The following is a 288,358-nucleotide window of genomic DNA, read 5'->3' as shown; positions in this document are numbered from 1 at the left end:
TAACAAATAAGGGTTCAAAGCCTTTCGAGATGTGTGCTTATGTTTGAACTGTGCTGGAAGAGTTCATCATCATGCTGCTATGCAGCCTCTCAGTGGTTGAGCTAAACTTTTGATTGATCAGCGAAAATTCACAGCAAACTTTTGTTTTGTGTACTTCAGAATCAGATACAAGCTTCTAACAAGCAACTTGTTGTGTGTTTGTGTGTGTTTGCCGGCTAATTCCCTTTCAGTGAGTGAGGGCATGGGAACAGGGCAGTGGAATCAAATAGAGCATGAGGGCTGACTTCCCTGACGTTCCCGAGGGTGCTTCCACATGACTGACAGCTCAAACGTTCACCAGCAGAAATCACCTGAGAGGAAAACTCAGGTTTGTACGGATCTGTTTGACGTCAGATGTGGAATATCAATTGTGTTTTTCCAATCAATCTCAATTAAGACTATAGAACCTGTTTAATGTTTTGCAAATGCATTGCGTGATTTTCCACTTGTGACGTGGATATTTTCAGATTTTGGTTTAGTTTGCTTGGGCATGGTTTTGTACATTCCAGACAATACATTTACGTTTAATATTTTGTACATTGCAATGAAAAGCCTAAAAGAAGTAGGATGAAGCAGAAGCTTATAAAAGCCGACCCCAACATACTGTGCATCATGCGGTAGACTCACTCATAACTCATAGAAAATCACTCATAACATGAACTATTGGAAATGTTCTAGTATCTTTTTTCCCCCCATTTATTCATAAAATACTGTACACATGTTATATAGAACACAAAATAAAATTAATTGTAACAAATGAAACTAATAATCCAATAGACAGAAAAGGTCTCAAAGTACGTGGTTGTACATCTTAATGTGCATCGGTCAGATATGTATGCCTTTAGTTCATGATCGTAAAACGGCCACAGTCGCGTCCGAGGCTGGTATTGGCCGGCATCGCGAGTACCGATACCTTTAAATAAGGGCGAGTATCGGCTCGATACTGAGGGTGTAACAAAAACTGGTTTTAGCCTGAAAATCATTTTTGGATTTAAGATGTGAGTGCATCGAATTGAAACGAATCGAATTGTTCCACTTTGAAATATATTGAGATACTTATGGAATCATCTTTTATTGAAGAGATGTATCTTAGAAGGCAATGGCACATGTACAGTATATTGACAAGTTCATACAATATAATATGACAACAAAAAAGTCATTGCGTCATATCCTTTCGAACTGAGCCGTACCCAGAGGTGGGTAGTAACAAGTTACATTTACTCTGTAACATGTACTTGAGTAACTTTTTAGGGGGGAAAAATACTTCTAAGAGTAGTTTTACATTTTACTTTTACTAGAGTAAATGTGTGAAGAAGAAACGCTACTTACTCAGCTATATTGGGCTTCACCCATTCATTCATTAGATTTACTGCATTTTCACGTATGCGCTCCGCTTGACTGACTGTGTGTGAGCATTTCCGCGGACACGAGTGATGAGACGTTCACGAACGAATCGAGTCTTTTGAACGGCTCTAATTTGAAGATAACCCCCTTCCCCCGCGCACCACCGTTCGCTTTTGGAGGGAGCGTCATCTTCGCATATTAATCAATCAAACAATGAACTTGTAAGTGGGTGGTTAAGCTCTGAAAAAGAAAAGAAAAAGAAAAAGAGGACACTGCTCATTGCGCATGCCTGCTTTAGCACCGTGGCAGAATAGAACACAAGCTCAAAAAGTTATTTTTTTAATTAATTTTATGATTAGAAGATGCCAGCATTTGCACATAATTTTATGTTTTTGTATATCTGATTAAATTGTTGTTGTTTTTTAAATAAATCAGACTTCATGTTCTCTCAGTTACTCAGTATTTGAGTATTCTATTCAACACATTTTTTACTTGTACTTTTGATTGATTTTTTGATGACTACTTTTTAACGCTACTCTTACTTGAGTACAATTTTTGGCTACTCTACCCACCTCTGGCCGTACCATATTAAATTGTCTTGTAATCCCACTGAGTTAAAACGAATTGAATCATTCCACCGTCCTTGAATTGTTTTGCACCCCTCTCGTATCAAAAACCGTATCGAATTGTCTTTTGTGAAAAGATGCAACCTCCAAATACTCGCCCATCCCTACTGAAAATAATGTATACACTATTGTTTGAAAGGATTTTTTGGAGAATGAATATGTGAGATAATAATTAGCAAAATCAAAAAGACATGTTCTTATAATTGTAATGACGAGTATGAAGAAGACGAGCAGGGTCAGAAACTAAACCTTGAACCACATTCAACCAATAGAAATTTCACAGGACACTACCAAACAAAAATATCACAAAAGGTACGTCAAGTTAATTGCCATCGAGTGGAAGAGCATTGACACCAGAACAATTCGATCAGTGAAGTAATGTTATCAGACTTGTGACCACATGTTTTGGATTTTAAAAAAGTATCAGAGCTGTCAACTGATCACCACCTGGTGGTGGGTTTGCTCCAATGTTGGAAGATGGCGGTCCAACCTGGCGGGCCCAAATGTATTGTAAGCGTCTACTGGCAACATCTTGCAGAGTCCTGTGTCAGAAGCTGCAACAACTCCCACATCTCTAACATGCTAATACTTCATGAGCAGCATGGTGGAGCATTTGTCACAGTCTCAGTGATCATCGTTGCTTTGTCTGAAATGTTTGTTTGAAAGTTTGCTTGCTGCCGACATCCGGAAGTGTTTGCGCATGGGAATGTTTAGCCGGCTGATGATCATTATATATTAAACTCCTAAGCAGTCAAAGTCCATCTAAGCAGTGCTTTGTCGTTACTTTGCTGTTGGCCTCTGATGCCGCCCTAGCACAAAGGAAATTTGAAAACTTGGATGTTGGCCCAGATACAAACTCTCCCAGGTTAGCTTAGCGCTAGCTAGTTGGTACGACGGAACACGAAAAACTTAACCAAAAGCGAAAAAAACACCCTGGATTCTGAGGTTAGCCAGTGTACGGCGAGGGATCACGGAGATAAAGTAAGTTATTTCAAACAAAAACTGAAACTAGGAAACCTTTCCATAGGTTGATGCGACTTCGTTGCTTCATACAGTCTTGGTAGACTTCAATGCTTTTTCAAAAAAGTGAATATAAGACTTGGTCAATCGCTTTGGACAACAAATGGTGTAGATAAAGCACTCTAAAGTGCACCTTTTTTAACATTATGTTCACATTTTTGGACTATGATGTGTTTTGGGGAAAAAGTACAAATAGTGACCAATTTGAGTTGATGCGGATTCGCTGGCTAAACAGTAAACAAATATCACAGGCAGACAACTTAAGTGGGAGGCAGGGTTATTATTGTTTTTTTGTTTGTATTTTAGTCAGTTTTTATTTAAATTTACCTAGTTTTAATTAGAATTCTGGGCGGCTCTGTTAGTTTTTATTAGTTTTAGTTAAATTTTAGTTAGTTTCAGTACTAGTTTTAGTTTTTTTTATGTGTTTTACTTGTGTGCAGTATTTATTAATATACACTATGTTAAAATGATAAAACTAACACATTTCCTACCTAGCGTTGCATTTCCGCTGTATTAAATAAAAAAGCAGGCGAGCCGAGCCATTGGTGCCAAAAGTCAAGCACGCAAAATTGTCGCTAAGGAGCGACATCATCTGAAGATGCTTTTCTATTGGCTACTGCTCGATGATGTCACTTCTGTGTGACACACTTTCAAATGTCCTTATTCCGGTTAATAATAATAATATATATATATATATATACTTAAAATCACAAATTCAAAAAAACGCAAAGGCTCATGCATTAAATTAATTATGAAAGACTAAAACGAAGGACATTTTCCCTATAATTAGTTAGTTTTAGTTAGTTTTGTAGATGTAAAATGTAGTTTGTTACTTTTCGTTTTTTAAACAGCATTTTTGTTTGTTTTTCATTAATGAAAGTGTTTTAAAATTTTTGTTGAGTGTTTTCGTTAGTTTCCGTTTACTAAAATAACCTTGGTGAGAGGTGAGTTCTATCACAGTTATCCTAGCCCGAGATCTGAAATTTCAGACTTCACAGATTACTGGAATGCTACAACAAATAATAAACAATAAACAAAAGCATTTAGAACTAATAGAAGACGTACACTTATGGTGAAACACACATTTGTATGTTAGTTCTACTACTGTTGCAAGATAGTACAGAGGAGAAAAAAATTACAGTAAATGATCTTGGAGAAGGAGAGTAAAATGAACGTGTGTTACAAGACTGCAGTGTTCATCATCATAGATGAGAAGCCAGACAAGATACAAACGTATGATTTGCCCTCTCCATCCACGTCCCATAATTCACCATCACGCCTGCCGTTCGCTGTCACCACGCAAGGACCAGTGCCAGTTTGGGATTGAAATACAGCTGCCGAGGTGTCCCTACGGCCCTCTCCAAAACAATGTTAGCCTGGAAAAATGGCAGGAGGAGGCGTGGGGTTAATAGAGGAAGCCTCCTCTTTTAATTGGAAAAGTTAAACGAGGCGACGGGGCAAAGATGTTATTACAACGAATGAGACAGGCGCAAAGAGATGAATGGTGGCCTCTGAGGGAGGGTTAATGAGCACACAAGGGAGTAGGAAGGAGACTGGACAAGAGGGTCACTTTTTAAAGAAGGTTCAAATAGAGGAACGGATGAGGACAAAAACAGAATGTGACCCTTTGCTTTAACTCATTCATTTAACACTTATGTATTTGTTATATGTGGCTCAGGCAAAAGAGTCCTCATGGGTCAAAAAATGCAAATTGAGATGTTCGTATACAGTGATACCTCGGAGGTTGAACATAATTCGTTCCTGCAAAGTGTTCAAAGTCCGAATTGTTCAACCTCCGAAAAAACTTTTCCCATAGGAAATAATGTAAATGTAATTAATCCGTTTCCAAGCTCCAAAACCAGAAAATTCCTATTTTAATTTCTATTTATGTTTTTTTACATTTACAGTACAGTACAGTATTTAAACAATAAAAATACCTTACCTGTTGTGGTGTGATGGCATCCGTGGATGATAAATGTTATGTTAATGCTAGCTTTAGTTCAGTGCTGAGTTTGTGTATTTTACATTGGGCATATTGTTAGACTACTAAGCGATCCTTGCGAACAACTAAGGGGGGGGGTCCTCGTGTCAGTATTTACAGAGGTAGTCACGGTAGTTACAACTGTGCGATAATCTCCTTCCTAATTCCACTGTGTTTTGTAGCACTGTATGTTTTTCTTTGCTGCCACTGGCACTGTTGTCTTTCTTTGGGCCCATGGCGAAGAAAATTTGTGGAAATGGATGTATGGAGCACCTCCGGGAGCATTCATGATCTGACTGGAAATGAGCAGTGCATCTTCTCAACTATTGCAACACGTGAGCATTCGGCATTACTCGGTTTCGCTCGGCTTCACTCGGCTACCCGTTTTCAAGGTATGTTCGGCTTAGCTTGCTTTGCTTGGGTGTTCGAACTCCGAAAATGAGTTCAAACTCCGAGGCAATTTTTACTACGATTTTTTGGTTGAAGTTCCAAGACGTTCAAACTCCGAGGTTCCACTGTATTTTAATTCTATGCCTAATTTTACCTCAAAATTTGACACATTTACAGCAGTTTTAATGTTGACAGGTTGAAATGCCTAGTTTTGAGAAAAATATGTTTAAATTTTGGTACGTTCAGCTTTCAAATGTACATAGGAATCAATAGGAACAAAATATATTGTTGAGTACTAAATTTAAGCACTTGAGTCAAAATAGTTGAATGGAGACTCTAAAACTGATATCCAGACAACAGGTTTTGTTATTTTTATTTTGATGGCATCACTTGTAGTGAAGCCATCAACACACAAGATACCCCATACTCCTCCTCTACCCCATACCCTCACCAGATAAGAAGCACGCATTGTCTCTGGCCTTGAAATCTGATCACACTGCTGCAGCTCATGTGCCAGATTATTTTTGAATGCATTATGCAGGATAGGAGCTGATGGGGAGTGGCACTTGGGACATACTGTATCGGCCTATAGGGTTTGTGCACAACAGAGGCAGCCATAACTTGTAAATATAGAGGATGACTTCATCATGTAAAATGGTGTCATGAATTTAGTACTAGTAAATTGTTCAAGTGTATGTGAACCTTAATTTTGGTACCATTAATCTAGGCAAAAGGGTTTTGTTTCCATTTGTGGTTATAATTTCCATGACACCACTGTGAGTTCTGAAGGTCTATTGTAACAGAATCATACCCGACAGGCGTTAACATGGTCTTAAATTTGCAACCACAAATGCTTGTTTGCACGGCTCAGGTGATGAGTCCCTGGCCTCAACCTTTCCTAGTTGAGCACAAACTGATTAAACAGATCTAATGACATCATAGCCCCACAAAATGGGAGCAAATCAAGCATTTCTTCTTCCCTCCTGTTAAATATCTGAAAGTGATCCAACTGCCCCTTTTGGCCTTGTCAGCTTTCAAAGCACCCCACCCCATGTGTCATCATTTATTAATGGTAAGAGGTCTGTCTGCATCGGGCATTAGCCATGTTTGTGATAAACCATTAATGATGTATTTCATTTCTCAGTAGGAAACAGAGGAGCATTGGGGGCCGTTAATATCCGTTAATGTTAAAAGGCGGCGGAAGGAGAAGAGGTTCCTCCCTGTGAGGTGATTAGACCCCTCCATTTAGTTAGAACGCACGCACACACATACTTTATCTTATCGTCCAATGTGCATATTTGTCGGGGTGCGAAACACATGATCGATGGATATTCACTTACTTATATTGAGGTATGTGCTGCATTAAAAATTGCCTGCAGAATAATGGAAATCATTCGTTTTACCTCGTGTGCCTATGTACAGTTCTACACATATATGCATGTTGTGTTTTTTGACCACATGATGATTATTTTTAACAGCCTGTTTCATTTAATCTATTTGAATCTCCATTAGCTTTGGATAACACATTATCCCCAGAAGTTTGGTTTTTACTGCCACTTCATTTAACATATACTGTAGGTTCAGTTTTGCCTTATTTATGATTGTTTTAGATACATTAAAGGCATTCATTTTCTGTTGGTTAATCATTCAACTACTGTCTGCTGTTCCTGATTTATGACACACATAACTTTGTCTATTGTAATTTCTACAGTGTAGGTTGTTGAATCATCCACACAAATTGATATCTTAGCATTCTTTAGGGTCTCTCAGTAAATATTGACAATAGCAGCATTCTTTAGGGTCTCTCAGTAAATATTGACAATAGCAGTGGACTTAGACAACTTCCCTGTGACATTCCAAAATCAATAAATTTTTAACTCTGACAAATGTCCAAGACTGACTATAAATATCCAAGCTAGTTCGCCTCTTTTACAAATACTTCCAATTTCAACTAGAGATACGGAGCCGATATTGGGCATTTTGATGAATATCGGTATCGGCCATTTTAAAAATTTGACGGCCCATAAGAGGTCAATCTAAAATAATTTTAATCTCAGGGAGCTATTCATTTAAATGTTCAGTTAACTTTATAAGAGATGCTACTGACCCTAGGAACCTACTGAGCATTTGTTTTTGTTCGACATTAAAATAAAGAAATGTGAAAGTTTAAGACTTCAGATATTTTTAAGTTTTGGGAAAAATATTTACTATAGACAACTATAGAGAGCTATGGTATTTACTTGCTTAAGTTTCCATTTAACTTTTTAAGACGTACTGATGACGTACCTTGGGAGCTCCCTGAATGTTTTGTTAGATTAAAAAGAATTCTCTAAGATAAAAAAAAAAACTCTACATTTTAAAAAGTATTCAAATGTGTTCAATAAACATGCTGTCAAGATTGACATTTTTATTTTAAAACATTTTGACAATATTTTTTCCCCCTTTTTACTGAAAATGAATATCGGCTTCAAATATCGGTTATCAGCCTCCATAACTTCTAATAATCGGCGTCGGTATCGGCCCTGAAAAAAAACATATTGGTCTATATTTAATTTCAACACCACCGACTAATTTTGCACTTCAAGTGTGTTGCCAAATTTCCCATGGTGAAAACCATGAGCGGCTTAAAGGCAAAATACGGTGGTGTCCAATACTTTTATACCCGTTGTTAATTGCATTGCCTCTTAAACTTTCTTTTAATCTTGCCCTTATCCACATAAGGGTCGCAGGTCAGATCAATTAAGTTTAAAATCATCTTTTATATGGTAAATGTTGTACCTTGTATTTGTTAAAACATTTTGTTTTTATCACAGACACATTTGAAATAGTAGTAATTACATACTGTAGTTAGTAGCTATGGAATTATACAGATAGACAGAAGTCTGTAATTATGTTTTGTTAAAAGATGGCTGTGTATATTTGAAATGACAGAATTAGATCTTATTTTAGCCTTTTAGATCCCTAGCTTAATGCAAACGCCAAATAGCATAATTTCAATCAAAAGTGGACAGAATACTGTACATATATATATATATATATATATATATATATATATATATATATATATATATATATATATATATATATATATATATATATATATATATATATATATATATATATATATATATATATACATATATATATATATATATATATATATATATATATATATATACACAGTACATACCAGTGTATATAGACCCATCAGTCATCTCTTGCCTGCACCTGTCAGCGCCTCAGTCTAGTGTAGTAAGTCAAGTGATAATTAGTGAACAAGTGAGATTACACCCTGAGTGTATTCCAGCAGCCACCTGTTTGTCAAACATGCCTAAAGCAGAAATCAATAGGTCATCATCTCTACATATTACAACATATGAGGAAGGCAAGTGGGGGAGGTGGCTTGTATGGGGGGGGGGGGGGGGGGGGGGTTAGTCTATACAGTATATGAGTTAAGAACCTGCTGGGAGGGAATTCTAGAGTTTGGCTCCTTTAGAAGGGAAACTAGACTGTCCAAAAGAAGTGTTAAACATTGAGAGGAGACAGTCAGAGTCTTGAATGGCAGACTCAAAAAAAAAATCATCTTTACGTCAGATGAACAAGATATCATATGAACATGAATTGTTGTTTGTCTATATTTGTCGATATTTGCCATGTCATTGGCTGAAGGCCAATCCAGGGTATACTCTGCCTCTTGCCCAAAGGCAGCTGGGATAGGCTCCTTTGGTATTCTGAAATATTTCGGACAGAGATTGACTTCACCCCGTTTACCGTAACAAACAATTATCTTTTTTTCCTGGTAAGATTTCAACCACAAAGAGCTGCAGATGGCATTTTAAGATTCTGTATTTTTGCAATTAAAATATAGTGATCCACCGAGTCTCCCCCTTTAAAATAATTAAATAAATAAATGATGTATTTATTTTTTAGGATGAACTTAGCATATAATGTTAATGTTAGTGTTATTTTTGTATTTTTGAGAGGAACACAGTGTACACTAGTAACAACAAAGTGATTCTACACAAAAGAGCCTTGAATGTTTTTTTGTTGTGTTTTTTTTTATTTATTAAACCAACCAATTGTGTTGAGCTGGCCTGATGAAACTGCTGCCATGACTGTATCCACCTTTGGGAAGGTTGCCATTGTTTACAAACTTGTGGATTTGTTTTCCTGACATCCCTTACTCCTCAAATGAATGCTGATTAATCCTCCCTGACCAGTGAGAGTCAAGTCAAGTTTTACAAGCTTTCGAGACATTACACCTAACTGTTGATAATGTACATATGTATTGGAGGAGGAAATCGCAGAAATATATAATATATTTTGGGATTGGATTTTTTTTATCCAATCTGTACTGCCTGTGTAAGTCACTGATTGTGTGCATTCACCTGACTACCTTGTAGGTAATGTGGGTTCACTTTTCATTCAGTGACAAGGTTTTATGTACCCTGTGACTGACTGGAGATCTGTCCGGATACATACAGACAGTACAGTAACTATGCGTTCAATTATTAGCTAAGAATATTGCGTTCAGTAAAATAAAGTATTGGCAATTACCTAAATTCATTAATTAATTAATTTGGAGTGGTGTGTCTTCATGTACAGAACCAGTAGTAGCGGTAGTAGTTTATTTTATTTTATTTTTTAACACTGTGCGTATACTTTTATCTATTCGATATCATAAATGTGTAACTTACCCGTCAGCATTATTAATAGTGATTGAGTCAAGGGATGTAACGATATCCAAACATCATGATACGATTTTATCACGATATGAAGCTCACAGTACGATAATTATCACGATATTGTGGGGAGGTTGGCGATAAAAAAAAGGCCACAATATTGTAAAAAAAAAAAGAGAGAGATCTTACTAAAAAAAACACACACACTTTAGCTTTTGTGCATTACAGCAATGAAAAATATTATAAATATTATGTATATATAAATATGTAAATATAATATATATATTGAGGCACTCAATTGCTAATGTACGCACATATTGAATTCGTCTACATATTGACTCAGTTCACAATTATATCACGTTCTCCTTCATCTGACCTTTAGCGTGGATTTTAAACATGGAAGGGCCAAAACATGCCTTGTGAAAATGAAACTGCACAAAATAAAAAATAGACACCATAGGGTGCTAGAAGACTTTTTTAAAAGATGTGCTGCTTTTAATATTGCGACATGACGACGACGATATATTGTGGCAGTTTCAAAATCGCAATATTACGATATTGCTGTTATCGTTGCATCCTTAATTGATTGATGATGAAGCAACCAGACCCAAGTTACGAAGACACAATCAGGCAGACAGACATGAAAGTGTCATTCATCCTGTGTGCTGGCGGGAGCCATTGTTCTCCAATCCGCAGATAGGAATAATCAAAAAGTAAACACGTATGTCACGGATGGCTAATCTTGCTAACTGAGAAGAAACAATGGTTTGCGTGTCACTGAGTCACAGTAAATGATTAAATTACTCGACACTGTGAACAGTCATGTCATGTGTAAACTAATATTTGCGTAGATATTGACTAATGTTACAGGCCACTTCTTGATAAATGACTTCCCTGCATCATCTATTATTTTTTTTTCAAAATGAGTGCTGTGATACAGTTCATATTTACAGCTTTAAAGGTAATTCAATATACCAATCTTACATTTTTAGGATATCAATTTGACGGAATCTTTTTTTTTTTTACTCAAATTTGTAATTACTTAGTCGAATTTAAATTCTTTATGTATTCATGTGTAACTGAGATTGATTATGTATTCTTATATAAGTAAATTTCTTTAGGGATTCCATGTGATAGATTGGTTGATGGAAATGAAGTAATATGGGTTTCACCGTCTCCTCTGTTCCCCTAGTGAGCTTATCTACTATATATTTTCCCATCTCCCATTCAGTGTCAATCACACCCTCTACATTGATCACATTTACTTTCATTTTCTCTTTCATCATCCCATAATCAACGTCACAGATTCTCATTTTCAGAGATGAAGTCTGGGATGCCTCGTGTGTCTGACTGTCCTTGCTTATTCCAACCAATGAGTTGTGAGGTCAGCACACTTAAAAAAGAAAAAAGAAAAAAAGACTTACAGTACATGGATCCCTGTTCTCATGTATCATTCCCTACAAAAAACAATGCAATATTCCTAATAGAAAAGAAAACAGCAGTAGTGATCATTTAAGTTGCTGGAGAAATGTTTATTTAATTTTTTGTAATTTATTTAAAAAAAAAAAAATTTGCATAGTGCTGAACTTTTTCTCCTGAAAGATCTCATTTTAAGGCTCCTGCATGGAGTCAATGCTAGCACAACAATAACAACAATATTACCACAGCACGCACAGTAGGTGTCACCGATTTGATAATTCATGCGAGGTGAACGGTAATGAATGCTATCCACTTGCTTAAGTATTTATGACAGTATGTGGGGTTAGATTGAGTGATTTTTTGTTGTACATATTCATATTTTCTTAAAAACAATTTGTTTCTACTGTGTCCTTAATCAATCTATTTATTTAGCATCAATATCATAAAACAGTATGCAATCTGTCAACTATAGTAAATAATAGCAATAATAATAAGTTACAATAATAAGTTAGCACATCCACCTCACAGTTTTGGGGTTGGGGGTTTGAATCTGTGCTGCAGTCTATGTGGAGTTTCTATGTATAGGTTTTCATTGAAGACTCTAAATTGATTGTGAATGAGTTTATAATAATAATAATAATAATAATGATTTTAATTTAGCATGCCAGTCAATAACGGTTAAGAGTAATATGATTAAATTGAGTGAATGGATTCTCATGTCATATTTTACAGTGTTCATTTTGTATGAGCTAAAGTCATCCAAACAGATCAGATGAATGGCAGTTCGTATCAGGCCAGATCAATAGTGTTTGGAGACAGACTGATCAGTGAAACAGCCAACTTCTGACATCTGTGAGCCTCAGGAGTAATTAAGGAGACAGACAGAGACAGGAGGCTGCACTTTTTTTTCTTTCTTTTTTTTAAACACGACATAACAAATAAAACTGTGAATGTGACTAATACTACTGACACCGTGTCTTTTGTTACCTCTGCCAGGCGCACAAGTGCAAAAATTCAAGTTGTTGTTCATCATTGTTTGTTAGAATGATAGAACTTTTCATAATTTACTTATTACTTATAGACTTAGACTTATAGATGGGTGTCAGTGGTGTTAGCCACTTTAAAAGAACAGAGTGGGATCCAAACATCCATCACAATGAGTATGTAAGCTATAAATATTTTTGGCTATTGTTTTTTTTTGGGGGGGGGGTTAATCATTTCATATGATAGAGAATGTTGAAAATGACATCTTTAAACAAGACTGCCATTGATTCAGAAAGAAATGTGATCCAAAATAGGCTGGTGAGTCCTGGCGACTGCTCAGGAGGGCAGGGCTGCAGGCCCGGATCACATCAGCCCCAGGGTCCTATAATCCTGTTTAAAATCCCAGCTGTCAGCTATCCTTCATCAGATCTATAATATTGGTGTGATGCAGCAATGGGCCCTTGTCGGAAAACATGCTTTAGCTAAGCATGTGTTCAAATAGTAGTCTGGTATTCTGGTCTAGATCAAAGTAAAATACAAGATGCTGCAGTGTTCACACTGGCTTCATTTTTTTTTTCAATTTCAATCATTTATTCCATTCATTTTTAAATGACAAAAAATACCATATAAAACAATATTCTTTGATGATGAATGAAAAGGAGCCAAGTCTTATTTTAATCATCTCCCCAAAAAACAACAAAACGACTGGACATGAACATTATATATATATATATATATATATATATATATATATATATATATATATATATATATATATATATATATATATATATATATCCATTTTCTTAACCGCTTGTCCTCACAAGGGTCGCGGGGGGTGCTGGAGCCTATTCCAGCTGGCTTCGGGCAGTAGGCGGGGGTAAACCTGTGTGAGAACCGGGGTGCGAATCCAGGTTCGAGCAGGATTTAAAACAATGTTCACTATCCCTATGAGAGCAGAGAATTATTCCACAGCACACAAATGTATTCCAAATTATTTGGTAATGCAAATTCTCGCCATGCATGTGATGGGCCCAGAAGGAAGACAGGTAGCACCCGTTTGGCCAAGTTCTGCAAACGTCTGGCTTTCCCAGTGGCAAGCACGACGGACAGGAGCTTTTTTTTTTTCTTCTTCTTTCTGGCTGTAAATGATCTTGCGTCTCATATTTAAATGTTCTATTATTGGCCCCACCTCTCCAATACTTATAAAAGGGAGTTAGTTTTTCTGCTTTTGCCAAATTCCACAGTAATGAACGAGTCTTCCTGTGTGCGCACGTGTGCGTGATTGATGCTGGATTGCTGTGGTCACGCACCTGCTCAAATTGATTGGCCAGAGCGACTCCAATCAGTGGGCTGTAACCCGCGCTTTATCCTCGTCCCTTTACGCTCCCTCGCCCCTCCCTTCTTCACTCTCATCATGCCGTCTTCCCTTCCTTCAATCTCTTACTTCATGTTCCTTACCACATCCCCCAATCCTTTCGCCTGGAGCCCCCACACACCTTATTGGTCAGCTGGGTTGCTTGGTAACAGATTTCTCTCTCTCTTTGTTACTCTCGCACAGGTATTTAAGTGGTTAGCATGTCTGCTTCGTAGTTCTGCAGTTGTGTGGAGTTTGTTCTTTCCAAAAACATGCATGGAAGATTACAATCTCTAAACTGCCCATAAGTGTGGATGGAGGTATTTGAATGGTGGGATGAGAGGAAGTAAAATAGAGTTCTAGAGGTGCATTGCATATGATGAAATGAAATCCCATTTCATTAAAAAAAATACAAATAAAATTACAATTAAGTTGTCAAGTGTAAAATATACTGTATTGTGTAGATGTGAGGGAAGGATTTTTGCTTGGGAGGTGAGTCTCTTCACATTAAGATAAACAGGAGGGACAGCCAGGCTCAGTGGCAGAGCGGTCGTCCCCCATCCTTGAGATTGTGGATTCGCTCCTCACCCCTGGTAACCATGTCGAAGCGTCCTTGAGCAAGACACCGAACCCCGATTTGCTCCCAGTGGACATGGCAGCGCCTTGCATGGCAGCAGCCGACCATTTGCTGTATGACTGTGTGTGTGAATGGGTGAATGTGAGGCTTCAATTGTAAAGCGCTTTTTGGGTACCATATGGTGTAGTTAAAGCGCAATATAAAAGGCAGTCCATTTACCATTTAGGTGCTATGTGGTGTACATTCCGTTCTTCCTCTTGTAATAATGCTATTAAATGAAGCTCCCGTCAGTTTAGCCATATTGTACCGAGAAGCCAGGAGACTGACATGTGATCCGTCTACTACTACTCTACTATCTCATCAACTTACTACTATTTTTCTATAAGTTCTCTTTTGGGTTCTGTAATAATAATAATAATAATAATAATAGCAGCAGCAATAGATGAAATACTATAGTAGGAGGAGGTGTAGTCGTATTTCAATTCTTTGTATGCCTGCTTTCCACTGTCTGAACTTTGAGTGATGCAATCTACTGTCCTCCATCATCATCACGGTGATATACTGGATATAAGAAAGCATCTCAGCCCGTCCTATTTGCAGTACACACTTAAACATGGACTTTCTCTTCTCTCTCTCTCTCTCTCTCTCTCTCTCTCTCTCTCTCTCTCTCTCTCTCTCTCTCTCTCTCTCTCTCTCTCTCTCTCTCTCTTTCTCTCTCTCATGCACACCCCCCCCCCACACACACACCCACACAGACACCTCATCTTCAAAAAAGGAGCACATCTCGAGGTTGGGATGATGAATTATGAAGTCTGGTGTCTTCAATGTGACCTTCACACTGTGGGTGAGGCTTCATCTTCACATGCTGCAGAGATTTTCCAACCTCCAACAACCTATAAGTAAAAAAGGAACAAACTAATGAAACTAATGAAACGTTAACGATAACTTGATGAAAAACGGTAAAGACATAACCCTCTGCATTTCATTTGCATTAATTTGCTAATTGAATTATTGGTCGATGTTAACATTCAAAATGTAATTATTATTTATAAGAAAAATTATTGTTCTAAAGTGATATGTTTCACACTTTTCATGCTAAAATGTCTTTACTGTTGTGTCCCAAATACAATTTCATAATTTGCAACATGTATATATATATATATATATATATATATATATATATATATATAAGAGGGCGGTGGCAATATTCAAAGAAAAAAACTCGGAAATTTGCCACTCTATAAATTTGCGAGATTTTTTTTTTTAATTTTCCACTTTATAAAGTGGCACATTTGCCACTTTATACACTAACAAATTTGCAAGCAAAAACTCAGAAATTGTTTTTTCCCTCCTATTGCTTCATATCGATGCCTTCTTACAGTTTTTTAGGATTGCTTAAGCACAAAATAGAAAACAGGGCTCGGATTTTAGAAATACGACACGCAATTAGCACAACCATGCACATGTTACCATATGACATACACACGTGTGATGAGGATTAACTCTGTTTGAACCCGTTACACACTGCAATGTTTAACTTAATCAACTTTTAGCAGTCACTGTAAGCGAAGTACACAAAGAACGTACAAATACACAACACGGTAAATTAATCAAACACAAGATCAATGCTACACACTATTGAAAATAGGATTTATTTCTCTTCATCCATCCATCCAAAATTGACAAGAAAATATAGACAGTTTAAAATCATATATATATATATATATATATATACATATGTATATATATATATATATATATATATATATTTATCCATCCATCATCTACTGCTTATCCGGGGTCGGGTCGCGGGGGCAGCAGCTTTAGAAGGGAAGCCCAGACTTCCCTCTTCCCAGCCACTTCAGCCAGCTCCTACAACAGGATCCCAAGGCGTTCCCAGGTCAGCCGAGAGACACAGTCTCTCCAGCGTGTCCTGGGTCGTCCCCGGGGACTCCCGCCGGTGGGACATGCCATGACATGGACCTCTCCAGGGAGGCGTCCAGGAGGCATCCGAACCAGATGCCCGAACCAGATGCCCGAACCAGATGCCCGAGCCACCTCAACGGGTTCCTCTCAACGCGGAGGAGTAGCGGTTCGACACTGAGTCCCTCCCGGATGACCAAGCTTCTCACCCTTATTTCTCTTCATATAATTAAAATCAGTCAATATAAACAATCACAATAAAACGTGTCCCAACACTGTAAGCCCAAAAAATCGACAAATACTAATAATAATTAAAAATAAATAAATTCCCTAGTTCAGGGTCAGGCAACCATTGTCCTAAAGAGTCCTGTGTGTTTTAGCTGTCTCCCTCGTCCAACATAGGTGAGGATCGTTATCAGGCTTCTCCATAGCTTGCTGATGAGCTGATCATTTGAATCACCTGGGTTGGAGAAGGTTGCCTATCCCTGGCCTAGTTAGATCTGACCAGCCTATTACATCAGCATCGTAGGCAGTATTCTCGTTGGATTTTATTTATTTATTTATTTATTTTAACCGTTGTCTAGTTGGCGGGCCTCCCTCAGCATCAATCCATAGTTGAGGACATTATCAAATAATGTTGCATGAATTTTCTTTGAGGACGTTCTCTTATTTCAGTTCTTCCACAACCTCGACCACCAGCTCGTCCTCCACCAATTCCTCTCACCTTCACTTTTCTTCCTCTGACTTCTTCCATTTTGGTTGACAGCAGGTGAACTCACCTGTTGCATTTTTGTAGTGTTCAAACCTGATCGGTTTGTCTACAATAAAGCAATCACGTGTTGAAACAGCTAATGTACATGTGTTTAATCAACTGGCTCATGCGTGTGGTGATTTGTCAGTCAGTGTTTTGGAATTGCAAAGAAGTGACATTATGACGTACCTCTGTGTCTAATGTATAAAAGTGTGTTCAGTCATCACTGTGTATTGTTCTGCAAAAAAGTGTTTAGCTGACTTTGTGTTTACAGTGGTGAAAATATTACTTTGCTCCTTCAGTATAGGGTGTTGATAATTATGTAATTCTTTTGTTTTTAGTGTTTATTCAATCGTAAAAAAAACTGTAATCGCCTAAGTCATTTTTTTCCAGATTTTTCAGGAAACACAAAATTTAATTATTTGCATCATGAGATGATTTAGGCAAAAAATATATAATTTTTGCAAAAAAATGACACAATGATTTGTGAAACACTGAAAAAAACTTTTATACATTAGACACAGAGGTATGTCATAATGTCACTTTCTTGCATTTCCAAAGCACTGACAGACAAATCACCACAGGCATGAGCCCGTTGATTAAGCACACGCACATTAGCTGATTCAACACATCATTCTTTATTGTAGACAAACCGATCAGGTTGGAACACTACAGAAATGCAGCAGGTAAGTTCACCTGCTTCCAACCAAAAAGGAGGAAGAAAGGGGAGGGTGAGAGGGAGAATCTGTGGAGGATAAGCAGGAGATAGAGGTTGAAGAAGACCTGAAATGGGAAGAGAACGTCCTCAAAGAAAAAGAAGAACAAATTTGTGCGACACTAGTTGATAATGTCATCAACCCTGGATTGATGCTGAGGGAGGCAACAAGAAAATATTTAGAAAAAACAAACAAATTTAATCCAACGAAGATCTAGCATATAAATGTTGATGAAATTTGCTCGTCAGATCTCGATGACTCGGCCATGGGTATAGGGAACTTTGGTCCAAGAGAGCCGCAGTCGTGCATGTTCTAGAAGTCCCCCTTCTCCAACACAGGTGATTCAAATGATCAACTCATCAGCAATCTCTGGAGAAGCCTGATAAGGATCCTCACCTATTTTGGAGGAGGGAGACATCTAAAACGCACTGTGTGGCTCGAGGACCAGGGCTGCCTACCCCTGAATTTGGCGATTTATTTATTTATTTATTTAATTAATTCCATTTATTCATTTATTCATTCGTTCATTTATTTATATTGTTTACAGTAAATTTAACCCGTACTGGTAGTAATGTATTTTTATTTAGTTTACTGGGCTTACAGCATTGTAACAAATTTTGTTGTGATTGTCTAACTTGACTGATTTTAGTTATATGAAGAGAAATGAATCCTATTTTCAATAGTGTGTAGCATTGATCTTCTGTTTGATTCATTTACCATGTTGTGTTTTTGTACGTTCTTTGCGTACTTCGCTTACAGTGACTGCTAAAAGTTGATTAAGTTAAACATCAGAGTGTGTAACTGGTTCAAACAGAGTTCATCCTTATCACACGTGTGTATGTCATATGGTAACATAAGATGGTTTATATATATGTGTTTAGAGTTTTGATAAGAATGATTCATTTTGCACAGGATGTAAGATGTTCTGCATATCGTGTGCATGGTTGTGCTAATTGTGTTTTTAAAATCCGAGCCCCGTTTTGGATTCCGTGCTTAAGCAATCGTAAAACACTATAACATCCATGAAGAATAACACAAATGCCTGTGAGTGTCATCAGAGTTCATTTTATTATTATTATTATTTATTTTGTTCTTCGTTTTCACTCTAGGTGTCTTTGGTATTAATGGCACTGGAGAAAGCATGATTTTGTTGTTGCAGTACACCAGAGGGATCTGTGAAATGTAGCGCCAGGATGAGGAAGCCATTTTGCATTTACACAATAGCAGGGGGTGGGCATATCCAGGCAGTGGGTTGCCTGAAACAGCACCCCATAGCTAACTCTGACTAATCCTCATTAAAAACATGTTAAGGGTGTTACTTTATTCACGCACCACACACGCACCATGATCACTGTGCGGCATCATGTAACTGATCTGCATCGGGCCAAATCACAGGCTAAATTCTCCCTTGCCAACCACCGCTGGAAGAACGGCAGCATGCCGGTGGACCTGTCCAATATGATGGTGCGAGGTTGTCTTGCTTTCCCTCCTGGACCTTCTTCTCTCCCTCCTGGACCGTCTCCTTTTCTTCGTTGATCCGCTCATCTTCATCCTCTGATTGGAACTCCTCTTCCTTGTTGGCCCGCTCCTCTTCAACCATGGCCAGCTCCTCTACCTCCTCTGACTCAAATTCCTCTTCCCCTCACTCTGCCGTTGTCCATTGTGTTTGTTTGGAATCTCCAGCAAACTGTGCACTCTGGACTTGCTTGCAGTCACATCATTAGCAATAAGAGTCTTCAATTTTGAGTCGTGTGTAATGAATGACGCCAGGTTTGTTCACTGTGTTCAAATATTGCTGTCTGTGGCAAACATTTTGCATCACATGAGCTTTCATTTGAGAATGTGAGCTGAGAGTTCTTGTGTTTTAACAAGGCAAAAATGTGCTCAGATTTATGAGGATCGTGTTTTGTGAGTTGTCGTCATGTGAAATGTGTTATGATATTGGCAAATGAGGGCTACATTTATTGAATGTGTTTAGACAACTGGTCATTTGGTTGAGAGGATTGGCTTTTGTGTTTAGCCTTTGAGAAAAACTGTAATCTGTGTGTCTGTTTGACAGGATTTACAAAGCCTAAAGACGTGTGCACGTGTGTGTAGCCTCAATCCAGCATTAAGACCAGCAGAAAGGTCACTGATGAAATGTCAGCAGCCGTGACAGTCTGTCTATAAGATGTCCTTATGCCGATTACTGTCTGTCTGCCTCCTTTCGTTGAAAACAACGAGTTATTTAGAAAACAAAGTCAAGAAATACAGCAGCAAACCGGTTTCTTGTCTCTTAACTTCAATTACAGATTCTAAAACAAAAGCTTTATTCAACCAAAAATGTGTAAACAGTGGAAAAGGCTAATAAAACACTGGTGTGTGTGTGTGGGGGCGTTAAATAGCAAGTTGACGTGGAGAAGTCATATGATGCGGATTTCCACCAAGCTGACGATAATGCAATGCAGACAAGTTGTTGGCAAAATGTGAGAAATAAAACCGCACGTGATATGCAATGGTCCGGATATACAGTACACAGCCATGGTGCATCCAATCTTAATTTATGCGTGTCTATCCTGGATCTGCGGGGAAAAAATCCAAAAGGTGCAGCGATTAGCATGTTTAATGATATCCCCAGTTTCTCCAAGCATGCCTACGGATGAGATGGAGTTGTTGCTAAATATCATACCGATAGCAGGCTTTCCCCCCAGCGTTTTATTAACCCGGTGGTCTACCAGGCTTTCCTTGCCCCACCACCAGGTTATTAGGGGGGGGGGGGGGCACACAAATTATCAGGCAGGAAGAGCTGATTGGTGGCGTATGAGGTCGGCTGTGTTCACACCCACAACAGCGCAAATCACCCTTTTTTTTTTTAAATACGCGTATGTCTGCAAAATGATCAACATCCGGGCGAACCTGCCTGAGTCCTCACAGAAATATATCAATCGTCACACCAAATTTGCACTGGTCATGAAAATAGAACCCATACTGTACAGGTAAGGTGAATTGTTTCAGTAATTTTGCTTTTTTTTTGGTCACTCAGCATCACAATGTTAGCAATGATGTTTTTCTTTATTTTCTTTTTTTTGATAGTGTACAAGTCAAGCCAATGCTAGCGAGTGCTTAGTAAAATGCATAATGTAATTATTTTTGGATTCTTCTCAATACAAGCACTATGTAAAAATTTATCATATAGAAACTATTTTGTGCACAAAGAAGTCTCTTCTTCTTTTCTCAAAATTGGCACTGCATATTAATTTAGACTTTTTCTTAAGAAGCTAAATTTCAGAGTCTGTTTTGTTTTGCAACAGTAAATTCGTTTTTTTTTTGGGGGGGGGGGGTGGGGGTAATAAACAAAAAAGTGGGTAAATGTTCTTCATAGGTACGGAATGTGAGAACTGCCACCTTTGCTTATAGAATCGAATCGAATATAATAGAATATAATAGAATATAACTTTATTTGTCATTGTGTACACAATGAAACTTATTTCAGCAGCATCCTTGCCTTCGGCACTACATCATAAAAACAAAAATGATCAACAATGACATGCTTATACACAACAAATAATAAAATAAGCCCTAAAGCCAATATAAAGTCAATTTAAAAGTGGTCATGCGTACGTGCATTTATTAAGGGTTTTTTGTGCATTTAACTGCCAGTGGGTAGAAACTATGCCGTAGTTTATTTGTAGTATTGCACAGCACGCAACATTTTTTTGGGGAAGTGTCGTGTCAGCTGTACCTAATGAAATGTCCGCTGGTGGTGCGTGTCCCTGCACCTCCAACCTGCAGAAGACGGAGCTCCGCCTCGCTTAAGGATGCTGTTTATGTGATTAGAGTAGCAATAGAGCCGCATCTCTTAAAGCTAACGCTGTCTTAATTAATGACACACCGAAGGAAGGGCAGAGACACCGCGAGGATGATTCTGAAGGGACACATCTGTCGCTTTCCCCGCCAGCAGGTCTAATTTCTGCGATGCTGCCTGTTTCTCGTATTTAGCTTATGAAATCGTTTTTTGTTTTTTTTAAAGGACACAGCACCCTTCGTCTGCGATGATGTCCTTGCTCGCTCTCAGTCGCTAACATCGCGTCGTGTTTTTTTTTTTTTCTTCTTCCCCCTACCTCGGCTATGCTCTTGATCGTGTCCACGTCTCCTCCGCTCTCGTCCAGCCTCGGCCGCATCCTCGTGCCGGGCTCGGCCACCCACTGACGCCGAGACAGGATGGTGCGCATCGCTAGCGCCCTGGGGCTCGTCATGTTCAGTGTGGCGCTGCTCATTCTGTCTCTCATCAGCTACGTGTCCATTAAGAAGGACTTCCTTCTCGGAACCCCCAGATATGGACCGAACGGGGGACCGAGGATGTACATGTTCCACGCGGGGTATCGGTGAGTTCCAACCAGGATCTGTTTGCATTTTTGTCTGGCGTTTGCTTGGATCATTTCATTTAGGTCGTTGTTAACTGTGGATGCTAATTCATTAACCGTAACCACAGTACCCAATGGTGAGGGCCTCAGTGCAGCCTGAAACATGGGCCTGGCTGCACACACTGAACTGGACTGCATGCTGTTTCAGTCATCTTCAATGGTGAATTACTCCCTTGTAAATTGGCAGTAGTGTACAGTACAGTACCAGAGGTGGGAATAAGTCACAAATGTGCAAGTCACAAGTCATAACCTTCATCTCAAGCATGTCGAGTCAAGTTTAAGCCAATTGTAAGTCAAGTCATACAATCTTGCTCAGTTACAATATGGAGTGATAAAAGAAATTCAGATCATAACACAAAAGGTACATTTATAGCTCTAAAAATTAAATAACTTAAGCGTATGAAATTAATTTATATATACTGTTATTTAATTCGAAGAATGCATACTTTTTAACTTTTGCATGGGCTATATCTAACACTGTTAATGTGACGATAAATATTGGTATGTTATACTGTGTATATAGGAGGAAAATCACATGTGCAATGGGCGAATGTAGGTTGTCGCTTTATGAAGTTCAGTAAAGTCAGTGTGCATTAGTTTAGAGCCCCGAAATTAGCCCCCCCAAATTAGGGGGTGCTGCCACATCTAATATGGCGGACATTCTGACATCCATAAAAGCAACTGAAAGTGAGGCCTATGTATTAGGGGTGTGCTCAAAACATCGATGCGGGAATAAATTGTTGCGAGCCTTTTGACAATACACATATCAATACGGAGGCATCAGAATTGATATTGCTTCATTCATAAAGTTTCCCGGCTCCCGGTTTCCCCGCTGAAAGCTGCTCCTTGCTATGCAGTGTGCACATATTTTGACCAGACATGGTGGCATTGGTGGTAAACTGAAAGTGCTGCTAACATTAGAGCATAATAAAATATCATTTGGGTATACATATGACTGTTTTCATATAAATGTATGTTAAGTAATGTAAAATATCAGGATATATAAAGCCTTGAAGGACAGGTATCGGGATACGCATCGTGGTTTCGTACAGTTGTTGGCAATACCCAGCCCTACCATGTATACATTTCTATGCTTATACCACAATTGCTTTTTTAATGATAGCATTTAAACATAACAGTCTCCGTAATGTCGAATATATCACTTTATTGTCTTCTCAATTAAATGCACAACTGACATGAAGTTTTGTTGGTATTTGATCAACTATTGGTGAGCTAAAGTCTCAAGCTAGCATAGCTAGCTTAGCTTCACAATTCACACAAATAGTATAACACGAGGCACGTGCCCGTAAGTGTCTGACAAGTGAAAATAAATGTCAGAGATTTTGTGTCTCTTATCTTTGAGTTGCAAACCTTGAATTTTGCTCATGTCTTTTTCCCAGTTTAATCAAAAAGATAATCCCAAATCCAAAATATTTGTCTTTGGAGCGTCCTGTGTAACACATAGCGCTACTGATGGCTTAGTTACGGTGCACATGACACTCACATGAAGAAAAAAAAAAGACTTTTCTTTCTAAAACAAAAGTTATATAAAAATACTTTTAAATGAAAAACAAATGACTTGTCAAGTTCGCTGAGTGTAGATCAAAGTCAAGAGTCTCATGAATTCCAAGACAAAGTCGAGTTTTTCAGACGTTTTTTCCAGGCGAGTCATAAGTCGTAAAATCAACAACTCAAGTTGACTCCAGCTGAGTCCAAGTCATATGACTCGAGCTCACCATCTATGCAGTGAAACCTCAAGACAAGGGGGTCGTCAATCTTTTTGAAGCTGAGAGCTACTTCTTGGGTACTGATTAATGTGAAGGGCTACTAGTTTGATACACACTTTTGAAATGACCAATTTGCTGAACGCTTAAACAACATTGTAGTAAATCACAGTGTAGATATTGGCTGTTTTCAATGCCCCCAAAAATATTTTGTCTGTCGTATGTTTCATTAAAGAAACCAAAGATAGACTCAAATTATACGTGTTCCGCTTTATTTGATCGATGAGACACCGCCGATTTGTCATGGCCGTGGGCGCTTATCGGTTACTGAAGTCAGTTTATCAGCTATTGGGATTCAGTTGCAGAATCATGATTCGACTTCTGCTTCAAAAGGTTCTTTCATTCTGGAACTTTGGCTCGTCCTGCCAAATTGTGTGCATTGTGTTATTATGTTGAATTATTAAAGTGGGTATAGTGGGTATGGGCATATTTTAATGGCTGGAGGTAATTGGCGGGCATATTTTTAATAATCTTTGCACTAATAAACTGGTCTGCAATCTGCACATTAGATGTGTGCGTCAACCTGAAGGAACACATCTGTCACTTAATCTCACATGTGGGATTTTGATGCGCTCAATCCCGCTTTTCTAATCTGCTGCTTCTTCTTAAAGTTATTTGACTGCTTCCCACAGAGGGACTGTTTTTTATGTCTGGATTAGGAATACGTTTTGAGCTGTTGTCACTGATAAAGTTGTAACTGCTATGAATTGTTTTGATGGAACTGGGTTAATTTTCAGTAATATTTGATTTGTTTTGACATTTGTCAGTTATTTCAGTGACTGTTGCCATACTTTGTTCCTTGCATTTTAAAGTGCTACCAAAGGATTGTTGCCCTAGAAAAGGTCACCAGGTTTTGAGCTGACAAAGAACTGCAGTTTAATATTTGCCTTTGAAAAAAATTTGCATGATCTCATGAGCAATATTGAATATTAGGGTTCACAAGTTTATATTGTGAAGGTGTACCTGTTGTTGTCAAGACTGTATAATATCATGGACAGGGTTAACATTATAGTACTGACCTACCTTGTCCCAGTTCATGACTTGAATTTGTTGAACTAATGAAGAGTCACATTGTCTCAGTTGCAAAGCAGCTTGCCTTATTTAATTGAAACAATAAAAAAAAAAGAAGAGAGAAATATTACTTTAGAACTACTTCCCCGGTTCAAAGCTATTCTAAAGCCACATCTTTTTTTCTGTTTCTTTTTTTATTAAATGATGCTGTGTATGTTACCTATTCTCAGATTCAAGACTTCCTGTCCAGAGACAAACTGGATTGGCACTATAGAGCTCAGCAGGGTCATTACAGTCCACATCCATGGAAATCCTTCATGTGTGATCAAGAGTGGGATGCTAAAACACAGTTGATCTAGCAAAGGTTCTGGAAGTCAGCAAACTGCCCTTGACTCTGATTTACAGCACAAGCGCACCATTCATTTCCCTCCTGCTGTAATCATTTTCCTTCTCGCTTGGCTGTCACGGTGGGCCAAGGTTATGCTTTGAGTGAGTTAGACTTGAAGGTCTTTTGGTGGATGGTGGACAAACACTCACATTTCCTTTTGCCATGTTGCACAATTCTGAGAAAGTCGTGGTGACACTGTTTATCTTTTGTGACTAGTGGCTGTGTGGGTCTTCTGTAGTGCCCCTGTCAAGCCAAAACTGTGCTGTAATACTGTGTGCTTTATGGATCCAAATAATTGAGGGTTGATTACTTTGCCTAATGCCTAATAACACTTGCAAGTAAGGATGCAAAAATAAATTTTATTTAAATGCTTAAAATTTAAATGGTCATGAAAGCATATTAAAATTTGATTTGTTTCTTCAAAGGGTTTGCATTTGACTTATTGTGTCTGTATTTGTTTGATTTTCTTTCTGCAGTGAAAGGCCGCCTCGCAAACCTGACCTCAGGTGAGTACCAATACACACTTCTTTGGTAAACCTGCACAATGTAATGACACATTATACGATCTGTAGGGATAATTCTGTCTTCACAATGGGCAAAGTTCCTGGGAATGAGATTCTTTGAATTTTGAGAGCTGGCTGTAAATCATGGCGGGTCACGTTTTCTTCAGATTTGTAAATATCATTGAAAACCACAAGAACAATAAAGCACATTTTAAATATGGTGTTTTTTGTGGTGTGCAAAACAATCAGGCTAACACTTGACAGACAATTTTAAGGAGAGCATGTTTTCTAAATGTTTGTTTTGATGACCATCAATAAAAGCAAGGGCAAGGGATGTGCCTGCCTCTAGATAGTATTCACGTGACGTCATTTGCCCCACATTGTGTGCCGTTCACGGGTCCATGGAATGTCGAATGGGAACGGACAAAGAAGTGTCCGGAATTGAAAAAAATAAATCGAAAGATTTTCCAACTGACAAAAAAAATTCTGACCTCTTTGATTAAGGTAAGTGTCATTGTAAGATGGTAAAAATGCTTTTATTATAATGCGATCGCGATATACGAGAGCCGCTAGCCGTGGCTAACTCTGGATAAAAATTGATCTAGTGGTCAATACGTTTGATTTTGAGATCTCTCCAAATACCCTCATTAAAGTCTCTTATTTTCCTTTCCCAGCAGCCCAAAAGTTGAAATTGTTATTAAAGTGTACGAAAATAAGTGATGAACCAACAATGTTGTTGTTGTTGTTTTTGTTGTGACATGCTAGCGCGGTCGGGGAACTAGCTAACTTGGTTTAAAAATAACCTGAGATTCTTCACCTCGAATTCACAAATGATAAATGCACATAGCAACCAATAAAAGCCAAAAGTACAGAAGACGCAAGAATGTACGTGTTTTGGGAGTGAGCCATCCTACCTCAGAGCAGACGTGCTGTTGCCATGTAGTCCGGTCCGGGTAATCCAATCGATTCCACTAACCAATCGTTTCAACGTGTACCGCTGCAAGGAGAGTTGAGCTAAATCTTCCGCATACGTCTTGCTTACACAAGTAACGTTAGAGGAAGCTTGGAGTGACATTCATCAATAACAAAAGAACATTTGGTGTAAACACAATAGAAACACAGCTGCCGTCAGTGAACACTATCTATACATTAGCGGTGCCCAACTTCCTTGTGCCACGGACCAGGCGAGTCACTTTAACGTAGACATATTTTAAAAACTTTTTCTAAGTCAAAGTGTTGGGACATTTGTTGGACCAGAATCAAAACTTCAAGTGCAACATGATGTTTCATCTTCACTGGGCGTTGGACTGTACCGCTGGGGTGTGAAAGAGGAAAAGTGTTTACGTTGATGGGAGATTGCGGCAGATTTGACAGGAAACACCCACATTGTAGGGTTGTTGCACCCAGAATTTGTCACAAAGGTGCTGAAATGACAGACTTAGGTTAAGTGGATGTGAGCGTCTGTGCAGCCAGAAAAGTGCACAGCAGTCTGCGCACCTTTTCGGACTTGCTTTGAGTTAAATGCTAATCACAATTCATTTGATCAATATTGTAATCATGATTATTAATGACAATTATTTATCATGTTAGGGAAAACATCTGTATTTATTAAATAATAAACCAATATGTAAACAATTTTCAGTCCAAAATGAAACTTTAAAATAAATTGTTTATCTTTTAAGAGCAAATGATGAATAATGAAAAAAATAATCAACAAAATTTACCAAGGGCTAACGTGACTCACTCTCAACAGTCCACCGGGTAATCAAGCCTTTACCATCCATCTAATTTGTATTTGACGAGAACGTGTTTGATTAGATATACAGCACAGCCTGCATTTTAAATGTAAATATATTACAGACAACCAGGTTAATTTCATTGTGGCAGCCAAAATTGTGATCATGATTAAAATGTGATTAATTTTGCAGCCCGTCTTTAAATTGAAGACATTTTAAGACCATTTCTTTATCTTAAAGATTGCACAATGTGTGGCTACAGAACATTTAAAGAGGTGAAAATACACACAAGACAGTACCTATAAAATCCCTATAAACTTCACTACCTACCAGTTTGCCACATTAAATGTGTCAGCAAAATAAAGTGTTGACGGGGAAAATCAATTCCATTCATCCTTTCATGTTCTATGTCCATCGTTTGGGAGAGAGTCGTGGTTCACTCTGGACTGGTCGCCAGTCAACGGATGGACACACATAATGTCGACAAACAAACACTCACACTGCGTCATTTTGCATTTTTCAATGCAATTTCAAGTCTTTAACTAACCTCGCTGGGAGAAACAAATTAAATCATAAAACAAGATCCCTGACATTTGCACCACAAACAAATCTGCAGCTAACTGATTTACATGTTGCATCCATCACCGAGTTACCACTCGCTGGTGGTCCATTGCTGACTTGTAAAAAGTCTTATGTCTTTTCTCTCCACCCGTTCAATAACCAATAAAACAAGTACATCAATCAGGTGGAGTTAGCGGACCTGTCCGTATTAATGCACCAAGGTTCTCTTGCGTAGTTGTTACTTAGTGTTCATGCTTGATGCTGCTAGGGCAGAATATGACTACATTTGAAATAAGCACCTTTAGACTGTAGTTGATACATAAGGTGATGTGTCAGACTCAACATGGCTAGAAAATAGAGGCAGTTTACAAAAATGTACGCGACTTGCTGAGGTGATGTCCAGGGGCGTAGCCAGGAATTTTTTATTGGGGTGGCCAGGGTGAAACCATGACTCATACATGGGTGGCCATAAGTTCATACCTGAAATGTCTAAATAAGTGGTTGTTATGCATGCGGCGATACCGTTCGCACGCCGACCTTGGGCTGCGAGCGCTGACTCGTGGGCTGCATGAAATAATATGTTATGAATTCAATGCATTGGATTGTTACAATTGTCAGTGAGTTGCCCAGTTACAATAGAGCTTTCTGCCACTTGGCGTCAAAAAGGCAAATGCCACCTCTGGCCACCACGTGCCTCCGCCATTGGTGATGATGTCTTCGTATGGATGAATGTATAGGAAAAAAAAACATAACTCTCTTTTGTAGTCTTGACAAATGAACAAATGACATCATGTTCTAAATCAGAGGTGCCCAAACTTTTTTTTCCCAAAATCGACTTATTGTCGGGGATCGAACCCGGGCTCTACGACTTTGTAGCACAGAACGCTTCCAGTGAGCCAAACTTCTTGGCTGACTACACAGCACAACACTTTATTTGAACGATTAGGGATGAAATGAACGTTTAGGGATGTTTTATGTGGTTCGGTAGCTCACCTCTCAGTCCAGTGACTTCAAGAACGACGAAAGACAAACGAATGAACGGGATGTCATATTGCTTGCATTATTGTAATGCAAGACCCGCCAGGCTTGCCATTATGTCAATGTTATTTCATGTTTCTTGTATGTGTTGTCTGTGAAGACGAATTCCTTGTGTTTTGCATACTTTGGCAATAAAGCTGATTGTGATGATTTCACAAATTCATTACGAAACGTAAAAATATCAATTGGCAACACTACACAGTAAATTCTATAGACTCAGTTTTACACTTGGATGAGAGTAAAATAAAGAATTGGATAAAAATAAATAAAAGTCACTCAAGGGTTGAGGAACAAACTGACAACCTTTAGCTTGGGAGACTGCCGATCTACTCCCTGAGCCACACAGCAGGTGTGTGTTATTAGTATATAGTTTAATTACTTGTGTCAGTTGGAATCAAGCAAAAATTTGTTCTCCTCTTGGATAAAAACGAAGAGTAGCGTGGCCGAGCTCATAGGGTTAGTGTGGCAATCTCTCAAGGTAGTTCTTTTTTTTCAATTCTTTATTTTACTCTCTTCCAAGTGTTACTATTACTCTAAAACGGAGTCTATTTGGTCCTACTCTAAAAAGAGTCAAATTTACTCTCCATAATTTACTGTGTATCTGGTGAGACATTTCTAGAACACTCATGTGGTCCTTGGGGGGCTACACTTTGGTGACCCTCTACAGCTTCTGTCAAATATTCATCAATATCAAAATGTTGGATTTGGTTCATGTTTCAGTCTGGGGAACAAAAAAAAAGTCTGATGGGGGAGAATCTGCTGCATCCTGACTACTGACAAATATGCGCTTGAGCAAGGTATTAAACCACATCTAAACTTGTGGACTACTTTCCTCCTTTTCCTCCTTTTCCTCCTTCCGTGTGCAGCTCACAGTTGGCACTGAAGTATCTGGATCCAGCTTTCACACCACTGACCAATGCTCTTAGCGAAGACCTGAAGAATTCCTCTAAATGGAGATACAACAGCACAGCTTTTATCCAGCTGAGGTACGTACGTAAACAAATATTTGGATCACATAAAACTAACAATTTAGGAACATTATTAGGGATGTTCCACTCAGGATTTTATGCTGTTGATTCTGATACGATAATCCATGAGTGAGATTGGCTGATACCAATCAGTTTTAAATTTTAGAGCTGCTCATTAAAGATTATTTTAACTCATTCAAACCCAAAAACTTATTTATATGTTGTTTTTTTTAATGCTAGAGCATACAGAAAAAGAAGGCAGCTTCTGACATGAAGAGGTCACTTAAAGCAATAGTAGTTATTACAAAAAACAGCCAGCGGGTGGCAGTAGAATATAAGAGATCAGACAGGGCCGTGTTGCAACAAGCTCTTTTTCCCAGTGTTTTTAACAGGTTTGTGAATAATGATGAATGATATTCCAATGCTAATTGCTGCAAAACGGAAACAGATAGAAATATATATATTTTTCCTGATAAAAGAAGAGACTCTAATCTTTCTTTTGGTAGGTTTCATGTTTTTATAGTAATAGAACACAATATTTTTTGGACCTTGGAAAATCAGTCACAATCCAGTTAACAGCTGGGAGCGAAGAGAGTTATTTCAGTGAAAATGGCTGGGAGTGAATGAGTTAAAATGTGATTGAAATTATTATTTTTTAATTAACTGGTGAATAATTTTTCTATTAAACCGTGTCTGCATTACCCTTTTTCATCATCCATTTCTTTTTGCATCTTTCAGGAAGGAAATCTCCCAGTACATCGACATTCCTCACAACTTCACCTTAACACGCAGCTTAGTCCGCATCGGCCAGCTGATGCATTACGCCTACTCCAGCCACAAGTACGTCTACTCCATCGGCGAGAACTTCCGCTCGCTCCTCCCCGAGGTCTCGCCGATTCTGAACAAGCACTACAATGTCTGCGCAGTTGTTGGCAACAGCGGCATCCTCACCGGCTCACGTTGCGGCGATCAGATTGAGAAGTTTGACTTTGTCTTCCGCTGCAACTTTGCACCAACAGAAGTCTTTAAGAGAGATGTCGGGCGGCGCACAAACATGACAACCTTCAACCCGAGTATCTTAGAGAAATACTACAACAACCTATTGACGGTGCAGGATAGGAATAATTTCTTCCTGAGCTTGAAGAAACTGGACGGTGCAATTCTGTGGATCCCAGCGTTCTTCTTCCACACGTCAGCCACAGTGACCAGGACACTGGTGGATTTTTTTGTGGAACATCAAGGCCAACTGAACATCAAGCTGGCCTGGCCTGGAAACATCATGCAGCACATAAACAAGTAAGACATGCACCCTCACAGGCAAAGACACTATAGTGTACGTCAACAAATTAAAAAAGCCGGAAAAAAAAAAATTGTTAAAAAAATAAAGTTGAAAGAAATTCTGCAGTCAGACCGAATGTGAGCTGGCATGTTTCCATATATGGTCAATGTAGTTTGTGTGATCTTGTGATCTGACAACCCCGGTGTAGTCAACATTTCATATTCGGTCTGAACTACTGCAACAAAGCAACACAGAGAAAACTTAATACTGTGGTCTATCTACAACAGTGATTCCCCACCATGATTATTATTGTTAACTATTTATAACTAAAACTAAAACTGCTTTTTAATTTGATTTTAAATGTATTTATTTTATTTCTGTATTACTGTACAACCAAACGGAAGAAGGAATATCGAAAAGTCATTTGGAAATCGGCAATCTCTTTTACAGAATACTTACGGTGACCTTTTTTTTTTTATCTTGCACTTGACAAATTCTCCATTTATTTAAAAAACAAACCAATACTACAATTTTTTTTTATCTGAAAAAACAACAGCAAACACGCTCTAAAAACTAGCTGAATTAAAAAAAAAAAGTCTAAACAAAAAAAACTATAATGAAAAATTGAAAACTATTATAACCGTGTTCCCCACCAGGGTACCATATGTTTTGTATTTTTTTTTTTAAATCCCAATTGAAAAACGAGTTCTGTAGATTAGGAATATTTTGCATTCGTAGATAGATACTTAGTTAATACTCATTTAATATGGAAGCGTGAAACTGCCCAATGTGGAGTAAAAAAAATTGACAGGCAAACTTGTTTGAAAGTATTTGCAAATACGTTCAAACATATTTAAATATGTTCAAAAAAGTTTGTAAATAATACGTTCAACCTTGCAAATATGTCTGAATGTACATGTAGGCTAAATGCTAAAAACATAATGTTGCGGGGTATTGACTTGAATACCACAAGTAAAAAAAAATATATATATTTGTTTAGCATTTGGCCTACATAATACCAATAAGTTCGATAATTAAGTAAGTAAACATTGTTTGTTAGTATTTATTTATGTTTTTATTATTTTAATTATATTCGTTTAGCTTTTTTTCTTCCCGGGATATTAACTTGTGCATGCGCATATGGCATTATGGGGAAAAATACCGAGCGGACATTATAATAACACAGTAAAATAACAAATTGATTTCAGCAATTAGCCTCCAAGTTCGTTCAAACATATTTGCAAATTCGTTCGAGCGACATTTTATAGGCTGTGGCTTGTTCTAATTAACTTCACTGTATTTCTAATTCAGACTCAAATCAAATTTTTGAACAGCTGCAGACCACATGTTGACATTTATTTTTTATAGCATGCAACTGTGTCTGTGTGCGTGCATGTGTGTGTGTGTGTGTGTGTGTGTGTGTGTGTGTGTGTGTGTGTGTGTGTGTGTGTGTGTGTGTGTGTGTGTGTGTGTGTGTGTGGGTGTGTGTGTGTGTGTGTGTGTGTGGGTGGGTGTGGGTGTGGGTGTGTGTGTGGGTGTGTGTGGCAAAGAGGAGATTTAAACTCAAAGCCAGATTATAGGGAAACTACTATTTAGTGAAAGGTATGGCACCGAGTTGAAACTGCAGAAAGGGATTTAAGTCTGCTTCTTAGTGTTGTAGTAACAGAATGGGCCACTCTTACAGTAGCCTAATCTTCACCAAACCCATTAAATCTACCTGCTGGGGAAGTATTACCACGTTTAAGCAGCTCAGGCTGGCTTTTAGCACTTCAGCCACTTGCTGAGCGCCTTTTGTTGAGGCCAGTCTGAAGAGTTTGACTCTCGAGCTCAACAGTGTGCCGAGGATGAAAGACGTCATTAGTCATCGCCGCTATAACTCATCTCTGACGACCTCTGTAATGGTATAAATGCTTATTGTTAGATTATACATTTTTAACAAGTAAAAATGTCACGCTTGCAAATGACAAGGATGTTGATAAGGGGGGATTTGTTAGTGTTGTTACTTAGAATGAACTGCTAATTGCATGTGACCGAGAAATGACTCCGCTAAACCAAAATACCAAAGAAACAATTTAAATGAAGACCATGCCTGTATGCCATGTTTATTGCCAAATATCATGATCAAGCTTTTGATCTTCTTAAATAATGATAATAATAATAAACACAAGAATTTCAAACTTAATGATAATGATATTCAGAATGATGATAAGAAGACGGGGCCAATGCTACTAAAAATAGCATAAATGCAAACACTCTCTGCATGCAGATCATTTCGTCCTTGGAATCTGCCATCTAGAATAGTTGTTTGACCTTTTTTTCTGATTTCAAATTTATTCTGACCAAATTACATACAAGAAACTAGGGGTAAAACATTTACCATTATAGTATAAATTGTTTAAATATTGCTCAGGATAAATGTTCAGTAATGTTACAATCATGTGATGTATTCCTTCCCTTGTGTTATGGTCAGCGTTACAGAAGCGTATTGCATTCACTTGAGAAAAAAAGAGTACTTTTTTGGGGTGGCATTATTTTTGGGGGGTAATCCTAACCCTATAGAAAAAAAAAATTCTGAATATTTCTTAATGTTTTTCGGAATTTTTTTGCTCAGTATTTTTTCAGTTTTTCAGAATAATTATTTTCCTGTTGTTTTGAATATTGTTTTGTTATGCTTTTTTGTGGGAGGGGGTGGCCTGTTCTCCTAAATATTTTTTTTTGTTTTTCATGGGTGTTTGTTCAGTATTTTTTCAGTTTTTCAGAATAAATCTTTTACAGTTTTTTAGATTATATATATTTTTGAAATATTTTCTCTATTTTTCATAATATTATTTCTGTTTTTTTAAATATATATTTTTATGACAGAAAACCATTATTTTTAAACAAACGGGGAAAAATATCCCTAAAATCAGAAAAAAAAAGCCCCCTCTCCCCAAAATTATAAAAAAAAATAAAAATTAATATTACCACCACCACCACCGCCAGCCCACCCTAGTAAATGCAATATGCTTCTGTGCAGTCTAATGCGCTGTTCTCTTTATTTTTCTTCTCAATCGGACTCACCAGCTACTGGAAAACTAAACAGCTGTCGCCAAAGCGTCTGAGCACCGGCATCCTGATGTACACGCTGGCGTCTTCTATGTGTGACCAGATCCACCTGTATGGCTTCTGGCCTTTCGGCTGGGATCCCAACACGGGGAAGGCGCTGCCTTATCACTACTACGACAAGAAGGGCACCAAGTTCACCACCAAGTGGCAGGAGGCCCATCAGTTGCCTGCTGAGTTCAAACTCCTCTACAAGATGCACACAGAGGGACTGCTGAAACTCAGCCTCTCCCACTGCGCTTAGACATGAAACTGCAGGAGGTATTTCAATTGTCTCACCAGAGCTTCCACGGGCCGGAGTCACAAAAGGACCAGTCAGACGAGGACTGATAAATGTGGTTTTCACAACAGCACGATGTTGGCAAGGCGGTGCAATGGACTCTCGTGCTATTTTAGCACAAGATTGCAGAGTCTATCTCTATCAAGCTGTGACGGCCCCTCACTGAACCTGTAGAAACAAGGACTCTGTTCTTTTTTCTTTCTTTTTTTTCTCCGTCAAGACACTCAAGGACTGCTGCTCCTTAGGTCATGCTGCGCTTCAGCAAAACATCACAAGTGTGTTCCTTAAAGGTGTCATTAATGTTTCAAACATAATGATTCCTTACACAAAAAAATATGCATAGTCCTTAGTTAAACATTCATTGTCACACATGGACCATACATATCCTATCCTTGTGTTATTACCTCCACCAAGCACAGAAGCTTGAAGAAAGAGGTACTGTATGTGATCACACTTTTTTGTTCGTTTGATTGTAGTTTAAAAGAAATGTTCAAAAACTACTTCCACTGCACAAACAGAGATAGGGCTTGTCACGTTAGGCCTTGGTGGAGGTCTCTGCTGTACCAAGCGTCGTTATAATTATTAATGCAGTGCCTGAATGCCTTGAAGGGGTAGGGGGGGACTACCGGGTGGTACCTCGTACAATAAACCAGGGTTTCTGCAGGAATATTGCACAACTGCGGGGAGTTCTATGGCATCTGTTTTCTTAACAATATCAATACATGTTGTAAAAGTACAGAATTACTTAAAAACACATCACATGGGCATGCATGTGCTTATTATGAAAAAGCAGTTGACATCCTGTTAAGGATTTTCTTACAACGTGTATACAGCAGAGGTGGGAAATCTCGGAGTCCTGCAGGTTTTGGAGGTTTCTCACTTCCAACACAAGCTGATTCCAATCAACAGGATCGTTATCAGGCTTACGCAGAGCTTGCTGATGAGCTGATCATATATCAGCTGTGTTGGAGAAGGAAAACATCAAAAACTTGCAGGACTCCGGCCTTCGATGCCCACCTCTGGTATACAGCATAGGGACGATTTATTAGAAATTATTAGAAATAATGTAAATTAGCTTAATGGGAAAGACAGTTAAATAACATGATTTGTTAAGGTGGACAAAAACCAAAAGGTGGATTTTATATTTTGTGCCACTTTTTTTTTTTTTCCAAAAACACGATTGCATTCAATCATTCTTTCTGGACAGCAGCGAAAACAAAACCACACTCATCTCAATTGAATTACACTAGCACATATAAGCAATCACTTTTTGCATGATTTGTCAAAACTACTGAATATACGCCACACAGTGTGACATCATAGCTGAGCAGCATAGTTGGGCCAATATTACCACAAATAACCAGGCAGTAATTTTGCAGTAGCGTTTGTTGTAGTTCACAGTAATGCATACAAAGCCTGAAATGACAGCAGTGCCTTGAGATACGAGTGACCTAACTTATAAGAGGTTTTTGTTTTTTTAATACATGTCATTAGGCAAATATTTTACTTTGAGTGTCAAGCAAAAATTTGAAATACAAACATGTACAATGTGCTATTATCCTTGCTGAAAAGCACATTACAAAAAAAATGTGTTCGTTTTTTTTTTGGGGGGGGGGGTGGAGCTAGAACATATACACATTCAACTTTCATACAACTAGGTTCAGAATTGTTGTCCAACTGACTGTATTTACTGTATGTGTTATCTCCAGGCTCTGTTTGTTTATGTTTTTTTAAAATTGCTTCATTTTCTTAGGTTAAGATGTTTAATACAAAATATAGTATTTAAGTGTATAAAAGCAATCCAGTTTTCTTTCATGTGAACTAATTGTTGCCTAGAACATTCTCACCAGTAGTTAAGAAGATGGAGGCCAAAATGACAACAACAAAAAAACACAATGTGTTAATAATAGGCTATTGCACTAATTTAAATCTATTTATCGTGCATCATCAACGGTTTTATTTACTCCCTATGAGGATATATGCAGTATTATACTCCATGCCTTATTTATGTCCAGGATTTTTTATTTGCATTTGCATACTCAGGTTTTGTCCAGTGTGTATCACCAATTGTTTTTTCAGTGTGTTTAGGGATGTTTTTTTTTTAGTGCTGGATGTGATATGTTTAAGGTTGTGTAGGTCCACCTCAGGTGGGTTGATAATGACCATCATACCTTTACCGTTCCCTCAAATGGCATGTGCTCATAAAAAATTTGCATCAATTTGGTTGCACAAGTTACATAAAGCCAAGGCAAGATGTCAACTTACAGTCATTCTTTAAAAGACAATTATTGCTATTGTTTCACAATATTGAACAAAGGTAATTAGACATATTTAGAAATGTCCCTTATCATATATTGCAAGTTATCCTGATACTTTTTTTGGGGGCAATCCTATGCTTTAGGTCGCAGTACAGAGAAGGCCATTTTGTCCCAGTGTACAAAGCAAGGTCCATCAGGGCATGCTTGAATGAGTTTGGTGTGGAAGAACTTTTGGCGGACACAACCAGAGACATCCGTGCTCTCTGATTTACTGGTCTTCTGGATGAATAGACAAAACAAATGCACTACAAAATATTGTACAAAATCTTCACAGAAGTGAATAAACTGTTAGAACTGAAAAGGGATGACAAACTCCATATCCATATTTTCTTAGATTTTCATTTCCTGTAGGTGTCACAAACACACACGTGTGGTGTGTCCATTTTAATAATCGCTGAATCTGTGGATTATTTTGCCGATGAATCGAATTAAAAACAAGTTTTAATTTCCATCGCTATATTTAAAAACGCGACTTTATTTTTTTCAAATTGAGAGTGCAGAAAATGCACAAATATTTGACTTTGCTGCAATACAGAAATAATCAGTCTGCTTTCACGCACGAATCAGGGAATATACGCTGTTGAGCGGCTGAAATTGCAATGATTTGGACTATTTTCAATGAAATGAGATATTTTAATGATTAGTCAATTTTCAATATAATTACGGATTAACATAATAATTGATTACTCTGCACCTTCCATATATGTACATAATATGCAGATTAACTAGAATTGCAGGGACATGGAATAACATATGTAACATTCTAGAGTATACTTCTTCCTATTATAATGAATTTCTTGTTGTGAACCAGCATCACTCACATAGTGAATGTACTAAAATGACTCATTGTGTAGTCATTCTCTAATGTGTTTGGATTTATGATACAATGTGTTATCAAGATGAGAAGCAAAATGAGTACTATTTTTTTATGTGTTTTTGCCTTTTAAGTTTCAAATGTTCAAACCTTTCCCTACATATCTTAACATTTGGAGTCATTTTATTTTCACATTTTAAACATAGATACTGTTTGTGGACTTTTTTTTTTCCAAGTCAGTTTGTTGGTTTTCTTTCTTTAGAAATATTTATTGTGACACATACAAATGTTTAAAAAATATTATGAACATTTCATCCTGAAATAAAAGTTTGTCGTGTAGCTTCCCAATCCATAAAGATGAATATGTAATGTATCACTGCATTCTGATAGACAATATGCTGCAGAGGAAACTTGTGTGAGAAGCCTAAAATGAAACATATCTGCTATTGAGTACCTTATTCATCATTCAGAGATTAAACGTCATAAAATTCTCCACTTTAAAAAAATGTGTGCTGTCATTTTTTTTCAGCATTCAGATTTATTTATATTTTTTTTGGTGAAAACATATTTTGACTATGTTCTCATTTCATCTCCTGATCTGTTGTTCTAGTTCTAACAAAAGAGGCTACGACTCTATTAGACTTCGGGACGTGTCCCACGTGCTGCATTTATGCAGTTGTGTGTGTTTACAGTAAGGCACCGTTCCATTCAACCACACTGCACACTGTCTCTAAGGCCATGAAAGATACTGTATATGTGATTTCCATGATCTGTGTAAGATTTAAAAATACATTTTAGACTCATAAAAAATTATTTGGTTAAGGAGTGAAAGCGCTTTGTAATTCACATTTAGATTTTTTATTTTTTTATTCTTACATACAAACTTAAGAACATATTTATGAACATATTGTTTCATCAATGTTTTTTTTTATATTAGTTCCGTTTTGTGATCCAACATGTTCATTTGATTTAAAAGAGTAAATAAATTATATAATTGTTGGTACTGTAAATTAACGTGTCCCTAAAATGAAAATTAAAAACAGAGAAAAAGGCCAAGCAATGTAGGTCAGCATGTACGTGAATGAGAGGTCAGAAGGCGTGTGCCAGGGGAGACTGACCTTTGACCTCTGACCCCTTCACTCTGCTGATTTATGTCAGCATCTTGTAACAAAAGAAAAACTGGGATCAAGTCAAATGCTAGACTTAATTAAAAGCCGTAATCTGATGTTGCGTCAAAAATATTTTTCAAAACATGTGAATGCATCATTTCAAGGTAAACATCAGTGAATTTACCAAAAGAAGCTTTCATTAATCATTACTGGAAATGAGAAAAGGTGATATTGTATGATTACCAAATTGGTTGTTTCAAATCAGAGGCCAATTTGTTAAAAAGATCGTCAATAACTAGCAAGCAAAACAGAAAAAAAACATTTCAAAAATGAATTGACATTTAATTCTTTTCATACATTTCAGGTAGTGTCAAGTGTCACATCTCTTCATGTCACATACAAATATGCACCAATGCATCGCATTAACAATGTCATTGATTCACGGAATAATAGTCATATTAAATCTCTAGCAGCTCTGAGGCGCTTTTGGTCACATTAATAAGCTCCACTAATCTCCTGTCATCTCTAATTCAGCTTGTGTAGTTGCTGTAAATTATTAATAATCCTTTTCTTCTCTTTCTTATCCGCCTCTTTGATCAGAAGTTTAAAAAGTCAGAGACCCCACTCCCTCTTCAGGCCGAGAAGAAATCAATAGGTTAAATCAAATGTTATGATTAAAAGAACTACACTCCAGAGGACATTAAATAATCATGTAAAGGGAGGAGTCTCAATAGTTCCCCCGCACCTTTGAGTCTTTGGTTAATGAATAACAACTCTGTAAAACTAACTTTGCCTCATACGTGGTAACGCGGAGGAATTTGTTTGTACACTTCCTTCATAAAAGCGTCACACATTTATTTTCAAATGCAACTCCAAAAATGTCACATATTTTCATAGCATTTTTTTCAAGGGTGTGCTAACGAGTGTAATAAATGAATTTGTACTGTTATTTAGAATGATATAATAAAAAGCTGAACTTGCTCCTTAAAGGAGCACAGTTTGGTCCTTTTTTCCCCCCCACACCTCCTTCCACGTTTCATTTTTTGCTATCTAAGAAACTTGGGGCGCTAATTAGCGACCAGTCAGGCTTCTCATTCTGCCGCCCTCTGTCGGTCATTAAGTTTTTTACACACTTGACCAATACATCGGATTCTGATTGTAAATGACTGACAAGTCTTCATGTGGACAAACATTTTATTTAATATGAACTTTTACTTAAAAATAATACCTACTGTATAAAAGGAACAGCTATAGTACAGTATAAAATGTATACACTTTCTTACATGGCTACCATAATATCACACCTACACATGATCATTATGAACCTAATAACTCATTAGGTAGAATACATTTATGGTTTGGGGGGAAGAATATTCACAATGTGTTGTTAGGTGGAAAAAATGCAACTATTCAACAATATATTTTTTATTTTAAAATATACAAATATCTATTTAATTTTAAAAAACATTTATTTATAAAATCGCCCCCAAAAAAATATCATCATGCTTATGGCGACGCTTTTCTCTCCATTTGTAACCAAAAAGTTGAGAGGTATTCAAACACATGCGCGCACATGCTTAGTATTGATGACTCTTGTGTGTACAGATGAGAAATAAAAGCTGCACTCAGATCACCGTGCATGTTCAGTGGAAGGAAACAAAGCTCCCATGGAAATTCATCACTAATATTGATTTGAATTAGCATGAGCTCGTTCTGCCTGTGGTCATGTTCTTTCTAATGTTTGCTCGAGCATACTGTACTGTATGTGTATGCGTGCATGGAGCTGCATGTGTGTCCTGTCCAATGTGTGTTTAACTTGAGGGGATGGCAAGCCTTTAAATTATGTAAAATGTGGAAAATATTCCGATGACAGAATGTTATTATAGCTTTGCTTTGGATGACAAAGCTAGAAATTGCACATTTGTAATGGGATCTCACAGGGAATAGTTGGAAGGAAAAAAGAAAAAAAGCCAAATGTAGAATTTATTCCCTGTCTCGTTTGTCCAGTCCTCTTAAAGTATAGATGCAACCTTTATTTAGAATTGCAGAGTTGCATTTGTGGAATCAATAAATAGTAATCATACTGTATGTACAGTATGTACACATATAGTATATAACAAACTGTATATATATATATATATAGGGAAAAAACACAACTTGCATTTTTTTGCGGGGTAAAACAATCATTTATTTTTAAACAACTTTAAAATATAAATTACTGACAATTATGGCTACAATAACAAGTTATTTGTTTGCTGCAAAACAATTTGCTAAGTTTTTTTTACTTCTATCTTTATGTTGGGGGGGCAACAGTTTTGTAAACTCGTATTTCTTTGTTGCAAAATGTGAGAAAGACAATTTTCACAACAGCGGAACTTAAATTAAAAAAAATAGAATTTAATTTTTTTTTTAGATGAAATGTTGAGTTTTTTTCAAGGGTTTTTTTCGGGTTTTTTTTTTTACAACATTACTAAAATAATACTCACATCCAGCATCACATGGAAACATATGAATGATGGAAAAATAATGAAATCTGCCGCTAAAATGATTTAAAAAACAAAGTTTCATTAAAAAAGAAAATCTTCAAACTTCATTTGTAACCCTGCATTGCAGATTTCCAAGTTCAAGAATTTCTAATAACCAACACACTAATTCATAGACAGCTGAATGGTTGTTGAGCGAGTGTTTATTTAGAGTTGGACACACAGAGATGATGGCGTGTGGTCACATTTGAATACAGCGGGCGGCTCTGCACGCGGCCATTGTGTTCTCATTAATAGCTGATTTCATGGCCAACAGAACCGCAACAAAAGAGGCAGCAGGTCTGAAAAGTTTGAAAAGATTTCAAGAGAATAAAGGAGAAAGAGGAGGTGCTGCAAGTGAGGAGGAGGAAGGTGGCATCAGATGGAGGAAGAATAAAGTGGAGCTTTTTCTTTATTTGATTCTCCAAACCAAGGGCTAAGGATGATCTATATGTGATGTTACGTTGTTACTATTTACTCTCTTACAATTCTGTTGTGTGTGCGTCTGCGTGTGTGTGTGTGTTGTAAATAATAGATTTGTCGCCACTTCACTGAACATGAACATGTACATACTGTATTTACATTTCATAATATATCAGGGAGTTTAGTCGGTGTAAAAAACGTTAGTTTACCATGTACCTAAAAATAAGATTTATTATACATAGACTTAGTTTTTTCAATAAAAGCTTATTACCTTTTCATAATTAAAAAATGTGTTTGCAGATTGGGACTTGTTGGTCATACATAAATTATATTATGGTAATATGTAATATTGACAATTGAAAATCACGCTTTACTGAACGTTATTAATTTAGTCAGAAACTACAATGTTTCTTCATATGCTTTAACGTTTCTTAAGAACATTATTATTATTATTATACATACAATATATATGTGTGTTTATGTAGAATATGTGTGCATATACAAATGGACAAATAGCCTATATCTGTATACTGTATAGTATATTGCATCATCCGCTGCATAACATACCCAGCTATATTTTATTTAGTTAGTCAGTGTCTGCACATTTCAATGTTTTAAAAACATTATGACCTTTTTAAACATCAAATATTTGCATGTAGATTTGGACTATATGAACATATCAAATTTGACATGGCTAATGCATGCCACTGTAAGTACAGCTTGTTATCATTATTTAGCCAGTCAACGTATTTAATCGCTGTATTTTTGTTACGTATTTTTTCATGTGTGTATTTGTTATGTGTACTTTATATTTATATTAAAATTATTCTAAAAACACATGCTGGTTTATTTATATAGAGTGTGTAACGCTGTTATATTTGTGGTTCTTTATACTCTATATTCACACATTAAAAAAAAAAACATTTTACCTTTTTATACATCAATAATGTGTATGTAAATTTTGACTCTTTAAACATTACATTATACTAGTACTTTATATGCTGTGTAATGGACATCACTCTCTATAACTGGATGTTGTCATTTATTTAGTTAGTGAATAATTTTGTTACTTAAGGCATACTGTAAATATATATGTAAAAATGTTTCTTTAAAAAAAACTATATGCATTAAATGTTGTATATGACAGTTCCCAGATGAAAATGACAACAGACGCATACGAAATATATTTGCACTCTTAACATGTCATGTAGTTTATTTCTGTTCTATAATTCATGTAACATATTTTTTATTGTATATATTTAAATTTAAAAAAGGCACTCCAACATAAAATTATGTATAAGAAAATAGTGTTTTATTTACATTTTGTTTACATCAATAATTGTGTAGATTGTACATTGAGGTGTAATATTCTCAAGATCTACAATTTAAGTTCCACTCTGTGAAAAGCTGTAAATGATGTTACACGCAGCTGTTTGCAACTATTTCTCATTTTTGGGCACCTCGTGAGTCTGAGACTGAAAATGGCTGCCGTCAAAAGCACAACACATGGAACAGGACTCACCATGCAGCACCCAACCACTGCAGGAGGAGGAGGAAGATGAGTTTACTGGCGGACAGATGGCTCCCTCATCCCAAAAAAATGCTCGGTCATTGAGGGAGAGAAGGATCGAGATGTAGAGATTCAGAGAGGGAGGATGACACTGGTTATATTTGGAGAAAAGAGGGGAGAGAGAGAGAGAGAGAGTCAGTGGGACAGATGCGAGGCAAAGCCGAGCGGGGTTTGTCACTAACGCTATATAGATTAGCATGTGGTCTCCAGCACAAAGCTGCAGATCAATACTGCTGCTCAGGACACAGCAGATGGCCCGGGACAGAGAGACACGGACACAGAAAAAGAGAGAGAGCGCACAGAGCGGTGGATAAAATGTCCGATCGTTCGGCAGTTTTATTCCCATTTTACAAGATGCCAAACTCACCAGGACGCACACGACCTCTGTCTCTCTTTTTTTTCTTCTTCTTTTTTTTTAAAAACATGCTAGTCACAGTAGTGTTAAGTAGTGTCTGTTAGCTTCAGGTTTGATTCAGGTGGTTATCAATCAAAAGGCTTAATTAAGTCTATAATTGTGACCGCTTACAATCGCAAAGTTACCCAGATTTCATGTTTTTTCTGCATCTGTGGTTGAGCAACATGACTCCAAAGAGTGTAAATAAACAGGCTATTGATTATCTCAACAGTCAGCCAGCTAATCTGCCTTTGTGTCTGTCTGCAAGTAGCAACAAAGTGACCAAACATTGACTTCCATATCCAATGACTCCAGCACTATCCAGTGGTCCATATTTGCTAACTTAAAAATGACATTCCTCACTATAGCAAGGCAGTAGAGCAATGCGATTTCCCACAGACCACCAACACAAAAACGGAAATAATGGAAAAGTATGAATGATTCCAGTTACAAAAAAAAGTGAGATTTTTTAAAACACTAGTATTACACCCAAATTATTAAAACATTGTTATAAAATGTATTGAATTTCTGAAAACAATTTATTTTCTCAATCTACTGTCTTATATTTGAATTACAATCCAACTGTTCAACTGGGCAAAAGCTACTCTATAACCAAATGGATAACTTCAAGTGACAATAAAAAAAAACATCCAAAAAGTACAGCCCATTTGTTTTGAAGACTTGCTTAAAAAACAGCAAACTCGCTTTTCTTGCCGTGTCGTGTCATGTGATTTAGTTACGCATACGCCACCAATACCGCTACACCGTATATGCATGTCAAAACTCACTCACTACAAACAGAATGTTTTCATGAGAATGTAGTAGAATTAGCTAGTAGAAAATAGTTTAGAAAGCATACATTAATTTTTTCGCATACATGACAAACCATAGCCTCAAAATAATGCCATTGGTTTTTGTGGCAAAACACAATATTATATGCATGCATCTATTTTCAGAAAATGCATTTATCATTTTATGTTTGTCTGTCATATTTGTGTAATGCAATACCATTGAACCATTTCATATTAAATTCTTGTTATAACCTAACCGTATTAAAAGAAACAATAATGAGCGTACTGTGTGTAAAAAAAAATATTAAAAAAATTAGTTAGCATAAAAATTCCTGGTTCATACTTTACAGGGGACGACACAAGACAACGAGACTGCCCTGTTTGTTTATTATGGGTAGTAGAGAATGTGTTCTATCAAAACACCCAAAAATGGTGACACTGTATTATGTTTTTTGGTTTTTGAAAAGAAAATGATTTTTATATTTCTTGTTCGTGGAGAATGAAGCCTCTCAACGTTGAATGCAAATTGATTGTGTTCACTTTCAGACATCAGGGTTGCTTTGTTAATTTAACACCATGTCGGAGTGTATTTGGTCCTCATCAGAATTGGTGTTTAACTCTTTCCTCAGTGTTAAAATTTCGGAATACATATTAACTAAAAATTGAGTAAAAAATTAACACTGGCGAACACTGCACAGTGTTAATACAATTTAAGAGTACAGGTCAAATAACTCCGGAAAGAGTAAACATGACTCCCAGCAGTGTTGATGATTTATGCGACTGTGTAATCCAAACAATCTTTCCTCCTCTGCCGCATCCTTCCCGGCCTCTTCTTCCTCCCCAAACATCTGCTCTTCCTCACCTCCTCATCCTTGGGCCTTCTACAAGGCCACTTTACAGCCCCGACGTGCATCATAACTCCACCCACTTTGCAGCTTTTGCCTTATATCTGCCGCTAGATCTTTTACCTACATGCAGTCTTCCTCTTCAATTTCTGCCCACTTTGTAATCAGCCACCGTCCTCTTACAGTTCTCCCCACATCCTCAACATCTTTATACTGGTCCTTACGTTTTGAATGAGCGCGAAACATTGCAGCCCTCTTTGGTCTGCAAGCGAGACAAAACTTTTGAAGAGGAAATAGACAGGTTGTCCCTCAGCGGACCCCCTGCCTGTCCCTCTGACAGCTGATCAAAAGAAGAAAATGGGTCAGGCTTCTGTTCCTCTGCCCTTAATTACCCAACAGTCTTTAAACAAAGCAACATCTGCCCAACTACCCAGCCTGCTCCTCCTCCATCTTGTCTTTTTTAAGTCTCCTCATCATCCTTCAAGCCCAGTACATTTTATAGGGGTAATTTTTTACAGTGACCATTTCCAGGAAGATGGACTGAAAGGGCAGCAAAAATTGGTGGAGATTAAAGATAGAGTTCACAACCAAATAGATACAGTGCATCCAATTAAACCATTTGTTGTCAGTGTAGAGATGAGCAGTGTGTTTAGCGGTAATTGCATGCGTAATGGCATAGTTAAAATGAATGTGAGCCATCAAGTAATTTTTTTTCTTGAGCCACAACAGAATTGATAATTTTTTGTTATTTTCCACTGTAACGTTCAACATTTTATCTTAGTAGTTTTAGTGACTCGCATTGATCATCTGTTGATCTCTGTGGGCGATGCTTTGCATGGAAAGCTTTAGTTTGGGGGGCATCTTAATCTCACAGGCCAGATGGATTGGTTCTCAAAACAGTTTCATAAAGCCATCTTGGAAGGAAACTGTTTGGAAAAGGTAGCATTTCATTTAAAAAAAAAAAAGAAGTTTTTTTCCCACTGAAACTTGTCACAATCTTGATCTTTCTGAACATTTTTAAATATGGTAAGATACTCATTTGTATGGTAAGAAAAACTTTTTTTGATCATTGATAATAATTTCATGTTATGCTTCGCTGATGGCTGAATGACAGAAGGCGAGCTGGGGCAACAGTTATTTTGCTCTCATTTGTCCTTGGAAGTGTAATGAATTGTGCAGTAAACAGGCTACAGGCCATAATGCTCTTTCATTGCAGCTCCCACACTCATCCATCCACCCCGAGACTGTCAATAACATCCCAATGCTCACCATTTACACGGCAGCAGTTTGCACTTAACACCGCCAGTGTGTTAACTGCTCAAAACATCCAACTCAAAGTACTTCATCTTCATCAGGGATTACGTTTACATCTGCATTCATCAATTTACTGTTCTGTCAATTGTTGGTTTCAATGTAACATTCAACTACAGAATTGTTTTATTAAAAAAATTTTTTTTAAATCATTTATTTTAGAAAGCAGTTTTGGAGGGCACTCAAACAGGACATCTTCGTTTTGATTTAACTGTGTTTTAAGATATCGCATGTAAAAGCACAAAAGGAATGTGACAGCTTTTAAAGAATATTGGTTCGAGGCTGGTTTTATCACTTGCTACTTCCTGCCACCTTTATCTTAACAATCAGAGGCAGAGGGTGATGAGGTAAGAGCTAAGATGAGATCAAATTTTAATGATCCCTGTGGGCAAATTGTTCCCTGGCAGCTGCAGCAACAGCCGAGACAAACAGCACCCCTCAGCCTATTACAAAAAAACCTTACAGATTATTGTGTGCGAGTGTGTCTGTGTGTGTGATCCTACCAGAGCTTTGTTAGCCCTATCATATACTTTACAGTATCACTATTGTACATGCATATACTGAAATTCCTCAACTGCAGCTCATTCTTTAATTTTTTTTTACAATTCTCCCTATAGTTTGCTTTTTAATAATAGAATATCTAATAACAAATTTTGTATATACAGTACTGTACACTAATCTTAGGCCTACACATTGGGATAGAGAAAGAGCTATATTAAAATGTCTGCCTTTTCAAAGACAATAAGTTTTGACTGACGCTGTCACTAAGGTATTTACCGGTTTGTTTATTATTAATGGCTGTAGTTTGCTCACTGTGTAATTGATGTGAAAGGTGTTTTTACTTTTAGGGTGACTTAAGATAATGAATACGTGCTGAATGCAAATATTAGAAACGCCCATGTTGCAATGCAGTTCCTCGCCACTGTAAGCACTGTTTTCCTTGTAAGGCAGGATTTTTCTACAGCTCTTGTAAATGATCATATATTGTTTAGTGCGGGGGTGTCCAAACTTTTTCATTTGAAACCGCATACAGAACAATGGAAGGATACAAGGGCGTTTTGAAATTCTTTGACTTTGTTAAACACACTGAAATCAATCATTCAATCAATCAATCAAACAATTCTACATTGTTTGTTTTCTAATCAATTTGAAAAGCTGCTAGATAACAGCTTTTTTTTTAAAGCAAATAGTTTGAGGATTTTCAAGATTTTTTTAAATTGGACCCTGACAGAGCAGAAAGTGGAAGAAACATCCATCCATCCATCCATTTTCTGTACCGCTTGTCCTCACAAGGGTCGCGGGGGTTGCTGGAGCCTATCCCAGCTGGCTTCGGGCAGTAGGCGGGGTACACCCTGTACTGGTTGCCAGCCAATCGCAGGGCACACAGAGACGAACAACCATACTCACAATCACACCTATGGACAATTTGGAGTGTCCAATTCACCTGCCATGCATGTTTTTGGAATGTGGGAGGAAACCGGAGTACCCGGAGAAAACCCACGCAAGCACGGGGAGAACATGCAAACTCCACCCAGGAAGGCCGAAGCCCGGACTTGATCTCACAACCTTTGCACTGGGAGGCGGACGTGCTAACCAGTCAGCCACCGTGCCGCCGTGGAAGAAACAATGCTTCTAAAATTGAATTATTTTTATTCACCATAATGTCGATCTTGAAAAGAAATTGTGTTATTATTTACGTTTTAAAATGGTTTATATGTATCTAAGCTCTAACCACTTTACTATTATTAGTAGTAGTAGTGGCATCTATTTATTTATTCGACACCTTACCTTCTCACTTACCTCCACTTTTTTTATTTTTTTATTAGCCTTGTCAGGCATGTCAAATTAAATTTTTATTATATGCCACGTGCTGCTGAAAAATGCACGACTGGCCGCAAATAGTTCCTGGGCCATAGTTTGGACACCACTGGTTTAGGTGTGACTAGAGTGTAGTTTTTTAGCTTGCTGAATGCTAGCTGGATAGAACAAACATGAATGGTAGACTCATGTTATGTGCCTAATGTGGATAAGCATACAATTTAAATATAATTAAAATATTTAATGTGTGAATGTGAATAACAAAATAGAATGCTTAGTTTCTATATATTTCATCTGCACTACCTAAAGGGGGAAGTTGGTTACAGTGATGACATTGTTGCATCGGCTGGAGATATTGCTCGTCCCGCCCACTTCGTCCCAGTGCCTACCCTGATTGGTTAAACACTCAATCAGTCAAAGGGGGTGCCGCCCCATTTACGCGATCGCTCTTTTCCACCCCTCCCTTCGGCAGCAGGTTGGGTTGAGCGGTCCACTAGGGGACCGTGGACAGCTCCCGTCTGAGGAGCAGAGCAACACAGGAGGAGGAGAGGGCTGGACATGGGGGAGCCACCGCACAGGCCCGTATGATCGAGTTCAACACAATTCGGATGTGCACCCAACGGGGAACAAACACAAAGAGAGAAGAGTGGAGAGGCCATCGGGGCACGGGGAAACAGACGAGGAAGTGAAGGAAAAAGGGGGATACGACTACTGACCCATCCCGGCGCATCAGGGGGGAGAAGAGGAGAGAGGAAGGAGGAGAAGAAGGAGAAATATTTCCGCTCGACCTGATGGACTGACGACAGATGAATGAAGACTGCCTACACTAACGCCTATCGATGCCTGGCCAAGGATCTGGACGTTTACGCCATGAACACGGACATGACAATGGACGGCATCGGCAGCCTGCACGGCGGGGTGGCGGTAAGCTCCATGGCCCCTGACGTGGAGCTGATGAGCGGCCACAGCCCTCACCACTGCCGCGGGAGCTCTTCGGGGGCGGTGGGGGGCCACGGGGCGGCGGCAGCGGCTGCCCTGCGGATACACCAGGACCTGGCCGCCGCTGCCGCGTCATCCCGCTCGGCCATGGTGTCCGGCATGGCCACCATACTGGACGGCAGCGGGGAGTACCGTCCGGATCTGTCCCTGCCGCTGCACCACGCCATGAGCGTGCCCTGCGACACGTCCTCTACCGGGATGGGGATGAGCGGCACTTACACCACCTTAACCCCGCTGCAGCCGCTCCCCCCCATCTCCACCGTGTCGGACAAGTTCCATCACCACCACCACCACCATCACCAGCGGCTTTCCGGTAACGTTAGCGGGAGCTTCACCCTGATGCGGGACGAGCGTGGGCTACCAGGCATGAACAACCTTTACAACCCCTACCACAAGGATCCCATGTCCGGGATGGGTCAGAGTCTATCCCCGGTGCTCGGTAACGGCCTGGGCTCCCTCCACAACACCCAGCAGGGTCTCCACAACTACGGCACCACGACGCACGGAGGCCACGACAAGATGCTCAACTTCGACCCCACCGCCTCCATGCTCACCAGGGGAGACCACCACCAGCACCGAGGCCTCGCTGGCCCGGCGAGCGGGATGATGCCGCACCTGAACGGTATGCACCACCCGGGACATCCCGTTTCGTCTGCTGGACAGCACCCCCACCCTCATCTCCACTCTCCATCCCACGGGCCCGTGTTGGCTTCCACCAGGGAAAGACCGCCCTCCTCCTCGGGGATGCAGGGGGGGAACAGTTCGGGGCAGCTGGAAGAGATCAACACCAAGGAGGTGGCGCAGAGGATAACGGCTGAGTTGAAGAGGTACAGCATTCCTCAAGCCATCTTCGCCCAGAGAGTCCTGTGCCGCTCCCAGGGCACCCTGTCGGACCTGCTGAGGAACCCCAAACCCTGGAGTAAACTAAAGTCAGGCCGGGAGACCTTCAGGCGGATGTGGAAGTGGTTGCAGGAGCCTGAATTTCAGAGGATGTCGGCACTCAGACTGGCAGGTAACTTACATCTTCATTTACTGTGCGCATTAACTTAAAACATAAGTCCACTATGCAGATTTTTTTCCCCTTACCACTAAAACACGGTCGCCATATTTGGCTAATTTTAGTTCAAAATATACTCCCCCTGTCGCCACTGAGAAAAAATGAACGATCAAGTGGACCTCATGAAGTTTATTTGGAATCACATGGCATTATGTTTACCATTATTGATCAACAAATAAGGAGATCGATGGGGAATGACCAGGTCAGAGGATTTCCCTCCAAACACAATGTTCTCACGCACACTCTTGCACTAAATTACAGTGAACAACAGTTGTTGTTAATGAGTAACTTTCATGCGATTTCTTGCTTATTTTAAGAAATTAGTCGTGCTTGATAGATGGATAGATAGATAGATAGATAGATAGATAGATAGAAAGAAAGACAAAAGAAAGAAAGAATGGGGATGATATCTAAACTAATTCAGCTTGCTTGAGGGGCTCAGGAGGTTGTGACAGAAAGGTTGTCACTTGAGTGGGTCTGGGGCCCCCTCTAGTGAGGAACCTGGTTTGTGTCCCAACAATTCCTCATTGTCTGCGGGGGACAGCCTCAGCAGCAGGGGCCTTACAAAAGGTTCAGGTGTTTTTTTTTTAAGGTGTTGTTGGAGAGACATGATTGCGGTGGTAAATTGCACCAAAAGGAGGCTTGAGTGATACTGCTGAGGTTTAGTTGTGCTGTACAAGCACTTTTCTTATGGCCACTCAGTTAAGGCAAGGTTCATTTCACCTTTCTCTTCAAAACTGCACTTTTTTTCTTTCTTTTCTTTCTTTTTTTGTAGCGACAAATCGATAGCGCAGGGTTAGTGAATACAAAATGTATTTTCATTTTATTCTTCGCTTTGAGCTCCTCACTCATTGAAGAGCAGTGTTTTGTTGTTGTTTTTAAAGGGAGACGTACCAATCACTAAAAGCAAAATTAAAGAAAGCAAAAAAAATGTTTAATAAATAAATACATTTTTAAAGACCAACAACAATAAAGATCTACATATTTGAATTAGAGCTATGGATAAAACAGAATGCATTCAGTAACAAAGCTTATTATGAAAAAGTAGTTCATCATAAAAATCCCCAAAATAAAAAAAAGAAATGAGAGGGGAATAAGTGTTTTATTTCAAGTTGTTGGTGGTTGTAATTGTTATAATGTCTACACCACTACAGTAAAATATAACTTTCAATCTTAGTTAGGATGGAAAATTTTGTTAAAATCTAACACTCTAAAAAGATCTTGATTGTCAAATGAAGTTACTGTTTTGGTAGCAGCGGGTTAAAAAATGATGTCTTGTATAAATAAACAGTGTGCATGGTACTTAAATCCAAAACTGTTTAAATAAGGCGTGTTATTAAATCCGAAACAATGAGCGATGGAATTTATTTTAGATTGCTTTGTATTGTAGTGCTGCTAGATTTGATTTGAAAAATTGCATTCATTCAATTACATTTATGTATAGGCTACTCCTATTAATTTTACTCTTTTTATTGGTGGTTTTCTCAAATGGACTGACAACAAACACATTTGTTCTCTCAGTCCATTTTTGAAGATTTTTTCTTTATTAATAAAATTTCATTGTGAAATATCAAAGTCTATTTATACAATTTTATAATACTAACCAAGGTTTCAAAACACTGTTTTTAGGATTGTGGCTGAAATTGTTGTTGAGCTGTTTATCATGAACACGATGTTCTACATTTGATTTTAAATCATGACCATTTTAAAGTTAAAGAAGAAAATCCATCAATCAATCACTGTGACTGGCAGAATAGTTTGGTGCAAATTTGCGCTTTAAAAATTGGAGATAAATATATGAAATTCTGTTCAAAATCAAGCAACAAAGACGACCGAGTGATAGTCTCTACTTTTTTTCTCCTCCTCTTTCAAATGTGTCTATAAGCAGTTTGCGCTCAAGATCTGACAGATGAGATTATCTCTGCACAATTGCACTGTCCTTTGATTCCTTGATTTCTGTCTATCGACCCTGTGGCAGGGGCTGCTTAGTTTTGACGGCTGTTGTTTGATTATATAGATTAACAGGAAATGCCTTGAGTGAAGGAGGGGGTTGGGGTGCGGAGGGGCGGGCGAGGCGCTTTCATTCTATGTGTGTTGTAAAATGGCAGCACGCAGACGCACACTGAACCGCATCCTGCTTCTGCTGTCTTGTGGAGCTTCGCTTTCCACACTGTCGGACTTAAGCAACATGCTTGGTGTGCTGATGTTCAACATCTAAAATTCCCTCTTGGTGTTTTGCTTTATCATCAGTAATTGTCAGTATCAAACAGTAATTGTGTGTGATCGTCATTGTCACGAGCAGTATTTTCCCAGCCACATTTTCCAAACTCCAAAAAGCCGCCATGTGAATGACACCATAAGTAAACTAAAAAATGGTAGATTGCAACCAGCTGCCATTTTCATGGATAGTGTAAACAAAGGAGCGAGATGGAATACAGCCTTATAACATAATCCCCATATTAAAAGTAGGGGTGTCAAAATGAGTGTGTTAATTTAAAGTTCCTTTAAAGTAGAGCTGGGCGATATGGGCAAAAAATAAAAAATAAAATCTCGATTTTTACAGACATTCAGGATCCATAATAAACCCAACAAACATTTATTTAAAGGTCTCATTTGTTAAAAAATAATTCCTGTGTAAAGTGTTCAACCAACAATAATGTACACTAATTCTAAATTAGTTTTGACATAAACTTAACATTGATATTTTTTCTTAAATGCCACAACTAAGTAGTTGGTAGCTATTGTAAACATGTATTGTAAATCACCCATCCAGCATTCTGCCACAAAAACATTTGACTGTAACATAACATAAGAACAACAGCTTTTAATAATCCAAAAGACAAAATTCGATTTCACGATTTAGAAAATTTCCAACGATTAGATTTTTAAAATGACGATGTATCAAATTAATTCGATTTATTGCCCAGCCCTACTTTAAGAACACAAATTTTTTTAACGCGTGATTAATGACCGCCCCTTACTTTGAAAGCCTGTACGGGGGGATTTCTAGTGACAACGCAGCAGACACGTCCACATCAAAATTTAGCAGTAATAAATGTAATAAGAATGCATATATTTGTGGTGAGTGGGGTCAAGTTGTATTTGACAATTTTAAAAATGTGCAGAATTTCACAAGTTACTTCATGTTAAAGATTAGATAGCTCTTAATATGAAAAGAAAAATGCACTGAGCTGTCACCAACGTGCAATTATGCCATCTAGTGGAAGAAAAATGACCTCAACACAAATCAATGTCACACTCGTTTTTTTACAGTACAGTACATCGTTTTAATTTTAACTAAATTCTATGAATTACTATTAAATTACTGTATCAATTACTAAAAGATGCAGCCATATTTCTGTTTAACATTTTTTCCACTTTGTTAAGAGTATGAAAATTTAGGGAAAAAACATTTAGAACAGATATAAAATTTGCGATTAATCATGAGTTAACTATTGAAGCCATGCGATTAATTAAGATAAAAAAATGTAATCGCCTGACACCCATATTTAAAAGGCTTGTTATCTTTTGGAAGATTTGGATTTCACTAACTGTAATATACATGCTCTGCAGTCTTAGTTTGTGATTGGGTGCTTGCCATTTCAACGCTAAAGCTGGCCACACACCAAACGATGCGACCAAAATTGACTGAGCAACTAGTTGACTTGTCAACCATCAGCAACCAGTTTTACTGTGATTAAAATTTTGAATCAAAAGGGAACAGTGATGCAATGTTGCATATGTAACAGCCAATCAAAAATTTGTATGTACAGTACCTATGGCTAAAAAGCAAAGATGGTCAATAAATAGGACAATCATTGCCAATAGCCTCTAAAATCTCCACACTGTCTTCTTTATTACTAACCGGCTTACTATTTTTGCATAGCTATATTGGCCAATAAGAATAATTCTGGTTCCTCGGTGACAATCACAGAATGTTGTTTGTGGTTCCAAAAAAAGAAAAGAAAAAAGAATAAAGTACAATATGTATGTGTGGAGCTTTAAAACATTGAGCTCAGTTTAATGATAAAGCAACACTAGCTTGTTCTTCCATTGTGAACTACCACTGACGCACTACGACTCAATGTTGTTAAAGGAGGTGACCAGCTGTGGCTATTATTGTGAAAACTGTGCGTGGGGCTGTGCAGGGATTACAATAGTTATTTCATTGCACTCGCTCTTCACCAATATGACTTTTCGAACGGCTATGGGACAACAGGGAGCTGCAAATCCTACATCAACAATGCTACAGCCAGCTTATGTCAAAAGTTGAGGTCAAAGGTTAGCTGCAACACCCCGGATATTAGCTGTGGTAAATGTAGCAGTTGCAAGGAATAAACACTTTGAATCATTTCGTAATCTTTTTGCTACCAATCCGACTGTTCTATATGAAAGCATCGTAAGCTAATTCCTTTGCATCTACTATGTCCGCCATTGCAATTGTCTTCAACTTTTTGGGAATATTTCTCTCAAAGCAAAGGTCATGCTCAGTATTGATATCTGACTGGAAACAGCTGAGGTGATGTCAAATCAAGAGAAACACGTTCTTTGTCAGGGCTCTACTGTGTGCAAGTTGAAAGACATCTTCAAAAATGTGGTTACTTTTATCCCACAAAAAAATATTTATGGAATGGAACTGCACAATGGAATAGCCCTGCTCATCAGTTTACTATAAACCCAAAAGTAGCCTGCTTGCTAACTAACAAACATGTGACACTCCTTTTTTTTTTTATATGTATATATTTTTTGTCCAGCTATGCTAAATACCTTTTGTAAAGTACAGTAGCTGCTTGGGTAGTACTATCCACAGACAGAAGTGTCAAATCCAGGTCCAGAAAGTAAAAACCCTGCCACAGTTTGGCTTTAGCCATTGATGCAATTAGCTAGCTAGCTAAACGAGCAGCATTGGAGCTAGCTAGCACCTGGGGCTAAAGCCAAACTGTGACAAGGTTTTTACTTTCTGGACCTAGATTTGCCACCTATGTCCACAGACATCTTCAACATTTAGTCTAGTCCAGTTTTAGGACTTTCCCAGTTCTGAAAAGTCATTCCTCTCAGCTCCACGTTGACTCAGACATTTGTGTAATAACTCCCGTGCTGCTTTGATTGCCTTTAATCACAGATTGCCAAACCGATACAAAACAAGCAAAATAACCCGTGAATTAAACTCCAATCATTGGCTTGTAATTAAGTTTGGTGTGCTTGGAAGTCTCACCTATCAATTTTAATGGCTCTGAAATTGTGAATTTGTAAAAAATATATATATATATATATATATATATATATTCCTGAAGGTGAGCCTATGGGGGCTGTTCCTATAGTCGAAAAACGCTCAAAAGGTGCGGCCTTGAAATGTATCCCAAACGTTGCCTCCTACCTTTTTTGAATCTGTTTCTCCCTCTCGTTCTCTCTTTTGGGGGGAGGTATTATGTGATTGTCAGGGGAATTGAACACAAGAGCAGAGGCAGCAGCAGCCCGATGAATTATTGATGGGAATCTCGGCGTGACCCTCCTCGGTCTGCTCACTTCACTTCTTCTTCACCTCACAGCCGGGTTAACCAGGCAAAATGGAGGGAGGGAACAAAAGGGGGGAGGAAGTGTGGAGCCCATTGTTTGCTTGGAGGATGCTGCCTGCGACTCCAAGTGAATTATGGATGACAAGAAAACGATCCTCAAATCAGTGTTAGAATAGGCAAGCTCAGTACAAATGCATTTTGTGACATGTTTGCTGCGAGTTAACGCTAGCTTGACATCCTTCCGTTGCATATTTCCAATTAAAAATATTTGGCGGCAGTGTAATAAGAATTTTGAAATGTCACACTTGACTTGAATATGTGTAAGTATTAAGTGCAGTGGCTTTGGTCAAATTGTACTGAAAATCCAAATGATTATAGGCTCTAAATATTTTCCATTTTACGTGTCCAGTTGCAAGTAGACTGCATTATTAATGAGCTGGACTCTACTTTATGGCACGCCAATTACCAGCAGTTACTCTCCTTGTGTTTTTGCGTGTATGTATTTGGACTTACAGTTGCAGACTGTGAGAATACAGATTGCTTCTGTTTTCAGCTTCTCTTCTTTGGACCTCCTGCATATTCACCGTCTGCTATTGATCCATAATAATGGATTTTAGGCTGCTGGGATAAGGAGGCGTGAGAGCTTTGTAGGGTTTCAGTTTGAGATGATTTGACAGAAAATATTGTAATCTTCACTTCTTGTTTACCAAACACCAGCACAACATGATACACTTGAAGCACATGCACATAACATAGCTGCAACACGGCTTAATTGTTTATCCAATGTCAGCATTTTGGGTTGTACAGTATTGTGTTATTGCAGATGCAAGCACATCACAATATGATCTAGGTTTGTATAGCAGCGGTAATATTAGTTTAGTTTAGTTAACAATGTGCCAGACTTGTCATAGTGGTCTCCCAAGAGAATTCCACATTATTAATTGAGATGTGGAAAACTACACCTCATCTGAAGAAAACACAGTTTACTAAACCCTAAACGTTCTATTTTAAATATTGTTATGGTCCCAAAAACTTTTTTTTAATGCTAGAGCATACAGACTTCTTTCATGCAGCCTCTGACTTGAAGGGAAACACTTAAAGCAATGGTAGTTATTACAAAAAAGGGTTGCAGCAGAGTATAAGAGATCAACCAGGGCCATGTTGCAAAAAGCTAATTTCCCCAGTGTTTTAAAAATTTGTGAATAATGATGAAACTTAAACAGATAAAAATATACTTTTTTTCTGATAAAGTTAAAGTACCACTGATTGTCACACCCACTTAAGTGTGGTGAAATTCGTTCTATCAAAGAAGAGACTCTAATCTTTCTTTTGGTAGGTTTCATGTTTTTATAGCAATAAAACACAATATTCTGTGGGCCTTGCAAAATCAGTCAAAATCCATTAAAACTGCTGGGAGCGAAGGGGGTTGCTTCAGTGAAAATGGCAGGGAGTGAACGAGTTAATATACAGTAAAATTTATTTTAACTACAGAAAACTATTGTATGACATACTTTATTGGGTTTTTCCTCCCAAATATTGTGTAATGTCATTAGTACATTCATAATATTGATACACCACTATAATACTGTACTTACATAATACATTTTTATTCAAGCCCGTATCCCACTGACGGGCGAAGGTAGCGAATGTTAAATGCTGATGTTTGGTTTTTCGTTAATGTTTTTTCTTGTTGCAAGGACATTTTTAGCATATTCTAATTTTGAGGATGTTCCAAATTTCCAAGATAAGAAAAACTGTCAGCGACCATTAAAACTGTTTGCAAACATCTCTCAAAAATCGTTGAGTCCTCGAAGGAACCCCTCGCAAAAGTTCAACGCTCAGTGGGATACCAGAAGTAGGGCTTTATCCTCATTACCTTTTGCTTGACATGTGTTGCCAATAAAAGACTAATGAACAATGTATAATTCGCCAACCAGAGCATGCCGCTCATTTAGTGAGTAAGAAGAAGTCAATTGAGTCAAAGTGAAGTGAGCAAGAAGGCTAAATGGGACAGGGAAATGTATCTGTGTGTTACTCACCAACCATTAGGTAACTGTGTTTGTTTACATTCAAACTCAGCTTTTAGCAAACAGGGGGGACGTCATGTGAGATTACATGATACCATCCTCATACTGGAAATGTGTTCAATGCGTTCCTATCGAGCAAGAATTTGTTGTGGTTAAGGTGATACACTTTTACTCTGTGGATCGCAAGCCAAGTCCTGCAAGCAACTCCACATTGGATAACACTTTTTAAAAAGTTCCAACATCAAAGCAAAAATAATAATCTAAAAAGGATCATGTTTTTTTTTGTAACTAACATGGCATTAGAGTGTCTGACTGATGTCTTCTTCACATTTGTTACCATGCTTTTGAGAACTGCCTTCCATCACCTTCACCAGTTTTTTTTCTTCTTTTTTTTTGTAACTGGAGCTCTTCTCATCCGTTGGATAAAGCAAAGGCAGCCGAGGTGTTTGCAGGATGCACACTTTGATTGGCACCCAACCTGTGATGACAGCCTTGACTGCTTTCTTGATAGCCTCGGGGATAAAAGACAGGTTTTAGTCTGTCCAGCAGAGAACTGACTTTAGAAAACGGCAGTCAATCAAACTGTGGGATGTATCACGAGAGATCAAATTGCAGTGCGGCTCCGCATAAAGTGGGAGACCTGTTGTGCCCCGACATCAGCAAGTGACCTCTGAAGGTCTTTGCTTTGTGGCTGTTGTTGGTTTTTCACCTTTAGAGTAAAATAGAAAAACAGAAAATAATTCTAGCTGCTCTGGTCAAAGTGCAAACATCAGCCTTGCTTGTTCTCACTGTTTGCAACATTCACGGTGGCTTAGAATATCACTGGCGTTGCGTAGTGATTTATTTTATTTAGACTGTCAACAACAATTATGGCGCCGCAGAGGTGTTGGAGTGGTACAAGTGTTGTTCAGCTCAACAGAGCAACCCAAGTATAGAGGAGAAAATGGTCCTGTCTCAGCTTTATTAAGGCGGTCAAATCAAACGTGACATCTGTACTCTGAGCTCATCGAGGCCGAGCGCTTTTAGAATTCACACAAACGCCTGTGCGAAGGAATAAGGGAGGGACATGAAGACAATTCTCCAGCAGAAGTGAAATGAAGATCTTTTGTAGACCAAATGTACACACTTTTCGAAGAATTTGAGCCCTGATTTTAATCAAAAACAGTTTTTGTATAAACAAAGTGAAGGTTGTGAGTCAGGCCATCACTCACAATTTTGAGTAAATAAAAATGGGAATGAATGAATTTTCTTTTCATGTTTTTATAGAGCCTGGTGTCCCCCAAGCACCATTCAGAGAGGGACTAATGAAAATTGTCAACTTAAAAACCTACATAGGCTCAAATGTTATTCATTGAAATTTTACTCGGGATTGACATGATAACTTTTGAAGAAAACTGTCCAAACTGGCTGCTGGGTTGTGGGAATTGATGACATTAAATCTCAGTAGCTACTGTGACTCCTGATGATATATCGAAACGAACAGTAGATAAATAGGTAGAGGACTTTGGACATCACTCACTAACCGTAATTTTTCGCTCTTCTGTGTTGTCATTCAGAAATTTTCAGTCTCGCCCTTTACTTCCCTCTGGTTCATTAGTATTGGTGTCACAGCGTGGCTGAAATAACTCTGTCTGCAGGTGTAATGAATAAAGACAGGCGGCACGGAGCCGTCAGTCTCAGGACAGGCTTTATGGTGAAAGACAAACAGCACTGAGAGAAATAAAAGGACAAATAAAACTCATTGCCTTTTGGTATTTGACCTTGTGTTGGACAAAATTGTGCAGTCATGAGGTTAAAATAGGCACATCAAATTTATTATCATGCTAAAATTAAATATTACATACAAAACAGCATTTAGTGCCTTGAGTGTGAAAATATTTTACAATATTCAAGGATTTAACAATTATTATATAATCAGAAGATTAGAGTTTAGGGGTCCTATTTTCGTAGATCATTTTCACGCCTAGTCTAGTGGCAAGTCTAGTCTGCCTTGTCTGGGAACGCATTGCGCCTCTACGGCCGTTCCGGCAGACGCTGCTTTGGTGACAAAAAGTACACTTGATTTTAGACTCACAAAAAATAGGTCTAAATGATGGCGCAGGTGGTGTAACACAATTTTGGTGGATATATAAAGGTGCAGACAGATTTGGTGCGATGCAGACGTGTGTGATGGATTCATTGTATTTAATTCATAAATATGCCAGCTGTCATGTTTGGTTTCTGTTTTTGGTTGTGTGTCTCCCCTCTGTCTGGGTTGGATCATTGTCACTGTCACCACTGGTGTTTTGTTGTTACTTTGATTTTTGGTCTTTTTAGAACTTTGTTGGTTTTGTTTACCCAGTACCCCTGGTAGTGTTTTTGTTAAATAAATTGGTTTCAGTACAACATGCATCCCTGCCGTGGTTCTCCTGCCTCCCTGCATTTGGGTCCTCCAACTCCCCTCCGTGACACCAACAGCATAGGATAACCCGTCGGAATCTTTGTACAAATCAATTCTTTGAACACATTATTATTATCATTGTAAAAAAATAGTCAAAAGTCGAGGGTATGAATCTCAGCTGAGGCCCTACTGTATGGAATTTGCCTGTGCCTCAAATGTCCTCCTACATTAAAAACCGCATGTGTTAAGCTAATTGAAAACTTACACCAATTCTCTCATAGGTGTGAATGGCTATGTGTTTATGTCTTGCTATTGACTGGCAACTTGGTCCAGCATGTACCCCACAACCATAATGAGGACAAGTGATATTGAAAATGGATGAATCATATAATCACCAGCATCCAGTGAAAAATAGATTGGTTGTTGTTTGATGAGTTCTTGTCTGTTGTTGCCTCAGTTGCCTGTAAATGTGCTGATGTGCGTCTGTAGTGGATCAATGCTCAGCTGATGCTCAGATACTGACACCAAACAGCAATATTTGTTGTCTCTGGTCTGCTTTATTTAGATATTCTGTGTGTGTGCGTTTGTTTGTTACATAGTTGGGTCAACATTTTGGGATTTCACAGAGTTGTGGGGCCCACCCGTCCATGCGGGGCCATTTTGCTGGGCCCCACATGTTTAGACCTCTTTTTGAGGGTCAAGACTTGGTTTAAGAGTTTAGGTTTGAATTGGGTTATGGTTTAGGTTAGGGTAAGGAATAGTGGTAGGCAATCATTTTTGATGGTTGGGGTTAGGGGAAGGAGCAAGGAAATGCATTACGTCAATGAGATGGCCCCACAAAGATAGTAAAACAAACCGTGTGTGCGTGCGTGTGTGCGAGAGAAAGAGAGAGAGAGAGAGAGAGAGACAGTCAGTAGGTTTCTGCGGCAATGTGTGCGAGTTCGATCGTGAAGCAGCAGTTTGGGCTTGGCCCGTGCGTTGGGGTGGATGTATGTGGATCGATGGCAGTAATCCAGAGCAGATTAAAAGAGCATTAATACTGGCAACGATAACGTAAACGGTACGGACCTAGATCTCCATTGATCTGTAGGAACCTGATCTAGACTGGTTCCTGGAAGAGACGGGGAGTAGTGAGTGGGGGAGGGAGTGCTGACTGACCGTATGTACTCCTTAGAGAGAGTTTTTATGATTTTGCCATCGCACTGGAAGGGAAATGTGACGATTAACATGCTACGAAATGAAAAGTTTACCATTATTATCATTACAAGCAAAATTGTTTTGATGCCGCAGAAAACATACACGCCACATTAAAATGTGACCATTAAAGATAAACAACAGCATAATTGAAAAGCCTACCTGATTGAAATTATCTGCAAACATGCAGTAGACTGTTTCCAAATCTACAATTAGTATGTGCACGTTTGCCTCTTAAAATTAGGGCTCCAGGAATTACTGTACACTACAGCCATTTTATGTAGATGAGTCAAAAGTATTTGGACGTTTGACATACAGTAGTATACATGAAAATCTTTCTTTTTCAATGACTGCCTGAGTCTGGACTCAATGCTGATTGAAATCACCAAATTCAGAGTTTTCACTTTCCACCCCGTAGAAGCTATGCCAAGTCTTCACTGTAATGTCTTACCGGTACTTGCGTAATTTAGAATTTGATGATTTCTATTGGCTCCAGACAAGTCTGACCGTAATAGCTGAATGGCTCTGTATATGCTATATTTTCGTGAACTTTCTTAAATGTATTTTTATTTACAATACAGTCCTGTTTTTCTTTACTTAAATCACAACCAAAAATATATCTTGTGGTTTTATGGGGTTGGAACTTTTTAATAGAATTTCATCTCATTTCAAGTCAAAATATTGTTTTAATATACAAGTAACTTCAGATTGTAGCATGGTTACGTGACAAATTAAACTGGTCATCAAGGTACCGCTCACCTGTCACTGTTCAAACTTACTGTAAAATGCACACTAAAAACTGAAAATGTTTCCGACGCATTTATTCCTGAAATTAATTAAACCAGGTGTTTATATTTAATTACTGTTTATTGCTGTGGTTGTAGTACATCATACTGAGAACTGTTTCTGCTATTTTGGTGACATTATTTAACTTAATTCATTCACTGTGTTGTAGGGCTGGGCGATAAATCGATTTTTTAAAATTAATTTGAGTGTTTTGTTGTGGACAATTAAAAAAATTATGAGATCGAGTTTTTTTCCCCCCTTTCGTTGCGCCGCGCCCGCGGCTTTTGCCTCCATGGGCTTCCGTAGCTTTAGCTCTGCTAGTCGTGTCTTCACACACTCCGTATGAGAGGAACTCAACAACAGCAAACAAACTCCCGCTAAAAACAAACAGTGTACCATGTTACCGTGGAGGAGTCATTAACACAAGGAAGCACGTATGACAAGAAAGGGGCACAATAAGAGCAATCACCAAAGCGGACACGTTGCACCTCGCTAATAAGACTCGATTTCACCACCTGCTGAAAACGGGAGAACCCAGGTATGTGCTACTGCTACCTAGCCGCAAGTATATTGCTCAAGTTGCCCCACGCCATTTGTTTAGGCAGTGGTTATTTTGCCGTGACTGGCAACTCAAATGTTAGCGATAGTTTTGCTCTTAACGGCTCCAATATTGGTCAATCGCCGGAGCGAGGAAATCTTAAGCCCGCTGTAAATTGGATATTTTATCCTGATTGCTTATAGACATTTACAGGCTTATAATAGCACAAATGTGCACGTTTATGTCGCTGCATGGTCGCAACATGTACGCTATCTCGTCAAGACGGACTCGCCTTGCCTGTGACACTTATCAGCCTCTGCGTCGTCTGCGACATAAAATCCTTATGAAATGTAGTATAGTGATAACAGCCTATTTGGAGTGACAAAACAAATTGAAAAGTGAAAGGAGATCTATAGAAGGGGGTGAACTTAGTGAAGCGGACTAATCACGGTAAAATAGCCGATTTACAGCAGGCCAAGACTTTCTTACTCCGGGAACTGGCCAATCAAACAACGCTAAAAGGAAATTTGCCAGTCATTGCAAAACAGCCACCTCAATTTACATAACGGTACCTGTACTTGTAAAATCAGCAGACAGTTGGAGGGGATGACAAGCTCAGACCTCGGTTCCTACATTAAAGCCAAAATGTGATGTTTATTTGTGTCATATTGAGGGACACAAGTAGCACTGTTTAGCTTTTAAAACAAAGTTGACAAAAAAAAGTTTTACTTTTCTACTTTATCAACACATTTTCAGAAATATTTGATTCAAGGTAGAAGTTTTGCACATTGATTCCAAGACAAGAAATATGGTTAAGTTCTTGGTTTATGTAAAAATATAATAATAATAACTAGAACAATTTCCGCGGAAATTTTGAATGGGCCTGCTGACTCTTTTCAATGAGCTGAACAGTTTAAAATTTCAACCGTTGAAATCGGTCAAGAAATGTGGAAGTTAACCATAATCAACTAAAAGTAGTACTGCCCCTTTAAGAAACATGCACATTCACGCACACACATTTGATTTTAACCAACATTTAAATGAGCTGAACAGTTTAAAATTTAAACCATTGAAATCGCTCAAGAAATGTGGAAGTTAACCATAATCAACATCAACTAAAAGTATCTTACTGTCCCTTTAAGAAACATGCACATTCACGCACACACATTTGATTTTAACCAACATTTAAATGAGCTGAACAGTTTAAAATTTAAACCATTGAAATCGCTCAAGAAATGTGGAAGTTAAGCATAATCAACATCAACTAAAAGTATCTTACTGTCCCTTTAAGAAACATGCACATTCACGCACACACATTTGATTTTAACCGACATTTCAATGAGCTGAACAGTTTAAAATTTAAACCATTGAAATCGGTCAAGAAATGTGGAAGTTAACCATAATCAACAGTATCTTACTGCCCCTTTAAGAAACATGCACATTCACGCACACACATTTGATTTTAACTAACATTTCAATGAGCTGAACAGTTTAAAATTTAAACCATTGAAATCGCTCAGCAGGCCCATAATAATAATGTAAAATTGGGAAAAAATCTTAAATATAAATTTTTGTTAAAAAATCTGAGATTTTATATTTAGGCAAAATCGCCCAGCCAAACTTGTATTTTGCAAACCTGAATTAATCCTGCAATGGGTGCACAACAAAGTCCATGCATGGAACTTGCATAAATAACTCACTCAGTGTGTTTATATCAAAGGAGTTTATGCAACACAGCTAACTAATATTGATAGCATCAACTGTTTTGGATTCATTATGAAAGTTCACTGTTATCACTGTTTGCGTATTGCATCTTTTTTTTAAATAACATTAATGTGATTTTTAAAAATTGTATTATTACTATTTTCCCAGTATACTGTGTAACACATAGTTTTGTCGATCATGTTAATAATAATTACTGTATACGGTACTGAATTAGGACTTAATCCTCAATTGTTCACAATTTTGAAGTATAGATGGCATTTACAGTATTATCTCCTCTCCAGAGAGTGTTTCTTCAGCTAACCCCAAGACTTATCATTGGCTCGGCTTGTGCTGATAAGCCAAAAGGAAACCTGAACATAAAGCGAGACAATGAAGAAAACTGACGGTCAGATTTTCTTTTCCTTTTTTTCCTTCACATTTGGTGGTAAAAGCATTAAAAGGAGCTCTCATTTGATGTGCATTAGATTTATGAGATTGGGTGTAATCCTCTTCTATTTGATTGTGCCACATAACTGGATTCATTTAGTTGATACCGTCTGTTATTGGATTAGGTTTTAGATTAGATGGATAGGATCCAATTGTAGATATTACAGCCTTTAATAGTCACAGGTTCCCGGGAGTAGCTGGAAATGTGCGTCCATCCATTCACTATCCAGCCTTCCTTTTATCGTCCACATCCTTTCACTATCCATACCTAATCACATATCCATCCATTCACTATCCATACTGAAGCATTCTTCCAAATTTTCCACATCCATTCATTATCTTTTCCCATTCTTTGTGCCACCACAAAATGGAATTCTGATGTCAAAAAATGTCAGATTAGTACAACTAGTACGACTCTGTTTTGCATTTTACCGACAAGGAAATCTGATCAACTTGTATGACCTGATCAAAACAGAGACAAGGACAGCGGTGAGCGGTTTGCCAAGATTTCCATTTTCTCTTGATCAATCATCAATAACAATCCAAAGTATTGATCCCAGAATATTATCTCTCTGCCTGTGTTTGCTCTACGCCGAGCTGTGTGCTGTGAGACAGACCGCCGATGGCTGTGGGACGCCAAAAACAAAGCTGATAAGATCGAGTACAGAGAAGCCAGTTAACTCATCATCTATTAGTCTTGTCTAGTGTGTATACGTGTGACCAAACAGTGGCTTCCTTTGACTCACCCTCACTGTCAACATTTAGCAAGTCAAGGTTAGTGAATGTTTTCCCTGAAGCCTTTATGCCTCTCCAGAGAGACGAGATTGGAAATACAAACTTTTATTAATTTGAAGTCTAGTTAATCATTCTGTTGCGGTAGTCGCATCGTGTCTTGAGGATGCATAGATAGGTAGCTAGCTAGCAAGCTATCTTACCTAGCTAGCGCAGATAGATAGATAGATGGATAGATAGATAGATAGATAGATAGATAGATAGATAGATTAGATTAGATTTTTTGATGTAGATTTTTTGATGTCGATTTTTTGTTTTTATGTTTTTCATATTAGGACTATTGTTCGCTTGTTTATTTTGTGTCAGAATTTATGTGTAGGCTTTTTGAAACGTAACAATCTAAAGTCTTTGGTACATTTCCCCGCTGTGTGTATGACACAATTTTCTGGCACTAGTGCTTCTTTGCTGGGAATGCCTACATGTACCAAGATAGAATATGTTGAACTATTGGACAAGTGCACAAATGGTGAAACAAATTTCTGACGCAAAACTGAAATGATGGACAACCATAAGCAAACTGAGATAAATGACTCATCAAGTAACATTTCAGCTTTCTATTTCAGATGTGACTTTGTTAAAGTAAACAATGTTAGGGGACAAAAACCTCTTTGCTTGTCAGGTTACAACATTTGACCTTAAAAAGAGGGGCTTTAATTTAAGCAATCTGTTGGTCTAACCTAACTAAACTCAAACTGAAATACTACTATGACTTTATACTATTTGAAATATGTGCAAAAATGAAATGAGGTCAATTCCTAATAATTGGGTGCAAACTGGTAGAACTACATCGATAATGATTAGTTACAGGTCAAATTTTGGATCCACACTGGTAACTATTTCCTGCCTGATGAAGCAGATGCAGATCTGAAACTGCATTACATTTCTCAATGTTTGGTTTATATATTGTAACATTAAATGATGCATTGTATGATCTTATGTTCTTGTTCATTTGTTTTTTTTTCTATTTACAAGTATGGTTCAAATGTGGTAAACTGATGCATTTTCCTTGAAAATAAAGATATTATATGTTTAACACATTTTAATCATGTGCAACCAATGTACATATTCAAATTAAGTAAATCCCCCAAAAAATGTTGTTCCCTCAGTGTACGTCATATGACATGACTGGTACCAAAGGACAGCTATTGTTTTGTGTGTATTGCACCTATTGCACATTTAACTGAATGTTTTAACATTCCGTTCAAAACTGAAAAGAAACGTTGGAATTTAAAAAAAATGATGACATCAAGGCCCTCTGAGGACATCGCATTCCACTATTATCTGAGGCTGTGATTGGTCAGCCTGTTACCGATACTCCTGGTAAACACATATATATGTGCAGACCTTAGTCTGATTATATCACCACATACATAGTGGACTGATTATACAAAGAGAAACCTTTTTCTATTTATCAATGTTATATCGATGACAGTGGTCATCGATATAACATTGATATGCAACTATTTGGTGAATGTATATTTTGATGACTCCCCCGTAAAAGAGCTCCATAACACAATTGCATGTTGTGTTAGGAATCACAAATATCTCAGAAACACACCCAGAACACATTTACACCATTAATTGTATGCTGATATTGATCTCCAATCAGTTACATTCATGATTAAGTGCTTCAGCCGCTAAGTGTATTGAATAGCGCTGATGTAATTCCATATTTTTCTTTACATTAAAAACGTCTTAAAGCAGTTGGTGATTACACTTTTAGTGCTCCTGTGGGTATTTCCATCAGTAGGACAGTGTATGTGGAATTGATCTTGAACACGTTTTCCACACGTGTGTGTGTGAATGTGTGTGTGTTATGTGTGTTTACATAAACATAAAAGGATAGTCAGTGTGGGTCATCAACTTAATTAATAGTCATTTCTGCTATGGCCTACAAAAAATATTGATTATTTTGGTAGTCTACATTAACTTTGTTTAATGAAAACAAAAACATTGTGTACACAATGAATTGGACCAAGCTGTGCTTTGCTTGGTGGAAATACAAAACCCTGGGTTCAATCCTGTTAGGACCTTTATATTTTGGGAGCTTTCATTTTCAAACTAAGCAGAGATACAGTATACTGTAGAGGCAGAGAGAGCATTTCCGGTTGGCAAAGTGGGAAGAGGAAATGATAACGGTGCATTAAGCACAACCACACACTGACACACTCAACAGACACAGGGATACAGTAATATGGAGTGCTGATTTCTAAGTGCTAAAATATTGCATGCCTTAATATAAATCTAATTTATAGTGTGTGTGTGCGTGCGTGTGGGTGTGTTTGTGTGTGTGTGAAAAGAATAAGATGAAGAAGAATCATCTTTATATGTCATGTACACACACGTACATGAAATTTGACCTTTGCATTTGACCCATCACGGTAGTGGACAGGGGGCTATATATTATTATAGTGTGTGTGTGATAGTGTGCCTTCTATATTCTTGTGTATTATTTCGCTACTTATGCCAATGTCAGCGGGCAAATTTCGGTTGGACTTATCGACGTAAATTAATATGACATATATCCAGCAGTGTTTCCCACAGATTTGAAATCTACTTGGGTGGGTGGACTCTGGGGGTGTTCTAGCTACTTGCGTCTCCACATGATCCACAAGTGAGTGACGGCGAACTAATGTTACATGCGGTATATCTGGTCGCGACATGTTTTTTTATATATATATATATTTTTTTTTATTAAATTTTCTTGAAATCTACTTGGGTGGTGGCCAGTTTACTTGGGTGACCCGCCCAAGTATTAACATGATGTGGGAAACACTGTCCAGAGAAAAAAAGACATACTTCCCAGAAAATATTTTTTTTATTTAAATAGTAAATGGAGAAGACTTATAGTGCTTTATCTCCAAATATTTTTTTCGAGGAGCATATTTTTAAATCAAAGACATCATTTGAAGAGCAACTTCATAATATTGAGGAGCAATTTTTTGCGGGTTAATCCCGGTGGCCTGAAACAAGGTGCATTGCGGAGTTTGTCACAGAAAGAGAATGAGCTTGACGACAAATTTTAACAACCTGGACACGATTGCTCGTCAGAAGGCAGCGATGAACAGAAATCGAGACGAGGAAGAAACTGACTGGCTGGATGCGTGCTGCCATTTATCCTTAGCTATCTTATGCTACTGGACCAAACTGATCAACAAGAGAACAAATCAATGTTTTGATCAACAAAGACTATTGGGAAGACGAACTTTTGCATCAATCAACAACCTGATAATTCACACAATTAGATATGTGACGAATTACCGCTTTGATTATCTGCGTCCTATTGCATTCTGGGAACAGGAATTAATAAGCTTCGGCTTCATCCCGTCAGCTCTTTTTCTTTTCGGGCATAAATGTATGTGAAAAGTGAATGTTGTAAGTTCTCTCTATGATTGTCCGAAAGGAAAAATGAACAAATAAAAACAAAACAACCTTTTTTACTCGCGACTGCCACCTTTGGCCTTAAAACATCACTTTAGCCTCTTTGTCAAGCTTGTGCATGGTGCGCGTGTGAGTACGTGCTCTTGAATAAATTCTTCGTCGTTTCAGTTTTCTTGGAGTCTGAGTTGGAGTTTGGGCTGTCCTCAATGCCGGCCTCTTCTCGTTTTTTTATTTTTATTTTTTCAATTTCCATCCCAATTGTGTGCGTACGCTAGCCAATACAACACCACATGTCCACTGGTCGTCACCTACCCCCACTACGCCCCTCCCCACCCCCAAGAAACTGGAGCGTTCGGCCCTTTTCAAAGGGAAGATACAAGCTGATAGGCGCAGCCGCAGTTAAAAAGTCATGGCTCTTTGACCTCATCTGGACATTAGTGGAACATGCATGATGTAGAAAAATCTTTAACAATTTAAACTCTGCCATACATCTTTAAGCAATAAAAATATGACAATATAACTGACAGGGATGCCGCTATTTAATATATTAGTATTTGATTATGAGTATCCTACGGAAAATTATATCAAATAAGCAAGGCATCCATAAAAAATTCATTAAAAGACTTTATGCAACATCACTTGAGTTGAGGTTCAATTGCTTCATAATTCTTTCTGCAAAACATCGTACAATGATATTCTACAGCAATATTTAACAAAGAATATTTAACAATTCAGACATTTTCATAGATTTTTGTGAGTATTTATTTGTGCCAGATAAATATTTCTTGTTACTCCATATTGATAGATACCACATTTTGAGCTGCAGTAACTGGTCTCTCACATTGCCAACTACTTCACACAGTCCTTAACACAGACGGTTAGAGGAATACAGTTGTAAGCGCTGTTACATTTGTAGTGACAATAAATGCAGCCTTGATTGATAGTTCGAGCGTGTAAACTGAATGCTAAGCTGTGGTTAAGCTTTACTTATCTTTGGAGTTACTTGGTGGATCAGAAGCGGCAGCAAATTTTCACTGGGCATCGTTTGGAAAACACGTAGTAAAGATTTATTTACCAGTTCCCACAGGATTTCCAAAATAAAAGTTTTTACACATTTTAGTTGCCAATACACCTTTATTGTGACAACAGTGGAGTCAACTGTGCGCAAATGACATTTTCGCCTAAGTGAAGCTTCTCTGTAAAAGTGCACACGTCTGTTTATTATTATTATTATTTTTTTTTTTTAATGACAGAATTCCGTTGTGGTTATTTAATCCCTGCATAAATGTGGTGTGCCCGGTAGCGGTTTTGCTCGTCAGTGTGTCCATTTGCCTCGCAATATCTACATTTTGACGCAAAAACTGCGATACAAGGCCGCTTATTTCGAGCCTTGTACACCATACGTTGTCCAAAGTGATTTACGAAATCCGACATGCAATTATTCAAACGTGTTGCTGCTGCATTTGTAAGTACGGAAAAGTTGTTCCTTTAAGTTTGAAATGGTTTACCTTAATATAGTCTTGCATTGCATTGTTGCTAACGGTAGAATCTGAGCCGCTATCGCACACTTTCGTGTTGTAAAACATCCTGAATGCTGTATGGGTTAGCCTGCATGCTACTTGGTTCACTAGCTAGCGTCGGAGAGAATAGATATATAATAGATAGATAGAGCAAACCGTGTGTTTGGCTTGCAATAGAACAAGCCGTGTGTTTGGATCCAATAAGTTCATTAGAACTCATTGAATTCTTTAGCGATTTTGACGCGGATTGGTTTGTTACAAACATTAGGCGTAGCTATGATACAAGCCACATGTGTCATTTTATGATCAGGGCTTTAAGACCATCGGGGGACTTGTGAACATGGCAGCCACTCAGAGGGAAGGATCAATGTATTGATATTTATGTGGATGGCCGCTTGTTTGAAAATGTATGTGTTTTGCTTCCTTATTCTAAATGATTGCATAGCATTTCAGAATGTCTTGGACAGCTTGGCAACTTGTTGCGCTGTTGCCGTTTGAACTACCAACCAGGAAGAAATATACTATAAATGATTGATTATATAGTGCATAATTTAATATAACCTGTAAGATTAATAAAATTGTCATCCTTTCACCACAACTAGACTTCAGCAATAGAACATAGATTGTGAGGACTCAAATCTCAATTAACAGTGTAAATATTTGGGAGAAACAGTGTCACAAGTGACAAGTTGCTGACAAAAGATTGAACAAAATAATCATTCAGCTCTGCCGGCTCCTGATGGAGTGTTGTGATGTGCCAAAATGTGGCGCCACACTCCAGCAGTGAAATGTATGTTGAAGGACGATTTTACTACTTACTGCACTTACATGCCCTCAGTGTAATGGATACCAAGCTTAAGTGGTAATGGTGCAATAAAAAAAATGATACAGAGTGCAAGAGGAGGCAAGCCATGGTGAAAGGAAAAAAGATGGATGAAGCAAGTCAGAAAAGATGAGGGAGAGGCAGGGGAGAGTGATGCAAGCAGGCCAGAAGAAGTAAAACAATGGGTGGCGGTGAAGGAGGATGGACGAAAGAAAGACAATGGTGCAGGGAGTTAATGGAGACAAAAGAATGATGATGAAAGCAAAACTGATGGAGAGACAAAAGATCAGACATGAGGCAAAGACTAAAAAAAAAAAATCATCCCATTAGCACCACAAGTGTCAACAGGAGTGAAATGTAAACATGTCTTCCCTTTTTTTAGAATAACTGCATAGGCTTTTCTATTCATCTGTTGGTAACACGAGTCATTAGAATCAAGTTGTTGAACGTATTGATGGGGCAAATTGTGGCTTTGAAGCGTGTTGAGAAATCCGGCAAGTATTTGATGGAGCGCGGGTTGAAGCATGAATCATTACAAACTTTTCTCTCTAACTAAGATAGCACACATCATATGAAATTAAATATGATACCACCACTGTATAATTCAGAAGCTTCTGTTATTCCAATTCCAAGTGTTTTTTTTGTTCTCCAAATTGGTTTCGGAGTATTATGGTGTTTTAATGTCAGTGATTATTCCCTTGTGGATACTGTTGCAAGTCTGCAAAAAAAGCCATCACACAAAATGAAGATTTAGATTTTCACTTAGCCAGAAATGAACCTTTTGGAACTATTTAAATGGAAAGATCCAACTTTTCAGAAGGATTGACCTGCCCATCACTAGTTGACAGGAATCATTTTCATAAATAATGATGTATGTGTCTTGTAACTCCCAAGTAATTTAAAATGGTAAAATGCTAAAAACGACAACAGTTTGCAACCATACTGTAGTTCCCCAGATGTGCTAGCTTTCTCCATTTATTATACTTCTACAATTAATCATGCCCTGTGGTACCATGCCGCCTCTCACAGTCCAGTCTTGGTACTATGCCAAGCTTCCGGTTTGGTGGAGGAGACTTGAGGCTTTTTCACACTGCACTTTGTTTTCTTGGTATGTGCCAAGGTGCAGCTTGCAAGGACAACAGCTTTCCGGCGCAAGCTTGCCCAATAGCGATCCGGACGTCACGTGACTATTTCTCTCAACACTCGGCGACGCTACTACGTGGTATTACCCCCTCTCTTACACTGCTGAATGCTTGCAAATCTGATCATACAAAGGCTTTACAAGTTTGTTTCCCCTTTATGTGTAGTCAAAATGCCATCGAAGTTAGCAGTTTCACGCAAGTCTTGGCAGTGTTATTTGTTATATGTTAGCAACCTAGCATCTGGTAATTTGGCTGCCGCCGCCGTCATTTATGTCGTAAAAAGTATTTTTTATGGTATTGGTCGGTTATTAAATTCAATTATGTAATATCTATTAAACCGTAGCAGCACAAATGAACAAAACCCACATTTTGCGTGTGGTAACAGTTAGCATCTGCTGATTTAGCCTCCATGTACAAAGTGCAACATTGGCTATACATTGGTTCCTCTTTTGGTAGCCTGGAGAATGCTCAATCTTTTTTTCTTTTTTTTTTGCCTCTTCATGTTGTGGCAGCTGGTTGGTCCACGACAGTTGTCAATCATTGTTAAAGTGTGGCGTTTGCCGTTTACTTTAAGTGGCAGACGCATTGTCTGTGCTGCCAAAATGGCTGCGCTAAGGCCTATTTTTGGACATGTGAAGTCAACGTCCGGATCTCTATTGAAAGTACTTGTGTTGTGTATTATAAGCAGTGTTTTGCAATGTGAGAAGGCACATCAATGACAATGTGATTCCAGCGTGCTAGCAGCCATAGACCAACTAGCTTCCTTGTTACTTCTTGGTTTTGGCTGCTACACAAGCACTTCCAAATATGGACAAGTTTGCACCGCCATGGTATCCACCTTTACCTGTTTGCATTCTGAAGTCACCCCACCAGCCCCTCTTTCATTGGGTGGGCCTTCTGACGTCACTATGGTGTTGCTTTCGAAATTAAAATTTCTCATTTTAAGGGCATGTTGCCATGTTCCATCTTTGAGCCACTTTTATGTTAAAGACTGGTATGTACACTAAGTAGTGTGGCTCGCCTGAAGGATTATAGATGTAAACTAGCAGCCCTACTAATCCTTCCAATAGTATTTTATGTTATATTTTATATTTATTTATATAAATTAATGTGCAATGTTCCTTAAAAAAAAAGTCAAACAGGGTGAGGCTAACACATTTTTTTACAATACTACTTTGTCTGGCTTCTACTCAATTCTCTCGTTCACCTCTTCCATCATCTAAAGTGTTTTCATTTTCTACTTTTCTCATATCGCCTCCTCTTCTACAATTGTTGTTCCACTCCAGTCTGTTTGTCTCAGCCCATGTCTGCTTTTCATCTGCGTTTTTATTTACAATAAATGTCTCAATAAAAGAACATTGGGATGCCCCTGGACTCGACAGTTTGTTGTATGTAAGCAGCTCTTGAACCTGAACCCTTGACTCAACGCTTCAGGGGTTGGAATAATGCCTCAATGATGGAGGCTTCATCAACAATGTGTTTTTAAAGCTCTTATTTGCAATATCTGAGTGCGTGAATGTGAAGTCTGAAATACTGAATATCGGTTAATCAGCTATTATTTATGAATATACGGGTCATACAATTTTATACAGTGAAAAATGTGTTTTCTTGGCAGTCTTTTTCTTCTTTTTTTTTTAGTACTTGGATTTTTGTTTTACTGTATTTTGAGTGAGACATATAATGTATTCAGAAACAACAACATAGAATAGAATCAAACTATTAAATTTTACTCCAAAATAATAATGTACAAAGACCAAAGAAAAAACATGACATAGCATTCCATATATTCATTTTCTACAGTTCAGAGACACTTTATTTAACAGACATAAGTTGCCATACCTTTATATGTGTAATTAAAGGAACGCTACGTAAACGGTACCCAATGGTTGTCTCAACACCCTCTGTGACTATTTACAGGTAAAAAGATCATTTAAAAAAAAAAAAGTCTAAGTCCACATTATGTGGACTTTCAACTTTCATCCAAGATGTCAGTTCATCAGTGCTATCACTTGGGCCAAGTCCATAGGTTTGTTGAGTCTTGGGGTCACACGGGGACAAATAGAAATGTTTGACAAATGGCTTGGAAAGAGAGTACAGCTTAATAATTGGCTGCATAAAATGATCTGAGTGTTCCTATTTTAATGTAGATGTAGATTGTTCTTTGATGAAGAAAGAATTGAATTGACTGCTGCTCTGCTCTTATTTTGTGCAATAATACAGACCTGAATAATACGGACATAAGAACATTGATTGCAGCATACTCATTGGGGGACTGTTACAATGACATTACTACAGTACTGTATTTATTACAGTGACCGCGACGAAGGAGGTCAACTATCCAAGTGATCTTTTATATTTTCTGCTGATACTGTCTGTGCTTATGGACACGTTTAGCAACACTCCGATTCACGGCAGAGAGCTGATGAAAGACAAAGCAACCATGCCGTATTGATCCCATTGATCCCGTCTCACCTTTAAAGAATACACCCCTCCTCTTTACGCTCACCTACCGCTTTATTCTCAACCCTCCCCCTTGTTCTCAGACCGGTAAACCCCTTTTGAATAATATAATTGTGCATTCGATCCTCACTGTAACCCCGATCAGAGGGTGAAAACTCCCCTGATTGAATCACTCAAGCGTGTTCCTTGACGGCAGTGGTTGTGTTTGTGTGAGTGTGTTGAGTGATTGCGATGCCTCTACTTTTACATTTGACACTTGTCTGCACTTTTTCCTCATGCTGGTGAAAACGCATTCATGTTTTCATGTCCTGTTCAGACTAGACTACCTGTAGATTTGTTGTAATATTTCATTTCATATATCTAGTTTAGGCTGATAGCTCCAAGATAAAGTAGATTGTGAAGCCCAACATCTATTTGTAATTAAAAACAAACAAAAACAAATCAATTTACCGACGATTTGCGTCCAGTTTATTCTGTGTTTGTGCCTCTTTGACTTATTTTACATCTGACTATAATTCAATTACACAACAAATGTTTTGAAAGTAGTCATTCAAAGGGTAGCTGTGGATTTTGAGCAGATTGGGGTACTTTTACCCTGGGTTAGGTTCATTTATTTGACCCGGCAGATTGGGTTGAAGATTGGATTTGGATTAGTCGTTTTTTTCTTTGACTGAATTTTTTTTCTCTAAAAAAAATAATAATAATAATTAATAAAATGTATTAAATTTAATTAAATTAACCCTGTAAAGCCTGAACCATGAAATATATGAGAGAAAATTCAGATTCTTTGTAAATAGAGTACTGTATTTATTGGTCCTTTTGAACAAACAAACAATTGGGGGTTTTTTAGATCTACTTCCACATATGACTTTTAATTTGTGTCATATTTGATACATCTGGTCACAATGCTATACATTTAAATATAATAATAAACATTAGTATTTCCAAAAATCAGAAAGAAAATTTCCCACTATTAATAAGTATCGGTGCCTCTCCTTTCTCAATTGGGGCGATCTTGCAAGGTTGCTGGGAAAGCTGGCTGATACTGTAATAAATTATCTGTCCAATGCATGTGTCAGATCATATACGTCAGGGTTTTAATGGGAACAAATATTATACTCATGAAATACAGGGCTCCAAATGTCTTGCATTTAATATGATACGGTTGGCTTTTTAGGGTTAATGTACTTTAGCAAGAGGCATGATACACGCTAAACTGGTCACCGGCCTGGTCTTGACTTTGAAGCAGACGTTCTAAAGCAAGAGTCGCTAACCTTTTCACTGTTTGTACCGAATGTGAAGATATTGAGGACCTGAAATCAGAGGATATGGACAATTTTAAGTTAAACAATTGCTCTAAACAATGACTCAGTTACTGAAGTAGTTGTAGATCAATTTGATCATTAATTAGTTGTCGATTAGTCGGTTAATTTTGGCACTAGATCAATACTGATCATGTTAATTGACAAAAAGAATAAGCAACTCTAACATTTTCTATTTCTTGTCTCATTTGCCCGTGGGTTGTAGCATGCAAGCGGAAGGAGCAGGACACAGCAAAGGAGCGGAACAACACACCAAAGAAATCCCGGTTGGTCTTCACCGACCTGCAGAGGCGAACGCTGCTGGCCATCTTCAAAGAAAACAAGCGGCCTTCCAAAGAGATGCAGCTCACCATCTCGCAGCAGCTGGGCCTCGAACTCACCACCGTCAGCAATTTCTTCATGAACGCCCGCCGCCGGAGCCTGGACAAATGGACAGACGACGGAGCCAGTCCCGGCGCCCAATCTTCAGCGTCCAGCACTTGTACCAAAGCGTGATAATAGGCGGCGGGGTAGATAACAGGGATGAGGGTTGGGGCGGGGCGGGGCGGGGCGGGTTACGGTAGGGGGTTTGCGAGGTTGAGGGCACGGGTCCATGATTAGCCTAATCCAAGCAAGGAGTGGAAACCGGGAAACCAAACATTTGACTTTTTGTTTTGTTTGTCTGTTTGCATTTGTCAAAGGTGACAAACTTAGAGAGGGGCTGCTCACTGTGACGACTTGTAGCCAAACCGCCTTTTCCAAACTCATACAAATCCATTCAAAAGCCGAGGGGTAAAAGCTTTGCCACAGAACAAAACTATATATTTAAAAAATAAACTGCTGGTGTCTCATGTGTGACAAGAAACTGCCACACTAGCCCAAATACCAAAGACGAGAGGACAATATATGTTTTCTATTATGCAATATAAGCTAGGAATCAACCAATGGACAAACCAATGAAAGCTTTATGACTACAGATTGTGCTAAAAATGAATGGACATTTCATCAGATGTCCAAAACATAGGTTACTTATTACCAAACCAAAGAGCATGGAAAGATTTCTCACGAATGAAACATCAGACTTGATTATTTTTCTTTTTTTTTTAACGGTCACCTTTTTCACTGAATTAATCTCACCCACAAGTTCGATTACACATACAGAAAACCAATCATTTTCCCTTCCAAACAGAGTTCAACACATGCTACCGTTTTTACTTGAAGCTTCAGTTTTACCATAGACAAATTCAACAGTTCTTAGTTAGGAAATGGCTTAAAATGGAAGCACAAGGACACATACAACACTAGTACCCTCCCAGGCACATAAACCTTCCTCACAGTCTGAGCCAATATTCAAGTTTTCCTCCAATTCAGTGGAGTACGGTGAATAAGAGTATGTACAAGGTATGTGAGCACAATGTTGAAGCACATTTGTTTTGCAATAGAACTGGAGCTCTCTGCCAAACCGAGTGGTTTTTCGCATCTTAGAAAACTCAGGATGCCATTTTTCTAAACAGTGGCTGAATTCCACTCTGCGTTCTCGCCATCTCATCATGTAATGTTCTGTATAATTGTACATTCACACACTCACGCAACCTTCAGTCTTTTCCCAAAAGTCTTCCCCAAATTGACAACCTGACAGAAACACGGTCATGCTAAACCAATCTGGCCTGTGCTTTTGTACTCGTAAACTGGGAGAAACCATCTACACTACTAGAAAAAAGAAACCTAAAAAAAAAAGCCACTTTGTGGCAGTGAATCGTACAGTTTTTACAATTTCACAAATTCACATTTGAGGGATCTCAGACTTCAAGACTAGTTCTTCATTTTTGGTTTAAATCTTCTACTCGACCTTCTAAGACTGCCATCAAATCACCGCAAAGACCAACAGTAGGCCTTTTGATCCTGTGGGGAGTGGACTGCCCAGGTGAATCAGGGCCTTTGTAATAGTTAAAGAGGACAATCTAAAGACGATGTCTGGAAAGTCGGTCTCCTGCAGAGGATCATTAGGCTCGTAAGCAAAAGGACAGGTTGTAGCACTTCAAACAAATCAGGTTGATAAAGACTCGATTGTCATTGATCAACATTTGCTTGCAGCCTAGGCTTGTCGTGATGTCCATACGAATGTCGGCCAGCACGTATTGTTACCAAAATACTGTATACCCTATACGATCACTCTGTATAGCCTTTCGCATATGATGTAAATACCAAAACCCCCCCCAAAAAACACCTCAACCGCCATCACCTCCTACTGTGTTCTAGCAGCCTTTACGATCCATAATCACCTCATCAATCATCTCTTACATGAGCTATCAAACCAAAAAATTGCAACCAAACCAAAGCAAAGGCGCCAGTCAGCAGCCCCTGCTCCTTTAGAAACCCCCAGGCTGAGTCCAAGCCTGGTTAGAAGCAAGCCAAAGGCTTGAGATTGAGGACATTGAGACTTTTTCTATTTATTGACAAATCGAAACCAAAGAAAACCCTTTTTCTGCACCTAACTGTTCCAACAAACGGACTGAAGATGGAAGAGTATTACTACCAAAAACAAAAAAAAATATTTGGAAAAAAAAATTTAAAAAAAGAGTGGATTCAGCGATGTCAAGGATCGAGGAATGGATGACATCACAAGAATGGAGGAATAGCTTTGTTCTGGCTCACGTGTGGTCAGGCCGGCCAAGTTGGGGACTGAAAAAGGGAAAACCACACGGGAAGAGGGAAACGGGGGACGGCGTCATCAACGTTCTTCCCTCCAGCCCGCAAATGTCCAAACATTAATGTGTCTCTCACGGTTGAAGAGTGTCTTTAACGTGTGCCTATGCAGTTTTTCAAAGTAAAAATGGTTAAACGAACAACAGAAACCTCAGCTAACAAACCAAAGATTCACTGTTAATGCCAGAAGCAGTTCTCCTCCTCTTGTAACAGCCCAACTTTGGATAAGCAGCTTGTGAGTACCTGTCACATGACGTGCTTTGCGTTTTCTTCCATGTGCTGTAGTACTTTTTAACAAGGCCTACATTGTTTCTTACAAAATATCGTGGGTTTACTTTATGTCCAGTCAAGTTTGCTAATCTTTGGTAACTAGCTTTGACTCAAATTCCCACCTGCTGATGCCGTCATACAACTAATTTGAGTAAATATAAGGTAAGAAAGTATCAAGCCATTAGCTTTGGCTGTTAGCTTCTCCGCAAGGCAAGTCTACCTCCGAACTTCCCAGGCTTAAATGCAGGGAATGTTTTTGAATTCCCGCCTTTTTGTTCATAATACATTTGAGCAGGAGGAAGTTCATTCAGTCACCATTAAAAAAAAACAACTACAACAGCTAACACACAGCTACAGCTAACACAGTTGTTAGCTAACAATTGCTTCCGTCAGCTATGTTTTGCTTCCATCCAGTCCGACAGGAAACATTCATGTTTCTGCTGACTGATTTGTTGAGCTTCCAAAAACAAGAAGAGTGACAATGATGCTAATGTGAGACGTACAGTTTATACCAAAGACTCTTTGCTGTACTAGCACACTGACATACTCTGACATATCTAATTGAACTAAATTCCAGCAGGAAATTTGTCAGAGTTCATTGTCGATTAGCATAGCTTGCACAAAAACCCACCTTACCGTTTTGGAGAAGGATCATGTAGCTTGGAAGATGCACATTAGTGTGTTCTTGAAGAGGAGGGGAACTCTGCTGCTGCTCCATAATGAACAACGACAATAAATGAAACCAAACAAAATTACACAACATCAACACACACTGAGAGAAACTGCTCAAATATCGGTCAAATAGCTTTATCCTTAATTTTCTCTCTTTCTGTATGTAAAGCTTCTAGTCCAAAGAGATGCCCCCACCCACTGAGCCCTCCAATCGTGTTACCCAATACCCAATGGAGGGGTGTTGTTTATGGAGCCAGGGGTGGCGGCCATTTTCCATTCTCACTTGCAATTATGTCTGGATGTAATTACAGGCAAAACAAAAAGAAAAAGAAAAAGGGAAAAAAAAGTGGAGTATGAAACCAAAAATGTTCCAAAGAGGATTTCATTGCTTGTTTGCTCGAAGTACTTAAAAATGATTGCCAATAATTATGTCTAGTATTACATTCCTACGTGGGATTATTTTTTATTTTTTGCTAAATGTGTGTGTTTTTATTTTATTTTATGTAATTTATGTTTCTAATTTAAGCGAACAAATTGTGTTGCCAAATCTCCCACTGAGCCCTTTACCCTTATGATGAAGATTAGTTTTGCCAAAGTTTACATTGTATGTTCCTTTTTCTTTCTGTTTGATGCTGTATTTATTTATAAGGTGTTTAGAACACACTAGCTTTGTACTTGATGATAATTTAATGATATTTAATTAGATGTAATTGTTTTCAATGAATATTTATGTATTTAAGAATGTTAGTTGCATCAAAGATGCAGTGCTTATGCCAGGCCTCTTAATTTATTCTTAGTTAGCTTTACTTTAAAAACAAAAATGAACAAAAACAAAAAGCAAAGGCAATGTTATTTTATGAATGCTTAGACTTAATGACAGAACAATGTAGGAATGTTAAACTAGACTTACATCTGAATGTCCACTCATGCGCTCAGTATTTTTATTTTATTTTTTGTCAGTAGGGGTTGATGTTTCATTTTTGAACATAAAACCAAGGAAAAGGCCAACAAATGACGAGCACTGAATCTCTCTTTGTTCCTGCTCATTTATTGTTTAAATTGGTCTTTTCTTGTCATTTGTTTGCATTCTGCTGACCATTGTTGAATAAGCAATGTCTTTCAGGTGAAGAGCGGGCCACACATTGATGTAACTGAACTACCAAAGATAACTGGAATCCTTGAGACAGGCAAATAAACTGTGTGTGTTTACATCCATGCAACTCATACCCTGGTTAAGAACGTATTCTTATATGTTATAGTATTAAATTGTTTGATCAATTACACTCCCTATTTTTCACACCAAAATAAGTTGTTTCGATAACTTCGTATTTTATGACAAAGCCATACTGAAAATATAATTTTCTTCCAAGCTCAGTCATAATATTGCAAGAGTAAACTTTTCATTTTAAATGTTATTATTTGTTTAAAATGTCCCACCCACATGGCCAAAAGTCATGTTGAATGCAGTGAAAACTGGAATGTGGGAATGTGAGGGTTAATGCTGGTTGTTTGGCTATTCCAGTGGTGTCCAAACTATGCCCAGGGGCCATTTGTGGCCCGCCATCCATTTTTTAGCGGCCCACATCATATACTAAAAATGACATTTGGCATAAAAAATAAATAAATAAGAGTTGAGGTGGGCAGAGTGAAAAGGGAGGTTTGAATAAAATGGTTTGTATACTTGAGAACTCACCTACAAATAAACCATTGATGACTAAAATAACATAATTTATCTTCAAAACAAACACAGTGGTGAATGAAGATGATTACATTTTAAAGGCAAAATGTGTTCTTCCACTTTCAGTCTTCCGATTTATGAACATCCCCAAGTTACTGTTTTAAAAACGGTCAGCTTTGGTTATGCTTTGCTTTTCTTCTCAGTGTGGCTCTAATACTCATTTATAGTGTTTTGCATTTAATGGATTCAAAAGATGTAAACAAAAACAAATTCAACATATGAAACTGACTAATAACTTGGCAACCAGAATTGTTTTTATCACAATATATGCACCAGCAACATATTTTGTGTTGATGTAACAAAATCTAGCAGACACACATCACAATATTCAGTTGGTGTTTCTGTTAATTTTTTTATGCTTTTAGATCAGAAGTCAAATTTTGTCAAATGTGCCCCCACTTGTCTAAATACGGCATTCTGATAAATATTGTGTTTGTAGAATACGCGTTAAGAACCCAAATCCACCTGTTTTTATCCATCTCGGTGGACGGCCATTTTGCTACTTGCTGTTGACTAAAAATGGCACCACAATTGCTTCGGTATCAACCAATCACAGCTCAACTTTAGAAAACAGATGAGCCGTGATTGGTCGCTACCTGAGCAACTGTGATGTCCTTTCCAGTTGACAGCAAGTGACAAAATGGCCGCCCCCTGAGATGGCTGAAAACAGGTGCATTTTGCTATTTAACTCATATTCCATAAATGCAATATTAATCAGTATGCCGTGTTTTGACTAGTGGGGCTGCATAGAGCATATTATGGATTTTTTTTCCCAATACATTTATGGGTTGACTTCCCCCTTAAACCAAGTTGCAAACATCTCTTAAAAAAAAAGAAAAAAAGACATGTGTGATATCTCAACATAGGAAACAAAACTTAAGAGTTTATCCAGGTTATTGTTTAAGGGATGTGATGCTAACACACACCAGTTCCACATTCTTTATCTGCTGCATCGATCAGATTTCATCAGGACATTAGTGTGTGAGTGTGCAGGAACGCAAACACACTGACTCATTTGGTTGTCTCGTCAGGAAGAAAAATAATGAGTGCGTGTAAAAACAAAGAAAAGTCTATTTCAGCAGTGAGAGCCAGAGAGGCTACCTCACTGAATTTCCATTTGCCCTTTTGATCGTCTCGATGAAACCAAAGAAAACTATTTTATTTCTACTTCTTCATCAGTGCCGTCTGCGTACAGCTCCACTCTTGATTTTGCAATAGTGATGCAGATTTTTATTTTTATTTATCTCCACCTTTCTTGGCCTTTGTAAGGTCTCTGTTCCCCAGAAAGAGACCCAATCCAAAGAAACGACGTGAATGAGGCAGCCATTTATTGTCTTTTTTTTTTAATTAAAGAGTGGACATTTTTAGGATTCCTGATACACATTTTCTGTTTCTTGTTCACAAATGTAGAGAAGTGGCACAAATATAAATAATATTGAAAAAATAATACGATTCACGGTTGATTTAGCTCTCTCAAACTTTGCAGAAAATGACACCAATCAAATATATTTGAAGTCAAGTTCAAGTCTTTTTCAAGCTTCTTTTTTTTTAAACAACATTTTATTTCAGTCTATATTGTTGGCTCTTAATGGCTGGTCTTAAATTGTGTGCTAGGCCAAAAGTCAAACAACATATAATACATGATGATATACGCTCTCTGGGCTAAAGACGCACACCTCAAGACACAAGTCACATAACATCTGATTAAAATAAATAAATAACCCGAAGCAGAAAATGTGTCATTCAATTGATCAGTATTACGAATTATATTTTCAACCAGCTATATCATTTGCTGTACTTTTAGCGAGGAATTAACGTTTTCCAGCCAAACCATTCGATATAGTAACTTGCTCGAGCCGCAAAGTGAAGTCTATACTTTCTACTGACCTTTAAATACATACTTTTACCAGTGAAAAACAAACCTCCATGCTGCCACTTGTAGTTTCGTCTCTGTCCTTTGATTCTTTGCAACATAATCACAGCAAAGAAATTCTCAGTGATGTTATTTTCACTTTAATCTGAGCTGCTTTTCCACTGATGTGAACGAGATGTGAACATCCTCTCATGACTTAAGATCAGTATTTTGCGTAAATGCCAAACTAAGGTACTTGCTTTGTTTTTCCTGATGGTTGTAAAGCTTTAAATGTGGAGAGAAAACACCCAAACCCAGACCGTGCTCTCCTTTACAAACTGTTGCAGATATACCTCATAGACACTAGTGATGATGATGATGATGATGATGGCGAGGACGATGTTAAAATAGTCGTAAATTAGTCGCTCGGTCTTCTTCCTATTCTTGTTTTCTTTTTGGTAATTTTAAGGAAAACTGTGTGTGGGAGGCAAGCTTTATACTTTTTTTTGTAATTGATAAACCAAAAATGAGAAAATGTTTGTCTTCTTCTATGCTCTGTTTCTTGTTGATGTTACTCTATCCCATTCAAACGGGATGGAGGTGGGAGGGCTTTGTTTAAAATTAAAATGTGTACTTTGGTTGATGTATAGGGGTGATTGTCCCCTTGTGTACAACTGTATGTTTGGAATTGGGAACATTTGGGTTTGAAAAGACGCCAAGGGTTGTTTCCGCCCAGAAATAATACAGACCTCTTTGATGAGCTGTTTGAATTCAATATTCAACCAGCGAAATTTATTTTTATACCTACTTTCAATTGTTATATCAGTGTCTTTCTTCACCTGTGCATCACAGTGTCGTCATACATAGCAGTGCTATAGGCCAGAGTTTATGCATGAGTGTATTTACAGTTAGCTATCCATGTAATGCATAGTGACTCTATTCTTGACCTCATACTCATCGCCATCAGTATCATCATCATCACTTTATTATGTTGCGTCTAGTATGACCTTTGACCTGCTAACACAAAACTTGCAGAATTCAATGCATTTATTTACATGACTAAGTGACAATTTATTATTTATTTCCCAATTCAAACTTCAACTGGATTCTGTAAATCATCAACACCATTAGTAAAGGGTCAAAGGTCATCTGCTCCTGATTTGTTTTCCTTATTCAATCAGTTTTATCCTCCAGCTCTCTCACTCTAAAATGTCATCAAAACCAAATCGCTTTTTTTCTACCATTCTTTCCATAGTTTCCACACAGTAAATCCAAACCAGATGAAGCATTTTTTACATTTTCTACATTTTGGTTGGTAAATAAAAAGAGACATGACTGAACATTTTTGTTGTGGAATAAAATGATGATCAAACATGAAGGAGATAATTGGAGAATGATTGTTCCACTCTATGTATGAAAGACGGGGAGAAACTCAATAAAAACGTCACAATGGTCTTATCCATGAACATGATTCCAGTTTCATTACTGTTCTTTGTCAAAAATATATTGAAAAATATAAGTTTGCCTTGGATGCCTTTTTCAAAATGCATACTGGCCGGTGGAAGTCAAATTAGGTTGTTAGCCAACACCTTTGGAAGCACCATCAACCCTTAAATGGGACGTTCCAGCCAGGTGCTCAACCTGATAGGTGGTTAATGAACAACACCAAAAGTCTACTGAAACATTTTGTCAGCCTTTTTAAAGAAAGATGATTGGGAGATCCTTCACCAAATATGCAGCAAGATGATCACCCCAAAAACACTGCCGTAGCAATTAAGCAAAATAGTGGAACTGGGCAAGTCAAACTCCAAAATTTAAAGCTGCTCAATGTATAAATTGTAATATACTCACCATAACATAGTGTGCTCATAAGTTTACGCTGTATGTAAACTTTCAAGCACAACAGCAAATCAAAGTTATGAGGCTAGCAATTAGCAATCTAAACAAAACAAGATAGCTTGTCGCCCACGTAAGATTATCATGAAAATATTGATTTGTTGGACAAAATTCATTCTAATATATTTTTTAATACCGTATGATATCCAAATATAACCACTACATACCAGTTGCTAAAAGGGTATAACTTTTTGACATCGTTATTGTGAGACGCTACAAACCTGATAGCTGCTCCGATCCGGTTCTTGACTGTTTTGCGAATGATATAAACTCCTGTCTTGATTTCACAATAAAAGACACAAATTGGTTACTTTGTACTACCTCATGATCATTCATAATATAAGCACCATCGGACAAACATATCCGCCATTGACCCCTATTTAAGTCTATCTGTGGCAATACTTTTGATCACCTAAAAATTGTTCAGCTTTCATGACAAACTATAAACCTGAAATTAAATAAATAAGATGAACTGTTGTTCTCTTGTCTCATACAGAATTTATCTTTTGACATTATTCCAATACTTTTGGAGGGAAGCGTAACAGTTTAGCAACATTTGATGTGTAGATATTTCACTATGTCATTATCAAATGTGTGTTTGTGTTATTCAGCTGAAATTCAGCTGAAAGAGGCACTTGAGCGCATTCGCAAATCTAATGAGAACAAGCGGCATAGAAAAGGGAACTTAGCTAGCTACTTTTCAACAGTTTTAAATATGTAAATGTGCCACTTTGGTACTCCTTTGGATTTTGTGTGAGAACACTGACGAACAAACTGATGGAGATACGTTCCTAAGGCGTCCATTTTGTTACCAAAATGTGCAGCTAAGTCATAGTCTTCACTATGCCAATGAAATAGTAAAGGTATAGTTTCAGTAAATATTTGCATGTAAAACAATTCTCCGCCATGAACATATATATTTTTTTTAATCAAATTTTTTATTTTTTATTTTTTTTGCTGCATGACAAACAATCAGCACACATTTGAGCATTTAGCTTGCAATCAAAGTCAACAAAAAACAGATTGTCTGATTTCTGCGAACGATTAGCCTGAGCGATTACCCTGGTGTTAGCTTAGCTTTGATTTGTTACTCTACTACTACTTCTACTACCTTTCCTTCCTCTCTTTATTTTCCATTTAGATGCCCTGTGGCACGATGCTGCCTCTCACAGTTCAGTGTTGGTACTACATGTGGAGGAGGCGAGTTATGATTAGTTATTAGCAGCAGGACATTATTACTATTAGTTTAAAGCATCTATAGAATCTTCTTTTCTTGTAATTTACATGAACACTACAACTTGAACAGTAATGGCAGTTGTTTCCCCCCCCCCTTTTTTTTATTATTATCTACTTCACAATCAGTTGCTTTCCTCCATCTCTGTAATCATCCGAACATCTACCTTCCATCATCAATCCACCTCATCACTTTTCACCTTTAAACTCCCCCGCCTCCTCGGCTCTCCTTTTAATCACTCCATGCCCTCCTCCTCCTGCTCCCCTCCCACTGTTGCCAAGGAAACAGCAGGCCATTGGGTTGCTGTTAAATCTGGTGACATTGTCTTTCTATTACCTGTGGGTCAGATGCCTGATAAAGAGGACAAAGCGTGGGAAAACCAAGAGTGACTGCAGTTTAAACGTTTGTAAAACACTGCTGTCTTAATTCGTACAACCTGCGGTGACAAAAGAGCCAGAGGGGAAAATGTTTACTGTGGCAAATAAATATGACTCTCGCTGCTGTAAGTACACCGATAAGAAATCTGCAGGCATCGAAACAGCTTCACGCACAGATGTGCTATTAAGCCCCTCATTGTGAAGCTATGCTCTTCTTTTGTTGATTCCATCAGAAAGAAGTTGATTAAACCCTGCGGGCAAGCCTGAGATATCATCAGATTGAGGCCAACCCCCGCAAAGTGACAGAGATGGAGCCAGAAATGATTGCAAGGGGGAAATAATGATGGAAATGATACCAAAAGCATATACGGTACTCATTCTGTAATCCTGCACAATAAAAACAATGATTTAAAAAATCATAATTGGTAATAATATAATAATATTTACATAAATACTGCAGTTGTATTCTATTGATTCAGATCTCCGACCTCAGTGTAATGTCGTCAATGAGTGCAAACGAGGAGATACTGAAAACTCATCTACAGTCTGATTGCAGATTTTTACTTTGCTGCCTCTGGAATAACATACAAAAGGAGCATTGTGTGTAAGTAGGACTGCAACTAACGATTATTTCAGTAATCGATTAGTCTGTCGATTATTTTTGATTAATCGTCGGGGGGGGGGGGGCATTTACACTTCCATCCATTTTAATCAGAAACAGGACATTACTCTAAAGGTGGAATCCAAAGTTTTTATTCAGAAATAAATACTAAATAAACACGGGATGTATACACATGAAATCCTTCTCAACACCTCTGGGCTTCTGTTAAAGGGATAGTTTGGGTTTTTGGACATGAATCTGTATGTTCTCCTCACCTAAAGTGGTATCCAATCAGCACTGACTTACCACTGACAGCGTCCTATGACCCGAGACCCGGTTCGGTTTTGGTCGAGACGAAAGTAGTCCGGCAAGTTGGCTGGGGTCACGGAAATTATTTTTACTTCTTTCTGTCCCCTTTAACTCTTTTCCTTTACTTTGAATTTGAATATGGGAAAAAAATTATTGAAATTTTTCAAATAAAAAGAATTAAGAGTTTTTCTTCTAAAAACAATTTGTGTTCAAAAGAGTGATAGGTTTGCATCACAAAACTGCACATTAAAAAAACTCATACTCCATTACCACCAGGGACTATTTTTCTGTTCGTATCACTGCACGGCGCGCTGCATCCACCGTAATTATAACTTTGAAAACTCACGATAACATGTTTGACTACGACGACAATGTCTTTAGCACTGAGCCAAGGGGGAATCTTTATGAACCCGAATATACTGATGCAAAAATTCGTCAGATGGAATTAGAACGGAGCCCTGAGAGAGCGGGTGACTGTCACTTACAAATGGGGTGCACTTGTTTGAAGTGCTCGGAGAGCGGTGAAAAGTGTGCTGAGATTCAGGCAATTTTTTTACTGGTACCGCCCGGGAAATCACGCGTCCGCACCATTTTTACATATAGAACAATATAATATAGTGTGACCGTGTCACAAGAACGCTGCCAGCAGACGTGGTTGGTAATCTCAACTTTTTATTTGTCTTCATACAACCGGCTATTGTTGGCCGCAGCCAACGCCGAACACAAGAAACTTTACTCACAAGCCGAAATGGCACACGTTACCAACAATGTATGGATGAGCGAGACGTGCGATGCGTTCACAAACACTTGTGCACAGGAATACAAAACAGAATGTGCGACACAGGAACACACAACACTCCTTAGTTATACACCATTAGCTGTCTCGCGCCAGGTAAACACTTCTAAACAACTTGGTTTGTGCGCGTCTGTCAGCTGGATGCAGTGCGCCGCGCAGCGATACGAACAGAAAAATAGAACCCGGCGGAAATGTGAGTGTGACTTTTTTTTCTAATGGGCAGTTTTGTGATGCAAATGTATCACTCTTTTGAACGCAAATTGTTTTTAGAAGAAAAAAGCTTCATATCCGTGACCCCAGCCAACTTGCCGGACTGCTTTCGTCTCGACCAAAACCGGACCAGATCTCGTGTCACAGGACGCTGTCAGAGGTAAGTGCTGATTGCACACCACTTTAATGTATGGTGGTGGATTTGTCCTTTGATATCTAAAATGATGAATCGATTTTTATTTTTAAACGTTATCTATTAATGTGATAATCACTTATTTGTTACGTGTAAGTATAACATCGTTATCATATCTCACATTTTGTTAGACACCCAATTTAATGAGATTCAGTTCAATATTTAGTTATAAATGCTCAGTTATACATCACTGTCGGCTAGTCGGTGAGGTATTAATTTCAATTTTGCTGATCATTGAGGATGCGGTTTGGAAGTGGTGGAGAACTGCACACTTCAGCAACATCCCTCATTCGGTGGTACAACAATATGAAATCAAGCACTGGGATGCTATTCACTGGAGAGTCACCACTGTCTGGATCATTTCTACTTCTACTAGAGTGTCCTTCTCAGAATTACAAGATTGCTGGTTTGACCCCCTTCTCCACCACAGACTTGTTGAGGAGTCATTGTGCCGAAATAAATCCATGACAATTTGGATTGGATGAAATAATATTGCAGCAATACTGTTCAGTTACTGGATAAAGTTGACGGGCAATACAAACCAACACAAGACTCGCCTTCTTTGATTTTTTTTGTGTTTTTTAATCCACCCCCTCCTGTCATCCCTCAATTTCTTCATCCGTCCTCTCTGTTCTTCAATATGTTTTTCTTTTTCAACTTCATACCTCTCTCCCTTTCTCTGCAGAAATCAATGGCCGTTCTCTCAATAGGAGGTCACAGGGTTGGCCTTGCAGCTTTTCAATTACGAGCAGCCTGCAGTCACCACACAATGCACACATGTGCATGTGAACACACACACCTGTGCTGCGTGGCTAGCAGACGGAGTAAATGGAGCAAGGAGAAGAGCGATTTGGGTGTTCAAAACGCAAGAAAGCGAAATAAGAGGCAAGGGCAAAGTAGAAATGTTTAGAGTCCAAATGGAGTGACGTTATCCTCCTCCTTGGTCGGTGCAGTTTTATGGAAGTGTGGAAATATTTGAAAATTGTAGTTGCTTAGAATGACTAAATAAGTGTGTTGGAGTGGTAGCTGTGGAATTAGATTACATTACTCCTTTACATTGCTCAATGTACAGTGAAGAAAGCTTTTTTTTTTTTTTTTGCACTCAATTTTTCAGCATGCATCCAGCCATGCCTGTTGTATAGCGCATGTCCTTTTCAGGGTAACTGGAGCTTATCTCAGCTGACTTCAGGCAAAAGCGCTCCCACAAGTTGGCAGTCAATCACAGGACACATCGGAAGACGGCAAGCTTTCACACTTGCACCTTCACCGGGGATCAGTTGAACCAAGTCAGGCCAATGGACCATTACACGATCAGTTACTCATTTTGTCATACTGCGACCTTTTGTTTAGGATTTTTTTTGTCTCTGCATGTGGACAAATTGTATTTTCAATCAATGACCCAAATTTGTGGGAATGTTTAAAGAATGTCCACACTGAACAACACCCCCCCCCCAGAATTTTAAATGTTTTCTTTGATATCGTGCAGTTTTCTTCAAATTTACTGTTCACTGGAATTTTAAAGTATTTTCTTATATTTACAAAATAACTGACTTATTCCACTTAAAAACATTTCAGAACCTTTTTCATTTATATGTACAATTATTGAATTACAATTATGAAAGAAGTACTTCCATCTCATCCTTGCTGACACTTACGTAATCACAAGACCCATCAACTCAATTAACAAAAAATTTGGAATTTAATTAAGAATAATTGATGTTCCATAAATATATGCATATTCATCGATATTGGATTGGATTGAATAGAATCGAATAAAAAAAATGGAATAGAATTTAACTGTGAATCGAAATCAAATCAACTCAGGCAATTATTTTAAGAGGGTGACAATATTTGTTCCTCAAATATTGAGCTAGTGCCTGTACGCTATATACAGTAAGGCTCTGAAACGCTTCTAATTCTAATTCCCCCAAAAATATTTTGTTGCTTAAATCATCTCCTCATAATGCAAATGATTCATTTTGTGTGTGTTTCCTGAAAAATAAGAAAACAATTACTTAGGCAATTATTTTAAGAAGGCGTCGATATGTGACTTCTTGTAAAATGAGTTAAAGTTTACTTTTTTTGGGGGGGGGGGGGCAAAATAGCACTACATACATTGTACCAAATGTATGTAATCGTAGTCTTGATCACATTTCCCACAAGTGAATGTAAGGTAACCTTGAAAAACAGGACAACAAAGAGAGGAAGAAGGTCAGTGGAAACAAGGATTGAAGGAGAGAAAAATGGAAGAAAGTTGACTGAATGAAATGAAACTGGAAAGGTTGGAAGGACTGTGAATAAAGGAAATACAATTATGTAGTCAAGGACAATGAGTAAGAAGCTAAGGGATTCAATAGGGGGAAAATGATAAGTTGTAAACTTGTGATGACGGGCCAGAAAAGGGGGAGAGTAGAGAAAAGTGGACAAGGAAAGATGGGGGGATACAAGAGGAAGAAAGACAAAGGTAAGAGGTGACAGTGACAGAAAAAAAAATGAAGGCAAAGACTATAGTTGGCTCAGATGCTGAGGGGGGGGGGGCAAAATGAGATGAGGGGGGAGAAAAGGGGAGAGGGCGCCAAGCCTTGCAACCTCAGGGGTTATTGGGTCGTGGACAGCCAATCTCTCTCGGCTTAATCAACAGCAGCAGAGGTGATTGCAACACCGCAGGGGGGGGCTGCTGGGAGGTTCGGGGGGGAAAACTCGGAGGGAGGTGAAGCTGTGAGGGGGAGGCAAACTGATAGAAATGAATGGGAAGGTGTGGAAGGCGGTGGAGAGGGAGATGGGGAAAAGATTGGTCAGACATAAAGGCAGAAAAGAGGAGGGGCGGAAGGAGAAAATGACCACGCTGAGAAAGGAGGAAGAAAGGGAAGATGATGATTGATATAGTGAAGATGGGGGAATAGAAAATAAAATAAAATGAGGAGAGAAAGGAAGTAACAGGACAAGAAGATGTTTGGAGGGAGGAGAAGGGAGAAGAGAAAAATGAATAATAGTAAACAAAAAAATGGGATACAAGAAGGAAAATGGTGGCAGAAGGGCGAAGGACTGAGGGAGAAAGGGAATCTGGACAAAGTAGAGAGAATCACAACATGTAGAACTGATTTATTTCGACCCTCTTGCATCAGCCATCGAAGCAGATGACTTAGCAGATGCTGACTGACCAATGTGGGGAAACGAAACAAAACAAAACATACAAGCTAGTGTCATTCTGGTTTGGGTCGTCTGACTAATTTAGCAAAACATTCTGGCTAGCCTGCTAGCTAATTTTGCTGCTCTACAGCAATTTGGATTTTTTTTTAAATCCAAAGAACTTTGTAGTACTTGAGATTTTTGGCTTCTCACAATAACATGTCAAAATATGTTCGACACAAACTCAAGATCACGTTCTTGACCTCGTTACCTGAAGATGTTGTCTGATATTCTGGTTTGGGTCGTATTTGAGTAATTTAGCAAAACATTCTGGCTAGCCTGCTAGCTCATGTGGAGAAACAAAACAAAACAAAACAAGCAAATATCATTCTGGTTTGGGTTGCTTTTGAGCAATTTAGTAAAACATTCTGGCTAGCCTGATAGCTAATGTTGCTGCTGTACAGCAATTTGGATTTTTTTTTAAATCCAAAAAACTTTCGAGTACTTGAGACTTTTGGCTTCTCACAATAACATGTAACTTCTGGATAAGTTCACCTGGAAAATGACAAATCTCAAAAGGAAATTCATAAACATAAAACTGTATTTTAGAAGGTCAAATAAAACTGAAGCTGAAACTCTGAACTCAATTCAATTAACTCAACAATTTCTTGATCTCAAATGAACTCTAATGAATTTCAATTATGTTTGCGACCTCATCACAGTACAGAAACAGTTTTTATTAAAGTACTAAATGTGATATAAGGTCTTGTTTTACTGGATCCCAGTGCAGCGTTTGATACAGTTGTTCACCTGTTGAACAGGTTGGAAACTTGGGTGGGGTTAAATGGAACAGTCTTAAAAATGGTTCAGGTCCTTTTTTGGAGGAAAGGAGTTACTTTGTGACCATGGAAATTTTGGATCAGATCGAAAGGCCATGGCATGTGGGGTCCCTCAAGGCTCAATCATTGGTCCTCTTTTGTTCAGTCTGTGCGTATGTTACTTTTGGGTCTATTGCTTCAGAATAACAATGTTGGCTATGTAGATGACATTATTTGACAGCAGTTCAATTAACAGCTGGATGAACCAAAATTTCCTTCAGCTAAACCAAAACAAAAATGAGGTTGTTGCTTCCCCATGCAGTAGACTCGATTATCATAACGTCTGACTGGACTCGCTCAGAAGTGCATCAAACAGCGGCAACTCTGGATTGGTTCTATCAATTGAAATTACTTTTCCACAACCACCAGAAATCACAGTTTTCAATCATGTATGACGTTTTGCCATTTATTTGACTATACAGGAAGACATGCTGACAGCCCATGACTCAATTTTTGTTTTCCACAATGCAGACAAATGTAATACAACAAACCAAAAGCAAATAAATAAATGCAAACACTTGGGGAAAAAAACTATCTTATTTTTTAAGTAATTCTACTCAATGCACTTTGCACTGCAACTGCCTTAAAGTACAAACAGCAGTGAACCTTTTTCAACTGTTTCTGTCCTCACAATTGTGTGCTGCAGTTAAGTGGTATGTCTTGACCTGTGGCCAGAAGTGAACTCTACCTTAGCTTATTTTAATACAAAGCCTAAAATCTTATCTTATTTCTGCAATTAGCTGTTCACAAACTTTGCTTTAATTAGTCTGGAAACTTAACAAAAACAATGTTGACATTTGACACAACCCTAGTCGTACATAAAGACATGTGTTTACGGACTGTTAAAACATTTATTTTTTTTTTAGCAACCTTATCGAACTTTTGGAAGCACGAGCATATTTGAATTACGTGGAGAGAATTTTTGCTGTAAAGTGCCATTTTGGATTTTAGGTGCCAATGTTGACAAAAGTGAAACGTGGAACTTGTGATATTCTCATCTCCCCTTCAATGTGGTTCTTCTTATCTGATTAAAATCTCTTTTTAAAGAGACACAATAGACAAGACGTTACATAATTTGGCATCAATCTGTAAATGTCATTTGATAAGGTCACTCTTCTCATGACTAATTTGTAGAAATCTGAATAATACAAAGAAAACCTCATTCACCAATGTAAAAGGCACATTATAATGGCAACATGGGAAACAACTAAAACATTACACATGCTCAATTTCAGTCTCGCGACAGGAAGCAATTTTCTTATTAGCAAGAGTTGTCCCTTTTAAACATAATCATGAAACAGCAGCAAGGATGGGTAAAGGATGAGCTGTTGTGCTTTAAGCAGGCAGTTGACCTCGAACGAACCTGCTACCAAACATGGAAGTTTAGAAAAATCTGTAGAATACGCTAAACAGCAGTCAACAAGTTCATCAATTATCGCGAGAATTGAGACGAGGATGTTTTTAAGCTCGCCGTTGTGATTAACACTTTTACGCCAGCCTGTCTTGACACGACAAGGAAAACATCGCAACCTTTCGACTCTGCTCAGTCAGCCGAAAAACAAAAAGGGGAGTGAGGTGCAGATATGATGGAATGTAAGAGCAAACCTTTGCAACAAAAAAAAGGGGGGAATTATACACAAGTGCAAATGTTTTTCCTGTTATTTTGATTGGGATGAAGCAGTTTTTGCACAGTGTCACTTCTTATTTATATGCAGATGTATGATCAGTAAAATTTGGATAGAATATTCTTACAATTTACGACTTTGTTTACTTGAATGTGTTTCACACCTTCCCGATTCCAATAAGAAAAAAGATCAATAAATTGTTTCTGTGCAAACAAAAGACAAGCTGAGAAAAAAAAAAGTATGAGATGCTGACACAGCTTCTTTCAACCACTCCCTCTGACATTTCTTACCTTTTAGAAGGTCTGCATGAACACCTCGTCCTTCATTGAATGTTTTTTTTTCACATTGGACAGTGCATGACGTCTCCAGAGCCCTGATGTGTGTTCACGGCCAAGCGCACGTATGCACAATGTGTGCGTTTGCCCGTGCACGTCGCAGGTTCTATGACAGTTTCTGACTGGCGAAAAAGGCCTTGGTCTCTCCGCAGGTGGGATTGGTGCACAGCGGGCAGCGCAGGGTCAGCTGGCGGGAACAGGGCTCATTGGACTTCAGGTGGGACTGGACCAGTTCTGCCAGAGCCTGGACAACGAGCAAGATAAGAAATGTAAACGGGTTTCCCTTCCTTTTTTCTTTAATTTGTTTTTAATTATTTTTAATGGCTGAATACCATTTATTTTGCCACTTCTATAGGAGGTGGCAAATCCAGGTCCAGAAAGTAAAAACCTTGACACAGTTTGGCTTTAGCCCCAGGTGCTAGCTAGCTAGTTCCCTAGCTAGTTCCCCGTGTGCTTGTTTACATGCTAGGGAGCGAGCTAGCTAGCACGAGGGCTAAAGCCAAACTGTGGCAGGGTTTTTAGTTTCTGGACCAGGATTTGCCATGTCTGCACTTTTACCATGCATTGCGCTATTATACCGAAGAAGGGAGTGACATTAGTTAGCAAAAGTATACAGTGAGCATCCACTAAACGGGTTTTTACAGTATACAGGCAATTTTTTTTATACCAGTAAATATAATTTTTTTATTTCATTCAACACAATCTCTATTACATTTTTTATCAAAATAGAGAATACTTGGTAAATTAAGAACCGTGTACCATGATAAGTTTAAATAAAATGTTGGCATTTACTTATTTTAATTCTTCTTAGCAAATCAGTGTCCCATCACTCATGAGCTATTTTTTTAGAACAGATCCCAGTTACTTGTATGCAAAGCGGGTTCCCATGAAAAGTGAGGGAACACTGTATAGCACTTTTCTACATACTAAAAACTGTTGGGTCAAAAGTAACCTAATTATGAATCAAAAATGGGCCTATCAACTTTAGGGGTCAATGTGACCCAACTTTCTTACTTGTTTTATACAAAATGCCCCCATTTTTTGACCCAAATAAAGGATCCGACCAATATTGATGAGTGGTTTTACACTAAAATACCCATTTCTTGACTCAAAGTTGGGTCAAATTGACCCAAGTAAAGGATCGGTCCATTTTTGACTCATAGTTGGGTTATTTTTGACCCAACTGTTTTTAGAGTGTATTTTTCTAATTTGTCATAGCTACTTCCTGATCATAAAATGGCCAAAAGAGGGCAGCCGACAGTTTTATCGGCCATCGTTGTGAGTAACGATACCTTAAACTACGGCTGGTATTGCCACAGATATCCAGTATTGGTACTTTCCCATCCCTAGTCTGTTCATTTTAATTTCCCTGCTTTCCATCTATTGTTTTTTTTCCATTAGTACAATGACACCGATCATCACACAGACAAACACACACTTGAGGTCTCAAAAATAAACATTATTTTGTCATAGTACAGTAGCTATTTTTGAGTCGTGAAATATTATAGTTGCATTGTTCATCACGCTTATTGTCCATAAAATCTGAAATATTGGGGGTGACCACTAATATCCGCAGCGTTTGAAGTTATTAATATACATTTTGGTAACGGATGATCACGGTTTGCAAACATTCGACTGTCCCTGGCACAATCCCAGTTGGACAAGTAACAAAAGTACTAACATATAACACTTCTGCTGCTGATAACAGTAAGTATTGACAGGTGTACACGGTGACTAACATCACAACAAATCAATGGCTCTGTGTATGAAGACTGACAGGTTAACAGCCCAATGGTTGACTGAAATGCTGGCCAATGATTGTAAATAATCTCGGCAAAGCAGATGAATACAAGTCCTCTTTACAACACGTGGTGTACTCAAAGGAGGGGAAGTTATTCAAAAGTTAATACAATATAGAAGACATGAAATTTGCTATTGATTTAAACACACACACGGGCCTGCCATGGGGTCTTTGAGCAAAGGCGGGCTTGACCAGCGAGACAGCTGGGCAGTTCAGTTCTACTGTAGTCAGCTCTTAAGATTCCCATTGATCTGTTCCTTGCTTTAATAAACCCTCTCTCTCACTCACATACACACAAGCGCGCACACAAAATACAACACTCAAAGAACTATTAGAGGTGGAGCAGTTAGCTGTTGCAGGGCAGACAGTAAAAGGAGGCAGAAAAGTGAGGGATAGAAATGAGAGACAAGAGAAAGGCAGAAGATAGTAAAGGGGGTAGAGGGGAGGGAGGGAATCCATTTATTGACAGCATCCTGTTTGGAGTTTACATATTCCACCAAACGGCCTGCCGTGGTCTCCTGCGTGTCTGTCCTGCATCACCCCCTCCTCCCTTCCTTCGTTAAATCTCACAACTACAGTATCTCCTCTCCACATATTATGTACATACTTGCTGCCAGTCATACATTTGACCTAGCCAATAGCCATTAGCAATTTCAGATAATGGAAAGAAGAAGTGGTGCAATTATCTTGTGTGCCTCATACAAAGGAGTAAAATGCCTTTAGGCAATTATATTCATCTAAGTAAATACCCATAGACGAGTAATAAGTAGTAGTAAACTTGTGCAATCGCTGGCTGACTAAATACTAAACTAGCGGCGATTGCGGTTAGCCTCAAGTAGCTTTCAGCTAACGTCCGAGTCTGCTAGCTTTCACTGCCCATTAGCGAGCAGTGATGCATCATTTCAATAGAGCCACTGGCAGAAAAACGCTAGATTTGAATTATCTACCAAGTATTTTTGCTCGTTTTCAAAAATATTTAAGCAATGTGAAATAAATTTGAAATATAGAAAAAAAATAATAATGAAATTGCCATAAATGTCATACAATTTTAAGGGGAAAAAAAACTTTATTGGGATGTCAAGGTCTTTTCTGTCATTGCTTTTTGGGGAACATTCTTTGTATTAAAAGTATTCAACAGTTGAGTACTTGTAGTATCGGTTGGAAAAAAGTGGTATTGCGTATCCTATTTCAAATAGTGGTGTGTAGGAGAAATGTAAAACAAATATGTGTGCGTGGGTGCATGTACCTTCATAAATAGAGGATTCCCATTCAACGACTCTGCTCTTCTGAGGTTCTCCACACCACACTGACACGGGGGAAACGACATTAAAATCAAATCAGATTAAAAAGCTAAAGCAGTAGAATAAAAGAACTGAAATGTTAATTTCCCCCCCCCATATATAGGAAATACAGGCGGTGCTAAATAAAGCTCATAGTGAAAAAAAAGTATCATTAAAGTAATGCGTGTTGGCATAACGTGAAGGGTTTTAATTTTTGCAGTATTTTGTTTGTGTACAAGAAACACAAGCGCTTCGTTCGGAGCTTGCATGTATTTCTTACAGTAGATTTCACTTTCTTGTCTGTTGAGACACTCGAAGCGGCTCAGACTGTTTAGTGGAGTTCATGGAGTGCCCTATAAATAAAACGAATCGTTTGATTGCAATTTCAACGCTGAAAACATTGGAACGGAACATTCACTCAATTACTTCATATTAGTTTAAAGCTTGTCGTTTATGAATAAAGAACTTAGCGCAGCAAATTGTGTGTGTGCCTTTGTGGCACCAGTCACATTGATCTGTGGTCACCTTGCTGGTGCCTTCCGACAGACACGACACTCGGCTGCTGGACATAGACAGAACCTAACACACATCCTGAACAATTTCTCTGGAGATCAGCGATCCACTGATGTTACTTGATCCTGGAGACGGCAGAAGGGTCCCGACCAGACTGGACCACCCAAAAATATAGACCACTAAATTGGGTGCCCCCATGACAACGAGACATTTATCTCCTTCTAAGCACACACTAACATTAAGAAAATGTGTACGTACATTGTTGTCAGGGTTTTTGCAGGTATCTGCAAATCGAATTCAATGCTTTTTAATGAAATGTTTAACTTAAAAGTAATTTAATGTCCACGCACACACATGTACGCATACCGTTTATATATTAGGAGTATCAGTTGATTAATTTTTTTTAACTGGAATTAATTGTATGATTTCCATTGTTAACTCGCAATTAATCGCAAGTTCTAACTAAATACTTTTTCAAGTTTTTCATATTCATTGACTAACATAAAAGTAGACAAATACAGTAACAAAATACAAATGTGGTTGTATCTTTTAATTCACTGATAATGTAAGTTTATAGTAAGTAATTCATAGTTATTTGAAGTAAAAAAACATATATATCAGTTAAAAAGGAGTGTGAGCCATCGAGCCAGATTTGTGTTGCAGTAATTTTCTACCACTAGTGGGCGTTAGTGTTTCATGTCGGACGTTGGTGACAGGAACAGTACATTTTTGTTTTCAAAATCAGAGCAATTGGTATTTTGTTAATTGTAAATTACAACCAGTCACCAATTCCCATAAAAACATAACAATAAATGTGATAATATTATATATATATATATATATATATATATATAAAATATATAAATGTATATACACACACACACACACACAGTATATACATACATAACCACATTTATTATTGCTAGACATTTTGCACAAAACTGTATGTGAAATAAAGCATTAACCACAATGTTTTCACATTAAACTATTTACATTTTGAATGCATCTAGGCATCGTATTCAATGCTCTTTAATGCATTTAAAGCCTTAATTTGAGCTAAATCCATTTAATGACATTTAAAGCTGGTTGTATTATTTTACTCTGCCAAAATGGAATACAAAGCGTTATGGTAGTTTTGTTTTAAAATTTTGTTTTTGTTTGGTTATGACAATAAGGTGATAGATTTATTTATTTATTAAGTTGGGGCCAGGGAAGGAGCCACATTTCCAAAAGGACTCTTGAGCTGAATTTTTTTTATTGTTGAATAGACATTTGGTGAGTGTAGTAAGCATCAATTGTTCCTAAATGGATCCAATAGTAACTTAAAAGTCGACTCAACAAAAACTCAGATCTTAACTATTAGTTTAATCTTGGGCATTATTCAGGCCGTGTGCAGACTGTGTAGTCCTCTGTATGATTTTCCAGACTGGATGAAACTTGTGCAACTTCTCACCTCCTCACCCAGCACCTGTCCATACTCGATGTCCAGCTCGTGTAAAGTCTCGATGTGGTCGGAGGTGAAGGCGATTGGCACTAGCAGGATGTTCTTTTTCCCCCTTTCGCAAAGGCCTTTGATGACGTCGTCCGTCTGGGGGCCGAGCCACGCCATGGGCCCCACCTGAGGGATGAAACGCAGGACATGATGCATTCAGTACACTGAGGTGGAGGACTATCTCCATTACATAGACAAGTGGCTCCATCTTGAGGTGGAAAAAATAAAAATCAGCTACTTGGAGAGTTTCAGTTTGTATTATTGAACATGCAATATGTGATTTAAAAAAAGTGTTGTTGTTTTTTAACAGATATTAGTAAGCACTTTCTTTGCATGATAATGTGCTATATAAATAAAGGTAATTTGACCGCAAATTAATGAGCAAGCTGACTTCGAATTTGGCTACTGTAAAATATAGCAGGAACACCAAAAGAAGATTTTCATAAAGGTTAATAGGTCATTCTACAGCGCATTTTTTTCAGTGGGGGAATAACAGTTTGGTTCTCAAATGTTGTGTTTGTATATGTAAAAAGAGGTTTACGATAGGGATAGACCGTTTATCAGCCAGGCCGATTATCAGCATTTTGATAAATAATGGGATCTGCCTTTTTCTTTTATGTGAAGGCCGATAAATCTATTTAAAACTGTGTTAACTTGAGGAAATTATTTATTTAAATTAACTAATCTGTTAACTTTATGTGGGATGCTGCTGACCCTGGAAACTCTCTGCACTTTCTGTTTTTGCTTGAAATTAAAACTGAGATAAAGTTAAAATTTAACATTTCAGATATTTTTAAAGTTTGAAAAACTTTACTGGAGAAAACAATAGGAAGCTATTTACTTTATTTATTTATTAATTTTACTTTTAAAGACATGCTAATGTTCCTGGGAAGACCTTGAACTTTTTGCTAGAATTTTAAAACAAAGAAGTAAAATAAATAAATAAATAAATATATATATATATATATATATATATATATATATATGCATTTTTTGCGACTGCCACCTCTGGCCCAAAATGTAACTGCAGCATCCCAATTGTGGAAAGTTAGCAGCTCATGCGTGCAGTGTCGTACGCTAGCCAACACCACAGGCTAATGCTAGCACAACGCCACATGTCCGCTACTGCGCGGGGACGCGCATGACGTCACCCTCCACCACTCTCTACTATAAAGGGAAGATAAAAGCTGATAAGTGTAGTCAGAGTAAAACAGTCAGGGCTCTTTGTACTCATCTGGGCATTGGTGGAGCATGCATGATGTATTAAATATGACCTTTTTAAATGGCACAAGGCATCTTTAATAGATATTCAATAAACATATGCTTTAAAAATATTCAATAAAGAGTTGTAGTTTGTATTATTTTATTTTGATGCTAAAAAATGTTCCTTATAGTGAAAGTGAATATCGGCTCCAAATATTAGTTATTGGCCTCTTTGACTTTTAATAAATCGGTAATGAGCGGTATCGGTGAGCACCACTAGAGGGAGCCGGCGTACCCCTAGACACTTTTGAGAATCACTTGTGACCTATTGCATGTTCTTAGGATCTATGCTATACTGTAGATTACCACCAGATAGATCCAGTTGATTGATAAGGTTCTTAAGCATGCAAACATTTACCCTGGACTGCCACACAAGTCTGTAAGGGTTACAGTGTCCGAGTCTCTCCATAACTCTCTGGACTGTGGCGCCCACTTCCTGGGGGTATGGGTCACCTCTGTTTACAACCTGCACACATTACACAACAGTAGCACGGTCGCTCATTTGGGGAGCAAGCATGTCTTGATAAATTGTTCATAAATCAGGTTGTTTCATCTAGCAAATATATATTATATTTCAATTCATTTGACTGCATGACAAATGTATTCAGATTGTGTCAGCAGTAGATATGATATAAAAATAGCATAAAGCCGGACAGGCAATATCATGTTGCACTTACAGCCATAGGAAGTGAATGGGCTGAGAATAGAATCACGACATCATCTCTTTTCGCTTCAGGAAACTTCAGCAGCTCATTACTGACGTGTTCTGCAAAACACTGCACATACACACACAAAAGGCAATTATTATCTCAAAAAAATTAAATGTAGCGTATAATGAGGCTTGCGACTCAATCGTTGCTATGACAACTTTGTGCTTAAATGAAATCTTTGTAATCATTTGCCCTCCTGTTCTTTCTGCCCCATTAGTGCTTGTGCGTGCGCGTGCGCGTGCGCGTCTCACCTCCACCAGCAGAGGGTGTGTGGGCCAACGGTCAATGACACTCCAACACATTTTTGGCCTGTCGCCTTTGTTTCTATAGTAACGGTAGATGGCGTTTAAACTGCTACCTGTTGAAACAACAACAAAGAATCACATTAAGAACAAAAATATAATATTGTTAATAATGTCTTATTACTTGTAATTTTATCACCAAGCAATTGTTGAATTTATTGGTGAGCAGTAATTGGCTGTGGTAAAATTTTTTATACAACTACATTTCACCAAAACAGCAATGTGGAGACTCCCTCAAATCTGATTTTTTATTTTTATTTTTGGAGCTTGTACTCTATCATTTGGTGCTGCCACTCGATGATGCTTGAGGAATTTAGCAAACGGGTCAATATCATCATGAGGTGCCTTTGAGGCGTCCCCATTTCATGTCCCAGAAATTGAGAGATTTTTCACTTGACTTCATAATAATTGTATGAAGTACGATTTATGCTTTGCAAAAATGCAAATAGTCAAGCTCCCACACTTAAAAAAAATTATTAACAGAAAATGTACACAAAGACAACAATATATGCGAGGTAACTAACAGGGTGGACATTTTTGGCTAATAATAGCATTTTATGAGCACATGGTTGACTTAGCAACATGCTTCAGTTAGCAGGTTTAAACAAATGTATTTTGAATTTCTGAAGTTTAAAAAAAAAATCAACTGATATTTCACGATGACAGAGTGGACATTTTAAGAACGCTTGACAACATCCAAATATACACATAATATGATTTAAATTGTTAAATTGCAAATATTTTCTCTCCATCTAGCCTCAATTGAAGAAAGACAAAATGTCTTCTAGCATGTGTTCTTTAAACAACTTTTCAGATTTGCGAAATGTTTTCTATTTTAATCTTTGATGCTTTGCTTTAAAATTCTAGCAAAAATGTTCAGGGAGCTCACGAGGTCATTAGCATGTCTTAAGAAGTTAAATAAAAGCTTTAACAAGTAAAAATAATTTTCCAAAATTGCAAAATAACTGAAATGTAAAATTTTCACTTATCTCAGTTTTAATTTCAAACAAAAACGGAAGGAGCAGAAAATGTCCAGAGTCAGCAGCATCCTATTTAAAGTTAACTGAAAATTTAAATAAATAATTCCCTCAAGTTAACACAGTTTTAAATTGATTTATTATCGGCCATCACATTTATTAAAAAACAAAAGGCCGATATTCGTCAAAAATGCTGAATATGGGCGCCGATAATCTTCCCGTCCGACAATCGGTCTATCGTAATGTCGTTGAAAACATAAGCAGATTTCTTAAAGAGGCAGTAACCTCATAACTACAGAGTGGACAGCGATTTTGCGGACACATGCCAAATATTCAATATGATCATGAACACAGAATATACATGATCAAAATGGCTTATTTGATCAAATAACGTGTTGGCAATAAAATCATGTAAAAAAAATTTTTTTATTTAGAATTGTTTAACCATTACTGCACGCAAAGCATTTCGCAGAGAAATGTGTGCCACACACTTCAAATGAAAACATAAATAAATAAAACAACAGAAACTCTTTTTAGAGACTAATTGTACTGGCATGTGTGCAAATATTTGGCCACCTCCTTTTTGTTACACCAGTAAACCATGCAACACCTCATTAGCGTAGTGCATTGTGGGAAAACTTTCTCAGTGCTATGCCATTATCCGAAAAACTGTTAGTGTTTATTACTATGATGTCAACAATAGATGACGTGCGTCTGTGACCTGTGGTGGAGCAGCTGTACTGAGGATATTGTGTGAAGGCCACAGCTCGGTCCACTCCGTCTTTCTCCATCTCCTCGATGGCCTCCTCAGTCAGCGGGTGGACATACCGGAACCCGATGTAGAACTTATGAGGAGCTGATGGGAAAGAAAAAGAAAGATTTCAAAGTGATATGTAAAGTAACGCGAGAAGCTTTTTCGGGGTGTGGAGGACAGCAGACTGCCCCGGGACAAGTTATCAACAACATCAGTTTTGAATTTGGTGGTCAGTCGTCAGTTGATTTCTAACGGCTGCTTAGGTTCCAGTTTGTGTTATCAGTGAGGTGTGAAGCAGGCGTGTGAGCAACCGCTCCTTCAACATGTTGCTATCTTCATTTTGCACCCGCAGATTGCCGCTGATGCAGACAAGAATTTCACAGTAGCTCAACCAACTACTACAGAAACTCTGAAACTGAGGTAAAGTTTCTGGTGTCCAGAAATTAGCATATGAATTTCTTTACATTATATTTAGGTGTCCCAGGTAGTCAATAGTTAACTCACAATTAATTGCAAATTTTATATATGTTTAAAATGTTAACATAAAAATTTAAAACAAATGTTAAATATTGATACAGTAATTTCATAATAATTCATAAAATGGAGTTAAAATTAAAAATATGTATTGTACTGTAAAAAACAAGTGTAAATATTGTGTTGGTCATTTTACTGCCACTAGATGGCCTAATTGCATTTGTAAGACGTTGGTGACCACTCCTACTCATTTTTCTTTTCATATTAAGAGCTATCTAATCTTTATGATGAAGTAGCTTGTTAAATTCTGCACATTTTTAAAATTGTAAAATACAACTTGACCCCAGTCACCACAAATATATGCATTATTATTCCATTTATTACTGCTAAATGTTGACGATTCTGCTGCGTTGCGACTTGAATTCCCCCAGTACCGGATTTCCAAGTAAGGGGCACTAATTCTATTATATCAGTGTTTCCCACACCATGTTAATACTTGGGCGGGCCACCCAACCCAAATCTGTGGGAAAACACTGTATATTATATGATATTACATACATATATACATCAAAAAATTAATACATGGAGCCTGCTTTTTTTGCCACATGTAAAAACGCATTTCTTCCTTTGGGAACGCGACAGACGAGATGGCAACACCTGTTTATAAATATGCTGTATGGATGCTCGCTCTCACCAGTCTCAGGGCTCATTTCGTCCAACAGCCTGACCATGCCCTCTCCCTGCATGGCAGTCCAGCGTTTGATGGGCGAGCCCCCTCCGATCTTACTATACTGCTCCTGAATCTTTGGCGTGCGGCGCTTGGCAATGAATGGGCCGAGCGTACTGTGGGGCATAAAAGGACGATTACACCTGGTAGGTCTATCTGTTGTAACTGAATATAAAATCAGAACCAACATATATATATGTTTTATGTATTGCCCTTAAAAATGCATTATACAAATGTGTTTCGACAACATTTCGTACTTCTGTACTGGGAGTTTCATCAAGTCTGTGTCCATGAAGAGTCTCAACAGGAAGTCGTGTACGTCTTCAAGTTTCTCAGGTCCTCCCATGTTCAGCATCAGGATGCCTGTCTTGGGTTTCCTGCACAACAAGTTCAAAAGCAGGAATTAAAGTGAGTCAATATCATAATCTTACCTCCGCTGCAAAAAATGCGTCTAATTTATTGATAATATTTTTGCATGGTATAATAACTCACAACATTAGATACTGTGCATCTACGCAATCTAAAATCTGTACCCATGTACCGTAAGAAATATTAAAATCTCCACCCAAATGTTTCTTTAATGGTTAATTAACCATTCTGTAAAAAAAAATAATAAATAAAAAATTATAGTTAATGGGGCTGGGCAATAAATCGAATTAATTCGATACATCGTCAGTTAAAAAATCGAATCGTTGAAAATTTGCTAAATCGTGAAATCGAATTTTGTGTTTTGGATTATTAAAGGCTGTTCTTACGTTCTTTTACATCCAAATATTTTTGTGAATTGTAATTTTGCACAACTGGCAGAATGCTGAATGGATGCTTTACAAGACATGTTTACAATAGCTACAAACTACTTCATTGTGGCATTTAAGCACAAACTATGAATGCTAATGAAAGTTTATCATTTAGAATCAGTACACATTATTGTTGTCTGAACATTTTGCACAGGAATTATTTTTGAATAAATGAAACCGTTAAATAAATATTTGCTGGATTTATTAGATTAAAATCGTAATCGTCCTGAACGACTGCAAAAATTGAGATTTTATTTTTTGGTCATATCGCCCAGCCCTAATAGTAAATGTTACAATATATTGTTATCCATGAACTTTCATCATGAATTTTCTACTTTACTGTATTAATATTCTGCCTCTCTTGTTTTTGCGAAATGAGGTCATCCGACTCCAACCTCCACACATCCCCAGGTGGGATACAATAAAATCAAGGTTTCTTATTGCTTGGGACCTTCAGTTAATTTTAGCACCCCAATTACGGAACTTTTCCCATAACTGTCAGAGAAAATTTTAAACTGAACTGAACTGAAAATAAACGAAAAGGGTTGTTTTTCATATATGCCGATGCAATAATTTCAAATTAACTTAGTAGTGAAATACTATTTGTGTGTGTGTGCATGCTTTTCACCTATTGTCCTGTGTTTCTGGGGTCACGTTATGGGCCAAAGCTGCAACAGTGGCACGAGTCCTCATGCTGAGACTGACACTGCTCCTGGCAACTGCAGCAGATCAAAAATGAAATCAATCTGACATATTAGTTACTGAGTAAAACATGTTGACATACAGCATTTTACAATCAGTCACTTTTTGTTTCAAACTATGCATGAAGAAAACGTTGTTTTTTTCCCCCAGAAAAGACAAAAAATCCTAAAATGGTTTTCTATGTACTGACATAGCTCAAGTGGTAGAGTGGCCGTCCCCCATGCTGAAAGTTGTGGGATCGTTCGTCAACCCTTGAGTGATTTTTAAAAATATATATATTGTACTCTCTTCCTAGTGTAAAGTTGACTCTGTTTAGACTGGGATCCATTGTCTTTTTTTGTGTGTGTGTAAAATTTACTTTACTTTTTGTTTTGGGCCAGAGTGTTGCGTTCAATGTTTTCATCCTCCAACACACCTGATTCTAAATATCAGGATCGTTATCAGGCTTCTGCAGAGCTCGCTGATGAGCTGAATATAGGAATCAGCTGTGTTCGGAAACATCTAAAACCTGCATTGTCGCCGTGGTTACTAAAGTCAGGCACACCTGGATTAATTAAGGAGTGCTATTGAGTTCAGGAAGTAGTGGATTTGTGCAAAGAGACTATTGATTTGTTAATAGAAAGGATTTTTGTATTTTCTTTTGTGTTATATATGGAGCCGCAAATAAACTATTCATTCATCATCATCACGCCCTGGACTGCATGCCAGTCAATCACAGGGGACACATACACCAAAAAAATTACAAATAAACAATGCACACGCACATTCTCACCTATGGACAATTTACAATCTTCAATTAGGCTCATCATAGGCCTACATATTTTTGGAATGTGGGAGGAAGCTGTATTACCCAGAGAAAATATTTTGTTGACAGACGTTTAGGTGGGTGTGACAATCAGTGATACTTTTTATTTTACTGTTCAACACCCAATCTCTGAAAAACTATTTATTTCTCATGCTGCAATACCTTAAACGCCGCCAGGGTGCCGATTGAGATTATGCAAGTTTAAAATGCCGAAATTGTGTAACTCAGACTAAATGCTCCACTGAGTAATTTGTAATGTTTCTGGTTCAAACAAACATTACTCGGGAAAAAAGATATTGGAACCAATATGTACATTCAATTACACAAAAGTAACAGTGAACATTAAAACACACTCATGTTGAGCTGTCGTTAGGCAAGCCCAATTTGAAGTTAGCGATGAACGGAAATAAAAATGTAATTTACAAAATAAAATAACTATTAAGACTAACCTATGATTTTAAACTTGTAATAGTGGTGGAACAGTAACTGGACAAAAAAATGTGAATCATAAAAGGTACTTAGAAATAATTAAGGTCGTTAAAACATAGATTTAAAGAGATGCAAATTACAATAACAAACTTCTTTTTTTTAATTATGGAAAGTCCTGACCGGAAATGGAGCGTCTTTAACCATTTAACTTGCCACTGATTTATGAAACTGACGCCAATGTCAACGATGTGTATTTACTAATTACTCCGTGTAAGGCTACACCATTCATGACCTTTTAATTATACCTAGCGCAACACCGCAGACGGAACAATAGTTTACTCAAATAAATAGCAACTCGCATGTCTATACATAGATCGTCCGAGGCTAACTTAGCTCGGTAGTACTATACTCACATTGGATCAAGCGACCGGCGTTGCCCAGGACTGTCATTGTGATAGTTTCCAATTGTTGTCGTCCCTCAAAAAAACACGCTGACAAATAAGTCGTGCACTTTTGGTTTCTTTAACTGTGCCCGCGGTTGTTTCCTCCTCCCGCGTATTTCGCTGTTCGATATGTGAACGAGATTCCTTCAGCTATCGCCTCCAGCTGGCTGTGTCTCGGCAATGTCAAGCTAGACGGCATGGCTATTACTTCCGGATATTATTCAAACGTAAAAACTTCTCCAAAATATACTTTTCCTTCCAAATACGGAATGCATATGCCGTACTAACAGGATTGCATATATTTTCTGTGTAGTTTGAAATTTAGAAGGAAGTGAAAACAAAGTTGCCTCCTATTACAGATGAAATAAAAGCAATAAAGGAAATATTTCTACACGCAAAGCGTAACTCCTTTATTGTGTTTAATTGTTTTAAAAAGCCACACAAGAACACAACTTCGTTTCGGTTTTTTGGGGGGGCGGGGTCATGTATAGGTTAAACTTTATTTTCCAGGTAAATATGTCACTTCCGTTTATCAACGACCTCTTGCTTGACAACGTGATGTAAATCTATTAGGTTTAAAGTACGTCACGCTACTCCAAAACATAGCACCACCCTTGCTTGTAGTGGACACGCCCACTGACTTCACAATGAGTTATGTATGGTTTACAACGTGTAGATCGTTTGTGTAAAATTACCATTTATGTTTTAACTAAAATACATATTTATATAGTGTTCAAGCATAAATATACACTTGCCTTTAGTTTAGTACGTGCACGTATATTCCTGACCATCGATTTTAAATGTTTTAAATTATACCGGTTTTTCTTGATCTACTTGAAGCACTGCCTTCTTTCTATAGTCTCTCGCTCTCATCCACGTGAAAGAGAAAATTTACGCCAAACAAGTCCAAACTTGTGTCTTTACTACCACGTGAGAACGGATCATCGCCGCATACACTGGTTGTTACGTCATCATTTTCATTGTCTACTGCCATCTACTGGTTATTGTTATTCATAACGTGAATTTCAATCAGTTATGACTTTCCCCATCTCGTCCCAGATTTACAGGAGGAAACATATACATTACTCTCAGTTAGGCATACTGCACTGTACAGTATTTGATTTTCGGGCAAAATTTCAAAATAAGCCTAAAATGTGTTATGTTAATACAAATTTCTTGTGCGACTCTTCCAGTCTCTCTGTATCTGCCACAAACTGCTGATGACAGTTTGGCCACCAACTGAACCAGGAAATGTTTTGGTGGTCCATTCATGATGAAACACCCGTTGTGAATTTTGCCCTTCAGTTCCTAGTTAGAAACCACAAGTTGAGCAAAAAGTATTGAAACCATTGTACATTTGCATTCACAAGTTTAGAGAAAGTCAAATTATATGGTCATAATATTAATAGTTTAATCAAATAGTCCAAAGGACATTTTTTGTTAGTGTTTTCATATATCCATGTGCAGATAGGAAAATCATTTATATAAGTAACACACCAAACTCTACTCAGTTGTGTTTGTTTGCATCGTTTTATTTAAGTGCCGTACAGTCCAATTTTCTCAGATCACAAAAAATAACCCAACAAATATTTGATGCCACATACATAATCGTAATCACCTGATTCACCAGTAGCAGCCCAGATTTTTGTTCATTTCCTTGCAAGAAAGTAATCAAATGTTCTTCAGCACTACAAAATTGCCAATGTTACTATAGTGATTTGAAGTTATTCCCAACTGTGAATACACACCAGCATCATCAATACCCGTGTGCAATGTGTATTTTCTTGCCTCGTGGAAGGCCACACCTCCTCCAACAATGTTCTTATATCACAACCAGAGACATTTGTTCTGTAAACAATCCAAAGACACACAAAAATGTTGCCAATTTTTCCTCCTTGGATATTTGGACAGGAGAGGAAAATGGGACAAGCAATTGCTAAAAAACACACACAAAAAAACACTTTGAGCCGTGTTGCCGATTGGTACTAACCCTATTGTAGAATAATTGCAAAGCTTCAGCCCGAGCGTAGACCGAGCTAGAAAGACGACATTTAAGGCAGGAAACCATCAAGCACATTCAGTACTTCACAATTACGGGGAAATGTGTTTGTTGTGGACAGCACAAGTAGACATGATTAAGCTAACGTGATTGCACAATTGCGGCGGACACAATCAGGAGCGTGGATGAGCACCATATGGACGACAACTTGGTGTGATTGGGTCTCAATTTGAGAACCGGTAATGAAGACGGCAACAGAAAAAACGCTGGAACATTGATTCAATATTGACGTTTATGTGATGGTTCAGGCGAGGCCGAGAGTGAGTGTGTCGTACGAGTGTGTTTAGGGCCGGCAGCGCTGGATGAATCTTGGGTAAAGGCAGACGTCTCTGATGTGGTGTCTGTTCAGCAGCCAGGTGAGGAAACGCTCGAGGCCAAGGCCGTAACCACCATGAGGACATGTGCCATACTTCCTCTGAATGATAGGAGTAAGTAAGAAATGTTTATGCTCAATTAAGCAGGTAGGCAAAAAGTCACCCAGAAAGTGGTCAGTTACCTGATCGGTGTACCAGTAGTACGGGGTTGGGTCGATGCCCTCCCTCTTGTAGCCCTCAAACAGCTCCTCGGCGTCCCAGATACGCATCGAGCCTCCTACAATCTCACCCACATTTGGCATCAAAACGTCAACCTGCAAGACGGTTAAGTTGGTATATCACTTGTCACCGTCAGTGGGATTAAGAGAGGAAGAGGCACAGAGCCCCCTACTAAGCTCGCAATACAGCATAAGCAGAAAGGTGCACAATTTAGTTTTTGATTCAGTAGGGATCTTGTGGCCTTTGCAGAGTTGAGCGCAGTTTTGAATCGAGGCCAGCGCGATCAATCATGGTGCCTACCGACTCTGTGAGTCGACTGTCCTCAGGGCAGCGCTGCATGTAGAAGGATTTGATCTCGGCTGGGAAACGACAAAGGAGAATTGTTTCGTTGATGGCATCTGTCATCAGCCTCTCGGGGGCCTCAGGGATGTCCTGACAGACACAAAAACAGCAAAGACAAATGAGAAGAAGGTTATGAGGATAACACATTTAGTATAAAAAGGAATTCATGGGTGATCTCAGTGAATCATTAATTTGAGAGTAGAATTTTATTTTGTTAAGTACTGCTCCAATTTTCAGTTTGCCATTTGTAAATGCACATATTTGGCCATTTTCTTGGGGAATTATTTGCTGAAAAACATGCCTATTCCCCATTTAAGTGTTCAGGTAAAACTCTTATATAGTACGTTAGCATTGCTTTGGCGCCATTTTGTGGTATCTTGCTGCCCAGGAACTACTGTTTGTGAATGTGTAAGTGAATTAAGGAACTTAATACAGTGTATTGCAGCCATCTTGTGGAATGTATTAGCAATTAGTTTTTCCAGATTTTTCCTTTTCGAGCCCGATTTCGATCCATATAACCATGAATCAATTATTTTAATATAATTTTCCCATAAATTAATAAGAAAATGACATTTTAAAGGCCCTTTTTTAAATCTTACTGTTACTATTCACATGTATTTAAAAGTATTATCTTACATTTGTGAAAGACCTGACAATTCAAAAATCTTTTTAACTCATATTTACAATTATTTAATTACAATTATGAAAATATCTTCATCTCATCCTTGCTGATGTCAATGTTTGTGTAACATTATAGTGATTACAACACGTGTTACTTTCACTAATAAACTAAATCATTTGACCGGTTACTGCCTCCACAACATTTACATTGGAATTTAAAATGTGGGCAGTTTTTAGCATCTCGTTAACATTTAAGAGCGATTGATGCTCCTTAATTAATCAATATCGGATTGAACTGAAGTGAATTGAATCGGAAGAAATTGAAATCGAATAGAACTGAATTCTTGTGAATCGAAATCGAATTGATTGAGGAAATTAGAATCGATACCCAACCCTACTAAAAAATTATCACCATGTTCCTACCATATTATAAGTCACCCATTGTGAATTAGACTTCACATAGGATTTATGATGCCACGAGAAAAATATTCAAATAAACGTTTGCGTCATGCTCACCTCTCCAAACTCATAGTAGGTTCCATCATCCTTCTTGACGTCATGTTCTTTGAGCCACTCGATGGCATCAGAGTAGTTCATCCTCTTGAACGGCCTTTTAGGAGGTTTGAAGTCCTGAAAAATATGAATACATCATCTGTAAATAAAATGTCAACTTCAGAATGCAATTCCCCACACTCCAACCAAACCACCCCAGTGGATCTTGTTTGGTACCGGGTTGATGTCATAGAGCAGTTCCGCCGCAGGGGATTTTAGCACTCGGTCCACAACATCGCACACCAAATCCTCCAGTCTGTTCAGCAGATCCTCAAAGGTTATGAAGGGACACTCAGCTTCAACGTGAGTGTACCTGCGCAGAAAATAATGGAGACGATACATCATAAAAGAGGCATCCACTTCACTCAGACACCATTTTGCTTTGCATGCTAGTACAAAGCCAGCTGGTGCTGTACCTTAACTCAGAAATTAGCTGACAACTACTAGTGACTAACTTGGCTGCGTGCCTGGGTTCACCTTAAGGTTACTCACTGAGGAATGTGGACGTACTGTACGGTAAACTAGTCACATTTGTTTTGCTTGGCTAGAGAGTAGATTGACTGGCATGCTCACTCTGAGAGGTGCCTGCGGGTGCGCGACTGCTCAGCTCGGTATGACTGAGCAATGCAGAAACTGTCGCCCAGCGCAGGGATGCACGTCTCCAGGTAAAGCTGGGAAGACTGCGTCAGGTACGCCTGCTCGCCAAAGTAGTTGAAGTTAAACAGCGTGGAGCCGCCCTCCACCTGAGTCTGCACCAAAGTCGGAGGAAAAACCTACACAGGAAACAAGAATTCTTGATTAAGTGCGTGGCCGATGAAAGTCAGCGCCTGGGTTTGCCTACGCAAATAGCTGAGATCCCATCATCGAGTACATCATACAGATGAACCTTAAACATTTCTTATATGTGACCCCACGAGTCTAAATATGACATTCTGATTAATATTACAAATGTAATATTAAATAGAATACCGTATTTAGACCAGTGGGGCTGCATAAAACATATTACTGTCCAAAATTGTTTTGGGGGTTGACTTCCCCTTTAACTGTTTACACTATACTTTAAGTAGGGATGTATGATACCAACTACCGATAACACTTGCACTTTTGAAACATGAAATTCTGCCCCCAAGCACCACCACAAAAAAAAAAAAGACAGAAAGACATATATATCCCAATTCAGTGTAGGATTTCTGTAAAAAAAATTCTAGTTCCTGAATGCAGCACATCGATCACCGTCAAAAAAAGAAAAGAAAAACAATCAGCACGTTGAAGAAAGCACGTTTAAAACACACATTGCATTGAGAGCACAGTGGATTGGACATCATTTTTAAGTAAATCCACATATTGTCGCTGCTATGTGAAAAACACTTATGTCCACTTTTTCCCCATTTTTTAGATTTCCAAAAACATTAAAATGTAAAAAAAGTGACAAAAATGGACGCACGTGTTTTTCACATAGCAGCGACAATATGAAGAAGACTAATAGAATAAATATGATCCCCTTTGCTACGGAGTCACAACTAAGCCATTGGTAAATTAAAGCCGAGTACACACATATCAATAGTCAGACCGATTTTGAACCTGATTCCCCATTTTTACTAAAAGTCATCATAGACCAGATAATCAGGTGTATCTAAAAGTGATCCTGATTAATTATCCTCTAGCTTGGCATCTGTTAAGGGTGTGTTTTTCTCCCAAATGTGCTTGGAAAATAATTATTAATGTTAAACGTCCTTAATATTAGGGATTGGTGAGTACCAATCCCTTTATCAGCTACCCTCTTGTGGCTGTTGTATGATCAAGAACTAGAAATGAGAACAATATAAAATTGCCGTTTTTAAGGAAAAATGCTATATTGGGATATATATAGGTCATCCTTTAAAATTATGTCTTTTTTTGGGGAGGAGGATTTTTATATCTCAAAAGTACTCATGGTATCACTGACTAAAGAGATGGGTGCTCGCACTGGTATCGGTCTAGAAAAAAGGTAGTATAGTAGTAGTATAATAGCTCGTGCTGAAGCCGGAAACAAAAACAGAAACAGCTGCCTATTTTTTCCCCACATTTAAAAAATAGTTTGAAATGTTAAAAAATTGCCGTCCAGGCTTAACCCTCCAGCTGGTCCTGCATTAGCAGGTAGTAAACTACGATGACCTTTTGAAGGCGTGCTTCACCTCGTAGTAGCCACGGCTGAAGAAGTGCTCCCTGAAGCACTGCGTGACCGTGGATCGGACTCTTAGGACCTTGGACACGTTCTCTCCTCTGATCATCATGTGACGGTTGTTAAGCTGGACGTCCACGTCAGACTCTTCGTTCAGGATGTTGTCGGCCCCGCCTGCTGGCGCCAGGCCAATCAGCTCCCAGAAGTCGCAGTGGAGTTCATGACCTCCTGGCGCCTAGGAGAGTAATAGAAGCTTGGGAAAAGGCCGTTTCTGAATTTGACTATGTCAGCACAATTCCACTAATTTACATAATAACCACGCCCACAACAAGTTTCAATAACTTGGCAGCCAGGCTGAGCCAATATCCAGAGGTGGATTGTCCCCACAATGGACAATTTCAATATTGTCTGAAACACTATGGCGATACAAAAACGTAAGCAGAGCACCATTAAAAAAAATGTTGATGCACAGATTTGCAGTAGCCAACAGAATTAGCATCTGATAAGTAGCACACAAAGTGCAGCTACCCAAAGTACTACTCATAGTCGTCATGGTAATGCAAAGTGCATTCGCCATCGGCCCATCAGAGTATGGGAACACTGTAGATAGTTTTACATAGTAAAAAAAAAAAAAATACATGTAATATATAATCATTTTGAATAAATCACTTAATTGAAACGTGCATAATATGCAAGCATTTTTCCTGCTTGTGTGCATGATAAGCGGGCGTGTTCACCTGTTTTCCTTCAGGAACTTGCGTCACGGTCCCATAAAGTGCTACACTGCTCTCCGTGGATAACAATAAGCCATTATAGCACTGGGCCTGGAGACAAGAACAAGAACAGTCAGTTGGTAGATGTTAATACACAAACATGAAAAAAAAATACTGCGAAAGTGAGTAAAACAATAACTACACAGGAGAACAATATATTTTATAAGTGATGTCAGTCAATGGACAATTTCAATATTTTCAAAAAAGGTCATAAAGGGTTCATTTTACCAGTTTATCAGACAGCACACACTGCAGGAAACCAGTTCCATCTCTCAACACAAGAAACATCAAATTTTTCCCTGTAGACAAAAACAATTCAATTAAAATGGGTCAACTTTTTAGAGAGTAGTAAATATCCATCTATGTGTGATTTGAAGTCTGCCAACCTTGTCGCCGAAGGCGATGAACCCATCCAAACACTTTGACTCTCTGACCTCTCTTTGGTTCCAGAGCATTGATTTTTACCTGCAAAATACAAGAAGAAAGGAAAGATCAAGGGAAGTTGGAGGATATCAACACTGCCAAATGACTCCCGTTCTGACATTAAAGTTGTTGCTTATATTAACATTCCATTCATCAAAATGAATGAAGATTAACGAACCGTCTCCGGATTGGGCAAACTGGGGTCCTTTTCAATAATGATTTTCTTGGCTTCTTCCAGGTTCTTCTCTCTCCTTTCAGTATCTTCCGCCTGTAAAACAAACATACATCAAAAAAACAAAACAGTCAGACTAACGAAGAAAACAACAACAAAAGTAGCAACCAATATTCACACCTCTTTTTTTTCTTTGGACTCATTCTTGGCCTGTTCACGGTTAAAAGCTTTCTTTGCATTCTTCATTTGCGTCTTGGAGATCACTGCCCAACGCTGACAGAAACAAACAAGATATCAAAAACATTGAAATTTACCACAACTGGTTATATACGATTCTTAATAATGTGTAAATCAATAATAATCGCAAATTAAATGTGCTTGCAACAAAGTTCATGATGCACTCTGCCGTAAAATACCAAAGAACATGAACAGACCAGAGTGTGGCGTACATAGTTGCAGGTCGATAGAGTGGAGCCAGTGTTTTATTTATTCATTTTCTTAAGCATGGTGGGGTGGAAAACATCATCTTAGTGTTTGAAATTGACAATGTAGTGCTTGCAAAATGGCAGCCCCATGAGAAAGAATGAAAACAGATGGATTCATCTGCTTAATTATTTTTCCATAAATGCAATATTAATGAGAATATCATGTATTCACTAGGGGGGGTATATAGAACATATTGCAAAGAACATTTTTGTGTTGAGTTACCCTTTAAGAGCGCTGGGATTTTAATGCAGCTAATTTCTTGTGTGCACTTTTCTGCACTGTCAATTTCAAATAATGCCCTGTTATTTTTAATAAAAGAATATACATTATTATAATTATTATTATACATCTGATTTGCTGATTAATGGAAACAAATAATCAACCAATTATTCAATTATTAGAAGGAACCCCGACTGACGCTGTCATGACAAGTTTGCTCTATATTATTGATTTGGTTGTTATCAACATAGCTATGAGATTCATTTTTCAAAAAACATTTCTAGAAACTTTATTTGGACGCCATTGTTATTTACGTCGCAACGCATTCAGTGCGTAGTGACGTAGAATGGCGGCTGGCTCTCTGCCAAGCAATGTGAAACGCATATAAAGAAAGCAAGGTAAGCCTCGAGCGTTCCTAAAGGGTAAATCCAAACTCTCTAATGCGTCTGGTGAATGACGAGAGGGAGGGTGACTCTCCCGATCGCATGTTGTTTCTTTAGGAACGCCTCGAGGCTTAATTTACTTTCTTTATAGGCGTTTCACATTGTCGTATATATATACAGCCGCCATTCTACGCCACTACGCACTGAATGCGTTGCGACGTAAATAACAAATAAAGTTTCTAAAAAATGTATTAAGCTGGAAATGATTTTTGAAAAATTTATCTCATAGTTATGTTACTAAGTAAATGTGAAACAAAACAAAAAATCCTGCTACCTCTTCCTCTTTCTGTGAGTCTACGTAGATTGTAGGGAATGGTTCTTTGCCAATGAAGAGCAGAGCCTGTGAAGGTAAATCAAAAACACAATCATCAGATATCAGGGTGAAAATATCACCAACATTCTTGGTACCATTCTTGGATTTTTTTTTTTAAATTAACTAATTAAAAAAATAGGAGTGAAAACTTAATCCAAAACTTTGGGAGTTTATTTTGAGTCAAATTGATGGATGCACATGGTGTGAGCGTGATCTCAATGGCGTTCAGTTCAGTCAGCATCAAAGGTTGAGGATGTTTGGGGGATAGCTTGACCTTGTGAGTTGTTAATTCAGATCAGAGTGTTTTGTGGTATTTAAATTTGAGTTAATATTTGTTTCATGACTCTGTAATAATAGCAGTGGACTATTTTTACACAGCTGTGGATGTAAAAAAATGCAACTTGAAATATTGCCTGTACTGTGCTTACCTTGAGAGGTGTCTTGAAGGGTTTCTGCTCTGACCCATCTCCATCCTGGTCGTTGCCACATTTGTCCGACACATACACTTCCCCTGGGGTACACAAGTACAGTAGATTGATGGTTAATACACATAGTCATCTCCATATGACTGGTCACTTTCTGCAGCTTCACTGCATTACGTGTTTTTTAATAATCACAGGTTATTCGCTTTTTTTCCACTTATATCGTAGGATTGTGAAGTGACTATTTTTCCACACAGGATGTTACTGCAGAGAAATAAGCCTGAATCAGGAGGAAAGAGTACCTGGTGTAATTAATGTGTATATATATTGCCGTATCTGGATTAGAGTCTCAAATTCTGCGAGTTGGAAGGGGCCCATCATGTTTCTGACATTTCAAAGACATATTTGTATTGTATTTCATCAATTTTGTCACTTTTGGTTTTTCAATACTCTTTTGTTACATACAGCACAATACCCAAAGGCACTTGGATCTCGGCTGTAATAATTTATTGAGGCCCTAATAAGTGGCCTTGATAAGGAAATAGGTTAAGCAAGGGAGTAAGGTTTCACTTTGATGGACAATAAAGGCATATCAGCAAGCATATCAGAACAAAAATAAGAAAGGGTACTGCTATTTTCGGTTTCAATCTGAATAGTTAAAGCACTAATAAATCCATAAAGCAGACCAGTATAAATGGGTGTAAAACCCTTAAATACATTGGATCTTACAGCAATGAAATGAAGAAATCACAAACTGTTATCTTAAATGATGATTATTAATCTTATCATTTTACATTGAATGTTGAACCTGGCGTAACAATACAATTGGAAGAAAAAAAACTTAGAGCCATTACACGAATGCACATTTTTTTTTATTGCATCACAGTCACTAAATAAAACATTGAGTGTATGATTTATACGACAGGTGATAGCAAATGTCATTTATTTGACAGAAATTGTGAGAACAATTAAGTTGTGATACATGAACATAATTCACTGATGTAGCAGTAGATCCAGTGCGGCAAAATAACAGCTGCAATGGGTTACCATTCGGCTATTCATAATTCATTTTTATAATTCTGTATAATCATGTAACACAACACAATTTTGAGCAGTACGTTAATTCAGCGCAAGTTGGTCAGTCTGAGAGCTTGGGAATTACTATCATGCTAACTGCCAGCATGTCTGCGACTGATGCAATTGGTAAGGTACTGCATTTTACCAGAAGTGAGAAGACTGACATACAGGTATTTAGCCTAGAGACTTTCAATGATTTTCTTACTTACCATCAGCCACTTGGTCCACATCTGTCCGAAAAAGTCTAAATCAGTTTCAGGCACTCGCTTCCTTTGAAGTTTTGATATAGAGAGCAATAAAAGCACATGGCTCAAGTTATAAATTAAGTTATAAGTTGAATAACTTATCAATATAAGGAATATAACAATGTACTAATGTAATGAATAAAGTGCGAGCCATATTTCTTATTATTATTTAATGTTTCGCTCTCCTTTAAAGTTGAACATAAATGGATTATTGCTGGTAGCCACTGTGTCGGATTTGGTCATTCTGGTCAGATGACATGAAATATATATATTTTCTAATCACACTTTAAAAAAATAAAATAAAATCTTATAATAATATTGAATTTGGTAGCACTATATGAGATCATTTTTGGTTTAGAAATTGTTAGCTTTCATGATGTTGTTCCCAAATGTAAAATAATGGGCAATGCACAATATTCGTCTCTTATATTCATTCAATCTACACAAAACACAATGATTTACACTACAGTTGACGACTAATGACGTTTATTTGACAGGTTTTATTTAAATTATGTCCTGACGATAAGTGAACGTAATTGACTGACGCAACAATACATTCATGTAGCAAAATGACAGCTGTGACGGTTACCATTACGCTACAATGACTTCATTTTCACATGTCCGTTTTATCTCCACCATGTAATACGTTAATGCATCGTAAATTAGCTAAAACATAAGTGAATCTGAGAATTCGGGAATTACTAGCATGCTAACTGCTAGCATATCTGTGACTGATGCAATTGGTACTGTACACATGTCATCAGAAGCTAGGTGGCTAATATACTTAGCACGCATATTTTCATTGTTTTCTTCCTTACCAACAGACACTTGGTCCACACCTTTAGTTATATCTGTCGCCATATCAGTCCAGGCGCTGTTGTAGTCCGCTCACGAAATAATTTCATAAAACACACAACGCAAGATGCAAGTGCCGGTGCTGTATCAGTCCTGCTGCAGTGCTTGACATGTAGCCCTACACATACACACACTGTTCCTGCCGCATACGCTAGAACCCAAGGAAGTTCTTCCTTTGTGAGTCGAAGAAGACTGTCGCCCATTGGACTGTTTCAACGGAGATTCAATACCCGCAAATTCAATTGGTGGAATTCTATTGTAGGCATGATCATTTGAAACACCCTTTTTCTCATAAATTAACTTGTTTTTTTGGTTTCGTTTTAAATACAGCGTACACTGTATGTTACACGTTATTAAATTACATGTTGAGTTGTACTTAAGAGACAATTAAAGATTAAATCTTCTTGAGAAATTAATGAAACCGAAATCTGAAAGTGTTTAGCATTTTAAGGATATAACAGAAAAAAACTTTGACTAAAATCAACTTTATTTGTAGAGCACTTTAAAAGTGTCGAATTTAGCGCCATCTACTGGTAAACTAATAAAATGCAAGGACTACGCTTAGAAACAAACATTTCAGATTAAAAAAATATATTTGTTTTTGCATTTTGACTTGTGACGTAAACTTGACTACTTTTACAAAGTTCTTCTCCTTTGGATAGCCGTAGCAGAAAGATGGCAGCCTCCTCCCTGTAAGGTGTGGCACGTCTTATGTACAAGACGATTACATTTTATATATATATATGTTATTGTTGATGTGATAGAACTTTTTTTTTTGGGCATGTTATTGAAATTAATAAAAAAAAAATTTTAATGAATAAACATTGGAAAATAAAAACATTCTTGTACACACTGTCTCCTTTAAACAATTTCAAACATACTCAACATTGCGTTACAGTCAAAAAATATTATCTTAAAAATAGCTGAGCTAAAGTTAATTAAAATAACAATCTCAGTCCTTGGTGACTTATGTCACCAACAAGCAGGACTGGAGTGAGACTCATTTTCAGCCCTGGAGTTTCATGGCTCAGACCAACCCACTTTAGTTCACAACATTTTATTGAAGATTTATAATTGTACTATCACTAATGTATCAATCTAAAACAGCTTTTTATTCCTTCCAACATCGATATTCACATTCTGTGCTTACAAGATCAGACTCATTGTTTCACCTAGTATGAGAACACAAATAGATAACATTTACGGTGATTAACAAATTTATTACTGCACCTGTAATAGCCATTAAGAATCATCAAGTGCTTTGATGAGTAATTTCATTTTCAGTCAGCTTTCCATGTTTTATCATTATGAACAGGAATGGGGACTTTGTGGCAATTTTGTTGAAATTTATTTACAATTGGAAAAACTTATAAGACAATTTTCATTCATATCAAGCATTCAACCACTCCCTTTCATGTATATCAGACACTTTCTTTGAACCCAGAAAAATGTATAAGAGTGTTACAGTGGCGTGGTTTCTTGTCAAATAATAAATAGTTTCTCCTTTTGGTGATAACCATTGTAATAAAGATCGTCCTAGTGCTCCTGATTAGCCTTTCAGGGCGAGTAAAATCCCACAATGGAATTCTTCAAAGTGGCCTCTGCAGTTTTTTTGCGACAGATAACTGAAATCATGTGTACAAATAAATTCTGCTTTAAATGACTTTTGAATCAAAGACAATTTTTAATGCATAATTGTTTTTGCCCTTTATTTTAACCAAACAAATGAGTGTTGTAATTAGTGTACAATAAAATTAACATAGGTATCATAGTAATCAGACCTGTCGATGTAATCGGTAGCGTTAATCTACAAAGTTACTGATAATAATGAAGTAAGTGTTGATCACAATACATTTCCTCCCCTTGAATTTCTACTTGATCATCACCATTTCGAAGCATTTAAGGCCATGTAGAAATAATACCTTTTACATGAATGAATGTCCGCTGGAGCTGTGGGGGGAAACCACAAGCAACTGGTTCTCTAACAATTTGACAAAAACTAAAATACCCCCAAGCAACCAAACAGTAAATCAAGAGGATATCCACACATCTTAACCAAAAACACAATCTTTTTCATTGAGGAGAAAACACCCCGACTTGTACTGTCCATCAACGCTGATCTATCAGAGGGAATGAGATGAAATAACCCAGTGTGGAACCTGCGATGACGCCGAGGAAGATCCAAGTGTTGAAGGACATGACACACAACATCAGCATGTAGCCCAACGTCACCTGCAGCAAGTGGAGCAATGTTTGGATTCCGTGGAGCAACCAGCTGAGGACAGGATACAGATAATTAATTTACCCATTTATTTAAGTCTCTCTTGAAAAGAAAGTCATTTGATCATAGCCAAAATTTGGCAGAAAAAAAAAGCATTAGCTGTCAAAAAAAAAAAGTTGTGGAAACTAGAAATAAAATACCTGCCCCTGTTGCTCGGAAAGATGGGGGTTGATTCTTTGGGAGTCAATGAGGATTCAGAGGTGCTGCTTTCCAGCACAGGATTGCTGTTGCTCTGGCTGGCCGGCGCGCTGGAATAAGGAGTGAAATACCGAGCCAAAGCTGTGCCCCTGTTAAGCCACACCCTCCACACTTTGAGCAGCTCATACAAGACAGTCAGCAGCATGACCACTATCACTGACGCAAACATACCTGAGGGGACACACAGACAAAGATTTGGAGCAGAAACAATATACAGTGAAACCGTTATGGGTTAATGCAGTCCATTCTGGATGAAGAATAGATATACAAATTCAGAAAGCATGGAAAAGGGGTGGGATTTAATACGTCTTGTGACTTCTTCCCACTCCCCTTTGAACATGGAAAATCAATATTAGGTGTGTGTTGTCAAATTGTGCTTGTTTTGTAATTTTTGATGTTGTTGTATTTTTGTTATTGTTAATTTATTTTATTATATTTTTTTCTTCTTCTTTTTCATGTTCAATCAAACTCATTTCTGGGGCGCTCCCATGTGAGTTAATCACATTTTGATTTTATTTATTTGTTTTACCTAATCAAAATAAGAAAAAGTATTATATTTGTTGAAGATAAACTACCATAACTACATTCCAGTAGAAAAAAGTGCCATCTAAAATATCTCAACTTTATTTATAAAGCACTTTAAAAGTGCTGTACATGGAATATAAATCAGTAAAGATAAGTGAAACAAAATAAAATAAATAAATAAATTGACATATCATTTTGAAAATACCATATTTTCATTCATTCGATGTGATCCTAAATTCCGTCCTTTTACCCCCCTGCAAAACACTGAGAAGTATTTCTTCACAGCATTAAAAAAATTTTTTTAATCATGTAATTTATTTATTTTTTATTCTGTTTTAGTGGGTCTTATTTGCTGGAAGCCCAAATTATGAAAAAGAAAAAGAAAAAAAAACAATACCTGAAATCACTTAAATTGCGGCCCCTGAATCTATAATTGATGAAAGTTTGACTTATTGAATGGAATTATGGTAACAAATGAACTTTTCCATGTTATTACAATTTTTGGGAATGGTTTTGTACCTCCAGGGCTGTTCACATGCCAGAAGTCAAACAGGAGCGTCACACTACTTGACGCCTCGAATGTCATCTGAAAAATAAATATACAAAAGAGATGTTCAGACAATGTCAAGTAAAATGGCACATATGTGTACAAGACAAGCCTTTAAGCGCTTCCACGCCATTTGATTAGGCTCCACATCTAATGTTTCCTCATATAATGATGCAGATTGCCCTTGATTAAAGTAAAAATAAAATGAAATCACAAGCGAATTGGTTCTGCCTCACAATGGAATGGCTTCTTCCCGATATGTGCCAAGGACAAAGTCATTTTACGTACACAGAACTTTCACAGTTGTGTTTTTTTGGTTGCTTGCAGTCATGTAGACACGCAAACAAACCAACTGACATGGGTTTAAAAAACAAAAAAACATGACCTCTTTGTGAAGACGTAATACTGCTAAATGCCCTGCAGATGTCGCATGCGGTTCTCCTGTTGTACTTTTTGCTGGATTTCCAAATTCGCAAAAATTATTCAATCACTGCCAACTTTGAAATGAAATGAAATTCACATGACTTAAAACCCAATTAGAAAATAACAGCACATTGCTTGTATTTTCTGTTGCTGCAGTAGATGTGTGAATGTAATGTGACAGACAAAAGAATGTCTTTGTGTGTGAACTATTATTTAAAGGGGAAGTCAACCCAAAAATATATATGTATTTTTTTTTTTTACAATAATGCAGTATGTTGCTTTTGAGTGGTAGCAATGAAGGAATTTGCCACATATATTGGTTTAAGTAAAGTAGGGCTACTCACTCAAACTACTTCTCAAATTTTGGGGGTGCTTGGATTTACTTCAGGGTTACTTCAGCACCCCCAAAGTTAATGGAATTAATATATTGGAGACATGATGGATCATTTGACTTGGGGTAAAGTGATGCTGGAATGTGTCCGAAACTTTTCTGCACCCACATTTTATTTTATTTTTGCACACCAACATCAAAACGAAAACACATAGTTGTGCATAAATAAACTGCTGTGTCAGCTATGATATAATAAATGTTACATGATGTCAAGTTTCGACTGCCTTATGAGAACAAAAGAGCTTTGCATGTAACAAGGGCGAACGAGATCAAATGTTTCCATTTGATTGAAAATTAGATTGCATATCTTATAAATTATATAGAATATTTTGCCTTGTGATAAACAAACTTAAATCATAATAACTGAGTTACCTAGTAGTTTAAAAAAAGATGATTTTAATTTTAATTTTAAAATAATGACACTTTTTTTCCCTAATAAGGAGCATAAAGCATAACAGCTGTCAGGTAAGTACAGCGTTAGCATAATTTACTGAGACTTTATCAGGAAAAATATTTCTTGAGTTAATGGACACACCACTCTCCAGAAGATGATGTACTGTATAAAGAGCACAACAAGTAAGTCATCAAATATTTCTTTGCAGTAAAAGTGCTTTTTGGCAATGGATGTGATGCCACTGGAAAGTCTGTTTATTTTTTTTTTAAGCGGTGGAACATTTATTTGGAAGGAACATTTGAGGGATGAGAAGCAGAGCTGAGTATGTGGATTCTCTGTCAATAAGCAATAATAACAGCACACTTTTCAACACTTATTCAATTGATAAACATTCACAGTCATTACAAATATGAACTAGAACAATATCAAGAGGAGCTCTTCAACACTTCTACTGTATTACATATTCAGGTTCATATTTAATCAGGTAAATTATCACACAATCGTCACTACTATTAACATTTACTTAGTTGTTTTTATGCATACAAATGTGTGACTAAGCTCTAGCATTGCATAATCAACCTCAACCTTGACTTAGATGGCCTCCCCTATTATTTTTTGAAACCATAACATGAGCCTGCTCAGTGGCTGCTTGGTGTTCCCAATATACACATCAGCACATTTATCAGTGCATTGAACAGCATACGCCAAGACTGTTTTTCTGGGTAAGGTAAGGGATGTTTGCCTGTCCGGTCTTTGGGGTGTACCATGCCTCCATTTGTCTCAGGGGTGTTACCAGGTTTGACTTTGAAGTGTACCAGAATATAGAGTCCATACGCAAAGACAATGTTCTTGCATCTGTCACTCTTTTCACATCCAACTTCTTTGTGTTGACTTCTGGAACTACGTACATAAATACGTTTGACAAACGACCAGCTGTAACTACAAGTTTTGAGAGTGTACCTCAGGTCTATTTGCGGTCCCAGTCCCTATCATCTGCAAATAGCACTCTACTGATATTCTGTACTCATAATTCACATGGACAGCGCTCACATGAACAGTCAATGTAGCAATTGCAAATAGAACTAGGTACCGATTTGCATCCGATCAGATTTAAGGTATCTCGGCAGTTTTCATTACTTACTTTTGCGACTACAGATCAGTAGAATAAGATAAACAATCATTGTAAACGCTTGCTGCTTTGTCACCAAAATAATGTATCTATATTTCAGTTTTTCAGTACTTTCATTATATCTGTTTGACATAGTATGCAACATAAAGACCTACATTTTTATTTTATTTTGTATTGCCATGCTATAGCTCCACCCTTTGTAGGAACTCCCCAGCCAAGGTAATGCTGGCAGTGAAACTGAGGAGGAAGAGTCAAAAAAATATGAAGAACAAGCCATTAGCCAACAGAGGTACTGTCCATTACACACTTGCCTGTGAGAGAAGGTTCTCAACAGTGACATTCATTTTGTTATTTAAAAACAAAAACAGGCTTAGGAGTACTTTAACCTTGAAACAGCTGGGTGCCCTGAGAAATAAATGATTTGGACAATGTTAATAATTAAGTTTCAGAAGAAACAAGTGCACTTCTCAGGCAAACATTAATGTTAGATACAAAGTTGCAGATAAAGTGCAATATTTTATTATGTTTTTGAGAGTTGGTACCCTAAATATACTTTGCATTTTTGTGTACAAAAAAAATGAAATAAGACATTCAGAATTGAAAGAGAACAGCACATTGCATGTTAGACATATGCAATGCTTAACAAACTCATGAGAGCACAATAACCAAATTAAGGTTTATGCCACGACAGCCTTAAATTAAACACATTCAAAATTGTGTTTCTGCACTTGTTAATACTGGATATAGAAGCTCTGTAACAGAAATATATTTAATGCAAAATGATAATTATTATTATCTATGAATTTTTAAACTGGCTGATTTATACATAAACTGAAAACATTTTAAACCATTTAATATGTCTTGATTAATATGCCATATTATAGTTATTTACTTGCATTGCTGACCAGAATTTTTTTTCCAGTGGTTGAATGTTATGCTTGATTAATTTATGATTTGCCCAAGAAGATGGCTCAAACTTGGGTGAATTTCTGTTTGAAATCCCTCATTTCCGTCCAAAACGGCATAGCCTGAAAAGCTATCTGAAAATTAACGAGTGCGCATGAAAACACGCAAAATTCGACATGGTCTCTGTGACAGATATAACAGGTGGTCTAAAAAAATAAATACAATTAAATTAAAATAAAAACTTAAACACTGATCAAATCGATGCTGAGGAATGGTAAACTATTTTACAGTGATTCCCTAATAAAAGGTAAAATCTTTAATCTTTAAATTGTGATTTAAAGTACATGGGTTGTAATTCAGTCCCACAAAATGTAATTTGAATGCCAAAACTTAATGTATATAATGCATCATTGCGCTTGTATATTTATAAAGCTGGCCTCACGTTCATTACGTTACAAAGGCAAACGCATGGATGTGAGTAGTAAAAATGTTCTGTAACGAAACTCACAGGCATCATGTTGAACTTGCTGGCCGACGGAAAGCGTCAGTTGTTGTACTGTAGTTAACTCCGTTTACCCATCGCGGGCTGCTTTTTCTGGCTGGCTGACTCTTGATGCTTCGATAATGAGATGTCAAGTATGAGACATTTTTTGTTGCGCTCCTTGAGTAGGACAGACGAACAAAACCCACCCCAAAACTACAGTACTGTACCTCGTGACTTCAGACAATAAACAATAGGCTGACGGTCAATGGAGTTTTTCCGGTGCGGGACGATTGTCAAAACATTTCCGGTTTATGTAGCTTCTGCGCATGCGTGTAGTTTTTTGGGGGCGTGGTTTTATAATGTGAATCAGAATGCAGGTGCAATGTTGCTCATGTTCACAAAGTATTATATACATAATATTCGAACCAACACCACAGTCCCCTTTTTTATTTGACTGATATACGTAATTCACAGCTAATAGATATGTGCAGTATTTGTCTCTTCCACAAGAGGTCAGGAGTACACCATGGTACAGAGCTTGCTAATTCTTATTGAGCCAAGTTATCATGCACATACATGAACATTCCTTCCATTAGTATTATCATACGAAGATATGACATATTATGTGCATGTTTCATAAAATAGAATGTTTCTGACTGTCTTGCCTGTGACAGGATCATTATATCATTACTATTAAAACAATTTAATAATCAAAGGTGATTCATGTGAAATCTTGTATAAGTGCTCATATCTGACTCTCACACGGCGGACAAAAGACTGTAACTTGCACAGTGGTGGTCAAGCGGCTCAATCAACACAGCTGTGCTGATGAGAGTGATTAACCAACACCGGCTAATTGAGTTAATGAGCCTGAAGCCATCGAGACCTCAACAATGCAATTACCAGATTTGTTATAAATTGGTTTGTGAAACAGGAAAATGACACAATCTGATTAGACTGTTTACAATGACAATATACCCATCTCAGAATTTCTAGAGTTAAGTGATTTGAGTCACTTTTAACGGTAGCAGTGTGCTGTTTAATGACGATGTGTTTTTGGAAACACAAAGCTATGAGGTGACATTGTTCACAAATGACCAAACAAGTCAGATAACTTTATTGTTCTATTATACACTTTTGATACAGTATATTACACAAGGTGCTAAAACTGCTATCTGCATACTGCACCTGTAAACCAGTTACAAGTATATAAAAAAAAATACAAAACCAGATGCCACTTCTCAATACGTGAGAAAGGATGAGTATAAAAACTGCACAAAAAAGTGTTTAATCACTACCATTGTACTCTTTGGTCAAAAATTGGAGAACCAAAAATGTTGCAGGCAATGCAAAAATCATTTCAGCTAAATTGCTGCTTTTCTTGGCAATCATAGGTATTGCACATATTTCCAACAATTCCAGAATTCATATGAGTCTATTGTTTCTTATGCATTAATTGTTTTTGGCATGAAGCAACAGACGCAGATCCTGACCTTCTACTTATGGCTTCGGAGTACAGTACTGTAACGCCATCAAATTTTCCAGCATGATAATGACGAGACCATTGCTGTTTTACTTACGGTAAAACAGCTGTTTCTGGATGTGCCATCGTTTCTAATTTCACACAGGAAGAAATTAAATGTAAATAATAATACAGAATATTCAGATCAGCTGGTCTTCAGGTCTCTCCCAACATCCATGTAAAAGTTACTTACAGTACATGTCATACCAGACATTAGATTGCTGTGTGTCATATTGAAAGTAGGATCTGCTCAATACAAAATTTGAGAGAAATGAAGTGAAAATGAACACAAAACTAACATTTTATGACTGGAGTTTGAAGTAAGTTCAGTTAAGATAGTTCAGATAACCCAGAGAAAAGTCAATAAAATAAAATCACAATGAAAACATACCAACTCCCAAGAGAGCTTCAAACCAAGAACCTCCAGAACTGTGAGACAGACATGCTAACCACTAACACACTGCCTCCTACGTTTAAAATGTACAGAAAAAACATGTAACATTTTAACTTTGGATAAATACAAATCCAAACATCCGACAGCAATGCATTGCCATATTTTCATGGGGATTTAGTTACTGTATGTTTCTTTTAATATCATCAGGATTCAATCCCTCCGGTGTATTCTGAGTGTACTAAAAGGTCTTCCACCAGCAGGGTATGTAGGGAAACTTCTATTGAAAGGTGCTCAGGGAGCATCATAATGAGATGACCGAGTCACTGTAACAACCTTAGATAATCTTAGAGAGGAGTGTCTCGACTTTGAGCATTTTATGAGGGTCTGGACCCGTCACCTTATCTTTAAACTTTAAAGTCAACCTTAAACATTTCTTAACAATATGTTGTATGTGACCTTACTAGTCTAAACATGGCATTCTCATTAATATTACATTTTTGGAATATGAGTTATGAAGCAAAATCCAGCCGTTTTTTTCCATGTCAGGGGGCGGCCATTTTGCCTCTTGTTGTCCACTAAAGATGACATCACTGTAGTTCAGGGCTGAGGCAACAACCAATCATATCTCACCTGTTTTCTGAAGCTGTGCTGTGATTGGTTGTTACCTGAGACTTGAGCAACTGTGATGCAAATGGGAAAATGGCTGCCCCCTGAGATGGATAAAAATGTCTGGATTTTGATGCTTAACCCATATTCCACTAATGCAATATTAACCACAATATTGTATTTAGACTAGTGGGGCCGCATAGAACTTATTATTGTCACAAAAAAAATGGGGTTGACTTCCCCTTTAAGTCTATGTCCTGCCACCCTGCACTTCGCAGGCCGGTTTCAATTCGACGTCACTTGACAATGACGACAATATGGAGACACAAACTGTGAATGGCAAAATATACATGCTTATTTCTTTATTTATTCTAACATTAATTTAGTTATTCAAAATAAGTAACTTCACATAACCCAACATGATTTGTATGGACTGTGTGAACCAGAACAAACTATTTATTGGAATCAGCCATCTTTGTTGTTTTCATTCGTCTCGAATGCTTTGAGGTCGAAACTGAGACAATCCGAGTGGGAAAAATCCAACTTCCTACCTTCCTCAAATGCAGCATAGGCCTCAACTTTAAGTCAGTCTAATTTGTATTGAGACACATCTCTCTTTAGGAAATCCAAAATCATGGCAAAGAGGGCGAGAGAATCTAGGAAACTGACCGTGACACAGTGGAAACAAATAAATACTACTCTTTGGAACAATTATTGCAGATGTTACAACAACAAAAAAAGACATGGCATAAGTGAAAAAAAAATGGTTTGACATGTAACTCAATGCCAATGTCACAGCCCACTGATGAGAATTATCTTTATCTTTTTTGTGCAGTTCTAGCGCCCTCTGGTGGCTAGTATTTGAGTGCAGTTATATTTTCACAAGGCGTGTTTTGGCCCTTCCATGTTTAGAATCCACGCTAATGTTCAGATGAAGGGGAACGTAATATGCTTGTGACCAGAGTTAATATGTGGAGGAACTCAAATGTGTGCGTGCATTAGCAAGTAAGTGCCTCAATAAATATATTATATTTATTTATTTTTTATATATATATTTACAATTTCTAGGCACTTACTTGCTAATGCACGCATTAGCAAGTAAGTGCCTCAATAAATATGTAATATTTATAATTTTTTTTATATATAATATTTAAAATTGTTATAATATTTTTCATTGCTGTAATGAACAAAAGCACAATATTGTGTGTGTGTGTGTGTGTGTGTGTGTGTGTGTGTGTTTTTAGTATGAGCTCTTTTTTTTAACAATATTGTGACCTTTTGTATCCCAACCTTCCCACAATATTGTGGTAATTATCGTATCGTGATGTTTGGATATCGTTACATCCCCACCGTATATGCGCTCTTATTGGAGGCACACACCCACAGAGCTATTCTGTAGAATGAATGAATTGTGCTTAAATTAATTCGTCCAACCCATGTAGATCGCAGATTATTTGAGCATAATAAATACAATTATTTCCTGTTCACGTAGTTGAATTTGTTGTGTGATGGCACTTTGCTTTCATTGAAATGTGGGTGCAAGTAATCCATGGCTCAAACTATGCTGTGTTTCTTTTCATCTTGTTGGTGATGCTGTAGTTTCATTGTTCAAGTGGAAGGTTTTGCGTGAGCTGTGTGTAAATTTAGTCCAGTCCAAATTGATCAATCTGGTACTTTGTGTAGGAATGTTTGTCCGACCGCTTTACACACACTTTAAATGAGGAAACTTCTGCCTTGGTGCTCATTTACAGTCTTATCCACTAGGGATGAGAGTGAGTCTCTTCTAGCGTGGTCCACGTCCACCTCCTCTACTGCAGCTTAGTCAAAGTCTGCAGTGCAACTTGCTAGCTAATGTTGTTTTCGCTTTGATTATCTCCACAATTTTGATCCATTGTCAGCATTCCCTCAGGATCCAGGACAGATTCCTCTGCGGGTGTAAGATGAGGTGCTACGACGGGTCCAGCAAGGGAATGAACTCCTCCCACAGTCATATCCTATGTCAAACAGAGCTCCAGTCACAAAACATCACTTCAGTTTGGGTCACTTATCGCTATTCCATTTTCTCCATTGTTACACTGCCCATGTGAGCAGGTAAGATCCTGAAGAGAGTCTCAGGCAGGTTATTTCAGGATACCCTGACCTGCTGTTTGGCCGGAGCACAGAAAAAAAAATCCTATGGGCTCACAGCGCTTTTCCTTGTAAGAGATAAAAGTCCAATCACTTTTTTCCAACATTAGTTTAAGCACAATGGTGTTGAGATGCTCTGTCTATTACTGCCTGATCGGTTGTGCGATCAAAATACGATTCTTATATTCACAATAAGACATGATCCCTTTTTGTTGAGGACATATTCATCTTTGGTGTTTTGAAGCCGGCCCTCTTTTCAATAGGGTATTTCCATGATCCGGCGCTGTGGGTGGTGCTTCATCATCTGCTTCTTCTATTGTCCACTGTTTAAATTGAAGTTGGTGCTACTGCAGCTTTCTTCATAAGTGGGCGGAGGCTCTGTGACAAAGAGATAGAAACAAAGGAGGATGACATATTACGTTACTTTCGTGATTCATTCTGAGAAGTTGCTTCATCGTGCACTTCTTCTATGGTCTATTTTTTTTAACTGAAGTTGGTGTTTGCAGCTGAAGTTGGTGATTGCAGCTTTTTTGATAAGTGGTTGGAGGCACTGTGACACAGATTTAAACCAGATAGGAAGTCGTATTGCGTTACTTTCATGAGTCATTTGGGGAACTTGAAAACAGAGATGCGCAATAAAAATGTACTGGGCTGAATAAGACCTTTGAAATACTTGAAAGAAGCGGTATTAACCTTTGCGCAATAAAAGAGTAAAACAAACACTATGCATATTTGTTATGGACAAAAGCTTACTTGCAATCTCACACTTGAAGAGCAAAGTCATTGCAACGTGAAAATAGGATTACTAACTAATTCTATTAATGTTTTTTTTGTATTTAGAAGAAAATGTTTACATTTAGTTTACTTTGTAGCTCTAATACAAAAGCAATCTTAGTTGTTGAGTTAATTTATCATCTGAATTGAAGAGCTATGGTAGATATACACTGCAAAAAAATAAAAATATTGTAAAATAAGAAAATTATTACTTCAAATAAGCAAAATTATCTGCCAACAGAACAAGAAAATTTTACTTAAATTTACCTCTAAGATTTTGAAAAATAATAGTAGGCCCATATTAACCACTGCGGTCTTGAAAATAGTATTTTCAGACTAAAAACCAGAAATGTCAACTTTTTTCAAGCTGTAATAAATAGAACTATATTCCTAAAATACATGAGTTTTTTTTTTCCTTTCTACGTTTGGATAACTTAGCCTGAGTGTCAAGCAGGGCGGTAACAGGTCCCATTTTCTTTGTCATGACATAGCCAAGAATTGAACCCATAACCTTCAAGTCTGAGGGTATGCAGTCTACAACTAGACCACTGAGCTGGTACTGAAAGAAGGACAAATGAGCTTAGTAAATATAACGAAATGAACCATATTGCACTGGTCTGTTTTCATACCTGTATTTTTTTCCATTTATCTTATTACTAGATTATGCAAAATCTTAAAATGAGAAAATTCATGAAACCCCAGTTTGGAGCCTTTGATGTTGGTTAGTTATCATCTTAAAATGTGGGAAATGCTTGTTTTAAGCCTCACAGTACTTAAACTGGCTGTTAACACTCAATACCAAGACTGCCTGATCAAATAAGATAATTAAGTAATAAGTATCCTAAAATAAGCACAATGATCTTGCCTGACAATTTCCTTTTAAGTAAAAAATAACTTGTCAAATCAAAATAAGCAAATTTAGGTTAAATTTAAGAAATTATATCTTACTTAAGATTTTAGTTTGTGCAGTGTATAAAAAGTCTACACACTGCAGTCCAAATGACAGATTTTTGAGACATAAAAAAAGAGACGAAGAAAATAAATAATTTCAGAACTTTTTCCACTACTAATGTGACTTATAAACTGTACAACAAACAAAAATGGCTAACACAGGCAATGTGGTTGCACAGGTGTGTACACCCTCTTATAAGTGGGGATGTGACTGGTTTCAGAATTAATCAGTTGCATTTACTGTAAAAGCATGTTAAATGGAAGTCAGCACCCACCCACCACCGTTAAAGTGCCTCAGATTAACCCCAAATAAGACCCTGACGTAGGTTTGTCCTGAAATTTTTGGTCATCCCATAATTGGAGAGGTTATTGGTCTCATCAATGGAGCAACTTTTAAAATTTTCTATATTCACTGCAGGGCTGAATGAACTGTAGGGATTATGAAAATCAATTTATTATTTTGACACACCATACGCTTACCATGAGGATAGTCCCAACTGCTGTATTCTGGTGGCAAGATGAGCGAACAGGAAGTAGGCACAGGTGTGGGGTCTCCATCAGTGAAGAAAGGTATGGTGGCCCCGGTTGAAAGACAGAACAAGGGGGCAGAAGCGTCGGGCTGTCTGCGGCCAGGAAGCAGCACTGAACTGGGTGCGTGGCTAAAAGCGCTCGGGGACATGGTGACAGGCTGACCAGAGGGATCTTGCTGAGAATGACTTTTGGTGGGGATCTCTTCGCTGGCGGCACCGCCTGCACACAGCTCTTCATTGTCCTCAACCGGAGGGGCACTGGGTGTCACCCCTGCTGCATTGGGCGCGTTTGCCACGCTGCAGTGATCTGGACTCGAAGGTACAGTCCTTGCAGGAGACAAGTTCACGGCAATGTTCCCAATGTAGATGGGCAGGGTGACAACTGCATCCGGAGATTTTAATGCTATCTGTAATCACAATTTATAACGTTTTTCCTTCAGACAAACAAATTTGTCATCAACAAAAATCTGATTTGCTTTGTAGAAGGGAATGTAAGCTATGGAAATTTACTACAATATAGTGCAGAATAGATGTATAATAATGTTGTCAATTCCTTGTTAAATAACTTTAGATTACTCAGCTATACGGACTATATCGATATGTTTAAAGATAGCACTGGAAATATTTATCCCACACTTAATTTTGCCATGTATTTTTTTTTATCAAATGCAAGCTGTAAATAGGTCAGTACTATGGATGGGTATATGGGTACAATTATCAACAGGTTGGGAAATTTTATAATAAAGAAAAAGTATCTGAAATTTTACAGCAACGCAAATGATTGTCACTTTTTCACCAATATCATTTTAATATGGTTTTACGGAAGCGTATTGCATTCACTTGAAAACAAAAAGTCCAGTTTTTCTGACAAATTTTTTGGGGGAGCTTTGTTTTTTTTAGTATTTTTTTTCTGTTTTATTGAATTTTTTCCCCCTGGTTTTTTTTTAGTATTTTTTTAATGTTATTTATTTATTTTTTCTAAATAATGCGAGTCTGCAACAAGTCACTTGGAGTTCAGAGGTAAAAAAAAATAATACTCCAAAAAACAACACCAGCTCTGTTTTTCTGAATAATTATTTTCTGTTCTTTTGAATATATATTTTTTCTGTTTTTTAAAATAAATTTTCCCTGTTTTTCTGAGTAATTTCCCTCCTGTTTTTCGGGAAAAAAAAAATTCAGCCTGTTTTTCTGAAATTTAAAAAAAAATTCTGTGAAAAAAAATGTTCAGAAAAACATAAAATTAAAAAAAATCAATAAAACAAAGCTCTCCCCAAAAATGTGTCAGAAAAACAGGAAGGCTTTTTTTTCAAGTGAATGCAATATGCTTCCGTATGGTTTCATTCTGTAGGCCCCAATTAAAATAAATGTCATAGGATCTTTAAACAGGAAGTCAACCCCCCCAATTTTTTTGACAATAATATGTTCTATGCAGCCCCACTAGTCTAAATATGGTATTCTGGTTGATATTGTGTAAGTGGAATATGAGTTATGAAGCAATATCCTGCTGTTTTTATCCATATCAGGGGGCGGCCATTTTGCTATCAATGTTGCTCAGGGCTCAGGCAACGACCAATCACAGGTCAGCTGTTTTTTGAAGCTGAGATGGATAAAACGATGGCTTAATGAGATTAGATTAATGGTTGTTGCCTGAGCCCTGAGCAACATTGATGTCATCTTCAGCCCCTGAGATGGATAAAAATGGCTGGATTTTGCTTCATAACTCATATGTTTAGACTTGTAAGGTCACATATAACATATTATTGTCAAGAAATGTTTAAGGTTGACTTCCACTTTAAATCATTCCATCGGAGCCGCAAACCTGAATGAAATAGTCAATATCGATGAGGCTGCAGCCTGTCAGCGCTGACTGAGGAAGAGGTGGGACAATGATCTGTTCTCTCCACTCCGCGTGTTTTCCTGCCTTCACGCCGGCTCCCTCCACCTCTGCAATGGTACGGAGGTCAAAAATGTGCCGCTTGGTCTTGTAAGTCACTTTCTGGTAAGAAAAGAAAATCAAAGACATGATAACAGAAATATGTGACAGTTACAACTAATACTTTCACAAATCTCTCCAGCTGTTGCAGGGTTGAACATCAATTACAATTAGTTCGATTACCATTTTTTTACACAACATTTTTTTTGTGGATTAATTTAACTGCAAAAATTTGAATATTTGAGGATTTCTCCATGAGGTGGTAGTTTAAGAAATTAAAGCGGAAGTCAACCCAAAAAAGCAGCAAAATCTACCCATTTTTATTCATCTCGGGGGGCGGCCATTTTGCCACTTGGTGCCAATTGAAAATGACATCACAGTTGCACAGTCATGACCAATCAAGGCTCAGCTTCATAAAAACAGATGAGCTGTGATTGGTGGCTACTTGAGGCCTGAGCAACTGGGATGCCTTTTTAAATGAAGAGTAAGTGGTAAATTGGCCGCCCTCCGAGATGGATAAAAACAGGTTTGTTTTGCTGCATAATTCATATTCCACAAACACAATATTGAACAGATTTCCGTGTTTAGACTAGTGGGCTGCTTGGAACATATTAGTGTAAATAATTTTTGGGGCTGACTTCCACTTAAATACTGTATTATTTATTCCTTTCTACTAGGGATGGGCGCTTACCAATACTGGGCCTTATATCAGTACTCACGACAGCGGCCCCATGTGGCTGTTTTACGCTCAGGAAATAGAAATTAGAAGAATATAATTCCATTATTTTTATGTAATTTTAAGGAAAATGCTATAATGAGATAATTAGGTCTTTTTTTTTAAATTGTTATTATCTGTCACTGTTTTGGGGGTAAATTTTATGTATCAAAACACTGGTAGTATCAGTGCTTACTCTAGAGTTGAGATTGTATTGGTATCTGTTTGAATAAGTGGTATTGAACATCCCTACTTTCTATATAGTTCAGGCTTTCAGACTTTACCTGTATGAGACTTGCCAGTACATATCCCGTGTCTTTTCCAGACTTGTTGTGGATCTCAGTGGCTAGCTTGATCACCTGACCAGGAATATAGCCCCTGAGGTCACTGCGAGCTTTCAACATGAGAGTCCCAGACTTCACCAGAAGGTAGTTAAATTTCTTAGTCGTGACAGCGTAGCTCATGTGCTGCAGAGACAGAAGCAAGTTGAATGATTGTATCGAGAAACTGACGACATTCGTCCATCCATCCAGCTAGCCCCATATCTTGTTTTCAATGTCTCAGTAAAGCCACAGACCATTCCCAGCTAATTTAGGGGTAAACCCAGGACAAGCGATCAGTCAATCCCAGGGAACGAAAATGTCACACAAAATGGGCGGAGCCCTTTTGAACTCATAGCCTTTTGCGGTGAGGCAGGCGCGTCTGTGTGCTGCACTGAGATCTTCCTCAGATGTGACATCAAATCAACCTTAATCACGGCTAAAGGTTAATAAGATCTGCACTTACATCGATGTCCGGCACCTCATTAAGGTTGAGCAGGTTGAGAAGGTAGAAGGGCCTCTGGGCTTTGTAGTCCTTGGCAAAGCGAGGCGTGTCGATGGCAGCTTTCACACGGTAAATAATCTTTCCAAACGGTCCTTCAAAAGAAGTTGGTGCTGCAGCTGATGGAATGCCAGGAAAAAAAAAGGAATTTGAATACCCATGTCTTTAAAAATACACTCGGTGTGTTTTGTCTGAACCGCATTTTTGTGAATCAAGACAAGGATATTGAAGGCCACAAAAGGAAAAAACTTGAGGGTTATAAATGTAAAATGTGGTTTTACCATCACAAATAATTGACCTAAACAGTGTTAGGGGCAGCATCTGAAATAAAAACCCAGCTTGTTATTGTATTACTTCTAGCCTGTTCCTCAGTGAGAAATTTCTCAAGGGATAAGTCTGCCTCTAGAATTAACCAGGAAAGGCAGGTGGTTGCAGTCATTGTGCAGACAACCTGACAGCAGAAGCAGAGCAAGCAGCAGAATAACATTCCCGAGGGAGATGCAACACATGTATACTCATTGCATTGCGTTTACATGAAAACCACATTTAAAGCTTGATATTGAGTGAAATGTTTTGATAACAAAAGGTTTTAGGACGTGTGTCAATATTGTATCACCTTTCAAATCAATCCAAGAAGTGTTTTCATAGTTACAACAAAATGGCATCTTACAAACACTAAACAGGAACATTTACTGTATGTGTCACTGTTTCATATTTGCAGTTCTACTCTCCTCCTATAATTTAGGTCCCTGTGGAACTAGACAACCATTGTTTCCTCTATAGTCTTATTCTAATACAGTATTAAGCATGCTGGTTTTAAGTTTATCTTAGCCACTACCCTCACTCAATGTTGCCTTATAGAAAAAGAAAAGTTGCTTAATGCCTCAACTTTAGACAATTATAGTGTGCAAGATGGAGAAAGCAGACTGCCTTGTGGAGAAATACTACATGCGCATTGTAAAATACAATCAAAAATAGAAAATACATAGATACAATTAAAATGTCATTAATTTATCATAAATACATAAATATTGAAATATTGTACATACACAGTATACCTTCACACATACATATGTACATACATACTTATGGGATATAACTAAATAAATACACACACTTATTTAGACAAGATAAGGTTGACCCTCTAAAGTCCTCCAGAGTTTAAGTTCAATCAAAAAGTGTTTCTATAATGTTTAAGACTATCAAACAAATGTAAATGAGACAAATATAACCAAGTAAACATAAAATTCAGTTTTTAAATGGTGGTTTTATTTTTTAGGGGGAAAAATATTCAAAGCTACCTGTCACCCTTAGCAGCAACAAAGTGTAAGTACTGTACCGTATTTTATTTATTTATTGATTTTTTTACACGGGGTCAGGTAGCTTTGAATTTGTTCCCCCCTTAATACCGTTAAATAAAACATCTTAAAAAAAACAACTGCATTGGATGTTTACTTGGGTTATCTTTGTTTGATACTTAGCACTGTAAATGTCAACAAGCAGATTCAAACTATTATACACTTCATATCACATTAATTCTAGCAATTTATAAAACAACCTTAGTTTACAGTAACGCTCAGCAAACACCATATACAGGTATCGCTGGTGTTGAGCGGAATCCTTGTACCTAAAAAAATCCTTAGCTTTCAGGAGGACCCCAAAATAACATGTTTAGCAACATGTAACACAGTTAGATTTCTCAATATGTGTGGACTGGACTATTAGTCAGCATAGATTTTTTGAAAAATAGGAAATATACCAAATTGTAACCCTAGGAAGATTTGGCCTAACACCAGTAATAGAAACACTGTAGCCAGAGAGGAGGCCTGAATTTCCTGAACCGCTTACATATGTACTAATATGTACTTAAATATATTTCAACATTTAGAGACTCTGTTTGAAATTAATAGTTTATAAAACAAAAGTATTTGGCATAATCTTTGGATACGCATATCAAGTTTCCTTGCACCCCCCCCCCCCCCATTCCCATTTATAAAAGTCTGGCACTGTATAGAAGAAGGTTAATTGTTATATAAAAGTTTTATCAAGGAGTTAATAAAGGTAAACAAATCCTCTTTATATTTTTTCACAGCTTGCCCATTATGACATTGGGTGAGAGGCTGGGCACACACATTTGTGGTCGCAGAGTGCACTGCACTGTACACATTTTTGCGGTTAAAATTAATTCACTTTGGAGGTTCCACCTCATGCCTCAGTGTTAATCAACCAAATATCATTCACTCATAAAGGGGCATAGCTTGTGGGCATTGTTTATTCCACCTTGACACGTGCTAAAAATCAGCCCCTGGCTCTCCTTATGCAGAGTCTGTCAGTCAAAGAGCGTGAGGGGGGCGAGGAAAAGCAAGGGGGCATGACGACCAATTAATCCCCGACTGCACAACAGGAGAGGGACTAAAAATAAACCAAGTCTCTTGCGCCTCAGCCCACGCTAGTGTGTTTGTGTGAGAGCAAACTTCACTCTTAATAAGTATGTTGTGTTGATCTTGAGGTTACTTGTCATGCGTTTAGAAGGCATATGTTAAGGGCAATGAAAAGATAAGATGCACAAATTCATTCCATATTTCCTAACTAGGAATAACCTCACGACTTAAAACCACCAATCACAGATATGTATCTGCTTTGTGTCATACTGCACTATATGTTATCAGGTGTCCTGGATTTCTAATAAAAGCCTACACAACAATTTAAGAACCAAAGGTGTGCCCGAACAGCAATGAAGTTAAACAGATCATTGAAAGAAAGTTCACACCTGGGATAAGAAACTGGAAAGGGAAATTGTGTTCGCCTGCTGCCAGAGTTCCTGTGAAAACAAAACAAAACGATTTATCACTTACAGCACAGAGCAAACACTAGTGAAATAAATAACATACACAAAAAAAGAAAAATACATTGGCTGGTGCAGAGATAAGCACAAGTGTTAGTCCCTTTGTGATTGTACCTACATGCAAAGATTGGATATCCAGGTGGTGCCACGCCTATTTTCCCAGCAGGTTTGAGTTTCACTGATAAAGGTTAAGTTGTTCAAACGACAGATGAACTCATATGTTGTTTGAAGTGACCCGCACTCAATTGAAACTAGCCAACAAGGGTGATTAATAGCCCGATGAGTAATGGCCAAAACACGTAACTGCATGGCAAAGCACAAAGCACTTTTCAGCAGTTAATCAATGATTAAAAAAGAAAAAAAGAAAAGAAAAACAGCTATCGACCCAGCATTCTTCTGCACCAGTACAACTTTGGGTCAGCATCCTTTTAAACACTTGCCCTTATAGATGATAAAATAATGATCTCTTAGTTTGGATTTTAATGATGCCAAAACTACAAAATGGTGCGTCATTCCTGTCTGCTTGTATCGATCAAGTTGGCTTACACATGCACGTGTGTTTTGTGTACAGCATTCTTTCATTTACGTTCAGAATTAATAAAAAATGACATCATTATTTTATCATCTCAGGTTCTTTGTTCACTGTTCAGCAAGTTCAGCAAGTTTTCAGTTGATATGAACATTATGAAAATTAGATAACGACTGAGAAGTTAGTGGACATCTCGCAATAAAAAAACAACAACAACTCTGCACATTGGTAATTAAGGGATACGTGACTCATTGAGCCATTTTCAACTGTAAGAAGATAATATTATGTCTATAATATATAAGTGATAACGTCATTATTTTTCATGATCAATTAATACTTTTAAAAATGCATTTTGCCACTTGCTATCGACTGAAGATGACATCACCTGTGCTGAGGAAAATAGGTAATGACCAACCATGGCTCTGTTTGGTGACCAAAGCCAGAAAAAGAGGTGAGCCGTGATTGCTCGTTACCTATTTTTAGTGGAAAAAATTGTTTTTAAAGGTATTTAATTTAAAAAAAATAATTAATTATCAAATTACTGTAATTCTGGATGAAATATTAACTTTTTACTGGTGAAAATGAGTCAAGTATCCCTTTAAAAACAGATGCCCTTTTTAGGGTGAAAATGGGCGTGAGTTATGCAAATTAGGGTGCCACAAAAAGACCCCCTCCCAAAAAAAAGGCAAAAGATAGTGGCATTTAGATTGAATTCTGATTCATCAACATACGCACAATGGTGCGAAGAAAATGTTGTGAGTCCAACTGTGATTCTGTGTATACACTCAACGTGTGTGCAGGGTACGAACATTCCTACGTATTTATTAGTGAATGAGGCCCTTTGTGTTTAAACAAGAAAATAAGAGCGTGTACAGCATGCTAACGGAGTTTGCCACAGTTGCATTTTTAACGGAATTAGTAAGAGCAGCTGCAGCAGTTTGACTTTCATGTTACCGCCACAACGCAAACACCTTGAGCCAATGAGTTCTATTATGGTATAAGTCAAAGCGTAATACATCTTTCTTCACGACTTGCCACTTTCTCTAATTGGACTGTTTCATGTAGGGAGAATTTTCGCATGCGTGTGTGTGTGTTGAGCTGGGTGAGAGAGGTCACTTGCGTCATGTTTACGATTATAGCCCACGCACCAGGATGACATGAAGATGAGAAAATCTGGATTTGGTCACTTTTAAACCCGCCTTTTCTAGGAAGTACTTTCTCCAGGTTTCTTCTGATTGCTTTTTTTCATGTGGACAGACAGCGATGTGTGAACATAAACACACAACTGGCCTGTTTTCCTTCATCTCACTGTTGTATAGTGTAGCAAATGATGAAGATGAGTAATATCGATGGCATGAAGTTGATTAAGATGAAGATTGTTTTCTGTTCACTTTCAAAGGTGGCAACAGGAGAAAGCTGTTATCTGACCAGCTAAAATGTGACATCATGGATTACAAAAATAAAATAAAAAATAGATCCAAATCTCAAATTTTCACTATAGGACAAAATGAAATCGCTGTATATCCACCACATGCAATTTATGTTTTTTATTGACTTGATAGAAAAATGACATCAGGTTATAAGAAGGTTAACTTAAATAATTATTTATTATCAGCTTGCTACAGCAAGCGTGGTTTGAGATCACATTTGCACAGCAGCAGCAGGAGGAGAAAGATTTAAGTTTCCTGTAGGCCATTAACTGATAATAGTGACACAATGAAACTGACACGTTCATATCGAGTCTTCTTCTTCTTCTTCTTCTTCTTTTCCTTTCAGCTTTTCCCTTCCTCCAGCTAACCCTGTCCTCTGCATCCTTTGCTCTCACACTTTAACTACATCCATAAACCTCCTCTTTGGTTTTCCTCTAGACCTTCTGCCTGGCATATGGAAACTCAGCATCCTTCTGCCAATATACTCACTATCTCTCCTCTGGACATGTCCAAATCATCTCAGTGTACATTTTATCATCATCATTATTATTATTTTTGCTTAAGAGGGTGTAGCAGTGATATCTGTGTGCTAGTTATTCACCTTACTTGTCTGGCTCTGCTTACGTTGCTCAGTCCTTGGGGCAAAGCAGGCCATTTTCGAAAGAGATTGAGATACGGAAAAACTGCAGCGATAAAGGGGAGGACAGAGAGAGGCTGCGTCATACATTATTTATGGGATGCTCTGTTATCAGTGTATATTGGGGGGTTGATTGGGTTGTATTATTGCTCCTATTCTCATTTATTTACAAATATATTCCTCCATTTCACCAAAAGAGGCTAGCCTCCCAATTTAGAGGGAGCAATCCGTTTACACTAAAGACAGCAAACTGAACCAATCAGCAGCAGTCCAGCACTGTGTACAACTATAACTGTTGCTAGAATAATACAACAATTTTGCATACCAATGTTTTGGGAATATTCTGTATATTTATGTAATTCTTTTACAATTTCAATAATAATACATTTAATATATTTTGGTGTTAAATGTTAGAAAAAGATTACTAAAGAGTCCCCCCTCCCCCAAAGTAGCCTAACAAGTATTACTGATTGAATGAGAAAAGCTGCCAATAATTAAAGGTATGGTCCGACCGATTTCTGTTGCTGTTTGTAAACACAGCATTCACAACTGACGCTTGAGGAAGCCGAGTACAGTAGCCAACCAGGAACGAGCGTGAAACCAGTCCACCAATCAGGAACAGGGGTTCACACAATGATATTAGCATATGCCACTGGTAGTCGCTTGTCCCCGCGGTTTGGCTGGAGGGAAAACGTTGAGTCCCCGCCCAGAAACGTCCCGGACAGGCCAAAACAAAAGTGTTAAAATATTCAAATCAGTCAAATGAATTGATTTTCAAAGGAAAGTCAGTGGTGTATGTCTTTAGCATTATTGATTCATTTATATGAAAATGGATAATCTTTCACATTTATGAACAGATCTATTGATGCCCATGATGTAGATCTGTAAACATCTGAAACATTTTGTCCATGCAGGATTCACTCCCATTTCTAATAATGAAATTATGCCTGTTAAATAAAGGTACACAACAATGCTAGAAAGACATTTCAATCACCTTTGTCAGCAACAGATAAAGTGCTGTTGAAGTACTGCTCCTCAATAGTGCATGAAGTGTCATTCGCTTTGTTGGAGATCCCACATGAGCCCTGACAGTTCACCTTGATGGCTGTGAAAAGAGAGAAAAACAATAAGAACACAAATTTGTAATTTCCACACTTAATATGAGAGACTTGACATCTAATAAGGACGTAAAAAGGACTTACTCTTTTCTAATCTAAAAGGTGCTTTGCAACATTCAACACTATTAAATCAATCTCACATTTGATTGAAGTATACAGTAAAGACTAGGGGTGTTCCGATGTTGCCGATTCCGATACTGAAGACCCACAAGTGAGATTGCCTGATACCGATTCTGATCACATGGATTAGTTGCACACTTTATTTTAGAGCTGCTCACTAATGATTATTTAATAACTGATTAATCTGTCAATATTTTTCGATTGATTGATGTATCAGTGTTTTGGATGCCTTCCCTATAAAAAAACAACAATATTTGGAATAGACAATGCAGAAAAAACACATATATTTTATGATTCAGTTATTGGTTTGGTCTAGTCTCTAGTTGACTGTAAACTGCAAAGTAGTAGCTGCAGATGATTGTTTTTTTGTGATCTGCAATGAAAGGCATTGACAGCATCAAAAGGCCAATCACATTTTTCCACGGAAATCGATTGTTGATCGATCGGCCGGAGAACCACTAAAGACCATAACATAATGTTTGGCTATAAAGTACATCTGCAGTGTGATCACAGCCTTTCTGTGTCATCTCTCATCGACCTTTCTGTCTGTGAGGATATGAAAACCATCTGAAAAAATACACAAACACAAACACACCCAGTCTGACAGCAGCCAGAGGATTAAACAGAGAGGCAGCCAAGCAGCAGTATGAAAAGATAATTCCTAATATTTATTTTAACCTCAGTCCTAACCTTGAACCTGGGTATAAAAAATGCACAGCTCAACCGTTACAGACATGGACAATATTGGTAGTATACTTCTGTAACTCACAATGACACTTGCGCACCTGTTACTCCTCTCGAGTATACTGCACCAGCTGCCTCAGGTTGAAAGGCACTTTCTCATAACTGCATGTCTGAGATCTTCCCACAGATGTTCAATACGATTTAGATCAGACCTTACTGAATAGCTCATGTCTTGCTCTGACCCACTGTTGGGTATTTTGAGCTGTGTGCTTTGGGTCATAATCTGGTTGAAACGCTAAGACTAATATTTCTGCCACTGCGCAACATAGTTTGCTCATATCTAAATCACTTTGAACATCTGTGGAGGGAGCTTGCTCAAGAAAAGTGGGCCAAAATATGTGCACAAGTCACGAGGATCATTTGATTACAATGCTTGCCTCAAAAAGTACGTGCAAAACATTATTTTAAGATAATTATTTTATTTAAATTCAGATGACTTTACAGCAGCATATAGCTGAATTTTAAATATAAAATGAATAAATAGATAAATCAATAAATAAAGAGATAAATAAATAGAGAGCAGAAAAACTACAGGACTTGGTGCCAGTTGATCACAGGGCACATAGAAACAGACAACCATGCACCGAATAAACCACTTTACCATCAGTGACTAAACTCATAATAAACAGATAGAAATGATTGGATACAAAATGCCTAAAAGTAGTAACCCTAATTTCTACAAATGGTGAAACTAGGAGTGAAAAGAATAGACAGTAATAGAATAGAATACCATAAGTATTATGGTATTAGCAGTATAGTGGTTGAAGTTGGGCCAAAACTGCTCTCATTAATTGAGTCCGCCCAAGGGACTGCCAATGAAAATTTGCTTGATTTAGCTAACTTGGGCATATTTACATTGTAAAATGTTGATTAATGTGCATTGTCTCTTTTAAATAAATAAATTCAATTCAATTCAAGTGTTCATGAAGGACTAGAGCATATGTCAAAATGATGAATTATTCACAAGTTATGTAATACTGAGTAGCGCTTTTTGCTGAAATACACATCAACATGCATTGGATTAGTACAAATATTTAACATTTAAAATAGTGTTTATTTTCGACATTGTGTGTTTCCAATTTTAGTGCATCTATTCTGGTTCAATACACTTGAATCATTTAAGGTGTGTAAACTTAAACTAGCATTATTTGAAAAAATGCAATGTGAAAAAGAGCAATTGACCAAGCATTCCTTTGCACCTTTGAATTCCGCGAGTCTCGCTTAAAAAAAAAAACACGGGACACACACAAGGAGGCAGATGGCCTCGCCAGATTGTTGGCACAATTTCAGGGAGGTGGGAGAACCGACAACAAAAGCACAAAACATAGTTGAGTCTTCTAATAATGCAGACAAATAAACAAAGAAATTAATGCCTTACTCTCCATCCATCCATATGTATATATATATATATATATATATAATATGGTTGGCTTTTCATCCTCAGGACCTGGACAACTCCACATAGTCCAGGGAATCATGAATTCAGAGCAATATTGTGAAATCCTGGATCATAACCTGAAGCTACAGCCTGGTAGAAGATGGATCATGCAAGATGACAATAATCTAAAGCATTCCAGCAATACAACCAAGGAATGTTTGAAGAACAACAAGATTCATGTTCTGGATGTGCCCAGTCAAAATCCTGACTTAAATTTTTTCAAACTACTGTGGCGGGACCTGAAGCGGGCAGTTTATGCCAGACGCCGATCCAACCTCTCTCAATTGGCTGCATTTTGCAAGGAAGATTGGCAAAAATCCCCCAAAGTAGATTTGAAAGGCTGATAAGTCACTAAAGAAAGTGTTTGGGTGAAGTTATCATTGCAAAAGGAGGTGTTCACATACTTTTGCACCCATGAAACCTGAGTTTTTGTTAGATCAACAACTTTTGCTCAGAAATGAATGACAATATTATCATTCTTTTTGTTCAAGTCCATTATTTTGAATGTCAGCATTATAGATTGGGGTACGACTAAACATTTAATAAGGTTATTTTAATATTTTATACAAAAAATCTGACCATGCCTGCAGGGTTCACAAATTTTTAAGCAGCACTGTATATTATACTGTAAATGTTAAGTTGTGCCATGACAATATTAACAGTTTACAGTAAATGTTTCAGGCCAAAAAAAGTCAATTCTAGAAAGGTTTTATTTATTTATCTATTTATTTATTTGCTTACTTATTTATTTAATCAAAACATGTAGCCCCCTTATGTTAAGTGCAATCTATAAACACGTATTGTTTTAAATAAAAATCATTACTTATGTTAAGTCAAAAAAGGTTGTCTTTAATTTTTATGAAAAAAAGAAACTTCATTCTTAAACATCACTGTTAAAGAAAAAATGTCTTTAAGGCGAAACCCGTTGTCAATTTTATGTTCAGCAGGTTTACTTTTTCAAGGTAACTATGGCAATAATCTGTTCACATCCGAGAAGAAACAATGCATTCCCCTCTCTTAGGGGATTTCAGTAGAGACTGTCTGTCTACAGATAAATAATGGGCACCATCTTGACAGACTCATGGAGCCAGAGGAGCCAGATGGACCTTGACAAAGGATGACACATTTATTTGAACAATGACATTTACCCCCCAAAAATGAAAAATATTTGTATGATGGTAAACTGAGGGTGTCACAGTTGAAGACAACAGTAAAACAATTACACAAATTTCAAAAGTCTGTTTTTGTATATGGCTACTAAATGTTTCTTTAAGAAACACAGTTGACTATAAACATTTTTCACACAAACAAATTTGAATAGTCAATATAGAATTATGTGTCTGTTTGTTTGAAGCAATGTTTTTATTAAATAGCAAAGATATGACAACATAACAAATGGATCAACAGTTTATATTTCTTAAGCACTTAATTCCAACGTTAAACGCACTAGCCGTGTTAGGGTTAGCTTAGCAATTAGCATGGCTTATCCATCTTTTCTTGTCATCGCTTCGTGAGAATAATACTAGTCAGAAATGTAGCTTATTCGCCACAGAGGCGATGATTACTGGCTTAGGAGTGACTGACTAACGCAACATTTTTAGGCACACTAGTAGCTCGCTCGTTTCTAGCTAGCTGCTGCGGCATATGCAGTACAGAGCTTCCCTCGATCTTCGACTACCGACAGAAAGTGATGTGGGGTGGTTGATTCTCAGTTTTGTCATTCTTTGCATTTTGATGAAACGCAAATGCAAATTTCGCCTCACAGACTGCGATGTGAAACTTCTTATTTTGAACCTTGTTACTATTTATATCTTTAGATGTTTATATTGTAGCACCACTGGGAGCTTGGAGGCGCTCCCAGCATGCTTTGCGCACCGGGGATTGAAATAGTGTTTGAAATGCATGTTCTGTGTTAATTATTCCGTTATTAGTGGTCCAGTTGTTTTATTGGTTATTGGTGGTGCTTTCTAGTTTGTTGCTATGTGGTGATTTAATTTTGCCATGACACCGTGATTCTACAAGATATGGGGAAGAATGACTTGCCTGCATTCTGTGAGTTAAAAGCGTGTAAGTGAGATTAACTACTTACAATAATAAAAGTGGTCCTCACTCTCTTGAAAGCGCCACAATATGTAGGTGTGGCTGAAAAAGAAAAGTGTGGCGAGTCTCTCTCATGGATACGCACAAGTGCAGTAAACAAATCAGGACTTAAGCCTCTCAAATATCCAAATGCTCCATTCAGTTCTTGTTCGTGTAAAAGCACACTAATAATAGATACTTCATCTTGGAGCTGGTTAGCTCAATTAGTATACAGGCAGCAATATTAAAAACTGCAAACATCATTATAGTAAGCATGTAATGACTCTGGGTCAAAATATGTAGAAATTGATTTGGGATTCTTAAATAATTAATTCCATGTAGCTGCACTGTGCTGGAAGTGGAACACATGAATATCCACTAGGAGCCCCACAATGAACCGTACAATCTGCAGGGAGACTGTCTCCCACCAGTGCTCAGGATGCTGTGTGTCGAACATGCTCTGACTCAGCAGCCAGCTGGATTTGTTAGCAACACATTGGAGTTCATCCAAATTCTCTTTATGCTTCAGTGAGAGTGTACGCAAGCAGAGACAATCCTAGCGCCACTAACCGTCAGAGAGGATGTTGTCAACAGTTTTTAATTTTTTTTTATTTTTTATTTTTTTCGAAATGGGAGTTTAAATACTTGACTGGAATGGGTGCACACTGGTTATCTTCTAGCAAAGTAAAATCTACCAACTAATTGGTGATGATAGTATGATAGTGACTACTATAAAAACTACTACTTTCCACATACAACCAACCACACATGACTGGTGCCTGATTAAAATACTATGAAAGGAACATTTTTACAGTTCAAAAACCTGACCGACACACTTTGGCAAAATGTTACAAGGGAGTTTCGACCAGTCTGAGCTTGTTGAATTATTTTCCTTTGTCACAAAACCTATTCACCCAATGCAGGAATTCCATCCTTCAGGGCATATTTTCCTGTTAAGGTTTTTACCTATTTTGCACCACTTTTGTTAGTTAGCAATCTCTCGCTAATCCAAATGCACATTTACTGAATAATCAAACTGTAGCACAGAAAGTCCTGCTAACAATGGGTCAAAACACAAAACGAGGAATAAAATAATTCAAAAATGCTCTGAGCAAATGAGAAACACGCACTCGTCACTTGCAATGCATGTTGCATCACATAATCATCATAGGCACACACTTTGTTAGCTGGTAAAAAATGCTTAGGGCACTTAGGCCAATGATAATGGTTCATTTTTTACACTAAAATGTGGTGACTCTAGTTTTGGCTCACTGTCTAGAGGAACTACATCATTACAGACAAAACTATTTCAATGTGACAAGAAGAGTGTGAATGAGATTTGAATTACTTGAATTTATCAAATGTTCCTGTCCTGCTGGTGCCAAAACATTCCTATGCCTTTGAGGATAATTTATTGAACTTGAAAACCTTTTTTAGTGCAACAAATACCTTTTAAAGAAACATCAGGCTTGAGCTCTCAGTTGGGAAGACAAGAGTAATCCATCACCAACCTTACTACTGTCATTAAAGTTTTAGTATATCTAAATGTTCAGTCTGTCTCACTTTCCAAACATGTTCCTTGATGAATGAACACTGCCGCCTGATAATCTCCTGAATGTTTAGCAGTGAGAGTGAGGAAATAATCATGGTTGAAAATGGAAAGCGGTGCAAGGGTGTGTTATCGTAAATATATCCTCTGGTAAAAGTCCAACAGTAGACCAAAATAATTTTTTGCTTCTCAACTTTCAGTGCCGCATAACAATATTATCTATCGAAGCGCAGAGAGGGGGTTTGCTGGCTCACCCTCTCCATTCGACTTTATCCCAAAGGTGTTGCACTGATACCAGTACTATGCAGTGGCAATACTGTACATTTTTACAGTACACAATACTCATAAAAACTACAAATACAGATACAAATACATAACATAACCAGCATGTATTTCCTGGTAGGAGCCATGTCAGTCGTGTGGAGATAGGCGGCTGCAAATTATGCTCAGACATGGATGATTAACTCCGCTCGCGTCACAAGGCCGGACCAGAGGCGGCGGCCCCACTAGTTATCCGACACACACCAAAGTTTTAACATCACAAAGCAGTAACCGGGGTCATCGGGTTGAGCAGCATGCAGCTGAAAGAGATACCGTATAAGCGATATTGTGATAAAGTACTGTAGCGTCTCCTTGGACTAAGGACAACAAGTTGTCGAGTCAAATTCCCTAGACGATTCATTAATTGACTGAATGAAGTTTGTCTTTGCCGTAAAGAGTATAATTTTTCATGTGTTTGCGGAATTAACACTTAAATGCATAATAAAGTGTTGCCAACCTTTCATTGCCCATAGACAGGTATTTTGATTCAAAGAGCTGATATGGTGTTTTGAAGTTTCAAGCGCCGCCACCCAAACAAAAAAAAAAGGAGATTATCTTTAAGAATGTGGTAAGTCTACTGTACAATAGAGTTCTTCAAAAAATATTTTTAGGAAACAAAAAACTCTGGAAACTTAAATGCTAGGTAGTAGTACCTTTAATTTGTTCTTATTTGCTTAGCAATACTGTCAGATTGGACTCTAAAGGGATAAGAGACAAACACATCTGTATGCACATTACACACGCACGCACGCACACACACACACACACAACACAACACAACACAACACAACACAACACAAACAAATCCTTGCATGTTTGCATGCAGGGGTAAGAGGTTTATCCCTGGAAAAGTTACATCATAAAACAACTAGCGGCCATGTAGTATGTAATCTGCACATTCTGTTCCACACTATCGTAATTTCTTGTGAATAATATTTCCCCTTATACATTAGGAGAGCCCCCCTCCCCCCCAAATCACCCTTAAAAAGCATGTTTTTCACTGTATTTGTGTATAATAGTATTTGTGCTTATTTGCTGGTATCCTTTATTCCATCCATCCATCATCTACCACTTATCCAGGGTCTTGTCGCGGGGGCAGCAGCTTTAGCAGGGAAGCCCAGACTTCCCTCTCCCCAGCCACTTCAACCAGTTCCTCCGACGGGATCCCAAAGCGTTTCCAGGCCATAGTCTCTCCAGCGTGTCCTGGGTCCTCCCCGGGGCCTCCCGCCGGTGAGACATGCCTGGATCACCTCTCGAGGGAGGCGTCCAGGAGGCATCTGAACCAGATGCCCGAGCCACCTCGACTGGTTCCTCTCAACGCGCTCGACACTGAGTGCTTCCCGGATGACCGAGCTTTTCACCCTATCTCTAAGAGAGAGCCCTGACATCCTGCGGAGGAAACTCATTTTGGCCGCTTGTATCCGGGATCTTGTTCTTTCGGTTACAACCCACAGCTCGTGACCATAGGTGAGGGTAGGAGCGTAGATCGACCGGTAAATCGAGAGCTTTGCCTTTCGGCTCAGCTCCTTCTTTACCACAACGGACCGATACAGACTCCGCATCACTGCAGTCGCTGCACCGATCCGCTTGTCGATCTTCCGCTCCAACCTACCCTCACTCGTGAACAAGATCCCAAGATACTTGAACTCCTCCACTTGGGGCAGGATCTCATCCGCGGCCCGGAGAGGGCACCTTTTCCGACTGAGGACCATGGTCTCGGATTTGAAGGTGCTGATTTTCATCCCAACTGCTTCACACTCAGCTCTGAACCGCTCCAGTGAGAGTTGGAGATCACGGCTTGAAGAAGCCAACAGCACCACATAATCTGCAAAAAGCAGAGATGCAATGTTGAGGCCACCTAACCTGACCCCTCAACGCCTCGGCTGCGCCTAGAAATTCTGTCCATAAAAGTTATGAACAGAATCGATGACAAAGGGCAACTTTGGCGGAGTCCAACACTCATTGGAAACTAATTCGATTTACTGCTGGCAATGCAGACCAAACTCTGACATCGGTCTGCCAATCCAGAGGCACTGTCCCCGATGTCCACGCGATGTTGTAGAAGTGTGTCAACCAAGAGAGCCCTACAACATCTAGAGCCCTTAAGAACTCCGGGCGGATCTCATCCACCCCCGGGGCCCTGCCACCGAGGGGCTTTCTAATCACCTCAGTGACTTCGACCCCAGAGATAGGGGAGCCAACCTCAGAGTCCCCAGACCCTGCTTCCTCAAAGGAAGACGTGTCGGTAGAATTGAGGAGGTCTTCGAAGTATTCTCCCCACCGATTCACGATGTCCCGAGTCGAGGTCAGCAGCACCCAATCTCTACTATAGACAGTGTTAATGGCGCAATGCTTTCCTCTCCTGAGAAGTTGGATTGGTGGACCAGAATTTCTTCGAGTTGTCAGAGTTTTTGCCTTAGCGACCGCCGAAGATGCATTCTGCTTGGCCAGCCGGTACCTGTCAGCTGCCTCCGGAGACCCACAGGCCAGGTATCCTTTATTATCAGGCTGAATAATTTGAACGAATAAAGATTCAAAACATCCCAATTGAATTCTCTTTTCACATTCAAAGCATTTTTAAAACCATGTATTCCAAAGTATCGTTCTTGCACCGTATGCCCTTTTAATAATTTTAGTTAGACACTTATTAGTTCTTTACATTGCTTTAAAATGCATTTAACGCTTTTACTTGGAACTGCTCTTGAATGTACTTTTAATTATCTGAAGCGCATTGAGTTACCTTGTGTAATGTGCTACATAAATAAAGCTGCCCAGGGCTCCAGACTGCCCCTAAATGGTGGCCTTTTGCCGCTATATATACATATACAGTATATATATATATATGTATATATTTTTTAATATAATTACTATTCCTGAATATTTTTTGTTGCTGGCTCCACAATTCAGCCTAGTTACCATCACTTAAGCCATACTATTTCAGGTTGGGGGCTAATACTCTCCTAGTGAAAAAAAAAAGTTAGTCTGGAGTTAGCCACTGCTATGCATCTCAAAAGCACTGTAATTTACTTAACAAAGAAGAACACAGAATGCTCAAATTATCTTTGCTATCTCATTTTGCTGCATAAATAGGGCAATGTTGAAAGTGGCTCCGGGGCTGTGTCTCTGTTTATCAAGGGGAGTGAGCGGGAATCTTCTTACAACAGATCTAAATTACTGGCAGAGGAGTGAGACTGTTGGTTTTGTGTGGGGGGGGGGTGTGTGTGTGTGGGGGGGTGTGTGTGTGTGTGTGTGTGTGTGTGTGTGTGTGTGTGTGTGTGTGTGTGTGTGTGTGTGTGTGTGTGGGAGGGGTGGGGGGGGTCAAAGGATGGATATAAATTTTACGGTGAAAGAGTGTGAAGTTGCTGCAAATATCCAGACTGTGGTGCATCTTTAAAGACACAGTACACTGACTGGTGTGAAGTTATGCGTCTTGAAATATCAGAGGGTAGGGGTTGAACCAACTGTGATATGTTGGTTATAGCTTGTGGTTGACTAATCGCGACTCACGTGTTTTGGACACGGACGCCTTGCCACAATCAACAGGTGTTTGGCTCACGTAGCAAACTAGCGGATGGTGCTTCAAGTGTATGGCAATTTTTTTTAATGACACCATTAGTACAGTCCCTTACCAAAAAGTAGCATACTTTAACTACATAATATAGAGTATACTTAAGTATACCTAAGTTTATTTTTCAAGTGTACTTATTCTTGTACTAAAAGTAAACTTTATGTAAACTCCTTGGGACTAAATTGGAACATTTTAGTACGCTTAAAAGTATACTTAAGCACACTTTCAACTTCCAAATATACTTAAAGTACACTATTAAGTATGCTTTGTGGTACACTTATGTCCACAGTTTAGTTTACAGCAAAAAGCTCAGTGATGAATTGCCAGGGATCGAACCAGCGAACACTGGTACTAATGGTAACGACCTTCATCTCTAGGCTATCCAGCCACATGATATATCAGGCTTTATAAATAAATGTAACCTATAATTTGGGTTCCTTAGCGAGTGCCTTCTAGTTTGGTCCTCGACAGCCCCTATCCAGCCTATTTTCCATGTTTCTCTCCACTAACACACCTGATTCATGATCAGGATCGTTATCAGACTTCTGCAAAGCTTGCTGGTTAGCTGATCATTAAATTCAGCTGCACTGCAGGAGGGAAACTTGGAAAACAGGCTGGATAGGGGCTCTCTGGGACCAGACTTGGGCACTACTGTACTACAGTATGTAAACTTTTAGGATATGTTTTAGTCAGTGGTATAGTGGTCCCTGGAGAAGTGGGTATACTCAAAATTGTACTTACCGGTACCAGTACTTTTTTTTCTTCTTCCTTTTTTTTTTTTTTTGCTTCTAGAAAAACGCCCCGTTTTAAAAACGGTGACGTGTAAGAAAATGCTGTCATTTGTAATTACGCACAATAATACTATTATCGTGAATGAATTAGGAGCAGTTTATAATGTAAAATGTATTTATTGCGCATCAAGGAGAATTCAGAAGTGAGTAGACGCAAACTTGACTAACAAAGAAGTGGGTATACGCCGTATACCCTTAACATTTACTTACAGTATACTTCCAAAAAGTACAAGAAAAGTAAACTGGAAGGATACTCTCCTAATTTAGAGTATACTTCAAGCATACTTAATTATACTTATTTTTGGTAAGGGGTCACTTGCAAAATACGTATCTATGCTATCTTTGTACACAGTCTGAGAAGGCTAACACTAGCTAACGAGCAGCTGTCAATCCGCACCACCAAATGCTGTAACAGTAAAAACGAAACTACTACAGACAATAATATTTTGTAGAGCCAATACTATAACCGCCAATACAAAGCTCCCAAATACGTACCATCACTTTGCAAAGGAGAAGAGAGAGAGCGATTCGGGTCAACATTCCAGTGTAGTGATGAGTGTGGTAAAACCCATATCCCACTGATTGGCGAACATTTGTGAGTGTTGGGGAAGGTAACGAATGTGCTCTCCCATCAAGTTTGCAAAAGTACGGTGTGCAGTTTGGCAGATGGCAAACTGTTCTTCAAAAAGACTCAATGTGTGCTTGCATAAAGCTGCTAATTAATAGCAATGATGTTGGAGTATAAACATTTAAACAACAAACGTTTAAACACAAACAGCACCACGACGAACAGAAAAGTATATAACAATTTTCACACAATTTCACAGACATTCATTCTTTTTATTCAGAGAAAAATGAGTTTGAATGCTACAACGTTAATGAGATGTTCTTATTTGTTACTTGGTTATCTATATGAGTGCACTACACTGCCCCCTAGGGAGCAAGGCACGCATGACTGAAGCAGTATACAGAACCTTCCTCGGCAAATGTAATAGAATAACTCAGTGTGCATTTGATCAGAACACAACTCAACTTTATTACACAGCTTTTCAAACACTGACATAAATTCACAGCAATTTAAAAAGGCTGAACGTTGCTTACAGCCATTACCATTCCAACTGCTCAAAGTACTTTTCTATTAGACAAATAGAAGATGATGTGTTAGGTCTGATCCTTTCTCCTTGGGTCAGGCTTGAAATGATTGTTTGCATTCACAATTTAACAACTAAGTCAAATAATCTGACTGGCTTTAAGTTAAATAAATGTGCACTATAGACTCTACTTGTACTGTTGTGGGAGGTTGCAGTTTATGGTCCGCTCCTAGCGCACGGGAAGAACAGGAAAATTCCACACAGATAGGTCTGAGCTGCAATTTGATGATATCCATGCAATATATTTGATGACACTAATCAGTTAATCTAACATCACAATACTAGTAGTAACACGACAGCGCATGTTCAATTTGTAACTATCACAGTTTCTTACTGTATGATTCCACTTAAACGACTTTGAAAGGAAGACAATCAATATAAATACTGTCTAATGGTGTTATCATCAATAATATAGTGAGGCAGTAAATTTGGTCTAAAATATCGAGTGTGTCTCACAGGCAAAAGCACAAAGGACAGCACAGCACAGACACCGCAATATACATTCACAATCCACCTTCCTATGTCCTCAGCAACTAATTCTCTGCTGCCCGTGAACCATCTTGAGTCTGGAAATGATGTGCCGAGCTTCAGTGTTATGAGGGCTTGCCCCCTCTTAGTGCACATTAGTGGTCTCATTCCATCTATGTTTAAACGCTATTGCTCGTCCTCCTGTCATCTCACTGAATGATCCAGCCCTGGTAAAGCAAGGGAAGAGAAATGTATGGGACCTGTTTCAATAACTGTCCCGGCACACTCACCAAACTAGTTGCTAATCTTAATACTAAATGCAAACGGTGTGGACACAACATGGATAAAGCTGTTTTCCTGGTTCAGCATGATTCAAGCATTCTTTTTGATTGAACAAACAGCAGTCATGCTTAAGAGGCGCGTAGCATTTAACACAAAATGCAGGCTCAGCAATTACAGCACATTAATTCTGAAAGCCTGAAATGGAGTGCAATGCGGCTTAACTAGAATACCTCCGTGAACAGGTCAGAGGACTGCAGGATGTGACATTTTATCACTAGGCTATATAAACTATAGGTGAATCAAAAATAAATTAGAATATTGTTTGGAATTTCCTTTGTTTCAGTAGTTCAATTCATATTATTATTAATTTTTTCTATGAAATACTTAATTTCATGCGATGTTGAATTGTGGGGTTTCTTTTAGCTGTAAGATATATTCAACAAAATTATCCATATATAAGTATATATATATATATTTCAATATAACGTATACTCAATAGAGTCACAGGGGACTGAAACCTGTCTTAGCTGACTTTGGAAGCGGAGTGCACCTTTGACTACACGCCAGCCAATCACACATTTTAAAAACAGTTGGGTCAAAAGTAACCCAATTATGGATAAAAAAAGGCCGATCCACTTTATGGGTCAATTTGACTCAACAGTCTGGGTTGTTTTATACAAAATGACCAATTTTTTTGACCCAAGTAAAGGATCTGACCAATATTTATGAGTTGTTAAACGCTGAAAGACCCATTTCTTGACTCAAAGTTGGGTCAAATCAACCCAAGTCGAGGATCAGTCCATTTTTGACCCAACTGTTTTTAGAGTGCAGGGTACATATGGACTAGGGTTTGGCAAGTACTGATACCAGGTATCAGTATCGGGCTAATCAACAGCCTTATTTCAAGGTATTGGTACACAGCCACCTTCTTGTGCATCTATTAGGAACACTAGAAATTGGACATTTGAAGAATAGAAAATTGTCAAAAATGTCATGCACTTTTGAGGAAAATGCTTTGTTGGTATACATGTATTTATCTAAAATGATCTGTCATTGTTTTCATACATATAGTACCACATTTACACACGAAGAAATTTACTGAAACAAGACAATACACTTTTTCTAAATACCTGGAAAAAAAGGACAAATATAGTGTTATCATGTTGACATTATGATTTCTTATTAATTTTTCTGATTTGTTTCTTATTAATTGCCCACCACTACTCCAGACCATTACATTTTTGTCTGAGACCTGTGTCATGCCTTAGGCATCAATACAGCAGGCAATATTTTATAAGCAAGCTAGTAGACAATGTGAAGGTGCGTCACTTTATGAGTACCCCCAACTATCTCAGAACTGACTGGCGGAAAGGCAGACGCCACCCAGATTAATCATTAGCCAACGAGAGAAAGACAATTTAACACTCACATTCACACATATGGTCATTGAGGGGGAATTGATCCCACATTAGCTACATAAAAGTCAGCCATGTGAACCACTTTTTTATTACCAAAGACTGTTATTCAGGACTTGTGCAATATATTGACATCCTGTGTGACATCTTGTTTGCATAAAAGTGTTTTGGACTCCAAAGTTTTGATCAACTTTATATATATATATATATATATATATATATATATATATATATATATATATATATATATAATGTTGAAAGCATGCCCTCGATTATCACAAAATAACAATAAGGATCATTGCCAAACAATGGACCTATTGTTCATTTTAAGGACAACTACTGAGACCACCTTACTATTCTATTTCAATCCCATCATTGTCAGATGACCTGAATTCAATTCACTTGTTCACATTTCTGACAAATGTAGCCTACATCTCGTGTACGCTACCACCCGCTATTCTATTTTGACAAGACTGTTAGTCCAAGTTCTACAGCCAGACAAGTTTGTCATGTTAACAAAACAAGTGTAAGCATGTATCAAGCAGGATGTAGTCTAGGATGTGGTTTTCACGCGTCTTGAAAACAAACACCACCGACTTGCTCTGAAGCCATATGAGGGGAAATAAAAGGGCGAAAACACAACATTCTACAACGTTAAAATACCTGTAGGTAAGGCATTGTTGCCCAGCAACACTGCTGTGTATTCTTCCACATTTCAGCCAGCAACTGTAAAGTTTGCCCTGTTTCGTGTATCCCTGCGCGCTTCCCCGGGCAACACACTCCTCTCCTTGAACACGTTCGAGCAGACATTACCTTTGTACTGCAGCGAGTTGCTGATGCGTATTTTGACAGTTCCGCCGATAGATTCTCCCGGGCTGTAAACCACTTTGTTGTTAGCGAAAGTGATGTCAAATTCTTGTAGCTTTCCCATGGCTGCGCTCCGCTACTTGTCGGCTTTGCGCGAAGACGCGATGCTTGACTCTCACCTGCTGGCGCGAGGAGAATTGACGTCACTGAACGGTGCGTTGTCAGTCATGGGAGGGACAAACTCACTTATCTGACGGTCAAGTGGATTGTATAAATTCATACTTGTGTACGGTTCCCCTAAATTCACGCTATAACTCTTCTATTGTGTTAATCGACTCTTTCCCACAAATACAAATTGATCCTTGGGATGGCAGTGTAGAAAAGGAGAGCCAGGAAAAACATACAAAAGGAGAGGGGGTGGCTTGCACAAAGCCACAAAGAAAGTCCTCCGGAAACAGATTAGCACCCGCACCGACTCTGTCTACATGTGACAGTCAACATTCTTATCTGATAAAACGAGAAAAGCAACATCTAGAGGAGTTCCTCAACTCAAAACAGTCTCTAATGCTCAGCCCTGATAACAAATGGCAAAAGTAGTCACAGTCTGACTCTGTACATAAGACACGATTGTGTAAAAAGAAAAAGAAAAACGGTAAAATAAGTATTTAAGTACAAAAGTGCACATTCAAAATATATTTTGGTCAGTTGGATGAGGTCATGATAAACCAGTATGGTAGGCTATGGTACAAAACATATTTGTTTGCTTTCGTTATTGTTTTTTTTTTTTAATCAACTACTGTACTGTACTTCAAGGGCAATGGCTCTGTACATGAAACAAGACGTCACTCTGTTTTGAGAAAACCAGTTGATTCTCCATTCTCACACAGTCACCATTTCTTGTGCTTATTTTCCACACCATTTAGCCTATTGCCAATTCAGAACATCCGGGCATTTCTGATATTTCCGTAATGCAATGCAATCAATGCAAATGCGTCCTTTTGCACGGTGTAGTCAAACGATATTTCATCACATTTTGAAATAAAAAATAATAAAAAATAAAATTACAACGATCCAAAGTCCAATGCTTTTAAATGAGCGGAGAGCTTCCTTTCACTGAGTTGACCACCATTTTGACTTGTGACGTAGGCTTAGAATTGCAGGGCTAAGCTGAACCTCTTCCATACTTTCAATTTTCCCATTAGAGTGTGCAACGAGTTTACTTGCGTTCACTGTGGCCATTAGCATAGCATGTAACTTCGTCGAGATCCAATCACGGCAGATAAAAGCCTTCCATCCCCCCCAAACAATCTTAAATTGGGAGGGGATTACTGTCTGTGCTTGTAGCGGACATTGGGTTTGATTATCTGTGCAGTATTTTCAGTAATCAGTCTTCTATTTATATTTAATCACAATGCTAAAATCCATTCATCAGCCATGACTTTCTTCTTCGGCTGTCTCAGTGAAGTACGTCATTACGTGGGTGGCACCCAGTGCGCCACCCGGTGTTCAAACTGCGACACCACAGATTGTGATTAACCCTAGACAAATGTGAACTACTGTACTCCTAAACATACTTGAAGCACTCACTGTTGTATCGAATGTAATTTAATTATTTGCACTTGCCTTGAAAAAGCTTGTACAACCACATAGTTTGAATGAGACTTTTTATGGGCACTAGATATTTTCCTTTCAGTTTAGTAATGTATTTAGTTTTTAAAAATCATTTTATTGTGTCTTATACAGGCTGTTCATATAGTCTGGTAGTTGAAAATACAAATGGCCTTACACATTTCATAAATAAATGTGATGAAATCAACACTTTTAATATACAATATTTTTCCCTTATCTTTTATTATTACTACAAGAATCATTGTTTTCTTTTATTACTTATTATAGCTATTTTATTGGTGAATAATTTGTAAAAAAAAAAAAAAAACAATTGCACACGTGTGACCAACTAATAGTATAGATTAAAAAAAAAAATATATATATATATATATATATATATATATATATATAAAATTGGCCAAATTATGATATGTGAGGTATCGGACCAAGCCAGCGATATACAGGGACAGTACTGGTTCTGGCAGGGCCACCACAATTAGTTTTTTGGCCACCACCCAAAAAGGCTTAACATTTAACCCTGCATTTTTTTCAGTTTTGTGACAATACGACTTGAAAAATTATCATATTTCTTCTCAAAGAGTCGGGCTACCTGGAAAATTGTCGGGTTATCTAATTTTCCCATGTTGGGAGTCGGGCTGGCTCCTTAGCCTGGCTGACTAAATCTCAGGCCTGAAATTGTCTGTATAGTACCCAGAAGTGTCGAATTCAGGTCCAGAAAGTAAAACTCTGCCACACTTGGTTGGTTGGTTGTCTGAGGTAAAAACATACATAGGATAAGAAAAAATTGAGGTGGTTAATTATACAAGTAATCCAAACTATATTTTGAGGTAGTAAACTACACCAATGTAAATAACACTCAACAATATTTTGAGGTAGCAAACTACAAAACATAAACAATCAATAAAAATCAACATCAAATGCTGCAGTTGCACTCAGCTACACCCTTTTTAAAAGGTTAAAATTGAAAAGTGCAAATGTATTAAGACATAAAAGGGTTTAGAAAGTGCACTTTATTTTATGAAAGACTGTCTTAAGTTTGTCGCATCACTGGTCTGAAATTTCTTTGCTCTTGGAAGATTTTTTTTGCAATATAGACAAGCATGTCAATGTGCTCCTCTGTGAGTCTTGCCCTTCTTGGGTTGGATCCAGCATTTTGTGTCTTGATCGTGCACGAAATTCACTGATGTGTGACGTGTTCACTGCATGCCGAGCCAAGATATCCTATTGGCTCTTGAATGCTCTGAACCAATGGCAGGGCAGCTTTTTCATGGTGAGAAAAAAACAACGTAGGTATCGCCACGTTATCGGCCGATACTGCAAAACTGGGTATTGGAAACGGTATCGGAACAACACTATATATAATGTCGCAAATATTCAAACTTATTCTTATAAATTTGTGAGTTTTTTCTCTGGATATTACCCCCCTCTAACCGCCGTCTGTTTGACTACTGGATGGTTGTGTGTGTGTTTTTAGGCAGCAAAGCCACAACTCATTTGCCACAAATCATTCTCGCCAACGATAACAAATACTTGGCATGGAAAACCATCAGCAACAGCATTGATAAATGTTGTCCTTGTCCAGTTGCTTTTATTCCGAGGAAGCCTACTCCAGATTTCTCGCCAGATAGTTTTCAAATGTGTAGTAAAATTAAGTCATCTGAAAAATAAATACTCCAGTAGAAAATTAAACTAACCCCGTTCTTTTCTCCAGCAACGATTACTTTTGACCCCCTCTGAAAGGAATAAACACATTTACTTACTAAACATTTAAACAACACTACAAAAGGGTGAAACACTCTGGGAGCTACAGAGTGTCTAGGAAGAGTTTCCAAACACAGCATAGTGTATTTGGGACCCTGTCAGCCATGGGCCCTTTGCCATCACCTTACACTGCTTATAGGGCCCTTGCCTGTTAATACCTGAGACTAAAACTCTTAAAAACAAAACCCTAAAACTAAAGGGCAGCATAATATTTGACATTTTGTTTCACTACATACACCTTGACTATATAAGTACAAATGAAATATTTACAGAAAATGAGGATATCCATATTGCCTGCTAATAATAATATTATACCATACTGTCTTGGAATAACAGGAAAACATCAAACACCAAAGCTAACAAATAACTTAACTCGACATTTTTCATTTACTGTAAAAATGTAATTCATTTGTAGGCGTTTTTCTTTTTACAATAATAACATGCATACTCAAATACATACCGGTACATCTTGAACAGAAATGATCGCATCAGAACTCTCAATTCTTTTATACTTTTATGTGTTCTTGGTCTCTGTACTGTCTGTCACCATTGGAGATAAGCAACTGCAATGATAAGCAACTGTTGACGAGACCAACATTTCAGAATTAAATAACCACAAGGAACATGATTCTCTTTTACTGTTGACATTAGACCGACCTAAAGATAGAGACATGCAATATCTCCATGATTAACAGCCCACCGGGATGTTAATATTCTAGTAAGGACCCTGAAACAGATCTTTCTATGATGACAGACAAGCACAACGGTTGCCAAGTTACTTCCTTGTATCCATGGAAATCTGGTATGCCGTCTACGTATATTCACACTGCTTCTTTTGTTTAGTCATAAAAGTGTTCACTCAAGCAGCTTCGTTTATTAATGAGGTATTCTAAAGTAGTACACCCAAGAGTGATAGGATTATATGTCAGGAAGTAACGGATATTAACACCTTATGTCACCTCCACTTAATTTAAGGCAAAGGTGAACATTGCTACCTACTGAGCGATAACATCTTAGCCTAGGTCCTATTACGGCATGTGAAAAGTTCTGGAAAGCAGATTGTGGTAATGAACTACAGGTGTCAAAATTGGAGTCATGATGAGAGTGAACAAGTGAAAACAGTGAAGTGACTAATGAGTGATAAATGCAGATGCACATTTTGAAAAGGAAACCAATGTCTTCAATGCAACGTGTTCCAGCGCTACCGTTATAAAATAGGGTCAATATTGTATTAACTATATTTGACCTGGACAACAATTCACATTAATATTGTTATTCGTCAGAAAATATTTCATAAAATGGTACATCTACAGTTGTGCTCATAAATGTGAAATTAAAAGCTTAACTATACAGTATATTGATTCACTGTAATGAGTGTGGGAAGTCTCTCTGAGTGGGCAGAAACAATTAAGGCCTAAACAAGTCACATTGCAAAGAGACCTATTCATCTTTTTCTATTAAAAACACTCCTCTCGGGTATTAATAACATGCCTTTGAGATACTTTCATTAAAATACCCCCAAAATAAAAAATAATTATACCATACTTGATATACTTTATTTCTTGTCTTGCAGAAATCAGCAGGGGTGTCCCTATCTCATGGAAGTGAGCCAGTCCTCATCCACATATGGGCCAATGGTGAGTCCAGCTTTCCTTACTATGCTGACCATGGGCGGAGCCTAAGCTTTGCCACTATACAGAGCATAGGTGTCAAACTCTGGTCCTGGAGGGCCGCAGTCCTGTCAAGTTTTGGATGTTTCCATTCTCCAACATAGCTGATATATGATCAGCTCATCAGCAAGCTCTGCATAAGCCTGATAACGATCCTGCTGATTGGAATCAGCTTGTGTTGAAGGAGGGAAACCTCCAAAACCTGCAGGACTGCGGCCCTCGAGGGCCGGAGTTTGACACCTATGATATACAGGCTGCCTCTCATCGTCTCGCTTTGTTTGCGTAACCAAGGCCAGCGTAAGCATGATTTAACTTATGTGCATCTAGTGTTCTATGTGTGCATGGTACGTAAGAAAGAAACTATGCAAAATGTTCTGATTTGGAATAGAATGTTCCCAATGTGCACCTTTTTACTTTAGTTCAGTACATACCACGTACTGTATTGTAGTACATTTTAATACATTTGATTTGGAATTAATTTATGGACATATTATCTATTTATGTATGTAATTACTTTAAAAAAAAAGTTAACATTAACAAAGGTAATAAAAGTCTCAAATCTGATTTGGTGAATTGTGCAGAAATCGTGTAAAGTAGGATCTTGCGGGTAATCACACACATACTGGACATCACATTAAGAAAGCTAACGAAATATAGCAAATTGAAAAACAAAAGGCAACTACTTTATATTTAAAAGCATGCCATCTAACACAAAATCAACTGTTCCAACAGGATTGAGACTGTTGAAGTGTACCTATTTGATTCAGGCATTATGTTAATAGTGAACAAAGTTAATAGCACCACCTAGTGGGAGTTTTGTTAAAAGCCATTTAAAACGTGGACATGTGTGTGTGCGTAAAATGTGATTCTGCTCATGAGTCATGTGTGGTTTAGTATTATTTTTAACCCACAAACCTAAATAGAGGCAGCTGGGTGACTTCTTGGGTGTTGAAAATGTTTGACTTTGAATCCAAATAGCTTCTTCAGCTCTAACTTTTCATTTTGTATCTGTATTGAGTCACTGGTGTGCGCAGGCAGCATGAGGACAGGACACCCAAAGCGATGGCATGAATATGTGCTGTGCGACTGTCTAGCGAATCAGTGGCGATAAGTACTAAGTGATGTCCTGGGATGTGGACTGTCCATCTGCCATACAGGGCAGATGCCCGGTGGGCCAGCCTCTTTTGGGGCAGATGCTGTGCTTTTTAATTGTTATTTTCCTATATTATACCCCAAAAGACTGGCCCACAATTTAGAGGGACCATTCTGTCAATTCATTTTGAATATAGATAGCAACCTGAAACATCATCAATAAACATCAATGGCAGAGCTACATTAGGCAAGAGTCGGGCCAGTCCAGCCCAAACAGATTGATCACTGTTTGTGGACATTATGTACAATCTATGAAGAATGATTTTGAATGGACAAATTGTGTCCAGTTCCTTCGCTGACCCCTACCAAGACCCAATATTGCTGACTAGGAAAAGGGCGTTTTGAAATTAGTTAGTTATTTACTAATTTCTCCAAAACAAATGAATAAAATTGAAAATGCAAGCTAATATCATTTTCATTATTTAAAAAACAATTGTTAACTGATGCCCTTTCAACAATGGTAGTCAGCTACTATCAGTGGTGGCCGACATATGCCAAAATATTTTTGTCACAGAGCTTTTTGTTGACTCACAAGTACAGCGTTTCAAAAATAATATTTTTCAGGCCTCAATTTTGTTTACAAAGTGTCTCTGCCTCACATTTAGTTAAGTGAAGAAAACAGTTTCTTCATTTGTGACTCATGACTTGATAATGTGATTATCTAGAAATGCAGTGTGATCATTCCCACCAGCAAGACCTGATTATACTAAGTTGCAAGTTATATGGGGATGTGGAAAGGGAGGAGTCTGGTACTCCAACTATTCCGCATATACAAAATAAATGTGTTTGGATTCATGCGTATGCACAGATTCCTTCATCTGGATTTTTGTGTGTGCAACGTTTTTTTTAATTTGGCCACACACACGCACGCACGCACGCACGCACGCACGCACACACACACACACACACACGCACCCCCACACGCACCCCCCCCCCCCCCCACACACACACACCATGTTTTAGTATGAAAGCCATGACATTTTAAATAATGCCCCTGCACTGTAAAAACGCCAAAGAATAAAAATAAAGACAATCGCATACCCCTTCGGGATGGCGGTGGCCGGCAAGAGCAGGATTGCTATCATAGGAGCATGCAAGCACCCAACAAAATGTACATATGAAGGTGAAAGGCTAGCGTCAAAAAGCTCTACGAATAACAAATAAAGAATATATCCTTCATATGTGGACGGTTGTAGTGTTCCATAACAGCTGTGTTTACTCGGCATGTTTTTTTGTGTGGAGATAAGCGAGAACAAAACAAGCACTACTAGCATAGGCCGTCAACGAACCCGCTTCTGTCTGACCTCCATCCGGTTTAAGCTGCTAAAAATAGCATTCGTGCGGTACCCCATTAGAGTGACTTCTCCTTGCTTGAAGTCAAAGAAAAGGTACTAAATTACACCTTTGTTACACAAAGTTTGTCTGAAAGAAGACCCTTGGGACTACAAAATGTCCAAATTTGATGTTTAGTGAGCAAATAGTGTGGCCACGGTGACGAGTTGAAGTGAAATTTTCGAAATATTTTTTTCTCTCTGCTCACTCAAGCATTTATTGCCCCACTCTGGCAGACGCAGTACACACTAATGTTAAACTAAACTTGTGCCATGTGTATTTTGTTGCTACAACAACAAAAGCACATGAACAGAACTCAGTTGTAATTAGGAGTGTCCGAATGGTAAGGTACATCTTTACCATAGCACGTTGTTTTGTGGAAAACACTACTTCACCTTTATATTTTTATGCAGGATCGTGAGTGGTCGGCGGAGATTGTAAAATCGTTCTTTGATTTCCCGTGTTCACAATGTTGATGATCAAAATCAGACAATGAGATCGGTGAAATCAGGATTTAATTTCATAAGCTTATGGACAGACAAGATAGCAGCCGAACGCCGCCATGTTCTCCCTCATCTGTAACGCCCCTCCCCCAAGCAAGTCACTAATATCCTTCCGTGACTCTACAAACCCCTCCCCGTCTTCTTCCACCAATCCTCAGCCGTTCCTCTCCGTCTCAGACAGTCACATGATACATCAATACACATCGCCAAAATGCTCCCCCTCTCTCACAAGATAAAGATTAACGTTGTTTTCAGAGCCAGAACACATGGCACTAGTCCCCCCCCCCCCCCTGTTCAACCGGTTGTAAAATACAAACGAATCTAATTAACACATTCGCTTCACCCCCTCACATCAACTTAAATTCTCACACTGAGTAAATTAAAGCAGTTATGTCCACTTCTAAATAGTAATATTATAAATCAAACAGTTATAATTAAATTAATTCACTTCAGCGGCAACAATGAATACACAGAGACTTGATATGCTTTTGCTAGAATAACTGTGTCTTTTATTCCCCGGATATAGCAATCAACATTTATACTGTGCTAGGATAATCGTACGTTTTATCCCCCGCAAACAGTAATCAACACCTGCGCTGTGCTAGAATGATTATACCTTTCATTCCCCGCAAACAGCAACAATCACAACTCGATTTGCTAGAATGATTATACCTTTCATTCCCCGCAAACAGTCGATTTGCTAGAATTATTGTACCTTTTATTCCCCGCAAACAGTAATCAACACCTGCGCTGTGCTAGAATGATTATACCTTTCATTCCCCGCAAACAGCAACAATCACGACTTGATTTGCTAGAATTATTGTACCTTTTATTCCCCGCAAACAGCAATCAATACACTACAACGTTAAGCAGCGGAGCCACGCTCATGCGTTTGCCGTCATACTTGTGCGCAATACACATCACAAAACACATTAGGTTCTGCTGCAGTTTGACTCCAAGTCGGGGTGTCGCTACGGCTGCTTTTGGCTTGGACGCCACAGAGTGGAGATTCCTCTGCATTTTATGATCAATTCAGGAAGTCGTTTTTTGTTTCAGGAACAAGAAATAAAGTTGGGAGAGTTTGTCTCATCACAATGGCAATTATTTAGTGCCAATTTGCAATGCTGTCGGCCGTAAACTCGCCAAAACACAACAGCCCCGTGCTTAGCATCCCATCCCCCACCTCACCCGCCCCCTTCTCGTCACACACACATATCCACATGTACAATTGTGGTCTCCCGGGCGGGAAGTGGATTCGCACTGCCTGTGCTTATACAGTTGCCTACACTGAAAATATCTGGGGTGGAAAGGGATAAAAAAAAGCTGAGTACGCCATCGAAATGGACCAATCATGAGCGATTTTACGACCCGCCATCTACGGTGTTCAAGATTTTGAGATGTGTGCGCCGTACGAGCGACGCAGTACTTGATTTTAATGACTGGCGTAGATCACGTGATGTACACTGGTCATTAACGCAAGAGCAAACGCAGAAGTATAAACCAGGCTCAAGTCTTTTCATCTAATTGCCCTTTACTTTATCATCATCATTAAGCAGGCAGGTGCTTGCGATAGCCTTGGTCACAAGGTACGGGTCACAGTTGGCTGCAGGGCGACGGTCCTCAAAGTAGCCTTTCTTTTGGTCATTCACATGACGAGGAATGCGGATGCTGGCATCTCTGTTTGCAATTCCATGCGAGAAGTCATTCACGTTGGAGGTCTCAAGACGTCCTATGAGACGTTTCACGTTGTCCTGACCACCGTGTGCGTCATACACTTTAATATGCTCCATGTGTTTTTCCCTCAACTTCTCGATGGCCTGCTCAATGTATCTGTCGAAAAAAAAGTACACAAGTCAATGGGTGATTACTAGTTCTATATATTTAACAAGTAGATTCACCAGATAAAATAAATTTGGTATACAATACATAAAGTGCTTCACAGAAACACATTGTGGGTGCAAGGTGGTTTCAAATTGCCCATATCACATTATCCGCAAGGTAAGATCTTGAAGTTTTGCTGCCAATGTCATGCACGGACCCCTGCAAGTCAGTTTCTGTTTCCACAATGTCAAGCCCAGTGTACTAGGTTAGACTGCGCTCCGGGCCCTTCTCTCTCTGCAAATGAGGGAGGGTGCTCTGATTGGCCAGGAAAACACTCTCAGAAAGGCGTACAACAGCGCAAAACGCCCATTACAGCCAGTTCTACTGGCGCAAAGTCTATGAAAATACTAAAAGAAAAGAAAACTCCACCTATGCGTACAGTTAAACTGCGCTTTGCGCCAGACATGTGCTGGGAAAGAAAATAGAGTGCATAGTCTCTCCAGCGTGTACTGGGTCATCCCCGTGGCTTCCTCCTGACATGCCCAGAAAGCCTCACCAGGGTGGCGTCCAGGAGGCACCCAACCAGATGCCGGAGCCACCTCATCTGGTTCCTCTCAATGTGGAGGAGCAGTGGCTCTATTCAAAGCCCCTCTTGGATGACCGAGCTTCTCACCCTATCTCTAAGGGAGAGCATGGATACCGTGTGCAGGAAACTCACGCCACTTGTATCTGGAATCTTGGCCATATGTGAGAGAATCTATCTTGATCTGTAAATTGAGAGCTTTGCCTTTTGGCTCAGCTCCTTCTTCACCACGACGAACAGATACAGTCTGGATCACTGCAGATGCTTTACCTATCTGCCTGTCAAGCAGCCATTCAAATCTTCCCTCACTTACGAACAAAACAATACTAGAACAAGATACTTGAACTCCTCCTCTTGGAGAGGACACTCCATCCTTTTCTGACTGAGGACTTTGGTCTCAGATTTGGGGGTGTTGTTCCCAACTGCTTCACACTTGTCTTCAAACTACTCCAGTAATAGTTGGAGATCACGGTCATGAGGGACATGGTCAGACACCTTTGCCAAGTCCACAAAACACCCGTAGACTAGTTGGGCCAACTCCCATGCACCCTCGAGGACCCTGCCTATGATGTAGACCTGGTCCACTGTTCCACGACCAGGATGAAGACCACACTGCTCCTCCTGAATCCGAGATTTGACTTTATGTCCGACCCTCCTCTCCAGCACCCTTGAATAGACCTTAACAGGGAGGCTGAGGAGTGTGATCCCCCAATCAAAGGAATTGTTTTACATTGAAATATAGTGACATCCATAGGAACTTTATAAAATTCTGAAAAAAAGAAAGCATAGTAGGTCTTTTTTTCTGTGTCAAGATAAACTTGACCTCCACTCTATAGATGATGTGTTTCAATCAGATGTATTTAACAACTTGAACAAATGACTTTGCCCCAAATAAATGCTATTTTCCTTCTTGGTCCCCTTTGCAGATGAGTGAATAACTCCATTATTGTTCGAGGAAATACAAGAACTACAGAAAGTTACAAGAGTTACAAATGACTACCACTGCACATTTTGGGTAGAATTGTTTACTCACTTCAGTCCTCCTTCTTCCCTCATCTTCTTGGTGCTGACATTAGTGTGGCCACCAGAACTATTCCAGTTACCCATCACTGGTTTGGGGTCCAGTGTTGCAATAATCCCAAAGTCTTCGCATATACGGTGCAACAGGAAGCGTGCAACCCACAGTTGATCACCCATCTCAATACCTTCACAGGGACCTACTTGGAACTCCCACTGAAATTTGAAGTCAAGACAAGGTTAGAATGCAAATAACTAAAAGGGCTTCCAGGGATGTATAATAAAAGACCATTTCTTAAAGGAAGAATCACCATGGCAATGTAAATCATGTTTCCTTTCCATACTTGCCTGAGCTGGCAAAACCTCAGCATTTGTTCCAAAGATCTTGATCCCAGCATAGAGACATGCCTTGTAGTGACACTCCACAATGTCCCGTCCAAAAGCTTTGTCTGTGCCTACTCCACAGTAGTAGGGACCTTTAAAAAAATAAAAAAATAAAATAGTCAAACAATGAGGTGTGTAATGTCTACATCGCCCTAGGGATTACCTGAACGATGAAAGGAGCTTTGTAACTGGAGGGCCATGAGTTGGCCACTAGTTGTCGAAGAGATGCTAGTCTGCATCCTGAATAGTGTCTAATTGCTTTGTCTTGATTAGGACATCAAATCCCAGAAGTTTGCTAGGAGAAGGTGACCTGGCTAGTCAACTCACCTTCCTCTTTTTCATGTGCTGTGCTCCCCTAAGACCTGGGTAACCTAACCAAGTGTGTGTGATTGTCACATGTGCCTGGGTGGTTTGGGTATTTTCATAGACGGGCGTAGCTAGAAAGGGCCGTTTGCCATTATGGGATGGAATGTAGCTGACTCCCGACCAATCATAGTGGCATCTTCATTTGCATCAAAATCAGGGAGGTAGGAGCTTAGGTCCCTCTTGACATTGCGAAAGCAAATTGACTCACTGGGCTCCGAGAGATGAGATCGGCGTGTGCATACCAGAGAGGCCTTGTAGTGTGTTTGTTAACATTGCTTTTATGGAAATTGCGAAGTACAGTTGTACTCAATGTCCTATTGTGTATTTACCGGAAGAGTGAGCAACTTTTGCCAAGTCAATAGTTGTATTGCAATACTGTCCACTGTCGACATACTGACCTTGGGGTGCAGGGAATCCATTTTTCGGCCAACCAAATGGACGTCCATCATTTCCCATGAGTGTGTATTCCTGCTCAATGCCAAACCATATCTGGTGTTTTTCAACCTGGTCCATGACTTTCTTGCAGCTTGCGCGATGGTTTGTTTCTAAACACATCAACAAAAACAGTTTCAGATTTCCTGTCTCAGTTTGGAGAATAAAATATGTCAAGAAAGAAAGTAGAGAGGGTACCTGCAGGAAGGCGGTTGTACTTGAAAACTTCGCACAGGACTAGTTTGTTGGGGTCAAGGGTGAATGGATCTCTGAACATAGACACTGGGACGAGGTACATGTCGCTGTTGGAGCCTTCAGACTGATATGTGCTTGACCCATCAAAGTTCCATTCAGGAATATCTACCAGTAATCATATTGACATAAATCAGAGAAACACCACATGTTTTTTAATACCATGTTCAGATTTGTGCATGTAAAGACATTCAAGGTATAAACACTGTAATTCTCCTGTCTGATAGCAATGTTGTTAAAGCGGTGGTTCTTAACTTGGGCTTGATTGAACTCCAGGGTTCTGTGAGTCATTCTTAGGTGTTCGGCAAAGGTCAAGACACATACCCGACTCAAATGATTTGTGATGATACATCCCTCTAGGCCATCATTGGCTGCAGGTGATCACGCTATATTCCTTGTGCTGCAGGGAATTTTGTGCACTCAGTAGTCGACTTGTGGCTGGTATGGTGGTACATTGTGTGATTTATTTTTTTATTGCAATCCCTTCATACTATATCGAGCAAAAAAATAAACTGGTCGGACGAATATGTGCAATATGAATTCACATGAATAACGGAATAGGCTCCAGCGCCCCCCACGACCCTTGTGAGGAAAAGCGGTTAAGAAAATGGATGGAACGTAAAGTGTTCAATTCTGGGGCCTCTGCTGTTTTCATTGTATTTGCTGGGCCCTGGGTTCCATCTTAAGAGATGAGTTGAGTGAAGGGACTCAGCATCCTAACTGCATGATTTGCAATGCCAAGTTGAGCAATTCTAGTCCAGCACAACCAGCTATCTAACAAAACAAAAGGAACACTTCCTTATGCTATATAATGGGGAATACAAGAACACGCTTTCTGAATTCAAGGTGAAGAGAGCCAGATTCAATGAAAAGGTTACTCTTCCCGTTCATTTTATTTATTTACCAATAAATCCTATACCTATGTGTTGAATTTGAAAAAATAAATAAAATAAATTCAATAAAGAAGGGTTTTGTACCTCCAAACAAGGTTAAGAACCACTGTGTTAAAATTAGTATTAACCTCAACTAGGGGTGTTCTACGATATTACTGGTGTATTTTTTTGGGTGATAAAAATGTGAAATATCGCAAAATTGATGTAATGACGTAATGCGTAACATACACATCATAACAACATATCATACGTCTTCGTGTCTATTTGGACATACATGCGTCTCTTGTTGCTGCATAAAAACAATGTTGGAGCGTGTGAGGCTGTCGGCAAAATGGGAGTGAGCTACCTTCGTCGTGTGGAGGCTGTTTGCTGACAAGAGGTCAAATATGATGCAAAAAATACATTCGTTTGCAAATTGTGCAGGACAATTGTTGCCGTTAAATAATAATACTGAAGCGGTCACGTAATGTTTGACCAAGATAAACAATCCGTGGTGGTTATTTTACAGTGACCGGTAATTCTCCTCATAGTTGACGTGACTTTGTTATGCTAACCGGCCGCTACGCTAACGTGCGCTTGACGAGACGGCGTGCGCGTTGCTGTTGCGCAGCGGCATAATCCGCGGCGTTAACCGCTTATTCATACCCACTAGTAATGTCTACTGCATTTTCTTGCTCCTCTTATTGACCAATCAGATACATTCACTGCAAAATAATGCTCACAAGAGGGTTGCCGGTTACAGCAAAATAACCACTGCCTAAACAATCGCAGGGGAAAACATTTTTCAGCAATACACTTGCCTGCGATGTACAGAGCTTCTTTTTTTTTTGCCTCTACAACACGAGGATCAACCACACATGAGAAAATAATGGACTTTCTTGACTCATGCAATTTGCCACTGACTTATGTAGGTTTGTGTTTTCTTTGTATTTGCTAAATAAATGTGCTTTATGTGTTGTTTTTACTTCCATTTCATTCCATAATGGTTGCTATATTTATTTTTTCTATTCATTTTAATTGTGGTAAAAAAAAAGTGCCTTAAATACTGTGCAGCAATAAAAGTTATATTATTCCAAAACACCATTCAGAAATCTATTGTTCAGTAATTATTACCAATATTGTTAAAAATATCATCACTGCAACGTTTATAATGTCCTTAAACCGGAGAAGTTGTTGTCAAGTAGTCGATCATTAAAACAGTATATTTACCTTGTATACTTTTTGGTTCAGTATCCAGGGTCCGGGTTTTGTTGCGAAGCCACTCTCCAGTTCCATCAATCCAGATGTAAGTCACCTGGCATTTGCCCCCTTGTGGCAGCCTAAGGTAATGCTCGCGCACAACCTTGTTAAACCCAGGATTGACCGATGTTGATGACATGTTTACCTGGAAGATGTCTCTATCCTGAAATGGCATTTTATAATTTATTGTAAGTACAATTTAATACATATTTTTTATTAAAGTAAGGAGCTCTACACATAATGTTAATGACTCACCTTACTACAGATTTGTATTCATTTGTAACACTAATTGTTTTTTCTTTGTATTGCCTCTGGGCGATTTCTGGTGGTTCTGTTTGTCAATGTTTCTTTAATTTTCAGTCATCTTTCCTGTATTATATTTGTAAGGTCACCAAGTCAACCGAAAAAACCCGATTGTTTTGGTAGCTTTTGTTTATTGAAAATTTTCAAATTCAGCGGTTAAATAGTTCAACTGAAACCTCATAAATCTTGCTAATATTTACTCAAACCCAGCATACTTCCTTCAGCAGTATGGTTATTGTTACAGCTTCCTGACATGCTTTAGTTTTCATTCAATAGGAACCTACAAATATTAGAAATTGCATTGATTGTATTTTCCAGTCATACAGCAGATATTCCATATAAAGCACACAACTTACTTTGTCGGAGGTGACTTCACTTGTCTACAGACAGCTCTCGATCATCACAGGGCAAAACCCGTTTGCGGTATTTAATTGCATGCAAATGATTAGCAGTCAACTGTAATCTAACGTAGAATGTGACATCACAGACAGACTCTGAATGTGTCTATGAACGAGATTCCAACTGTTCTCAATTCTTTTACTGTACAAGTACTGTAATTATTAGGAATTATGCAACATTTTGGAATTATTTCAGTATACATTTTATGATGTTGAATTAGAATTTATTGAATTGCATCAAGATAATGTGCCCACATCCAAAGACAAACCAAGCAATTGAGTAAATTTCAATTTTTTGTGCTTCAGTAGTTAGTAAAAAACAACAACAACAACAACAACATAAAAACTTCAATAAGCCATGTTAAATAAACTAATCATTCAGTACAATGCACAGGCTTAGCTGAGGTGAACATAAACTTTCATGACAAACCAAACAACCACTCATTAGAATAGTGCCTGCTACTATTAGTGGCTGACTGTGAGTTGTTAAGATGAGTCAAGGTTTGCAGCTCAGTGACCTCAATTAAATCAAGTATGATGATGGAAAGTCAATAACTCATGCAAGAACCAGACTAAGATATCAGCAACTTTACAGGCTTTGCATGTAAGAACCAGCTCATAGAGACTCTATGAAAGAATGATGATGACTTAAAACACAAAGTGTCACAGAATTATATGTAAGCACTTTTATAGGAAAATGCAAAACAAACAAACTTCGCCAGGTTTGTTTTCTTGATGCTGTATTATTTGTGTTATATATTAATAAGCAGACGTCTTTTTGATTCATGCAGGACTAGTTGAACATGTTTATCTATTCATCCATTGTGTTTACCACTTGTACTCATGAAGGTTGCATGTAATTGGGTTCTACTGGAGTTGACTGAGGGTGAGAAACAATTAAGTGCATTTCATTCATATAACACTTCTTACAGACATGAGTCACAAAGGTTCACATGGTGAATATATATATATATATATTTTAAATACAAACATATTACATTAATAATATTTTTTTTAATAATCAGATTTTACTTGAATGCCTGCCTAAACCAATGTGTTTTTAATAGTTATGTGTTGCATTTCACAATTTGTGAGCTATGGACCTTTGCAAAGGTCTTGAATTTTTTATTTTGTGGGTGACGCAGGAATTAAAATGCCATCAGCAGACAGAAGTGGCCTCACATGACACTGAAATGAAAAAAAAGTCCACCATACCTTAACAAACAGTGCTATATGGAATAAGCTCTTGCCCCAGGCTTTGTTACATGGCAGTAAATAACAACAATGTTACTGAACGAGACAGATGACAAGGTAGAACTTCGGAACGAAAGCCCAGACGATTACCTAAGGTAAAGAACATGGCTCTGATCTGTTGATTAGTGGTGTTTATTGTTAGTGGTGTTAGCACATGGCCACGAGAGAACTGGGGCTTCTTAAAAATAAAAAATAAAATAAATAGATTTGCTCCGTTTCTCTGTGGCCTCATGATAGTCATTGACAAAGAAAAAGTTCTAAAAAATGATGTGCACTGAAGACAAACATCTGACATAATTATGCAGAAACTATGTAAGTCAGGCATATGGCTGTTGGCTGTTAGAAACACTCCCTGTCAAAACAGGTAATTAATTATCTTGCAGGAACAATAGGGCTCAATGGAAGGCCTATCTGTAATTATGTTGACTGGGAACGGCGCGCAGGTGTTGCGACAAAGCAAGTGATTTAACTTATTCGTCTCCAAGAGGCCAAAGTCTGGAGAGAAAAGTGAGCCCCTATAAAGAGAGACATTTTCTTTTAGCACTACATCACCAAACTGCCTAATCACGCTTGTCTATTGGCAAGTGGAACCGTTTGAACAATTACAGTATTTGATATCAAGCATAGCTGCTTGCCTGTGTTGATTTAGTGTGTGAATGTAGTCATTTGAATTAAAAGTCGAAATCGACTCATTAAGAAAGAGATCCCGGAATTGAAGATTATCTCTGTTACAAGGTATGATGTTGTGTTTTGTCGTGCGCCATTCTGTTCACTTTCGTGCATGGTTACAATATGGTGTACTTTTTTGGGTTGTGTTAACATTATTAACATTGTTTTACTGTTTCGATTTATATTTTAACCGTTTTGATTTTAGTTAGAGCTGTGTAACAATAAGACAACAGTTAATTCAAATGTTATTCAATCTATAGTCCATTGTTCTCTTCTCTGGGAAAGAGATGTCTAAGTAAGGTTTCTGAGTTATCTAAATGAGTAATGTTTGGAAGTTCACGCAGAGTTCTGTCCATAAATTATCTGGTCCAGGAGGTGCCGGAACCAATTGTTTACCCACATCTGTAGTGCACTAAGATACGAGCTGAAGATTTATTATCTGTTTTTCAATTTCACTCTTCCCACAAGGAAAGGATGAAGTAGGGGGAAAGTATTTTCTGTAAACACTGCTTTTGTATAAGTTGGGATGAGCCCAGAAGGAGGGACATTTGGCGACCACTTCTGATTCAGCAAGGGTCCTGATGACTTTAGAAATTTCTAAATAAAATACTTGCAAGTAAGCCTCTTCACTAGATCTCAACTTTGAGTTTTATTTCAATACGCAAGAAAACAAAGGCTGTTTTATAACAAATGGTGACCCCGAACAAACGTTTTTTGACGGTTGCGGGCTGTGGCGTTCACGGACGGGCGGGACTTCTCGGCGCCTAAATAATTACTTACGGTAAGTGGAGACGTTTATCCACGTAGGGAAGTTCTGTCTGTTTGGGACCGCTGCAAGCGGTTTTCGTCTTCTAAATTGTCTAAATTTTTACATGAGATCTGAGTGAACAGGTTGTAGTAGAGTTTGAAGTCGTTCGCTTAACGGAGGGACGCAAAGTCCTTGATTTGGGATTGTACTACGACATTGAACTATACACGTACGTGGTGACGAGGCATTGTTTACGGAAGTGCCGTCATGTTGGTTTATGCGCAGCTGAAGAAGCATTAAGAATTTTGAGACATACAGGTTGAAGCAAGCGGTTTTTATTTTGTTTTTGGGACGGGAGTCTCTCCGCTGTGAAGAAATCGTTAGATCATGATGGTTATTTTATGAATTTTGAGAGGGATACGGATAGACGCGGGGTTTTTACGCTGCCGCTAAGCAATCTAGAGATCATGATAATTATGCGCGGCTGCTAAAATATAGCAGTAAAAAGAGGTCAGGATGACGCAGCGGATATGTTTTTTACCGCTGGGGATCATTCGATAGCACGTGATAGTTATTTTAAAGATGCGCGCCTGCTAAAATTGAGCAGTAATAAGAGTGAGGCCAGGTTGACGCAGCGGATTTGGTTTTTACCGCTGTTGATCGATCGAGAGATTACGTGATTCGTTATTTATATATGTTAAATGTCTGTTATGTGTGTACGTTTTATGGTTGTCTGTGTTTATTCTTGTGAAAATGTTTATTTTGAGGTGAGGAACGAGTAACGTTGTCGAATAAATTTAACCTATTGAACTATCATACTACAAGTGAGACGTCACTGAATTGATGAATATTAATACGACTCGAATATAATAATAACTAAAGAGGTGAATAATTAAAATAAATAATGGAGGGCGGTTTTGACCGCGACACCGAATGGTTTGACCTAAAAGTACTTCCGGTTCATAGTCGGAACTTATTCTTGGATGCACAAATTAAGAATGCTTCCGAGGTTTCAGTCGGAGCCATGCTCGAAAAACATAGACGAAAAATGAAAATACTATTAACTGATTGGATGACGGCTTGCTGTGAAAAAGGTTGGTTTCCACTGTTGACATCCGCGGTTTGCTTGGTATCTTTGAAAGCGGTGGAATTGGCATGCGTGAAAAAAGGGCAATCGCTGGACAAAATGGTACGAGAGACTTTTCGTCCTGTCTCACGCCACCTCCCTCTCTCTGACACCAGCAGACACCTGCAGACGAATCCAATTTGATCAGGATATCTTTTGTCATGCAGCAAGATAATTACCCAAAAGAAAACTTGTATCCATAAACATTTCCGACTCACCTTGCATAAATAATTTAGAATTGGTATGCGCTGGCTGTATCATAGTTTATATTCAAATACAATTTAATTCAAATGAAAATACTTAAAATGTATTATTATTTTCCATGAATGAATTAAAAAGACACAGACAGAACTATATCAATGCTCGTCAATTTAATAATGTCATCAAAGTTATACAGGTTCAAGCATGTAAAATATCCTTCCAAAAGCTGTTGACCTTTCTTATCTTAACAATCATTCCTCCTTACTCTTTCCCGGCAGGGCACTCTATCAGTTTAGAACTGTCCTTGTAAAACTTTGTCCTTATGATCCGTCAAGGATGATGTCCACCGTATAACTGTTCGACCGCACCTCTTCATGAGCTCTTGTCTTTCAAACTTGATTTTCGCAACTTACTTCACATGTCTTCTGTCATCTCAGGGAATGCTCAGGCTTAGACAAGCAGATGTTTTCTAACTTTAGGAGACAGATCCCACCCATAAAACAAAACTTCCTTGGACCTCCACCTCTGTCGGCCCATCGGCAATGAGTTGCACAGCCTTGAGGCCATCGCCAGATTTAAATGAGTATGTGGTGATTATACCATTATCAGTGTAAGTATTTATATGTGTGTGTGATGCAAAGTCGACACAAACAGTTCTTCTGCTGTGATGTCACCTAAATTTCACAAGGCCACCGAATGGTAGCGGGACCGACTTTCGTCCTGTCTCACGCCACCTCCCTCTCTCTGACACCAGCAGACACCTGCAGACACAATATTGTGTAGAAGTGAACAGTCCATATATTGTACTGTAGAAACTAAGGCTAGGTATTGCCAACAACCTCACGATACAAAGCGTATCATGATACAGGGGTCACGAATACGATACGTATAGCGATACACATTTTTCTTGATATATGGCCTTCAAGGCGATACGTAACCTGATATTGTAGATTACGTGCATTTTTTTTTAAAACAGTCCAATGTTATACTCAAATTATGTTTTTATTATGCTGAGTGGCAAAAATGTTTTTCTATTCAAATGTAAGCAGAGCCTTGTTGAGCAGCTGTCAGATACATGGTGGGAAACTTTATAAATGAATGTGCAATATCGATTCTGATGCTTTCATATCAATACGTGTACTTGAAAAATCCCCACAATGATATATCCCTGTATCAATTTTTTTTTACCTTACCCTTAGTGAAAATTCTAGCTTTAGCTTTAGACACTTACAGAGACATTGTTGAACCCAGCTGCCATTGGGTTAATTTGTGCTGGTGGAACTCTTATGTGGTCTTCCTGTTCACACGGAGAACAGTATTAATGTACAGGGTGACACAAAAAAACGGGAACTTTTTAACAATCCAAGAAAACCAAGAGTGATGGAAGAAAAATATTTTATTCATAGCAATTGAAACCTTAAAACATGCCATTTTTAATCAAGCAATGATGGAATCCCAGCTATCTAAAATGAGATTTTGCAACAGTCAATGAGGAATCTCAACAGCAGATTTCAATAGATTATTACAGGAGAATGTCATCTACAGGACGTAATGTAAAAAAAGAAAAATATTCCAACATTGTTTGTTAAACCCGTGGCCGTTATTTTTTTTAAATTAAATTCTTGTAATTGTTGCCAAAATCTGGCATTTCCTTTGAAGTGTGATAACTTAGTCATTTATGAATATTTTTTTCACTTTCAACCGCTCAAAATGTTCACTGGCATCAGACCTATCTATACATATATAGTTTAAAAAAATATATTTTTTTAATGCCCTCTATGGACAATAATAGCAGTATTATGCTAACAGCAAAATTAACTATGCTGTATATATATGTAAAATAAAGGTCTAATTTGAATATTTCATATGACATTTTTAGAGGCTTGAATAAGTCCATAAGTCATAACAATATAATTTTTTTATGCATGCCCAGTTTTTCACAATGCCATTTTTCTGAATAGCACAAAACTCTTGTAATTTTGCCAAAATCAGGCATTTCCTTTGAAGTGAGATAACTTAGACATTTATGAATATTTTTTCACTTTCAACCGCTCAAAATGTTCAGTGGCATCAGACCTATCTATACATATATAGTTTTTATTTTATTTTATTTTTTTAATGCCCCCTATGGACAATAATAACAGTATTATGCTAATAGCAAGACTAACTATGCTGTATATATATATAAAATAAAATACTAATTTGAATATTTCATATGACATAGTTAGAGGCTCAAACAAGGTCATAAGTCATAACAATAATTTTTTTTTATGCATGCCCAGTTTTTACACAATGGCATTTTTCAAAACTCTTGTAATTTTGCCAAAATCAGGCATTTCCTTTGAAGTGAGATAACTTAGTCATTTATGAATATTTTTTTCAATTTCAACCGCTCAAAATGTTCAGTGGCATCAGACCTATCTATACGTATATAGTTTTTATTTAATTGAATTTTTTTAATGCCCCCTATGGACAATAATAGCAGTATTATGCTAATAGCAAGACTAACTATGCTGTATATATATATAAAATAAAATAATAATTTGACATAGTTAGAGGCTCAAAATAAGGTCATAAGTCATAACAATAGAATTTTTTTAAGCATGCCCAGTTTTTCACAATGGCATTTTTCTGAATAGCACAAAACTCTTGTAATTTTGCCAAAATCAGGCATTTCCTTTGAAGTGAGATAACTTAGTCATTTATGAATATTTTTTTCACTTTTAACCGCTCAAAATGTTCAGTGGCATCAGACCTATCTCTACATATATAGTTTTTATTTAATTAAATTTTTTTAATGCCCCCTATGGACAATAATAGCAGTATTATGCTAATAGCAAGACTAACTATGCTGTATATATATATATATATAATAAAAGACTAATTTAAATATTTCATATGACATAATTAGAGGCTTGAATAAGTCCATAAGTCATAACAATAGAATTTTTTCTGCATGCCCAGTTTTCACACAATGGCAGTTTTCCGAATAGCACAAACTCTTGTAATTTTGCCAAAATCAGGCATTTCCTTTGAAGTGAGATAACTTAGTCATTTATGAATATTTTTTTCACTTTCAACCGCTCAAAATGTTCAGTGGCATCAGACCTATCTACACATATATAATTCTTTTTTTTTCTTTTTTTTAATGCCCCCTATGGACAACAATAGCAGTATTATGCTAATAGCAAGACTAACTATGCTGTATATATATATATATATAAAATAAAATAATAATTTGAATATTTCATATGACATAGTTAGAGGCTCAAACAAGTCCATAAGTCATAACAATAGAATTTTTTTATGCATGCATTTTGTATTCATTTATTAGCCTTTGGCGCCACCTAGTGGATTTTTGTGTTAACACTCTCAACACACAAATTCCTCTATTTTCATGTTTATGACTCGTCAAAGAAGCGGAAAATGCATTATAACACATCAGGTTTAAAGCATATCAAAAACTGTGATTTATAATGGGAGTCAATGAGCCAAAATCGGGCATTATTACAACAATTTAGTGTGAATCTCTCCCTCCTGTTTGGTAATAATTATAAATTACAGCATGGCGCCAATTTGAACTTCTACATTTTTAAACAATCCTGGTAAAATGTCAGGTCCCTAGTGTATTTTTTTCAAATGCTTTTTCTTTGATAAAAAACAGAAAAACAGAAAAAAGCCAGAAAATGGACAAATAACGCCCACGGATTAAATGGCATGTTTTAAAGTTTCAATTACTATATATTTTTTTCTTTCATCACTGTTGGTTTTATTGGATTGTTAAAAAGTTCTCTCTTATTTTTTGGTGTCACCCTGTATTAATCATCCATGGGTATCAAACTATTTGATTACGCTGATTAAATTGGCTAACTTTTGGCATGAGGATTGATGAGCCAATCGGAGGCAGAGTACACTCGTCATGTCGAGGAAAACAATTCTTCAAGTGTTCCCCCAAGCCACAGCGGTGACACAGAAATTTCGCTCAGGTGAAGTAATTTGCCCTTGTATACGGGATACTTGATTGCGACGTGGGTTCGACCCCGGGGTGGACGCTGCCTGTTACACACTAATGCTCTAGTTAAGTTTTATAGTAGCTAGGCTGGTACTGGCAATCCTGCAAGGGAGAAGCGCACTTGATTTAAGATGAAATATAAAAAAACTAAAGATGATAAATAAAAATATTGTTCAAACAGGTAAGAAAAAAACCCGTCGCGCAACACAATGTATGCTGGGATGTGAGCGCATCACTACGGCTGGTAATGTTGCAAATGACGGAATCAATTGTGTATGTAGATGATGGACTGTAATGTGAAACGGTACCCTTCAAAAAGATAACTGTCTGGAAATGCCAGAACATCTATGCACGGCCTGATAACCATCTCACAAAGAATATTTAATTGCCTGCGCAGTAATGCCACACACTCAAGAGAGAAGAGAATTGTTGAACCAATTTGAGATTACAAATTGAAGTGACCAATTTAATAAAATTGCTTCAGTTGGTAACACACAATTGAATTAAATTAGTCCAAAGTGAATATATTAAGTTTAATTAATTATGAGTTCATTATCATAATGGATTAATTTTTGATTAATTTTATTCACTTGGGATTAATTTAATTCAAGTGTATAGTATAGTATAGTATAGTATAGTATAGTGTAGTATAATATAGTCAGCATTGATTAACGAACGAGACAGTCCTCCAATAATTACAAACACATAGGTCGTTTTGGAAAGCTACCAAATTACGACCTAGTGTTGCGTATATTAGTTTAGCGACATCTATCGACCATGTTAAATAGCGTAAAAATCAAAATGTGAGACTCAAACTCGGTCCATCTGGTCCGAAGACAAGGACAAGTGTTTATCTGACAGAGCTATTTGACCAGTGATTGTTTTAGTGTTGTCTACGTGTTTTATAGCGGTCTACAACCTCACTGTGCATTTTCTTAACCTCAACTATTAGTGTCCCATGTAAAGACGTAACGTGTACTGTACAAACTCACTAAAAGTATCATCCTAACCCCAATCATTAGTCTGACAGCGAATTGACATACACGTGGACACTAAAAAAACATGAAGATCATTACTGGCCATTTTACTCAGTAAGATAAATGTTTGTCTTCCGTCCAGATGACGCGGGTTCGATTCCCATTACTTTATTTTGCTATTTAACATGGCTGACAGAACATGGCCGATAGAGGTCGCTAAAATAAAATTTATAACACTTGGTCGTATTTTGGTGTATGGTAAAACGACCAATATGGTCGTTATTGTTGGAGGACTTGTAACAAACGCATAACAGGTGTGTTGAGGGGGGTGTGCAACGTGGAAGCTGGACTTTTCTTTTTTGCTTCACAAAGATGGTGTAGAGAGACAGTTTTCTTGACTACTTTTGCATTTGCATACATTTGTTTTGGATCGCTTGGAACTGTGAATTGTGAATAGATTGGAAATCATCTGGACCACAATACACCATTTGAACTTTCATAATGGACTCTTGGATCGCTAGAAAGTGCGTCAGAAACCCTACCCCGATTTGAGCCAGTAGTGTCATCATAAACCAGTACACAGAGTGTCAATTCTACTTCATTTAATTCATATTCAAGTTGGTTGAAGAGTATGAAAGTGTTTTTTGAAGATTTAAAAACTAAATAACAATTATTACATAATGTGACAATACATAAACACTTAGTATTTCTTAGATAATGTTAGAAAACGTTATTTTGTTTTCTTGCGTGTTTAAATAAAAATCTAAGTTGAGATCTGTGAAGAGGTTTCCTTGCAAGGTTTTTATTACAGAAAGAGAACAAAAGACACTATGCATCAAGTAAAATTGAATTAACTGTTTTCTTATTACTACACAGCTATAACTAAATTCAAAACAGTTAAAATATAAATTGAAACAGTAAAAATGTTAACAATGTTAACAGTACACTCAAAACTGATTTGTATTTTTAAACAATGCTACATGCAGAAACAGTAGACTCAAGGCCTCGTTATACTTCTGCGTCAGATTACGGCGGAGACGTTACAGTGGAGCCACGCTCATGCGTTTGCCGTCATACTTGTGCGCAATACACATCACAAAACACATTAGGTTCTGCTGCAGTTTCACTCCAAGTCGGGGTGTCGCTACGGCTGCTTTTGGCTCGGACGCCACAGAGTGGAGATTCCTCTGCATTTTATAATCAATTCAGGAAGTCGTTTTTTGTTTCAGGAACAAGAAATAAAGTTGGGAGAGTTTGTCTCATCACAATGGCAATTATTTAGTGCCAATTTGCAATGCTGTCGGCCGTAAACTCGCCAAAACACAACAGCCCCGTGCTTAGCACCCCATCCCCCACCTCACCCGCCCCCTTCTCGTCACACACACATATCCACATGTACAATTGTGGTCTCCCGGGCGGGAAGTGGATTCGCGCTGCCTGTGCTTATACAGTTGCCTACACTGAAAATATCCGGGGTGGAAAGGGAGAAAAAAAAAAGGTGAGTACGCCATCGAAAAGGACCAATCGAGAGCGATTTTACGACCCGCCATCTACGGTGTTCAAGATTTTGAGATGTGTGCGCCGTACGAGCGACGCAGTACTTGATTTTAATGACTGGCGTAGATCACGTGATGTACACTGGTCATTAACGCAAGAGCAAACGCAGAAGTATAAACCAGGCTCAAGTCTTTTCATCTAATTGCCCTTTACTTTATCATCATCATTAAGCAGGCAGGTGCTTGCGATAGCCTTGGTCACAAGGTACGGGTCACAGTTGGCTGCAGGGCGACGGTCCTCAAAGTAGCCTTTCTTTTGGTCATTCACATGACGAGGAATGCGGATGCTGGCATCTCTGTTTGCAATTCCATGCGAGAAGTCATTCACGTTGGAGGTCTCAAGACGTCCTATGAGACGTTTCACGTTGTCCTGACCACCGTGTGCGTCATACACTTTAATATGCTCCATGTGTTTTTCCCTCAACTTCTCGATGGCCTGCTCAATGTATCTGTCGAAAAAAAAGTACACAAGTCAATGGGTGATTACTAGTTCTATATATTTAACAAGTAGATTCACCAGATAAAATAAATTTGGTCTACAGTACATAAAGTGCTTAACAGAAACATATTGTGGGTGCAAGGTGGTTTCAAATTGCCCATATCACATTATCCGCAAGGTAAGATCTTGAAGTTTTGCTGCCAATGTCATGCACGGACCCCTGCAAGTCAGTTTCTGTTTCCACAATGTCAAGCCCAGTGTACTAGGTTAGACTGCGCTCCGGGCCCTTCTCTCTCTGCAAATGAGGGAGGGTGCTCTGATTGGCCAGGAAAACACTCTCAGAAAGGCGTACAACAGCGCAAAACGCCCATTACAGCCAGTTCTACTGGCGCAAAGTCTATGAAAATACTAAAAGAAAGAAAACTCCACCTATGCGTACAGTTAAACTGCGCTTTGCGCCAGACATGTGCTGGGACAGAAAATAGAGCGCATAGTCTCTCCAGCGTGTACTGGGTCATCCCCGTGGCCTCCTCCTGACATGCCCAGAAAGCCTCACCAGGGTGGCGTCCAGGAGGCACCCAACCAGATGCCGGAGCCACCTCATCTGGTTCCTCTCAATGTGGAGGAGCAGTGGCTCTATTCAAAGCCCCTCTTGGATGACCGAGCTTCTCACCCTATCTCTAAGGGAGATCATGGATACCCTGTGCAGGAAACTCACGCCACTTGTATCTGGAATCTTGGCCATATGTGAGAGAATCTATCTTGATCTGTAAATTGAGAGCTTTGCCTTTTGGCTCAGCTCCTTCTTCACCACGACGAACAGATACAGTCTGGATCACTGCTGATGCTTTACCTATCTGCCTGTCAAGCAGCCATTCAATTCTTCCCTCACTTACGGACAAAACAATACTTGAACAAGATACTTGAACTCCTCCTCTTGGAGAGGACACTCCATTCTTTTCTGACTGAGGACTTTGGTCTCAGATTTAGGGGTGTTGTTCCCAACTGCTTCACACTTGGCTTCAAACTACTCCAGTAATAGTTGGAGATCACGGTAATGAGGGACATGGTCAGACACCTTTGCCAAGTCCACAAAACACCCGTAGACTAGTTGGGCCAAATCCCATGCACCCTTGAGGACCCTGCCTATGATGTAGACCTGGTCCACTGTTCCACGACCAGGATGAAGACCACACTGCTCCTCCTGAATCCGAGATTTGACTTTATGTCCGACCCTCCTCTCCAGCACCCTTGAATAGACCTTAACAGGGAGGCTGAGGAGTGTGATCCCCCAATCAAAGGAATTGTTTTACATTGAAATATAGTGACATCCATAGGAACTTTATAAAATTCTGAAAAAAAGAAAGCATAGTAGGTCTTTTTTTCTGTGTCAAGATAAACTTGACCTCCACTCTATAGATGATGTGTTTCAATCAGATGTATTTAACAACTTGAACAAATGACTTTGCCCCAAATAAATGCTCTTTTCCTTCTTGGTCCCCTTTGCAGATGAGTGAATAACTCCATTATTGTTCGAGGAAATACAAGAACTACAGAAAGTTACAAGAGTTACAAATGACTACCACTGCACATTTTGGGTAGAATTGTTTACTCACTTCAGTCCTCCTTCTTCCCTCATCTTCTTGGTGCTGACATTAGTGTGGCCACCAGAACTATTCCAGTTACCCATCACTGGTTTGGGGTCCAGTGTTGCAATAACCCCAAAGTCTTCGCATATACGGTGCAACAGGAAGCGTGCAACCCACAGCTGATCACCCATCTCAATACCTTCACAGGGACCTACTTGGAACTCCCACTGAAATTTGAAGTCAAGACAAGTTTAGAATGCAAATAACTAAAAGGGCTTCCAGGGATGTATAATAAAAGACCATTTCTTAAAGGAAGTATCACCATGGCAATGCAAATCATGTTTCCTTTCCATACTTGCCTGAGCTGGCAAAACCTCAGCATTTGTTCCAAAGATCTTGATCCCAGCATAGAGACATGCCTTGTAGTGACACTCTACAATGTCCCGTCCAAAAGCTTTGTCTGTGCCTACTCCACAGTAGTAGGGACCTTTAAAAAAAAATAAAAAATAAAAAAATAAAGTCAAACAATGAGGTGTGTAATGTCTCCATCGCCCTTGGGATTACTTGAACGATGAAAGGAGCTTTGTAACTGGAGGGCCATGAGTTGGCCACTAGTTGTCGAAGAGATGCTAGTCTGCATCCTGAATAGTGTCTAATTGCTTTGTCTTGATTTGGACATCAAATCCCAGAAGTTTGCTAGGAGAAGGTGACCTGGCTAGTCAACTCACCTTCCTCTTTTTCATGTGCTGTGCTCCCCTAAGACCTGGGTAACCTAACCAAGTGTGTGTGATTGTCACATGTGCCTGGGTATTTCTCTTTTTGGTTCTTTGTTTGGGTATTTTCATAGACGGGCATAGCTAGAAAGGGCCGTTTGCCATTATGGGATGGAATGTAGCTGACTCCCGACCAATCATAGGGGCATCTTCATTTGCATCAAAATCAGGGAGGTAGGAGCATAGGTCCCTCTTGACATTGCGAAAGCAAATTGACTCACTGGGCTCCGAGAGATGAGATCGGCGTGTGCATACCAGAGAGGCCTTGTAGTGTGTTTGTTAACATTGCTTTTATGGAAATGGTGAAGTACAGTTGTACTCAATGTCCTATTGTGTATTTACCGGAAGAGTGAGCAACTTTTGCCAAGTCAATAGTTGTATTGCAATACTGTCCACTGTCGACATACTGACCTTGGGGTGCAGGGAATCCATTTTTCGGCCAACCAAATGGACGTCCATCATTTCCCATGAGTGTGTATTCCTGCTCAAAGCCAAACCATATCTGCTGCTCTTTAACCTGGTCCATGACTTTCTTGCAGCTTACGCGATGGTTTGTTTCTAAACACATCAACAAAAACAGTTTCCGATTTCCTGTCTCAGTTTGGAGAATAAAATATGTCAAGAAAGAAAGTAGAGAGGGTACCTGCAGGAAGGCGGTTGTCCGTGAAAACTTCGCACAGGACTAGTTTGTTGGGGTCAAGAGTGAATGGATCTCTGAACATAGCCACTGGGACGAGGTACATGTCGCTGTTGGAGCCTTCAGACTGATATGTGCTTGACCCATCAAAGTTCCATTCAGGAATATCTACCAGTAATCAGATTGACTTATAAATCAGAGAAACACCACATGTTTTTTAATACCATGTTCAGATTTGTGCATGTAAAGACATTCAAGGTATAAACACTGTAATTCTCCTGTCTGATAGCAATGTTGTTAAAGCAGTGGTTCTTAACTTGGGCTTGATTGAACTCCAGGGTTCTGTAGAGTCATTCTTAGGTGTTCGGCAAAGGTCAAGACACATACCTGACTCAAATGATTTGTGATGATACATCCCTCTAGGCCATCATTGGCTGCAGGTGATCACGCTACATTCCTTGTGCTGCAGGGAATTTTGTGCACTCAGTAGTCGACTTGTGGCTGATATGGTGGTACATTGTGTGATTGATTTTTTTATTGCAATCCCTTCATACTATATTGAGCAAAAAAATAAACTGGTCGGACGAATATGTGCAATATGAATTCACATGAATAACGGAATAGGCTCCAGCGCCCCCCACGACCCTTGTGAGGACAAGCGGTTAAGAAAATGGATGGAACGTAAAGTGTTCAATTCTGGGGCCTCTGCTGTTTTCATTGTATTTGCTGGGCCCTGGGTTCCATCTTAAGAGATGAGTTGAGTGATGGGACTCAGCATCCTAACTGCATGATTTGCAATGCCAAGTTGAGCAATTCTAGTCCAGCACAACTAGCTATCTAACAAAACAAAAGGAACACTTCCTTATGCTAAATAATGGGGAATACAAGAACACGCTTTCTGAATTCAAGGTGAAGAGAGCCAGATTCAATGAAAAGGTTACTCTTCCCGTTCATTTTATTTATTTACCAATAAATCCTATACCTATGTGTTGAATTTGAAACATGGCAAAGATGGGAGTGAGCTACCTTCGTCGTGTGGAGGCTGTATGCTGACAAGAGGTCAAATATGATGCAAAAAATACATTCGTTTGCAAATTGTGCAGGACAATTGTTGCCGTTAAATAATAATACTGAAGCGGTCACGTAATGTTTGACCAAGATAAACAATCCGCGGTGGTTATTTTACAGTGACCGGTAATTCTCCTCATAGTTGACGTGACTTTGTTATGCTAACCTGCCGCTACGCTAACGTGCGCTTGACAAGACGGCGTGCGCGTTGCTGTTGCGCAGCGGCATAATCCGCGGCGTAAACCGCTTATTCATACCCACTAGTAATGTCTACTGCATTTTCTTGCTCCTCTTATTGACCAATCAGATACATTCACGGCAAAATAATGCTCACAAGAGGGTTGCCGGTTACAGCAAAATAACCACTGCCTAAACAATCGCAGGGGAAAACATTTTTCAGCAATACACTTGCCTGCGATGTACAGAGCTTCTTTTTTTTTGCCTCTACAACACGAGGATCAACCACACATGAGAAAATAATGGACTTTCTTGACTCATGCAATTTGCCACTGACTTATGTAGGTTTGTGTTTTCTTTGTATTTGCCAAGTAAATGTGCTTTATGTGTTGTTTTTACTTCCATTTCATTCCATAATGGTTGCTATATTTATTTTTTCTATTCATTTTAATTGTGGTAAAAAAAAAGTGCCTTAAATACTGTGCAGCAATAAAAGTTATATTATTCCAAAACACCATTCAGAAATCTATTGTTCAGTAATTATTACCAATATTGTTAAAAATATCATCACTGCAACGTTTATAATGTCCTTAAACCGGAGAAGTTGTTGTCAAGTAGTCGATCATTAAAACAGTATATTTACCTTGTATACTTTTTGGTTCAGTATCCAGGGTCCGGGTTTTGTTGCGAAGCCACTCTCCAGTTCCATCAATCCAGATGTAAGTCACCTGGCATTTGCCCCCTTGTGGCAGCCTAAGGTAATGCTCGCGCACAACCTTGTTAAACCCAGGATTGACCGATGTTGATGACATGTTTACCTGGAAGATGTCTCTATCCTGAAATGGCATTTTATAATTTATTGTAAGTACAATTTAATACATATTTTTTATTAAAGTAAGGAGCTCTACACATAATGTTAATGACTCACCTAACTACAGATTTGTATTCATTTGTAACACTAATTGTTTTTTCTTTGTATTGCCTCTGGGCGATTTCTGGTGGTTCTGTTTGTCAATGTTTCTTTAATTTTCAGTCATCTTTCCTGTATTATATTTGTAAGGTCACCAAGTCAACCGAAAAAAACCCGATTGTTTTGGTAGCTTTTGTTTATTGAAAATTTTCAAATTCAGCGGTTAAATAGTTCAACTGAAACCTCATAAATCTTGCTAATATTTACTCAAACCCAGCATACTTCCTTCAGCAGTATGGTTATTGTTACAGCTTCCTGACATGCTTTAGTTTTCATTCAATAGGAACCTACAAATATTAGAAATTGCATTGATTGTATTTTCCAGTCATACAGCAGGTATTCCATATAAAGCACACAACTTACTTTGTCGGAGGTGACTTCACTTGTCTACAGACAGCTCTCGATCAGCACAGGGCAAAACCTGTTTGCGGTATTTAACTGCATGCAAATGATGAGCAGTCAAGTGTAATCTTACGTAGAATGTGACATCACAGACAGACTCTGAATGTGTCTGTGAACGAGATTCCAACTGTTCTCAATTCTTTTACTGTACAAGTACTGTAATTATTAGGAATTATGCAACATTTTGGAATTATTTCAATATACATTTTATGATGTTGAATTAGAATTTATTGAATTGCATCAAGATAATGTGCCCACATCCAAAGACAAACCAAGCAATTGAGTAAATTTTAATTTTTAGTGCTTCAGTAGTTAGTAAAAAACAACAACAACATAAAAACTTCAATAAGCCATGTTAAATAAACTAATCATTCAGTACAATGCACAGGCTTAGCTGAGGTGAACATAAACTTTCATGACAAACCAAACAACCACTCATTAGAATAGTGCCTGCTACTATTAGTGGCTGACTGTGAGTTGTTAAGATGAGTCAAGGTTTGCAGCTCAGTGACCTCAATTAAATCAAGTATGATGATGGAAAGTCAATAACTCATGCAAGAACCAGACTAAGATATCAGCAACTTTACAGGCTTCAGCTGCATGTAAGAACCAGCTCATAGAGACTCTATGAAAGAATGATGATGACTTAAAACACAAAGTGTCACAGAATTATATGTAAGCACATTTATAGGAAAATGCAAAACAAACAAACTTTGCCAGGTTTGTTTTCTTGATGCTGTATTATTTGTGTTATATATTAATAAGCAGACGCCTTTCTGATTCATGCAGGACTAGTTGAACATGTTTATCTATTCATCCATTTTGTTTACCACTTGTACTCATGAAGGTTGCGTGTAATTGGGCTCCAATGGAGTTGACTGAGGGTGAGAAACAATTAAGTACATTTCATTCATATAACACTTCTTACAGACATGAGTCACAAAGGTTCACATGGTGAATATATATATATATATATTTTTAAATACAAACATATTACATTAATAATAATTTTTTTAATAATCAGATTTTACTTGAATGCCTGCCTAAACCAATGTGTTTTTAATAGTTATGTGTTGCATTTCACAATTTGTGAGCCATGGACCTTTGCAAAGGTCTTGATTTTTTTTATTTTGTGGGTGACACAGGAATTAAAATGCCATCAGCAGACAGAAGTGGCCTCACATGACACTGAAATGAAAAAAAGTCCACCATACCTTAACAAACAGTGCTATATGGAATAAGCTCTTGCCCCAGTCTTTGTTACATGGCAGTAAATAACAACAATGTTACTGAACGAGACAGATGACAAGGTAGAACTTCGGAACGAAAGCCCAGACGATTACCTAAGGTAAAGAACATGGCTCTGATCTGTTGATTAGTGGTGTTTGTTGTTAGTGGCGTTAGCACACGGCCACGAGAGAACTGGGGCTTCTTAAAAATAAAAATAAAGAAATAGATTTGCTCCGTTTCTCTGTGGCCTCATGATCGTCATTGACAAAGAAAAAGTTCTCAAAAATGATGTGCACTGAAGACAAACCTCTGACATAATTATGCAGAAAGTATGTAAGTCATGGATATTTATGGCTGTTGGCTGTTAGAAACACTCCCTGTCAAAACAGGTTATTAATTATCTTGCAGGAACAATGGATAGGCCTATCTGTAATTATGTTGACCGGGAACGGCGCGCAGGTGTTGCGACAAAGCAAGTGATTTAACTTATTCGTCTCCAAGAGGCCAAAGTCTGGAGAGAAAAGTGAGCCCCTATAAAGAGAGACATTTTCTTTTAGCACTACATCACCAAACTGCCTAATCACGCTTGTCTATTGGCAAGTGGAACCGTTTGAACAATTACAGTATTTGATATCAAGCATAGCTGCTTGCCTGTGTTGGTTTAGTGTGTGAATGTTGTTGTTTGAATTAAAAGTAGAAATCGACTCATTAAGAAAGAGATCCCGGAATTGAAGATTATCTCTGCTTCAAGGAATGAAGTTGTGTTTTGTCGTGCGCCATTCTGTTCACTTTCGTGCATGGTCACAATATGGTGTACTTTTTTGGGTTGCTATGTCCATCTATCCATTATCAGAACCGCTTATCCTCATAACATTTATATGTACCATTTGTGAATCACGTTTGAAGCGAGGAAATCTGGGTTGTTCTTATTAAACAGGTGCCAAGATGCGGTGCTAGCTGGCAGCTAAGCTAAAAACACTCCCCAGTTACGATGCATATACTGTTTAATAATTGCTTATTTTTATATACTTCTATTACATTTTTGACCTTTGTTCTGATGGGAAATGAAACTAGAGACCCCAAGGAGGCTATTTTTGTGAGAAATCGCAAAATTGACATTTATGTCCAAACTGTCTAAAATCGTCAGTATCACAATATTGATCATTTCGACGTGCAAGTCCTTTTGCTAGAGCGGGTCACATATAAAACTTATTGCATGTCTTTGCGATATGCATATTCCATGGGCCAATATTGGAATATTGATATTTTTTCGATATATGGGGTATATGCCACGGAGGAGGCGGGACTTTCGAATTCCGGGTTTCACACATCAGCTTTGTTTCCAGTTCCGGTTTGCGACTTATAGGCCGCGTCTCAGTACTTGCGCTTACGCCTTTGTGCCCCTCGGTTGCGCGTTCCCGTCGACGGGTGCGAGTGTGTAGTGTGTCTGTCTCAGTTGTCTGAAGGATTTCAGAGAACTGCGATGTCCTGCGCACTCCTGCCGATGGGTTATGAAGGTTGGGGGGCGCAGGGGTGGGGGTGCGAGTGTTGGAATGCAGCCAGCAGTGGCCAGAAAAAGCGCTGATGTGTGAAACCCGGAAGTTGGAAATCCGTGCCATCTACCCAATTGTGCAACCCAACTCTGAAGTCAGTAATCATAGCCTCTATGGTGGCAAATAAGGTACATTTCTGACAAGTATTCTGATGAAGGGAGAGGCATGCTAATTGCTAATTGCAAAGACTGACTGATGATTATTTACTTCTGTGGAATTTAAAGCTAAACCCACTTTTCACAGATGTCTGGATGCAACCACATGTAAGTGGAGAACATCCAATTTGGAATAGCAAAATAGCAGGCAAATGAATAAGTGTCTGGATTCTGGAGAGAAAATCGACTCGCTACACAAAACTGGAAATATTAGGGTATGCTGTACGCCATACGTCAGACAAGAGAGGTGGCCTAAAAGTGTTTATAGTATAAATAGAATAACTGGAATGTTATTTGTTTGTTTTCACAACATAATCCTGAGCTTTGAGTTTTACTTTTGGGGTCTGCACAACAAATGTTTTCCAAATTACTGAGTTTGTCTTCGAGTTTGGGATAGCTCACGGGTAAAATGGCTGTCTTGTAATAAATTATACAGAACTTCCAGTTTCTCCGAATGCTGTGTTGTCAATGTAAATCCCCCCCCCCCAATGCTGAACTGTAAAGGAATAACTTTGACTAAATCAAATCATACACACGCACACACACACACACACAACACCTTGGGTGCAGATGAAGTCCAGCCTGATTGCAGAGCTTGACACTCTGTCTCCGGTAATGCATCCATCCACAGAGCAGCTCATGTGCGATCATCACGTACAGCCAGAAGATGAGCACAGAGGGATCCATTCAAATGAATCAAAACATTAACAACACACTTCTAAGAAACTGGTGCGCTATTTTTGTGTCCCTCGACTACTCCGGCTCCTTAGTCCTTCATGTCACCAGACACAAATGGCTGCAGATGTGGTCCCGCACTCTCCATGCAACCATGACAACAGGCATCCTTGAAATGAATGTATTTCATCTGAATGATGAGAGTTACTGAGCCCAGATGGTTGCTAGGGACAGGATGATGTCATTCCCTTCTTGCAAGAAACTGATTTTTTTGATTGAGCATGTTACTTGTGTCATCATGCCTTTTTTACTATTAACCCAATTTAAAATTTAAAATATATCAAGGTGATGAAGTTGAACATAATTGTATAAAAAGCACCCATAGAGTGGCCATATGGTACAGTAGTTATACTTCACTCCAAAGGCATTGAAAAGGTTCCTTTTTTTTGTTGCTACGTACTGAATTGGAATTTGAGTTTTACATTAAACGATGAATATGAGAGACATTTGAGCATATATATCTATTACATCTATTTACTGCGCATACAGAACTTATGCCCATCCTGGAAGATTGCATTTTCCCTCGCATTTGATGGCAGCAGCAAAATGAACTCAGAAGTCTACAGAAACATCTGGTGTGCCAATATCAAGAATTATAAATCCAATTTGATCAGGATATCTTTTGTCATGCAGCAAGATAATTACCCAAAAGAAAACTTGTATCCATAAACATTTCTGACTCACCTTGCATAAATAATTTAGAATTGGTATGCGCTGGCTGTATCATAGTTTATATTCAAATACAATTTAATTCAAATGAAAATACTTAAAATGTATTATTATTTTCCAGGAATGAATTAAAAAGACACAGACAGAACTATATCAATGCTCGTCAATTTAATAATGTCATCAAAGTTATACAGGTTCAAGCATGTAAAATATCCTTCCAAAAGCTGTTGACCTTTCTTATCTTAACAATCATTCCTCCTTACTCTTTCCCGGCAGGGCACTCTATCAGTTTAGAACAGTCCTTGTAAAACTTTGTCCTTATGATCCGTCAAGGATGATGTCTACCGTACAACTGTTCGACCGCACCTCTTCATGAGCTCTTGTCTTTCAAACTTGATTTTCGCAACTTACTTCACATGTCTTCTGTCATCTCAGGGAATGCTCAGGCTTAGACAAGCAGATGTTTTCTAACTTTAGGAGACAGATCCCACCCATGAAACAAAACTTCCTTGGACCTCCACCTCTGTCGGCCCATCGGCAATGAGTTGCACAGCCTTGAGGCCATCGCCAGATTTGTGGTGTATGTATGTGGTGATTATATCATTATCAGTGTAAGTATTTCTATGTGTGTGTGATGCAAAGTCGACACAAACAGTTCTTCTGCTGTGATGTCGCCTAAATTTCACAAGGCCACCGAATGGTAGCGGGACCGACTTTCGTCCTGTCTCACGCCACCTCCCTCTCTCTGACACCAGCAGACACCTGCAGACACAATATTGTGTAGAAGTGAACAGTCCATATATTGTACTGTAGAAACTAAGGCTAGGTATTGCCAACAACCTCACGATACAAAGCGTATCATGATACAGGGGTCACGAATACGATACATATAGCGATACACATTTTTCTCGATATATGGCCTTCAAGGCGATGCGTAACCTGATATTATAGATTACGTGCATTTTTTTTTTTAAACAGTCCAATGTTATACTCAAATGATGTTTTTATTATGCTGAGTGGCAAAAATGTTTTTCTATTCAAATGTAAGCAGTGCCTTGTTGAGCAGCTGTCAGATACATGGTGGGAAACTTTATAAATGAATGTGCAATATCGATTCTGATGCTTTCATATCAATACGTGTATTTTAAAAATCCCCACAATGATATATCCCTGTATCGATTTTTTTTTTTACCTTACCCTTAGTGAAAATTCTAGCTTTAGCTTTAGACACTTACAGAGACATTGTTGAACCCAGCTGCCATTGGGTGAATTTGTGCTGGTGGAACTCTTATGTGGTCTTCCTGTTCACACGAAGAACAGTATTAATGTACAGGGTAACACAAAAAAAACGGGAACTTTTTAACAATCCAAGAAAACCAAGAGTGATGGAAGAAAAATATTTTATTCATAGTAATTGAAACCTTAAAACATGCCATTTACAATCAAGCAATGATGGAATCCCAGCTATCTAAAATGAGATTTTGCAACAGTCAATGAGGAATCTCAACAGCAGATTTCAATAGATTATTACAGGAGAATGTCATCTACAGGACGTAATGTAAAAAAAGAAAAATATTCCAACATTGTTTGTTAAATGGCATGTTTTAAAGTTTCAATTACTATATATTTTTTTCTTTCATCACTCTTGGTTTTATTGGATTGTTAAAAAGTTCTCTCTTTTTTTTTTGTGTCACCCTGTATTAATCATCCAGAAGTATCAAACGATTTGAATTCAGGGGCCTTTTACACCCAAATTTGATCTCAAGTGGGTCGGACCAGAATGTCTGTGCCCTAATAAGCTATAAATAACAACAGGACAAAAATATTGCCTGTTTTTTAATGCAAATAATTACAAGCAAATTCTGATATTATTCTATTTTTAAGATTATTATTGTTATTTTCTTATTGTGGAGTGATCTGAAATTTCTTAACAAAAATAAGTGTACATTTTTGCATCAAATTCTAATTAGCAACCACTTTCTAGAATATCATTTAATGGGCCGACAGTGCACCCTCCAGTAGACACAAATAGCAGTTAATTTGAGTGTCAAACTGCAGTTTGGGCCCCATGACGGTCCGGTTCTGGCCCACGGGCCATACGTTTGACACTGCTTAACTCCAAAGTAATAGATGGAGGATGGATTGATGGATTGTTCTTTAACTGGATTGAGGTTCTACTACAGCTTTTAATGAGATGAACTTGCCGTGAGATCCACTTCATAGATGTTATTACTGAAACCAGTTTGGTCTTCAGGAGACGATGACGATGATGGGTCGGTCAAAGCCCTGCCCCTAGCGTGGGTCCGCAGGTAGTAAATGAAGAGGCCAATCAATGTGCCAGTCAGCAGCAGGACCACAATGACTGATGCTGCAATCCCTCCTGCATTGCTAGGCTTAGTTGAGGCTACAGAGGAAACGGAATAAGGATTGCATGCACACAAGATACTCTGACTAGTATTTTAAACTAAAAAGATTGGCTTTCCTTACTTGTGGCTCCATCTGTGACTTTTTTAGCACAGTTGACCCCGACGGTGTACTCAATATCATCCAGGGCCAAGAAACCAGTGGCACCTTTGATTCCCTCAAACACAATCTGGCAACAAAAACAAAATGGAGAGTAGTCAGTGTCACAACGGGTCCGATTAAATTTACATGACATTAGAGTTGAACCTGGTATTCTTCATTGGACACAATGTCAATGTCATAGCGTCTCCATGGGCCCCCTAGCTCTTTGACTTCCTGCTGCTCATTGAGAAGACCTTTGGACAGTGTCCACACCTTCAGCTGGCTGTCCGCTGCAAGATGCAGAATAATGAAACATTTATACATGCTAATTCTGTTCAAAGCATTCAAATAAAGTACCTATTCAAAACTATTGATACTAGATTCTTACATGAATATGGTTTGTAGGCCCAGAATTTTAGGCAAGTGCCTTTTGTGGGTGGTAGGTGAGGGCTCAGCAGGTGAGCCTTCTGATTGGCCGCTGTCCGGTTGCTACTTGGAATGAACAGGAAGTGGCCTGGCAAAAGGAAATGACGGAAGATGGTCATTGTGAAATGGACACACCCTCTCCTTTGAATGTCCTCTGTTTTGGATGTATTTGGTTATTGTATTGACCTTTCTCTGTTCCAAGGCTGTGGTCTTCCGAGGGGGTAGAGTAGTGCTTCTCTTTTTCGTGACTCGTCAACTCCCAATCCAGTTCGTCCCACTTGATGTTTTGAGTGTTACTCCAAGTGCACATTCCTTTCTCAAGACTGCACTTTGAACCTAAGACAACGTCCAACACAAAAACTAGTTTGTAGCATGAAAAACAGACGGCACAGGTTGATCATATATTTTGTATTTCATTGGACCTGGATTTGAGAGTAAAAAAACAAGTAGATTGGTGAAATTGTTCTTGAACCCACGAACCTTGATTTTCGCATGGATGAGCAGAAAGGAAAATATCGTCAATCGCAACATGAGTGTCTTTGCCTCGTCTTCCTATTACCTCAAACTGCAGCTGAAGAACGAAACAAGAACAAAAGCATGATTTCCTTAACATTACAAGTTTGAGCATAGCAACAGCTGTTTTTTTTTTTTACCTCATATTTGCAGTGGAAACTTTGAAGTTGAATGCTGTACAATTTGGAATTCTTGAAGAAAACTAAACCTCTAAAATGCATTAGGCAAACTTCCGGCTTCCATCCATGATGTCACACGAGACCGCCACAAATTTCGTGAGGCTTCAGTTTAGTGACCGCAATGCTCAGTACAATATGGTGTTAACAATTAATCAAAAAATAATAGTAAAAGAACACAGTCAACGTGGAAAGTGAACTAGTAGGTGATGATTTTTATATAAAGTGACCAGGGTTGGGGAGTCCAGGTTCAAGAAGTAAAAACCGTGAAACAGAGAGTTTGCCACAATGCAATGAATAAAATATAGAAGAAGCTAAGCTAACTGCTATTGATAACTTACCAGGCTAGGCTAGGCTAACGGTTACCTTATCTGGTAATTTACCAGATAACGTTTACCCTAGTTTCTTCTATTTCCTCTTTTTCTTTTACTATTACCTCTACAACTATGTTTTGATGCCCTTTCAAGTCCTACGTCAGAACTGACAGACAGAACTGACTCAAGATTGAGCGCTCTCTTACATACTATGAATTGTGCGTACTAGGGTTAATATACCTTGCACCACAGGATGGGGTAGATTTCGGATAGTCTGGCCTGTACTGACGTTTGTTGAAAGGGGAGAATTTAGATATATAAATAAATAATAGTAGTTTGAAAATTTGTGGATAACAATAATAATTATATTTCAGCACTAAAATACTGGTGCATTAACCATTACAGAAACATACTGTAAATACAGTATGCTTCTAGAAATGAATATTTATGGTAAAAAGCGATGTTTGATACCCTTTTTTTCAGACTTATACCAGTACGAGAATTTGAGTAGTCACTCACCAATACCCATACCACTAGTACTACAAGAACAAAAACAATGACATATAGGACCTATATATCCCAATATAGCATCTCCCCATAAATTACATGAAATAAATGGCAATTTTTTATTCTTCTAGTTCCTGATTGTAAAACGGCCTGCAATGGGCTGCTGTTGCTCGGTACTCGCCCATCATATGTTTTTATTATGCACTGTATATATATTCTTTTCGAAATTGAAATGCATGCTAATATAAAAAAAAACATATTTCCAAGTATTTTAATGACACCACATCCTACCTGCCAGTCCATCATGTTGCTGGAGATGTTGCCATTACCATGGCGCCAGACCTCTCCCTGGTTCAGACTGTCCGTGAAGATCTTAACCCTCTCGCCCTCCACTAGCTTCATATACACTGACAAAGAACCTGCAAACGATTCACATTTGTGTTTGTTTGTGATTGCGTGTGAAGCTGTCTGTGACTTTTAATGTGTTCGTCGGACTCACCAGGATTCTCGTTTCCCATGTGATACCAGAAATTCAGACACTCAGTTTTGGCTGTTCCCTGATGAACGGGCGATGTGAGGGTTGCGGTAGTGCCAGCGGGAAGGACGCTTCCGCCAGTTTTAACCATCATGTAGAAACCTGCCATACACACAGAAGATAATGTAAAACATTGATGTTGAACTTCATTGCAGTATATGAAAAAAAAAACTTCTTCTCATTACCCAGTTCTGTCTCCAGAGTGTGATCGGTTTGGGGTTCCATCATTGTTGCAGTGTGTCCGTTTCTATGAACCCAATAAACCTGACCAGAACTTCTGTAGCCACATTCCTGACCCTCAAAAGAACACATCTTCTGCACAGAACAAGGACGGTCCACAAACGCCACATCATCAATGGCCACCTGACCGTCAAAACCGGAGCGTACTGCTTCAAACATCAGCTGCGGGTGGGGTAAATATTCAAGTAAGTAATTAGTAAATAATAATTTTTCTGGCTGTGGGTGTTGCAGCATACCTGATATGTTGTGAACTGGTGTGGCACTGGGCAGTGTGCTTCATGCCACATGTTGCCATGAGCTCCACTGCGGGTCCACAGCAACTTCTCATAACCTTGTTTATCAAATAACTTCACATTGAGAGTCCCTAAGAGAAGATAATGATATTCAGAACATTTTAAGGCTCTTTACAAAATAATGAGAAAATATTAGGTGCATAATGGTGTTTGTGTGTTTGTTTTCTTTTTTTTTTTGCAAAGGTGAGAAGTATTTTTTTATGTGAGATGCCTTTAGGTGAGTGTGAAAATGTTTTTGTCAAGTGAAATATGTTTTTGGTGTGTGTGTGTGTGAGATATTTGTGGTGAGTTTGAGTCTTTTTTTACTCAAAAAAAAAAACTCACACGCAAAAAAGACACACCATAAAATGTTTCAGACACACCAAAAACATTTCTCACTTGATAAAAAAGAAAACATCACTTTTACCCATTAAACACCCGCACCCACAGTAAAACGCCTCTCACACTTACCAAAAACATCTCACACACACACCCAAAAACCAGTCATACCAGAAAACATCCCACACTCACTCCAAACTCATGTGAGAGTTAGAGCTTATTTTAAGTGTGAGTATTTTATTTTCTATTATTTTGTATTTTGGTTAATGTGAAGTTTTTTTGTGTTTTGGTGAGTGAGAGGAGTTGAATTGAGGTTTTCTTGGCAGTGTGAAAAGTTTTCTTATTAAGTGTGAACGTTTTTTTGTGTGTGTATGAGATGGGGTTTTGGGGGGAGGGAGGGGGGGGGTTATTTAATTAAATGAGTGTCTGGGTGTTTTGTGTGAGATGTTCTCCTGTGATTATAAGAGTTTTTTAGTGTGAAATGTCTTTTGGTACGTGTTTTTAGGAGAGTGAGTTGTTTGGAGGAGTGTGAGATGGTTTTGGTGTGTGAGAGAGACTTCCTGCTTAAATGTGAACGTTTTTGAATGAGTGTGTGTGTGTGTTTTTTTTGGTATGAGACATTTCTTGGTGTTATTTTTTTCCGCCGAACGTAAGAGGTATTCATGTAAGAATTTTTTTTGTGTGTGTGTGTGTGTGTGTGAGACATTTTTTTTCTCTTTTGGTGTATGTGAGAGGTAACTATTATTTTTTCCTATACATCAGCTCAGTGCTACTGATGGTGAAAGACCTTTCTAGATGAGACATCCTGGCTGAGTACCTCACCAGCGTTTGTCCCATAGATTTTGTAGAAGAAGGTCAGACAATGGCCGTTATGACCTGCTAATAGTGGCAAGGATAGTAAACGTCCAAAAACACCACGCAGAGAGGAACTCCACATGTCCACCACAAGACTTTTACCTATCACAAGAGGGGGATAAAGCAAACACAATTACAGTAGTAGTAAGTAAGTAGTAAGATGTTCCTTTTTCAATCAAAATAAACTAAGTTGTTGGTGTGGGATGTACCAATGATGATTATTTTAACTATGAAGCTTTATTACACACATACTGCAAGATTCTATGCATGTGCACTCAGGAAGAGAGACCTTTACATGTGCATCATCATCTAAGCTGTTAAATGAGCGTACCAATCCCAATGGTGTGGTCCGTCCCATCAAGCAGTGTCCAGTCAAAGTTGTCGCTGTTGTCCTGGTGCCACCCACACATTCCAACCTCAAAGTTACATGACAGTTCTTCCCAATAGCCGTGCAAAAGAAAGTATTGCAACAAATGTGTTAAACCATTCTGGCTGGATCTCTTGATGATAAAATCATGATAAAAGTTACCTGTTGAAGGAGATGGGAAATAGTCTGCATGGCAACCAGAGAAGTGAACATTTTTTACTTTAATCTCGGCGGAAGGAGACAGTTTCACCGCACGAGATTCTAACGCCAACTGATGGAGAGAAGAGGAAAAGATGAGCCAAGGTGGAATTTCTTTTAACCTAATTCTGTGTTTTGTCATACACACTGTTTTATATATACTTTTTAATCACTGTCACAAAAACAATCAAATCATAGAAAATATGCACCTGAAAACGATGTTTCCTGGCTCCGATGGCAATTTGCGCAGATTGCCACTCTGCCTCCCCTATTCCGGTCTTTCCACTGAACTCCCACAGTTTAGGCCGCACACCCAACATGCTGTCTATCAATTGGACTGATAGGTCACCTGCAGGCACGAGACATAATAGTCAAATGTTTGATGTACGCAAAACAAGACGAAATTCAGTGCGATTGATTCATAAGAGTACCGATGTGAGCTGGCTCTCCAGTGAGTGCAAAATCAAATTGTAAGGTACAAGCCGGCCCAGATGGACCCAGTAGAGGAGTGCGTGTTTGCGCCTCTGTCAGCTGTTGGCCTGGGGCCTCGGCGACATATAAGTGCTCTTCTGCCCAAAATAAGCATGAGTTTATAATGTGGTTATATCACTCAAAATAAATAAATAAGCCATTGATCCGTGTCAATCTGTACCTTTTGCTGTAGAATTCTGGTGAAGCACCCAACCTTGACTCCCAATGCTTGTGTCTGTCCAGCCTGAGCTGCCTTTACTGTATGAGAAGTCCCCTGTGACACAGAAAATAATATTAACATGATCATTCAAAAGTCAAAATGTTCCAGTTTTTATTATTTTATTTTTTTTATTTTTTAAGTAATGCGCATAACCACTGTGACAATTGTGACATGCTTAGGGGAGTCAAACCTAGCTAATAATAAGGGGGAAAAATACTCAAGCTTAAATAATACACCCTAAAACGGATTGTTCAAAAAAAAAAGAAAAAAAAAGAAGAAGATTACATTTGACCAATCTAGCTAGTAGTTATGTGTCCGACAGATCCTTTGGTTAAAACAACCACTCAAAAATGGTAGATATTTTCAACCAATATATTTTGGTTAATCTGTGTTAGAGGCATTTTTTCAGGAATCCCTTGACCAAAAAGTACCACTGATTGTCACACGGACTCACTTCCACTCATATGGTAATTTAACCTCCCCCAACTCCAACCCATAACGCTGAGTATCAAACAGGGAGGCAAATGAGTCCACTTTTTATAGTCTTTGGTATGGCCCGCCCAGGGATTGAACCCACAACCTCCCAGTCTCAGGGCAAACTACCACTAGATCCCCTGAGCTGGTCACACCTTGTGATCTATCGAGACACGCATTTCCATTTTTAAACACTATATTATATATATATGTGTATATATATATATATATACTACTAATGGTTAATCAAGCCAATTACACAGCTTCTCAATTGAGAAATTAGACAATAACATGCATTAAAGTTTGAAAACAGCCTCTTTTTTTTTTCTCTCAAGCACATTTCACATTATTGACACAGCCATGCAACAACAAAAAGTAGATGGCACTGCGGAATCAGAACTGTACTACTCATAATTGCATATCAGGAAAGTCAATTATCTGCATACCACACTTACACCCAAGATGACGCATTACAGTTCCCGTCCAAAAGACAAGAATGCTCGAGAGCAAACTTGATACAAGGAAATAAATGTGAACAAACGCGTTCAATAAACTCACCACACACAGCTTCATCCTCTGCTCCCTCGCAGTCAGTTTCAAAGTCACACATCTTTTCAGGCACTGTGCAAGGGTCCTTGGGAGCTTTAGGAAATCCTTCCAACCACATACTTTCTGAAAAGAAAATGTGTCACTGCAGACAATTCCACTAATGAGGATATTGTGTGATAACATGAAATACACTCTTGCCATTATTACCGTTTGATCCACGGCATTCGGGAGACAGCACAATGTTGTCGATCGCGACACCTCCATATGCAAGTTCCCTGATTGCTGCCATTATAAGAATCTGTGACAAGAGAGGATAATTGAGAGAAATGAAGGGAAAGTATCATAGCAACAGTATCACATTGCAAAAAGTGAAATCTTAAGTAAAATATAACTTCTTAATTTTAACCTCAATTTGCTTCTTTTGCTTTGACAAGTTATTTTTTACTTAAAATAAAATTGTCGGACAAGATCATTGTGCTTATTTTAGGATACTTATTACTTAATTATCTTATTTGATCAGGCAGTCTTGGTATTGAGTGTTAACAGCCAGTTTAAGTACTAAGAGGCTTAAAACAAGCATTTTCCACATTATAAGATGACAACTAACCAACATCAAAGTCCCTGAACTGGAGTTTCATAAGATGATTTTTTCTTATTTTAAGATTTTGCATAATCTAGTAATAAGATAAATGAAAAAAATACAAGTATGAGAACAATCAGACAAAAGTGCAATATAGCTTAAATGGTTCGTTTCGTTATATTTACTAAGATCATTTTTCCTTGTTCCAGTACCAGCTCAGTGGTCTAGGGTTAGCGTGACTACCCTCAGACGCAGACCTCAATGTGACCTTTTACCTCCTCGCTTGACACTCAGGCTAAGTTATCCAAGTGTAAAAAAATAGTTCTATTTATTACAGCTTGAAAAAAGTCAACATTACCAGTACTTGTTTTTAGTCTAAAAATACTATTTTCTAGGGATACGATAATGCTATTTTCAACCGCTACCGATAAACCAATAATTTAGAAAGTGCCGATGTTGATAACCGATAAGTAAGCCGATAATTGTTTGCAAAATTAACTTGAATATAAATATACTTTCGAGTCCTACTATAAGGCTAACATGTATAAATACATTGAAACATTGTTTAAAGCATCATGAAGCTGAAAATGCAACAAAAAACTGTGAGGGTAACATTTTGGGAAGACACAGTAAAGAAAGCCCACATTGGCGACTGCCATGTTGCATCTTCTGTCAACACGAGGTCCGTTGTGCGTATTATGACGTCACAAATATGCGACACTACCATAGGAGAGGGGAGGGGTTGAGGAGTTGGGCACAACTTGAGCCACCCACAACCACAACAGATGGACCAATGCGGCAAGTCTATTATTATCGGCGGTTTTCTGTATTATCTGGTCTATCTGTGTGATGTCAAATTAGTTGATAATTGCCGATAATTATCAGCCACCGATATTATCGTGCATCTCTACTATTTTCTAGATCGCGGTGGTTGATATGGGCCAAGTATTATCTTATTTTTCAAAATCTTACCAATTCTTATTTTTCAAAATTTTACAGGTAAATTTAAGTAAAATTGTCTTGTTCTGTTGGTAGATAATTTTCTTATTTGAAGTAATCATTTTCTTATTTTACTATATTTTTTTCTTAAATTTTCTACTGTCCTTTTTGCAGTGATATGAAATATGAATATGAAATATATTTCAAACAAATACATATGAGATACCGTTATGTGTTTTGTGTGTGTGGGCTTAGGATATAAGCACTCACTTGAAAAGTAGAGTTATTGACAATTTCCACTTCAGCCTTTACCCAAACATCACCCAGAGCTCCGCCCCGCTTCCACACTGGTCTGATGCTCTTATCGGCCACCAGTACCGTCAGCCCACCGGACCTCGGCCCGAACTGGTGTGTGTACATGACCATCTACAGCAGGAAGTTCAAATGAGCTGAATGCAAATACTGTCGCAATAACAAACGACCATGTGGACTTGCCTTGCAAGGATGAGTACTATTGGTGGGTTCTAGGCGAGGACTTTGGAAAGCAGCCCAATCTTTTCGGAGCCCTCCATCAGGAACAGTAACATACAAGAAGTGACCTGCAATATTCATTAACCTTAGTCTAAGTAGAGGATGGATGGATGGATATTGTTGTTGATTAATTCAAAAAAGAATGTGCACATGACATATTGGAACAAAAATCGGTTTGAATAATGAATTAGAATTGGCACAAGTAGTACCCAATGCGCTGTTGTTGGAATGATCCCGTCCTGGTCCTTTCAGAGGGTCTGTGATGGAGATGTTTTCCTGACTCGTCCTTACCCATTTTAGATTGGACAGTGACCTGAGGTCCCAATCGCACTTGTCATTCTCAAAGTCACAGCGCCGATATCCCTCTGCACACACACACCCCCACACACACGCACGCACACACACACACGCACGTGTAGTTATTTATGCAAATTGTATTGAAGTGAAATCATCCATCCAAGCTGTAAAAACAAAACAAAACAAAACACAGTGCCCCTTAGTGGCTGGCGGTACAATCAACATATCAAACATGGGGCTCCTACACAGACAATTCCGGATATTGTCAGGATGGAGAATCATAAAGAAACTTCTGGACACAGCTTTCTTTGATCCGTCTGATAATGTTAGTCAATATGAATATGCATAAGTGTCCACTTAGCATTTCCAAATCCCAGGAACCAGACATTCCCACTGTATCTTTTTATAACTTTGATCTATCTGTGTCTTAACACCAAGCCTGAATAAAGCCTAAATAAAGAAACCTACGTAATAAAATGTCACATCTAAATAAAATATAATACACCAAAGTATCTACAATTAAAAACATATTGTAATACTTTGTTTATAAGGACCGATTTGAATTGTTTTACCTCATAAATACCAGAGGTGGGCCTTTTACAAAATGTTGCTGATCTGTCATCGTCATATGTCAGTGCCCTGGCAACCCTTCCGTCGTAGTCAGGTTGTCATTTTTGGGTGTCCTGAGAGGTCCGGCAGTACTTGACACGGTTAGAGATGATTACACTGATTGACGAAAACACTCTTCCATCAATGCTTCTCAACTTCTTAGTCCAGCATTTTTTTTTTTTAAAGGTTCTCAGAATTCGTCCGGGTGTCCGTCAGTGAAGGACTGACCGACAGTCAGACGGAATGCCCACCTCTAATACATACCATAACCTCAGTTTGTGTTCTACCATATGCCAAACTGTGACTTAACTGGAAGCTTGAAAAAGACTGACTAGTTTAAAGATTTAGAGATTGTTTCAAAGATACGGCTAAAACCAAAAAGGCGTATGAGACCAATGTCTTTCATATGCGACAGGAGAGTGCTCTGTATGCATTTGTGATTACTCACCACAATTCTCTTCGTCGGTCCCGTCGCCACAGTCATCAGTGCCATCACATACCTGACGTTGATTGACGCAGCCCCCACGCTTACATGCCAGCATTTCGGCTGGACACTCTTTGCCAGGGAGTGACACTGGAGATGTAAGGAGTAGGAAAGGGTGTGGATGTAACCCGGAGAAAACTCTCACAAGAACAGCCATTTAATAGATACTGTATAGTATTGCTACAAAAAAAAAAAGATATTTAGATGCTCACAGGGCAAAGCACAGTCCAGAAACTCCAACTGGTCCACAGCAACATCTCCTCTTCGCCCCTCAAAGCGGTTTGAGTAAAGATGGATCCGAAAGGGTGCGGCGATGCGGCCCAGAAAGATGGTGGCCTCTCGCCACCCACGGACGCTGGCGCCTTCAGGCCGCCACACGATGGCCTTTTCAGAGTCTTGGTGGGAGACAGACGCCAACAGTGAAGAGGAGCCAAGTCCTGTTTCACCTAGAGGGATGTCACATTTCGATCTGAGCTCTGGCGTCATCACATCACTTACATCATAATAATGAATGCACTGCAATTAAAACGTCTCTATGGTTTTGAGAAAAATATAACCGCTTACCTGAATCCCACAGGAAATATCTAAGACGAAGGCGACATGTTGGTGAGGACTCTTGCATCTTTGGTGACACAAGGACTGCAGTTTTGACACCTGTGGACTTAACCTCTGTCACACCCATAAACCGACCTGTGGGATACGTACGTAAGTAACACACAGAAAGTGCAAATTACGTTGTGTAGTTTAGTATAATCCATATAATGCATTTTTTCCTCCCAAAATCCAGTTAATTTTACAAAATGAATTATAATACTGAGATTTACACTAATTATTTTTCGAGTGACATATGTGTTATTGATGTAAATGTAAATGGTACCTGAGGCAGTCCCAGTGGTGAAGTCAGAGGACGGCCCGCTGTCCGGCAGCGTGTCACCTCTTTGACGTAGTTCCCACTTGTATTCTTCAGTCAAGGACTGGTCCTCCCAGCCGCATGTTCCTGTGTCCTCAAAGTCACACTGGAATTCCTCCCCGCTGTAGCCTTGGGAATAAACAGAGTTACTCTACTTGTCTCATTCCATATTCAATAAAAAAATAAAAAAATTTGCTTTATTAAGAAAACAAATACCAAACTGTATGTTGCTATTGAAGTACATCTGAATGATATTTAATGGCAAAGTATCCGAGAAACACGAAAAAATAAGAATGACCAACAGGAAGACAGAACAGGTGAAGTTTCTTAAATGGAAAAAAAGGAGACATGAGGAAGGGGGAGGTGTGTGTGAGAGGGGGGGGGGGGGTGCACACCCTTTTTCCAATGCCAATTACCAAGGTAAATTAACCTTTTTGACCATATTACCTATAACCTAAACAACTCAAGAGCAAAAATATATATAATTTTGAAAGAGACTTGTTCTACCTGTATTTTAATAAAGCTGAATTGAGAACTCCTGATACTGTGGAAGCTCTCTACAGACAATGATTTGTTCTGTAAAATGGGACTAAAACATCCCAGGAAAAGCCTACTAAAACAGTCGAACTTTATTTGGGGTTAATCTGAGGTACTTTAAATGGTAGCAGGTGTGTGCTGACTCCCATTTATCGTGACTTTAAATATAAGTGAGTAATTCTGAACACAGCCACAACTACGAGTCGATAAATAAAACAAATGATCTTAGTTATTTTTAGTTGCTCTCCCGAAAAGATTATTTATTTTTAATTGAGCTGTAAATGTTATGATTAATGGTGGAACATGTTTTGTAATGAATGTCTATTTTTTAAATCGTAAAAACCTGGCAGTTGAACAGGGTGTGGGATCATTTCCAGGTCAACCTTGACTTTAAAGGGGAAGTCAACCTTAAACATTTCTTGACAATAATATGTTATATGTGACCTCACTAGTCTAAACATTCTAATTAATATTACATTTGTGGAATAGGATTAATGAAGCAAAATCCAGACGTTTTTATCCATCTCAGTGGGCGGACATTTTGCCACTTGCTGTCGACTGACGATGACATCAATGTTGCTCAGGGCTCAGGCAACGACCAATCACAGCTCACCTGTTTTCTGAAGCTGAGCTGTGATTGGTTGCTACCTGAGCCCTGACAAATGACATCAAAATGACATCACAGTTGCTGTGATGTCATTTTCACTCGACAGCAAGTGGCAAAATGGCCGCCTTCTGATTTAGCTAAAAACGGCTGGATTTTGATGCTTAACTCATATTCCACTAGCGCAATATTAACCAAAATACCATATTTAGACTAGTGGGCTGCATAGAACATATTATTGTCAAGATATATATATATTTTTTGGTTGACTTCCCCTTTAACGGGAACGGATGATTGGATAACTATTAAATGTCAAGAACCATACATACCACAGTCCTGTTCATCATTGCAATCCATACAGTCACAAACAAAGTCGCATTTCCTCTCAGGGCTGACACATAGCTGAGAAGCAGCTGTGGAAGGAAGAACAGTGGGCAGAGGACAGTCAATATACAGACATTTGAATGGTTCATTTGAATTAAAGTAAAACATCTAAGAGAAGCTTTCAGTGTCAATGATATCATATTGTATATTTATATTTGGAAACTCAATATTGCTGTGGCATTCCGTGGTATTCGTTTGCTGACGTCTTGATCTCTTATCAGATTTTATGACTGTCTGGAGTTCTTTGCAGCAGTCTCAAAGGCCAGAGAGAAAGTAATCAGGTTAATGAAGGCAAAATGCCACCTGTCCATCCAAAGGTCTCTAAATCAGATGTGTTGAAGACCACATTGGACAAACATACTGCATCTCTATCGTCAGCACCGGAATATTCTGTAAAATAAAACCATCGAAGGACCTGTTCACCGATCTCCAGTCTGTATTCAGAAAATCAACATTCTCTCTACCCGAAAGAAAACCAACACGCGGAAGACAAAGAGGTTCTTCTAACAAAAAGCAAATGAAAGTGAGAAAAACACACTTTCTGAAGCATTTCACTTACCCAAGTGCAGAATCAAAGCCAAGATGAGTGCTCGGGTCCTCATTTGCAGAATCCTCTTCCACCACATCTTGGCAGCTCAGAGCACAATCTGACAGCTTCTGACTTTTACCTCCTTTTGCTTAATGCCTTCCTATGTCTTAAAAGATAACAACTGGACTTTAAGTTCTCCCAGCATGCATCACCACAGTGTAATAAGGCACAGTGGCAAATGAATGTGCAGCGATTTTAATTCCTCAAAAGTTGGGACACTTTCCAAATTGTGAAAAAAACAACTGAATGCAATTATGTGGAAGTGCCAAATTTCAATATTTTGTTCAGAATAGAACAGAAAAATATGCTGATTGTAAATTTCATGGTGCCAACAGATCAAAAAAAAAGTTGGGACAGGTAAGTCAATTGCACTTGTAAAAAAAAAACTGCTGGAAGACCAGTTACCACTAATGAGGTCCATTGGCAACTTGATTGGAGTATAAAAAGAGCTTCTCGGAGTGGCAGTGTGTAACAGAAGCGAAGATGGGAGGAGAATCGCCAATTCCTCCAATGTTGCGCAGAAAGATAGTGGAGAAATATCAGAAAGGTGTTTACCAGCGAAAAATTGCAAAAAGGTTGAGGTAATCATCATCTACAGTGCATAACATCATCCAAAGATTCAGAGAATCTGGAACAATCTCTGTGTGTAAGGATCAAGGCCGAAAAATCATACTGGATTTGTTGTTATCAGCACTCAGTGCTGCATCTGTGATGGTATAGGGTTGCATGAGTGCGTGCGGCATGGGCAGCTTCCACATTTGGAAAGGCATCGTCAATGCAGAAAGGTATATTCAGATTGGAGAACAACAAATGCTCCCATCCAGGCATCATCACTTTCAGAGAAGATCTTGCATTTCTCAACACGATAATGCCAGACCCACATGCAGCACCAATTATCGAACATCCCAACTAGGAATATTTTTGAAGCATCGTTCCTCCTGATGCTGCTTAATCCTTGGGCATGATATATCAAATATATTGTAGCATATACATGCCATGTAAATACAGAGGTCACAAAAGGCAAAAAGTGGAAGTTTCGCTTCGGAGACTTGCGCCAACACAACTGCATATAAAAAAAAGAATGCTTTGCCAAACCACAATCATGGCAACATCACTAATTATGAAACTATGCAGACAACTCAACAGTTTAAACAGGAAGTATTGTTTTTCAGGTTTTTCCAGCACAACCAACCAGTTGTGTTTTAATGTATGAAAGGTGTTATATAAATAAAGTTTGATTGATGTAAGGTCGCTTTAAGGAGAACAATTCAACCAAAACACTTACAAGTTGTACAATGAATATAAATACTTTTAAGTCTACAAAAAAAGGAATGAGTTGTAATCCCAAATTCCCCCCCCCCTTCCCCCCAAGACAAACTGCATTAAAGATTAAAGTACACTTAAATGACTTATTTTAAATCCATGGTGATGGTGTATACTTTAAATCACAAAACCACTTTCATTGTCCAATACTTCTGCATATGAAATCATAAGAAACACAGATTTTTCATGGTGTACTTTTATTTGATATGAACTCAATTGTTCATAAGTATATTACATGAGAATCATACAATGGGATCCAATGCAAAAGCTGTATCAAAAATTCTACCTTAACTTTCAGTGGGAATGAAGTCTATCAAGGTGGTATGGATATAACAATTAAATATGTTCATTTAAAAGTCTATAGTGAAGCTGCAAAAACTGACAATAGCAATAAAATAAATTCTGAAGACTTTCTTTAGTATAATTTTATTAAATAATCCCTTCCCTCACTTGATTTTTCAATGTCCCACCAAGAAAAGTCAACACTGACACCATATGGCAAAAAAAAGTGAGAAGTGACTTCATTGGATTACTTGGTGACATAAATAAGACATAATATCAGGATTTAATTGAGACACTGAAAGGCTAGAGGCGCGTCCATCATATTTTTGTTGCTGTCCATTTCAGTATCCGTCGTTATCCCAGGTCACCTCATAGTCCGGGTACTGGACCTTCAGTTTCTCAGTGGTTATTGCGTGGTTTGCTCTTCCGAACCCCTGTAAGGTAAAGCACCACAGAAATGGGCACTTACACTTGGTAACGACACTGTTTTGTCACTATGTGAAAGGAGTGTGAGTGGTAAAATTCACTCACCATAGAGTAGCCGTAAACATGGATCTTCTTTGTCTGGGCGTCATGTCTGATCCTTCCCCCTCCGACACACTCACAGTCCAGGAGTCCATCCTTTTCCAACTCGTCAGAAACCTTATCGTAGATATCCGCTGATATTCAAAGAGGAACCATTTGATGTGATTAGATATATATACTGTATATATAAGATAACACTTAAGTGTTTTTTCACTTGAACCAACTTCATTACCAAGATGCCAAATTACACTTATTTACCATTGCACATTTTTTATGCAGTTTAATTAATTGTATTATTGCTCATAGACTCAGAGCAAGGCGAGACCGCGTTCATGTCCATTATCTCAGTTTGTGGTGTCGCGGTGCCATCTTGTGGTGTGCAGATGGCACATGACCTATTTCTTGTGGTATTAGACTGAAATTATTCCGTAAAATCTTATTAAACTCATAAACGTGATGCATCAAAACTGAAGGTTGCAGCAACGTCTGGGCCGCAATACACAAGTGACAGATGTAGAAGTCATACTTTTGTTTTCTTGGTTGCTATATTTTGTCACACATCAGCAGCACTCACCGTGGTACTCAGCCCAGCCGTACCCACGGACAATATCTACTTCCGTGTCGTCTCCTTCCTCTCTGCTGTGGACTCTGATGAGGACGTACTTAAACACACCGGAGGGATCGATGTCTGCCTGCGGGATATTGACCATGCGAGCGGCTGCTTTTGTTTGGGTGCACATCTCTGCACAACTTTACAGCCACACGAGCAAGTAAACTAGAAAATTAAGGGTTTGTATTTTAACTGCAAAATCCGTTTCGGCCTGTGTAAATGCACCATGTAAAAAGTAAACACGCGAGTTATCTAATTTGTTATCATTATAAGCATGCCTACAAACTACAGTTGTTTCGTATTAGGATCACTTCCGTTAACTTCAATCTGCTTCCGTTTACGGTTTTCAAAGTAATGTATTTGCGTGATTTGTATACTACATTCTTTCAACGTGAAAGTCATTGTGATGTTTTGACAAGTATTTTATTTTAATCAGATATTTTTTGAATTAATAATACATACATTTACTGCAAATATGCGAATAAAACAACATTTGAAAGCTGTAAATTTTTGTGTGAAGGAACGAAACCAGAACAGGTAGTTCCTCAAGCCCAAAACGCCACAACCCACTACTATTATTATTATTATTATTATTATTATTATTATTATTATTATTATTATTATTATGCTGACGATTATGATGATTATTATTATTATTATTATAAATAAATAATAATAATTGTTTTGTTTTACAATGTTAGTGTATGTTTAGTATGCATTTAAATTAACATTTTGGGAAATAACAGGGATGGGCAACAAAAGCATACATTTTCAGTAGCCCTATTCAGGGCGAGTGGGGGGATTGGGGGCATTGGGTCATGTAGGGCCATACTTCCTATTCAAATGAACTGTATGGAATGAATGCCATTTCCATAAGGACAACATGTGCATGATGTCTGTTTTTTTTTTTTTTTTTTTATTGAAGCAATGTGCAGAACAATATCTCAATATGTTTTAATGCTCAAATACGTACAGGATATAAAAGAACCAATAGGCCCTGATGTTGGCATTTTTATTAGCTGCTAACTAGACAAATAATAATAATATAGACAGCAAGGTAGACAACGTAGCAGAAGTTGAGGCAGTTTTGAAAGAAAAGAAAATATTTAAATAAACAAAACAACAACAACAAATACACAACTAATTTTGGCCGCAATTGTGACCAGTCAACTAGTCTTGGTGGTCCTAGTGTGAAGCCTACATCAGTATTGGCTCGTTTTTTGTTTTGTTTTTTCAAACCATTTCTTTTTCTGACACTCACTGTATTCTACACATATAAAAAAACACATGAGAATAACAAACAATCTTCTTCTTCTTCTTCTTCTTCTTCTTCTTCTTCTTCTTCTTCTTCTTCTTCTTCTTCTTCTTTTCATTCTTCTTCTCATTCTTCTTCTTTTTACCATTAAAGCTAAACACGGACCAAAGTTATCAGTTTTACCCAATATATCAGATACTGACATTCATTGTATTATTGAAGACTAAAATCTCTGCTGAGACTTAAAGCCCACAACGTTTACTGATCTTTTACAAAAGTGTGCTTTATTTTTATTCAAATGAATGAAAAACATTAGACATAATTTCAATTGAATCATCAACTATAAAATGTCATGGTCGTCTTTAGGTGACTTAAGGAAAAGTAGAGTAGTACCTGAAAGTTTTTTTCCCTCATAACTGTAAAACAGGAATGGTACAAACTGTACAATCACCACAATTCCCACATTTATGTAAAAAACATATAATGAAGTTAGCTAAAACAGAAGGTAATATATTACTGAACCTGTCTGGACTTACAGTAATATTTTAGAAACACATTTATAATTGTGTTGTTATGTACTCCAAAAATTAAATACAACTTTCTAAATACATATTTGACATTGTGTGTGGTCCACCAGAGACATTATCTGTACAGTATTTGTGAAATTACAGTAACAGATATGCATTACAGACATTACAAGTCACTTTGCAAGCAAGTTTGAGGTCCTATAAAATCATGAGTTCAAAACGTTTTGAAACTTCACATTCATATTTAAATCCAGGGTGATATACAGAGCCTAAACAGTGTAAACTGTGCCACAATCTAATTGCTTTTTTTTGGCTGCGCTGTGTGCCATTGCAGGTCTAGATAGCTCTGTCACTGAGTCCTCTTTTTTTCCACTCACAGGCTCGAAGTGCGATGAAGACCAGGACGGTGACCAAGAGCAGCACAAAAAGAACGGTAAGGCTTTCCCATACTCCTGGTGCTAATGCCTTCCATGTTTGAACTTTTTCTGGTGGCAGCAAATTACTCAGACTTAACATGTAACCCAGAGCCCACCCAACTGAGGTATTGCCAGCCTGCAGGATCAAAAACAAAATGTGATTGTAATTTCTTTGGCATACGAGCATCGGATACACATTGCAGTAAAAAATATGCCAAAGCTGTCACCTTCTTCTTGAAAGAAATGTGCGAGAATGACTTGTCATCAAAGCTGTATCCTTTGAGTAGAAGAACCTTGACAAACACAGAGGAAGCGCAATAGTCCCTCAGACGAGATGCTTGTTCTGGAGCAAGAGCCAGCATCTAAATCAATGTGTAAAAAACAAAACAATAAAAAAACAACAACAATGTAATAGCACATTAGTGTAAAGGAAGCAAAAAAAAAAAATACAGGTAATACAAAATGAAAAATAAGACTTGTTACAGAAACCTGCTCTACATAAAACCCTTGCAAGAACACGGAATGCACAAACTTCCACTGAGTAGGGATTTGAACCCTGGATTCTTGCTTTGATAAAAGTAATGCTGTAATACTGTTGAAAAAGTGCACTTTTTAAAAATGTAAGTGGCAGTTTAAACGTAAAATACTTTTAATGATTTATTCTACTGTGAGGGGTCAATTACTTTGATATACTTTGAAATTATGTATTGAATGACTAATTCTTTGGTTTATCGTCCACCTGTCGGAATAATAAAATAGTGCAAACACCTCTCAGTATGATTCAGTGCATTTTCACAATTTCATTGAATTTTCAATTTTTTATATTAAGGTAAGAATCTGTAAAGCATACAGTTGAGTGGCTAATGCGTGGCTTTGGTAAAAAAAATAAAAAAATAAAATAGTATATTAAATGTAGGGGTGTCAGGCGATCAAATGTTTTAATTGTAATTAATCGCATCGTCGCATGACTTTAATAGTTAACTCATAGTTAATCGCAAATATTATATCTGTTCTAAATGTACAATAAAATATACAATACATTTTAAATAATAGTGTTTTCATACTGCTGCATCTTTTAGTCATTGTTACAGTAGTTTGATAATAATTTTTGAAATTAGGTTAAAATTGAAAAGATGTACTGTTAAAAGTGTTTGATTTTAATTTGTGTTGAGGTAATTCTTCTGCCACTAGGTGGCATAATTGCATTTGTAAGACATTGGTGACAGCTCTGTGCAGTTTTTCTTTTCATATTAAGAGCTATCTAATCTTTAACATGGAGTAACTTGTCAAATTTTGCACATTTTTAAAATTGTAAAATGCAACTTGACCCCAGTCTCCACGAATATATGCATTGTTACCAAATTTATTACAGCAACATTTTTACATTCCAAGTAAGGTTCGGTCGTTAAAAAATTGGTGCCGTTAAAGGATCTTTAAATTAAATCAAAAGTAACACACAAATTTTGATACTCCTAGTAAAATGGAAGTTGGATAGTTGGGAGATTACTACAAGGCGCCGTAAACCACAAATGAAACATTGCACATTACCTGAGAAAAACTCATCTTGCACACTGTTTGAGCAGCCTCCTCCATTTGTACGGGAGTGCCCACTGTGATTCCAGTGATGCGCTGCAGGAAGGAGTGAATGTAGAAGAAGGCCGAAAATGCCTGTTTAAAAAGACAAATGAGATAATTGCATGTACAGTGAGTGCATACAGTCAGTGTATTTCAATGGAATCTTCTACTGATTGTCACAACAATTACAACAGCCCAATGTTACCCATTCTTACCATGAAGCTGCCAGTCACATTGGGCTGAAATATTTTATCAAAGGAGCAGTGAGAGAAAGGGCATCTGTCGAAGGAGAAGATCTCTGACACATTGCCCACACATTGCTCATAATGTCCACTGCCGTGTATAAGCAAAGAGTCTTGCGCTTCATAGGTGCTTGGTTTGTACTTGGCTGTACATGGAGAGTTGAATATACTGTCCAGATTTACTTTTATAGAAGAGTCTGTAGGATGGCACGGGTGAGTGACTGATATTGAATAACCCTGAGACTGAGAGAGTAAGGGAAGGCGAGGGAGAAATGGATGGAGAACTTTTGAAAGCATCATGCAATATTTTGCTTACAGTAATGACAAATAGTAACAAATGAAGTCAAGTACCTTGACGATGTGGGCCAGCAGCCTCTTGAGGACCTGATCCTGCCCGTAGCAGAGGAAGCTGTGTGTGTACAGAGAATACTCCTGACCATACAGACGTAGCTTCATCATGTCCTTCTCATCCTCAACTTGCTCCCGAGTCACAAATGTTATCTGGGTGGATGCGCCGCCAAAATCGAGGGCCCCCACTGTGGGCCTGCCAGAATTGAGCCACTGTCCTACAAAGCCATACTAGAAGGGAATTACAGTTTAACAGAAAGAAACCAGTTTAGTGTTCTTTGTGTAAAAAGTGACACGTTTTTTGTCTAAAACAAGCCTCAAGCTTTTAGATTTAACTGCTGCATTCGACACAATGGCCCATGATTATCCTGGTCCTCGGCCTGGAGCAGTGAGTGGACATTAGAGGCAAAACCAGGACCATCTCTGTCAGCCTTGGTGACTTTTCTTCAGCTCCCCTAACATGTGGTGTCCCACAGGGCTCAATTCTAGGCCCCCTTTACTTTTTATTTACTTTACTATTTGGTCCATCAATCAGGAAACACTGAATATTCTTCCACTTTTGTGCAGATGACACTCAAATAGGGCTGGACTGGCCATCTGCCATACAGGGCAGATGCCCGGTGGGCCGGCCTCTTTTGGGGCCGATGCAGTGCTTTTTCAGTTACCAGAACAATAAGACAGAGGTGATGGTTTTTGGTGGCTCCACCAGGAACATCATCATAAGCCTGGGTTCCTTGGTTTCTTGGTCAATAACCAAGCTGACCACTTCAAACCTTGGTGTTAAATTTAATATTGACTTCAAATTTGACAGCCACATCAGGGGAGTTTTTAAGATCAGCTTTATCCTCGTACGTTAGTAGATGGGAGAGGTAACCACAGGTCACTTGTACAAACAATGGACATTATTTTGGCGATGTAATATGACTCTTGTTTGACTCTCTGCCAGTGTGAAGCTAACCAGCACTAGCATCAACTCAATGTGAAAAGGGGTATAATCAGTCAAATTGCTAATGGTTTTACCCTTACCTTGATGAAATTCTCTAAGAGGTAGTTGACGGTCACCCAACCATATGCTCCTTCCTCTTGACCGGACAGAATGGCGGCCCCCTGGTAGCTGAAAGGGTATGATTGGATTTTGTGGCCAACTTCTTGCAGAATTTGAGATGAATGCTCTGGACTGGAAATGCTAGCAGGGTAAGACAAAAACATTAACATGAGTTTATACGTTGTGAGCATGTTTTTGGAATGTAGGAAAAAATGGAAGTACCAGGAGAAAACCCACGCAGGCATGGGGGAGCAGTATGGGAAAAAAACGATGGATAGATGTTCTAGATCAGGGGTGTCCAAACTTTTTCGTTTAAGGGCCACATACAGAAAATCAGAAGGACAAAAGCGCCGCATAATGTTAAGAGAAATTGTGTTAAGTCCTAAAAAAAATTACGAATAATATATTTGTGTTTTTAAATACCTAGAAAAATGCTACAGATCTATAAACCAATTTATTAGTAATATCCATCCATCCATTTTCTGTACCGCTTGTCCTCACAAGGGTCGCGGGGGTTGCTGGAGCCTATCCCAGCTGGCTTCGGGCAGTAGGCGGGGTACACCCTGAACTGGTTGCCAGCCAATCGCAGGGCACACAGAGACGAACAACCATACTCACAATCACACCTATGGACAATTTGGAGTGTCCAATTCACTTGCCATGCATGTTTTTGGAATGTGGGAGGAAACCGGAGTACCCGGAGAAAACCCACGCAAGCACGGGGAGAACATGCAAACTCCACCCAGGAAGGCCGAAGCCCGGACTCGATCTCACAACCTTTGCACTGGGAGGCGGTCGTGCTAACCAGTCAGCCACCGTGCCGCCCTTATTAGTAATAGTGGCGCCTATTTTTTTTTCAACACCCTCCCTTCTTACTTTGACCATCTCCAAACATTTATTTATTTATTTATTTACAGGGTGACACAAAAAAAAGGTCATCACCCTCAGCTTGAATAACTTATTTTCCAGATTTACCAAGAAGAATTAATGTTCAAAGAGTCTACCAAATTTGACCTTCGAGATGCCATGGACTACTGAGGAAAATACATTTATAGCTGAGGCATATTTTCTGCTCTCCCTTAGATAGGGCGAGAAGCTCGGCCATCCGGGAGGGACTCAGTGTTGAGCTGTTACTTCTCCGCATTGAGAGGAACCAGTTGATCCAAACCATCTGGCTCGGATGCCTCCTGGACGCCGGGGACGACCCAGGACAGGCTGGAGACACTATGTCTCTCAGCTGGCCTAGGAACGCCTTGGGATCCCGCTGGAGGAGCAGGTTGAAGTGGCTGGGGAAAGGGGAATTTTGGGCTTCCCTGCTAAAGCTGCTGCCCCCGTGATAAGCGCTTCAATTGCAATTCAAAGAACGGTTTGGATGTCGTGAATTTCCTGTCCACTACCATTGAGGTTATGCACAGTCCCATGGGTTCTGAACTTGTTGACCCATCTGTAGATCATTGAGTGGACAGGAAATTCACAACATCCGAATCGTTCTTTGAATTGCAATTTAGCTGCGTGGATAGACTTCAGCCGAAAATAAGCCTCAACTATAAATGTACTTTCCTCAGTAGTCAATGGCATCTCAAAGGACAAATTTGGTAGACTCTTAGAACATTAAATATCCTTGGTAAATCTGAAAAATAAAAATAATTGATTAATTATTTCTAAAGTTATTCAAGTTTAGGTGATGACCGTTTTTGTGTCACCCTGTATTTATTTTATTTTATTTTATTTTATTTTATTTTATTTTATTTTATTTTATTTTATTTTATTTTATTTTATTTTATTTTAGCTATGTCAAATGACCTTTTTAGAATGGGTCCCAGGCCACTGAAAAATGGATGGCGGTCCCAAATGGCCCCCGGGCTGTAGTTTGAACACCACTGTTGTAGATACCTGAGGAAAAGTAATGCAAAGTTCCATCTAAACCGCACACAAACACTGACTCACTGCAGAAGTCTCATGCCAGCTGTGGCACCCAGGTACACAGGTGTGACCTTGTGTCTGTGCGTAGGGACGTCGTGCGCCGCCTGTTCTAGACACTCCTCCAAGCTCTGCCCTGCCGCTCCCTGTTGGCCCGCATAGCTGGATATCCCACCCCCTGAAAGAGGTATAAGCACTTCATGACATGATTCATGTTGTAACTAGAGCATCATGTACTACTTGGAAAGTAAATTAAATCATTGCTAAGCCAGTGAACCTAATGTGGACGAGGGGTGTAGAAAATGCTGTATGAAGAGAATCAGGTCAAACCTACCCTTTGCATGGCATTCACTGTGTTGGGTGACCACACCGGTGCCATTTTGTTTGTCTGCGGGCCATTTGTATACAAATAAGGATGTGTGTGATGATCCAGCATCCAAAACAATTCCGTACTACAGTACAAGATTGAAGAACAAAATAGAAGTGGTTAAAAAAGTACAGAGAGACAGTAAAGCAACTCTGTACAAGTGTTCAGTTTTCAAAAACAAAACGTTTTTGTGTTGTGGTACAAAATTTGCATGCACTGACTTTTTAGATTTCAAATTCAAGTAATCCCCCTGGAGTCTAATGCATTTTCCCAGCCATCTTTCTGCCACACACCCCTGGAAGGATTATTCCAAATATTCCTCGCCATAATGATGTCATCCACATCTTCAAATTAGGTCTCCTTAATGACTCATCTGGGCTTGGGAAAGATGAAAAATTGACATGTTGTCAGGTTGAGTTGGCCAGGGACTGAGCAGGTTGTCATGGTGAAGCAGCCACTAGTTTCCTGCTACGAGTTTCCTGCCACAACACTCGCTTCTTCTCACGCACTGAACGAAGCAAACTGTATAGTATCTCTTTGGAGACGTGCTGGTTGATGATCTGGACCACAACGGGTTTGAAATATACTTTTTATGACACCAGTCTTGCAACCTTTCTGAAATTCTGATATTGTTTGTACACATTTTATAGACACACACAGTATATAAAATAAGAAACACTGTTTGTGGCCTTTATTGTGCACAGGCAGCAGAAACCCGAGTTGACCTTTGATGCATGTCTAAAGCTAAAATAGGTCACACCAGATGAGAGAGCATACATGATGGCAGTTCAAAGTCTCACGTTTTTTTGTGACATTCTTTCATCGTCTATTTTAGTTGAATTGCAGATTGTGCAACCTCAGGGATGTTTACAACCATCACTGTATTTGATTTCATTCAATATTGTATTCATTCAGATTTCATTTTCATCAAAATTTGAATACACGGTCATAAATAAGAGTACAGCACGACTCTATTCCTGTACTCCCGACAACCACTCCCCCATTACAAGCCAATGTTTATTGGAATAAGGGGTACGACCAGATATACGTTTTCAACTTCTTCCCATTTCCCTTTTGAACATGTAAACTGTGACTAATGATGACTGTATAAGGTTTTTCTACTTTTAAATATTTTATTTTTATGCTACTTGTTTATATGTTCAATAAACAAAACAAAACAAAAAACAAAATTGGATATTTATTTCTGTAAGTGTACAATGGATACATAAACTGTGAATTTCAATGTGAATACAATGAATACATAAACTAACTGTAATGTACAGAAAATATAAGAATATAATTTCAAATGTGAATATAAATTCAAACCAAGTGTTTAGCATCAGAGATTCCTCCAGACAGCTTTCACTTATGCGATGTTTGCTTACATGTTAACAAACCTGACACTAGCACAGATCTAATAATAACCCACGGGAGCGACCTTACCATAAACCCGGGAACCCTGGGAATGTCTTCGCTTGGCACAGTGAGAAGCAGGACTGCAGCCAGACTGATCACCAGCAGGACGACGAGGACAGCAGGATGAGCTGCACACTGAGCCATGACCGAGTAAAAAAGAGGCTCACGAGACGTCTGTAATGTGAACGCCTCAAGTTGGAGAAGTCACACTACCTCCTGCAATCCTTGCTTACTTCCCACTGCAGAAAGCAACATTAAACATTGTTGGATTTATGATCCTCCCCACGTCTAAGCTCCAAGGCTACTCGTCCTGTGGACGGAACAATGTTTTTACTCAGTCTGACTTGATGTGAAGCGAAACCCAATGCACGTTTGTTGCTTGGATTGAGCCCGAAATCCACGTTTTCTTGGTCTGAGGAACAAAGCACACAGTTTTTCACTCGTGAGATGAAAACAATGGATGTCTTGGGCTGGCAGGGATCCATATTTAAGGTGACTGGACTGAGGAACTGCAGGGCTGCTTGTTGTTTTTGTCTAGTATTTGCATGTAAATGGGTGCAGCCCCTAAGCTGGCTTGCAAATTGAATTCCCTTTTGAATGGAAAGTTAAGCTAGGAAGTGAAGGCCTAAACTGGTGTTGGGGCAGATTTGCAACAATATTTAATTATAAAGTCTCTCAAATTAAATACAGTACATTCCCCTTCAAAATATTGGAACAGCAAGGTCAATGTTTGTTTTTGTTTTAAACTGAAGATTTTGGATTTTTTTTAAAATTACTATGAGGCAAAAATTCAGAATTCCAGCGTTTATTTCATGGCGTTTACATGTATATGTATAAAACAACTAAAGACAGGGTCCTTTTGTTATTTATGTATTTGTTTGTTTGTTTGTTGTTTAACCAGGCAAAACAGTTTCTCGTTTACAATGGTGACCTGGAGCAATTGAGGGTTTCAGTTTTCAAGGACCCTTCTACAATGGACAGCCAGAACCGGGATTCAAACCTGACCCTGTGGATGATCCGTGGATGACTAACACTAACAATCAGTGATAATTTCGTTGACGAAAAAAAATAGAAGCCTTTGAGACTATAACAATAACTAAAACAAAAATGAAAACGACACAGTGACGAAAATTCACGCAATCAAATCAGAAGAAATGAAACGCGAGTGGAAGAAAAGAACCACTCAGAAACTGTTCAGTGTTCGCTGCACTTTATTTAATGTTTAAACATGTTTACATTCAATGTGCAGCTGTAAAAATAATCTCAAGCAATTATGCACTTTTTAAAATTAAAGTTATGTTATTGTCAGTTCAACATGTTTCCTTGAAACAATTAATAAAGACACAGTTGTATTAAATGTGTGTGTTAAACTACAGTTACAAATAGGTGTATTGTAATTTTCTGTATAAAAGTTTTAATGTATGCTGAAGAAAAATATCGACTAAACTGTCAATTTAGTTTGCTCTTTATTTTCGTTGACTAAAATTGGATTAAAATAAAATACAATCAGATGACTAAATTATGACTAAAACTTTAATACATTTTAGTCAAAAGACTATAACTAAAACTAAATTATAATTTCTTGTCAAAATTAACACTGCTACCAACTGAGCTGCAGCCGTCCCTACCTACCGTATCGACCAATTTTCTCAGTGAAACTCAACTTGGAAATAACCAATTTTGTTTAGCAGGGATTGAAAAATCTCTTCTTTTATCATGTTAAAGAGACAGTGTGTAGAATTTCTTTTTTTCAATGGTTATTCATTAAAAAATAACAATATTATGCAAAAAAAATACATCGTCATATATTTTTTAAATATAGTCGTAGGTCTAATAATCACTAATTATATTTCATAGGTCGCATCCACGCCTTAGGAGGCTGACATGTTTTGCCGCCACTTTTTTTTACAGATACTTGAAGGAGAAGAAGGTAGGCTTGTGAAGTGTGGGCCCTCTGAGGCACCGTAGTGTTTGCTTTGAATTTAGGTCATTGCATTCTGTTAGTTCACCACTAGATGACACTACATTCTACACACTGACTCTGAAAGCTACTTTTTGGCATTAGAGTTTTTATTATTATTATTTTTCTTCCTTTCAATCATTGTGACAATTTTCAACATGTATTTATAGTAACACTCGAAAAGAAAAAGGGCTGACGGGATGAAGCCGAAGCTTCATTAATTCTCGTCCCCAGAATACATTAGGACGCAGATAATCAAGATGGTAATTAGTCAAATATCTACTTGTGTAAGTTGTTGATTGATTCCATCAGTTCATCTTCCAGGTCGTATTTGTTGATCAAATGTTGATTAGTTCCCTTGTTGTTCATGTTGGTCCAGTAGCATTAGATAGTTGAGGATAAAGCCACACCTTTAGTCGGTTTCGTCTTCATCTTGATTCCTGTTCACCACTGCTTCACGTCGTGCAATCCTCTCCACACCGCGCAGCTTTGTAGCCATGTCCATTCTCATTCTGGTCGTGGCAACGTTGGATGCAGCTAGGTCATTCCTCACCCGTGACTTGTCATCACAGGCCGGCTTGCACTCCAGCCGCAGTAGCCATTTCGACTGCCTTTTTCTTTGCCCATCTGCCTTTTTCCTCAGCATCCGACGATGCCAGAGGGCTCCATTCCCTAGCAGAAGCATCCCAGCCACCAGCGTGACGAACAGGTAGAGATCTTTGGCGTCTTCAACTTCAACTTAGCGAGGCTCGACACAGCGGCCGCCATCTTCCCCAACTATCTTCCTCATATCCAGACATAAAAGTTCCACCCGGACATGAGCACTGACCAGGTCCAGATCTCATCGTAGAGAAGATCTTGTCAAGAGCACTTAAAGAGCAGTTCACTAGTTCCATATTGATGTTTGGTATACAGTATGTGGTATATTTTTCCCCATTGTTTATATACAATTTGGAAAACTGGGCTTCTTTTTTCAAAACATTTTCACAATTATCCAAACAACACACTAATTTTGCATAACTCCTAGATTGTTTGCAAAGTTAAATGCCAATCAAAATGTATGTGCACTTGCTTTAAAAACATACACATGTAACAATTCTGTTTTGTTTTCATCTTACCAACGCAGTCTTCAATTGATCAAACATTATTGCAGTCAAGTTACACATTACTGTAACCATTACAAAAGACATTTGTAAAAAAAAAAAAAAGACAATAAAAACCCTATTTTAGGAAATAGCATGTGCCAAACTTTTTTTTATTTTTGCCAGGCATTTATATGTATGGTTTAATTTAGATGATAAAATGATTGATATACAGAGAAAGTGCACACATCCTATAAACTAACCAAGCACTGCACAATACTGATGCTGCAGGCTGAACATATTTATTTATTAGCATACTCAGTTACAGTAACATATCAACCAACAATAGAAATGAAAACAAAATACTTTGTAGTAGTTTTTCTTACTAATGTTAAGCGTAGACAAATAAAATGAACACATGAAGTGTTTTCAATTAAGCACAGACATGTGTTTCCACACTTGGTGGATGTGATGATCTAATTTGTTCATTAGTGTGGTCATTGGGGACTTTGTAATTAGTTGTAAGTAAGCAACATCATAATCCTTATCTGTCGTGTAGTTTATAAATATGTGAAGTTTTGCAAATCACTGTAATGTTTTGCAAAAATTGTCTGCTTATTGTTGTGCAACTCTGGACAAGTGTTTTGCTCGTTGAGTGGAAAGATCTGTTAACCTGTTATCATTCAGACAAAGTGAAATTTTTGATTTTAGTTTGTAAAGAAAAACTGTAGAAAAACAAACAAACAAACAAAAATTTCCATCAACAAAAAATGGTCCAATAATTCTGTCACCTCATCCAGTGAGTGAGGTTATTCCAGGAAAGTATGATTTGCTGATGAATCTTGTTTTCTGTTCAAATTGACCACAAGCACAAGCCTGCCCTCAATATTATTTCAATTATGGGACAACCTATGGGATTTCTGATGCTGACAGTTCGACACTGGAGTGGATTTCTTAGATCAGTGTCGTTGAATGACTTGAACCACTGTTTGAATGTTTATTGCCATTTAAAATAAGATTCTGAGGCATCGGGCTAAAAACAAATACAAACCCAATTCCCAATAAGTTGGGACACTATATAAATTATGAATAAAAACTCAATGCAATTATGTGGAAGTGCCAAATTTTAACATTTTACTCAGAATAGAACATAGAGAAACTGAGAAAATTTATCATTTTAAGGGGAAACTATGTTGATTTTAAATTCCATGGTGTCAACAAATCTCAAAAAAGTTGGGACAAGGCCATTTTCACCACTGTGAGGCATCCCCTCTTCTTCTTACAACAGTCTGCAAACGTCTGGGGATCGAGGAGACAAGTTTCTCAAGTTTAGAATTAGGAATGCTGTCCCATTCTTGTCTAACACGCGTCTCTCTAACTGTTCAACCGTCTTGGGCTTTCTTTGCTGCAACTTCCCCTTTATGATGCGCCAAATGTGCTCTAGAAGTGAAAGAAGTGGACTGCAGGCTTCCTATTTCAATACCCGGCCGGATCTTTTTCCTACGCAGCCATGATGTTGAAATTGGTGCTGCATGTGGGTCTGGCATTATCGTGTTGAGAAATGCAAGATCTTCTCTGAAAGTGATGATGCCTGGATGGGAGCATATGTTGTTCTCCAATCTGAATATACCTTTCTGCATTGACGATGTCTTTCCAGATGTGGAAGCTACCGATGCCACACGCACTCATGCAACCCTATACCATCACAGATACAGGCTTATAAACTGAGTGCTGATAACAACTTGGGTTGTCCTTGTCCTCTTTAGTCAGTATGATATAGCACCCCAGTATTCCACAAAGAACTTCGAATCGTGATTGGTCTGACCACAAAACAGGTTTCCACTTTGCCACACTCCATTTTAAATGACCCCTGGCCCAGAGAAACGCCTGCGCTTCTTGGTCTGCTTTAGAAATGGCTCCTTCTTTGTACTGTCGAGTTTCAACTGGCAACGGCGGCTGGCACGGTGGATTGTGTTCACCCACAATGTTTTCTGGAAGTGTTGCTGAGCCCTTTCTGTGAATTCCCTTACAGTAAGCATTCCTGTTTGCGGTGCAGTGCCGTTTAAGGGCCCGAAGATCATGGGCATCCAGTATGATTTTTTGACAGAGATTGTTCCAGATTCTATGAATCTTTGGATGATGATATGCACTCTAGATGATGATTACTTCAACCTTTTTGCAATTTTTCGCTGGTAAACACATTTCTGACTTATTAATCTCTTATTGCTACCTGTCCCAATTTTTTTTTCTTTTATTTGTTGGCTCTAGGGGTGTTGAAAAAAATTGTTTCGCCAATATATCGCGATATTACCATGCACAATTCTCGTATCGATTCAATATGCAGCAAATCGATTTTTAAACATCAATTTTTGATGGAAATATTCAACAAAACATCTTACTTGAGGTTAGCTTTTAAACCCAAGAGTGCCATCTAGAGGAGTCAAAACATATTACAGGTGCTTCATGAAGCTTCATTTGTCCGTCTGTCTGTCTGGTTAGCTGTTTAGCTAGCTAGCTAGCTAGCACCTTTAAACCAAGAGTGCCATCTAGAGGAGTCAAAAAATATCACAGGTGCTTCATAAAGCTTCATTTGTCTGTCTGTCTGTCTGTCTAGTTAACTGTTTAGCTAGCTAGCACCTTTAAATAAGAGTGCCATCTAGAGGAATAAGAAAATATCACAAATGTTTCATGAAGCTTCATTTGTCTATCACTACTGATTAGTATTTTCAAAATGTTGAAAAAAAATTCGCAATAATCGACTTATATATTCGTATCATGATTAATTGGTATCTAATCGAATCATGACCTATGAATCGTGATACGGATCGAATCGCCAGGTACGAGGCAATTCACACCCCTAACCAAATCTTAATGTGTATGTACTCTAACGCAATCATGCAAATTAGGGATGGGCGATTATTGATTCCAGGTATCGGGCCGACATGTTATTAGCCAATACATTAATTTAAGGCATTGGGTACTCATGGGAGCTGTGGATTCTAGCTGATTCATATTTAAGCTCATCAGCAAGAGCCTGATAATGATCCTGATCATTGAATCAGGTGTGTTGGAGTAGAGAAACCACAAAAACAGAAGTTTCGTTTCACATCTTTGTTCGCCCTATTTTTGCACCCTTGAACGGCACGTGTGTACCATTGGGAAGCGGATCGTGAAAATTCGGAATGAATGAAATAATGAATGAATCAAAGTAACTTGTATTAAGCAACACGAGCGCTCCTCAGCATTTGCTTGCATTGTCTTGCTGGCTGCAATTGTTTGCCACAAAATTTTTAACCCATCAAGTGGCTGCCGATGGGTGGGGGTCGGTGACGTCATGTGAATACTATGTATACTCGTACAGATATTGGTCTTGAAAAAAAGTAATATCTAGGTGATAAATAATTTCAAAACATAATTTTGGGACTTGCAAGTAACATTTTATTTACAGTTCTATTAACAAAGCGTTTCACTGAATTAAGGTAAGAAATCAAGGAGTTCATACGGTATATTAAGCGTGTGTGCATGCCTGTATAACAACGTGTGCATGTTTGTGTGTGTATGTGTGTGTGTGAAAGTGTGTTGATAAGTAGTAAAAGACATTCTCAGCAGCAATCGTAACACAAGCACGCTATACAAGATTCCCATTACTAAACCAAACTCTATTATTATTTCATTCAATTGAAGTGCATCATTCATTTCAAATCCACAGTAACAAGAACACATGTCCGGGAAAAAAAAACTGAAAAAGAAAAGAGTACTATAGCAGTGGTAATAACATGTCAGCATGCAGGCCAGAACAAATTGTTAAAAATGTGTTTGGCACCATGTGATTGTGCAAAATGTTACATTGTTTAAAATCAATCGTAGATTTAGTTAGTGTCTAACAGTGCAGAATAATAATAATAATAAAAAGAAACAGTTATTGTGATTTTATGTTTTCTTAAACAGTTTGGAAATGCCCTCTCAGCGTAAAGTGCTTTGTGGTGCCGGACACCAGGAAGGCAGTTGTTTCTCATCTCCAGAAACTGGGAAAAGGCCTGTTTTTGCATCCAACCAACGCTTGCAAGCTTTAGCAATGCTTCAAATTCACTCAGGCTCCTTCATGAAAAAGTTCCCCGGCAACAACCTCTGCCCCGAGGAAGGTTTTTCACCAAAGATTGAGTGCTGGTTGGCTGAAAAACGCGGCCTTTTGATGCAACCCTTTCGAGACCGGAAAAGAGAGAGACTGCAAGACAGAGAGAGGAAGACAGAGGGCAGGCCCAAACGGAACATGGCTTACAGAATTTGCAGTTTCATCTGCTGCAAAATAAATGCTTCTAGAAAATGTGAAGAAATTTAACTGAACAACATGCATTTGGCATTTTAGTGGACAACTAAAGAGGGACAGATGCCGTTTACAAAGAGTCTGAACTATAAAGTGTTAACATATTAGTAATTCCATGACATTAAGTGACATTCAAATACAAATAGATCAAACACACACATGCTTTCGTGATTAATCATATACTTATCATTAGGCTCTTTAGTAGTGATGCCGATGAAATCAATAAAACTATTTAAAATTGCGTAAGGTCACACAAACAATTCCTTAGAGGAAGCTTACTGGACATATATTGCAGAATTGTGCCACAAAAATAAAAATAAAAACATACTACAGTGGTTTATAGGCTCTACTTGGAAGTGATATGTTACAGTACTGGTCTTAAAACTGGCTTATTCATTATTGTAACTTAACACATCAGAAAGCTATGAGGCAGGTAAGAAAATCGGAATAAACGACAAAGGTTATGTTGGGAAAATGATAGGAAAAGAAGATTAAGTAAGTAGGTAGTATTATACATAATAAGAAAATGTATATGTGATTCGGATTGCTCTGTGCATGCTCAGGCAGCCTACAAAGTCTACCTGTATGGTCAGAAAATCCTGACTGCTCAAAAGGTGCAAGTTGAGTGTTTTGAGCCACGTCTTCAGTTCCTCAACTTGCCGGCGGTGAAAAGGATGTCACCTTCCTCTTTCCTCTTTCCTCTCTCCTTGGGCGGGCGTCATGCGCCCTACACCACAGTGCTGACGGACGGGTCAGACAAATTGAGTTGTCCCGTGATGTCAGTGGGCGGGTACTGCTGCAGAGATGGATAGAAAATGGAAGGGAGAACACACAAGGGTGTCATTTCCTGTCCAGAAAAAAACTTTGTGGAGTTGTGGTATCATAATTATGACGGTGTATTCGGGCCACGTATGAATATATATATATTTTAAAAGCGGGAGCAATATTCTGAGAAAAAAATTGCAAAAACATACATTTTTAATTAAATTTTGAGTTTTTAAAGGGGCAAATTTGTGATAAAAAAAACTTACACACTTACACTTAGACATACACGTAGCATACTACTTGAATGTTTGTGCCAATACTTTTTGGCGGCATTTTCAAATAAGGACATGGTAATTGCTTAAGCAGAGATTAACCATATGTTAGCGCTCTTTGAAGCATTGGGTACGGCCAGCAACACAGACGTCTCGCTTTGCGAAGGTCCACAGCCTGAGGATCAAGCATTTAAGTGAATTTGTTAAAATGTATATTTACTTGTACATTTATGTTTATTATTATTATTTACACATTCATACATTTTGGTCGTTTTTTGTACAAGTATCTAAATTGATGTGTCGAATCTGCTGCTCTCCATCATTCACTTGCATTTACCTAAAGTATGCTAGTTTCTGATTGGTTATTGTTAGTCAGCTGATAGGGGATCAGGAAGTGTTGTCGCTTTAGAGTAAAGGTTAATTTAAGAATGAATCCGTCTCCATCCTGCCTTTTCATTTTATAAACAGTTGCAAATCTGCCACTTTATAAACTCGAAAATGTGCAAGTTTTTTCTCAGAATATTGCCCCCGCCCTCTAAAAAATATATATATACGGGGCCCTAATACGCCGTTGTACATCATTACCGGTACATGTTTTGTTTGAAATGCAATTATATACTACAGCAAGGTTTTCTAACCCCTCTCAGGCTGATCAGTTTTGTTCTTGACCTTTTGTGCCTGAGGTGAGGTGGGAGCAGATACTACACCTGAGCCAAGACAACAGCACATTTGAATCATGTCTTTACTTCAAAGGATGTTTTAGTGAGTCACTCTTCTACATATTGTAGTTTTTTTGTAGCATTTCTTGTGTTGTTTTAGAAGCCCAGGAAGAGAAAAAAATAACATTTTGGGTTGATTTCAAAGTGCTGTTGTGGCCGAGCCATCACGTTACCACTGAACACTTCATCTAAAGCAGAGTGGAGTAAATTATAAAGAGGAGCAGCAAGACTTGGTTTCCATGCAGGCTGCTAGTTGCTATGGCAACAGGGATTTTGCTTGATTTATTTTTACCTTGAGAATGTGGTCTGACAGCCGCAGGTTATATTTTTCAGTGTTCATGATTTTTTTTTTCTGATTTACAAAACTGATTGAAAAATCCAATCATAAAATATAGTAAATTATTCTGTCAGGAATATGTTCTCATATATACAGATACATGGTGTGCTTAATTACAGAGCATCAACTTGAAGCCACATGCAGAAATGTGAAGGAGTATTAGGGCAACACAAAAAAGAAAAAGTGAGACAAAAGCTATAATTTTATGATGTCAATGTAAAAATTTTCGCTTCTCTCCAGTGACGGCGTATATTTTTCCAACATTTGATGCAATTTCAGTTTGGATCGCCCACAAACATTTACAGATTACATTAAACTATTCCCATTGATGTTGATCTGGATTTTATTATGTCGGAAAATTACATTCAAATTTATCTTGTTTTTTTTTCTCTGAATATAGTGACTTCAACGTCAATGTAATTGTCAATAACTGGGTCGGTAATGACTGACGACTCCCGTTTCGCTGACGACTGAAGCTTGGTTCATGCTAGTTCCATACGGCGAAATTACATAATTTTAGCAAACATGTCCCCTTTGTGCAGCTTCTGCATTGCTCACATTTTCCACGCCTACAGGAATTTATAACCTACGTGGACCACAGAACTAATAGTGTAGCAATTTTGCATATAGTTCATAAGTTCTGTAGTTTCCTACATTCTGGAGAGGCCATAAAGGCACCGGTTAGCGTGGTTGTTGTCTTGGCATGATTACGGTCGACAGTAATCTTCTCTGTGTTCTCATTAAAGAGTTTGTTGTTTGCTTGCCGCTTGGTCTGATTATTTCTGCAACGCTACAGCCCGTATCCCACTGAGTGATGAACATTTACGAGTTTTGGAGAAGGTAGCGAATATTCGCTAAACTGTTGAGAGAACCATTCAAACTGTTTAGAGAACGTTTAGCGAATGTTGCGACCTTGAGTGAACCCTGACGTGAAATCAACATTCGCTAATGTCGCAAACGTTCACACCTCAGTGGGATACGAGCTTAATAACCTGGATTTCCAGTAGGCTGTCTTGGCTGAAGGCAGCCATTTTGCGTTGCCTATGTTACTCTCAACGTCCGTATAACTAAGAGAAGAAGTAGAAGGAAACAAAGAAGTAGTAATAGAAGAAGAGGAAGAACTCAAAATCTTATTTCTAATACCTAATTTGAGCTGGATGCATCACTTAATAATATTTATTTATTTGAAAAAAAAAAAACACTCACTGCTTCATCACAATAACAATGATGCACTGACGGACCAGTGAAATTTACCGACGTCCTAAAATAGCTGCTTTAATTTGGCGATAATGGAAAAGCGGTTAAAATAATGATGACGGTTTGACGATTACGGTTTGGTTCAGCTTGAAATAATGACAGACCCTCAAAATTCAGTGACGATGCTACTTCTGCTAGTATCTAGCTAGATTCTTCACAATTATTTTCTGTCCTGCCCCCGCCCCCCAGAAGAAGAAAATACTTTGCGCCAGCTCTACTCTCTGCTGTGACTATAAATAGTATAATTTATCTAACTATTATAGGTACGCCAAAGCACATCGTATCCCTATTAAAAGAAAGAAATATAAATCTGCTGAAGAACATAATTTTGTTTCTACTCCCTGCCCACACTATGACAAGGGGAGCAACACTGCCACCTACTGTAGTGAATGTGCAATTTCACTTTATTCTACTACAGCAAAAATAAAAAAAATAATGAATACATTAAAAAATACATAAATAAATAAAACGTTCCTGTTCACATAGTGCCCCACTATTTTGATTAGGACTGATCTAGTGTCTAATTTTGTGACTTTGTTGACTTAGTATCACCTTTTTTGTTTTCAGTGAAGCCCTAATACCGTGCTCCTTTTTAGAGAGACATCCACACTAGAGATACCCGTATTATCTTTAAGAATGGACGTCCTCCATGAGTTTGACCTTCAAGTTCCTGCTCATGGCTTCCTGCGCCTTCATAGGCCAGCTAACAGTGGCCTCTACTGGGGTCAAGTGGAGCAGCACAATAGAGACGGCACAAGCATACTAATAGGTTCAAAATGCCTAAATGAAAACAGCTATGATGCAGCTTATCAGTACACAGCACAACTAAAGAGGGTATTACACTGTTTTCTACTGCCACTACATCTATGACAGTTTGCATGCTTGTAGAGGGAGAAAAGGAGCAGTGTGGCATGTGGGTGAGGGACACTGACACTAAGGTCCATTGATATTCATTCATGTAAAAGAAGAACATTTATATAAAATCAAAAATAAAGGTCAAAGACGGAGGATGGCAAATATTTTAGTTCCATCTTGTGTTTACACTAAATGCTGTTATACTTTGAACTTTTCCACTTGGGCTCCCAAATCGAACACAAATGTAAAGGAAAGAAGATGTCGGTCTAATAATAATGGCAATCTCTCTCTTCTTCTCTTCCGTTCTACTGCTGAACCTCAAGAAGGGAGAGTAAAGGTAATTTTGTTCAAAATAAGGACATAGAACACAAGAGAAACTGAGAGACAATATTAAAGAGAAAGCCCCCAAAAAATCTTGAAAATAATATGTTCTATGCAGCCCCACTAGTCTACGGTATTCTTGTTAATATTGTGTTAGTGGAATATAAATTAAGCAGCAAAATACAGCAGTTTTTATCATTATCAGAAGGTGGCCATTTTGCCACTTGCTGTCGAGTGAAAATGACATCACAGTTGCTCAAGTCTCAGGTAACAACCGTTCACAGTTCAGGTTCAGAAAACAGGTGAGCTGTCATTGGACATAGCCAGAGCCTTTTTTTAAAGGCTACATTTTCCTGCATAACTCATATTCCACATATGTAATACTAATCAGAATGTTATGTTTAGACTAGTGAGGTCACATATAACATATTATCGTCACTAAATGTTTAAAGTTGACTTCCGCTTTAAACAAACACACACACAGTCTCACACATATATAGCATCACTTCTGTGTGCTATCCAACAAGTTGTGGTTAGACACGAAACTGTAAAACTGATATTCTTAATGCACGGCAACAAAAGATTAAAAGAGGAATGAAGACAAAATAAATCAGTTCGCATTGTAGCACAGTGAGTCTGTGGCCTCAAAAAGTAAAGGAAAGAAACAAAAATAAGTCTTCAGCACCTGAAAACACCCTGAAAAAGTCACAGACGGTTCACGACAAGGACACTGAAAAATAAACAATAATTATGACAGCAAAATATGACAAAGCAAAATAAATAAATCAAGAATTGACTTGAATATTCATACACATAAATCCATGTGTAATCCTGAAACAGACATCTGGATCAGTTTGAAACCTCGTTAGTTTTCTTCTCAGCAGGCTCGGCCATCAAATAACCACCTTGAAAATAGAATTTTGAATAAAATGATAGGACAGCAGGACATGCTTCAAACCAAAAGCAAACATAGTGCAGGATTGGTGCAAAGAAAACATGAAGACGTAAAATATAAAGCCGCAAAAATTACTGATCACAAACACACACATGACCGTTTACAGGACACACATCACAACATGTCTTAAGACCAAACAATTGGCAGATTCCACAACCAAACCAGCAGCCCAAGACAAAGCACCACTGGCAGCTTTTTAAAAATTAATTTCATTAAATCCCCCAACCCCCCTCTGCATTGTGGACTAACATTCCCCCTCTAATCAATGCCGCCGGCTAGCCTCTCTTTAGCCTAGCTCACGGCCTGACCTGACTGACCTAAAGCCCTCCAGCCAGTAGAGGCGCTATAGATGTTTGATGATGGATCGAATGCTGAACTGACAGACACGTGGCAGAGGCAGCTGAGCCCTGTGGATATGGATGAGTGGAGCATGGCACGCCCACGTGATCGGATATGGAGATGTTGGCAAGAGAGGACAGAAGGAGGAGAAAATAGAGAGGAAGAAATAAACAAGGGAAGATGTTGCTTCTTGGTCTCCTTACCGTGTCTTTGGAGGACCTACGTCTCTTGATGCTGGAGGCCAGGGTGGTACTGATGGACCTAAAAGAGGCTTTCTTTTTGGGGTCGGGCTCTGCTCTACCACTTTTTCTATCCTAAAATAAATATATGTAGAAACATTATTCATGTTCTCTGCCTTGGGGAGATAACCTTGCTTTCACTTGGCTCTCCCAATAACCGACGTCAAGTGTCATGCTCTAATTAGATGGAAGCAAAATGAGCAAAGAGAGAGATAGAGAGTGTTCAGGACGTGAGAGTGGGTGTAACCGTATGATATGAGGGCACTCGTAAATTTTATGCAAGCTGTCACACAGGCACCGCAAAGATGTCGCGGTAGTCCAATCGTGGGGCTCCTAGAAATGCATTAGAATGAGTGATGGGTAGTAAAGATGTCAGTGAGTGTGATACCAAGTTTCACTAATTAAACTAGGCCATATATTCCCAACTAGTGCTTGAGCACACATTTTACAGTTCCGACTGCCTTTCATCAATAACACCCAAACCCAATATAAAGAGCTTGAAGATATATCAAATAACTTCTACTTTGCCATTATTTCAACATGCATACTATTTAAAAACTTAAAAAAGAAGATATTTTAATCATATCCGTCACCATCAGAGTGCCCCGCCACTACTCTCAGCTCAACAATTTTGTGTTAGTGTGCATGTAAGAACTCATATTAAGGTATTCTTACATCCTGAGTCTCTAGAGAGGAAGATGGCTGCATAGGGGAAGAAAAGAAAAATAAAAGAATCATCCACTTGATCGTTATTACGTAAGAATATCCTTATGCATAAGCCAAGGGATCAGGAAAAGGGAAAAGATCTTGAATAAAAAGCCACTAGCAAAGCAAACATCCACATTCAAAGCCAGGCAGATATAAAAAATCAAGCTACAATAGGGTTAGTAGAGAGCCACTAAAATGCATACGGAGGAGGGATAAAACAGCAATTGTAACTGAAGCCCATTTAATGTCATTATACCACAGAGGGTATAATGAAAATTCACCCCACACATCGGGGAATGAAATGGTATGAAACAGAGGTGGCAAATCCAGGTCCAGAAAGTAAAAACGCTGCCACCGTTTGGCTTTAGCTATTTATGCTAGCTAGCTAGCAGGTAAACGAGCACCATGGGAGCTAGCACCTGGGGCTAAAGCCAAACTGTGACAGGGTTTTTACTTTCTGGAACTGGATTTGCCATGAAATAATATTAAAAAGCAGACTCTAGATGCAAATTATACACCAGAAGTCAGCTAAGGCGTGAAAGGAAAATACTTCATACTTTATACTGAAAAGAAAGCATTGCATAAATAATGTAAGGAGCGAGAGGTTGAAAGAAGGGCAGGTGGGATGCTATGGGAGGGGCAGGGCTGTGTGGTGTGAATTTTATCATGCTAGGACTTTTCGTGGTTGGATGGAAAGATAAGAAAATGGCAAAACATAGCAGAAAGAAAGACAAAACAAACAGCATGACAAATTCAGAATCTCCAACACTGGCCCCGCAGTGTTTCCTTTTCATCAGATCACATGTCCACACTTATTTTAAGGGCACATTTTTGCCATCCAGCCCGTTCCTCTCAACCCCCTGATGGCATGTGATCAGGAGGCAGGCATGGTTGGCATGATGAAAGCTGGCACAAGGAGTGATTGCTGGCTTGATTTTAATTAAGAATAACATGACTCTCCTGTTGGGAAACAACATCTTTTGTTAGTTTATAATGAAAGTCTGGGAAAAACAAACTGCCACGAACTTTGTCTTCTTCAGATACATAAAACAATTCCCAAATGACTTATTTTTTTCAACCTAATTTCTTACACAGCCCAGGCTGTGCAAGGAATGCAAGGCCATCGCATCGGTGGGGGGCTCGCAGCAGGTTAATTCTCCACAGCAGGTGGAGGGTGCCACTATGGTGCATCTTCATCATCATCATCATCATCATCAACTCAGATCACATGACAGGTTTTATGAATCAGTTCATTTAATAATTTGAGAAGGTTTGTTCAGACAGTGCACTTCTGACTAATATTTGAAATGGAAATGTTGGTAAGCCTCGTTTGTTGCTAAGGATGCAGGGCTGAGCATCAAGATGAAAACAGAATTTTTATTAATATATGTATTTTAATACGGGGGCTTAATGAGAAACCAAATTTTGTTTCACATTTTTAGATGTTAAACAGTACCTATAGGCAATTCCTAGGGGGTTGTAAAATGCATAAATTATTATTATTTTTAAAGAATCACTGATTCATGGCATTTCATACACAGCATAACTCAATATGCTTCACATAATGTAATTAAAATACATTCAAAAGCAGTAACAAACTGTGTTAAAGAGCTTTAAAAGCAAAGTAAAAAAAGAAAAGAAAAGCATATTAACCAGTTTACTAGAATCACTAAAACACAATTATGTGGAACTTGACCTTTGAGTAAAGCTTTAAAAGAGTGTACAGTTGAAGAATAAAATTTTCTAAAACACGATTTTAAAAGGCCATAATCTTTTGGTATGGAAAAAAACATTTACACATTCTTGGTATTTTTTTTTTAAAAATCATTCAGATTATTCACACTGATACTAAAGGATACCAGCAAATTGGGGGACCGTATTATACACAAGCACAGATGAAAAATGCTTTTTAACCATTTTGTCCAGGAGCGCATTAATGCATTTCTACCATTAAAGCCCAGAGCGCTGTAGTGCTTTTTTACCTTTAAAGCCAGGAATGCGGATACGTCAGTTTGTTTTGTTTGTCTTAGTCAATGAAGTGCATCAGAATATACACGTGAGGGTTACATGGGCCTTGTAGCATTTAGCAACTTTATTTGAGCATTGATGGCTGATCAGATTCGAGGGAGTTATGAAATAAATGATGGTGATACACGAAGGTGCTGGAGGACTTCAAACCAGCAGAAGCAGTCGAGAGTGATATTTTGATAAGAGATATGTTTGTAGAGAATGATAATGTCGAAAATTTTGACAGCTTTGAAACAGAATGAAGGACGAATAACCACTGGATTCCCCGAGGTTATTACAACAGAGCCCCGATGTTGAAGGTAAATATTCCCGCAGATGCTACACAGTAGTTACGTTTTTACTAAAGAACTTGAAACCAATATTTACGATAACCAGAGCCTACACACTCCGGCAAGTATAAAAATGTCAGTGGTCTCACCCGACTGCGGAGGAGATGAAAACTTTTATAGGGCTATGTATCGGCATGTTTTTAATCAGCAATCGTAACACAAGGAAATAAAATAAAAACTACTAATAATTAAATAAAATATGCAATAATTCAAATAAAAAATAATGTGTGGAAGTCTGTATTATTCACACAATATTTTGTCTGTTTTATTGGATTTAGTTGTGTTAATAAGTTTATTGTTGTTGTTTTTTTAAATATATTGAACATTTATATAAAATAAATCACAGGTGTAAGCTCTCAAATGTTTTTGGAATTATGTTTCTATCTGCTTCAGGAGTTGAGATATCAGACATTGACAATACTGTATTGTTGAATTTCCAGGAAAACGTTGTTTTTTCTTGGGTTAGTCTAAAGTCACCGATAGATGCTTCAGGTCTTAACTCGCAGCCATTTATACTGAAGCAATCCCCTTTGCTCCCGTCTGTTTTACTGGATTTTGACTGATTTTGCAGGGCCCACAGATTAGTTTCTTCTTTCATCAGGAAAAAAAAGTATATTCGTATCTGTCTCTGTTTTGCAGCCATTAGCATTAGAATAGAGCTAAGTTTCATCATTATTCACAAACCTGTTGAAAACGCTAGGGAAAAGAGCTTGTTGCAACATGGCCCTGACTGATTTCTTATACTCTGCTGCCAACTGCTGGCCGTTTTTTGTTGTTGTAATAACTACTATTGCTTTAAGCGACCTCTTCAGGTCAAAAGCTGCATCAAAGCCTTCTGTATGCTCTGGCATAAAAAAAAAAATTAAAATAAAAAATAAAAAAAAATAAAAAAAAAGCAACAACAACAAAAATCACGTATAAATACGTTTTTGTGACCATGGCAAAATTTACAATAGAACGTGTTTATACGCTTTTGGGAGCAAATGGGGTTAAGGATGATTTTGGGAGGGGGGTGGGGCGTATTATCCACGGGTTGCATGTTATTCACAGGCTTTAACAGTACATTCAAAATGATTGAGGTTCACCTGTATAGAGTGCAATGAAAGGTCAGTATATTTATGCATCAACAGCAAAGGGTGACCAAGACAGTTTTGAGGGAGTAAGAAGTAAACTGTGTGAACATATTTTGATTAGTCAGAAGTGCAAATTTTCTGAGGTTCCAATTCTTCGTTCATTTGTACAGTATGCAGGTTTGAGTCATATACCGACGTGAGCCATAATAAACATTTTGCAAATACAATCAGTTAAAACATTTCAAACAGTGGGATTCCAGGACTTAATGGCCGCTGCACTGAGGGAGGAGGAGACCACATACACTGCAATGGTAGATTTTCTATCGTGACAGTTTCGTGTCCTACATAACCAAGTTGTCATTTTGCATTTGTCAAAATGAGATAACTGTGAGCAATCATATCAGCGCACCCAAACAGTATGAATAATATCTGGCACAGGACATATTGGATTAGCTCAAGTCATGGGCTCCCTCAGCACTCCTCGCATGAGGTCTCATTATAGCGACTGATAGCGCAATGAAGATTATGTTTATCTTTAGCTCCAAGGCCCTGGCGATGGTTAATGAGCAAAGATGAGCGTGCTTCAGCCATTTTTGCTTAGCCTTGCAGAAAAAAATCGACGTGATCGTCGTTGACGTGGATCTGAATCGTGCTGGTCCACTCGCAGTTAAGTGTGCCCCTCTCCTTTCTCCGTGATACGACCCCACCCCCGCCCACATCCTACGCATCCCATGCAATCCCCTGCTGTACACACACACACACACTCACACACACACATACGCACCCCCACACACATCCATGCACATCCATGTCAGGACACTCACAGTCACAACAAATACATACTATACTGTAGTCAGCAAAATGACAGACAACTTTCAGGAAGACATTAGTTTGTTGACAGGCACTTGTGATTTTATACTCTACCTTTTTCATTGTGTTGTGGATCATACAACAGTATACAGATATGGTGCAAGGCTCACATCACTGTCACCGATCACAGTGAACCGTAAGAATGAAGGAGAAAAGGGTGCCTCTTTCAAGAGGGAGCCCTTACTTGTTTTAAAATTTAACATGTACTTTTTATGGTGAGTCAGCCAAACAGCCCAAAGATATAATTGTATTAATGAATAGTCAAATGGAAGATGCGGCAAAAATATATTCTCTGCTAAGTAGTCCACACTGTGTTCCACCTTATGTTGTTTTTTGTCAATTTTTCACATTGAATAAAATTTTTTGATCAACGATAATTATATTCTTATTATAATCAGGATTTTATTGAACAAATTCTTCACAATGGCAAGTTTTTTTTCAAAATGAAAAACAAAGTGTTCCAAATTATTATGCAAATCAGAAAAAAAACAAATGGTTGTCAACAAAAATATGTTGTATTTTTATCATTCGATAGACACCATTTATAAAACACCAAATGTTGTGCGAATTGATAGGGCGTGACAAAATATACAGTATCCTTAAAGACTGCGGCCTTTGGCGGAACCTGCATCAAGAGGGTCTTGCGACTCCAGAGTTACCAGCGACTTCAAATATCTACTTGCTGATCATCAGTCATTTTTGTTTTTTCACAACTGCTCTTTTTGACTTGTTGCAGTTTCTTTACTTAATGTTTTTGTTAATATGCTTTTATAGGGACAAACCAGTTGGTCTCTGAGCCATACTCAAATTACACTGGGCAAAAAAAATAAAAAAATAAAAATAAAATAACTATTGAGTTTTGTGCTGATTAAAGTAAAAATTGGCACGCTGATTCCAAAATTGCTGTCTTTTTTTTTCCAAGCACATCAAGGTTTTTTTTTTCTCCACAGTTTGCCCACCAGAATTCCACTGATTAGCTGTAAAACTGTAGTAAGAAGAATCTTTTACCATTGGACTCACCTACAGCTAAGTGGCAACTTGATTGTACAGTCACATTTAAGAGTAATTGAGTAATTAAAATTGAGGTGAGAGGTGTGTGCAAGAGGTCAGTACTATCAATATCTGCAAACAGAAAGCTATCATAGAAGGAATTAAGAGGATTAGTGCTGTCTTTTCCCCTAAACTTGTAACCATGATGGCTATACCATTGTAAGTTCTATTTTGTTTTATGCTATTCCATCTTAGTGTTTTATTTAGTACATACACTGTAGCTCAAACACTACACGTGAAAGAGTAAAACTGGCTCAAACCTGTCCAATCTGCTAACTCATTCACTCCCAGCCACTTTCACGGAAGCAACCCCCTTCGCTCCTGGCTGTTTTACTGGATTTTGACTGATTTTGCAAGGTCCACAAAATATTCTGTTCTATTGCTATAAAAACAGGGGGGGGGGGGTATGGTTGTATCTGTTCACAAAAGTGTTGAAAACACTGGGAAAAAGAGCTTGTTGCAACAGGGCCCTGGCTGATTTCTTATGCTCTGCTGCCACCTGCTGGCCATTTAACTACCATTGCTTTAAGCGACCTCTTCATGTCAAAAGCTGTATCAAAGCCTTCTGTATGCTCTAGCATAAAAAAACATTAATAAAAAAAACACACATTGCATAAATACGTTTTTAGGAGTGCAGGACAAATTATATATATATATAAAAAAAAACATATTTATACTTTTTTGGGTTTGACTATTTTTGGAACGTTTTGAGCTTTGAGAATCCTGGTTAGGACAAAGGAAATGATTCCTACCTGCAGGTTCTTCCTCCAGACATTAACGGCCGCAAAGGCGAGCTGCATCTGCTTCCTGCGGGCGTCTTTATGGCGCTTATAGGCTATTTCGATGAAGATGAGGAAGATTCCTGCTGCTATGCCACCAGCCACAAGCATGAAGACCCCTGTACAGAGGGAACAGGAGAGAAAATAGTTGAGCTGTTGATGCTAAAAACACACACTTCTCTCACTGAGCATGGACATCGTGAGTCATGCTCAGTGGTTGCCACGCCTTCTTCTAAACCAGCTCCCACGGACAACTGAAAAGCACACATTGCTAATATTACGACCACGAAGCCACAGCACGAGAGACGGTACACATGACCAACGCCAACACTAAAAAAATGTTTTGGGTAAAAAGGTATTGGACAAAAAAGGGCTACAGTAACTTACCACTGCAGTTTTTGTCCAATCACTTTTAACGCTTTTTCTACGCCTTAAGGACCATACCTGCCATGTTTTCAAAGGTGAGTGTGGCTGGGGCATTGCTCCTTGAGTCACACTCCTGGTATCTCACCCAGGTTTTATCTAGATCTTCCATGAAGCCGTTCTCATGAGAACTGCAAGGGGTCAGGGATGGTGAGGAGAGAGGTGACAAAGTTAATGCACTGTGCAAATAATCAGATGCGAGAGTCGCTTATACCCTGATCGCAACTTATATGGGGCAGACACCAAGACTGGTCACAGACATAGACAGACAGTGAGGGTACGAAAGGGAGCTAAATAGAGATGTGACACAAGGCGATGACTAAAAATGGTCAATACATGACCGTAAAATCATAGAGATAAAAAACAGACACAAAAAAAAATCCGACGAGTAATGCACCTTCGGCTGGGACAGACCTGAGAATGGCCAGGGACACATTCTGTTTCCAGGGGCTGTCCTTGCGCATGCCTATGCCAAAGCCCGAACGGAAAAACAGCTCTCCCGTGGTCACCAGGTCGCACTTCTGCGAGGCTTCAAACTCCAGCACCGCAGAGTCCCAGATGAAAGCATGCAGCTTGCTGTGAGGGAGGGGGAGGCAGGAGGAGGAAGGAGGAAGGAGGTGGGAGGGAGGAGGAGGAGGAGGAGGAGGAGGGGTTACGGTGCAACAGTACAATGATCTACATACACAGTTATGGTCGGCGGCCCTCTCTCGTTCTCGTGCACCAGATCTTGTGTGTCATTCAGCGTTTACCAGTAATCGGTACCGCTGCCTATGGGCCAAATGTAATCCAATTCCAGATGGGTAAGGACGCCTCCCCATCAGACTCCCCCCATCTCATAGATGTTCGTCTGGGTACAACCTGAAAAAGGGTGCTCCTCCGCTCAGTGTTAGCTCCACCTCTCTGTGGTACCTGTGCGGTTGTTAAATCCACACCCACCCACCAACCGAGTCTGCTCTCTGCTGAGCCATGGGCCTGGATTAGACAGATAACTGTAGTAAATCCTACGGATTCCCATCTGATCCACAGGTCCATGTGTCCCTTCCCCTACTCGCCGTCCCTCCCCCCAAACCTGAACAGGGCAGCATTAACTTTGTGCTTGACAGGTTGAGCATCCAGCCAACACGCTCTGGTCAGCGAGGCCTGGCCGAGACTCACTTGTCACGCACTGCCTGGATGGCCTCGGCGGCACTCTCATAGTTGTGCTTCTCCATGTGGCGGTACATGGTGCTAAGCTCCACCTGCCGCCGGAAGTAGATGTCCACAGAGCTCTGCTTCACCGTGGCATAGATGAACTTGTCAGATGGGTTTCTGAGCTGAAGAGAACATTTGTCAGAAAGTCATAAAACTATAAGTACTTTTGAAAAATATTTTGTTGGTATACTTGTGTGAAAATTACCTCTACACAGGATTTTATTTTTTAAATCAACACCCCTAGTAAATTGTCAGGCTAAGTAGTATCTCTGGATCTGTACCAGATTGCACACATAACAGCAGTTTTAAAGGGGAAGTCAATCTTGACAATAATATGATATATGTGACCTGACTAGTCTAAACATGACATCCTGATTAATATTACATTTGTGGAATATAAGTTATGAAGCAAAATCCAGCCATTTTTCTCCATCTCAGGGGGTGGCCATTTTGCCACTTGCTGTCAATTTGAGATGACATCACAGTTGCTCAAGAGCCCAGACAACGATCAATCACAGCTTACCTGTTTTCTGAAGCTGAGCTGTGATTGGTTGTTAGCTGATACCTGAGCAACTATGATGTCAGATTCACTCGACAGCAAGTGGCAAAATGGCCGCCTTTTGATATTGATAAAAACTGCTTATTTTGCTGCTTAACTCATACTCCACTAACGCAATATTGACCAAAATACCATATTTAGACTAGTGGGGCTGCATAGAACATATTACTGTCAAGAATTTTTGGGGGAGTTGACTTCCCCTTTAAAGGTCTCATAGTATGAAGGTATGAAACTTAAATGGGGTTTTCTATCAATAATATGCATCCCCGGCCTGTCTACAATCCAACCAGGTATGAAAAAAGTACGTCCGCAACGTATTTTTTATTTTTATTTTTTAGCTTTCTCCTCCTTTCTAAAAGGTGTGCTTCAAACGGGCCGATTAAACTTCCGTGACTTGGTGACGTCAATAAAACACGGAAGTGCACTCGACCCCGCCCCGTCGGGTTAGTGGTACCGCCTCCGGTAAAGATTTGGCACACCCACAGAAATTCGAGAAGCTGGTTGCTCCTTTTTTTTTCCTCTGCTCTTAGTGGAGAGGGGAAACAATGATCAGGAAAAAGTGGTTGTTTCCTTCATCCGAGTCTTTGAGAAGACAGTGGATTAATTTTATTTTTGAAGGACGTGTACCGACAGCATTTCTTGAAGGACTGTTTTGTTAGTGAAAGCCTGTTCAAAGCTTGCAACCCGTTTAAACATAATGGATCGGTCCCAAAGGTGTAACACAACTGCAAACGTGAAAGATGTAAGTTAAACATTTTATTTTGATTTAGAGTTCCTTCCTATCCTTCCAATTAGAGATGTACCTAGATGTACCATATTACTGGTGTATTTTTAGTGCCTAAAGTGGGAGCTACATTTGTCGTGTGGAGATTGTTTGGTTACAAGAGGTCAGTTAAGATAAAGCAGACGGTGGTTGGATAATACTGAAGCGGTCGCGCATTGTTTTGCCAAGATAGAATCCGCTGTGGTTATTTTGCCGTAATTGGCAACTCGCCACCTAGTTGACGTGACTTTGTGATGGTAACCGGCCGCTAAGTGGTCTCGACGAGACGGCTTGCACGTTGTAACCGCGCAGTAGCTTAAATAGGCACATTTGTGTTATTCATAACCGCTTGTAAATGTCTAAAAGCATTCACGGCAAACCCGAGAGATTGACGGCAAAATAACACTTGCAGGAGAGTTGCTGGTTACGGCGAAATAACCATTGCCTAAACAATCGCAAACTAACGCTACAACATAGTGTCTGTAGTAACGTTATGCTACTTTTTCTTACAGTAAACGTTATGCCACTTTTCCAAATATTAAAATAGTTCTCAAATGTGTAAAAGACATGTCTGTCAAATTGGTAGGGTTGTACCCCACTGCTTCTGCCCGCCATTGCGAGTTGTTTCCATTCACAACATTAGCACATGGCTACCAAGACCGAAATCAGCTCCTTCGCGAGAGAAGGGTATGGCCTAGGCGTTGCCTGATGCAGCTATTTACATAAAAATGACACGCCCCTAACACAAGTTGTTTTGAACAGAACGTTTTTTTGGCTGATTTAGGGACAGCAAAAATATTAGATCCAAAGTCAGTTTTGACGAATGCATGTCACAGACATGTCTTACACATTTGAGAACTATTTTAGTATGTGGAAAAGTTGAATAATATGAGATCTTTAATTAAGTTCCTAGTCATGCTCTGGTTAACATTGCAAGTGATGTAGTGGCGACATGGAGACGTATCATCACGTACTCTTGGGTCATTGATGCCGGTGATGCGCTCCTCAGGCCGGTCCAGCACTAGGAAAGCAGCCAAGTTGGCAGTATAGGAAGCCACAATGATCATGGCGAAACCAGCCCACACCATGCCAAGGATTCTCGCTGAAAAGCTACGAGGTGCACCTGCGAGTAAAAAAAAAATAATAATATCACTGTTCAGAAACTAGACTAAAGCATATAGTCTGTATATTGTATACAACCAAAGAAGAACTAAAAAAAAATGGACAAGACAACTTTCCAGTGAATATGTAGAAAGACAAAAGGAGTAAAACTGTTACAAGACAAAAAGTATCAAAGCATTTTCTAAAATCAATTACAATGTCATCTTTAAAGAGAGGCACATCATCTGGAGCATGTCACATTGCACAAAGACCAAAGAAACAGCAAGCTTCTTAATATCTTGACTTTGACATCTACAAGTTACAAAATACTGAAAATTCCATGAAGCACAACTAATGATCTGCCCCAAAATCTCAATACCGTGTGCCACATTCAACCCAATGACAAATTTCTCCTCTTTTGGTGTGTGCATGTCACCTTCTCCAATTCCAGAGTTGAGCAACACTCCCCAGGAGAACCACATGGCAGATGACAAGGTGAGGGCATCTTCCTCTTCTTCTTCACTATTTACTTTAAATCTTCCAAACGGGCTGCAAGGGAAACGGATTGCATGAGATCCAGTGAGCATTTGCAGAGAATGTGCCTGTGAAAACCGTGGCAGCCTGAGGGCAAGGGAAGGAACTGAACATGAGTGAGCAAAGCCAGAAAGACGAACAGAAGGAAAACGGACAAAGAAGGCAGCACAGAGATATGGCGATGGGATGGTTGGAGTCAATCTTCGCCTCTGTCTGTCTTCTCATCTAAACTGAGTGGAAGATCTACAAGGATTAGGAGCGCGCACCCCCCCCCCCCCCCCCCCACGCACACACACACACACTGTGTCCCTGTGTACCTGAACCGGTCTAGTAGGTAAAGCATCACCGCCACCACATGTACCGAAAGACCCACCAGCAGCCACAGAGTACTTTGAAAAGGCTGCATGAACGAGTCCAGTGTACTGCGAGGGATTTCCTGAAAACACACATCACAACTGGTTACTCATACACATTCAACTACTTATTGAAGATAATGTAATAAATCGGGGTATCAGTCGATTAGAAATTTTAATCGTATTTAATTGCATGACTTCAATAGTTAACTCACGGTTAATCACAAATCTGTTCTCTCTCTCAAAAAAGAAAAAAAAGAAAAAAAGAAAAAAAATACAAATCAGTTCTAAATGTGCAATAAATATATGTTTAAAGTTTTCATACTATTGTTAACATAAAAGTGGGAAAAATGTTAAACTAAGAGAAATATGGCTGCATCTTTTAGTCGTTAATACATTAATTTCATAAAAATGCATAAAATTGAGTTAAAATAAAAAAAATATGTACTGTACTATAAAAAACAAGTGTGATATTGATTTGTGTTGAGGTCATTTTTCTGCCACTAGATGGCAGAATTGCATTTGTAAAACATTGGTGAAAATATTTTTTCTACAAAATTTTGACGTAAACGTGTCTGCTGCGTTTCGACTCGAATTCTCCCCAGTACAGGGTTTACAGTGGTGTTAAAGGAACTTTAAATTAACTCAAAATCGCACGAGTAGTGGGCAATCAATTCCATTTACAAGTTCAAGCTCCCACCTAACATAAAACACAAATGCAGATCTAATCTAAAATATAAGGAACACATGCCAATGTCTTAAAATAGTTTGATGTGCACATTCTTACTAAAACTAGACGGTGACGAGCAGTAAACTATGGTTGGCTCTAGCATGTAATTCAACCTCGACAGCAACATTTGTGATGTGATTAGAAATTTGGTGGCACACCAGCTGAACCATTGTTTTGTAACAATAATCTCTTATACTTGCATAATGAATGTATCAAAAAGAAAAATTTTGACAAGAATAATTAAAGAACAATTAAGATTTTTTTCATATTTTATTGATTTGAAGTTTTTTTCTATTCTTTTAATGTTATTTTATTATGCAATTTTTATGAAAATAAATAAATACTAATAAAATACATACAGTAATATTTTTGGTGATTAATTTTATTCTATTTTTGGCTGCACATGGGCCAATGTGGTATCTTATTTCCCATAAAAGAGGAATAAAAACCTACATGTGGGTGCTTACCTAACGAGAGATCATTCCAAACTCATTAACTTACCTTTTTAACCAGGATAGTAAGACCTTGATATTTGAAGGGTTTGGAGAACTCAATGTACTGGGCTCGTTCGTTGTTTATAGTCAGCGGGGCAACAATCATGTCAGCTAGGCCCCCCAGGAGCTCTCCCATCATGCCATTCCACTCTTTCTTGTTACTGTTGTTCACCTGCAGCCCCAATAGCATGACAATTAAGATGCTGTTGGATTAAAATGACTTAATTCCAGAAAAGTTTGAATCAAAATGTCATCTACGAACATAAGAGACCTTTTGACAGTACAACAATCCCTCTCCTCATCATGGGTGTTACATTCCAGACCACCCCGGAAACAAGTGAAATAAATGCCCAATATAGAAATGCCCTATTTAAATACTCCCTAGGCATTTTTATAGTGTTTACGGCATGACAGTTTTTAAGGTCTTTAAAATCACATTTAAAATAATACAAACACATTTAAATACTGTACATATAATTGAGAGAGCGCAAGAGCAATGGATGACACAAAAATATCAAGCAAACTTAATAATAATAATAATAATAATAATGTATCATCTCACGATATACATCGAGAATCATGCCCAAAGAGTTAAATTATAAAATGAACCTACAGCTGTAGCTTTCTGTAGGTGTAAAAAGCAGGATTACAGTGGACAACAGTCAGTAATATTTAATAAAAGCTAGATTATGTTGAAATACTTCCTGTTTTATTCTTCTTCTTTCAAATCCACATGTCTGAAATTTAATGAGTCACTGCTATCTAGTGGTTAACAGTGAAATTACACCCATTATAAACACCAGTTAGACCAAAATGGAGTTATTAACTCTTTAAAAAAAAGTTTAATATCATAAATTGTCTGCAATTTTTCATCACTTATTTTTCAACCAATGATGACAGCTAGGTTCATCTATTGGAAAATAATTGCCAGTGGTGTCTTCTACTTCTATGGCACCAATTTCAGAATTACGACATCCATCTCCATCCAAATTGTAGGATAAATGACCAATTCCAAAATTGACATAGAAAAATGTGAGAAGCAGTGTACATTATTTGTGTCAAGAGCATTTATATGCAGAAATACTGAATAACAAATATGTCCTTTAGTGAGGTCAAGTGACACCAACCCGCTCTTGGGTTCCAAATTTCCCATCAGCCACCAGATGAACCTCGTAGGTAAAGTTCATGGTCATAGCCAGCTTGATCAGCAGGTCAATGCAGAATCCATAACAACACTGCGGCACAGTTGGGCGTCCTGTAACCAGAAAGGTTGCGAGTCACAATCTACCAAAAGGAAATATACTGTTTTTATAAATTGAAATCCTTTTCCGGCGCATGTTGACTGGACAAATGCCTCACACTCTCCGTATGCAGATTTCATGCTCACACGCAGTCGCTCTGAGCGCATGACACACACCTAGCTCAGTCGTCACACACTCTCAATGGCACACTCAGCTGCATGCATACATATATAAATACCTACTGCATATATATGTATGCATCTCCAGTAGGTGAATGTGCGTTAAAAGCACATTGATATAAACGTCCCTGATGTGTTACCTGGGATGGTCTCATTGGGCCCCGTGCAGATAACCTTTTTAATTAAGACTCCATTTAATGTCATTTCCTCCTTGCATGTTCCATCTGGCATAGTGGGTTTCACATAAACAAATGGCTCCTGGTGTATTGTCACTATCTACAACAAATAGGACAGAAAGCTGTTGATCACATTGTTTCAGCTGTTTTCAACCAATGGGACCTGCAAACAGCAATGGAAAAAAGAATGTCCAAGAAACATTATGCAAGAATATATGCACAGACAAAGAGTAATGAGAAGCTTTTTGCAGATCCTTTCTGAAAAGAAATGTTTAATATATTGCTGCAGCTCTTGGATATGCGGCGGCTTCATTTCCCTCTGCACACTCACAGGGAACATAAGTTGTGCTTCATAGTTGATCTGTGTGGACAGAAACATCACATCACATCACTGTGTTGATGTGAAGCCACCTTACCTTTAATCGAGTAGACATCTGGAAGCCTTGTGGTTTTTCCGTCTCCCCACCGGGCCAGATAATCTTGCGCTGATTGTTCATTACCACCTACAGGGAGACCACACACGAGCACACACGCATTTACAGTATAATGAGAGTGTGCTGACATAAGGTGTGCAGATGATAAGAACTTTACATTGAGAGTAAGCATCGTTAATGAATCATTTCTATATAACCACAGCTGTTTGGTTATTTATGATTGCCCTTTGACTTCCGCATCCTACCTTAAGGTGTCATGAACTTTTTTCTTACAGTATAATATTGCCAGTATTTTTTTATGAACTTCTATTTTACATAATAAACAAAACAACAACAACAACAATAACAAAACTAGATTGACAAAATGGGTATGTATTATAGTCTGGACCCCAAATTTGCGTTTGCATATTTGTTTACTAGGGGTGTAAAATAAAAAATTATTCTGCAATATATCGCAATATTACAGCGCGCAATTCTTGAATCGAATCGATATGCAGCCGAATCGATGTTTAAACATCAATTTTTTATGGAAATATTCAACAAAACGTCTTACTTAGGGTTCACACATTAAGCATGGAAGAATTTATATTAATGGAACATTAAGCCTTAATATTTTATTTCAATGCTGCTTAAACAAGAAACAGATTGCAACAGATTGTTTGTTAAATACAGTGGCTCACAGCCTGAAGTTTCAGATGAATAAATAAATGTTCATACAAATCTTACAGTGTACATGTACAAGTTCACTGATTAGTATTTTCTAAATTTGAGAAAAAAATCGCAATAATACACTCATAGATTCGTATCGGGATTAATCTGTATCGAATCGAATCGTGACCTATGAATCGTGATACGGATCAAATCACCAGGTACTATTTCACACTCCTACTGTTTACCATTAAACCACCTAATCCTGAATCTATTTGATAAATTACTAATGTACTTTTTTTTTTGCTTTTGGTAAAGTTTTAAAAGGAACCGCGACTGTAATGACAAGTTTGCTACATAACATTTATTTGGTTGTTACTAACATATCTATGAGATTCATTTTTCAAAAATCATTTCCTGTCTCATTTTATTTGTACGCAGCCACCATTGTTTTTTACGTCGCAACACATTCTGCGTAGACGTAGAATGACGACTGGCTCTCTGTCGAGCAATGCGAAACGGGTATAAAGAAAGCAAGGTAAGCCTCGTAGCATTCCTAAAGAAACAACATGCGACCGGGAAGAGAGCTTGGCGTGGGGGAGTGCATTGCGACGTAAACAACAATGGTGGTGTGCGTACAAATAAAGTTTATACAAAATGAAAAATGAATATCATAGTTAAGTTAGTAACAAGAGACTGAGATTGACTGTGATAGCCACGGTCGCGGTAGCATGTCTCATACAGCACAAACAACTGAGCATAAATTAGCCGAATGGCCACCTAATTAGCTAGTTTAACGCTATGCGCTGCTAAATCAATAATAGATAACGTGATGACCACCACAGGGTGCAACTAATGAGGGTGAAAGGAAACTCTCAGTGGTCCGTACATTGAAAAGCATTGCACTTTGGATCATTGTAATTTGATTTGTGGGGATTATTTTGACTTCAAAATTAGATGAACTGACGTTTATGTCTGGTTTGTATTATGCTAGCAGTCACAGGCAAAATCAATCCAATATGTTGTCGGTGGTCGAAGCATTTGCATTGAGTTGCATTGTGTAAATATCATAAATGCCTGGATGTTTGGTCACAGTCATTCTTATTCATTCTCATGCCCTTGATCTGTCTGGTTACAAACGGTCTATTTATTTACTAATTGTAGCATAATGCTTAGAAATGAGAAGCTGAAAAGGGAAAAAGAAAAGGAGCTATACAGCAAGCGGCCAAGGGAAGCAACTCTCTGCTCTCTTGGATGAAACCAAAGACACATGAAGATGAAAAGTCAGAGTCAAGGCCAGAGAGAGTCATGTTAACTAGTGATTAGCACCTTTTAAAACTATTTTAATATTGATTTGCTCCTTATGGTTCATTTTATTGAAAAATCTTAAAAGCTATTCACATTTTATTTTTAAGTGTTTTGTACTAAATCAGCAGGCATGAAGCTATTATTAGCTAAATTATTAGCTATTATTTTGTACAAACCATAACTGTAAGTTATTTCAATGCTTCATGTATTGCCCTATTTTGCCCTAATATAGGCTGTTATTAAAACAAAAAAAAAGCTGTGGGGTATTATTAATTATTATTATTGTATGTGTGTGTAATGTTTATTTAAAAACTTCTATTGGCAATTTCGAACATCTCATCACATTTTGAAATCTAAATAATCTTCACAAATCAAATTACAACGATCCAAAATCCAATGCTTTTCAATAAGCGGATAGTTTTTGTTAACCAAATTGACCACCATCTTGACTTGTGACATCATCTCGGAATTGTCAATAAGGTATTCCATATGCACAAAAGTGCCATTTTTTCATCCAGAGCACTTGCCCCCCAAAATGTCTGTGCACGTAGTCGTGACCACTCTAGCGTAGGCACAAGTGTCACTTGCCTTCTGTTTCTTTTCTGTTGAGCACAGCTAAACAGAAAAGTGTCATATATACACAACACAGCAGAAAAGAGCTATAAATCTGAACCATACCTTAAGTGAACCCCCATGCAAATCTGTGGCAGCTGTCAGTTTACCTGCGTCCCATTATAAGCGCCCACTTGAACGAGTCGACTCTTCTGGTAGTTGAGAATGCTGTAGTGGGCGTACTTCCTGTCTCCGTCGTCATTGAACTCCACGCGTCCTGTGAGCCCCTCCGGGTATTTGGATGACATGAGTACCCTGTGGCAGGCAAACACGAATAATTAAAGCCCATGTGCATAATGAGAGAGCGGATGTGTGTTTGAGCATGAAATAATGTGCTTTGTATATATGTATTCTCTGAGGAATTGAACGCTTCATCTTCGTGTGTTGAGCCGATGTCAGCTGTTTTAATAAACATCTGCATGGAGTTGTTTTCCTGTTATGTTGCTGAAAAAAGAGTCTAAATGGGTCACTTGAATGTCGGCCGGCCATTTTCTGTACCACAGATAGAATATGTGATGTAATCTGTTTCGTATTTGTGATTGTAACCACTATAGCATTTCTCATTTAAAAAACACATTTTACACAACAGTCTAATGTTATCTTGTATTTGACAATGCCTCATAGTTTAGAATGTATAAATAATTCTGCCATTGATTTTACTATAGAAACAAAAGGTATAAGTTAAATGTGCATTATATTAGGACTATAATAATTAACATATTTTATTTTTGTATGAAACCAACACTGAAGCAAATTTGGCGCAGCCAAATGAACAAACTTAAGACGTTTTATACCATTTTAGCATGAAGCTTTATTTATATTATACCGCATTTTATACACAAGGTAATTTAAATGTGCTTCCCATAATTGAAAGTTTGTATGCATTAAAAATAGGTCACAAACAAAACAGCTAAATACATTTAAAGGCAAAGTAAAGAATTAGAAACTACAATTACTGAGAGAACGAGTTTTGGAAATCATGATTTTAAAATGCTCCGAAAGACCTTTGTTGTAGGCACGAGGAAAAAAGTGAGTTTTTAACCTCGATTTAAAAGCATTTACACTTTGGGCTGACTTCACATCTGTTGGAAGTATATTCCATTAAGTGCAGCATAACAGCTAAATGCTGCTTCCCCATGTTTGCTTTGGAGTCTGGACTTCACTAATTGACCTGAGTCTGAAGACCTCAGAATCCTATTGGGTTTATATTAATTTATGTAATGTATTCAGGATCTAAACCAATCAGTGATTTGTAGACCAGTAGCAAAATTTTAAAGTCTATTCTACAGCTGACTGGGTACCAGTCTACAGCTTTTAAAGTAATATGTGCTGAACTGTTTTGGAACGAGCTGCAGCTCTTTGATGTTCTTTTGAGGGAGTCCAGTCAGAAGACCATTACAATAATCAAGTGTAGTGTAAAGCATTAAGCATTGGGGCACGCAACCCTTCACTCTCAATATATTTTTCAGATAGTGAAAGGCAGGCCGTTTTAGTGAATTATAGTTGATACGACTTCTGAAAGTCAGTTCTGAATTAATCAGCAAAATGTCCGACTTGGTCTTTGTTTCTAAAATGACAGGGACTCCAAGTGGTCTCCTCTTCTCTTTATTACCAAAAATAATTATTATTATTTGAATTACATTTTGGTTTGATTATCGTCTTACCCTCTTAAAGGTCATGGATCTATTTAAAGTCACCAAGACTGACTGACACAGGAAGTTACAAAAATATGTACGTTTGTTTTCAGTTTTGTGGTTTTGTTTGTAATTCTTATCCACTCTACTCACGTATAGTTGCTTTTTAGATGTGACAAGCATTTTGAAAATGGAGTAACACCTCTTTTCTCAATCAAATCTGAAGACAAAAAAAACCCAACAACATAAATTTATGAATACCTTTTGAAGAGAGGTCCTGTTTTCCAGATGTTGGTGTTGCCCACACATCCTCTTGGTGGCTCAGTGATATTTTCCTTCTCAAAGAGCTCCTGGATGGACTGGGCCACCACCGCCACTGCATCATTGATATGAGCTGACTCGTTCTTCCCATTGATGAGCTGCAGGCCGATCAAACCTATGACCGATCCAATGACAAACGCATAATCACTGATCTGAAAAAGGAGCTGCCTCCTAGGATCCTTTTGCAATGCTCAAAGTGGGCAAAAACTTATAGGGTCTCCAGTTTAGACATCCTGAATAAAGGTGGCACATCAGTAGTCATCTGATTGCCCTGCCTGGAAAAATAACTCATCAGGCAGGGCAACATAAATAACGGTATTTCTTGTTTGGTTGCTACTGATGACCTTTTACAGCATGTGTAAAGAGTCCCTTGAAGTTGGATTTCATTTACTCTTTTCCTGTTATCCAGAACTTGGGGAATCAGGCAAACGATTTTTTTGTGTTAAAACAAAAACACCATCAAAGCAGTCAATAATCCAACTTCAGCTAAGTTTTCTGATTGCAACCAGGTCCAATTGACTTCGACAAGAAGCCGCAGTGGAAGTGGAGACGATGACAGCACAAAAATAAGTGGAAAAATGCTTTCTGAGAAGGGGTTTTGTTGTAGAAGGTGACTGGGAGGGAAGAAACACAAAGTAGGTGACCACGAAGTGATACAATGTAGTGAGAGAAACTGAAGAAATGAGAACAAGAAAGGCTGTTGTAGCTTACCATTCTACCAGTTGCAAAACTCTTCCTTAATAGTTAATTAGAAATCGGGACATTAACATGGCAGAATAGCACAATGAAAAGCCAGGAAACACACAATTCAACTGAAGAAAACAAGGAGTACTGAACACAAAACATTTAAACCTTTAAACACAATTGGTGCTTAAACATTTAAACGCTTATCCATCACATGACACACATTGGTTCCATGGTGAAATCATGTACAGTAATACATCAATTGGTAATTTCACTAATCCTGTGTTTGTTGCGATTCTCCTTTGAGTTACGCCCGTGTATTTACCACAGGTCTGTGCTGAAAGATGAACGTACCGTCTGGTGCCTCACTCAGCGCTTTACCCGACATCTCCCGCTCGCCCACCAGCCACACGTAGCCTGAGCCTGTCATGTTGAGGAAGCGGGCAGCCTTGTACACTGCGGCGGCGTCTTCCTCGCTGACACGACATGGTGAGGACATTAAAAGCAAAAAAGACGGGAGAAAAAAACAATAATGATAATGAATGCTTCGGTAAGAGAAATTCATCGAGAAAGAAAGTCACTGAAACCAATAAAGACGTTTTTGAGACCAGGTGAAGTTTGAATTAAGAGAAATTATAACTGCAGTGCCTGAAAAAGTATTAAGTAAACAAGATCAATTTAATTCATGCACATGATAATTGTCTTGAAAATAAACAATTTTATTGATTTAGTAAGTGGCAGTTAGTAGCAGTACTACTGCTAGTAGTAATACAGATTAGCAACATATTCATGAAAGGTGTTCTTGCTGGTTCAGAGTTGACCAGAGTATCAACTTTTATTTAGATGTACAGGATCAAACCTCATTAAACTATTTAATAAATGTTCTATTTATTTGATATTTTTAGAATTATATTTCTTGGATTGTTTATTGTGGGACAAAAAAAAAGTTCTCCACTGAAATTGATCAAACTTACAAACTCGATGAAGCAATTTCTGGAGAAATTGCATGTGAATGCTGAAATGTTGAAAGAAATAATGAACATGTGAAATCATATTAAATGAGGGGGGATGTTATTGAATGATATGGAGTTATGTCAAATGGTGGTGAATATGTGTATTGGGGAATGTTGAAAATTGATTCCAAAGTGAATTGAATGAGCTGAACATGTTGAATGAATTGTCTCATTGAAAATGAATGGGGATTTTTGGGGTGAACATTTTTTAATTGTGGGAAAACTGTGAATGTTTTGAAAAATAAAAATAATAGCCTGAGAAGCATGGATTTTTGTAATGTGCTGAAGCTGGAATGGTTTGAATCGGTTGAGGAATGTAGAAGTAGTTGAACGCCGAAAATCGGCAGAATAAAAAGAAGTCGATTAACAAAAAACTCTCACCTGGCGGAAAGGATGATGACTCGGGCCTCCAGTTCTTTGGCCTCCAGCAGCAGGGCTGTTAAGTTAGTGTCCTGGCTAAACTGGAGGACTTTCTCTGCCTGTGATGGGGTCATAAGAAAGGTCAAGCCAGCTACTTCCCATTCCTTAGATACCATGATGCCTCTTTACCTGCTTGGTTCGAGTTTGGGCGATTATGTTTCGTAAACGGGAGGAAAAGTTCAAAAAAATAAAAAATAGGAAAGCGATCCAGTGGGTTACCGGGCTGAATAAAAAAATAATTAAAAGCTTGAAGGGAAAAAAACTTTTGCATTTGGTTTTACATGCAAACTGAGGATTATCAAGGCTCCAAAAAAAAAGGACGTGCATGTGTTAGGTGGGGGGAAGAAAAAGGTCAATGCAACCAGTAACTAAAAACAGGTGAAGGAGGTGAGAGGGACGTTTTGCCTCAACAACAACAAAAAATAGCTGCTGAAAAGTAAGGAGGAAGTAGCATCCGGGAGGCGGGTTGCTCCCACACGACCGGTTCTCCACAAAGAAAAAAGACTTGCAAACTCTTTTCGTGTGAGAGTGAGAGTTCAGAGGACATGCATTCCTTCTTTTGGAAATTGAAAATGAAAATGATAGAAGCCAGGACGCTGCTCGCTGATTTTTTTTTTCCTTGCTGAAAACATTTTCCATAGCAAAACCATTCTTCATTTAAACGACATGGGAATTTCTCAAATTAAAAATTAAAGAAAACACGTGCTACCAAGGGGGTGGGGGGCATTTCTGGGTCGGTTGGTGACCGGTTCGGGCTGGTTTTCTATTTGCTACGATTGGAAAGTTGGTGGGCGGCGTGCATTGACCATGCAAATATACCTTAGGTCCTCGCTTGTTGTCATAGGACAGTTGGTCGAGGTTTTCATAGTTCCTTTTTTTATTCTGATGAGTAATGTGCACAGAGAAAATATGCAGACACAGAAAAATATTATAAACAGTTGAAAATGGAGGGCAGCAAAGCATTCCAACAAATCTCCACTTGCGCTTCAAATTGGGATCTTTCATTGTGAGGCTTGCAAAGACATCAAGACTGTTGCGCAACACTGGTTGTACAAATCAGACTTACAATATAATATACAAAGACAGCAAGTATTATAGCCTTGGTTAATTATTTCATACTAACTGATTTTATTTTATTGGTTGATTAATATTATTACACACATACATTAATAAACTGCAACAGATATTACACAACCACATACTAGAAACTCATATCAGCTAAAACACAAATGCGGTTGCCTTTATGGACATGAAGACTCTAGAAATTTACAGTAAATCCCCCATGAATAGCAAAACTCCATATATAATGGGTGTTGGCTAAGCCCCAAAAACAAAAAACAAAAAAAGAATCAATTAATTTGAAAAAAAATAAAAGAAAAGGAAAATAGGTCAGTCTCTGAGTGCCGAATGCAAGTATACAAGAGTCCACTGTATTACCATATTTTCAAGTGTTATTTATTTAACTGATGCCGGTAAATTGCTAATCACGTGTTTTTAATAATTCACAAACAACTTTTGACTACTATAGCACTCTGCACGGCAGCGACATGTCCGATCAACATCAATCTCAAACAACAATATTTATCTGTGCAGGTCTGAGCAGGGCCGGCCAAGTGTATAGGCGAACTAGGCGGTCGCTTAGGGCGCCATCCGGTGGAGGGGGCGCCATATTGCAGGGCAAAAAAAAAGCAGAATTGTATTGCAGAATTGTGTTGTTTTATTAGGAAAAGGTCCGGTAGGAAGTAACCGACGTACTGCCATGCCATTTGTAGCGCTGTCTTGGGCTCCAGGTGGCGGAGTGGTACCTACGATGCAGGTTGGCATGGGTTCGCTTCCCCTCCTGGGGGACCATATTTGTATGTGAGTGAGTGCAAAAAAATTCAAAATAGTAGCGCCGTCTTCCAAGTGCAGAGAAGATGTGTGCGTGCCACAGGAAATCAGAGAAAACTGAAGTTTACAACTAATTTAGTGAACTATTCTTTAGCACCTGGCTGAGAGGTGGACGAGGTTCGTATTGGAGCAATGTTTCATTGTTTAACTACACAAATTGCACTAAACATTTATTTGTATTACTTGTAGTTGTCTTGGGGTGGGGGGGATCTACAATCTACACTTTCGCCTAGGTACACCAAATCACATAGGGCCGGCCCTGGGTCTGAGAGTATGAAAATAAGTTATGTGTGGATTAGAGTAGCGGTTAACACACTAGCTTTGGCTATTATGCTTGCTGCTAGTCTTGAAATATTAATACCAGCACCACAAACGAACAAGCGTAGCTGCACGAAGTGAAGCTCCATCTTTGACGCCGAACTGTTAGTCAGCGACAAGTGTGTGATATTGAAACCTTTATCCATACAATACAAACCGACATCACAACACTGTGTCATGACACTTGTCAGAGTACGGAACATTGCAGTAATGGAAATATTTCACCAAAAAGGTGACAGGTAGTATGGTTACTTGCAATGTAAAAAAGTCGATCCTCAAACAAAAGAAACACACAAGTGACAAAGAAACAGTGAAACAGAGATCTGCCGAATATTTTGGAGCCTGCTACAAAGTTCCGTTTTAAAAAACAGGCTATGCAGTGGAACACAAAAGGAGCCTGGCCAGCTCGATGAATAGATAAACATGCAAAGGACTCCCAATAATTAATTATTCAATTCAGAGTAATGTGAAGCTGTATTTGTAATAGTTTGTTTCTATGTGGACCATTGAAATGTCTCTTTATGTGAAACCAGTCCGTTGTGCAACAAAAGGGTAGAGACCGCTGCACCATGCAGGAAAAAATACGAATGACATCATCGATTAATCAACATTAACTTAATCTTAATCACATTAAACTGTAGGCAACCCCAAATATAAACATGTACAATTAATAGAAACAATAAATAGTAATAATACAAATTGTAAGTAATAGGACTGGGTTCTAAAACTAAATGAAAATGACTATTTAGAAAACGCTTAAAAACAGCCATATTTAATAATCGAGGGAAAAAAATCACAAAAACCTAGCATTTGAGCATGTGTGTGTATACTTTGTTTCCACTGTTTCGTGTTGCAATGTACAGTAGTTCATTTTTATACCACTGCAGACTACAACCAAACAATGTCTATTATCAGTATATTCTGTCAGCATCAATTGGAATTTAACAACGCAACAACCCATAATCAGACGCACTCAACAATCCATCTGCAAATAAACACTGAATGAGACCAAGGTGCGCTGTTCAAGTGACTTTGAGGTTTATGGACCTCCTTCAACAATAACTTCAAACAGGCAATATGATTTCCGCTCATATTGTGAGCTTTCTGTTGCCTGCGTTGCAGCATCTAGCAACGCAAGCAAAATGCTTTCCTAGTGTGCAGCCACCTAATTAGTGTCACATTCTGATATGCGTTACTGCCTCTGTGCAGTTTGCCCAAAGTGTGAAGTGCGAGCACAGAACATCCTTGGCCTGAAACCACTCGGGGCAGAAGGGTCTGGGAGGCCTTTTAAGCACTACTTAGGTTAATTGGGAAAAAAAAGAATCGGGAACAGGTTCATAGTGTTGGCTCAGTAGCTGCAGACACGCCTATAGGATTCGTCGAGCCACAATTGCTACACACAACCATTTTGCTTATCAAAGAGCATATCCAACAGCCCTGTTTGGCCCAAAAGGATATTCTTCTAAGTACATTAAATATGTAAATTTCGCAATTGGGATTTTCTACTTTGCTGCTGGTCATCCGTACTGCAGCTGCTGAATGGCATTTTAAGACCATCTCTTAAAATACCTTAAATGAACAAACATATATGCAGGCGTACTGCAGGTTGACTCACAGATTTCCTTTTAGCCTCTAATTGGATTTAAAAAACAAAAGAAAAGAAAATGCACCATATTTGAAGTGACATATTTATTGATGAATGTTCCATAACAAAGCTGTAGCATCATAATCCTGCTTTAAGAACTGCTTACAATAATTACCTAATATAGTTACATGGGCTTTGGTGGGCACTCCAATTTCCTCCTACATTAAAAAAATAGGCTTTTTCAATTAAATGAAGACTTTAAAATGGTCGCAATTTTGAATGTGACAGTGAATTCTTGTTTGTCTATGGGTGTCACGTGGCTGGTAGGCAACCAGTTCAGGTTGCACAGTCCAAAATCAACTGGCATAGGACCCAGCATATCCATGGCCTTTGGATAAGTGATGTATAAGTTATATGGATAGTTATTAGGGGTGTAACAAAAACTGATTTGATTTGGAAAATAGGTTTTAATTTAAATTTTGGGATACATTTTCAATCTTTTGAAAATGTTTATTGGTGGGCCTTTCAAAACAAGGAATTCAGCTCTTTGCTTCTGATGGACATCCAATGATGAAAAATGGCTGGCAGCAAGTAGATACATTCAAGCATTTTTTAAAAACAGTTTATATTTAAATGAATATTTTAGCTATTGTTGAAATTCCCTGAAAAAATATATATTAAATTGAACAGGGCTCATGCCTTTTGACTGCCCCTCGTATTTTGTTTAAATGCTGTCAATTTAGGCTAGTTGTGACATAAACCTTACATCGGAGGGATGGTCACATAGATTTTAGCAGTTGGGCATCAATTATGTTTCAAATAGCATTTGCAGCACATAATGTGTGTAGCGTGTGTTTGAGTCAAAGCACTATATTTTTACATGTGCTTTTTCCTGAATGTTAATATTCATTATATTGACAAATGTCCAGCTATGATATCATATAGCACCGTCACACATTGACACACAATCAGGGGTAGAAGGCGGTCTCCATGTGCCCATCCACAGCGTCCAACTTTACCTCATCCTCAAGTGGAGATCTTGCAGCTCATTTTACTGTAAATGCACTTTACACTCACTGATCTCATGCATGGACACCAGCAATCCTTGCGGCGCGCGTGTCTCTCTATGCGCTGAATTTAAAGGGAATGAGCTGGGAGCTGCCTCGATTGGCCAGGAATTGGCTGTGTTCCCTCCCACAACGGGGCATAAAGGACAAACGCCCTCTTCTACTGCATATGTGCTAGTCTAGCAAAATACCAAAATATATAAAGCTCCACCCTTGTGCACAGTTAAACTGTGTTTTGCGCTAGACTTGTGCTGGCCACGAAAATAGGGCCCTAAGACTTGCATCTTGCTGCTTCACTTAGTTTTCTGCACAGCTGCCTGGCATCATCTCATCTCAATCCCAGCTGCATTCTGAATATCTTCTCTCACTTCAGACACACCATTTCATAGTCGTCTCAAACATGCTTCTTTTGCAAGTGGTGCTTAAACAGTGATATACGTAAGGTGCAGAGGTGTATATTTTTTTCTTTCTCTAGTCTCTGACTCCCCAATGTCTCAACCCCGGAAAAGCGTAAGAAAATGGATGGATTGAGGCATCATCTTGAGAAGTTTACCACCCAGCTGGCTTTGGTGTCTACACCACTGGGAGACTCGTCTGCCTGTCAGACCTCTAATGGAATTTTCCAGCACGCTGCTGTAAGCTAGTGGCCAACCATGCTATTGTGCTCCTACAATACTAAACTTTATTTTTATTATTATTATTTATTTTTATTTTATTTATTTTTTATTATTATTTTTTATTATTATTATTATTATTATTATTATTATTATTATTATTACAAAGACAGACATGTCAGGTTAATTGAACACTCTAAATTGTCCCTGGGTGTGATTGTGAGTGTGGATGGTTGTTTGTCTCAACTAGTGCAACTAGTTCAGGGTGTACCCCGTCTACTGCCCGAAGCCAGCTGTGATATGATCCAGCCCCCCCCCCCCCCCCCCCCCCCCCCGCGACCCTTATGAGGACTATGTGGTTAAGAAAATGGATGGATTGATGAATATTATTATTATCACATCATGGTGCTGGAGAGAAAAGAAAATGCTAAATATTATACATCCTTTTAATTTTACAGCTAATAGTGCATCAAGAAACTGAAACAAATGGTCAGTGGTTTATAATTTCTCATTAAAATGCTAAGCTTCAGGAGTGCAAAAAAAAAAGAGCAATGTCTGAAACTCAATTGGCAACCAATAATTTTGCATTGCTTACTATTAAATGAAATGTTAAAGCTAAAATATTCAATGTTTTCATTCTCAGGGGATGCTGCAATATTAAAGCAGCTTAAATTATTTAGAAATGACATTTAAATCATAGTTGAGTGTTGAATCGTTTATCTCGAAGCACGTCTCTCCACAAACACAGTATTCCACATGAGAGGAAAATTGTGTTTGTCTTTTTTTCTTAAGAGTGTTTTTCCCCAAGTGTTCTATTTTTGTATCCACATTCATATTTCATGTTGTGTTACTCACTTTTGCTTTCTGACTAAGTCCAATGTGTCCGGAAACTCTTTGCTGGTGGTGTGAGTGATCCCCCAGTGACTAAATGACCTCGCTCATGGCTCGCCACATTGCTAAAAATAGTGTCAATTTACTGCATCAGTGAAGCTCAACTAAGTGATTAAGCACAATATTCCTCTTTTAATTAGAGCATGACAAGATGAGGTGGTAGTCTAACTCAATATAATTTCACTTCACATAAAACATTCAAGTGAAAAAGTTATTACTGATTTACAATATCAATGCATGTCCGTAATCATAATCTTTTTTTTTCTTACTGTAGTGACTTATTGTAATCTATAATTGATTGATTTAAAGTCAAGTAAGATAAGATACAGGAAAAAGCGAATACAACTAATGAGTATCGGGTACTCGTGACAGCAACCAATACCAAAGCCGATGCATGTGGAAGTGGAAGTTACAATTCCGGATCCTTGATGATCCAATCACAAATCTAATAGCGGTTGCAAAGTCCAAAACGTATTTCATTTTCATCGCTCCCCCCAAAAAACAGTTGTTTTTTTTACAGCTTCATTTTCAGATCCAGAATATAAGCATAAAAATACTTCCAGGGCTCTCATCAAAATGCTTCTCATACACACGTTTCCCTCTTGCATGTTGTGAGTTAGTGCTTGCTGATGTTAAATGTCAGTAGCAGCGTTGAAAATGCAAAGTAGCCCAATCCAGTGTGATGAAATCCAAAATGTTACAAAAGCCTCGTGTTAATCACGGCTAATCCAGGTCACTTATTTCAACAGCTTTCACAGCCATCCTGTGAATTGCCTCAAGTGAGAGCGTCATATTGGCCATGTCTTCGCCTTCTGATTTAATTAAACCTCTGAATCGGGACTCATTTCACTCTGATACACAATTACAGCGAAGAGGCCCAGAGAGGCACAAAGAGAGTGGAAAGAAAAAAAAAAAGATACCCTTGGGTAATTTCAGCTTATTAAAAGGATGAGGAAGACGCTTTTCTACACTTCCTTTATCACCCTTTTGCATCATTGCAGGTCATGTGAGATGTGCCTCACGTAAGATCAGCATTTCAATGACCCATATGCGCAGCTCAGAGGCACACAAAGATGCGTGCATCAGCACTATGTAAAATGGCCAAAATCATCCAGTGCGCTACAATAAATTCAAACATCTAAGAGGAAAAATATTCTGACCATGACCCCTTCCAATAGACACCATGACTTCTGTCTATGATGGTTTGCAAAGCCTCACATCAAAGTCCACTATTTGGCTCCCAATGTTGATAGACATGGGATAATTTTGGACTATGGCAAAAAGCAACGTGAAGATGAGCAAATAAACGCACAAACTTTTGTCAAAAGTAGACCACATTAGACGCTGTTGATGTTCCTTGAATGTTAGCAAATGCTTACACAATGGTGAGAAAGAGATGTGGCCACGTAACAGAGAGGGAAACAGCTACGTACAAACTCTGGGAGGTGAGAAATAAAGGGCAGGTGGCCCAGGAGACAGAGCATCTCACCTTGGTTTCTCTCTCTTCCAGGAGCGTCTCCAGCCTCTTCTGAGCAGCTCGGCCCTCGTGGTCATCGCTCACAATCAGGATGATATGGTTCCAGTTGAACTCTCGCATCAGGTCGAACCAGACGTGCGCTTGGTGGGAGTAGGGAGGGACGGTCCGCAGGAAGGACAGGTGGATACTCTGGGATCAAGGAGATTTTTCATATACAGAGCTTACTTTTGTAGAAAAACATTTAAGTAAACAATAAAATTACAGATTTTACTTTGTTAAATGGGTTAGCTGATGAACGGCATGAATGTCATGATGATTATATTTTGGAAGTGGAATTTAACTACGCGCAATGACACATTCTGGCCTTTAGAAAGGTCCAAGTAATGTTTTTTCGTACCGTCTTTAATATGGGCTAATACATGAAGGCACTTTTGTCCTCTGGGCTGTCTGTCATAGTTCAAACCTCATTGTCTTAAGGCAATTGTTTTTATACTCTACAAAGGGAACATTGTTCCAACAAAAAGGCTGAATTATTCCTCTTGCATGACCAACATGGTGCTCGTGGGTGACAGGTACGGACCACATTTGTACACCGATGGCCTGCTTTAAAAACTAGGGATGTAACGATAACGACAATATCATGATATCGCGATATTAAAACTGCCACAATATCATGGTCGTCATGTCACGATATTAAAAGCTATTCTATTTGTGCAGTTCTAGTACCCTCTGGTGGCTAGCTTTTTAGTGCAGTTAAATTTTTACAAAGCATGTTTTGGCCCTGTCTATGTTTAAAATCCACGCTAATGGTCAGATGAAGGCGAATGTAATATGCTTGTAAACAGTCAATTATTATGTATTACAGATGTTAAGCTATGTGTGCATATTGATATTTATTTGTTTCCTACTTTGGAAAACCATTGAAATAATGAACACAATCAATGTTGTCATATATATTAGAATGCATAGTGGAAGGTAATTTGACCAAAATTTGTTAGCCCCAAAGTGTTTATCAAACTGGTAAACATTTGCATGAATCAGTACCTAAGAACATGAATTTTCAGCCTGAATATGGTCACTTTGATTAATTAAAACAAAACAGAACATAAAAATAAGAAAAAAAAGTTGTTTTGGGCAACAAAAAAAACTTGAGGAGAAATCAAGAGTCAGAGGACAAATATAGGTTTGATAACCTTGGCATAATCTTTATCGTTTATGCAGTCATAAATTCTAAACTGGCCCTTGGAATTTTATTTATGTGTTCTCTTTAAAAGTTAATTGTTAGTGGTTGGTGCTTCATAAAAACATAATTCAGGTCAAAGATATTATTGATGCAGTTCTTTCAATTTCATGCTGTGAACATACTCAATCATCCGCCCTCTAATGGACAGTGATGGGCCATTTAATCTAGGAAGCTTTTGAAGTCCTCCCTGGGGACTTCCTGACTCCATGTCTCTCTGGCCATTCGCTTTCTTCCTCCCTCCCAGCCTGCATTTCATTCAAATAATTTCATAAAGCACATGCGTACCTTGTCTGAGTAAATAGACATGCGAGTGGTGAGCCCCACTACGGGGATGCGGTAGAAGCCTGCAGTGTAGGAGACAGGTGTAGGAGTCAGGTGGTCATTGGACTGGGGCGGGTGACTCACCAAGATGGCGTAGACCTGCAAGGACACAACACTTTGCATTGAGAGCCAAAAACAAATCACCTGTGCTATTGTGACACGGATCAACTTGCATTTGATCAATTTATTAGAATTACTTTATAGCATTGATCCAGGGAAAGGACCAGCATGAAATAAGTCATGAATTGTTATTCAAATGAGGGGGCGGTCCTAAGTGTGTGAAGTTGTCGAGCAACTAGACTTTCAAGTCGCAAGTTGTGGTGACAGTGGTAAAGTTGGTCGCCCATTCCTGTAGCTTTCCATGTTCCATGTTCGCCAACCTGCATAGTGTGAGTGAGAGAACACTCCACCCTCAAAAGGCAGTTTGCAGCAGTGAAGAGTCCAACCCAAGACACACTTAGGACCGCCCCCTCATTTGAATAACATTATTTATTTTTTATTTACACATGTATTTTATCTTTTTGAATCTCGTTTTTATCTTTGTATTTATTACTTTTATTTATTTATGTATTTTTGGTGTTTTTATTTTATTTATATTATTTATATTTAATTTTAGATTTATATTTTTTATCAATTTTTATTGTCACATTTATTAATTTATTTATTTATTTATGTATTTATTTATTTTGCCATTTTTGGTCCTCCATATGAATAGCCTTTGATTGTGGCAGAAAAAAACAGCCACGTGACACATTGTATGGGTTGCCATTTGAAGACACCCATTATAGGAATTAGGGTCTATTAAACAAAAACGTTTGACCAGTTGGCCTGAAATAGACCGCCCATTCAGGATTTATCCCAAATTTCCAGATTGCCACCCGACCTCTGCGTCCTGCCCACAGTTTCTTCATGTGTCCATCCATGCTTTTTCTCGTCCTTTTCTATTGATTCTGTAGAGATTGATCCTCTTCCTCCAAGTCCTGTAGCACCTTTGCTCATCTTCTCTTTTACTTTTTAGGTGTGGTCAATCCACTTTTTGTGGAATGTCATGTGACCAAACGTAGAAAGCAGGATAGCGGACTTCCTGTGTGTGCAACCAGAAGTACGAGAACTACGGGCTGAGGACATGATGATTTGAACATGAAACAGCTCGAATGTATTCTTTATTGTTTGCATCTTTAGATAAGAGTTAAAATACATGTGCAGTATTTAATTGATTAATGCATCTATGATATGATGATATCCTTGCTAGTGTTTCATTAATTACCCACATTTTGACAGGAATGGGCCTAAAACCCCCAAAACATGGCGCAACAATGGTTTTCTGTGGGGTTTTTCATGCACTTAGCACATTGGTTCCGGCTATTTAGCGGCGCCGGACACTCGCCTCTTGCCACTGTCACTCGCTTCTCGCCACTGTCACTCAACTGCCAAGACATTCCCAAGAGCTATTATGACAGGGTCGTGTGACATGAGACTTCTTTGGCAGAGCCTGTTGTTTCACGGTGGACATGTTTTTTGCTTTTATGAGGACAACCAGTGGTGGAGTCCAGGGACTTCTTTTTCAGTCAGTTTTGCGTCTACCCGCTTCTAAATCCTCAATTTTGCGTCAACCCACTTCTGAATCCTCCTGGATGCGCAGTTTTTGCGCACCATTCAGAAATGACCACTGATCTGTATATAACTGGATTTGCTCTGCTATCGGCTATCCAGTAATATTTACAGATCAGTGGCCATGACCCACCCTCCTTTGCCTCTAACTGACTGGCCTGCACTCGTGGTCTTATTGGTTAATTAAAGGCATGAGAACTGATGCGCCTATCAGAGAATGAGGAGGGCAGGTCATGCCGAGGACTTTATTGCTAACGCGTGGGTGCCAATGCCACTCTAGTTGATTGACAGGTCGCTCCGTCTCCTGCGAGATGATAGTAAATGTGAGCGAGACAGAAAAATAAATAAACGTCTTTCCAGTGAGTGATGGCATGCAGGCTATGCGAACATACTGTATATACAATGAAAACATCATTCACACTAGGTAAGTTTTAAAGTTGTTTCCAAATAAATCATTGTTTTAAACTACTGGCAATGTGACTGTACAGAGGAGGTTTTTGTCGCCAATGCATTATAGTTAATCTGTGCGTTTTGTCTCGGCTAATGTTATGAAATGTAATGTTATCCTAACGTTCGCAATTTAGCCCTAAATTTACTAGATTAGGATCATGTAGGGCAGTGGTTCTCAACCTTTTTTCAGTGATTTACCCCCTGCAAAATATTTTTTCAGCAATTATTACCACCAACCAGTGCAAAGCATTTTGGGTGAACAAAAAGAAAACCCAGTGCTGTGCCATCTTGTGTCTGGTTTTAATTTGGGAACTGTTTTTTAACTTTGGTCACAGTCCATTCTACGACGGCGTATTAGGGCCACGTATAAATATATATTTTTTAGAGGGCGGGGGCAATATTCCGAGAATCAAACTTGCAAATTTGCCACTTCATAAACTCATAAACACTTTATAAAGTGGACAAATATTGAGTTTATAAAGTGGCACATTTGACACTTTATATAGTGGCAGATTTGCGAGAAAAAAACTCAAAAACTTACGAGAAATACACGTAGCGTACTACTCGACTGTTTGTGCCAATACTTTTCGGTCGGGTTTCCAAATAAGGAGATAGTAATTACTTTAGCATAGATTAACCATATCATGTTAAGCATTCGCTCTTTGAACCTTTTTGTACGGCCACTGGCCAGCAACAAAGACGTCTCGCTTTGCGAAGGTCCACACCCGGACGATCAAGCATTTAAGTTAATTTGTTAAAATGTATATTTACTTGTACATTTATGTTTCCAGAATTATTATTTGCACATTCACATTTTGGTATTTTTTTGTACAAGTATCTAAATTGATGTGTTGAATCTGCTGCTCTACGTCATTCACTTGCATTTACCCATGATGCAACCCACCCATGATGGCTTTTTCCTCACATGTCACTGTTTCCAAAACAGGGTGTTTCCCACAAAAAAAAGTAAGTAACATTTAGAGTATACCCACTTCTCCAGGGACCACTACACCACTGAGGACAACATTAGCAGTACCTCATTGAGAGCAGTGCCTCTTGAGCCCATTAATTTAGGGCAGCAATGGCAAAAACATAACGGTGTTAAGCACTGAAAATAGAGCGCTACGAGGAACTGTGGTAGATTTAATCTTTCATGGTATATTTACTTTGTTTATATATGTAACTGGCCAGACATATGAGTGACACAATAAACTAAGTGTATTGTGGATTATCCCCCGCTTAATCTGATTTCACTGCAATGCCAAATTCGAGCGAGAAGTAAAGTCTTACCAGGCTAGATAATAGACTGATGGAAGAAATCTACTATAGGCATAAGGCATGCATGGACTGGGGTGCAAATTGAGTACTTGACTTGACATCCTTGACTACAGTACATCACTAAGTGCAGTCCAGAGATTAAATTTTAATTTAGTGATAAACTGGGACGAACTGACATTTTGCAGAAAACTTAGAGATGCATTTATCTTGTCAGCAGCACGCACATTTCTGTCACAAGTGAATTGCATCATCGCCTCCATTTCCACACAGACTTACACACACAGCAGTTTGACCTTGCTTCCAATAGTTACAAAATGAATGCTACCGTGTTAGTCTTTACTGTCCAACATATCCATCTTAAATATTGTGGAAACTGGAATAATTACTTGTATAAATACATATTATTTGATGATACTCAAAGCTGCCAATGTAAACCATCACAATAAAACACCTTGAATTTAATGAAATTCATTGATATATGTCTCACTCACATAATTTGGTATACAATTTTACAAAACACTGAATCACTTTCAACACATGCATGAGCAATGCTATCATGAAAATGTTTTGCAGCTTATTTATATTTTGACATATTTTCAAGGTGCTTTGGCATTTTCTTTATAACAACCATGCATTATTATTCATAAAAATACTGTTTATTTTTTATGAGGCCAAAACCATGTCCATCATGTTGTTTTAATACAGTTCTCAGTTTAAATCCACTTCAATCCTGAGTCATTGAAAGCACATAAAAGTAAATCCAGCAAGCAGACTTTAAAAATGCTTCAGCACATACATTGGTAATTGAATGATTACTTGCACTGGTTGATAATCTAGCCTTAAATTGTAATATTGCTAATTTTGATGAATTTATTTCACTTGCACTATAGAAAATCTTATTGAAAGTCTATACTATCAGAGACATAAGACCAGAAAGAAGCCTTTATTTTGGATCAACCAAACCAAATCATAAAAACCACCCAGCTACACACTCAGAAAAACATCATCATATCGAATAGGTTCCAGAAAATTCGCTGTGGTGGTGGAGGAAAAGGAACGGAGTTGGCGTGTGCGTGCAGCCGTGGATTATTGGACGCGAGCCGCCCGTATGTTTGGGTCAAAAATGAGAGTTGCCATCCAAGGATTGCTCGCAGGCATCTAGTCCTCCATCTGCCACAGACTTTCCCTCTCAGTGACTGCAATCGCCCGCAAGCCAAACTCAGAGGATTAAAACTTTCATTGACTCTGCCTGAATTAGGCCCAGTGTGTGTGCATGGACCTTCATTAGTGCTGTTGCAAAAGCAAAAATTTGACTTGGATTACATGTTACGAGTGAACATGTGCTACAAGACTGAACGTGACAGTATATAGATGAGAGTCATTGCACCATGCAGAGGACTGGAGACAGAATGGCACACATGCTGTGGTTGTTTTTTTTTTTATTAATAATTATTATTACATGAAGTCTAATAATATGTGTGGGAGGACAGAGAGTGACTTCACGCCTCAACATGCCATGATGTAAGGTTTTTAAAAACCATGTTGCGTTTTACATGAACATGTGGTTGGAGTATGGTTGTACAATTCTCCAAGGTGGGTTCAATATGTACTACATTTGTAAAGACAATTGTAATGCAGAAAGACATGTATTTAATACGCATTTCAAAGCAGCATGCATGTTACAACATTGAATATCAAACACATTGTAACTGAGGGTGACTACAACTATCACTATCAGTTATCATACAGTGCATGCCTGTCAGGCTGCCTATAATAGTCAAAGGCATTTCCCCCCATTTTCACTCCTCACTGAATTTCATTGCACTTGACTAGATCTGCAGCTGTGTGTTCTGTAATGTACGGTAGCCCCTTCATCCGAGATATGCCTCCGAACCAAAGCCTATTGTCTGTACGGGGAGCTGAAAATGAACTGATTTGTGTTTTGGGTTACATTTTGAATGCATGCCAAATTGGCTAAATGGTGTTTATGTTAAAAATCTTTTATTTTTACTTTTTTTTTAAAGAACATCTGGGAAAATGTCCAAGTTGAATGGACAGTTTAACGGTTCAATGAGGAAAGATTTAAAAGTAGGTGTACAGTTGGCATTCATAAAGTATCTCATTCAATGCACAACCTGCATTAAGCCTGTATAAGGCAAAATACATTCACCCTTAAACCTTAAAATAACCGACTTTTGGTCAAGAATTTAACCAACCTGCTACTTGGGTCAATTTGACCTAACGTTCTGGGTTAACAACCCAGAGTTGGGTTAACACAAGTTTGGTCAAAAATTGGACCTGCCCACTCCTTGTGTCAATTTGACCCATCTTCAGGTTGTTTTGTACATAACAACCCAGAAGGTCGGGTCAAATTGAGCCAAATAGTGGGTCTGTCCAGTCTTTGAACAAAATTGTGTTATTTTTGACCCAGCACTTTTAGGAGCTTTCCCCAAAATTAAACATTTCTATCATCCCATTCAGTAAAAGGAATTTTATATGATTATACAAATTAGTCATTATAATCAGCTTTTTTTTTTTTATTATAACTAATTGGTTCAGAGAAGAGAAACATCAGATTGTAATTGAGATTTTTGTGATTCCACAGTGAGCACCAACTTTAGAGCTCAATACAATTGCTTGTCCAGTAAAGCGTTAAAGTAACCCATGGAGCGAATCTAACTAAATTGAGGTTATGGTTCAAAGTTCAAATTGAGTTAGTCTTCAAAACTTTAGATTGATTTCGATTTAGGAATGGCACGTCAACCGACAAAAAATGGACCAACCCACTATACTTGGGTCAATTTGACCAAACTTTGGGTTGTGAACTGAACAAACCAATTTATTGGGTTAGGATCCTTGGGTTTCTTGGGTTGCTTTGTACAAAACAACCTAGATTGTTGGGTCAAATTGACGCAAGTATTGACCCAATTATTATTTTTTATTTATTTATTTATTTATTTATTTATTTATTTATTTGTTTATTATTTACCAAAATTGGGTTAATTTTGACCCAGCAGTTTTAAGGAAGTTTAAAGTTAAAATGTGACTTTTGTAAAGTATCTCATTGGATAGACGTCAAAATGGAGTCCCACTAAAATCTGCGTTAATGTGTATGTTTCACCATCAAAATGCTTTGGCAGCACGGTGTGTGACTGGTTACCACATCCGCCTCGCAGATCAGAGGTTGTGGGTTCAAATCTGACCCTTGGATTTCCTGAGTAGAATTCGCTCTCCTCATTCTTGTATGCTTTTTCTCCAGGTGGCTTCCTTCCACATTTGAAAAACGTCCTTAGATGTGAATAGTGCACGTGCATGATTCTGATATGCAGGCGACCATCTCAGGGATTATCCCACCTCCCCAGCAGCAAACCCGCAAACCTAATTAGAATAAGTGATGCAAAAATTGGCTGGATGGATGAATCTATGAAGTCTATATGTAGAGTTCAGAGATGGTGATGTAACCATGGCAACTGAATGGGAAAAGACTTGAATGGCATACAGTACGGTACAGTACAGGAAATGATTCCCACCTAACTTTTCATTTAAAGACTTGCTTCCAACCTCCTCCCAACACAATTCAAACCCTTTTCAGAGTTGAGTTGAAAATACAGCACAGTAAGATAAATTAGGCAGCATTTACATACCTGACTTGAGATGAGGTCCTCACATACGGACAAAGCCATTTGGATGGCGTTAGGTTTATGCGTGACGGAGATGGCCGTGAGTTTAAATTTGTCCCGTCCGTAGATTTGGTTGGCTTGGGTCACCGCATCTTTGAAGACCTGCTCGTACCTCTTCTGGCTGAGGACGGCTCCGATGTTGACAATTTTCGGTTCGCAGCCGGCCCGCGCGCATGAGCACCAGACAAGCACGGCTAACAGAAAGAGCCGCATCGTTTGCACCAGCAGCACCGTCAAACACAAGCCCCCAGCCCGCACACTTCTCTCCCCGGTGCAGGCGGCTCGGCTCGAGCAGCTTCTGGACGGCAGCGCGACTCTGGCAGTCGGTTGCAGCAGGCACGAGTGTGGGCGGTGTGATCCGGGAGCGATGGAGGGAGGGTGGCCACACACACAAAAAAAAGCAGTGAGAACACCGACAGAGCTGTGAATTTATCGGCAATGCGGAGGACTAAGCACGATCATCTTAGAAGCAAGCGATGAAGAAACATCTTGCATCTTTCTCCCGTGGGAAAAATATCCTCGTCTAGGCGATCTACACTGTCTCATGAAGCGTGTGTCATTTCGGTGGGGGATGATCACGCCGAAAGTTCCCCCTTGCAGGTCGCTCCGGGATAAGCGGCCGCTGTCCTTGGTCCTGACAGCTGTGCACGCGCCCTTTGGTGCTCCTGCGCGCTCCCGATATGCACTACCACTTCTTCTTTTTTTCATTCTGTGCGGGCGTTGGCGTGAGGTGCTGCCAACTGCACAACTGCAAAAAATACTGTGCAGGGAACAGTTCCTCAACGTTTATTGAGCCAATTAAGGCACATATGAGCAGCTTGATTTTTTTGGGGCTCTTAATTTTTTACTTTAAATTGACCTGTATGTGGACACGCAACTACGCATGCTCGCAGCCCCTCTGTAACTGAGAATTAATTGATAGTCGTACCATCCATAGTCAGGGTTTCGTGAAATAAAATGCACACATATCCAGAACATTGGTCAACACTCTCATAATACAAGCAGGGTCAAAGTAAAAAAAAAAAAAAAAAGTCGAATGAAAATGCAATGTTTTGCTGAGCTTAATTTACAGATCATCATCATCATTGCTGTTGCTTTGCTTATCTCATGCATTTGCTATCTAACAATCAGAGCAGACGTTTTGCATTCTGCGATTAATGACCCATTCATTCAAATCAATGTTTTATTATTATTACACAGTTTTAATAAAGAGAAAATATTCATCATAATAACAATAGAAAATTGTCATTCATGTCATGAAATTTTAAGGATAAATGGGATATATAGGTCTTTCTTAAAAATGATCAGTCTTTTTTTTTTGGGGGGGGGGGGGTTATGTGTCAAAAGTGTTAGTGGTATCGGTGTTTGGTATTGGTACCAGTGACTACTCAAGAGTTCAGTACTCGAACTGCTAGTGTTCTGAAAAAAATGCTAAAGAAATATGGTTTAAAAAAAGTGTGGTCAAGCCAAAAGTCACACACACACACAAAAACACACACGCAAATATGCAAACTATGCAGCATTCGTGTGTTTGTGTGTGCCATGAAGGGGAAGGACCTAGTGAGTGCTAACATTCCCAAGAATGTCACACTAAATTCACTTAAACTTTAATAGGCATTAGGCAACAATACAAAACTGTGTCCAAAATGGCAATAAGTTTCTAAACTTCAGCTTGATCAAATCGAGCAAAAAAGACTTATGGCATTTGTCTTTAGTTGAAATTGGACTAGTTTTGCTCACATCTTACCTGATATCACATAACATTGCAGTTTATCTGCTTAAGTTTTGTACAGTTTTGCGACAAGTAGCCACTCTGAGGTTTGTTTCTTGCTTAACGTTGGCCAGTTGCTCAAATGGTGTAATCTGGATCAAAATTATTTTAAAATAAAACACACATCCTACACAATATTGCTACAAAAGAGGCATGTCCCCCTCTGTGATGAGGTCACTGATGTTCCTGAGCCAAATAAAATTAACACATACCTTTGACTTTCAGTCAGAATTAAAGTGACTACTACGTAAGTGCAGTAAGGGATGCCATTGTCAGAAATTATTAGTGGACAATAAATGATACTGGTGTCTGTTAATACAAACTTTCTAGTTAGAGTTAGAATTAAATTCTTTATTGTTTGATTTTGTTCAGCTTTTAAGAGACAGGAAAAGCCAAAAGTCACTTTACATTATTTATTTGACCATGTAGAATTTAATTTTAAATCACATTTGATGCATGACGGGATCAGAATAATCATGATTTTTAGGATCAAAGTTCCCGATCCCAATCATATTAAAACGTTTTGAACAACACAAACTGAGGGCTCGATCCTAATTAAAACAAAGATTGGATTGCGAGACCTATTCCGATTTGAGAATCCATATTTGGTTTTGTTCTGGAAACACATTTCCAGAATTGATCCAATCCATTATGCAAAATTGGTTCCATTTACCTTTGAACAACTGGACCCTGGAGAGTAGAAATAAAATTACTGTATTGACAAGCTCATTAAAGGTAAATGATCTAAAACCGTCTTCAAGCAACTTGACATTCTTGTGACTAGAGTTGTCTGTAGCCAACCTTCCTAGATATGGCTGTCTCAATGAAAATTACAAAAATCTGTGACAAAATGTTAAGACTACAATAATTTTGGTCCAGACCTATTTCATGAGTTGTTTCATGTTGTTGAAAATCATTCTACTAGACCACAATTCAAACGCAATATCTGATTTTCAGTGGTTAATCTTCAGAAATGCATTATTATTGCGGTGTCAGGCGATTACATTTTTTAATCATAATTAATTGCATGACTTTACTAGTTAAAGCACGATTAATTGCAAATTTTATATCTATTCTAAATGTATTATATATATATATATATATATATATATATATATATTCATAAAACTGAGTTAAAATTTAAAAGATATACTGTAAGGTAAAAAACAAGTCTGATATTGATTTGTGTTGAGGTAATTTTTCTGCCACTAGATGGCATAATTGCATGTGTAAGATGATGGTGAAAGCCCAGCGCAATTTTCTTTTCATATTATGAGCTATCTAATCTTTAACATGAAGTAACTTGTGAAAATCTGCAATTTTTTAAAATTATAAAATACAACTTGACCCCAGTCTCCACAAATACATTATTATTAAATTTCTTACTGCTAAACATTGACGTGGACGTGTCTGCTGCGTTGCGACTGGAATTTCCCCAGTACAGGCTTTTCGCGTTAAATTTTTTTTTGTGGGGTTAAAGGAACTTTAAATTAACTCAAAATTAATGCACTAATTTTGACACCCCTATTTTAGTATATTATTCGTAGTAGTAGTAATGGTAGTACTAGTACTGGTAGTAGACGTAGTAGTAGTAGTAGCTTTCATTCTTTCACAAACAGAGGGTTGCAACAAGAAAACAGACACACAGTGGTAAAATTGTATTTTTTATGATTTCTGCAATTCATTCCAGGTTGTAGCTGCAGCAGCATGAAATGCAGATAGACCCAAAGCAGAGGATTCATTAGCTGAGCGAGTGTTGTAAGCAGGTGATATGGTAATCAGTTAACTGCCCACCCACAAGCCTCTCCAACAGCTTCTACAGACATGGCAGAATAGAAATAGAAAAACTCCATACAATGTTAAACATTCACACAATAATGATGCGATAGTGAAATGTGAAAGTATCCTGCAGAGTCCAAGAATATGATTTTACCGTCTTGCTCTAATGCACACTGAATAAAATGGAACTGAAAGTAGACAGAACATTAATCAAATAGCAAGTCAGTCACATCCATCTTTCCATCTGTCACACACTTACTGTCCCACGCAACTTGTGTTCCTTATAGTGGGTGACAGAAGGTGGGATTAGATAGTGTGTGTAAGCTCTGGTTCAAGTAAATGTTAGGAGCATCCTTGCTGCTACATACAGGAGATGAATCAACTTCACCGTTACCTAGGAAACAAGAATCTCTCTCCTTCTCTCACAAAACGGAAACAGTCATAAGCTCATTGTGTGAAGTCAAACACACATTTGTTCTTTTACTAAATTATTAAATGAATATTTTCACCCACGGGGATTAAGCTCTAGGCCATGATGAGTTTATTCCAGGCATATTATTATTATCAACAAATGCCGTCACTTGAAAAGGTGTTTGAAAACAGGGCCAGTGTAAGAATCATCAAACGGTGTGCTGAATTATAAATCAGTCAACACGCTGGTGTCGCTTGGTGTTGCAGGGAGCCAATGAATTAATCACGAGGATGAACACATCACCATTCATCATCAGCGAGCGAGCGTGGAGATAACTGGTTTCAATTTGTCTCACTTTGTCTCTCGTGACAATTTAATTCAATTCAGCTGATTTTATTTATACATGTACTCTTGCCCTTTTGTAATAAAACAAGCAACAACAATGATAATGAGCGGGAAAGCATAAAAATATACGTCAACGCTGTGAAGAATAGATCATACACAAAAACCCAGAGTTCTTTGGCTTTTTTGTGTATTTTTTTTCATGTATTTTATAATGCCACCACAGCAGTGTGATACCACAGAGAAAAGATTTGATGAGGACCATAATGCCAAGATGGAACCTTTTGACTTATCCCTGTAAAAAAAAATGTTGAATCTACAAGTTTAAAATTTACAGGATATATAATATAATATAATATAATATAATATACAAGTCGTTCTGTAATGTTTATATTTGTACTGTTTTTTTTTTTTATAGAACTATTCTGATAAGTTGTTGTTGTTTTTTCAGTAAACAACAGAATTATTTAAAAGTGTACTGATAAATTAATAATTAGGTCTACAGTATATCAATTTTGAATGAACATAATACATTTAGTTTAACCTTTATATTCACATGGTTTTACTGTATATCTAAATATTCTTATCTGTAATATGAATTTGTAAAATGCATGTTTCTTTTAGCATAAACTACTAACAAAAAGTGTTATTCTAACACTACTATGATGTAATATTAACTGTGTTCCAATGTTTTTTTCTCTGAGTTTAAATTACAATAATTTGTGAATTAAAAAAAAAAATTGTAAAAATTAAATAGTGATCTTTTTAACGTTTTCTTACTGTCAATGAGTTTGACGACATAATGTAAATTAAACAATGCATTTTTTACAGTTTTACAGTGTACAAAATATTGTGCTTTAGAACAGTCATTCCTAACTAAAGTATCTGTTATGGGTTGGGTCATGGAATTATTGTGTTATGATGTTGATATTGTCTGTTGTTATGCAGCTGATATCTCACTTATGATGATAATCTTGTTAGTTGCTATACAGTCGTTATGGTCTTGTATTAGTCAGTCTTTATTTGTCTAGTGACTTCTAATTTTATCATATAGGCCTTTATTCTGTCAGATACGATTGTGCATTGCCCTAGCGAGAGTTACTTAATGACACTTTTGTCAGTACGTCGAGGTTCTTTAGCCGAGGTTTCTCTCAGCAGTTGAGATTTCTTCCATGTGAGAAATTCTTCCATGTGTTTGAGTTTGCTTCCATGCATCCAGCCTTGCTCTCTCATCAAGTATTTTCTTCCAAGGCCATCTGAATCCAGCCCTGTTCTTTGTTGTTACTTTGTATTTTGTTTGTTTGTTAATAAAGACTTTGTTTCCCAACTCGTGATGTGATGGTGTCTCTCATATGAAATCATTAGTGGTAGTGAATTATCCAATTTCACTTTATTTGTCTGAAAGTTATTAATCATTAATTGCAAATATGTTTATGTATGTGAAAGTCATACCTGCTGTACTGTATATTGACAGGCTGCCACATATTAATTGGTCTTCTGTTGGATGGAAGAAAGTACAAGAAATATGTTTGTATCCCTCTGTTGCCATTCATTTAACAGATTAGGCCATATACATTTAATTGATGAGATTATTATTTCAGTATTCATATTTTTTATGAAATGGCAGTGAGATTTTTGTCATCTAAAAGGGGTTCCAGTGCATCGTTGTTGCTGCTGATGGTTTTGTTGTAGTTAGTTGTACCAATTTTTGCTTGATTTTGTTGTAGAAAAAGGCTAACATGTACAAAAACAAACATTACATGTGTTTCTGCCTAGATTTTTCTGCATTCAGAGTGTTGGAGGCAAGCAGGGCATCAGTATTTATATTTACCCCCTTGCCTTGATATGACTGCTGCAGATAGTTTTCATTCAACTCACTAACTTATTTGACAGCCCTGCAGTGTCAAAGCTCCTTGTTAAATGAGGGTGAGAAATCTTCCTCTGCTTCCATTTCCACCCACTCGCACGTCAGTAAGATGGGACCAACCCGCTCTGCAGTCATTACATAAGTTTCCTACGAGTTTTGAAAACGCTCTCGCACTCAGTCAGACTGAGGCACAAAATAAGCGCAAGCTGGCAAGCATGCAGAAATTGTTGCAGGCTTTAAGATCTAACACAATCACACACGCAAACCCACAGAAGGGCATGTACACTAACAGACTCTTGAGTTCAAGCACTGAGCTGTCTAGCTACACAATAGCAGTACAACACCACCGACAAGATGAGGACAAAGACAATGGGGCAAACTGTACAAACTACAAACTGCAAAATATATAAATTATTTTAAGGCTCTTGGTTTCTCTTTTAGTTTCAAAACTACCAATGTTGCTGATTTGTTTTGTATTTGCTCAATAACTCATTCACTCTAAGCCATTTTCACTGAAGCAACCCCCTTCGCTGCTTTACTGGATTTTGACAGATTTTGCAAGGCCCATAGAATATTCTGTTCTATTGCTATAAACACATGGAACCTACCAAAAGAAAGATTAGAGTCTTTCATCAGGGAAAATATATATATTATTATATATTTGTATCTGTTTCCATTTTGCAGCAATTAGCACTAGAATATAGCTAAGTTTCATCAATATTCCTGGTTAAAACACTGACAAAAAGAGCTTGTTGCAACATGGCCCTGGCTGATCTCTTATACTCTGTTGCCACCTGCTGGTTATTTTTTTGAATAACTGCCATTGCTGTAAACCACCTCTTCATGTCTGAAGCTACATCAAAGCCTTCTGTATTATCTTGCATAAAATAACATTAAAAGAAAAACGTGTAAATATGTTTTGGGGAGTGAAGGACAAAGTATTAAAACAATTTTTTTTACATGTTTTTGGGTTTGATGAGGATAAAGACATGACAAAAGGTAAGAGTATGCTTTTACCAATGAAATTGATGACAAGTTACAATACAGTTCAATAAAGTGAACTAGAAGTTTTTGTGCAACTTATGTGTTCTTTCGGTATTTAGAAAAATATATTTGTGTGTTAATCATATATTTGTTGTTGTTGTAACTACATTTTATCAATTGGCTTACATTTTCTGTTAATTAAAGGATTAAGCACAAATCTACAGTAGTGCAAAGTGTAACTGCGGGTATGGGTGGAGTTTTCTTTCTATTTGTATTTTCATGGATGGGCCATGTCATTTGCACCTTTATAGGAATGACAATAGCCAACTTGATGATTATATATATATACAGTATATTAGAGCTGTCAAACGATTACAATTTTTAATCAGATTAATCACATCTTAGAATTTTGATTAATCCCGATTAATCACTTAATTAAAAAGGCTTTTTTTAAACAACATTTTTTGCCAGCCAAATTTGAAGAGCGCATGTTATGTGTTAATTCTTTCTACATTTAATGTTATTAGGACATTTTAAAAAAAGTATCCACTGCACACATTCTCATCCACCCCTTTTTCTAATCAGTTAATTATTTGTATAATTTAAAATAAATTAAAAAATGACTCCAGTTTGACTTGAACAAAAATAAAAAATAAATGCTTTATTTTATTGCATGTAGTTATATTTATTGCTCAAACACAACCTGTGCTATCTTTAACGTAACCATCCGCTGTCAAGCTAAAGCATACTCTGTGGTCAAAATTAATAGTGTGATTAATCTGCGTTAATACATGATTAATGCAATCATTTTTTTGTGATTAATTAATTAGTTAAGGCTTTAACTTTGACAGGACTAATATAAATATATATATATGAAGTAAAACCCTACGCTTGAAATATATGCACATCAAAGCGCTTTGCGTGCGTTCTGCTTGTGTGCAAAACATGCATGTGTTCTTCATACACAAAGCATTTTTTTCACATTAGTCTAATGTGAACACAGCCCTATAACGTTCACCATGGTTGGACGACTGTGATATGCAACCCATGTTATCTGATCAAGAGCGGGAGGGCAAAGCAGGCTTTCCACTTGCCAACACTTTGACATAAACAGAGCTGATGTGGTATTTGAAATGAATGCTTCAGTGAGTCGCTGTCAAACTGAGGCCTGTCTTTCTGATGTGTTTCCCATGTTATGTTAGGCCCCACATAAATCATAGATGCGATAACCCTGTCAGGACTAGCCTCTTCTCATGCTGAACTGAAGTACACATGCACGCCATGCATTTTAGGTTTCTGCTACGTTTGCTAGGAAAAACAGTGGGGGTTGAATGGTGGATCGATAGACTATGGATCAATAGCTGTGTCAAATTAGAGAGGCCTGTTCGCTCGGAGGCAGAGGGTATTGTGTAAATGTTGTTTCATGTAAATGTGTAGTGATTTGACAACAGACCTCAGACATTTTTCTGAGGATGGTTCTACACAGGAAAGTAATTCTTGCAAACATGATGTGCCCAGAAGTGCACTCAAACAGAACATGTACCTTGCAATCTGAATTAAATCAACAACAATCTAAATCCACTTTCAAAGTAACTAGTTTTCCCTCTTAGTGAAAGAACACAATTCGTTGACTGACATGTTCAACACTGACAAGAATGCTTGATGAAACATTTATATTTTGAGCAAAAGAAATCAAGGGGGAGGTGCCTTAAGAAGTTCACAATCAGCATTTAGCTAATGGTATGCCAAAAAATACATACATGCAGAATATTTGTTGGCCTATTTTGTTTGTGTGATCTCAAGGTGATTTTGCTGCTAATAATATATTGCACACACAAAGTGCATTCAGGCTTCTAATGACAATGACCCAGAAAGAACAACTACTTAAAGTCATATACTTGGCTCCACAAATCTTCAATAAAGCAAAGTACATCACATTAAATATTAAATTAAAATGTTAACAACGATAGTAGATTAAAAAAAAATCTGCAAATAATTTATTTTAAAATATATATATTATATAATTGCATCTATTCTCTTTCAGTGGTCAGTGTCACTAATTTTAGGTCTTGCAGCGAGATTGAAAAAAAATGGATGTGCATCTTTTAAGTTCAGGATACAATTATTAAATACATTTCAAATTAATTAATTAATTAATTAATTAATTAAGTTATTTATTTGCTTGTTTGTTTGTTTGTTTGTTTGTTTGTTTGTTTTAATCAAGGGGCCACTCAAAGTGTGGTTGTGCAAGTGTCCCACCATTTGCCCATACCTGCTCCAAGTACTTCCTCCCACATTCCATAAACATTATGGAATTAGGTGTGTGAGAGGTTGTTTGTCGATATGTGCCCTACTATTTGCTGCCAAACAATCAAAGGTGTACTTAAAGGCTTGTGAAATTCAGTATCTTCATAATAAAAATGCTTTAAAAAAAGAAGTAGAAGAAAGAGAAGAATAAATAAAGAAAAGAAAAGAAAAGAAAAAAGAAAGGAAAAGTACTTTAGGCAAAAGATAGACGTGCCTATCATAAGAGTTCAGTTCTTTGTCACTCTACGTCTCCCCCTAGTGGCCTACTGTGGGAATGCAGTAGCCTTTGGACAGAAAGGGCACTGCAGTGAGCCAAGGTTCTTTGGCTCAGTGCGTGGTTGCAGCCTAGGAAGGTGACACTGAGCTTTCCGTGCCAGTCAAACAGCTCGCTACAGATGGGACCCTCGTGCCAATTTGTGTGGCAAAACAACCTCCTGACACTACACTAGAGTGAGGATAATTCCTGCCGGCCAAGTCTTACTGCAGTGGAACAGATGTCCTTTGGTTATCCCATCTGTCATATTTGTCACCCGTTTTGCCTTTCTCCCAGCAGCTGTCCTGATGTTGGAGAATTACTTCACTCTGTCTAAACTCTTTGCTTTTTTAACACTTTGCAATTCAGTTTCTGACACAAGCACTTGACTCAGTATTACACAGGCGCTCCAAAATATCGAGCAAATGGCACTGTATTGAAAAAGCACATTATTTCTTTCTCACAGAGTAGTGAGTCCATGTGTATAAATAAACTTAACATAACCCTTACAGCTTGTTTTGGGAGTAATTTAATTAGTGTGTGTTGCCTGATGTTGTCTGCCTTGCTACAGGCCCTCCAAGTCCTTTGCCTAATGTGTATGGCAGCATAGTCATGTGCCCCAAATTTACATGGAATCATTATAATGATGAGCATGCAGTTTTCCTATTGGGATTTAGGAAACAAGCATGGCCCACAAATTCTGTTTGCAGTAGTACATGCAGCAGCTGAGTACAGGTATACCTCAATCTGTGTGTGCTACTGCAGAGGGCACATTTCATAAACATGTCCAAACATGGTCAATTTAATAATAATAATAATTATTATTATTATTATTATGATAAATAATCCTCTATGATCAAGAAAGAGAGTGAATCCAAGCAATTATTTTGATCCAGGTCAAACTAACCATAATACCTTTATAAAGCAGGCCAATTTTAAAGTAACCTTTTAACCATTAATTGTGATACCAGTGTAAAATAAATTAACCACTTTTAATGTACATACTTATATACATAAATAAATGAATTAAGTAACATGTAATAAATAAAAGTAAAAATAAATAGATAAAGTTTAAAAAACTATATATATATATAATATAAAAAATTAATGTGAAAATAAATACAAATACAATATACAAATTGAATTAAATATCAAGCAATAAAACATTTAAAACACTCTGCTCTCATATTTATTTATTTCATGCAGCAGAGTCTGTCAGCAAGAGAGCTGATGCTTTACGTTCTAGATGTTTCATATTGGCCGATCTCGATTAGAGTTTTCCTTACATTGTTGTTAAAGTACACAAATATGAATTGTATGCCACATTGATCATCGATACTCCGAATACAGCTTGAGGGCACCGGTGCCCTCCAGGGGTTACACCGAGCAGCGCTTGGCAATGGATCCAGGAAGAGGAGTTCCTCATGCCAGCATGTGTGGCCACGACGAGCAGAATTTTGAAAATAATACTGATTAAGCCTAGATGTGAGCAGTAAAAATGACAGTTTGAGTCAGCAGAGAGCTCCATTTATTTGTCATAATTTAACGTGATGCGTTTAGGATGGGCGCAGAGCAGCTCATATTGAAAATAATAACGTTTTTGGTTATTGTTTTCATTTTAGGAAATTGAGTCTGGCCATGTCGCCCACAAAACCCACCACTGCCTCCAAACCCGTAGGACATAAATTCAGTAATTTTTTTTGTAAGTGCACTGTATTACAGTTAGCTAGAAACTTTCAGCATCTTAGAAGAGCAGCCTATACTGTAAATGATGATTTTCACTTACATTTATTTATTTCTATATGTTTTCCATTTTCTATTATATATTATATTATTATATTATATATTAACAGGGAATCTGGTCTGCAACTTGTCACAGACAATAGGTTAAAAAATTATCATTTGCTTGAAGTTCATCCATATGTCCATAATCTTCTCAACATAAATTTCTTCCAACAGGAAAATGAACACAGGTATCATGTGACATGTGAATTGAGATACAGCTGGGATTGAATTCATGAGTCTATGAAGCATACACTGTAACACATTTCTGTAAAATCTACAGTAAAAATTTTTTAATTTTTAATTTTACGGTAATTAACTCTTTGACCGCCATAAACGTTATAAAACGTTTAGCATAAACCTACGGAAGGGCGCCGAGGACGTTAAAAGACGTTAACTATGTTTTTTTGTGTTTTTTTTGGAAACGGGTGGAGGAAAGCCTTGGGCAGCTGTGCTGAACGTATCAGGCAGATCTGGTTAGTATAATGACTCGTTTTGGCCCCTAGATGGCAGCGATGACTCTCTTTGCACAAGGTTGGATGGGCCGCCCACCGTGGGCGTCAGTAGAAGACGTGAGGCGGAGCTAGAGTGTTGAGGGGACAATGGCTGATGAAGCCACAATGGCAACCGGTTGCAAGCAGCTCACGCTTGAGCATTTTTTTCAAAGACGGAAAGCATCGATCAATACTAAAAAGAGCATTGATGTCGACGATGATGATGATGACTCCGAGCTTGACGCCAAAGTTGGAAGCCTTGACACGACCGTTATGATCACGTAGTAAGCCTCACCGGCTAAGCGCGGCTAGCGCTGCTAACGCCGGAAAACGCGCACAATAACCGACCGGGTACTTCTACACAATCGGACATTCGATCGGGCGATGGAGAGACCAATGCACATTGATGATGATGGTGAATCCCGAGGTTGACGCCACACTTGGACGCGGCCTTTATTCTCACGTCATAAAGCATCACCGGCTAGCTCTGCTAACGCCGGAGCTGCACATGCGGACATTTTGTCGGACAATGAAGAGTACCCCGAGTCCAATGCATATTCATCGGAGGAGCGGGTACAGTCTGATCACGGAGAAGACACCGTTTCTGGACTACTATGCCACCATGAATGGAGTGGATAAAATGGATCAGAACATCTTTTACCACCCGGTATAGCAACTGAAGGACATGAGGAAGCCAGACGTAACACCACCGTAACGTAACCGTAGCATGATCCTGATATTAGACTTGATGGCAACACACACTGCAGTATATACTTGCTATTCCCCGGAAAAAACGGCCTGCAAGAAAGTGGAGCATGCGAAGAGGCAATCTGTTGTGCAAATGCTGTTGCGTCTCCTTGCACGCAGGAGATTGTTACACAAAGAAAAACTGTCGTTGAAACATCCACATATTTGTAAATAGCACCACAGTTGCACACATTTGTAAATAGTTTGCCAAATTGTTGTCAAATTGTTACACTGTTGAATGTAAATAAATGTATTTTGCTATCAAAAAACACTTTTTCATTCTTGGTGGTAGTGTTTTATAGAAGTAAAGCACTATTTAGGTGTTTGTGGCATCATTCATGGACAAAAAGAAGTGTAAAATTCACTAGAATGCATGAAATAATATCGTTT

General features: G+C 38.3%; 12 protein-coding genes and 2 long non-coding RNA genes across 28 annotated transcripts; 3 read left to right on the top strand and 11 right to left on the bottom strand.

Annotated features, from left to right (window-relative positions):
• Window positions 1-21,492: 21,492 nt before the first annotated feature.
• On the top strand, window positions 21,493-38,494 carry st8sia3 (ST8 alpha-N-acetyl-neuraminide alpha-2,8-sialyltransferase 3). Its single transcript, XM_086096926.1, has 5 exons — window positions 21,493-22,173; window positions 25,872-25,901; window positions 30,100-30,219; window positions 30,940-31,497; window positions 34,544-38,494. Exons 1-5 carry the CDS (start codon window positions 22,010-22,012, stop codon window positions 34,824-34,826), a joined length of 1,155 nt encoding a protein of 384 aa, XP_085953052.1. The 5' UTR covers window positions 21,493-22,009; the 3' UTR covers window positions 34,827-38,494.
• On the bottom strand, window positions 27,497-44,111 carry LOC147162106 (uncharacterized). Its single transcript, XR_015097273.1, has 4 exons — window positions 43,986-44,111; window positions 43,571-43,709; window positions 30,904-31,469; window positions 27,497-30,179 (listed from the first exon to the last, which is right to left on the bottom strand). It is a non-coding gene; the product is annotated as an uncharacterized LOC147162106 (long non-coding RNA).
• A 5,187-nt stretch (window positions 44,112-49,298) lies between these two features.
• Window positions 49,299-77,381, top strand: onecut2 (one cut homeobox 2). Its single transcript, XM_086097077.1, has 2 exons — window positions 49,299-50,788; window positions 77,071-77,381. Exons 1-2 carry the CDS (start codon window positions 49,588-49,590, stop codon window positions 77,358-77,360), a joined length of 1,491 nt encoding a protein of 496 aa, XP_085953203.1. The 5' UTR covers window positions 49,299-49,587; the 3' UTR covers window positions 77,361-77,381.
• An 11,958-nt stretch (window positions 77,382-89,339) lies between these two features.
• Window positions 89,340-91,186, top strand: LOC147162104 (uncharacterized). 2 transcript variants are annotated; one of them, XR_015097289.1, is made up of 3 exons: window positions 89,340-89,488; window positions 89,566-89,665; window positions 90,384-91,186. It is a non-coding gene; the product is annotated as an uncharacterized LOC147162104 (long non-coding RNA). The 2 variants fall into 2 exon arrangements; XR_015097288.1 differs by lacking the exon at window positions 90,384-91,186 and adding an exon at window positions 89,938-90,258.
• Window positions 91,187-94,097: 2,911 nt separating this feature from the next.
• Window positions 94,098-109,335, bottom strand: fech (ferrochelatase). The gene is made up of 11 exons (XM_086097083.1): window positions 109,105-109,335; window positions 107,384-107,474; window positions 106,216-106,335; window positions 105,926-106,074; window positions 104,725-104,859; window positions 102,976-103,082; window positions 102,692-102,790; window positions 102,373-102,480; window positions 100,713-100,877; window positions 98,713-98,772; window positions 94,098-95,909 (listed from the first exon to the last, which is right to left on the bottom strand). Exons 1-11 carry the CDS (start codon window positions 109,139-109,141, stop codon window positions 95,772-95,774), a joined length of 1,209 nt encoding a protein of 402 aa, XP_085953209.1. The 5' UTR covers window positions 109,142-109,335; the 3' UTR covers window positions 94,098-95,771.
• Window positions 109,336-110,645: 1,310 nt separating this feature from the next.
• On the bottom strand, window positions 110,646-120,988 carry nars1 (asparaginyl-tRNA synthetase 1). Of its 2 annotated transcripts, none has more exons than XM_086097634.1 (15): window positions 120,794-120,988; window positions 118,660-118,742; window positions 118,193-118,258; window positions 116,951-117,043; window positions 116,777-116,866; window positions 116,562-116,640; window positions 116,404-116,474; window positions 116,140-116,226; window positions 115,416-115,637; window positions 113,815-114,014; window positions 113,419-113,554; window positions 113,206-113,319; window positions 112,027-112,158; window positions 111,690-111,821; window positions 110,646-111,608 (listed from the first exon to the last, which is right to left on the bottom strand). In XM_086097634.1, the coding sequence occupies exons 1-15, from the start codon at window positions 120,834-120,836 to the stop codon at window positions 111,477-111,479; spliced, it is 1,680 nt and encodes a 559-aa protein (XP_085953760.1). In that variant the 5' UTR covers window positions 120,837-120,988; the 3' UTR covers window positions 110,646-111,476. The 2 variants fall into 2 exon arrangements, with proteins under 2 accessions (XP_085953760.1, XP_085953761.1); XM_086097635.1 differs by having other exon boundaries at window positions 120,815-120,986.
• Window positions 120,989-122,155: 1,167 nt separating this feature from the next.
• slc31a2 (solute carrier family 31 member 2) lies at window positions 122,156-128,371 on the bottom strand. The gene is made up of 4 exons (XM_086096950.1): window positions 128,133-128,371; window positions 124,354-124,420; window positions 123,252-123,480; window positions 122,156-123,105 (listed from the first exon to the last, which is right to left on the bottom strand). Exons 1-4 carry the CDS (start codon window positions 128,139-128,141, stop codon window positions 122,940-122,942), a joined length of 471 nt encoding a protein of 156 aa, XP_085953076.1. The 5' UTR covers window positions 128,142-128,371; the 3' UTR covers window positions 122,156-122,939.
• Window positions 128,372-131,742: 3,371 nt separating this feature from the next.
• arrdc1b (arrestin domain containing 1b) lies at window positions 131,743-160,118 on the bottom strand. The gene is made up of 8 exons (XM_086096952.1): window positions 159,781-160,118; window positions 144,918-145,028; window positions 141,253-141,303; window positions 138,447-138,601; window positions 137,945-138,127; window positions 136,832-137,008; window positions 134,963-135,419; window positions 131,743-133,135 (listed from the first exon to the last, which is right to left on the bottom strand). The coding sequence occupies exons 1-8, from the start codon at window positions 159,896-159,898 to the stop codon at window positions 133,071-133,073; spliced, it is 1,317 nt and encodes a 438-aa protein (XP_085953078.1). The 5' UTR covers window positions 159,899-160,118; the 3' UTR covers window positions 131,743-133,070.
• An 8,257-nt stretch (window positions 160,119-168,375) lies between these two features.
• LOC147162099 (glutamine synthetase-like) lies at window positions 168,376-175,509 on the bottom strand. 2 transcript variants are annotated; one of them, XM_086096501.1, is made up of 7 exons: window positions 175,468-175,509; window positions 174,779-174,971; window positions 172,623-172,784; window positions 172,391-172,537; window positions 171,591-171,718; window positions 171,259-171,458; window positions 168,378-169,651 (listed from the first exon to the last, which is right to left on the bottom strand). In XM_086096501.1, the coding sequence occupies exons 2-7, from the start codon at window positions 174,945-174,947 to the stop codon at window positions 169,342-169,344; spliced, it is 1,116 nt and encodes a 371-aa protein (XP_085952627.1). In that variant the 5' UTR covers window positions 174,948-174,971; window positions 175,468-175,509; the 3' UTR covers window positions 168,378-169,341. The 2 variants fall into 2 exon arrangements, with proteins under 2 accessions (XP_085952628.1, XP_085952627.1); XM_086096502.1 differs by lacking the exon at window positions 175,468-175,509 and having other exon boundaries at window positions 168,376-169,651; window positions 174,779-174,965.
• A 9,635-nt stretch (window positions 175,510-185,144) lies between these two features.
• LOC147162098 (glutamine synthetase-like) lies at window positions 185,145-192,220 on the bottom strand. The gene is made up of 7 exons (XM_086097335.1): window positions 192,069-192,220; window positions 191,379-191,571; window positions 189,497-189,658; window positions 189,265-189,411; window positions 188,440-188,567; window positions 188,108-188,307; window positions 185,145-186,501 (listed from the first exon to the last, which is right to left on the bottom strand). The coding sequence occupies exons 2-7, from the start codon at window positions 191,545-191,547 to the stop codon at window positions 186,192-186,194; spliced, it is 1,116 nt and encodes a 371-aa protein (XP_085953461.1). The 5' UTR covers window positions 191,548-191,571; window positions 192,069-192,220; the 3' UTR covers window positions 185,145-186,191.
• A 4,827-nt stretch (window positions 192,221-197,047) lies between these two features.
• Window positions 197,048-211,911, bottom strand: mamdc4 (MAM domain containing 4). The gene is made up of 29 exons (XM_086097251.1): window positions 211,845-211,911; window positions 211,231-211,314; window positions 209,728-209,889; window positions 209,415-209,540; window positions 209,063-209,296; window positions 208,815-208,940; window positions 207,670-207,825; window positions 207,425-207,528; window positions 207,200-207,355; window positions 205,618-205,708; window positions 205,420-205,533; window positions 204,349-204,441; window positions 204,128-204,265; window positions 203,906-204,045; window positions 203,661-203,769; window positions 203,463-203,567; window positions 203,099-203,233; window positions 201,902-202,029; window positions 201,611-201,827; window positions 201,390-201,527; window positions 201,182-201,309; window positions 199,861-199,951; window positions 199,567-199,716; window positions 199,343-199,468; window positions 199,120-199,244; window positions 198,937-199,042; window positions 198,650-198,853; window positions 197,685-197,746; window positions 197,048-197,211 (listed from the first exon to the last, which is right to left on the bottom strand). The coding sequence occupies exons 1-29, from the start codon at window positions 211,909-211,911 to the stop codon at window positions 197,176-197,178; spliced, it is 3,651 nt and encodes a 1,216-aa protein (XP_085953377.1). The 3' UTR covers window positions 197,048-197,175.
• A 1,466-nt stretch (window positions 211,912-213,377) lies between these two features.
• On the bottom strand, window positions 213,378-214,925 carry phpt1 (phosphohistidine phosphatase 1). Its single transcript, XM_086096968.1, has 3 exons — window positions 214,579-214,925; window positions 214,011-214,138; window positions 213,378-213,913 (listed from the first exon to the last, which is right to left on the bottom strand). Exons 1-3 carry the CDS (start codon window positions 214,742-214,744, stop codon window positions 213,821-213,823), a joined length of 387 nt encoding a protein of 128 aa, XP_085953094.1. The 5' UTR covers window positions 214,745-214,925; the 3' UTR covers window positions 213,378-213,820.
• Window positions 214,926-215,600: 675 nt separating this feature from the next.
• Window positions 215,601-224,074, bottom strand: LOC147162095 (ectonucleoside triphosphate diphosphohydrolase 2-like). 2 transcript variants are annotated; one of them, XM_086095853.1, is made up of 9 exons: window positions 223,753-224,074; window positions 222,277-222,394; window positions 221,970-222,120; window positions 220,004-220,163; window positions 218,981-219,208; window positions 218,603-218,872; window positions 218,361-218,480; window positions 217,040-217,174; window positions 215,601-216,948 (listed from the first exon to the last, which is right to left on the bottom strand). In XM_086095853.1, the coding sequence occupies exons 1-9, from the start codon at window positions 223,867-223,869 to the stop codon at window positions 216,733-216,735; spliced, it is 1,515 nt and encodes a 504-aa protein (XP_085951979.1). In that variant the 5' UTR covers window positions 223,870-224,074; the 3' UTR covers window positions 215,601-216,732. The 2 variants fall into 2 exon arrangements, with proteins under 2 accessions (XP_085951979.1, XP_085951980.1); XM_086095854.1 differs by lacking the exon at window positions 218,603-218,872.
• Window positions 224,075-230,182: 6,108 nt separating this feature from the next.
• Window positions 230,183-275,956, bottom strand: LOC147162094 (glutamate receptor ionotropic, NMDA 1). 11 transcript variants are annotated; one of them, XM_086097108.1, is made up of 23 exons: window positions 275,195-275,309; window positions 268,296-268,310; window positions 268,176-268,234; window positions 266,660-266,836; window positions 259,625-259,687; window positions 258,767-258,864; window positions 257,727-257,848; window positions 256,629-256,803; window positions 254,844-254,988; window positions 252,148-252,234; window positions 251,687-251,831; window positions 251,263-251,393; window positions 250,143-250,307; window positions 248,876-248,994; window positions 248,461-248,573; window positions 247,898-248,046; window positions 245,566-245,723; window positions 244,825-244,986; window positions 244,432-244,541; window positions 243,961-244,106; window positions 237,826-237,852; window positions 237,115-237,225; window positions 230,183-231,887 (listed from the first exon to the last, which is right to left on the bottom strand). In XM_086097108.1, the coding sequence occupies exons 3-23, from the start codon at window positions 268,194-268,196 to the stop codon at window positions 231,819-231,821; spliced, it is 2,493 nt and encodes an 830-aa protein (XP_085953234.1). In that variant the 5' UTR covers window positions 268,197-268,234; window positions 268,296-268,310; window positions 275,195-275,309; the 3' UTR covers window positions 230,183-231,818. The 11 variants fall into 11 exon arrangements, with proteins under 11 accessions (XP_085953234.1, XP_085953224.1, XP_085953223.1 ...); XM_086097098.1 differs by having other exon boundaries at window positions 230,183-231,884; window positions 268,176-268,310; window positions 275,195-275,956; XM_086097097.1 differs by having other exon boundaries at window positions 268,176-268,310; window positions 275,195-275,955.
• Window positions 275,957-288,358: the final 12,402 nt, after the last annotated feature.

The sequence above is a fragment of the Leptonotus elevatus genome, chromosome 15, assembly GCF_054856555.1.
Source record: "Leptonotus elevatus isolate MCC_2025b chromosome 15, RoL_Lele_1.0, whole genome shotgun sequence".
In the NCBI taxonomy this organism is placed as follows: Eukaryota; Metazoa; Chordata; class Actinopteri; order Syngnathiformes; family Syngnathidae; genus Leptonotus; species Leptonotus elevatus.
The sequence above is the reverse complement of the archived record's forward strand: the minus strand, read 5'-3'. Positions and strand labels throughout refer to the sequence as shown.

What these genes read in the sequence shown, in the direction of transcription:
- st8sia3 (XM_086096926.1), top strand. Translation starts at nt 22,010, where the DNA reads ATGGTGCGCATCGCTAGCGCCCTGGGGCTCGTCATGTTCAGTGTGGCG. An exon ending in ATGTTCCACGCGGGGTATCG is followed by an intron (nt 22,174 to 25,871) that starts GTGAGTTCCAAC and finishes TTCTTTCTGCAG; the next exon opens with TGAAAGGCCGCCTCGCAAAC. An exon ending in ACAGCTTTTATCCAGCTGAG is followed by an intron (nt 30,220 to 30,939) that starts GTACGTACGTAA and finishes TGCATCTTTCAG; the next exon opens with GAAGGAAATCTCCCAGTACA.
- onecut2 (XM_086097077.1), top strand. Translation starts at nt 49,588, where the DNA reads ATGAAGACTGCCTACACTAACGCCTATCGATGCCTGGCCAAGGATCTG. An exon ending in GTCGGCACTCAGACTGGCAG is followed by an intron (nt 50,789 to 77,070) that starts GTAACTTACATC and finishes CGTGGGTTGTAG; the next exon opens with CATGCAAGCGGAAGGAGCAG.
- fech (XM_086097083.1), bottom strand. Translation starts at nt 109,141, where the DNA reads ATGACAGTCCTGGGCAACGCCGGTCGCTTGATCCAAT. An exon ending in CGAAATGAGCCCTGAGACTG is followed by an intron (nt 104,860 to 105,925) that starts GTGAGAGCGAGC and finishes CTTTCCCATCAG; the next exon opens with CTCCTCATAAGTTCTACATC. An exon ending in GTACAGCTGCTCCACCACAG is followed by an intron (nt 103,083 to 104,724) that starts GTCACAGACGCA and finishes TTGTTTCAACAG; the next exon opens with GTAGCAGTTTAAACGCCATC.
- nars1 (XM_086097634.1), bottom strand. Translation starts at nt 120,836, where the DNA reads ATGGCGACAGATATAACTAAAGGTGTGGACCAAGTGTCTGTTG. An exon ending in GTGTGCTGTCTGATAAACTG is followed by an intron (nt 116,227 to 116,403) that starts GTAAAATGAACC and finishes TCTTGTCTCCAG; the next exon opens with GCCCAGTGCTATAATGGCTT. An exon ending in TCAGCCGTGGCTACTACGAG is followed by an intron (nt 114,015 to 115,415) that starts GTGAAGCACGCC and finishes TTTCCTGTGTAG; the next exon opens with GTTTTTCCTCCGACTTTGGT.
- slc31a2 (XM_086096950.1), bottom strand. An exon ending in GCATGTGAACAGCCCTGGAG is followed by an intron (nt 123,481 to 124,353) that starts GTACAAAACCAT and finishes GTGTCCCCTCAG; the next exon opens with GTATGTTTGCGTCAGTGATA. An exon ending in TTTCCGAGCAACAGGGGCAG is followed by an intron (nt 123,106 to 123,251) that starts GTATTTTATTTC and finishes TCCTGTCCTCAG; the next exon opens with CTGGTTGCTCCACGGAATCC.
- arrdc1b (XM_086096952.1), bottom strand. Translation starts at nt 159,898, where the DNA reads ATGGGAAAGCTACAAGAATTTGACATCACTTTCGCTAACAACAAAGTG. An exon ending in ATGAGGTGCCGGACATCGAT is followed by an intron (nt 138,128 to 138,446) that starts GTAAGTGCAGAT and finishes CTGTCTCTGCAG; the next exon opens with CACATGAGCTACGCTGTCAC. An exon ending in CAGTTGGGACTATCCTCATG is followed by an intron (nt 133,136 to 134,962) that starts GTAAGCGTATGG and finishes TCTTTGTCACAG; the next exon opens with AGCCTCCGCCCACTTATGAA.
- LOC147162099 (XM_086096501.1), bottom strand. Translation starts at nt 174,947, where the DNA reads ATGTCATCAACATCGGTCAATCCTGGGTTTAACAAGGTTGTGCGCGAG. An exon ending in GTACAACCGCCTTCCTGCAG is followed by an intron (nt 172,538 to 172,622) that starts GTACCCTCTCTA and finishes TGATGTGTTTAG; the next exon opens with AAACAAACCATCGCGCAAGC. An exon ending in CTGAGGTTTTGCCAGCTCAG is followed by an intron (nt 171,459 to 171,590) that starts GCAAGTATGGAA and finishes TTCAAATTTCAG; the next exon opens with TGGGAGTTCCAAGTAGGTCC.
- LOC147162098 (XM_086097335.1), bottom strand. Translation starts at nt 191,547, where the DNA reads ATGTCATCAACATCGGTCAATCCTGGGTTTAACAAGGTTGTGCGCGAG. An exon ending in GGACAACCGCCTTCCTGCAG is followed by an intron (nt 189,412 to 189,496) that starts GTACCCTCTCTA and finishes TGATGTGTTTAG; the next exon opens with AAACAAACCATCGCGTAAGC. An exon ending in AGGGAAGAAGGAGGACTGAA is followed by an intron (nt 186,502 to 188,107) that starts GTGAGTAAACAA and finishes TTTTTTCGACAG; the next exon opens with ATACATTGAGCAGGCCATCG.
- mamdc4 (XM_086097251.1), bottom strand. Translation starts at nt 211,911, where the DNA reads ATGTGGTGGAAGAGGATTCTGCAAATGAGGACCCGAGCACTCATCTTG. An exon ending in GACCGACGAAGAGAATTGTG is followed by an intron (nt 207,826 to 208,814) that starts GTGAGTAATCAC and finishes GTGTGTGTGCAG; the next exon opens with AGGGATATCGGCGCTGTGAC. An exon ending in GCAACATGATGGACTGGCAG is followed by an intron (nt 199,952 to 201,181) that starts GTAGGATGTGGT and finishes TTCGTTCTTCAG; the next exon opens with CTGCAGTTTGAGGTAATAGG.
- phpt1 (XM_086096968.1), bottom strand. Translation starts at nt 214,744, where the DNA reads ATGTGCACCCAAACAAAAGCAGCCGCTCGCATGGTCAATATCCCGCAG. An exon ending in CGGCTGGGCTGAGTACCACG is followed by an intron (nt 214,139 to 214,578) that starts GTGAGTGCTGCT and finishes TTTGAATATCAG; the next exon opens with CGGATATCTACGATAAGGTT. An exon ending in ATGTTTACGGCTACTCTATG is followed by an intron (nt 213,914 to 214,010) that starts GTGAGTGAATTT and finishes TTTACCTTACAG; the next exon opens with GGGTTCGGAAGAGCAAACCA.
- LOC147162095 (XM_086095853.1), bottom strand. Translation starts at nt 223,869, where the DNA reads ATGGCTCAGTGTGCAGCTCATCCTGCTGTCCTCGTCGTCCTGCTGGTG. An exon ending in TCTTAGAGAATTTCATCAAG is followed by an intron (nt 219,209 to 220,003) that starts GTAAGGGTAAAA and finishes ATTCCCTTCTAG; the next exon opens with TATGGCTTTGTAGGACAGTG. An exon ending in ATGTGACTGGCAGCTTCATG is followed by an intron (nt 218,481 to 218,602) that starts GTAAGAATGGGT and finishes CTTTTTAAACAG; the next exon opens with GCATTTTCGGCCTTCTTCTA.
- LOC147162094 (XM_086097097.1), bottom strand. Translation starts at nt 275,443, where the DNA reads ATGCGGCTCTTTCTGTTAGCCGTGCTTGTCTGGTGCTCATGCGCGCGG. An exon ending in GTCATCATCCTTTCCGCCAG is followed by an intron (nt 257,849 to 258,766) that starts GTGAGAGTTTTT and finishes ATGTCGTGTCAG; the next exon opens with CGAGGAAGACGCCGCCGCAG. An exon ending in GTAGGTCCTCCAAAGACACG is followed by an intron (nt 231,888 to 237,114) that starts GTAAGGAGACCA and finishes CCATCTCTGCAG; the next exon opens with CAGTACCCGCCCACTGACAT.